We start from the raw sequence: 222,767 nt of genomic DNA, 5'->3' as shown, positions 1-222,767 counted from the left end.
GGCACTGTACAGGGTGCTGTAGGGGATAGCTCATAAGAAGGCCTTTTCTTACCTTAAATCTTAGCCAGATTATGTGTATTGCTAAAATTAAAAATGTTGCATTAAAAGTTTTAAGAAATAAATCAGGTTTGTTTTTGTTAATGATATAATGATAAGTTTACAGCTGTGATTAGCACATATTTATAAGAGGTAAATATTATGCACAATGAGTTAGTGTGCATATACAAATTATGTTCCTCCAAAGTGTTTTTAGCTCTATAAAGTGAAATGGTAAACATATAAACTTGAGGTTAATACATGGTTCTTCCTGGTCATAATTGTTAGTATGAATACTAGGTCTTTAGAGGGGAACTCTGAGCCCTAAGAGAGGAGTTTAGAGCTGTCAAAGTTGATTCTGATGTAGTATCACCCTGAAATATCAAGAGCAGAGGTGCCCCAGACTACTACCCAGTCATATCAGGAAACTTGAACTGCCCCAATGTTCCATCCAGCAAGACGATCTCAGGATTTGACCCAGAAAGAGAACATTTCCCTAAAAGCATATAATTGATGAAGTATAAGTAGCTTCAGTAAAAACTAAGTACAGAAATCCTATTACAGTGTTCTGCATTTTACCACTTTATTAAAGATAAGTTTGAAGCTCACATTCACTACTTAACTGTAAACTGAATGGAGGGGAAAAAAGCTCCCCACACAGTATGCGCCTCTCTTTTCCGAGAGAGAACGGGGCATAGGATTTTCAGCATAAACCCATGCCATGTAAGTCCAGCGTCAGTTCCAAAATTTCTATCACACTCTCTGTTTCTGGAAGTGATCTCTGCCAGACTGCCTTAGATACCAGTTTTATTTATTTTTAAGTTTGCAGGAATTCTTAACACCCATTTCCATTAAAGGTGGTTAGCTGGCAGAGTTTTCCCTTGACTTTTGAGACTGGTGCAGATTGACTCTTGATACCCAAGAAATGTTATTTAAACAAACTGAGTAGCTTTGGAAATAGCAGTTTATTCCACTTGGAGGGCTTGCAGATGAGGTCCTCTGGCTAACCTTGGTCTTAATAAGAACCTGCTGTGACCCCTCTGGACTTTCTAGTACCTCTGGTTCCACTTTGGTTGTATTCAGCATTTCAGGATGTGTCACTACAGAGCCATATTTACTCAGAAATTCAGGCCATGAGGCGTTAGCCTAGAGCAAAGTAATTTCAGGTGAGCTCACCAGAGCTTTCAACGTCAAGGTTTATAGGAAAACTGCAGTCTCCACTAAGGGTCTTCCAAGACCCTTATAAAAGTACTAGAGTAGGCATTTTGCAGTAGAAATAGCCCCTGGCAACATAGTTCCAAATGTTAGTTCCAACCAAGGACAAGTAGTTTTTTGTTTTTATGTATTTCTTGTCTTTGCACATTTTGCCATCAAAATATATTCATTTCATTAACTTATGCACACATGCATGCTAAGTCGCTTCACTCATGTCTGACTGTTTGTGACCCCATGGACTGTAGCCTGCCAGCCTCCTCTGTCCATGGAATTCTCCAGGCAAGAATACTGGAGTGAGTTGCCATTTCCTCTTCCAGGGGATCTTCCTGACCCAGGGATCGAACCTGAGTATCCTGTGTCTCCTGTATTGTCAGGCAGATTCTTCACCCCTACTGCCACCTGGGAAGCCCCAAGAGGAAGTTCATTTCAGTTCAGTTCAGTCGCTCAGTCATGTACGACTCTTTGCGACCCCATGAATCACAGCACACCAGGCCTCCCTGTCCAGTGTTCAGTAATTATGTTTCAAAATCTCATTTTATTTGGAAATGACCTAGCTATTCAATAAACTTTCATCACTTAGTTTAGTTATTCCAATCTGGAGAGACTATTTTAGATAGACATTCTTACTAAAGTATAATTATTCTTAATAGAGTTTGTCTGAAAGCTATTATCTCATTTATATTTTTCTTTTTTAAAGTTTCTTCACTCGAGTTACTTTCCTTGTTGACAAATTTAGCTTACATTAACTTAAGATCTGCAAAAAAAATACTCATGCTATATGAAACCACTAAACAGTTAATTTTTTTGGTAGTTTAAAAGTAAGAGAATTATAAACTAACATGTTCTGTCTGCTTCCTGGAGTCATAGAAATTCTGTGCTAGAATAGGCCATATATAATTAGGTGATCCTGTCATTTAACAGAGAAGGAAATAAGTCCCTAGGTTGAAGTGTCTTTTCTAACATGGCGCCCGTCAGTGATAATTCAGAGTAGAGTCAGTTCTTTTTTCTCTCAGTCCATTGTTATACTTCTTTTCCCTTTCCCTCCTAGTTGAGTTGTTGTTCCGTCGCTAAGTCGTGTCTGACTCTTTGTGACCCCTTGCAGCTTGCCAATTTTGGAAAAAATGTGTTCCTTATAGCAGTAGTTCCAAGGAATGTTGTTAGATATTCTAAGTGAATGAAAGTGTATATGGAGTTGGGAGAAGGGACTCTGTGGTAAGTTAAAACTGAGGAATGCTGAATTTGTTTCCTTTCTGAAGTAGGACTTCGAAGTGTTTTTAACATGCTATTATAGATTGTGAATTTATAAGAGGGGACAAAGACTCTGTTTACGAGACTTATTTGACCTTAAACTACACCTTCATCCTCTTTTTCTCAGAGCATCTCAAAGGACTTGGGGTCCTTCGGGAAACATGGCTCTCAAATAAAAGTTTACAGCTCTTTTGGAAGACATCCGTAATAGAATTCTGAATGGCAGGCACATCTGCCATGTAAACTGTAATACATCTCAAAGTTTAGTGAAATACCAGAAAAAAACCGTATTTGCCATTCAGAGCTATACATCAAGTATAGAGATTCTTTTCCACCTATGGTGTGTAAAGTCAGTATTTGTGTTTTACTTTTGAAAGTTTTTCAAAGATCAGTTAGAGTGCAGATGCAGTGGTGATATACTGATATGACATTTTAATAATGCTTTTGTATTGCACTTTATAGGTTTCAGACTGCTTTCGTAACAACCCTGTGAGATAGGCAGGCACCAAGTATTATCAGATCAAAGCTCAGAAAGGTTTTTTGTGATCTTTCCCTTAAATTTATACCACAAAATGATGGAGCCAGAGTTCAGTTGCAGAAATTCTGACTCCAAATCCAGAGTTCTGTACTCCACACCTGGTTTCTTACTTTTTATTTTAGCTTTATATATTACTCTGAAAGCTGTGGTAACAAATTTTAAAACATTGTTTTGGCTTATTATCAAATACTGTTTTTAATGGCAGTGACCCAGACAATGTAACTCCAATTGTAATTATTCCAAAGAAAACCCTTCTTTTGTGCTTTGCAGTGCCACTTGTCTAGGTGATTGGAGTGTATTTCAAATACCATTTGATTTTGAAGCCAAGATTCGCTATATAGTTGTTATTGCTCATGTAACTTGTGGCAAATGTATCATCTCTGCATTCTCAGGCAAAGTAGAGATGGTTTGAAAGTAAAAAAGATTATTCAGATATAACCATGTGTCTTTATCCTCACAAATGCTGTTTCTTAGCTTTAACTTGCTTTGACAACCTACTGATGTAACATCTTTGTAAATGTAAAAATATTTATATTTTGAAATAAAATTACTAGTGTTGAATGAATCAAGTGGTAAACTTAGTCTCTGTTGAGAAATTTGATCTTCAGTGAAGTCAAACTTTAATGAATACATCTGTCCATCTCTTATGTCTTGTATCTTGCCTTTCCTTTGGCACCAGTGCGTACAATGAATTTTTATGGAACATGGACAGTTTACACAAGGGGAGATGTGTTTGTGAAAGCTCCAGAAAGACTGTAACCTGTAGAAGGCCTATCTTAGGGTAGAAGCCCGTCCCTACAGGCTTGACTCCTGTCCTGGTCTACCCGTTATTAATGGTTTCAATCACAACGCAGTTTCCAGGAATCCTGGGGAATTCGGATTTAGGAAGAGTCACTTCTCCGGAGGAGGGCAGGTAGCTTCCCTGAGCATGGATGTCCTTGGTCTGGTAAGAGGCCACATGTTCATGGGAAGGCCCTTTTTGGCAGGAGCGAGACTTGTGCGAAAGCCACTGAAGAATGATAAAAGAAACAAGGTGGGTGGGAATAGGGGCAGAAGGGGCGGGGCCCGGGCTGGGGGGCGGGGCTGCAAGGCGGACCCCAGGCCGGAGCGCGTGGAGGCGGGGGGGCGGGGTCTTCCGGGGGCGGGGTCTCGGGCGGCGCGGGTGCCTTGCAGCTGCCGCGGGCGGGCGGGCAGGCTGGCTGGCGGGAGGCGGCGGGCCCGCAGCGGCGCGGCGTCCCGGCTGCGCGACGGGCTGAATAAAGGCCATGGCCGCCTCTCTGGGCCCCGCAGGCGCTGGCGGCGCCGGGGCAGCGCACTGCTCCGGCCCGTCGGGCTTCGCCTTCGACTCCGGACTCGAGATCAAAACTCGCTCGGTGGAGCAGACGCTGCTGCCGCTGGTTTCTCAGGTAAAGCGGCGCGCGCGGCCCCTGGTCTCATCCCCCTCGCCGCGGCCCGCGATGGCGGCGGTAGCTCCCGGCGGGGGCCGGGCCGGGCCGGGCCGGGCCGGGCGGGAGGCAGCCGCTGCCCCACATTCCGCGCCGGGACTGCGGCGTCGGCGTCTGGTCGCCTTTCTGGGGCTTGAGGACTGGCCTTCGTTGAGGCGGAGGGAGTCTGGACCATCCGAAATCCGGCTGCGGGGCAGGGAGACCTGTGCAGACCGGAGTCCGGCTGCAGGTGCGCCGCCAGGCTTCCGCACCCTAATCGCCCGGGACTGCGACTCCGGCGGCCCCCGGCCCTGCTCCCGGGGAGCGGAGGGGACCCCCGCGGGGGCTCCGCTGGCCCTCAGGGGCCCTCCTCGCTGCCGTCACACCTTTGCATCTCCAGTCCCAACCCGGACTGTAGCCAGTCTGGCTGGCGCGTGCCTCCGAGTCCAGCGTGCTCTCTCACCTAGGCCTTTGTCCCTTCCCCGGATCGTGTGTAAGTCTGCTCCCCAGTCGCCCATTTACCCCGGGCGACCCTTCCCCTTAACCTGCCTGCTCACTTTAATTGGCTTTTGCTCGGCCTCGAAATGGTGAAGTGGAGGACCGCCTGATAGTTAATCCGGGTACACATCTTTTTGCCAAATCCCATTTGGGATGTATGGTTTATTGAATTTACCGGTCACAACAGAAGTCTGGAATCAGCTAATTGACGCGCTTAGCTTTAGAGAAGTTTTTGTTACTGAGAGCCGACTTATACGAACCCTCGGGGCTAGAATTCCTCTAGGTCTGATATGTGCCAAGCACTGTGGGCAGTGAAGAATTCTGTGCCTTAAGGAGCTCGTTGGATGTGTGACTCAACTCCTTTGTAACGCCTTGATGATTCACATTCGTATTGCCAAGATTTTCAAGGTAGAAGGAATCTTAAATGTTATCTGACTCTGAATTTTAAAAAATTCTCTCTTACAGCTTCCTTGACATCTGGTCACCAGGGCCCTGCTTAAACATGCTCAGTGGTGTGGGCCTGTAGCTCGTCCATAGAATTTTCAATACTATTAATATCTCTAATCCATCCCAGCCTGCAAATATTTGATAACAGTAGCCACACATATCCCATATTTCTGTTATGCTGAGTAAATAGCCCATTTTCTTCACCTGTGCTTATTTTAGCCTGGCTAACAGAACAGTGAATAACCTTGATGCTCTGTATGGGCCTTCCCTTCCTTGTCGGAAAGAAGCACTGACAGGTGGGATGAGTTGAGGATCAGTTGGTGATGTCTGCATTGCCCTCTCCTACAAAAGAATACCATTACCACCACCAACACAACCACAACAGAAAAGGAGAAATACTGGAGTAGTTTTAAGAGAGAGTTAAGAGAGTGGTATTTTATCCATTTAAAAATATAGTAATACAGATAGAATGCTTACTATGGGTGAGACCATGTTCTATGCACTTTATACATATTAGCCCATTTAATTCTCATAAATCTTATAGGGGTAGAGATATGTTTATTTTCATTATATGAATGAGGAAACTGAGGATAAGGGACTTGTGAGACTTTCACCTGTAAATGTCCAACTAGGGTTTGCACCCTGACAGCCTGGTCCCAGAGTCTTAGCTACATTGCACTGTATTTGTCTCGAGATTAGAAGACGTGATGAGGTCAGCTAGTAGTAGGTCCAGATAAGAGAGTCACAATAGAAAAACAAGGTTGTTGTAATCTGCAGAAATGGTAACATTTCACAGTATCACTGCTAAAAATGTATCCTACAAGTTCTGCATTGTGTAATTCGGGGGTGAGAGAGGGTGGACAGAGTAGGAGAGTGGAGAAGGAAACGTGCATTGGCTGCTGAGAGTTAACTAGAGGTCAGTGCTAACGGGGGAAAATGTGGGCGTTTTTTTGTTTTTCCTTCCCTGTTAAAGGCTAATTCAGGGCCATAGCTGAGGTTCTGCATCCCACATATTATGTGTCCACAACTATATCTTTAGCATTATTATAACTGATGTTCCTAATGATTAACTGTGAAAGTGAAAGTCGCTCAGTCCTGTCCGACTCTTTGTGACCCCATGGACTATACAGTCCATGGAATTCTCCAGGCCATAATACTGGAGTGGGTTGCCTTTCCCTTCTCCAGGGGATCTTCTTGACCCAGGAATTGAACTGGGGTCTCCTGCATTGCAGGCAGTACTCAACAACAAAAAAAGTTAAATCATGCTTAAAATAGAGAAATATCTATAGCATGGGCAAAACACTCACAAAGCAGAAGTGGGGAATGTGATTTCGGGAGTTAACTAGAGGTCAATGCTAACTGGGGAAATGTGGGTATTTTTTTTGTTTTTCCTTCCCTGTTAAAGGCTAATTCAGGGCCATAGCTGAGGTTCTGCATCCCACATATTACGTGTCCACAGCTATATCTTTAGCATTATTATAACTGATATTCCTAATGATTAACTGGTTCCAAATAAGAAAAGGAGTACATCAAGGCTGTATATTGTCACCCTGCTTATTTAACTTATATGCAGAGTACATCATGAGAAATGCTGGGCTGGAAGAAGCACAAGCTGGAATCAAGATTGTCGGGAGAAATGTCAATAACCTCAGATATGCAGATGACACCACCCTTATGTCAGAAAGTAAAGAGGAACTAAAAAGCCTCTTGATGAAAGTAAAAGACGAGAGTGAAAAAGTTGGCTTAAAGCTCAACATTCAGAAAACTAAGATCATGGCATCTGGTCCCATCACTTCATGGCAAATAGATGGGGAAACAGTGGAAACAGTGTCAGACTTTTTGGGCTCCAAAATCACTGCAGATGGTGACTGCAGCCATGAAATTAAAAGACGCTTACTCCTTGGAAGAAAAGTTATGACCAACCTAGATAGCATAGCATATTGAAAAGCAGCGACATTACTTTGCCAACAAAGGTCCATCTAGTCAAGGCTATGGTTTTTCCAGTGGTCACGTATGGATGTGAGAGTTGGACTGTGAAGAAGGCTGAGCGCTGAAGAACTGATGCTTTTGAACTGTGGTGTTGGAGAAGCCTCTTGAGAGTCCCTTGGACTGCAAGGAGATCCAACCAGTCCATTCTGAAGGAGATCAGCCCTGGGATTTCTTTGGAAGAAATGAAGCTAAAGCTGAAACTCCAGTACTTAGGCCACCTCATGCAAAGAGTTGACTCATTGGAAAACACTCATGCTGGGAGGGATTGAGGTCAGAAGGAGAAGGGGACGACAGAGGATGAGATGGCTGGATGGCATCACTGACTCGATGGATGTGAGTCTGAGTGAACTCCTGGAGTTGGTGATGGACAGGGAGGCCTGGCGTGCTGCGATTCATGGGGTCGCAGAGTCAGACACGACTGAGTGACTGAACTGAACTGAACTAAGTGGATTCGAGTGAAGCTCTCTAGAAAACTCATGTCCAGGAGTCTCATCTTTCTAAAGATGCTGCATTATTATTCAACTCATGTTTTACCACTGTATCCATTAGACTAGTCTAAGCTTTTTAGGCAACCATTTGTTGTAGGCTTTCTAGTTGCTACTCTTCGAGGGACTTGTATTCTAGTTGGGAGATAGGACAGGTATAGAATAGCACGTGGCAAGTGTCAGATGAAGATCATCAATAGTAAATGCTCTAAGAGCTCAGAGCAGGTGTGGATGAGTCAGCAATGATACCCTAGAGGAGATAGGGTCTGAGGTGAGGAAGTATGGCTATTGAACAGTTCAGTCAGTTTTAAGCAGTTTCTACTCAGATCATTTAACCTCTTCTGACTCTAAGTAAAAAGTTCTGGACTACTGGCCTTTTTCTAGGAATGCAATGTTACATCAATATTGGACAAATGCACCTGTGTAATTTTCTGCATCACATATTAGAAAAGATACATGTTCTTTTCAGTGGATGCAGGAAAAAAAGTGAAGTCGCTCTGTCATGTCCAACTCTTTGGGACCCTGTGGACTGTAGCCCACCAGGCTCCTCTGTCCATGGAATTCTCCAGGCAAGAATACTGGAGTGGGTTGCCATTTTCTTCTCCAGAGGATCTTCCCCACCCAGGAATTGAACCTGGGTCTCCTGCATTGCAGGCAGACTCTTTACCCTTTGAGCCACCAGGGAAGTATTTGGTTAAATTCAACTCCTCATCGTGATAAAGAACACATAACAAACTAGTAATAGAAGTTGTTGTTCAGTCGCTCAGTCATGTCCAACTTGTGATCCCATGAACTGCAGCACGCCAGGCTTCCCTGTCCTTCACCATTTCCTGGAGCTTGCTCAAACTATGTCCATTGAGTCGGTGATGCCATCCAACCATCTCATCCTCTGTTGTCCCCTTCTCCTCCTGCCTTTAACCTTTCCCAGCATCAGGGTCTTGTCTAAGGAGTTGGCTCTTCACATCGGGTGCCAAAGTATTGTAGCTTCAGCATCAGTCCTTCCAGTGAATATTCAGGGTTGATTTCCTTGTAGTACAAGGGACTCTGTAGAGTTTTCTCCAACATCACAGCTCAAAGGCATCAATTCTTCGGCGCTCAGCCTTCCTTATGGTCCAACTCTCATGTCCATATATGACTACTGGAAAAACCATAGCTTTGACTAGATGGACCTTTGTTGGCAAAGTAATGTCTCTGCTTTTTAATATGCTGTCTAGGTTTGTCATAGCTTTTCTTCCAAGGAGCAAGCGTCTTTTAATTTCATGGCTGCAGTAACCATCTGTAGCAATTTTGGAGCCCAAGAATATAAAGTCTGTCAATATTTCCATTGTTTCCCCATCTATTTAATGTCATAGCAACAAGTCAAATTTAAAATAAACATTTCCTTTAAAACAAGAGGAGGGATACCTGTTAGCATAGCTTCTATTCAGTGGTACTCAAAATCATAACCAATGCAACAAGACGCGAAGTGAAAGGTGTAATGATAAGAAAGGAAAAATCAAAGTATAATTATCTACATAAGAAATGGAGTCTACAAATAAATTTTAAGAATTTAGAGGTTTAGTAGGTTCACTCAGTGTAAGAGTCTTCAGCTGCACTTTGCTCTGCATTAATAACAAAAGTAGTCCTAAAAAATGATACCAGTTATAAATCAACTTATACTCCATTAAAAATTTGTTTAAATTTTTAAATACCAGTTAGAATAAAAATGAAAGCAAAATATGTGTATATATGTGTCTAGTAAAAGAGTTGCTAAGCTTTGTGGGGAGTTTTATGAGAAGGCCAAAGTAAAGCTAAATAAATGGGAAGGAAGTACCATGTTCTTGGCTAGACTGACTTGATGTCATGGGCATATCAATTTTCCCTGTGCCAAGTCGCTTCAGTTATGTCCAACTCTTCGCAAACTCATGGACTGTAGCCCATCCAGCTTCTCTGTCCATAGGATTTCTCAGGTAAGAATATTGGAGTGGGTTGCCATTTCCTCCTCCAGGGAATCTTCCTGACCCAGGGATTGAACCTGAGTCTCCCACATTGCAGGCAGATTCTTTACTATCTGAACCACTAGGGAAGCTCCCAATTTTCCCTATTGATATGTAAATTTAATGCGATTCCAATGAAAATTTCAACAAGATTTTTTGAGTAGAATTTGATAAAAGTAATTCTAAAATTTATATGAAAGAGCAGAAACCCAAGAATATCAGAAGAGAAACAAGGTGGGTGGAGTTGCTCTACCAGATTTCAAGTCTTATTATAAAGCTAGAGAAGGCAAAGGCAACCCACTCTAGGACTCTTGCCTGGAAAATCCCATGGACTGAGAGGCCTGGTAGGCTGCAGTCCATGGGATCGCTAAGAGTCGGGCACGACTGAGCAACTTCCCTTTCACTTTTCACTTTCATGCATTGGAGAAGGAAATGGCAACCGACTCCAGTGTTCTTGCCTGGAGAATCCCAGGGACGGAGGAGCCTAATGGACTGCCGTCTATGGGGTCGCACAGAGTCGGACACGACTGAAGCAACTTAGCAGTAGCAGCAGCAGAGTGATTAAGACAATGTGGATTTAACAGAGATGGACAAAGAGACTAGTGAAACGGAATAGAGAACTTAGGAACAATCACACGCATATGGAAACTTGGTAATTCACAGAATGGGCACTTCTTGTCAGTAGGAAAAGGAAGAACTTCTTAAAAAATGAGGATAATTGGTTCTCTAAATAGAAACACATGATATTGCGTCTCTGTCTCACAGTATATACAGAAACAGTTCCAAATGGATTAAAAATATCAATATGGAAGTAAAAACTTACAGTACTTTTAGGCAAAAAAAAAATGGGCAATATTTTCCCCACCTCATGGTGGGAAAGGAATTCTTAATAGACCAAAAGCGAAGATTAATATATTTGCTCCATTAAAATGAATCTTTGTCAGAATTGAAAGGATAAGCCATAAAACAAGAGAATATGATTGCAACAGAAATAACCAACAAATGATTGTAGCTCCCAGAATAAATAAAGAACTCCAATGAATCAAAAATAAGATTACCCATTAAAAATTGGTAAAATAAGTAGTCATGTTGCAGAAGAGGAAACAGATGTCTAACACATATGTGAAAAGATGCTCAGCTTTATTAGAAATCAGTGAAGTACAAGTTAAAACCACAGCACAAGCGTTGGAATGTGGAGCTAATGGAAATGTCAGTAGTACAACCATTTTGGAAAACAATTTGATGTAATATATTAAAGTTGACAGTAGGTATTACCTACGCCCAGTACTTTCACTCTTAAATCCACACCCTAAGAGAAAGTCCTGCACGTGTGTTAGACACATAGTTTGGAATGTTGATAGTCAGTTTGCTTCTAACGGCTCCAAACTGAAAACTACCTAAACGTCTTTTAGCAGTAAAGATGTTTAAATAAAGAGTGCTAGGTTCATAAAATGAGATACTGCTGTAGCAGTGAAATGAATGAACCATGGCTATAATTATCAGTCTGGATGAATCTCAAATGTTAAGGAGAAAAAATTAAAAGGTTCAAAGCAGGCAAAACAAAACCATGTATCATTTAAGGATATAACAGAGGTGCAACAGTTATAATAAGGGGATGATGAGCACAAAATTAGGACAGTGGTTTCTTTTGGCTGATGAGGGGGTGATCTGGAAAGTGAGGGACCCATAGGGCACCTGAATTTTCAGAGGTGCTGGTATAGTGTTTTCTGAAGGTTGGTGGTAGGTGTGTTTTGCCTGCCTGTCATTTCTTTAAATGATACAAATATCTATTATTTACACTCATTTGTTGTATGTTTTGTAATTCAGACAGTTTTTTTACATGCTCTGGGCTAAGTCCCAAGCACAATTCCTGCAGAGCAGCACCCACCTTCTTTAATAATCACTTTATTCTTCCTGTCAAAACTCCCACTCCCAGTCTTACAATGCTTTTATCCAAGGAAGGGAAGAGGGCAATCTGCCACACAGCCCCACCCTAGCCTGGAATGTTATTCTACCACCCACCAGTCTTTTCCTGTCTGTGATAGATTTACTCCACTCGCCATTACACAGAGGCTTGAAATCTCTAGGGTAGCTCCCCTGTCTTCTCGATTCTCACTGCACTGTCCTGGAAGCTTTCAGGATCGATGGTCTCACCAAGTTGGAGATGCATTGAGTCCATATGGGGCGCTCTGCTGATCTCTGTATGTGAATATAGGTGTTTTTAATGCAAAGGTGAAACACAGAAATGGTGTAAAAAGTGAGTGAAAGAGCCCCTTTTCCTGCTTTTAAAGACCTCAGCATGATTCAGTGTGCTTTCTTCTATATTGGTCTCTATAGCAGATTAGTCAATTTTTATATGTTGTAATTTTGAGAGTTTACTAGTGAGTTAAGCCCAGAGATGGACTTCTCTGTCCTGGGCTGACTCCCTTGTTTTTCAGGTCTCAGGGAATTAAGACTTTGTTCTGTTTTCTGGCCTACTGCTAGGCTTGTTTATTTTTCCTTCCTGGATCTTCACCTCTTTTCTTATCGTCCCACAAAATAAACTAAGATAATCCATTACAATCAAGAGATTGCTGTCAGTTATTCTAGAAAATGAGATAGCATCACAAACATGAGGAAAGAACAGAGATTCTAGAAATGTCAATTGGATAACATCTAATCATTATGTGAAAGTGTTAGTGACTCAGTCATGTCTGACTCTGTGACCCCCATGGACTGTAGCCCACCAGGCTCCTCTGTCCATGGAATTCTCCAGGCAAGATGACTGGAGTGGGTAGCCATTCCCTTCTCCAGGAGATCTTTCTGACCCTGGGATCCAACCCAGGTGTCCTGCATTGTAGGCAGTTCCCTGGTGGCTCACATGGTAAAGAATCTGCCTGCAATGCAGGAGTCCCGGGTTGGATTCCTGAGTTGGGAAGCCCCTCTGGAGGAGGGCATGGCAGCCCACTCCAGCATTCTTGCCTGGAGTATCCCATGGACAGAGGAGCTTGATGGGCTATAGTCCATGGGGTCGAAAAGTGTCAGACAGGACTGAAGTGACTTAGCATGCAGTCATTATGTAATGTTTACTAAATACCACTCTTCTAAGCATTTATTTACCACGTGGGTCTCTCCATAGCATTGGTTGTCCTCCATGATTTGGTAGCTGGTTTTCTTCCACAGTGATTGATCCCAGAGAGAGAGAGAAATGTAAGTCACAGTGTGTTTTAATACCTACTCTCAGAGGTACATCCTTGCTTCTACTTTATTCTAATCGTTAGAAGTGGGTCACTAATTTCATCTCACTCAAGGGGAGAGAAGTGAAGCTTGAAAGGAGAAATATTGAAGAACTGGAGCACACATTTTAAAACCACTACTGAGATTATACCACTGTCCTCAAAAATTGTTGAGTGACTTGTCATACAGAGTCAAATACAAACTCTATTCCAATTCACAGCCTTAGATGGCTGGTCCCTGCCTACCTGTTGGATATTGGTTTTATACTTGTCCTCTTGCCCATTCTTCTTTATTCTGGCCTTACTTTATTCTTTGAAAAAAAAAAAAAAAAGAACAGTCTCATTCTGAAGGATGCCCCTCCTTTTTCTTTTCTTCCCTTATTTCTCTTAAACAGTTATTTCTTCTCCCTGCAATACTTTATCCTTTCATGTTTACCAGCCTCTCTACTTGGATTGCAAGGAGATCCAACCAGTCCATTCTGAAGGAGATCAGCCCTGGGATTTCTTTGGAAGGAATGATGCTGAAGCTGAAACTCCAGTACTTTGGCCACGTCATGCAAAGAGTTGACTCATTGGAAAAGACTCTGATGCTGGGAGGGATTGGGGGCAGGAGGAGAAGGGGACGAGAGGGGATGAGAGGCATCACTGACTCGATGGACGTGAGTCTGAGTGAACTCGGGGAGTTGGTGATGGACAGGGAGGCCTGGCGTGCTGCGATTCATGGGGTCGCAAAGAGTCGGACACGACTGAGCGACTGAACTGAACTGAACTACTTGATATCATTTAGTGAAAGTGAATGAGTGAAGTTGCTCAGTCGTATCCGACTCTTTGCGACCCCGTGGACCGGAGCCCACCAGGCTCCTCCGTCCATGGCATTCTCCAGGCAAGATTACTGGAGTGGGTTGCCATTTCCTTCTCCAGGGGATCTTCCCGACCCAGGGATCAAACCCGGGTCTCCCGCATTGCAGGCAGACACATTACCCTCTGAGCCACATGATATCATTTAGATCACTTCTTCGTAGAAGGAAGGTCACCTTATCTCTGGTAGCTTACACAGATACTTTGTCACATTGTCTTATTTTAACGTTTTGCATAGCATTTACATTAATTTCTTTAACCTATTTGTGTGATTATTGTGTCTCCCCTCACTCCACTAGAATGTAAGCTCCGTGAGATTGTGGGCCTTTTCTTTCTTGTTCATTGCTGTTTGTAGGCAATAAAATTGCCTAGAATTTTATTTGGCATATGATAGGTGTTCAACAAATATATTGTGTACAATTGAATTATTGTTATCTGGTTAGACTGTAAACAGAATGAGGGCAGGATTGTGTTCGTCCTGTTCAGTGATGTATCCTCAGGACCTAGACTCTGGAACATTTTCAAAATTTGAAAAACAGTATGAGAGATGAGGAAATTTAGAGAGATTTTTAAGTAAATTTCCCTAGATGATTTAGCTAGTAATGGCAGAGCCAAGAAACTAACAAAACTATGAATACCACAACACATAAAGTGCTTGCCACATAGTAGCTGATCAAAGGACAAGCCTCTTCCTCTTAATTCTCTATTCTGATCTTTGTTAATATATTATAGAAATCATTTCAAAGTTATATGCAGTTTACATGTACCATTTGGGATTTACATTTTTCATGTAACATTCTTTAAATATTTTTATATGTCACCATAGATTACATTGGTCCTTCTAAGTGTCTGGTTATTTCAGTAAGCATCTGTGGTTCACATAGCATTTTGTACAACCTACACACTGTGCTAGGCAGCAGAGTGACGTGCCCGGTGAACAAAATGTTGTCTCTACTCTCACAGCAGCCCAAGTCATGGTCGAAGGATCTAGACCTGAAGTGCTTTGGTTTCCTGTGGATTCTTTGGATGTAAGAATCCACCCTCTTCTACTTTTCTCCCGTCTTTATGATTTGTTGATCTGTCTGGAGGGTTTACAGAAATGTGTGCCCTTGATAACCCCCCTCAGGTACATTTGGAATTGTTATTAAAGGAAACACTGACCTCAGGAGAGATGCAAGGTGTTTGCTGGTTGTCCCTGGGTTGAAGCGTTAAACCTATCAATTAATTGAGTTTATTAGGCTAGTGTATGCTGGGTTGATTTTTCTTGGTCTTTGTGATATCGCTTTAAAAAAATACTGAGATAAACTTTAAGCAGTTTGCTTTTATCTTTTATTTTTAGATCACCACACTTATTAATCATAAAGATAATACCAAAAAGTCTGATAAAACTCTGCAAGCAATTCAGCGTGTCGGACAAGCCGTCAACTTGGCGGTTGGAAGATTTGTTAAGGTGGGGGAAGCTATAGCCGATGAAAACTGGGACTTGAAAGAGGAAATAAAGATTGCCTGCATTGAAGCTAAACAAGCAGGTACGTTGAAGCCTGTTTATACCAAGTTTATTGCTTTGGATATCATGACAAATGATGGTCTTGTGTCGAGTAAAAATGTATACAGCCTTTTAATCCTGTTAGTACAGATGCGTAGGTCATTAAAGCCCTGGATTAGCTTCCAGGAATATCAAATGTCTCTTGGATCAAGTCCTAAATCTGCATCATTGAATTTTTTCACTGGGCAGGGTAGAAGCCCACCACCCCTATGTATGTGTGCATTCAGTCACGTCCAGCTCTTTGCAAACCCATGGACTGTAGCCCACCAGGTTCCTCTGTCTGTGGAATTTTCCAGGCAAGAAATACTGGAGTGGGTTGCCATTTCCTACTCCAGGGGATCTTCCCGATCCAGGGATCAAACCCACATCCCTTGCGACTCCTGCACTGGCAAGCGGATTCTTTACCACCCTTGCCATCAGCCATTGAATGTGAGAGGTGTAGAGAATGTGAGGCATGGGCTCTGCCATCAAGGACCATAGGAGCCTATTTACCACTATATGGAAAATGGAAACAAAAGTAAGCACGTTCTTGTGTCTACCGGAGACAAATCTGACTTCAGATTTCCTGATGTCTCAGACGTCTCTATAACTGGTAGCATAGAAGCCTGAGAGAACTGGGGAGTTTTGCTGGATACAAATAGTTAGTTTTGTTGAGTATCATTTATCCACTTATTCTTTAAATAAAAATTTACTGAGTGCTGGCCATATGCCAGGCATTCTTCTAGACCAAAGGGATATAGCTACACAGAAGTCAAAAAAAAGTCTGTCCTTGTGGAGCTTGTATTCTAGAGAGGGAGACACAAATGAACAAACAGATAAGTGCCCAATGGCAGGTAGTGATAGTTATGGAAAAGATAATAAGGCAGCATAAGGGATCAAGATTGCCGGGAGAAATATCAGTAACCTCAGGTATGCAGACGACACCACCCTTATGGCAGAAAGTGAAGAGGAACTAAAAAGCCTCTTGATGAAAGTGAAAGAGGAGAGTGAAAAAGTTGGCTTAAAGCTCCACATTCAGAAAATGAAGATCATGGCATCTGGTCCCATCACTTCATGGGAAATAGATGGGGAAACAGTGTCAGACTTTATTTTTGGGGGCTCCAAAATCACTGCAGATGGTGATTGCAGCCATGAAATTAAAAGACGCTTACTCCTTGGAAGGCAAGTTGTGACCAACCTAGATAGCATATTGAAAAGCAGAGACATTACTTTGCCAGCAAAGGTTCGTCTAGTCAAGGCTGTGGTTTCTCCAGTGGTCATGTATGGATGTGAGAGTTGGACTGTGAAGAAGGCTGAGCACCGAAGAATTGATGCTTTTGAACTGTGGTGTTGGAGAAGACTCTTGAGGGTCCCTTGGACTGCAAGGAGATCCAACCAGGCCATCCTAAAGGAGATCAGTCCTGGGTGTTCATTGGAAGGACTGATGCTGAAGCTGAAACTCCAGTACTTTGGCCACCTCATGCCAAGAGTTGACTCATTGGAAAAGACCCTGATGCTGGGACGGATTGAGGGCAGGAGGAGAAGGGGACAACAGAGGATGAGATGGCTGGATGGCATCACCCACTCGATGGACGTGAGTCTGAGTAAACTCCGGGAGTTGGTGATGGACAGGGAGGCCTGGCGTGCTGCGATTCATGGGGTCGCAAAGAGTTGGACACGACTGAGCGACTGAACTGAACTGAAGGGTTAGGAGACCAAAGAAAGTCTCTTTTAGGGAGGCCAGCAGGGTTTCTCAGTTGGTGATGCTGTTGACGTTTTAGGCTGGATGATTATTGTTGGTAATTCTTTGTTGGGGTTGGAGGCTGCCCTGTGCATTGTAGAATCCCCAACTGCTACCTATTGGATGTCAGAAAATCCCTTCTTCAGCCATTGAGGCAACCAAAAATGTCTCAACATTCCCAAATGTCCTTTGAGGGATCAAAATGGCCCTGAGTTGAGAACTAGTGAAACAGGGGGAGAGGAAATCTCTCTAAGGGAGTAACACCGGAGCAGAGACAGCACTGAAATGAGGACCCCAGCTATGTTAGTATCTGGGGGAAGGACTTGCCTAACCAGGAGTAGAGTGAGAACAGGTATGGCTTTCTAGGCAAAGAGAGGTACTTTGGACTGTTTTCTCAGTGTCTTGGGGCTAGTGGAAGGTCTGGTGCAGGGTAGTGACACAAGTTCATTTATAGTTTGAAAGGATCCCTGGTGGCTTCTGTACAGAGAATAGATTTTAGGAGAGTGAAGCCAGAGAGCAGGTAGGAGGCTGTGATAGATGATGGTGACTTAGGCCCAGCGGTAGCATTTGAGGTGGTGCAAAGCAGTTGCATTTGGTTATATTGAAAAGGTGGAGCTGGTAGGTTTTGCTGATAGTTTGGATGTGGGATGTGATGGGAAGAGGGGTCATGGACAACTCCAAGGTTTGGTGGGTAGATGATGGCACTATTAATTGAGGTGGGCAACTCTGGGGGAGGAGCAGGTGTGTTTGGAGTGTCATTGTCGAGGGAAGGGAGTGGGTGAGATAAGGCCAAGTAATGTGAAGGGGCCAGCTAGACGATACATGCCCTAATGGTACCTGAATCGCTTCAGGCCCTGCTCTGCGCTTGATAGATTGAGGAATTTGGGGCCAGATGAAAGACAGTAGGTTTATGTTAGAAATCTTTCTGGTTCCATGGGGGAAATGAACAAATGAGGGATGATTGAGAGAGCATTGAGACTGAAGGCAGAGAGATTAATATGGAGTTGATAACACTTTTCTGTTGTACCAGGCTAAATCAAGACAGTGTTGTAGGGATATAAAAAGCAGAAAAAGTACACTAAATAGTCACTAGGTGATTAAATGATAGCATTTGGTTATTGATTAAAGCAAAGGGAGGATTCTGAGTTTGGGTTTCTAGTCACTCACTAGGATATGTCAATAGAATAGAAATGAGATGGCCTTAGTCTATTCATAATGTATGTTTTGCCTCATATTAAGAGAGATTTAAGGAAATTTCTTTGTGGTCCAGTGGGTAGGACTCATGCTTTCACTGCCAAGGCCCAGGATCAATCCCTGATTGGGGAACTAAGATCCTGAAAGCTGTGAGGTTTGGCCAAAAAAAAAAAAAAAGAGATGTAAAAGAGTTACAATTAAATATATGATTAATAAACCCATTAAAATAGGAGATGAATATAAGTATACTAGAAACGAATTGGCCAACATTGTTACTCCAATTAAACATGAAATTTATCTTTCTGCTTCCTGAAAAGCTAGACAAAAAATGTGGGAAAGAAATGGTTATTTAATTCTCATTGTTTGTTGGAAGGAAACGAACCAGCTCGTCAAGAGGAGAGAGGCTTTTTTCCAGGAACTAAATTGTGTGGGCACTTAAACAACAGACATTATTACATAATGCAATGGACAATTCCACAGAAAATGGAGAGATGTTCTGCACATTATTGTTTCTTAAGCGAATCCTTAATTAAAGCAAGAGTAAGGATTTTTAAATGAAAGGGCAGTCCGAGTCCTCACCTTATTGGCTTCCTAGCATGCTACTGTGCTCTCAGTGTTGGGGGAATGGGGCCATGTACAGCTGCCCCAGCTCCAGCAGGCTGTGCGGCCCTGAAAGGCCTGTAAGCCGAGGAGCTCCGTGCAGGCATATTTGGGAGGCTGTCTGGTGTCATGGTCTCCACGTGTTCTCTCTTACGTGCAACGTCCTTTTCCTTCTTGAGAACTGCCTCCTAAAGTCACTCAGATAAAAGGATGAGAACGGTCATTTGAGGAACACAGTCTCAGTTTTCTCGTCTATGAAATGGGGATATTGTTAGTGTTTATAGAAGTGTTTGATATAATGCATGTGTGCATTTGACACATAGAAAGTGCTCAGTAAATATTAGTTGTCATTACAATTATTAGTTTTAACTTTTCTTGTGTTGAGCTTTTGCATTATAGTTTTGCTTTTTTCTAATTTGAGGTATAATCGACATACAGCATTATACTTGTGTCAGGTATTCAATGGAATGATTTTTCTTCTTGTAGAGACCTTAAGATTTACTCTGTAACACCTTTCAAATATGCAATATATTATTATTAACTACAGGTGCTAGTCTGTACATTTATATCCCCATGACTTATTTATTTTATAGCTAGAATTTTATACCTTTTGACTCCACCCATTTCATCCACTGCCCCCCAACTGTTTTTACTTGGCTTCTAGTCAAGCTTTACATTTTCTATGGGTGCATAATAAATATTTGTATTTGACTGACTTCAGAGTTTTTGCTTTAAGACAAAACACTAATACATCTAACAAGTTAAAAAAATGACCACCATGAATCTATAAGGCAACTTTGTGACTTTTCCAGGGAACTAATTTCAGAGTAGTCTATACTTGGAACAACTCTGTAATGTTAAGGAAGCATTTAACTTTGTTGGTACAGCTATCCAAATGTTACCATCTCACAAACTTCAGGCTGAATGCCTGAGGTGTAGTCAGAAAAAGGAAAGGTTAAAAGATGCTATATGCGCAAGCTCATATTAATATATTTGAGGATTGAGAACCACTGGAAAAAGGAACATTTTCCAGGGGTGCAGAGGAAACATTTTTATACTACTTGCTATTGCAAAGTAATACTTTCCCTCCAACTCCTTTTTCTGTACATTCAAGTTTAATTCTAACCTCTCTTTTCTCGTTATATTTTGCTGTATAATCTTTGTATTGGTTACCTATTGCTGTGTAACATATTAACCCAAACTTAGCAACTTAAAACCACAAACATCTCTTCCCTCACGTAGTTTCTGAGGGTCAGAAATCAAGGAGCAGCTTAACCAGCTGGTTCTGGGTCCATGTCTCTCGTGAGATTGCACGCAGGGTGTTGGCTGGGCCTGCAGTTGTCTGAGCTTTTGGCTGGACTGCAGGATCTGCTTTCAAGCTCCGCCCCTTGATGATTGGCAGGCGTCACATTTCTGCCAGCTGTTGACCGGAGGGCCCGGTTTCTCCCCATATGTACCTGTGTGTGGTAGTGGCTACATACAGCATGGTAACGGCTTTCCTCAGAGGGGAAGAGAAACCAAGATATCAGCCTCATCGTCTTAAACAACATGACTTTGGTGGTAACATACTGTCACTTCTGCCAGGCCAACCCTGGTACGACGTAGGAGGAGGTAACACAAGGGTGAAAATATCAGGAGGTGGGGACCATTGGGAGCCACCTTGGAGACTGGCTACCGCAGGTTTCATCTGTTAGTGGAACTCCAGCTGTGGTCATGATATGTCACCATTCCATATGTAGTGGCTTATCTTTTGGGTTTTCCTGTGTCGTATCAGGTTCCTATTGTCTGAAACTAAATTTTTCATCTCCCTTCCCATGCCCTACTGACTTTTTTAAGTGACTTGGGTTTACAACCTTGAAGCCATTTTTTCCCCTTTTCCTTTCCTTCTTATCAGTGGTTAAGGTCCTGATTTTGTATTTTCTTAACTCAGTGTCTCTCAGATCATCTTTTTTTAATATTCCTATGGCTGTCATCCTGGTAAGATCCTTACCACTTCACATCCACAATTAAAATAGCTGCGTGATTAGTAGCCTGGCTCTGAATCTCTCCTTTCCAGTCCATTTTATGTGCTTCTATCAGACTAATCTTCCTGAATCTTGACTTCATTACATCATACCTTGTGATATATCCGTTAAAATTCAGGTAATTGTTCTCGGCTTCCTTAACCTCTTGGGAGTTTGTAATAGTATTGACAGGAGGGTTTATGTGAGGAAAATCAATACATTATGGATTCAGATTTATTTAGGACTTGAAAAATGATCTTGAACAAGATGATGAAAAGCTTATTTAAGAAAAAAATGTTCTTAATTAAAAAGTAGAAACTACAGTCCAGTTTCAGTTGGGGGGATAAGAAATATTTGAATTGTTTTATTGATGGATAATTGCTACTACAGAAATTGAAATACTTTCATAGCAACAGTGAAGAAGAGACTTTTTCTAGAGGGGGGGAGCTGGTTTGATAGAATGGCTTGTGCTGGGCGTCGTGAAAAGTGTGTATTCAGACAGCAAGCCTGAGGGCCAGCCTGGGACTTGAGTCCTTAGGAGTAGTTTTGTTTTGCCGCCAGAGCCCAAGCTGACCAGCAGATGAGCTTGCTTATTGTTCCCCTCTGCTACTGAGGGCTGATTTCGCCAGTTTCCCTTGTCACTGAGGATGCCTCCTGCTGATGCCCAAAACTTTGTCTTCTCTCCCTGATTGTCCGGAAAAACCCACGCCCCTTCAGATTGTGAAGACAGGCAGTGACGCCTTCTCCCGTGTAACCACCAAACCCCCACCCTGCCCCCCGAGTCTCTATCCCCTCAGTTCAGTTCAGTTCAGTCTCTCAGTCCTGTCCGACTCTTTGCGACCCCATGAACTGCAGCATGTCGGGGCTCCCTGTCCATCACCGACTCCTGGAGTTTACGCAGACTCATGTCCATTGAGTTGTTGATGCCATCCAACTGCCTCTATCCCCTCACCCCGGGCAAGCCCTGGGCAGCTGTTCACGGCTCTGCTTTTCGGTTCTTCTTTGGTTATTGGCTCTCGGGATCACTCTTACTTAGTCTTTTAGAACAGGCTTTGGGGATCATGTAGTTTGCATACCACTGGAAACAAAAGTGATAACATTTTTCAAACTCGCTGAAGGCAACCATTTTTCACAGTTCTTAGGAATGTGCTATTATTATGCCTTTAGGGATCCTTGTATGATAATCTTTGGGTTCATCAGGAGCTATTTCTTATTCCTGAAGTCGAGTTTCTACCCGCTGAGCACATGACCTTAAAATCTGGATTTTAATTTGTGTATATTATTCCCAGTTTAATTTTCCCCCCTCCCCCACCCCCACCTTTCTTCTTAGGAGAAACAATCGCAGCACTTACAGATGTGAGCAGCCTGAATCGTCCAGAATCAGATGGCCAGATCACAATTTTTACAGATAAAACAGGAGTCATAAAGGCTGCAAGATTACTTCTTTCTTCAGTGACGAGAGTGTTGCTACTGGCAGACCGAGTAGTCATTAAGCAGATAATAAGATCGAGAAATAAGGTACTTACCTTCCAGGATGCTTCTGCTTGTGTCTTTCAGGGGTGTTCAGAAAGTTGGTTTTTAAGTTAATTGCAAGTAATTTAGCAATGTTTGTCTATTTCAATTGGTTATTATTCTGATTGTCTATAGTTTAAAAGTGGTGTTTCATCTATACCTATAATTCCTAAATGTTGGTACACTGGACCTAAACTTTTGATTACAAATAACATTTCTTCTCAGAAAGACATTATCTACTTGTTGAGGTTTATTGGTGAAAACTTTTGATGTGTACAAATTTGGGATAAATAGTCAAGTACCATGACAATGTATGTAGTGGAAACCTACCCAATGAAAATACTGAATTCCTCAGTACCTCCCCCGACCAAGGCAGATATAATAGTATTTTATTTTAATTTATAATAGATTTTTATGCTTAAGAAAGTGCTTGGGTGGGAGGGAGGCTTAAGGGGGAGGGGTTATTTGTATACCTACAGCTGATTTATGTTGTTGTACAGCAGAAACTAACATAACATTGTAAAACAATTATCCTCCAATTAAAGAAAAAGCTCAGTCACCTGAAACCACAATTATGCACATTATAAAATTTCTGCATGCAGAGTTTCTAAATATTACTGAATAATGACAAAATTTAAGGAACAGATTTTAACTCTCCCAGTCTAGACCTCTTCTAGTCTCTCAGATAATAGCCATTATCTTCTCCATCAGCTGGGAGCCAGGGTGTGTATTGATACAATCACTTTTTTCCCTGGATAATCCCTGAGGCAGGGAGAGCAGTCAGCCAGAGAAGGGACCCACCCTCCCACTGGTTTGAAGACAAGACTACCTGGAAAAGTGTAAGATTAAAGAGAAAATTTAGAGAGGTGGACGGACAGTGCTAGAGGAATAAGAAAAACCTTCCTCTCTCTGGAAGACAGAAGTTTTGCTCGGTGGTGGGATCTGCCTTATCTGCCGTAGTCGCCTGGACTTCCTAAGCTGCCAGGGCACATTAACATGCCAAACATCTATCATAGCCTCATTAAAAATAAGTAAACACAGGATATCTGTGTTTTCTTTACCTGTCTTGGTCTGACTAAAACTAATCCAGTACTGTTATTTCAGAGAAAAGAATTTGAAAATATGTTTCACATCTATTTACTTTATTTCTGATATGAAAAAAATACATAACACTGTCTGTTGGCTGTGTTACAAACATGCCGTCTATCCACCCCTGGCTGCCCAAAACTTCTTGACGGTTATTCACCACAAGCAGTTTCTGACTGACTCAAACTTTTCCTGCTCCTGAAGTCCCCCATCTCCCTTCTTCTCCTCAGTCTTCCGTCCACCTTTCTGAGAAGGTGGGATTTCCCCAGCTCTGGTTCTCAGAACCTTAAAGCTTCTTGTGTCATCGCTCATCCTCATCCCTGTCCTTGTTCTCTGAAGATTCGATCACCTTAGCCCTGCCCAGTTGGCACCTTCTCCAGACTTTGTTACATAAATGGGAGCTCTTGCATATTTAGTCATTTCATTTACTTTTTCTTTTAATTTTCAAGGAAGCCCAAGTCTTCCTATCCTAAAAAGAAATCATTCCCTAGATGACTCTTAACTTTTGAATCTACTTCTCGGAGCCCCTCCTCCTTCTCTGTCTTCTGGGACTCTTTCCCAGCCTTCCTCTAGAATTTAGAATTTCTCTTTTGTTCCTCTGTTGCCTCAGGCTTGATGTCTTAGTCTCTTTCAAATCTTAACCTGAAATAAAATAATCTCTTTTGCAGGTTCTTGCAACTATGGAAAGGCTGGAGAAAGTGAATAGCTTTCAAGAGTTTGTCCAAATATTCAGTCAGTTTGGGAATGAAATGGTGGAGTTTGCACATCTAACTGGAGATAGACAAAATGTATGTATTTACCCTATTTACAAGTCTTGAGATACATGCGTATTTTTCAGTTTGGTTAGAGATGTGATCTTTGTGATCATTTGAATTGGTTGTCTTGCTTATTAAATCTCTAACCTTGCTCTTAAAAGCCTTTCCTAAAGAAGCCAGGATAAAGTAAATAGATCTGTGTGTTTTTTGTTGCTCACAGATAATAGTTAAATATTTTCCCACCTCTCACACTGGGAAAGGTCATACTTGCCTTCAAGGCCCAATTCAAGTACTTCCTCTTTTATAGAATTTTCCATTTGACTCTTCTACAAGGGCTCAGGCAAATAAATGAGTCATCATACGTATCCTGATAATATTTTATTACACATCTCTGTTACTGTTCTTTGTGTAACTTGTTATATATTATTCTATTGATACATCTTTCTATAATTGTTCTGCTGCTGCTAAGTCGCTTCAGTCGTGTCTGACTCTGTGCGACCCCATAGACGGCAGCCCACCAGGCTCCCCTGTCCCTGGGATTCTCCAGGCAAGAACACTGGAGTGGGTTGCCATTTCCTTCTCCAACACATGAAAGTAAAAAGTGAAAGTAAAGTCACTCAGTCGTGTCCGACTCTTAGCGTCCGCATGGACTGCAGCCTACCAGGCTCCTCTGTCCATGGATTTATCAGTTTAATAGTAATAACCCAAGCACTGGGTTACTGGATTGGCTATAAGTTAGCTGATCTTGTTTGACTCTCAAAAAACAGCTGTGTAAGTAGGTATTGTTATTACTGTTTCACACCTGAGGCTGAACTTGAGAGGATAATCAACTTTCCTAAGGTGACTCTTCTAGCAGATTGAACTCAGTTGTGTCTGATGCTAAAGCCTGTAGTTTTCAGCTGCACCATGATGTTGGTTCTTTGTAGTAGTGTAAGTTCCAGGGTTGCCTGTCCTTGCTGGGGGACTTGTGCGTGATTTTATCATGTCAAGTTAAATATATAATTGACCTCTTCTTGAGATGCTCTGGTAGAGTTCTGTAGACTGGTTTTGGGCGTGAACTTTCCTGGCTTGTAGCTGGAGTTGAAAGATGGTTATTGGCGTGAAAAGTGGCGGGCTGGATTGTATGCTTCACTTAGTTCTTCTTGGACATCCGGGGTTAATGAGACCTCGGTTTTGTCCTGTGGACCAGCCCTCTAACAGACTGAGATGCCATCTTTTTTGATCATTTGCTGTCACCTACAATATGTGGTGTAATATATGGTTTACAAGTGTAACGTATGTACATCTGATGCCTTGTCATCTAGACCCACGAGGTTTTTTTGCCAGAAGTCCCGTTCAGTATGTTAAAGACAAGGAATAGGTGGGAATTTTAGCAGTTACCTCAACTTTTATTTTTGATTGCTACTCCTGGTGGGTGATAGTCACATGCAGGACACAGACCTTTGGAATGTTACCTTGTGATCTGAATTAGCTTCGGGGTTTTGTGCAGTTTTTCATTTACTAGATATAACTTTGTTTCCTATTAAAGAAAGCTGTATTGAGATGCAGGTGAATGAGAGTTATATTATTGTAGAGATAACTTTACATCCACTCTAATTTATTAAAAGGCAAATCATTTTCAAACTTTAGGTCTTTCTTATTTATAAGAAAAGACTTTTCATCTAGTTCGCAAATGAGAAAAAAAAGACTGAAAATTTTATGTAATCCAAATTTCAGTGTCCATAAGTAAAGTTATTATAACACAGCTACATTTATTTGTTTATGTATTGTCTGAGCTAGCCTTTATACTACACTGGCAGAATTAAGTCATTGTTTCAGGGACCAAATGACCCAGAAAGTCTCAAAAACTTATTATCTGGCCTTTTATTGAAAATCTTTGACTGACTTCTGATTTAGATGGTTATATTCAAGCTCTTATGAGAGTATTTGATTGTAGATTTAATCAGCAAGATTTGAGGACCCTCTGTGATAGCACACCTTCATATTGAGGGATGTGTGAAGAGAAACCAAATGAAAAAAACCGAAATACAGTGTCTACGTCAGAGTTTATATTCTAGTTGGGGGAAATTATATACCCAAGAAACACCTTAAGAACATTTTAGAGCAGCATATAGGCTAAGTTTAGGATTAAAAAAATATTCACATAGAGATGAATAAGCACTTAGGTGATATTAATCAGACCTGGTTCCTGAAAGAGTTGACTTCTGGGTGTCTAATCTGAAGGAAATAATGGTCCACAAATGCTAAATAAATAAGTCACTTTTAATTAAGTAAAGCATGGAATGGTTGTTTCTGGTTGGGAGTGAGGTGTCCTCACCTGTGCACAAGAATGTCAGGTGTGCCGGCCAGCAGAGTGTGAGCCATATGACGGCTTATCCGTCTCACTTCCTGACTCTGCCGCCCTTTCTGAGGGCAGCTGTTTCTACACCATTGTGTTAATGTATTTACACTGAAATGGTGACATTTTATTAAACTTTATTCTGTTTTTGTTTTTCAAAAAGCAGTGTTAGTTAAATTGTTGAGTACTGTTTTTCTTGAATAAATGGTTTTTCAAGAAATTGAGTGTTTTACATGATCCTAGGCAGCTCAGTGGTTTTATTCCATTTTTAGGATTTGAAGGATGAAAAGAAAAAGGCAAAAATGGCAGCAGCTAGGTCAGTTCTTGAAAAGTGTACAATGATGCTGCTCACAGCTTCAAAGGTAAGAAAATTTTTGTTTTACTATGTTGTAAGTTAATTAGAAACCCTAAATGGACATAATTTATATATATTTCACTTTTTAAAAAGATGAAAGTGATAACTTGGAATATAGGCTATAGTAGTCAAATTTCAGTTATTCTTTAACAAGAAAGTTAACTTCCATCCCCAGTCCAAACATCAGGTAATCTGTGAGTCAGCTTTGATTGAGCATCTAAGCAGAAAATGGCTTATTAGGTGCTGCGAATGGAGGCCAGTCACACAGGGTCAGTGCCTACACGGCCTGCACTGTCTCACTGGGGAGCCTGCACACACGCTCTAGAAAAACTAGGCGACTTGGAATCGGTTAAGTAACAGTGGAGTATGAAGTCAGCCCTCAGTTTGTTTATTCTGTAATTTCATACCTCTCAGTCCTTATTCTGCTTTTTGCAAAATTGTCAATCAAGAGCTTGTAATTCCAAACAGCAATCAGCCAGCAAATTGATACAATTCAAGAGTGCGCTGCTGAACATCTCATTAGCACTTTGTGGGAATTGCCTTTTCTGCTCAGAGCATTGCTTCCGTGCTAGGCCCAGTGAGGGCACAGAAACAGGCTTCCCTGGAGCCTGTGTGGAAGGCTCTGTTCACAGCTGGGCCCTCAAATAGTTCCTCCTTCATATCGTTTTTTGAAAATCAAAGATGCCTCACAGTCATAAAACATCTGTCCATTTTTCCTCATTCTTTTTTTAGCTCTTGCACATATTAGGCAGTATTTTAAGTTTTAATCATGATGAAGATATAGGGTTTTTTTTTTCCCAAAAATTTCAAGTAAGCATGTTAAAGTCTAAAGATGCGGTTTTGTACCCTGCTTTTTTCACTTAAACTTGCTATTACTCTTTGCTCATCCTGTTTCCACCTTTAGTGAGGAGAAGCGGTGGGTGAGCCAGGGACACAGGAGATTTTGGTAAAGAACCATTTTTATTAGCATGGCATGTTCTCTGTAAGATTTGGTGTATTATGATATGGGTCAAAACTTAACATAAAATTTTTCCATTGTTTCAAAGACTTGTCTCAGGCATCCCAACTGTGAGTCAGCCCATAAAAACAAAGAAGGAGTATTTGACCGGATGAAAGTGGCATTAGATAAGGTCATTGAAATTGTGACTGAATGCAAACCAAATGGAGAGAATGACATTTCATCTATCAGTATTTTTACTGGGATTAAGGAATTCAAGGTAAGAATACAGAGAGTATATTTTGGGTTTTTTCTTACCATTTCAAAGAAACATTATAAATAATACTCATAGTTTCGTGTGGTATTTTAGAATATAGACACTTCACAAAGCGAGGTAATTGCCTTTAAAACAATGCTATAGTATATAAGGAAGTTCCCTGTTGGCCCAGATGGTAAAGAATCTGCCTGCAATACAAGAGACCCAGGTTTGATCCCTTGGTTGGGAAGATTACCTGGAGAAGGGAATGGCCACCCACTCCAGTATTCTTGCCTGGAAAATTCCATGGATAGAGGAGCCTGGCGATCAATAGTCCATGGGGTCACAAAGAGTCAGACACAACTGAGTTACGAACACACTTACAGGATATAAACTTAATATTCCGTAATATAAGGCTTAGTGCAGTTTGTACGGAGAATACCAGTGTAGGGTTATAGCATTTACCCTGGCCATGTTTAGCTGTAGCTTCCTGTCCTCTGTTCAGAACAGCTTTTCTTTCGCAGTCTGTAGAGCAGTACCGTACCATCCACATCTGATGACAGACAGTAAATCAGTTCTGCCGGAATTCCCGCTCTTCCCTGTGCTATAGAATTGATACTTTGAGACTGTAGTGATAGCAGTAGTGTTAATTATAATTAAAATTTTTAATGAACAATAATGCTTACTAACATTTATCAAGCACTTACTCTGTGCCCATCCTAAATGCTTTAAATATGTGTGTGTGTACATCACACAAGAATATTATTATTACGGCATTATATGTTGAGAAGACTGAACAACAGAAATTAAGTAACTTGCAAGCTACAAAGTGCCAGAGTTAGGATTTGAAAGTCGGCAGCCTGACCCCAGAATCCCTATCTACCCTAAATGAGTTTTAGGGCAGGACTCATTGCACATCAGAGAGGTGGTGACAAGCACTTTCTGGTAGGAGCAGTGCCTGGTTGGGAAAACCCTAGGAAGTCATCTAATAGGCCTGTGTTATTTAACGGATGGGAAAACTTAGACCCTGAGAAGCTCTCTAATATGCTAAGGGTTACCTACATCTCCAGCAGCCAGAACTGCAGCAGGAATGGTATTCTTTCCATCTTACTGGCACTTGGACATTTTTTTTTTTTTTTTTTTTTGGCTGAGCCACACAACACGTGGGATATTAGTTCCCTGACCAGGGATCAGAACTGTATCCCACTGGAAGCAGAGTCTTAACCGCTGGACCACCAGGGAAATCCTGCACTTTGACTTTTAATTGTTTAACGGTCTACGTAGGAACATGGGATGAAAGAGAAAAATGGAACACTTGTTCTCAATATTCTCTCATTTGTTCTCTAAACTTCCCTTTTAGGTGAATATTATTGTACCCATGTTTTTGAGGAGGAAAGCTAATATGTGATAGAACCCTTGTTTAGAACCAGGACTCTGATCCCAGAGTCCCTGACCTTTGGGTTTACACCTCTGGCTTTGTTTACGTGCTGTCCGTCTTACCCCGTATCTCTTCCTGAGAGGGAGGAAGCTACAGGGACCAGCCATTCTTTCAGAGTCTTTATTACTGAAAGGAATCTTAGGGCTTATTTTTCTAACCCCCTGTTTTTGTTAAGGCTGAAAGGAGAGAGGTCAAAGGGCCATTAGGGAAACCAGTCAATGTAAAGCCAGGTCTCTGGGCGCCTGGCACTGCATTTCCGGTTCCGGTTTAACTAGACCAGTGCGGTACCGGTGGCTGCTGTCGACCTTTCGCCAGCAGGCATTCTGCACAGAGAGCTGTTTTAAATACACTCAGTCTCACTGTTGGTGGTGATCTTCTTTGCATCTGTAGAGGGAAACTGGATGTATTCATTACTTTGAATATATGGACAGATCTTATGAAAACCTGCAAATGAATGGCTTTCATAAAAATGCTACTAAGTTGCTGTTTTAAAAGCCATATATGATTCTCTTTAAAGGGAAAATAAAAAACCTTAAATGGTTTGTGGGCTGATTTTTATGTTGCAGTTATCTTTAAATCCTCAAATTCTCAGGTTCTCCTTGTCAGTTTCATACTTCACTTTTATCTGTGTTCTTTACTGGCTTAAAAAGACCAATCCTGTCTCCATAGGACAGAGTGATTACCGGAGATAACTTTGGGCCAAGAGAAAGGGAAGCTATTACTTCCCTGTAGCCTCTCAACCTTCCCAAATCTTGGTATTTGTATGGGTTCTGTTAAAAATGGGTCTTAAAATAAGGATCAATTTGAAATAATTGTTGTGAAAAGACCTTGAAGTATGAAGCAATTGTAAGTTATCTTTATCTGCACAAGAAGTTTGTCCACAACCGTGATCCTCACCACTTAGTGCCTCTTAGCCCAGGTTTTTTCTATGGGATATTTCAAGGGCTAGAGGTTGAAGGGCTAAGGTTGAAGTGGCATGGCATATCTCAGACAGCTGAGAGAGAGATGGTTGCCCTAATGGGCACGTGTTCATCACACATTCAGGGAACTCTAAGCACAGGATGGCTAAAGTGAAAGGAGGTTTAGAAGCTCAGAAAGGTGAGAGGGACTGTTGGAAAGACATAAAGACAAGACCCTGGAAGGGTTTGTGCTAGGTGGTACAAGTCTGGGCTTGGTTTTATAGGGGGTGGGGAACCAATTAGAGGGAGGGGGCAATATCTGAAGGTATACATTTTAGGAAGATTATCCAGGCCCCCTGGTAGAGAATGTTTTGGTCAGGAAGGTCTGATGCGGACATGAAACAAAATGTAGGGAAACCAGTTTCGCTGAATTAATGAAGGAAAAACTGATGCCTTTCCCAGCCCTTGCTGTACCCCACACCCTCCACACCCTTCCTCCTGGGCTCAACACATACTCGTTTTTGGCTGTAACATCTTCCAGGACTTTGCCTTGGCATTTTCTCAGATAACAAATCCTTTATCTGGAGATTGGTTCATTTTCCCTACCGGTTGCGACATGATCATGCTCTTTCACTGATGGTATAGAAATGTTTTGTTGACAGCTGTCGGAATGAAGCTCTGCACAGCCACTGTTGGCTCTTGAGCAATGTGGGCCCCCTGGGTTTGTGGACAGTGAAGTCCTCGTTGGAGGCTGTACTTCTCCTGAGCTTTCAGACAGGGAAAGAAGTTGCTGGCTTCTTCTTGGGCCCTGGGAGAAGAGTACAGCACATCTGGTTAGGTGGGAGTGTTGTTGACTCCTGTGGATGTATATCCTTTTTGTTCTCAGATGAATATTGAAACTCTTCGGGAGAATCTTCATTTTCAGTCAAAAGAGACTCTCTCAGCGATGTTGGAAGCCCTCTTGGAGCGCACGGAGGACTTCACTGATTGTGCCTACACCAGCCATGAGCACAGGGAACGCATCTTGGAACTGTCAGCTCAGGCGAGGACCGAATTGCAGCAGTTAATTTCTGTGTGGATTCAAGCTGTAAGAACTTTATTTCATCAAAGTAAATCCTCTGTGATTGCTTTGCTCTAAAGTTCTGAGAGTTACGCAGGTACTGTAATCATCAGGAGTGTGAATGTGGTCCAGAATGGAACAAGGGTATCTCATCCCTTTTCTGCCTCCTGCTTGACCATCCAGCATTCACAGTACTTGACACATCTCGGCCTGTTGTTTTTCACCCTCACCAGTCTGGATTCTGAGTCACCCTCACTAGTTCACCCTGTTGTCCCAACTCGTCCACCAAAATCACCTCTGGAAAATCCCTCCCAAAGTGCTTCTTCAGAGTAAAGATCAGAGTAGTAGAACCCCTACCTAGAGGTTCTTGGGTCCTGAGTCTTAACTGCTGGAGCCTTTCAGATGTGCACAGTTCTTAATTCTGAGGACACCTGATTTACAGACACAAGGATTTGGAAAACTCATTGAGGTTCAGATGCAATGAAGACAAGGGTAGATCCAGCTGGCAGGTGAAAGATTTTTCACCCTTGCACAGATTTCTGGTCTCAGATTGGTGGACAGCCACTTAAAAAGCCTTGAATAGGCTGCTGATATGCTTCAAACATGGAAGTTATGTGGGCAACAATGGCAAAGCCTGCCAGCAGTGGTACAACACAAGGCAGTATGCATCCAGTCTCTGACAGGCGGATTACAGATTTGAAAGATAGAGCCCTGACACGTCTCTGACACCATTTATTTGTTGGTTAGACCTAGGCTATGTCAAGAATGCGTTTAACATGATTTACAGCATACAGATCTGGAAGTCATGGACATAAGTTTAGGCCGTAAAGATGAAGGGTGAAGGTGCCTGAGGCCCCAGCAGTCTGCTTCCTTGTGAACAGATGGATTTATGAATGAAGAGTAGGATAAATCAGTGATTTCCCTCAGAATTTCTTGGCATCACAACATTGCAGATGCTCATATTAACAAGGAAACTTTAACTCGGGTAAAATGATGTCAGGGATAAAAGCATTATTTTGTGTTCAGCTTGATTTGAGTTATCTATGTGGTATCTAATCTGAAGTGGAGATTGGTTCCGAGTTAAATTTTAAGCCCAACATGTAATATAAAGAGCTTCTGTGAGGAAACACTCTTTACGTTGGGAATCCAGGTCTATCAGTACTTAAATGTGCAGGTATCACCTTTCATATGTTTCACAGCACTCGGATCTCTGATTCTGCATATCAGATGTATTGTTCATTCATTTACCCTTTTTAGCAGTTATTGCTCAGTGCCTTTTATATGCCAGGCATCAGAAATCTAAAGATGAATTAAATAAAATTTTTGCAAGAATTTTGCAATGTAGGAAAATGTGAGATGGTATGAGACAAGTCCAAAAAACTTTGTAAGTATCCCAAGAGAAGCGACAGATCATACGTGGAGAGTGTCTGAAGGAGGGTGAGTTTATATTTAGCAAGAGGAATCTAGAAGCTTCATGAAGAGATTGACATTTAGCTGGGATGTATTTATTCAAAGAATTGAATACCTGCTACCTTGCATTTGCTGTGCCAGGTATAAAGCAGTCATTGGTGAACAAAATATGTGTGCTTCCAGCCTTCACAGAGCTTATCAAAGCCTAGTGAGCAAAATAAACTTTAAACAAAAAAATAAAAACTACAAATGTAATTGCAAATTAAGATGATTACTTTGAGAAAAGGATAGGGTAAGAAGAGAGTCTAGTCTAGATTTTGTGATCAAAGAAGGCCTTTCTGAGAAACAGAAATTTCTGTAAGGATTTGAAGATGGAATAGGGTTTTAATTTTTGATGAGGTTAAGAATGAAGAGATGAGCATTCCAGGCAGAAGATGAAACAGATTAGTTTTAGCTGTGATAAATTTATTAAAGAAAATTAGAATTTTAAAATTCCCCTATTTAAAAGAGTTGAAAAAAGTAATAAATGTTCTCTTTGCCACTTTAACATAAACAGGTGAATTTTTAAAATATACTTTTCATATAGTTCACAGAATGATATTAAAATTTTATTGTTATTTGTAGTTAGAGTACAATTGGGATTGCTAGATAAAAAGATAACTTCACGTGTACTTTTAAATTTTTTTAGCAAAGCAGGAAAACAAAAAGCATTGCTGAAGAACTGGAACTCACTATATTGAAAATCAGTCACAATCTCAATGAACTTAAGAAAGAGGTAAGTATAGTTGGAAATCTAGCCTCTTTTAATTCTTTGCAAGTTGTCATGTTGTACAGTATGTACAAAGTGCTTTAGAATTAGTATGTTCCTGTGCCCAGAGAATGTTATTTAAAAGTTTTCCTTTGCCCTAGTTATTTTGAAGCGATTGTTTTACTGGGGCCATCATCCTCAAAAATTGTACACAAATGTTTATAACAGCCCCAAACTGGAAACAATCTAAATTTCCATCAACAAGGAAATTTATAAATGAATTTTGGTGTAACTATGTAACTATGCCAAATACTATTCAGCAATGAAAAGGAACACTATTGATACAAGTAATAATATGGGTGAACTGTGTAAATGTAACACTGAGTGAAAGAAGTCAGACCCAAAGGTTATGTGTGTGTGAGATTCTATTTAGAAAAAAAATTTTTAAAGGCCAAATCCATGTACAGTGACAGAAACCAGATCAGTGACTGCCCGGGGTCATATGTAGGGGGAATATTTACGACAGACGGGCTTGGGAGAACTTTTGGGGGTAATGGAAATGTCAGAAATATTGATTATGGTGGTAGTTACTTGGGTGTAAATATCAAAATTCATCAAACTGTACCCTTGGTACATTTTGTTACATGTAAACTGTACCTTAATAAAGTTGATTTTTAAAAATATTAAGATTTCCCTGTTCCCTGAATGAAAACTTAATCGTTTAATGGCTACTTTTAGGTAACTGAAAATCACCTTAAGTCAGGGGTTTGTGAACTACAGCCAGGCTGTTTTTATAAATGAAGTCTGGGGGACATCAGTTCAGTTCAGTCGCTCAGTTATGTCCGATTCTTTGCGACCCCATGAATCGCAGCACTCCAGGCCTCCGTGTCCATCACCATCTCCCAGAGTTCACTCAAACTCACGTCCATCGAGTCCGTGATGCCATCCAGCCATCTCATCCTCGGTCGTCCCCTTCTCCTCCTGCCCCCAATACCTCCCAGCATCAGAGTCTTTTCCAATGAGTCAACTCTTCGCATGAGGTGGCCAAAGTATTGGAGTTTCAGCTTTAGCATCATTCCTTCCAAAGAACACCCAGGGCTTATCTTCAGAATGGACTGGTTGGATCTCCTTGCAGTCCAGGGGACTCTCAACATAGTTCTGCCCATTTGATTTGGGCAGTTGTGACTGGGTGGCCTGAAAAGTCTAATTATTTACTCTCTGGCCCTCTACAGAAAATGTTTACCAATGCCTGCTTTAGGTCATAGGACACAGTCTCAGTTAAAAATGAGTGTGCATTCCGATATACTCAGGAGTGTTTTGGTTCGTCCAGTTGTGTGACTTCCCCTCTGTCCCCCACTCCTCTGTCCCGCACCCCTAGGGCTTCTGGGGGGGTGTGGTCTCTTGCCTCTTTCAGGCCCTTCATCCCCTGTTATCTAGCTTCTGTTCCAGCTCTCTGCCAGGCTCTGGCACAGGGAGAGAAGAGAGGAAGTAGAGAGGTAGAAAGTTCTTAGTGACCAGTGCCCTTAGGAGATGCACTGGGCTCAGAAGGTGTTTACAGCTGGCCCTTAGGAGATGCACTGGGCTCAGAAGGTGTTTAAAGCTGGCTTTCTCTGTCATTAATCCCCGAGTGCTCTTCAGAGGCTCTGCTGGTGCCTCCCCCGACCACCCCTTTACTTTGTAACCCCCCTGCCCCCTTGTTCCTCTGCTATGTGTATGCCTGGAGGGGAACTCACAGGGAGTGAGCCAGTGCTCCAAACAGATCTTCCTTCCAAACTTGTTCCTTCTCACTTAGCTCTAATTTTATATTTTTTAAGAGAGTCAAGGGCTCAAAAGAAGGGAGCTGGTTTGGGGGAGTTTCATAGATAAACTATATGGTGATGTTTCATTGACCTCTGTTGAAACCTTCTTTTTAACATCCTATTAAACATTGAAGAATATGGTCTTCTATGGTTTAAAACAAGCCTACTCGTTTTTTTCCAGCCTATTCAACTAAACTATTGTTAAGACTGACTATCAGTAGAACATAAAATTTTTTGGTGATAGATAGAGTGGCGTTCTATAAAGTTCATTTTCCTTACCTCTGAAATGGGTACAAGGATTAGGGAGATAATGTCTATAAATGTGTACAATATCTGCTTTCAGTACCTTGCACAGAGCAGGAACTTCATGTTTATCCACCCTTCTTCCCTTGGGGTTTGTAAGTTGTCTCTAGAATCATTTATAAGATTTACGTGACCTTGAACAAGTCACTCAGTCTTTAGGGACCTGTTTCATAGTCTGTAAGATAAAGGGTTGGCATTAGCTATTTTCTAGGGGCCTGATGGTTAAACAAAATCTTTTGAATTCTTATGTTGTTTAATTTCCAAAGGAAAATGCATTTTAATGTCTTTGTTTCTGACAGTAATTATTCTCAGTTGAGTTCATGAGTACGGACTACCCTATTGTTAATTTTGTACAGAGTCCTGTAATCTGAATTGACGTTGGATTACTTCCAGGAAAAAAAGAATCACTTTGTACAAATAGACTTAATTAAAAATCAGATTAAAAATGATCTCTTTCTAGTGAGCCCAAAATAACCTGTCATGACTTTTTTTTTTTAAGACAAGATAAGGAGAAGAAAAGATTTTGGAGTTGATTGTATACAGAGATATTCAGTGAGAGTGAACCATGTTTAAAATCCATTCCACCTAATGTTAAATAAAGCCTTGAGGTTTTCTTTATTATTTTATCCCTCATTTCTCCTGTGACCTAAGAGTTAGAGCATAAAGTTCTGGATGGCAATATAGATAAACTGGGAGCTCCCTGAAGATGTTGTGTCTTACTTGCCATGTATGTCCAGCCTTTAAGCTAGTGCCTTTCCTGACATAGGTATTTAATAAAATGTGTTGAATACATATTTGACTGTATCTCACAATGATACTTTCCCAAATGTCTGTTTAAAAACACATTAATGATCATGAGCTGCCATTTGATTTTCCTCTTAGTATTCAGAATGCCATTCGCTTCCTAGTGTTCTGTTTTCACCACCTTTAAGAGCAGCAGAAGCTCAGCTGAGGTAAGAGAGAAGCCGTGTGGGAAAGAGCTGGTTGATAATAGGATGAAAAGAGGTCCAGGCTACACTGCCAGGGTGACCAGTTCATCTTCTGCAAACAGGATTACTGCCAACACCAGGGGACTCAAAGATGCCAGTCTCCTTCCTGCCCTTGGGAGAAGCTGCAAGCTCCCAGGGCTTTGCAGTTCTGTTACCACAGGAAACTTTAGGCTTTTCCTCTCAGGAGATCAGGTGGGCGTGATCTGAGGTTGCTGCTCTTGAGTTTTTAAAGGACTCGGGAGGTTTTTCATCACAAAACCTTGTCATTTGTTGTCTTTGTTTCACCCCCCACATCTGCAGCTTCATAGTACAGCAGCTCAGCTGGCAGCAGATCTGTTAAAATACCATGCTGATCATGTGGTTCTAAAAGCATTAAAACTTACTGGAGTAGAAGGAAATTTAGAAGGTTTGGCTGAATATGCCTGCAAACTCTCTGAACAGAAAGAGCGGCTTGTTGAGGTGAGTAATAGGTTGCTTGTTAAAGAAACGTTAGTTTAATGAAAGCTGTACTGTCATCAGGGAATGTTAACACAAATACAGTTTTTCGCTTACTCATAAGAGGGTTTTCTCTCTTGCCTTTGGAATTTTAAAACTATCATGTTTTTCTGTTCTGCTCTTACAAGTTTGGCCTCTAAAAACAATAAAAAGTGCTAGATCCCACAAGGGCACTTCTTTTTTAAAAAAATTTTATTGGAAGATAATTGCTTTGCAGTATTGCACAAATGCACTTCTTAATCTTCTTCCTTATTCCATCAGAGAGGTTAAATCTTGGAGTAGAGCAGTGGAGATACATCTTGTGACCTTGTTTGTATTTGACTCTTTTGAGTCTCAACAGGAAAAAGAGACAGCACATTCAAATTAGGTTAATTTTAAGAGGGTTTAATAAAGGAGCTGTTTACAGTTGCATGGATAGGGTGTGGGGAAACCATGAGAGTATAGCAATTGGGGTGAGTGATAGCAGAGCTGATTCTGCTCCTACGACCAAACTAACATGGGGGGGTGAATGGTTTTGGAAATTGGAAGGGCATGGAGTCCTTCAAGAACCTGGAGAAGTTGTGGTTTTAGGACTAAACAGAGACAGCTCCAGGCAGCCTCCAGGGAAAGAGCGTGAGAATAAAGACCCTTACCCTCCTCATTCCTGCTGCTCTAGTACTGGGGCTTCCACAGCCAAACACATCTGTGGACCACACAGGTCAGTCTCCCAAGGAGGAAGAAGAATGGACGTGGAAGGACAAAGAAAACATTCCATACACTATTTGTGCTCTGAATCTCTCCTGCCCAAATCTTTGTGATGTGTTATTGGTGCTTTGTTTGCCCTTTTTGTTATAATTCCAATTATTGATTGATATTGTAAGACTTCTACTACTGAGAGTGTCAGATATCTGCTAGTATAGAAATGTATATTAGCCCATGTACATATGACGAATATATACAAACACACACACACATACATATACGTATGAAGTATGTGTTAGCCAACGTGTACATTAATGCACAGATATGAACCACTTAGCTGTCTTCATGTTATCTGTTAATATTACCCTGCTCACTGAATGTCACATACTAATGGTTAAAAGGAACTTTCAGATGAATTAAACTAGCTTCTTCTCCTTTATTTGTTAATATCTGAAAACTACTAGGGAGCATTCTGTTTATTTATTTATTTTTGACTGAAGGATAATTGCTTTATTATAATGTGTTGGTCTCTGCCATACATCAACATGAATCAGCCATAGGTATTGCCCTTCCTTTTGAACCTCCGCCCCACTTCCCATCCCATCCTGCCCCTCTAGGTTGCCACAGAATACCAGTTTGAGTTACTAGACAGAATTCTTAAAATCACTGTAAATACATCTCCTTTAAAAAATAGATTTGATGCTATTTTGTTTATAAACCAAGAATTATGACCATAGGCAAACTTGCTAATTGTAGGACTCCTGCAGCAAGTCTTTTTTAAATGTGAAAAAAAATTTTTTTTCCTAATTTTCTGTTGTAAGCCTCAAGATTATTGTTTTCCAGAGTTCAAAATGGATGCATTTTGCTTTCTATGAATTATATCTCAAAAAAGTAGATTTTTAAATTTCTGGATACTGACACAAATATTCTAAGAACTAGAAACATAGGATAATACTATCAGTAAGGGGTTCAGTTAGAAAAAAAGTTCTAAATTGCTTTATTGCAAAGTCCTAGGTCTTCATATAGTAGCCAGAAACCCTGATGCATTCTCTCAATGTTGGTTATTACTACTAGTTGAACTTTTCATGCTTTTTCACTTAGGTTGAATGTTTTCCAAAGAGGCTCCTCAAACCTCACAAATAGGCTTTTATAGGGGAGCCCCATATTTCTTCTGGAAGAGCTTGAACATGCTGTAAACTTGCTAAGTTGTGTCCAACTCTTTGCGATCTCATGGACTGCAGCACACCAGGCTTTCCTGTCCTTCACTATCTCCTGGAGTTTGCTCAAACTCATGTCCATTGAGTTGGTGATGCCATCCAACCATCTCATTATCTGTTTTAGATAATGCTCCTAAATGGTAAATGCACTGGACTCGGGTGATTTTATGGGTGGAAATCATATTGTTTATTCCAAACAACCTGCCTTTATTTCCCCCAGTGCCATTCCTTTGTTTTTATTGTTCTCTTAAGTGTTGCCAGGAATTTTATGGCTCTAACTTTGAAGCAGTTTGTAGTGCTTGACCTCAGTAGTGGGTCAGGATATTATTATAGTCATGTTTCTCATCTTGTGTATAACCTTGTTATAGTCCTTCTGAATTCCAGTGTGGAATAAAATTGACTTTTTCCTTAGAGAAGGGAATTTACTTCTGTAGTGAACTTCAAGGATGGAATCATGCCCTTTTGTTAGAACTGGATTAACAACCACTGGGCACCATAGTTAGAAGACTGCTGTAACTAGCACATAAACATAATAAATCATAGAAAATAGACTGACATTGAGCAAAATGCCAAGTTGCTGGATCTGTACAAGGGATACAATTAGGTTTATTCCATTAGTGTTGCTCTGTCTCCAAGGTGAGAATGATACAGTGAGAATGAGAAAGAGTTTTAAAATGTGTTATATAACTCTAAACTGCTCATGTGTTGATGAGTGACTTATTCAGAACAGGTGAGCTGGGATAAATGATGGAAAAAGAAAAACAAATTCTTTGAAAGGAAAATCATCTATAGTATTGACTATACTCTTGAGAATCCCTTGGACAGCAAGGAGCTCAAACCAGTCAGTCCTAAAGGAAATCAACCCTGAATGTTCATTGGAAGGATTGAGCTGAACTGAAGCTCCAATACTTTGGCCACCTGATGCGAAGAGCCAACTTATTGGAAAAGACCCTGATGCTGGGTAAGGTTGAAGGCAGGAGGAGAAGGGGACGACAGAGGATGAGACGTGTTTTGGATAGCATCACTGACTCAAAGGACATGAGTTCGAGCAGACTCTGGGAGATGGTGAAGGACAGAGAAGCCTGGCATGCTGCAGTCCATGGGGCCACAAGGAGTCAGATATGACTGAGCAACTGAACAACCACAACAAATACATGATTTCTTGATTCCTTCTGCATATGGTTGTAATCAAATTCAACTTTTCCTATTTCACATACAAAATGATCCTGGGAATTGGACTGGGAAGAGAATTTCAATTGGCTTGACAGGTTGGAGTAATTTTCAACATGGTTTTGAGATAGTGGTTTTGCTTGGCTAATACATATTTTTCAATATTGTCAATTGGGACAGAAACCCCAAACATTAGAAAACTGCATACTGGCTGTTTTGTGCCAGGAAGGCACATTGACTTTAGTGTACAATGTTAAGATCATGGATTTTGCTAAGTACAATTGCAAACACATGTTCTATTGCAAGGCAGGCAATGAAGAGCAAATTGAAGAATAAACAATACAAATGGATTTCACTAAGAAAAACTGAATAACACCAAGGGTGTTTTAAAAAATTACAAAGCTGTGCAACTACTATAACTAGTTTTTGCATTACTAATATATTAGTGAGTCGTGTTGGTTGTGCTGTTTCTTTCTACTTTTTAAATAAGATTAAATCAAGGAAGCTTGTAATTTACAAATTCAATCTTCTTTTTATTAGTGAAGGCATTTTAAATGCATGAGGAACTAATTTGAGGATGGTTGAAAATTTAATTATTAACAGTGAACCGCGAACTTCCAGAAGTTCAAACTGGTTTTAGAAAAGGCAGAGGAACCAAAGATCAAATTGCCACCATCCACTGGATCATCAAAAAAGCAAGAGAGTTCCACAAAAATATCTATTTCTACCTTATTGACTATGCCAAAGCCTTTGACTGTGTGGATCACAATAAACTGTGGAAAATTCTGAAAGAGGTGGGAATACCAGACCACCTGACCTACCTCTCGAGAAACCTATATGCAGGTCAGGAAGCAACAGTTAGAACTGGACATGGAACAACAGACTGGTTCCGAATAGGAAGAGGAGTACGTCAAGGCTGTATATTGTCACCCTGCTTATTTAACTTATATGCAGAGTACATCATGAGAAACACTGGGCTGGAGGAAGCACAAGCTGGAATCAAGATTGCTGGGAGAAATATCAATCACCTCAGATATGCAGATGACACCACCCTTATGGCAGAAAGTGAAGAAGAACTAATGAGCCTCTTGATGAAAGTGAAAGAGGAGAGTGGAAAAGTTGGCTTAAAGCTCAACATTCAGAAAACTAAGATTATGGCATCTGGTCCCGTCACTTCATGGCAAATAGATGGGGAAACAGTGGCTGACTTTATTTTTCTGGACTCCAAAATCACTGCAGACGGTGATTGTAGCCATGAAATTAAAAGACACTTACTCCTTGGAAGGAAAGTTATGACCAACCTAGACAGCATATTGAAAAGCAGAGACATTACTTTGTCAGCAAAGGTCCGTCTGGTCAGTTCCGTTCAGTTCAGTTGCTCAGTCGTGTCCAACTCTTTGCAACCCCATGAACTGCAGCACGCCAGGCCTCCCTGTCCATCACCAACTCCCGGAGTTCACTCTAACTCACATCCATCGAGTCGGTGATGCCATCCAGCCATCTCATCCTCTGTCATCCCCTTCTCCTGCCCCCAATCCCTCCCAGCATCAGGGTCTTTTCCAATGAGTCAACTCTTCGCATGAGGTGGCCAAAGTATTGGAGTTTCAGCTTCAGCATCAGTCCTTCCAATGAACACCCAGGACTGATCTCCTTTAGGATGGATTGGTTGGATCTCCTTGCAGTCCAAGGGACTCTCAAGAGTCTTCTCCAACACCACAGTTCAAAAGCATCAGTTCTTCAGCACTCAGCTTTCTTTGTAGTCCAACTCTCACATCCATACATGACCACTGGAAAAACCATAGCCTTGACTAGACGGACCTTTGTTGGCAAAGTAATGTCTCTGCTTCTTAATATGCTATCTAGGTTGGCCATAACTTTCCTTCCAAGGAGTAATTTCATGGCTGCAATCACCATCTGCAGTGATTTTGGAGCCCCCCAAAATAAAGTCTGACACTGTTTGCACTATTTCCCCATCTGTTTGCCGTGAAGTGATGGGACCAGATGCCATGATCTTCGTTTTCTGAATGTTGAGCTTTAAGCCAACTTTTTCACTCTCCTCTGTCACTTTCATCAAGAGGCTTTTGAGTTCCTCTTCACTTTCCGCCGTAAGGGTGGTGTCATCTGCATATCTGTGGTTATTGATATTTCTTCCAGCAATCTTGATTCCAGCTTGTCTGGTCAAGGCTATGGTTTTTCCAGTGGTCATGTATGGATGTGAGAGTTAGGCTATAAAGAAAGCTGAGTGCCAAAGAATTGATGCTTTTGAACTGTGGTGTTGGAGAAGACTCTTGAGAGTCCCTTGGACTGCAAGGAGATCCAACCAGTCCATCCTAAAGGAAATTTGTCCTGAATATTCGTTGGAAGGACTGATGCTAAAGCTGAAACTCCAATACTTTGGCCACCTGATACTAAGAGCTGACTCATCTGAAAAGACCCTGATGCTGGGAAAGATTGAGGGCAGGAGGAGAAGGGGATGATAGAGGATGAGATGGTTGGATGGGTCACCGACTCAGTGGACATGGGTTTGGATGGATTCCTGGAGTTGGTGATGGACAGGGAGGCCTGGCGTGCCGCAGTTCATGCGGTTGCAAAGAGTTGGACACAACTGAGCAACTGAACTGAACTCTCTGAAGTTTTATTTTGGTCAGATCAGAATACTACAGATTTTAAATGAAGACTGGTGTAGACCAGTATAGACCAGTCCAGACTGGTTTAGGCCAGAATACACTGATTCAGACTGGATCAGATTGATCTAGACCAGAATAGACTGGTCTAAACTGGAATACACCAGTTCAAACAGAAATAGACTAAATCAGATCAGTTCAGACTGTTAAGCGTCAAGATTTTCAATAAGTTTTGCTGATACAGACTCTCTATTCATTATATCAGTCTGCCTAATCCAGGGTTCTTTGCAGTAAAAGGTGTGCTAATTGACAAAAGTGTTTTTTGTTATCAGAAAGAATGTATAGCTTGTGGCAACTGACAGTTTAGCTGAGAGATCTTGGGAAGTCCTTCCCTGAACCATGTTTCTTCATACATAAAATATGTGGGCACTACACAATCTTTCAGGGCTCCTCCTGGTTCTTTTCTTCTTGGCTGTGCCATGTGGCATGTGGTATCTTTGTGTCCTCACCGGAGATTGAACCTGTGCCCTCTGCATTGGTAGCATGGAGTGTTAACCACTGGACCACCAGGGAAGTCTCAGGATTTCTCCTGGCTCTTATCTTTTGTGACCACCTTACAGTGTTCAGATGGGAAGTAGAAACAGTAGTTTATATGCTCAACCCTTACTTATTCCAGTTTTGCTCCTAGAGAATCTGTTTGGAACCAGTATAGTATAATAATCTTCTCATTAATGTACACATTTATTTTTTAGGTTTTAATGTTTTATTTTCTTATAATTTTATCTGTATGTATTTAGTTTGGCTGTGCTGGGTTTTCACTGCTGCACGTGAGCTTTGCTCTAGTTGTGGTGTGCGAGCTTTTCATCTCCGTGGCTTCTCTTGTTGCAGCGCACAGGCTCTAGGGCGCACAGACTTAAGTAATCACAGCACGTGGGCTCGGTAGTCGTGGCTCCCGGGCTCTAGGGCACAGGCTCGATGTTTCCGGTGCACAGGCTTAGTTGCTCCGCAGCATGTAGTATATTCCCGGATCAGGGATCAAACCCGTGTCTCCTGCATTGGCAGATAGATTCTGAGCCACCAGGAAAGCCCTGTTTTATTTCCCTTATTAATTATAAAATGATGCTATGTATTGTGAAGAAGGAGAAAGCTGAACTATAAAAATGTTTTCTTGTAGACCTGTCGATTGTTGAGACATGTATCGGGGACAGAACCTCTTGAAATAACCTGTCTACATGCAGAGGAGACATTTCAGGTGACTGGCCAGCAGGTATGACGAACAGCAGATTGTTCATTCTATATTATGTTTTATCTGAGTGTCATAACAGGTTGTACACCGGAAGACACTAGTTCTGTACAGCTACAGGCCACATCTGCTGAGAGAAATGAAGGTAATGGAATTTGTGTTGATAGCGTGTCAGAACATTCCACTGGGTTATCTGGTCATCTGCCAAGCTAGAAATTGGCTCATTCAACTGATGCTGTAGTTTATACCTATTTAAATGAAAAGCTGTTTATAGAGTAGGTTGTTATGACATGTTTGCAGACTAAGTTACCATTATGTAACAAGCCATAAAAATACATTTTGACCCCCAAATTCCTAAAGACATAAGGAGATTAAAGAAAAGTAAAAGATTTTGTTACAACATTGCTTATAATAAGATTCAAATAACAATCTTTAATTAGGCAAATAGTATAGTATATTATGACATTTAGAATAGTAATTATGATAACTAGAATTTGCAGCATCAAAAGGTGTTTTATTAAAATGTTAGGTGACAAAAGCAGGATCCAGATTTATTTCTATGCTATAATTGCTACATATAAAATGCCTATATGTATGAAAATGACTGTAGGATTGTGCAGAAAGAAATGTTCTACTTGTTAGGGAGAATTGTGAGTAATTTTTTTTCTGAATTCTCTATAATGTTACTTTGTTGTTATAATTTTTAAAAGCATTTTTAAAATGGATATCCCATTTAAAAATGTCTCTGTCTAGTTAAGGGAAAACCTGAGGGACAGACCTTCTCCTTATTTAGGTCTAAGCTCTAACATACAATTTACCAAGTGTTCTTATTTATCATGGCAGTCAAAAGGAGTTACTCCTTTTTTTGCATTATCGGATGACAGATGTTGAGCCCCTGAATTTATAGTTGAGAACAGCAAAAGCATCTTAGTATGTGCAGGCTCTCAGAGCCATGCTGGATGGATGTTTATGCTCCCCTGTAGAGGATAGTGTCAAAGGCTTGGAAGCAGAAACTATATGAGTGACCATCCACAGTGACCATCTGCTGAGCATTTTGTTAAAACCAGAAGACCTCTGTTTATTGGGGGAAACCAAGGTTTCAAGATTTACCTGTCCATTTGGGAGTCACACTACTTGCTTTGGCTGTAAATGTATTTCATTAGAACTAAAGTTCAGATCTCCTGTGATACACAGTCAGCACTTGTAGCCCTCAATCTCTACCAGCTCCGTGGTTGTAATTCTCTGCTTACTGTTTTCGTGGCAGCAGGGATATTAGGAAAAGCTTATTTTCTTCCCCAGGATGGTGATAGAGGCTGTTGTCAATTTCTACAACTTCAAAGGCTTTTTCTATTCCTTTAGCCTCAGCTTTTATTCCTGGTCTTTTCTATCTCTCAAAGGGGTAATTTAAGAAAATAGAGCACACTTCTAGAATGATTTATAGGATTTCTGGACATCTCTGCTCTGGCAGTGTCGTTTTTATATTTCATCTACAGTGTCCCATCATACCCAAGGCACAGCTGAACAGTTGGCATCCTGTACAGTGGCCCCCAGTTGAGAAGCCCTCACTGCTGTGTCCAGCTTCCTGTCTGCTGGCGGGCCATGCACCCACCTTCCCTGAAGATGGGGAACCTTGTTCTCCTCATAAAGCTGCCATCTGCTTGTGAAGCCTGTGCCTGTGGGACTGTGCCCACCCAGGAGGAGCACCCAGGTCTAATTCTCTCGAAGGCAGCTCTGACCATATTGGTTTCCTTTCTTTAATTGAAGTATCGTTGATTGACAATGTTGTGTTAGTTATTAGTGTACAGCAAAGTGGTTCGGTTTTATGTCTTTTTCTTTCTTATATTCTTTTCCATTACATATCAGTTTCTAAAGCTCTTCAGTGACTCCCTGTCTCCCTCAGAGTAAAGCCTATCCTACTGTGTGCATTTCTGCATCACAAAATCATTGGTGACCTTCCTTTTCTCCATGTTAGTCCAGTCACACTGGCCTGCTTGGCTGCTGTTAGAATATATAGAAATGTCTCACCTCAGATGCCTTTGCCCAGGCTTCCTTGTGATTCCCTCACCTTTTTCATCTCTTCTTGTACACACCACCTTTGCCAGTGACCACCTAGCTTAAAATACTGGGACTACCTAATACCTTCCATCCTCCTTGCCCTTTGTTTTTATACTTATCATTTATCATCTTTGAAGATATTTCATGATTTGCTTACAAATTTTTAATCATCTCCCTCCCCATAGTATAATATGAGCCCCATGAGAGAGGAACATTGATGTTTCATTCACAGCTGTTTTTGCAACACCTGGAACATGGGTACAGTGCCCTGAAGAGCCATATATAAGTTACTTGATATCTTTGAGTCTCAGTTTTCTCCAGCTGTAAAATCGGAATCATACTTACTTGAAAAGGATAGTACTTTGTTTCTGTGTGGGAGGATTAATACTAATGTGTATCAAGCACAGTACCCCAAGGGTGTATCCACCATGTACTTGTAGATACATGCATCTATTGCTGCCACCACCGTTACCACCATCATTACTGCCAGTGCTGATACCACTGCTTGTGTACAATAATGCCTACTATTCATCTGTAGATAAGCGTGTAAGAGACAGTGAGTTTTATTCTACTGTGTACGTCTATATTGCCCGACATGGGACTTATGTGTAGAAATTGCTTTGTATTAATAGTTGAATCACTGAGCTGATTTTAAGTTTGGTTTCCAGTATGATTCTGAGGGGTAAGATTTTGAAGTTTAAACCTGTGTATTGTTTCTTTAGATAATTTCTGCTGCTGAAACTTTGACACTGCATCCATCTAGTAAAATTGCTAAAGAAAATCTAGATGTATTCTGTGAAGCCTGGGAATCCCAAATTAGTGACATGTCAATACTGCTGAGAGAAATCAATGATGTGTTTGAAGGAAGACGAGGTGAGAAACTGTCCATATGTTGAAATATATTCATATTTTAATGTAGCTGTTAATTTTTTAATGTCAAAAACGTCAGATGCCAAATGAATAACTTTTATAACCCAACTGGATTATTTTTATAATAAAGTATCTTACACAAAAAAATAGTAAAATTATTACTTGTCCTTCAATGTAGTATCAAAGCAGTAAAATTTGTTGTACAACAGTATAGGGGATTCTTTTTAATTAATATTAACATTCTAGCTTTCTTATTGAAATTAAGTCATTTTTATATTTCTTATAAATTGTTTTTTTTAGTTTTAGTACAAAAGTTCTTCTGTAGTACAGTAATTCTCTGATATAATTCTACTAACTTCATAATGAAATGAATGTAGTTATTTGATTTTCAAATTGCTTTCCTTCCACTTGGATGGAATCTCTTTCCTTGATGACTACATAATCTTGGAATATTTCATTTGATGGGTAAGTTCACTGGTATTTCTACAACGTGTAGAATAGCACCATACAATGTACAGAGGCATAATTTTTACTCTTTATTTTAATATCAACTTGGATTTTTATTTCCCATTGTACTGTGTGTCCAGTTGTTCATGTGTTTTTATGTTTTTTTTTTCCTTCTTAATGGCTTCTGTTAGTGTCAGCATGCTTGTTTAAAATGTCATTTAAAGTCAAAATAACATCAAATTACATATTTTACTGAATATGAGCATCTAAACGTATCATATTTTTTTAAGTACCCATCTAGGATAATTATTGATTTATTTAAAAGTCCGAGAATAGTAGACTTTGTAGATATAATTTGTAAAATGTAATAAATGCTTACCATGCTTCTGCATTTAAAAATTGATAGCTAGTCTGAATGGCACATTATTTTGATACTTTGATAAAGTATTGAATGGGTCTTTATGTGAGGTGAGTTTTGTATACTAAAAGGTAAATTGATTATAACTGATCCATATTTAAAGAAAATGGTCATTTAACCGTAAGACTTGTGTAGAAATGAAGAGAAGCTTCCCAGTCTTTCTTAAGGTTTGGGTAACCTGTCCCCCCAGATCAGGATTTTCTTAACTTCCGAAGTGCTGAACAGAAATTCCTCTTTAGGTAGGAAACTGCTGCCTTTGATTAATGGGAAACTCATTCTTTTAACTAGTAGTATCTTGCTGTTCAGAGGCATCCTTACTTATATAGGGTGAATGGAGTCAGAGTTGCTTAATTTCTTGCGTTGCCTTTTTTTCCCCCCTGACTGTTATCATGAAGCTCATAAATATAGCTCTTCCTCCAAAGAAGTCCAGCTCTGAGTTAGCTGTCATTGATGAGCTGAGCCAGTGTAACAGTGCTGCTCTTCCTGTTCTGTATGGTTATGTCAACAAACCTGCCTGTTACCTCACACCTGCCCCCTGCGAAGGACAGAGGGGTCCTTCAGATTCTCGTTTCTCTTTGCCACTGTTATAACTCATAACTATGATTGGAAAGCCTCTACTCGATTTTAGCCAGGTTAGTTCTGCTCTGCAAATTTTAACTCCCCTGACTGGGAAACTAATCAGATATATTTGCAAGTATCAGTTAGCCAACCAATTAAGTAGCAAACAACATGCTAAGCAGTGAAAAAGAGCCTTTAGTATTTGCATATCTGAAGTCAGTCTGAGAGCTAGGTGGTTGTCCCCTTACCAAGAGACCCTTAGATTTCATAATAGGACCTCCTGAGATTGTGTCAAGAATTCAAAAATCAATCTTTGTCTTCCTGCCTCTCTGCCTTCATCCAATTCTGCCTTTAGGGAGGCCATGATCCCCCTTTGTATTAGAAGGGACCAGATCAAAAAGACTCCACCTTTCTTTAGTGATGAGTGTGTATCAACATTTAGAATTTGAGAATTCTTGCTTTCTCTCGTAGCCTGCCGATTCTGACCTAATTGAGGTCCACTTTCAATATCCAGAGCTTTTCTGCATCTCCAAAACAAAGTGAATCACTCAAGGACAGGAAAGCCTTATTATTTCACTGAAGATATGCTCTAATATTCCATATTAGAAGTTCTTATAATTAGTTTTGATCCTGAAAGGGACTTTACATGGTATGATCAATCAGAAAAAGAAAAATTCATGTTCTCAGTGGTAGGACTGGGGCATTTACAGAATTTGGATTCGATCAAGCCCAGTTATCCTCAGACTGTCTCTTACCTCAGTACTCATCAAATCCTACCAATCTTACTTGTAAAATTCTTCTTAAATCAGTCCTCTTATCTTCATTTCTACTATTAACATCCTGGCCCCATTATCTTTTGTCAGGCTGGATCACTCCCTTATTCCCAACTCATATACCCCCCCCAGTAAGTTCATATTCATCCATAAGCATGCTCCTCTTCCTATTCACCCCACTTCAGTGAACAGCACCTCATACATCCAGTCTGCCAAGTGACAAAATAAGTGCAGAGCCATGGAACCTGGTACATCCCTATAAACTACAGGCTACTCAGATTAACTTCAAGATGGTTCAAATAGAACAAAGGAATATTAGAGCATATCTTCAGTGAAATAGTGAGGCTTTCCTGTCCTTGGGTGATTAACTTTGTTTTGGAGATGCAGAAAAGCTCTGGGTATTGAAAGAGGACCTCAGTTAGGTTGTTATGAAAAATCATTCTACATCCTCATAAGATGAGAGGGCCTTTGGAACTTAATTCTGGACTTAATTTATCTAGAGGTATAAACTCAGAATTAAGGATGGCACAAATGTCATCTTAATGTAGGGAGTATTAGACATAAATTGTGAAGACAGGACTTCAGAAACAATTTTATAAATCAAAATCTGTGCCAAATATATTTTTTTCATGTTCACAAACAAAATTAAAATCTTATTCCTCAGTCATATGTAATTACTAGACTAAATTATCAAAACTAATGTACTAACATTTTATTTAATAATATTTTAAAAATTAAATGTGAATAGTGGGAAATTTGTTTTAAGTTATATTATGTTATTTGCAGGAGAGAAGTATGGCTACCTTTCACTTCCAAAGCCAATGGTAAGTAGAAGACCTTTGTCCACTTGAGAATATTTTTGTTCAGAATTCAAAGTATGCTCTTGTTGTGGAGGTTGCTACTGTTCAGAATTGTTACTCTGAGTAGTAGTCTAGATGTAGCCCATAGTCCGGTTATTTGTGTTTGGTTTGGGGGTTGAGTGAATAGGTAATGGATTTTATGGTTAATAAGAAGCCATAATCTGAAGTCAGGGGGTTTCTTTGTTTGTTTTTCATAGCTTGGGTCTAATTCACAAGGTCATGTTGGAACCATTTTATGCAGACTAAGAACTTTCTGAATGCTTTCTGCCTTGATGAAAATAAGCCATTTTGTTTGTTTTTAGACACATGAATTGTGTGTGTGTGTGTGTGTGTGTGTTTTGCTTTATATGACTAAAACTGATGCATCTGACTGCATTATAAAATAATGCCCACTAGATGGCAAGCTTGGTTATATGATTAGGATGGTTTCTGTACCTTTTCAGGCAATTCCCTTTCAGTCTTCATATAAACACTTTAATAATAATAATTTGTAAAATTAAAAATAAAAACAATGAAAACACAACTAAATTGAATAAAGGTAGAGTGTAAAATTCCAAATAAAATAAAACCTAAAAACCTCTAGGGTATTCTTAACTTTCTTCAATACTTCTATCAATTGCTTTATAGTCTACTAGACTAAGGAAGAAAATCCAGATGATGTAATTGTACATGGAGCCAAAGAAATCACTGGTCTTCTCTGCTTATTTTCTAATGAACCCAGGAGGCTGTGTGTGTGTGTAACTTTATAGATTCCCTGTATTTGTTTTCTGTCCGTTACCTCCTCCCATTTCTGTTATGGTACTCAACAAATATAAACTGTGGGATAGAAAAAAAAGGGAAAAGTTGCCGTTGTTCTGTTCTGCAGTTAAAGTGGTTTCAGAATAGCTGGTCAGAAGTAGTAAGTCATGGTGATAATAAGGGAAACAAAAAACAGAGAAGTACGCATATACTTCAGAGTTACCGTCTTAACTAAGTAGACGCACGCGTGTTTTATCATAATTTGCATTTTGTGTCCATGTGTGTGAATATATACTCGGGGGGGGGGGTGTGATTTAAATAAATGTTTCCTTTAAAAAGTAAATGGCTCCCTGGTCTCCTGGCCTTTTTCTTTCTACTAGCCCAGCTGTTCTGGAACTGCTGCCCCAGCTAGGGGAGTTCCCACCAGATCTCAGAATGCAGGGAATACCCAAATTGGGCTGCCATCTCAAGAGAACTTCTGAATATATTTTTCAAAGAAACATTGCTATAGGTAGTGGTTTTTACAAGTAAACAATCATCTGTGGGCCAGCCTGGTAACCAAACTGGTGTACAATGTTTTCTCCTGCCCTAAAGGAAATACACTCTTGAGTTTTAAATAGCCTACATAGAAACTAACTTGCTGTTTCAAAGCTAGGGGCCATAAAAGCATGCTGGTTCAAATAGTAAATCCTAAATTCTAAGTATAATTACCTATATAACCTGGGATATAGGATTAGGAATCTGGATGTAAGTGAAACCAGGAGGCTGAAATTTATCCCTCAAAAGGGCAAACTGGTTAAAGGAAATGAATTCCAGAGTCTTAACATTTGGAAGATATTGAAAGCTGCCATGTAGCGGTTAATTTTATTACATCATTTCTTAAGAATAATTTAGTGGAGGGGCCAGGGAGGTTTGGGTGTGTAGTAATTGGTCTGTGGAAGGACTGCGGAAGTCTTTAGGAGTCTGAAACACAGATGCTTTCCATAGCCCCAGATTTCCAACTACCTACCTGTTCAAAGCTGAAGCCACATATTCGGGTATTTGCCATTACAGTGGACCCTTGAACAACATGGGTTTGAAGTTTGAGGTCCACTTATTAGTGAATTTTTTTCAATTGTTCATACTACAGTGCTACACCATCTGAGGTTGGTTGAATCCACAGACGCAAAACCATAGATATGGGGGAGCTGTGGATATGGAGAGTGGACTCTTTTTAAGTTATACGGAGGTTTTTGGCTAAGGTGAGGGTCAGCGCCCTTAACCCCCACATTGTTAAGGGCCAACCATAATTGTTTTTACTTAAACAGTTTAATATAGTTTTAAGTATGAACTGAAAAAATTTTAGTTAAAATTTTGTTAAGGTACTTTGTTATGCTTTCCGTTACTATTGCATGTCTTCACAATTAACTGTACCGATTTTTAAGATGCTCTAATCTTTTTATTGTCACAGAAGAATAGTGCAAACCTGAGATCATTAAAGGCAGATAAGCCTGACTCTGAGGTAAGATCTTCTCTTTTGTAATAGTCTTACTTCCAGTCTTACTTTTACATAGTTAATGGCTACATCATTTTGATTAAAATGTATGTTTTGTAGGAGCAAGCCAAGATAGCAAAGCTTGGACTCAAACTGGGTTTGCTCACTTCTGATGCCAACTGCGAGATTGAGAAGTGGGAGGATCAGGAGAATGAGATGGTTCTATCTGGACGGAACATGTCCAGTATGGCCTATTCTCTGTATTTATTTACTAGGTAAATGCAGTTACATTACCTTTTAAAATGAATTTAATGATATCTGGTATAAAGAAAAAGTGCCATGTTATGTCATTGATAGGTTGAAGTTGGTTTCAAATACATGTAAAAAGACTAAGTAGTAGTTCTTATGACAGTTCAGTGAATGCAGCAAGAAGACATTCATTTAATGAGGATTTAGACTTAGATGAGATCCTCTTCTAGGTTTGTGTGCCATTCCTTGCATAGTTCTGAAATAATTTTGCTTCCTGATTTTTCGTCATCCCACATATCAGTGTCTTCCCCCAGCCTGCATCAGTAAGTTTAAACGACATGCCTTTGAAACCTTTATGCAGGGACTGCTTATACACAGGTCAAGGAATAGAGCCATAGGTCTGCCTTGTGGGTAGGGTGCCACACCTCCACGGGTCAGCATTCATTATGTAGCAGAGTTTCCCTAACTTTACATTTATCTGAGCTACATTCTCTGTCTTTTCTTATAATAATGGAAGATTATACATATGGCATAGTATCTCAGTGTTGTTAAAACTTTAATCAGTTATGCACTCAATAACCTGTTCTAGAATTTTCTCAAGGAATGACCTCAGACTTTTCACTCATCCTTCTGATATGTATCTTTCTCATTTTTCAAAACTGGAGAATACTTGGTATCTTCAGTGTTGTGGCTTCTCTTCTACTCATTTTGACTTTGAAATTATAACCAGCAGTGGGCCGCACCTGCCAGTTGTTCCGTATTCTGGAATGTAATCTGTTTGGTCTGAAGCTCAGTTAAACTAATTGGGATCTCTACCACTGTGTGGGCTTTGGGGCTCAATAAAGAGCCCCTTTTTCTTCACCCAAATTCAGAATTAACTGAAAAATAAGCAAAAGAATAGGCAGATGGGGGCCAGTGGCATTTATAAAGCTGATACTGAATAATGTAGTTTATAGCCATAGGCAAATAGGTTTTTAAAAATAATACCTAGAATTAAGAAATCTTACCCCCTAGGGGCAGAATGTATCTCTTAAAACACTTGAAAGACCAGATATATTCCAAGGGTACCTTTACTACCAAGAGAAAAAGGAAAAATGAAAGGGCTACCGTGTCCAATTTATTTTCGCAAAGTCAGCAAAAAGACTGAACATAAAAATCAATAATCGTCCACCCTCTTCTGAGGAGTGAGATAAGTGAGAGCACAGAGAGAAGTCAGGGAGGCTGTGCTGGTGAAGATTTCTTTGTATAAAGGAAGATTAGGGGTGAGGAAGAAACATTCATTCTTGTCTTCATGATGTCTTCTACCTTTTCAAGAGAAATGATTCTTCCAGGGGGTAAAGGAGAAATGATAGGAGTTGAATAAGTTTGCCTCTGGTCAGCAGTCATTTGTTAATATCTTTCCATATTTTCCATCATTGGAGAGCTTTTTGTCCCCCACTTCGGTGGTTTCCTTCCTTTGTTCTTAATTCTTAAAAACCTTCTCCCAGAATTGAATTTTCTCAAACTAGTTTTGACCTCCTTTTTTAGTTTATATCACTTAAAAATCCGATGAGTCAAGTGTGCAAAAGAAAGTAAAATAGAGTTTCTTTGTTTACCTACATTCAACGTGTGGTTAACTGAAACGTGAAGATTAACTGAAGAAACAGATCTTTGCACTGGAATCATGCTAGTTATCTCATGGTGATAAAAATCAGATTAAAAAATTTTTGACTGCTAAAAACTGAAGAAATAAATTTTTACTTAGCAAATGTAGTTTGGTATTGTTTGTTTTGAAGTCACTCAGTCGTGTCTGACTCTTCGCGACCCCATGGACTGTAGCCTACCAGACTCCTCCCTCCATGGGATTCTCCAGGCAAGAGTACTGGAGTGGGTTGCCATTTCCTTCTCCAGGTTTGGTATATAAAGTGAAAATGTTAGCTGCTCAGTCATGTCTAACTTTTTGTGACCCTCCCTGGTCTGTAACCCACCAGGCTCCTCTGTCCATGGAATTCTCCAGGCAGTAATACTGGAGTGGGTTGCCATTCCCTTCTCCAGGAGATATTCCTGACCCAAGGATTGAACCCAGGTCTCCTGCTTTGCAGGCAGATTCTTTACCATCTGAGCCACCGGGGAAACCCTTGGTATATAAAATCTTCCCAAATAAAGGATTCATCAGTAGAAATTTTTTTTTTAAGTTTGTGACTGCCCCTTTTATTTCTTGTTTCTTATCTCAGGATGTTTCAGGATTGTATGGTAAGCAGTTTTTGTTTCTGAGTCAGAATAGTGGATCCTGGCAAGGGATGACATGCGGCCCACAGAGAGTAGGAAGCATGAAAGGCTCTATTGTGAAGAGAAGGGATAACTAAAGCTCCGTGGAGGCAGACTTGTTCCTGGGGTATGGTTATTGGACAGGAACCACTGACGTTCAGGAAAATAAAATGAATTTTCTGTGATGTATAGCACCTTGTGTCATTCTTGCAAGTCTCGGTAATATAATTGTCGTAGACTCTCAAGCTGGCTTTGTTTTCTACCCACCCTGTCAGTATACTTGTTTCTCCCCCAAACAGTTTTTCTGTTTTCCCTTAAGACAGTGGCTTACCAGCCTCATCTAATTGCTTTTTTCTGAGACTCATCTGTTAAGTCTTCACAGTACCAGTTTTGTAATGGTCCTGGGCGGTTTTATAGTTTTTCTTAAGGCTGTTATTTAAGGTTGTCATGACAATTTATATAGTTTCTTTGTCGTTTATTTACAGTTACTCATATTTCTTATAATTTACGCATTTTAGATTTTCTAATGAATTATACTTTTTAAAGATTTCACACATGCCAGTATCATATAGTTTTAAAGTGGTTTCTGCTTCATAATTTCATTTGTCCTTCCAACAGTTTATCAGAATAAAAGAATGTTGTGTTCATAACTAGTAGCTACTGAGGGCCACCGGTACCTGCTAGATTTCAGATCTTCTGATTGACGCCTAGGCTGTTGCTCTTCTTAATGTATTCTGTTGCCCTTTGTTGTAATTTACTTTTCACTTGTGAAGTTCTTAATTCTTCTTGGTAGTTTTCAATGTGATATTCCTTAATCTTCTTGATGAGAGTGGTAGTGCAAATATTGTTTTGCTGATTTTATAGACTCAGAATCGAAACTTAACTGACGTGCCTTGCCATAGTTGAAATTAGAATAAAAAATGAGAATTTCTTGATTTTCGATCTCATCTTTTATCTCGTATGGAACAAAGGCGTTTTATTTTCAGATCTCATATTTTGAGTTTATGAAGGAAAATGAAGAAAGTTCAAAAAGAAACATAAAACTTAAATATGTCAGTTTTAATTTTCTTTACATTATAAAATTAACATATATAATGTTGACCAGTTTTTAAACGTGCTTTAGGAGGTAAGAGTTAAAGCTGCTTTAAGAAGAGTGACAATATTACTCGTCTCCAATATTATTCTTCAAATTTTGGATCTGTAAATACACAGGATGCTCTGAAACTTTAAAATCAATTTCTAGGCAATAACTTTTTCTTACCTCCTTAATAATTATTTTATTTCAGGGGAGAGGGGCCATTAAAAACCTACCAGGATTTAATTCATCAACTAGAGGTATGTTTACTTTCTATTTTACGATAATACTTTTAATTCTGGACTAAAAGTTGGTAACAGATAGTTTTCTGAATGATTTACTTTATCACATTAGTGTGTTTACCTGTACATACCACACATGTGTACAGTAGAAGCGTGGTAGAAAAGTCAAGGGTTTGCACAGTGTATTTTACAGCTAAATCTAAAAAATGGTTATCCTTTTTGGAAAAAAAAAAAAAACATAGGGATAAAGTAGAATGGGCTTTGATAGTCACTAGATGGAATATTAAGGTTTAGGTTTTCCCAAGTAGGTAAAAATATCCTGTTAGCAGATGCTTGTCTCTTATATTGTCCTGAATACTAGGAAAGCTTTTTGACTTCATTATTGCACTGGATGAATGGTATTGACTAAATGAGGAAACACATAAGAAAGCTGCTGTCACAGGCTTGAGACCATTGCAGCTTCGCAGTACATGTTAGTTTCCTTCTTCCATAGTCCCAATGATTAGGGCGTTCAGGGAGAGACAGAGACACCGACACCTGCCCTTCTGCCCTGTGTGTCTTACGAAATTTCACACAGGCCTGACTCTAATCCTCCTCCCTTACTTAGAGGCGTAGATGGTGAGATTACAGGATGCCTTTCTCATTTCCCCTGACTCTCATGTCAGTCTGTTTGCCTCTAGAACCAAGGGCATTCTTGCATTTGAAATTTCTATCACTTTATAACCTTTATATAGTTTCCTTTGGCATTCCCCTGTGCTTTCACCTAAGTCTCTTCAGGAAAGGGACTTCAGCTTGAGAGGATGCCAGTCAACAGAGTCAGAAGAACTGCAGAAGATATTTCATTTGGTTTTTCTGTAAAATTGACTATAAGTGAGCTATTTCTGTTTAAAAAGTTGGAGTAAGTTCTGGATTCATTTTGTTCAGTTTGACCCGTGTCCACTCCAAGGCAGACCACATCGTAGAGAATATTTCACTGCAGAATTATCCACTCTTACCTTCTTTATGTGTTAGCTTATTTATTAAACCAACATCTGCTGAAGTGTCTACATAAAATGTTCATCAAATAGTCATTGAATTTGTACTGGTGTGTCAGATCCTGGGGTTAAGAGCTCTGTGGAGAAAAGTGAACAAAAGGAAGCCCCTTCCCCTCCCCATGGAGCTTACATTCTAGTGGGAGCAGATAGACAATATGCAATTAAGTATATAATGCCCATATATAAATACTTACAGATAAAAACATAAAAGTGATAGAGGGGTGGTCAGAAAAGACCTCTTTAAGGAGGTAATATTTGAGTAGAGTGTTGAGAGAGGGAGCTAGCTGGATATCTTGGGGGTAGAATATTTTAGGCAGACAGAACAAGTGCAGAGGCCCTGAAGTATAGGAAGTGCAGGTGTCTGAAGAACAAGGAGACAAGCGTGGGTGGAATGGAGTGAACAAGAAGGAAGGTGGTAATGTATGACATCTCTGAGCCTTGGGAAAAACCTTGATATCCGCCCCCCCGCCCCCAAGAATGATAGAAAACCCATTGAGGGTTTTGCAATGGCATGACCTGACTTCTGTTTTCAAAGGCTTTTGGTTTGACCAACAGGGTAAACAGTAGCGCCATTTACTGACATAAGGAACAGAGGGACAACACTGGATTTAGAGGCTGGAAATCAAGCATGTAGTCTTGCTCAAGTAAGATGTACAGTTCACGTCAGGATAGCTCAAGAATAGAGAGACTTAGGAGCCATCAGCTTTCAGGTGGTTTTGAGACCATGATATTCTGTGAGACAGGGATCTTGCTCCTAGGGGTTTGCAGGCTAGAAGGGAAGAGCTGATACGTACAAGAGAAAGTGGTAATGTGGAAAGATGAGGAGGAACATGTGGGTTAAGTGAATCATTCCATTAGGTTTGAAGGTTGGTGTGAAACACATTGGTTTCCCTTTTAAAGGCTAAGGAGGGATGTAAAGGGCTATTTGACCCTGAGATCAGTTTATCCCAGGATAGCAAGGCTGTTGGAAAGAGGGTTAAAGTTAACCCTAAAATGATTTTCTCCTTCTTCATATACTTTACCTAACTTATTACCAAGATCTATTCTTTTTCTTCAAAAATCATTCTCAAATTTACCCCGTCCTTTTTCCTCTTACTGCTGCCACCTAAAGCTACGTCTTCATTTCCCTGGTGTCTCTCACTCTAGAAGATTCTGTGTACCATTTAAAAATAATCATCCTGAATATTCTTAAGTTTTTCCAGCATTCTTTCCTGTCATCCTATTCTGCTTACTAGTAAATCATAGAATGTGTGGTAAGTAGTAAAAATCTAATCTGAATTGGTCCATTCAGATGGCTGAAGAACGTGTCTGGGTGACAGAGTCCCTCTTGCTAAGCCAGAAGCAAAAACCAATGTTCTAATGCTTTTGACCTCATGTTCCAAGATTCATCACCCTTTTATAATTGGGGCTATTACGGGATGAACTTCAGATCCATCCAGAAGCCCAGACATAATTTTTCTAAGTATCGCGTGATCCTCCACGGTAATTGGAGGTGGTCACACGTAGAGGAGCCTCTGCAGGGATGAGTTTGCATCAGGTCTGGGAAATCTGCTTGTGAATAGAGTTAAACTCTTATGTTTTCCTGGGCACAAGAAAAACCTTAGGAGTTCCATGACAGGTGTTTAATGTTTGGGTTTTAGTTTTAAATTCCATATGAAAATTATCTATGAGTGTACTTGTTACCAATAGAAGACATACACCTAAAGTAGTTTTTCCTTTCTACCAGGTTTTTGCTGAAGAGGGTTTGAAGCTTGCTTCAAGTGTACAGGCTTTCTCAAAACAGGTAATTCACATATCCCCCTGCCTGGTCCTGGTGGTGATGTCATAAATACTCATTTTGAGAGTGTATTATTAAGGTATATTTGATGTTTAAAAGGTGGCGTTTCATTGGAACTGTTATAACTGCCATATTTACATTTCAGCTGAAAGATGATGACAAACTTATGCTTCTCCTGGAAATAAACAAGTTTGTCCCTCTCTGCCACCAGCTCCAGACAATAATTAAGACACCTTTACAGAATCAAGTGTTTCTAAAGGTAAAAGGGACAGTGGGATGTGCAGGAAGGCACTTGAGAAACGTTCACACTCCTTTTTTATTTAGGTTAGCTTCCAGCCTCTTTGTTCAAATAAAGTGTTAATACCCAAAGTACAATTGATTTCCATTTTCCTGCCTCAACTACAAGAACTGTTTATCATCTGCAGCTGACCTCGGGGAGCAGTAGGTTCACCAGATAAGTTAGCTTTTTGGACATGATTAATGCCATAGCACTGAATTGCTGCTGCTGCTAAGTCGCTTCAGTCGTGTCCGACTCTGTGTGATCCCATAGACAGCAGCCCACCAGGCTCCCCCGTCCCTGGGATTCTCCAGGCAAGAGCACTGGAGTGGGTTGCCATTTCCTTCTCCAATGCAGGAAAGTGAAAAGTGAAAGTGACGTCGCTTATAGCACTGAGCAGCTGCCCCTAAATGTCACCATCATCACCTGTCTAGGGCACAGACCCTTCAGAGAGAAAGGCTCCTATTGTTTATCTTAGGAAGTTTGTGTGCAGCAGAGTGCGAGGGATTGCAGGTTAAGGGGCTCACTGCCACTGGTGCACACTGAGAAACCCATCAGTGGTCTGAAATAGAGCAGGTTGGTTTTGCATTCATTCTCCTGAGGCTCCATGAAGTTGGCACACACAAGACCTCAGCAGCAATCGTGGCTTCTGTGTTCTGGGGCCTCAGTCCATCAAGTCAGTTCAGAGACCTTAATCTGTATACCTGCAGAGATCCCTTAGATTTCTGTAATGATGAAGTTGTAGATACTAAAGTCTTTTGAAGGCCCCCTGGTAGGAATTTGATCTGCTTGCTTTCTGTCACTCTAGGTTGATAAGTGTATTACAAAGGCGAGATCCATGATGGCTGTTTTGGTTCAGCTTCTCTCACTTTGCTATAAACTGTTGAAGAAGGTGAGATGATTTCTCTGTCTTAAACTCAAATTTTAAAAATTATTGTAATTGAAAATGCAAAAGAAAATAGATACTGTTTAACTTTGCAATTTTTATTTTAAGAGTAAAGCAGAAACTAATTATATCAATTCTTTCCAGCTTTAGATGGAAAACAGCAGATGGGTCTCAGTTACAACTGTGGATGGTAAAACTTGAGAAACTTTTGAGGTCAGATCTTGGGAACGCCATGTGGCAACACTGACCGTTTTAAAAAGCAAATGATCCTTTATGTTTCAGAAACTCAACAATTTTGCAGAGAAAACAAACTGAAATCTTGCTTTATTTTCCGATCATGAAACTGATTGTGAAGCTTTCTGACAACTAATAAATGCCATGGTAGTTGCTGTATTTCTAATTGCAGGGTGATTTTAAAATGGGACATTGCTTTGAATAATGTTCTTTAAGTCAGACCAAATATCCCAACTGTCTTAACGACAGTTTAATCCAAAGAAGCTATTTTAAATATATGCTCACGGATGGCATATTTTACCATAAGTTTCTATTTTATAAAATTTAAGCTTCTCATCTAGGACACTAATTTGCAGCAGAAGATAGCCAGTAGTCTCGGTGATGCAGGGTTTCCCATAAGCCTGTGGACTCGTCTTCACTCCCTCCTGTCTACTGAGAATGACTGGGCCTCTGCCTTCCCCTCTGGGGCAGGTCATCCATCCTAAGAGCACACGTTTGTTCTCTGTATTTCAGAGCACAGGCAGTCTATTGTGATGCATGTCCCTCTCCTCTCCCTTCCCAAAAGCAGGATCATGGAGCTCACGCCACAAAAGCCTAGAGGGCAGCTCAACTAGGAAGTGGTTGTAGTTCTCATTCTAGCATAGCTGGCTTGTTTCTGCCCTGAATATTAGTTGGAACCCTAAGTCTCTGTTACTGGCTTCAGAAGTAGTTTTTGTACTTCTCAGTAGCGACTGATGGAATGTAAGATAGAAGACAGAATAACTGAACTAAGCTGTTTAAATTCTGAGTAAACATACATTTTATATACATGCCTTTGGAATGTTCCATTATAAAACAAATAAACATCTTTAGTCTTTTAAATTTTAGGGTTCAAAGCTTTTGTTTTTGTGGGGTGGGTTTGTAGGATCCGTTTATAAGTTCTGTCCTGATGCTGTATTGTTAACTTTGTTTTTCTGTTCTTTTATCACAGTGCTTTGAAATTCATTTTGAAATCTAACAGGACATGCCAGTTGCCAAAACGCAGCATTTCTATAGGCTTGTCTGATGATAATTATCTGGTTCAGCCCTCATAATGAATATGCACCCGATCATGAAGAACCACAGAACTACCACCTAGCTAGTCAGTATTTTATTGAAGGAAACCTGAATTTACTGTAGGCCTTCGGGAGAAAATGGGATGTAGTCAGCTTTGTTATGACCTTTATAAAATATTTCTTTATAGAAATCACCAAACATGATATTTATTCCCTGAAACCAAAATATTCTTTTAAATTACAGTGGAAATAATGGGAGAATGCTGTAACAGTATATGTAAAACATATATAATCCTTTTACTATCTTTAGTATCTTTGTTTTATGACATCTCTGGGAATCATTTGTGCTACATGAAATGGGGATTTGCTGGTTTACACTTACACTTTGAGCTCACAGTACTATCAGAGCAGAGGTTCAGAGTTACTACTTATATCATGTCTGGTGGATATACTTAGGGGACAGTCAGGCTGGCACTTAAAAGAATTTTCCTTATAAATCAAAAATAATTTAAAAGCTTTATTCACAAAAGAGCTTATATACTTGAAATGAGAATTGTTCATTTGCTAAGTCATGTCCAACTTTGTGACCCCATGGACCGCAGCATGCCAGGCTTCCCTGTCCTTCACTATCTCTCAGAGTTTGCTTAAACTCATGTCCATTGTTGACGAAGCCATTCAACCATCTTATCCTGTCAACCCCTTCTCCTGCTGCCCTCAATCTTTCCCAGCATCCAGATCTTTTCAAGTTGGCTCTTCCTATCAGGTAGCCAAAGTATTGGAGTTTCAGCATTAGTTCTTAAAATGAATATTCAGGGTTGATTTCCTTTAGGATTGACTGGTTTGATCTCCCTGCTGTCCAAGGGACTCTCAAGAGTCTTCTCCAGCACTACAGTTTGAAAGCATCAATTCTTTGGCACTCAGCCTTCTTTATGGTCCAACTCTCACATCCGTATGTGACTACTGGAAGAACCATAGCTTTGACTATGTGGGGACCTTGGACAGCAAAGTGATGTCTCAGCTTTTTAATATGCTGTCTAGATTTGTCATAGTTTTTCTTCCAAGGAGCAAGTGTCTTTTCATTTCATGGCTGGAGTCACTGTCCACAATGATTTTGGAGCCCAAGAAAAGAAAGACTTTGTCACTGTTCCATTTTTTCACCATCTTTCTGCCACGAAGTGATGGGACCAGATGCCATCTTCGTTTTCTGAATGCTAAGTTTTAAGCCAACTTTTTCACTCTCCTCTTTCACCTTCATCTAGAGGCTTTTTGGTTCCTCTTCACTTTCTGCCATAACGGTGGTGTCATCTGCATATCTGAGGTTATTGATATTTCTCCTGGCAATCTTGCTTCCAGCTTGTGTTTCATCCAGCCCAGCGTTTCTCATGATGTAGTCTGCATATAAGTTAGATAAGCAGAGTGACAATATACAGCCTTTTGAGGTACTCCTTTCCCAGTTTTGAACCAGTCCATTGTTTCAAGTCCAGTTCAGAGTGCAAGTAGGGGTGGGAAAGGGATAACTTACAACTTGAACAGCAAAAGATGAAGGAAGTCCAAAAGAATTTACACATCAATGATAACTTTTATTTAAAAAGAAATATTTGTATGTTTGTATCTGTTGCAGCCCTTAAGGAAAAATAAAAATTTAAAAAGCACTTTTATTTGAAATTCATTGTAAATATCTAATCTTAAACCATAAATTCATAGATTTTTGTTTCTTTAAATATGAAAGCTTTTTTTCTGTTCAAAGGCATCTGTGTCTTTGAATTATAATAACTTCTTCACTGGTTATCCTGTAACTGAAGTGTGAGATTGAGTGACCACAAATAAATGTTACGTAACACCACATGGTAATACTTCCATGTTAGCAAAGCCCCTTTCAGGCCTTTTCATGTGTCCCCCATTAAGAAGCCAGTGCTACATTGTTCAGAGCTGAAGGCCAACCTGTAGAAACAGAGAAGGCAAACTATACCCTTGCCTCTTCTTGGCAACGCGAGACCAGGCGTTTTGGTGGTGTCACAATGAAGCAGATTGGGGAAGAAAGGCCGGTTGTTTTTCAGCTTCAACATGATGGAAAACTGAGGCAAAAACAATTACCATCTGTAACATTCAAACAGAATTATGTCAAAACATAGTAGTTATTAATGGGCTACAGGATGATGAGTAAATTTTTCCTCAAAATGCTTTGTTGGTTTTTAACCAGGAAAACATCTCTTGCTTGCCAGTTGTTAGAGAAAAGCAAAGAGAAGAACAGAGTGAGTGAGTACATGGGTAGTCAGATCTGGGAGGCAGAAGACAGAATCGAGGCTTGTTATGCAAGATGAAGACGGGAAACTCGGTCAGGTTTTCAGATGGGGCCTCGCTGCGGGTGGCCGGGTGGGAAGGCGGCCTCACCCGCGGTTCTCCCTTGGCGCACGGACTGGTAGGCCAGGTAAGGACAAGGAGGCAGCGCTGCTTTCGCTCCGTCTCAGTCCTCGCCCCTCATGAGGCAGCTGCTGTGGCTTTGAGGCGTTTCACCACAACTTCTTCATACTCCTTTTGTGTCAATAACCCTTCTGTTATGCTTTTACTTTCTTCAAATTTGGGCAACACAACTGCAATGTAGCCTTCGGTAGATGGCTAGAAAGGAAACAATATTTAATGTTGTTGAATGATACAAAAATCAGATAAAAGGTACTGGATGGGCTCCTACTTCCCCAGCCCTTTTTACCTTCTCTTGAAGAATAGATGGTTTATGGAGAATGTTTTCATTCACTTCCATCAACCGTCCCCTAACACAGCTAGTTAAAAAAAAAAAAATTGTTTTGAAGCGAAGTATTAATCTCCTTTCTTTCTCCAAAGTTGTGGTTCAAAAGTAACTTACCTAGATATGGTATATTCTTCTCCATCTGAGCAGTAAATCTTACACAGAGGTGCAAGTTCTGTGAGAAACTGTGCCCCCTGATAATAAAAGGGAAGAAAAATTAATTGATGTACATTTTCATTTTTCTTTGAGAGGCAGCCCTCAGTGTTACAATAGCGTATATTCCTGGAATTTGTGTTTTAAGTAAAAATGAGTGAAGTACAGAAAAAAAACATTCATTTCTCCAAACATTTATATATTAAATGCCTGCTACGGGTCAGGTAACATCCTAAGCTCTAGGGGAAAAAGCAGTCAAAGACACATGTGATAATAGTTTAGTTACATATTAAGAATATATTTTATCTTATTATACATTATATTTAACTGTATATGAGAAAGCTCCATATATCCAAGTGTAAATATATCAAAAGGACAGGGAAATCTTATCAATAAACAATATAAAATCCAATATTATAGCAAACGACAGCAGTGTCATACAGTTAGTTTCATTAAGATTCCCACTTATTTTTGTATTAGAACTATAATAGATAAAGGGCTTCCCTTGTGGCTCAGCTGGTAAAGAATCCGCCTGCAATACGGGAGACCTGGGTTCGATCCCTGGGTTGGGAAGATCCCCCGGAGAAGGGACCAGCTACCCGCTCTAGTATTCTGGCCTGGAGAATGCCATGGATAATAGATAAAAGATAACAGATAAAAGGCCATGGATAATAGATAAAAGGACTTCTTTATTAGGGTCAATCACTAAGGCTTTTTGAAGAGGGATCTTTGTTCTAATTTTTTTTTAAATGCACTTTAAGGAAAATGTGGAAAACGGAAGCGTTTTAAATAGCAGTTAAGAGTAATTTACTCCTTACCCTGTCTCCCACTAGTGTATACTGAATTTTGACATTAATCTCTCTGAATGTCATGGCACAGTTTTAGTTTCAAGTTCTCCACTGTACGGATATATCTGGAGAGGTTCTGACAAATACCTACAAGAAGGCTCATAGGAAATGGATGCAAGCATGTCTCATGTGTTGCTCTTTTCTTCCAGGAATTTTTACTGCAGTGAACATTTGAGGTCTAGATACTGTTCTTTAGGGCCTCTTTACCACTCACAGTATCATTAGTATTCAGGTGTTGTTAGCACACGCTTCACTTCTCTGGCATGTGCTGACTCTGTTTCAAAATACTAGTCAGTGTGACTCCCCACTTTTGAGAGAAGCAGTTAGGGATTTATCCTAGATGGTTTCTCTACCACTGGGTCTGTGTCAAAAAGAAGTGTGTTTGTTGTCACCTCCCTTAGAATAAATGATGAGCAGTGCTGAGATCCAATCAGCGTTTCTCTACAGAGGGTCCGTATGCAGGTCCCTCTCTGTTCCTCAGTTGTAACAATGGTGTTACTGTTTTGGACAAAGATTCATCACAGGAACATCAGAAGCACTAACTGTTACTTGTAGTTTGTAGATTTCAAAGAATGGTCCCTGCTTTTTAAAGTCCATTTTCTTCTTGAATGGGGGAAAAAATCAATAATTATAAGGCAGGTTATTAGAGGCCTTTAGGCCTAGTATAAATGAGGGTCTTACAGAACAGTGAGGGTAATTAGCAGAAACTCTTTGTATGAACTCAGTAAATGAAAATCACTGCAGATGGTGACTGCAGCCATGAAATTTAAAGACATTCTTTGGAAGAAAATGACCAACCTAGACAGCATATTAAAAAGCAGAGACATTACTTTGCCAACAAAGGTCTGTTTAGGCAAGGCTATGGTTTTTCCAATAGTCATTTATGGGTGTGAGAGTTGGACTGTAAAGAAAGTTGAGCACTGAAGAATTGATGCTTTTGAACTGTGGTGTTGGAGAAGACTCTTGAGAGTCCCTTAGACTGCAAGGAGATCCATCCAGTCCATCCTAAATCAGTCCTGAATGTTCACTGGAAGGACTGATGTTGAAGCTGAAACTCCAATACTTTGGCCACCAGATGCGAAAAGCTGACTCATTTGAAAAGACCCTGATGCTGGGAAAGATTGAAGGCAGGAGGAGAAGGGGACGACAGAGGATGAGATGGTTGGAGGGCATCACCGACTCAATGGACCTGAGTTTGAGTGAACTCCGGGAGTTGGTGATGGACAGGGGGGCCTAGCGTGCCAGTCCATGGGGTCGCAAAGAGTTGGACACGACTAAGTGATTGAACTGAACTGAAGTCATCCACTCAAACTTCACCATCTGGGGTCTTTGTCAAGATATTTTAGTATGGTATTGAATTGTCCTTGGTGTGATACCCTCCTTTAATATTAATAATATTGGTCTTGCATAGAGTTGTAGAGGATAGAGGTAACATTTTTCTATAACTGAACCCTCTTTGGAGGAAGAAGGTATAGCTAGACGTGTACTAAACTGGCAATGATTTAGGAATGGGAAATGATATGAAGCAAATACTGTGTATTTTCTTAAGACTGATTTTTTTTTTTTACTACCCCAGAACTTTTTCTCTTTTAAATTCACATGTGAAAATATGTGACAAAAAAGCATTGATCTAGAGTTTATAAAATTTGACATACTGGTTTAATAAAATTAGAAGGGACAAAATATCTTCTTATATTGGTATTAGAGTTGTTCTTTCAAAGGCCCACTTTCTCCATCTTTTATCCCGGGGATGGTAGGGATGGTGGTACAGAACCTATATGACAGATAATATACCTTTTGAAATACCTTATCTTTTTGGTCTGAAAATTTAAAGTTCAAGATGATTCTTAAAATCATCTCTAACTGCCAGGGAAGTATGCTGAGTATATATTGCTGGTTTTAAGACTGACTGGCTGTATCATTATTCTGATAATAGAGGATCTAAGTAAAGAAATTCAGGTACATACCCGCTTAAATTTCCCAGAGACTTTGTTCTGAAGTCTGCTACAGTTGGTACTGATTTGATAAGAAATGCTTTTAATTGTTTTTCCACTTTGAAGAACTGGATGAGATCCTGCCAACGTGATGACACATATTCTACGAGGAGCAAAAATTGATCCTATATTATTGCATGGTATGATTCTTCCTCCTATAACATAGTATTCCTGCTGGCACAAGAAGAGCTGAGCTGACATTTGTTTAGTCAACCTATCATTCCCTCCCCACCAACCCCTCCCCCGCACTTTTTTCCCCAGCTACTATTGGAGCTTAACTGAAGAATACAATAATAAAAATGGAGAAAATGGGATTGAATTTCCTTCCCCTAAAAGGGTAGCGTACCAAGGTGTTTAGATAGCACTGAGACATGCCCATATGCACATCAGTGTTTCCACCCTGGCCTTCTCCATGGGCTCGGGCAATTCCATGGGTAGGCACAGGCTGGTTACTTGAAGTAGTAGCTGACTAAGGGTATGGTCCTCCATTTGGATGTCTGAGTAATCAAGTTTACTTGTTTAATGTAAGCATTGAAAAACTCATTCTTGTCAACCAAATGCCTATTATATATATATATAAAATACCATCTCAACACAGTGGAAGATAATAATTTAATGAATATTCAGTACAAGACCATACCAGGCTACAATACCAGAAGAACTTTTTTTTAATAATTTAAAATTTCCTATTTGCTTACCGGTTAGAGTGCTGTAGTATACAGTGGTCTTCACAGGGTTTTCCTTTGACATCTAGAAGAAATTAATGAGTCTATGGCTCTTGAGTCAGTATTTATTGCCACTGTGTGGTACTTTCTTTGGTTCATAAAGATAGTTAACTGTGAAGACTAGATACATATATCACTGGTATCCCCTCATTACTCAAAAAGATACACCTAAAGGCTTCCTATAAAGAAGTTAAAGAAATCTGGACCAGATGGAATCATTCATTCAGTGTCAAAGTGATGTTAATTCTTTGCTCCATCTTGTTTTATCCTCACTTTAAAATGATTATACTCTTTATTTCTATTAGGAAAAAAAGTGATGATTAGTGATGCACCTTTTTAATATAGTAGCACATGTTTTCCTGGTCAATTTTAGAGTGTGTAGCTCATCCTGGTTTGCCCAGGACTGTCGTGATGTTAGCACTGAAAGTCATGCATTCCAGGATAGAATAGATATAGATTCCTCAATCTAGGATAAACCTGATGGTTGGTTACACAAAGTTTGGCCAATAAGACATATGGTATTATAAAATATTTCAATATTGCAATAAACGATTATACCTATTATCCCTGAATGAATATAAGCAAGGATGTGGAGGAGGGTCCCCAGTGATGGTTCCATCACTCTTATTTGAAGGGACACAAAGCTCTCCAATAGGATACCTACTTGTAAGTGTATGTTAGTATCTCAGTCATGTTCGACTCTGCGACCCCATGGACTGTAGCCCACCAGGCTCTTCTGTCAATGGGATTTTTCAGGCAAGAATACTGGAGTGGGTTGCCATTCCCCTCTCCAGGGGATTTTCCCGACCCAGGGATCGAACCTGGGGTCGCCTGCATTGTAGGCAGATTCTTTACCACTGGGCCACCAGAGAGGCGAAGAGTAATAGATTCTGCTTTCTTGGTGTTCAGTAGCTCAGTTGTGTCTGACTCTTTGCCACTCCATGGACTGCAGCACACCAGGCTTCACTGTCCTTTACTATCTCTGGGTGTTTGTTCAAACTCATGTCCATTGAGTCGGTGATGCCATCCAATCACCTCATCCTGTCACCCACCCCCCCTTCTCCTGCCTTCAGTCTTTCCCAGCATCAGAGTCTTTTCCATTGAGTTGGCTCTTTGCATCACGTAGCCAAAGTATTGGCGCTTCAGCATCAGTCCTTCCAATGAACATTCGGAGCTGATTTCCTTTAGGATTGGCTGGTTTGATTTTGCTGTCCAAGGGACTCTCAAGAGTCTTCTCCAGCAACACAACTGGAAGCATCTGCTATCTAAACGCCTCTTTCTAACCCACCCTCTTTTCTCACTCCCTATGCCTCTAGCTTAGTTTCGACCTGATTGTTTAAATCATTTTATGGTGCACTGAGTCCCTTAAAACTCTTTAGGTACTCAAGGAGATTGCAAGCCAGTTCCTATCTCCCTCGGAGATCTCACCTTAGACTATCGTCTTCCCCCAAGTAACCCACCCTCCTGAACTCGCACTGCACTCGCCCTCTTGGCCTAGAGGGGAACAAAGATCCAGTTCCTTTTGCTGTGGGGAGAGTGCGCGTGGCTTATGATCTGTCATATTGCCAATGGGGCCCAGGAGAGACGAACATCATTCCCCACTTACCCGCTTTGTACCAGCGAGTAAAGTAACGATCCACAAGCGACGGCACCGCAGGCTCAGCAGCCAAGGCGGCCTCAGGGTCCTCGGGCTCGGTAGTCATGGCGACCTCCAAGGCTGCAAACCCCGCCCTCCGGGACCCGGACACTTCCTCCCGCGGGCCCAGGAGTAGGGCGTCTTTCCGGCGTGTGGCCCGAGACACGCGGTGTGCGCATGCGCACTGCTCCTCCGATCCCGCGGGCTCCGCCTACCAGCCATATTATGGAGTTTAGGCATCTGACGTCAAAGCAGAGGTCAAATACAATAGGCTGGGCAGGAAGACGTAGCGGTAGGGGGCGGTGGCCAGCGCAGCTCCTCACGGTACTTCGCTGGGCAACGGAGAAGGCTGGCCACGCCCCCTCCTCCTCGTGACCTCACTCAGCTCGGCTAGGGTAGTAGCTGGAGTCGCTCGCTCGTTAGGGTTCCGCGGCTAGCATCTCCGAGGCCCCGCGTCAGCCACTACCGGAAGGGGTCGAGCGGCACGGCGACAGAGTGCACGCCGCGCGAGCTCAAGAGCAGCGGACAGAGGCGAGTGCGCGACCCAAGGCGGACGCACAGCTCTTTGGGGGAGGTCCTCGGGGCCCTCGGAGTGCGGCGCAGGTGAGCGCTCGAGCGGCCTAGGTGGGGTGGGGAGGGTGGGAGGCACAGACACGGGCCCAGTCCTCCAGAGGGTGTCCCGATGAAGAGATTGCCCGAGCGCTCGGCCGCTGCCTGCTGCAGGCCCCAGAGTGAAGTCCGGCGTGACCACCTCTGCGCTCGAGCCTTGAGTTCTCTGCCCGACTTGCCACCTGCTGCACCCGCGGCCATCAGAGGGCTCCCCGCGGCCTGGCAGGCGGGGAATGACCTGCTGCTCCCCGAGCCGCGCACTTTACCCAAGCTCCGGATTCCTTGCAGGGGCGGACAATACAGCTGAGCCAGTTAATGCACCAATTAAAGTCTAACAATGCACTTGAGAGAGAACCGGTCGGAGAAGTTCAGATATGTGTTGCGAGCCCCTTCGGGCACCTGCGACTTTTTTCTTGGAAATGTCGTCCGTGTGCTTCTCCATGTTATATGGTATACTAGGTGGCCCTCTCCCCTGTGACCTCTGTGGAGGCAGTGACTGTAGTCATTTCTTGTCCAGAATTAACACTTAGAAAGTGCTCAATGTTGGATGTAGCCGATGGTAGGGTTACGTACTATGTAAAGGATTCAAACGGTACATTGACAGGCAGGGCAGTAAGTAGTGAATAGTTTACTATGAAAATGTGGGCAAAAGGAAAGCAAACACTGTTTCAACTTGAAGAACAGTCAAAGTAGAAATGCCATGTCCCCAGCGGGAAAACTAATTTGGTCGAGAATAGTAAGCCATTTAACAAGTTGCATTTGATGTGCATTTGAGAAATCCTTGTAATAACAGTAGAAGGTTGAAAATGTGAGTTTAATGTTCAGTTTGGGGAGGGTCCGGGCTAGACATTTAGATCTAATAAGCATATTAATGATCTGTTTGGTACTTAGTAGTCATGGACATGATAATTAGATAAGAAGTGGATGGATGAGGAGCAAGGGAAGAAAATAGAGGCATTGTCAGAATTTCAGAGAGGATCCAAGCTTGAGATCTTTAGCAGGTTAGCAGGCTGAGAAAGGATGAGTCATTGAGGGCAGGGGAGTTGGAGATTGCAGATGTAAAAAAAACGGACTGATAAGCCGAGGTCCTGGGGAGTTTGGAGGGTTCTCCTTTCCTGGTCTTGAAATGGAATAGGACACTTCTGAGAAGATAAAGGAATAAAGGTGATGGGTGTGAAAATTTAGAGAAGTTCATTTTAAGGTTGGGAGGGTTGGGGAGAAGGGGGATGAACGATGAGCTGCCCTTGGCTGGTGATATTGAAAGCTCAGTGATTTGAGAACTCAGGTTGTTTGCTATATCTGTCAGGGTCTAGGCAGGAAAGCAGAAAACACACTGTATTTCAACAGAATTTAATAGGAAGAAGTGGTTAAGTAGCTCCTGGAAGAACAAAAAGCAGAAAGGAACAGTGAAATAACTGAAAAGTAAACGAATGAAAGAAGTTACAACACTTAGCTAGATCTGAGGCTCCAAACAAGGGAAGCCATTGGGGTTGTCATGACTTAACCTTAGATGAGAGAGATTGTAAAGCTGGTATTGATAACTCCGGAACTCAGAGGAGGAGCTCCGTGTTAGTAGATGTCAAGCACCTGGAGGGGCACCTGTCTGGTTAAAAGTGCTGATACCTCTGGGGTGGTTGTTACCAGACTCGTCCTGGGAGTGCCAGAGACTGGGACCAAGGGCCCCTAGAAGGAGGAGGGTCCATTGCTGGGCATTGACTGGAACAGCAAGGTTACAGGAAAAAGGGAGTCCTCAGTTCCTTGTGCCTTTACCTTCCAAATTATTATGCTGGGTCCAGAGGTTATTGATGAATAGAATGCAGGTTTACAGAAAGACATTTTGATGATCTTATCAATGCAACAATAACAGCATAATTAGCTAAACCAGCATGAAGTACATCTCATCCCCTGTCGCCTGTTTTCATCTCTTGCTGTTCCTTGTTTACCCACCTCTAGCCCAGACATTCTTTCGTCTAATATCTTCCTATCCTTTCAGATCTATGTCAGTGGTCATCTTTGTGGTTTCTTTAGATGAAAGATAATGTAATTTTCATATTCTTTGAAAAAACACAAGCTTTCTGTACAGGATTAGATCTAAATTAAAAGTTTGCCTGATAGAATACAGGTTCAAATAATTCCCAGAAATTCTTAAATATATATGTCGTGAAACCTTACAAAACCATTGTCTGCCTTGATTCTCTTCCTCACTTCTACCATGTGTGGTCTTGCTTTCCTCTTTTTTTTTTTTTGCTTTCCTCTTAACTCACATTTTATGTTGCCTCATTCAAACTGCGCTTAATCTGCTATGTAGTATAAGAAGTGACTTGTGTTTATTCTTTCATTGTCATATGTACAAAATGCAAGACGAGAAAATTCACCTTGGATTAAGGTGACAATTAGGCCAATGTGGTCTATGTAATTGTCACTCCTAATATAAGTTAGGGAATTCTACTTATAAACCTTAAAGCGGTCTGGATATCAATATTAGCATATAAGCTTTGGCTCAGAGGATAAAGTGTCTGCCTGCAAAGCAGGAGACCTGGGTTTCATCCCTGGGTTGGGAAGATCCCCTGGAGAAGGAAATGGCAACCCACTCCAGTATTCTTGCCTGGAGAATCCCATGGACAGAGGAGCCTGGCGGGATATAGTGCACAGGGTCACAAAAAGTCGGACACGACTGAGTGACTTCACACATGCATTAAAGCACGTCTGATTTTGCCTAAACCAAAGTATGTTTCCTATTGATCATTCGTTTCTCAGCTTTTCTATTGCCCTGGTGAAAACCAGACCAGAAAAGTGGAGCTACATGAAGCAGTGATGTCAGGTTATCAAGCTTCTCTAATTGTTGCTCGTCGTTTTGAAGGATCCTATTGTAATTTCATAGTGTCTTTTCTTTCTCAGAGCAGTAAATGCTTTTCTTTATTTCTATGTTTGATTTCAATTTTAACTTTTTAATTAAGATAAAAAGCCAGTTTATAATAGGTGGTGATATTAAAGTAATTGTATTTTCTCCAACTGCCGAGTATGTACACATGTAGATTTTTATACAGTGTTGTAAATCTGTCAAGTTACAAAGATATCCTCATGTGCAAAAGTAACATGTTTTCTCATTCATTGTGTTCTTAGCTTCCTTGCAAAATAACTGATCTTAAATCTTTTTTGAAGAAAAGACTCTGAAGTTGAGAATCTTGCCTCTTCCAAAGAGTGAGAATGTAAAACAGATTTCACAGCCTCACTTTGTAGACTCTAGATTTAAACAGTTGGTTAGATTTCTACCACTTATCTCTCTGTGGGTTCAGATTACATCTTTTTTTTTTTTTTTTTTTTTCCTGGTTATTCTGACTTCTCTGCTCCCTGAATCATTTTGCTTGTACTGGAGTGTCATTTGTTGTTAGAAAGCTGTTTCTATTTCTCAGAGAAATTAAAGCTTCATTAAGGGTATTTGTACTTTTTTTTAGGCATTGCTTCATCATGAGGAATCTAAAGTTACTTCGGAGCCTGGAGTTCAGGGATATTCAGGCTCAAGGGAAACCACAGTGCCTCTCTCTCCGAGCCGAGCAGGCGACAGTGCTCATCGGCTCAGAACGTGGACTGGTAGAGGTAGACCCTGTCACGAGAGAGGTAAATTATTGATGGAGGTTATTTGGGTGAATTCTGATACCTCCCCTTAATTATATTTTGCTACTAATGTATTTTAGGTGATGACATTCTTAGTCCCCTTTCCCCAGACTGTAGATTTTAGAAAATCGTAGTTTTTAGCTTCATGTTTTATTGGATATCTCCAAAGAGACAAGGTATTTGTTTTATGTTTGCTTGGCAAAAGAAGCATATTAACTGTTTTCTTTGTTAAAGATGGTGGTGTTGTGATATTTCTCAAGTGAAAGTTTGGATTTTAATCTAGGAGAAAATTTTTTGAATTATAAAAGAAATATTTAAAAAAATGTTTTACTTCTAGAAATGTTATGAATTGTTCTTGAAAGTAGATTGACTTAAGTTGCTTGTTTGTCTTGGTGAAAGGTGAAAAATGAAATTCCTCTGGTGGCAGAAGGCTTTCTCCCAGAGGATGGAAGTGGCTGCATTGTTGGTATTCAGGACTTGCTGGATCAGGAGTCTGTGTGTGTGGCCACAGCCTCTGGAGATGTCCTGCTTTGTAATCTCAGCACACACCAGGTAAGCAAGAGACCAGGGAGGAGGAAATCTCAGGCATCCTCAAACGTCTTTTTTTTTTTATCATGTCACTAGTTTTTCATAGATGTTTAAAATATCGGGAGCCATGATATTTAGGCATTTTGCAAATTAGAGTCTTTGCATTTTACAGTTCTTTGCGGAAAATTGTTGGCATGGTTCTAGCCGTGTTTCAGGATTCTTCTTAAACTCAGTTTTGTCTGCTGCATCTATTAATTAGAACAATGACAGCATTCCAGATAAGAACAAAACCTCAAACCCATTCTTGTGTGGTATGGCTCACCTCTTGCTACACTCCGATCCTGAGGTGTAACCCTTATTCTCAGTTTAGGAAGTCTTTGGGATGTTTAGTGGGCTCATGTTTTCTGTTAAGAATGCTGAATAGGCCTCTCTTTGATGATTGACTGTAGAGTCCCTGAACTACAGGTACTAAGGTGATACATTTTCATTTTGTGCACATTTTATGACTGTCATCACAAGTGATAGATTTCAATGACTTCCCTTCTTCTCTACTCTAGCATAAGGCTGAATTTCTGAATTTCTTTACTCGCCTTGATAGCTTTTTAAACTTCGTTGATAACTCCCTTAGCTGTGATCTCTTTAACATTGATGTGTCACAAGAGATTACTAATCATAGGATAATAAGAACAGCTGGCATTTATTAAATGTTTACAGTGTGCCAGGCACTTTTTAAAGTATTTTTTCATGCCAAATTACATGAATTTTGTAATTTTTCTTTATAACCTTAAGAGGTAGATTGTTGTTTTCTCATTCTTCAGAAAAGGAAATTGAGGCTAGGCCAAGGTCAAACAGTTTTCAGGTGAGATTTGAACCCTGTCAGTCTAAATCTGGTACCTTTGCTTTTAACAGTTCCATTTAGTACAATAATAGATCTTCCTCTCAGTTCATGGTGAGAAACATCAAAGCCATCCAGTAGAAATATGCTTTTACTTGTAAAACATTTTGTAGAACTTTCCCCAATTACCGAGCTCCTGTAATCCGCTGGTCTCCATCAGATGGTGCCGATCTCCCTATTTATGGCATCAGAGTGTCTGTAAGACAGAATCCATGTTCCTTCTTGTCCTTATCAGATGGTTCACTGTTTGCCAAATTCCTTTTTAGCCTCACCTCCCACCCCCATCGTCCCTGTGTATGTGTATACCTTATGCTTTAGTGGCAGCTGATTAACTGCTCTTTTTTATAATTTTATGCCTTAACACCACATTTTTCCTCCCAGTCTCTTCTTCCTAGCCCTGTTTCTGCCCTTTAAAGCACCTCCTCAGAGAGGCTTTCCTGAACTCACCTGGGCCATTCGTGATTCTCTGCTCTGAGTCCCCACTTAATTCCTGGAGACCTCAGTTACAGCCCTCACCCTACTGTAGAGGCATCTTTTATCTCCTTAAGGGGAGGAGTGGAGTGGCCGTCATCACATCCAGTCCCCATGATCTGTATCACGCCTGGTCTTTTGATACCTGTTACTGAACAAATGTTTACTGCTTAATTTCACCTTGGTGTGTTGTGAATTATTTTGATTAAGGTCATAATAAATATTTATCGGGGTGCTTATATTTTCATATTTCTCTTAACATTTTAAAATGTCTCTCTCAGCTGGAATGTGTCGGGAGTGTAGCCAGTGGTATCTCTGTCATGAGTTGGAGTCCTGACCAAGAGCTGGTGCTGCTTGCGACAGGTAAGCATGTCACCAGTCCCTAACTCGTGACTTTATAAGACATGACTCCTGACAGCTCAAAGACTTTAAGTTTTAGAGTGCTTAGATTTCAAAAAAACGTTTCTTGAAACAATTGAGGTAAGTTTTACTTCTTAACACATTGTTTTAAAAAGTTGCTGCGAAGTCTGTAGTTATAGTTTAAAATGTCAGCAATATTTATTTTAATACACTCTTAAGAGGAAGAGTTGCTGTATAAAATAAACTGATTCTGAAAACTGCTTTTCCAGTCCTTTTTTTGTTTTCCTATAAGTCTTTTCATTCTGGCTGAGATTCTGTAAACTAGCACCCTGATGAGTTATACACTCACAGAGGTATCCTGGCGACTGAAGAGTTGCAGTTAGTGGAGGAGGAAGGGCTGTGTGCAGTTTTATGTTAGCTTGACATACAGAAACAGCTGAGAATAAGCACCAGCTGATTTACCCAGGCAGAACTTTGTTTTTTTTAATGAGAGTCAGAACATTTTGAATGAATTCTGTCTTCCCTATTTCAATTACAAATTCTTCCACTTCAGCTCTGTATCTTGCAGTGCTGTAGATACTTAACGGAACAGCAGATTTGTTAAATGAGAACAAAATCATTCTTGTTTGTGCTCCTTCAAGGTCAGCAGACCCTAATTATGATGACGAAAGACTTTGAACCAATCATGGAACAGCAAATTCACCAGGATGATTTTGGTAAAAGTAAGTATAACTTTGTCTGAAACATTTTGTGACTTTTCTTGCAGACTGATAGTCATAAGCCCAAACAGCTGTAAAGCTTAAACCCTGACTTAATTAAGTGTTTGATAGCCCAGTTCCTTTAGTTCATTCCGGCTCTTATAAGGCATACCTCTGGCGGCTCTTCAGGTCTGAGAGTTAGCTTTGTCAATAATCTGGGAAATAAAAATCTGTGCTTATAGATTGGGTTGTTATTGCCCAAACCCATGATGGGCTTAGTCATAGGGTTTGATGAAAAGAACTATGCTGGCTGGAATAAGGAGAGCATTTCTGATACACAGTTTGGGGGAAAATACAAGAGAGGTGGGATAGAGAGCTGACTTCTGTTCCTGTTGATTAGTCCTGAACCACCACATTGTTTTCTTGCACGGGTCTAGCTGAGGTGAAACGGGCACTAGGCTGTGGAAGTATTGAAGAGAGAAAGAGTAGAGATGCTTCTTGAGTCTAAGCAGCTCTGAACAACTTGAGGGTATCAGGTAGCTGGCTTCATTGAGGAGAGGAATAGGGGCGATGGTATTTTAACTTTTGCTGAGTTCTCACCTCCTGTCTTCTCGTTCAGCCAAATAAGAAATCATTTAGAAAATTGCTGCTCATTTTCCATTCAAAAATAATTTGTTTTTTTCAGAAATAATGTTTGAGTAGGTACTGTGACCCCAGCAGTGTGTTTGGTACTGTGGCTAAAACTGCTTTTCCCTTAAGGAGTCCCGTTAGTTCAATAATAACAGAATACTGCAAGTATTAGGGTAGCATAAGGAGAAGAAGGGAGTCATGGGGAGGGAAGACTTCCCAGAGGAGGCCAACTTGAGCTGAGCTCTGGCTTATCCGGTGTGGGGTAGATGAGGGTTGAGGGTGGGGGAGTGGTCCAAGTAACTGAATCAGTTCTTTCCAAGGCAGGGATGTTTCACAGAAGCCTTTAACACATCTTGGCTGATTCAGGCAACTGTGAGTACTTCAGCATTGCTTAGTGACTGGATATGGATGTGAAATGAAATAAAAGGGAGAGATTTTGATTAAGTTTGATAGAGAATTTAGACATTGAATTATAGGAGATCGGTCATTAAAGGTTTTGCTGATGCACGGTTGATTGGTGGAGAGGGAAGAGACTGGAGACAGGGTGACCTGGTAGGAGGCTGCTACAGGAACCCAGGTGAGAGATGAAGGTGGGTCTGGGACTAGAAAAGGGAAAAATGCAGGGAAGTTTTGATTCTCAGTGAAGATAGGAATGCATTTTTTGGAATTATGAGAAATAGTTTTGGAATATATGTGCCTGGTTCCTCTTTTGCCCTAGCTAGTTTGAGAAATAACCAGTTTAGAGAATGAAATAAATAGGCTTTGGGTATATAAGGTGAAGGAGAAAGTTTAGTTGGACTGCAGCCAGAAACTCAGGTTGTAAAAATAAAGATGCCAGTATCTGAGAGGAAAGGTGGGGAAGTGTGGTCTATAAGAGGTGGGTGGTGAGTTCTATTTTGAATTTGTTTAAGGGCCATATGGGGTCACCACATGAAGCATGTGAATTAGAAGGGGCTGATGCTCAGCAGAAGCCAGAGCTGTGGGCCGGGAGTCACTGACAGAAGCTACAGTTTTACTAGCCCAGGGAGCAGGTATGGTGCTGGTCTAGGGTCCAGGGTGGGACTCTGGGGCATCCAGCTTTGAGGATAGTTATAGAGGTTGTCGTAGAGGTAAGAAGGACACAGCTTTGCATGGGAAAGCGCACTCTCGTTCATCCTGCCAACTTCGTAAGTCTGATAGAGTATATCAAAGGAGGAGGAGTCCAAGTCAGGGTCTTGGGTCTTAGAAACGCATTTGTCAGTACAAAAAGTCACTGTGTGAAGTCGTGAATAGATATTTTTCTTTTAACTTGTTCTGTAAAGAGCTGGATAGTAATGTTTTTCATCTTTACAGGCCATGTGGTCTCTGTTGGAACTGTCCAACTATGCTGACGTAGTGGGAAAGCACTAAAAGATAATATGTAAAGAAATGGGTTTGGCTGTGTTCCAATACAAGTTTGTTTGTAATGATGCAGGCTGTAGTTTGCTGATTTCTGCGGTAGTCCCATCACTTATTATCTGAACTCCCACTGGGAAAGGTTTTTTGCTTTCCTCCAGACCCTTTACCTCTCTGTGGAAACTTTTGCATGGAAACCCAGGGGCATGCACCAGGCTAGGCACTACTATTTGAATACAGCAGCAGGGCATGCCCTGTGGTGTGACCATACAGTACTTGGATGTGCCCAAGCAGAGCAGACGAGAAACGGTCCTGCCAACCCGTAATTCACAGACATTGTAAGCAGCCCTGCTTTAGCGCTGTCAGCATCAGTTGCAGGGAGGAGGTATTTGGGTGCTGAATCTGATGGATGCTCTCAAGGACATCTCTGTCGCACCTCTACATCTGGAGGATGCCAGACCCTACTTCCAGGAACAGAAGAGCTGCATCATTTCAGCAACTCTGACTTTATGTTTTACGTAGTAAGCTCAGCATTATGATTTAAAAAGAAGCCCAACCTGAAAGGCAGAAGCCCTGTGATATAATTTTGGCCTCTGTCCCTGGGGGCTCTCGGTTTCTGTGAGGAGCTGAAGTCCGTAATCTATGATCTCCATCACTAGCAAGGAGGTTGGATACATTTAGCGAATCGAACATTTAAAATTGGAATTTTAGTACCAACATGTTTTTGTTATCCATGGCGGTATCACATAGATTTTTCGTGTTTCATTCTTCTTACTTGTAAAGTGCAATAGATGGCTGACTGTCATCAAGGGAATTTATATATGATGGCAGTAATGCTCCCCAATAAGGGTATTTCAGAGTCTTCAAAGTCACTGAGCATGTAATGTGGAACATAGGTTTTAACATCTTGACTGCTGGCCAGTTTATTAAGAGGTCTCAGAGGACCCAGCTTCATCAGTTAGCTTTTATTTTTAGCTTATTGATTGCCTTGCATGTTCTCACTCAATTGTTCTCTAGGCAAGTTCGTCACTGTTGGTTGGGGCAGGAAGGAGACGCAGTTCCATGGATCTGAAGGCAGGCAAGCAGCTTTTCAGATACAAATGGTAAGGTTGGTCTGATGGATAAAGAACTTTGTTTGGAACAAATAGAAGTTCTGCCACCCACCAGGAACTCTTGGGTGTCCAGTTGTTATAGAAAGGGATCCGACTGCTTGCTTCTCTAAAGTCAAGGAAGAGGCAGGGTTGGTGGAAAGGAAAGTTTGCTTTATTCCGGATGCTGACAACTGAGAGGGGGAGGGGGGCATGCTACTCTCCAAAGGCTGGCATTCCCTGCCCCCCAGCCCCACCTTTCTGAGTTAGCTTTCGCTGGAAGGTGATGAAGGCTGCCCGGGTGGTCACTGGTCCCCAGCCCCACAGAACTGGCTTCTGTCTTCAAGGCTTTCAGGACTGAGATGCAAGTGGCACTTGAAACCTTTCTTCCTTCTGTGCTGCGGAACGAGGCGCTTATCCATGTTTTCATCATGGCTGCTGGCTTATCGCCTCTGGCTGTTCCTTGCCCACCTTCCTCTCATCTTCTTCATTCTTCTGTGCACTGTTGCAAAGCTTACACAGTAAATAACATGCTACTCTCTCAAATTTAGACAAACATTTATTTCTGAATATAGTTACCGGATAGATTCCTTACTTTAATATTTTTAATATCTAGGTCTGCAGCTCTTTCTCTATTGCTGTGCTTAGAGGCCACTTTCTAATGCCCAGAAAAGGATTTTGTTTTGTTTTAGGTTGAGGATTTCTGGGTCTAAGGGCCCATTGAATAGGGTTCCTGAGGATTCTGTGAAGCTCATTTTCAAGTAGCTTAAACGTATATAAAAGATTTAATTTTAATAGCCTGAGGCTGGTTAGGTTCTAGATCATTTAAGGCCCCCAGTAACATCTGTGTTTTTCCCTCTCTTTAGCACGAATCTGCTTTGCCCTGGGATGACCATAGACCTCAAGTTACCTGGCGTGGTGATGGGCAGTTTTTTGCTGTGAGTGTTGTTTGTCCAGAGACAGGTATGGAAATAAATTGCTGCAGTTAAATAAAACTTTTAAAAAATCTTACTTAGCTCAGGGAGTTTTTCTGCCTTTTGCTCCGAGGGTTTACTTTCATTGCACATGACATAACAGTGTGCTGCTTTAGGTGCTAAATGCATAAAGAACTAAGCATTAGAAGAGTTCCTTGAGGCTGTTTGGTTCAGCCTCCTACATGTTAGATACAACTTTTTAGCAAGATTAATCTAGTTGGCTTTGTAAAACCCTGACAGTTTTTATTAAGAAGGAAGACGTTTGAAAGTTTTGACTTGATAGATTTATCACAGTGCTCCAAGTTTTGTTGTCATTTCTTCCCCCTCTTTCTACTGCACAGGGGCTCGAAAGGTCAGAGTGTGGAGCCGGGAGTTCGCTTTACAGTCAACCAGTGAGCCCGTGGCTGGACTGGGACCTGCTCTGGCTTGGAAGTGAGTGGGAGAAGGAGCCTTATAACTTCCTCCCCAGAGAGAACGAGGGTGGGGGGTGGTGGAACCTATTGAATGTAGGTATTTATAAATCACAAGAGGATAATTACATGTTCTCATTTGACTATAAGCCTGTAACTTTCTTAGTTTTCTGAAGTCTGACTGTGGTTTGAGTAGTAGATTCTGAGCTTCCCAGACCTCATCATTGCAAGGCCCACACGTTTTGTAGCTGTAGGCAGGGCCTACAGGAATCCACTGTGTAAAACAGAAAGTGGTACTTAGAAGGGAAGTCGCAGTCTGCGAAGTTCGGCAGGGCAGCAGAGCTTTGGTGAAGACTAGGAAAGGGACTTCCATTCTCTGCACAAGCTCCCACACTAAGGGGACCTGTTTGCTGAGAAACAGGCAGGCTGGATTTGGGCCCAATTCACTTGTTGGCCCAGTACCCTTTTGCAGGTCACACCTTCTTGTCATACTTGGCTGTCCTGATTATAGATAGAAGAAATAGCTTCTGTCTCAGAAGCATCTGTTATAGGCAAAATCTAGGTCTCTAGATTTTAAACATCTGTTTCCCACCAGTGTTTGAGTGGCAATTGGATGATAGTACAAAGAGAGAGATGTATTTAAATTAAAATTCTAGAGACAGATAAAAGCAAGATGCAGCGATCAAGCTATTTTCAGTAGATTGAGAAGCCTTTAAGACTGCTTACCTGAGCATTACTGTATGCATGGACTATTACTGAATACATGGAATATTACATGGAATATTACTGAAGACATGTAATTGAAGGAGAAGTAGGTTGTGGCTTTATTGGACATTATGCTGGGAATGGTTTAAATAGTTTATTGGTATTTTTCAAAAGTCAGCTAAGTGCAGTCTAAATCTGTGATGCTTTTGGGCAAATAGAATTTTTGGGTGGACAAATCAGGAGAAGGCACTGCCGCCTCTGGGCAGATTTAGTTCCACACAAGGGTGACTGCTTGCCAAGAAATACAGAATTTAAAACTTCTTGGATGGAGGCTTCTTGTTTTTGTAGAAAAAAATTGTTTATTTGAATTTCATCTTGTTCTTCGCCAGCGCGGTGAGCTTCTGGATGTTCTGACACTCTGGGTTTGCTTTTAGGCCCTCAGGCAGTTTGATTGCATCTACGCAAGATAAACCCAATCAACAGGATGTTGTGTTTTTTGAGAAAAATGGACTTCTCCATGGACAGTTTACACTTCCTTTCTTCAAAGATGAGGTTAAGGTAGGTGCCTTAGTTCTTGAGGACTGTCCACAGCTATAGAGAAAGTTTCTATCTGATATGGGTGTGTAGACAGAAGCCCCGGAATAGCAGTGGCTACCTATGACTGAATTTTTTTTTTTGCAAAACAGAAGTTGTTTTTCTTAAGGAGGTTTTGCAGAGGAAAAAATGGTATTCTTTCCTCACACTAGATAAAAACACAGAAAAGAAATAGAACTGCTAGTTTTTATTGTTTATTTTGACAAAAGCATAATTCTTCCAGTGATAAAGATACTTGTCATTTATAACATTTAATCCTTAAGAAGGTTGTGTACCATTTGGATCTTTGTGGGATCAGAAACAAATCATGATTATTTTTAATTATGTAAAAAAATTTTAAATATAATAAAGATTGAGAGAAGTGTTTAATGAACTCCCATGTACCTATTACTTACTTTCATCAGATATATACCAGCATTTTGCAAAATTATTGTCATCTATTCTTTACTCTCTGGCCTCCATACATAACATACACACACACAGACACACACTTTGTAAAAATTCCCTAGGATTTTAATTCTAGAAATCATATTGTCAATATTCATTTCTCTAACAGTTAAGAACATTTTTCATTATGTAACCATAATTCCGTTATCCCACCTTACAAAATTAGTAATAATTTCTTAATATTATCCAATACCTAGTTTGTAATCAAATTTCCCTGATTGTCTAAAAATATCACCTTGCATTTGGTTAAGTATTTAACTGCATTTTTTTAAATGTCCTTTACATGTGATGACAGATTTAATAACTCCATAGGTTAATAATTTACAGCTAGGGATCGACTCACGTGTGGAATTATTTGACTTGTGAGAGTAGGACATTTAGCTCTTACAACGATTTTGAGATAAATATTTAGTTAAAGGCCAGTGACAGGTCTTTTTTCCCTCCTAGGTTAATGGCCTTTTCTGGAATGCAGATTCCACTGTGCTAGCAGTTTGGCTGGAAGAACTTCAGAGGGAAGAAAATTCATCTCTAAAAACCTATGGTAAGACAGCACCGATATCTCAGCCTTCTGCCCCATAGAGTGTAGTTGAAAGTAGTAGGCTGTGGAGTTTCCTTTGTCCCTTCCACTTAGTCCTGTAATGGATCAGAGACAACTAAGCAGGGACGTGGAGATGAGGGAGTGGTTATGGAATTTTCATGGGATGATTTCATGAGATGAGCTTTTCATGGGATGATTTCAGTTATGTATCAGGCAGGGTTCCCTAGAGAAATAGAAGCAGGGTAGGCTGACTGTTTGGAAAATTAGTGAAGAGTTGATGTTGCAGTCTTGAGTCCAGAATCTGTGAGACAAGACAGGCCCACAATCTGGAAACTCGGACAGGATTCTGTATTACAGTCTTGGGGCAAAATTTCTTTTTCTCTGGGAAGCCTCAGGTTTTGCCCTTAAGGTCATAAACTCTTTGGATGAGATCTGTCCACATTATGGAGGCTAATCTGCTGTACTTAAAGTCAGCTGATTTGAAAGTATAATCGCATCTGCAGAATATCTTCCCAGCACCATCTTGACTAGTATTTGATCAAACAGCTAGACATCGTAGCCTAGCCAAGTTGATATATCGGATAACCAAGTCATTAGTGCTTTCTCTTCATGGATGATATTACTGTAGCAAATCAGAATGCTAGCCAAAGGAATACTGTGGAAGTGAAAGAGAAATGAGGTTAGATATAAGTAAGAATCTTCTATAGATTTTAAATTGTAAATCAAATTGTAAATATTGTTTTCAGTATATATATAATATGTGGAAACATTAGAAAATAAAGATGGGAAGAAAAAAGTTCTTCCATAATTCTGTCACTCAATAATAGTCATTATTAAAATTTTCTTGTCTTCGTAGGTTTTATGTATAGCTATAATCTCATTTTTGTTAAATATGTAGGTATGATACCTCCAGGTTTCTAGCTTGCTTTTACAATGTATCTCAAACTATTTCCATTTCAGATATGTGTATCATTTTAAATTGCTATATATTGCTTTATGCTACCGTTTATTAAATCCTATTTTGTTAGGCATTTAAAGTTTTGTAATTTTACACTATGATCAATAGCAGTATGCCGAACATTTTTTTCCATAAATCTTTTCATTTATTTTGTGAGTGGCTTTCACAGTTTTTAATCGATAGAACTTTAGCAGAAATGTTATTTGGAAGTTCATTGATTCATTCATTCACCACAATAGTTCTCAACCCTGGCTGCAACTTCAGGGAAAAAAATGCTATCCAGGCCTCATCTCAGAGTCGCTTTCAGTGTGTTATAGTGGAGAATATACATCGATATTTAATTTTATTAAAAAGAGCTTCCAGGTGATTTTTTTTTAAGGTGCAGCCAGAGTTGCGACCTACTGATTCACCAGGTGTTAATGGCTCGTCTCCTGTGATATGCTCACAGGGAAAGTGTTAGTGCAAGAAGAGCCACAGTACCTGTCCTTACAGAACATGAGTGTGTGATCTAACTTAACCCAAAGCTCGGTGGAAGTATTTATAATAACCTGAACTAGGTTGGATTTGCTGTGATTGCTGAGTTAAGAGTTAGTGATCAGGGAGATGCTTAAAGAAAAGAAATTCCTTAATACAATTAAAATATTCGTTTATGTATGGTGGTGGTGGTGGTTTAGTCACTAAGTCATGTCCAACTCTTTTGACCCCATGGACTGTAGTCTGCCAGGCTCCTCTGTTCATGGGATTCTCCAGGCCAGAATACTGGAGTGGGTTGCCATTTCTTTCCAGGGCATCTTCCCGACAGAGGAATTGAACCCAGGCCTCCTGCATTGCAGGCAGATTCTTTACCAACTGAACCATCATTTTTGTTAGCTGTCATCTGTTTAATAAAAGTTGGCTGTGATGTGATTAGGTGTTTGGCTTTTTTTCCCCCAACTTTATTGAGATCTAATTGACATGTAACTGGTACATTCAGGAGGTATAATGTGATGATTTGATACATGCATATACAGTGAAATGTTTACAACAATAGGTTGATTAACTCAATCTTCACTTAATAGAATTATCATTTTTTGTTGTTGTTATGGTGAGGCCATCTGAAATCTACTCTCATAGCAACTTTCAAGTATACAATACAGTATTATTAACTGTAGTCACCAGACTATACATTAGATCCCTGGGACTTATAACGGAAGGTTTATACTCTTTGACCAGCTTCTTCCTGCTTCCTGCACCCTGCAGGTTTAGGTCTTGTTCTTTTAAGAGATGTTGAAAGGGTAATTGCATATAATCTCCCATGGATTTAACTGCATGCAGAACAGCTAGAAGAAAATAATAAACATCTTAAGCATAATGCAACATAATGATGCTAGTCTAGTGCTCTTGGGCTGGGCATTTTAATCTAATGGCCAAATTTTCTTTCTAAGTCTTCATGAAAAAACAGCTCACTAAGGCCCTGTCCTATTTTGGTAGCTTTCCATCCTAATGATCATAAAGTGTGAAGGTAGAGGCAAAAATGAACATGTATGCTCCTGGCCTTACTGATGCTTAACATTTTATCCTCATGAAAAGCTATGCTTTTCACAGTTTTTTTTATGTTCACTTCGCTGGTCTGTTAATATTTATTTTTATCTGATTGACTCTGCCAAGTCTTGGTTGTGGCATGTGGACTCTAGTTCTCTGATCAGGCATCAAACTCAGGCTCCCTGCATTGGGAGCATAGAGTCTTAGCCACGGGGCCTTCAGGGAAGTCCTGCTTTAACAAGTATTGTTAATATTGTCATCTTAACGAAGAGGCTGCGCAGAAAGGGTCATTTGAAAAAGAAAAGTGCCTCCCCATCCCTGTCTAGCAAGTGGTGCGAAGTCTGGCCCCCTGCCCTCTGCCTCTGACGGCCTTCATTTCGTTTTCCCCTGCAGTTCAGCTCTGGACTGTTGGAAACTATCACTGGTATCTCAAGCAAAGTCTGCCCTTCGACACCTGTGGGAAGAGCAAGATCGTGTCTCTGCTGTGGGACCCGGTCAGCCCATACCGGCTGCACGTTCTCTGTCAAGGCTGGCATTACCTCTGCTATGACTGGCACTGGACGACCGACCGGAGTTCGGGAGATAATTTGAGTGACATGGCAAATGTGGCTGTTATCGATGGAAGTAAGGAGCTGAAGAGTGTCTGGGCCCGTCAGGGGCCTGAGCCGGGGGCTTGCAGATGTGGTAGTTTGACTGGAACTGGGGGATTTTTGTTCAGTTGATTATTCTGGTTGTTCGCTTTGTTTTCACTTGTGCTTTTGGTTTGGTTTGAATGGGAACACCCTTCGGTGAGGTGTGTACTCCCCTGAGAACCATAGTCTATCCTCCCACCCACTTCCCCCAACTCCCTGTTGTACTGCAGCCATGACCTCTACATATTTACTTGTCGGGACTTTGAAGACATTGACATTTCTGACCTCGGGTCAAGAGGAAGACTGCAGTAGGCTTGTGGCATTGCTGTGTCAGCCTTGTTTTCGTGCCCTGACATAGAGCTACCTTGACCCTCGCAGCACTGTTAGGTTGCTTTGTTTTTTGATAAATGCTCGTTAATTACATACCTTTCCAGGATGTTCAGTTCAAGTCATGGACATCTATGTAGTTCAAGGATGGGTTTGATGTTTTTTAATTAGGTTGAGGGTGTTTGTTTACTGAGGGGGAAGAAACAGGAAAGCCGTAATCCCCTGAATAGACAGTTCATTTATTGCTGATGACATAAAGGAAAGCTTGCGTCTAAGATTGTAATGTGAATTGGTGTGCCATTTATGTTCTATGTAGTAGTCACGATACTGGTTTTGCAGTCATACATTCTGTATAGAGGACTTAAGCAGATATGCCTTGTTACCAGATCCATGCACAGGGAAGTGCTTTAAGGATTTTGGTTTAGTCTGGCTTGGTTGCAGGCCCAGGGTTAAAGCTAGAACTCTGACCTTTTGGCCTGCTTGCCCTAGTCCCTGGCACCTGACTCTCCAGGCCCAGAGATGGGACTGCTCGAGGCCTGGAGGTAGCCAGGCCTATCGTCAAGGTCTGATAATAGCCAGATACAGACAGAGCCCAGATACTTGCTTTTCTCCCCTCCAGTGTATTTAAGCTGCTGCTGCTGCTGCTAAGTCGCTTCAGTCGTGTCCGACTCGTAGCGACCCCATGGACTGCAGCCCACCAGGCTCCCCCGTCCCTGGGGTTCTCCAGGCAAGAGCACTGGAGTGGGTTGCCATTTCCTTCTCCAATGCATGAAAATGAAAAGTGAAAATGAAGTCGCTTAGTCGTGTCCGACTCGTAGCGACCCCATGGACTGCAGCCTGCCAGGCTCCTCTGTCCATGGGATTTTCCAGGCAAGAGTACTGGAGTGGGGTGCCATCGCCTTCTCTGGTATTTAAGCTAATTCATTATAAAAACAGCAACTATTGCTTTTAAAAATGGCCTTGTTTTGCATTTTGAGCATGCATGCATCTAACCCTCTTCTCTCTTGCTCCCAGACCGGGTGCTGGTGACGGTCTTCCGGCAGAGTGTGGTTCCGCCTCCTATGTGCACCTACCGGCTGCAGCTCCCACACTTTGTAAATCAGGTCATGTTCTCCGCACGCCCTGAAAAGAGTAACGACCTCGCTGTCCTAGACGCCACGAACCAGATTTCTGTTTATAAATGTGGTATGTTCAGAAACTGTTATCAGGATGTTCTGAATCACATCCCTCCTACACAGAAGCAAATTATAGTTTGGTGTTGCCTTTGCTCTAGGGCTTCCAAAAATTTTGAAGTTTATAATTAATATCATATCGTGCTGTTTGATTGACCTGTAGGGTTTTGGGGGGCAGGGATTCAATCCTCCTCTGGCTGAGAAGAACAGTTCCTTTTGCTTTATTGAAGTTGAAGGGTTAGTTATTTAAGAATAGTACTCAGCTCTAGAAATAACGTCGTGTCTCATTACATCCTGAACATGTTTTACAGTTTTCGTTGCCATTGCACACATTTTCAGTTGCTCTCACAGCTTTCCTAGGAACTGTGTCAGGGTGGGGTTTTCCAGTTTTATAGACGAGGGAGCAGAATGCCGGAGGGTTTGAAGTTTGCTTCAGCAAAAAGGGGCGAGAACCTCAGCTTAGGTGTTTCAGTTTCTGCCGGGGTCCAGCCCCGGTGGATCCAGGGTGATTCGAAGGTGGGGGGACGGAGTCGGCGTCTTTGGAAAAATACATATTTAATCACAGATATAGAGAGATTAGAAATGGATAGTGTAGTAGGAAGATTAGTGGAGAAAAAGAGGCTGAATAACTTGGATTATGTGGAATAGCATCCATGCTCCAGATGGGAATTCAGCCAGAAAAACGGGAGCAAAAAAGAAGCGACATGGGGGAATCAGTCTTTCCGGAAACTGATCCGATTTCTTTATTTTTGGGTTTGCTTATATACCTTTTATTACACATAGGGATGAATACAGAGTCACGCAGGGGTCAGCAGTCCTGACCTTTATCAAGATCAGGTGCTTCACATAAATGTATAAAAAAAGGTCTTAGGAATATTACATCATCTTCTGGCCATGAATGAGACCTGCTGACATTTTATGATCCTTTCTTTCTGATAACCAAAAAACTTATTTCTTCCAAGGGTGTTTTTTCTTAAACCAGGCACTACCCTCCAAATAAAGTTACATTCCTATAGGGTGAGGGTGTAGTGAGTTACAATCAAGAAAGGAATTTATTTAACCCAAGGTTAACATGATTAGTCTTAAAGGTTAATACTTATTTCTTCCTATATGCTTAAAGGTTAATACTTATTTCTTCCTATATGCTAGTTATATTCATTATAAGGGTAGGGAACATGGAGATTTAGCAGCAAACATCAGCCTAACAAATGAAAATCCTTTCACCAATGCTCCTCTTAAGATCTGTTTAGTCTTAAGATACGATAAAGTTACATTCTTACATAGCAAGGACACAGTGATTTATAACAAAGCACAGTGATCTATTACAAAAGAGAAAATCCATTAACTCAAAAAGTCTAGTATTGCTAACATCAAAAACTACTATATTTCCTTTGCTATATTCCAAATACATTGATTAATATATTCCCAAGTGCCTAAGGATATGGAGGCCTGGCGGCAATCATTGACTCAACAAGAAGAAAAAGCCCTATGCTAATTAAGACTCTCCAAATACTCCAAAACTCTCTGTGCTGTTTATGGTTGAGAGGTAGTAAACAATCATGTGGCAGGAGTATGGATAATCCTGTCACACAAGCTAGTCTGTCAGCAGAGAGGTTTGACCTGAGACATCTTTGTCCCACCCAGAGCAGAGTATTAGCAGCAATTATTGACACAACAAATGAAGAAACCCTTCACCAATATAATTCCTAACCAACCCATTATACTAATAATTTCTAACTCCCCAAAATAATTTGCCTTTAATGAGTCTAAAACATCTCGTGCCTCTCAGATTGGGAGGCTGTAAACAATCACATGTGGCGGGACAAACCTATACAGGTGGGCTAGATAACCTTCAGAGGAGTCCGTAAGCTGAAACACTCTTGTCACACCCAGGAATTTTTACTGCCTTGGAGCTGCATCTCCGAGAGAAACGGTTATGGGGGAGAGCCCCCCGTAAAGTCAGAGGTGTAGGTGAGAGCATAAAACAGACTCTGGTTTTGGGGTTAGATGCTCGGGAACAGGGGGTTTCCTGAGGCTTGATCACGCCTTTGCGTATGCCAAGCCTCCTTCCTCATGACCTTTGCCATGGGCGGAGTTCCTCACGCTGGCCCCCGGCAAGTTTCTAATCTAATTGTCCTTCCACAGTCCACTGCTGTTTCTGGTTGCTTTCCTGATACGCTGGAAAAGCCTGGAATTTGTGAATTCTATGTTGTGTCATGAGTTATACTGGCGCATGGCTGTGGTAACCTTGTTTTCAAATAAGTTTTGAATTCTCAGCCTGAAAGGTGCAGAAATTTAAGAAAGAGCTTGAGATGTGGTTAATTTCTAGATTACTTTGTGAAGTGGATTACCTTGTAGAACCCCATTAACATGCAGGACCTCATGTGATTAATATCAGGAAAAATGTTTGTAGTTTACTATGACAATATTTGCTTTTTTTCCCCCTAGGTGATAGTCCAAGTGTAGACTCTACAGTGAAACTGGGAGCTGTGGGTGGAAATGGATTTAAAATTTCCCTTAGAACGCCTCATCTGGACAAAAGATACAAGTAGGTTGTTGTTAGTTTTCTTGGACCTCTGGAAACAGGAGCAGCCAGCCTCTGTCCTAAACTCAGCCAACTGTTACTATCTTATCCTGTGCTTGTTGCTCAGTGGAACAAGAAACAGATACAACACCTGGGCCCTGGTTTTTCATCTTGGTTGGGGAAGTCAGTTATCTGAACAACATGTATGCTGATAGGTGATGATGGAGTGTAAGTCTTAAGCTGACTTAGAAACCATTCCCCCAACATCGCTTGGGGAGCTTTCTCCGGGGAAAACCCCACGGGAAAGATGGAAATGAAGGTGATGGAGCAGAGTACCTTTGCTTTCACAGATGGGGAGTCATACACTGTTAGCCTGTGGCTGACTGCACGGTGTCTACTCTGCTCATCCTACAGTAGAACTTTCGGTTGCTGCGTTTTGAGGCTCTTGGGTTGGAAATCAGAAGGCATGTTTCCATTGAAACTATACTAGAAACAGTTGGATATAGGAATTATGAGTTCACGTCTGTGAAAATCCAGAATTTGATTCTATTCTATATAATACGTCCATGTTCTTAACTACTGTACGACTTTGTCTCCCTAGGGAGCATTTATTCCTAAACTAATGGGGAATAATGAACAAATAACTGAATTTAATACTTAATATTTAATTCTTAAATATATGCATTATATTTAATAAGTGAATGTGTTTCCAACCTCTGTATGATTGGGGAGCTGACTGTGTAATGCTTAGTAGTTTTCAAAGAACATGTACATGGATTTCATTTCACAGACTGGAAAGAGAGAGAGGACAGATTTAAGACAAACTCGAAAGTGTGAGGCAATTGAGAATATGGTTTCATTTTTTTTTTAATTGTGAGGAGGATAGCTCTAAGTCATTTAGAGAAGATTTCATGAAGGGCATGAATTACCTTTTTAAAATTTTTTTAATTACTTATTTTTTTAACTTTATTTTGTATTGGGCTACGCTTAACAATGTTGTGATAGTTTCAGGTGAACAGTGAAGGGACTCAGTCATACATACGCATGTATTCAACGAATACTTATCTTGAACCTTGAAAAAGATATAGGTTGCGGATTGCCAGAGAAGTATGGAGGCTGTCGGGTGTGGCGGGCAGAAGAGTGTCATGAGAACCAGAGGCGGGGATGCGCCTGCGTGGGGCTGAATTGCGGTGGAGTGACAGTCCAGGAAGAGCCGACCCAATAGGAAGATCAGGCTGGTAACCCAGCTTCTTCAGTGAGCACCCAGATCTGCTGCTAGAGCGGAATGGCAGGAAGTAGCCATCATGAGTTCCCTTGTGAAGTAGCAAAAACAAGGCCCTCCACCAGTGTTTAAATGCTACAGGAGGAAGGCATTAGTGGCAGAGGAATCATCTCTTAAGCTAATTAGTCATTTTGCTATGAGATGCTTAGGAAAGGAGGCATTCAACTGAGACCTAAATATCTACGGAGTATTTGAATGCTGGTGAGTGAGGACAGTGAAAACCTGCTGGAGTTCATTTGTGTAGGGCCTGGTACAGGCAGTTTTTCTTGTGTTATCAGTTTCTTAAAGTGGTTTCTTCAGATCTAAAAATCTCAGAGTGTAAGAAACTTAATTTTAAATAGCAGAAAAACATTCTTAAGCCAGGTAAGCATTATTATTTTTGGATTTTCTACTATTGGGCGTTACCTTAGGTTTTATCCCTCCAAATAATTAGGATTTGACTATATAGAAAGCAGTGCATTCTCCCCTCAGGAAAACTTCAGTGACGTTAAGATTTTATTCATGCTTTGAAATTTTTTCAATATTTAAAACAGAATTCCGATTGAGGACAGTGAAGCTGAAGAAGTAAACCCACTGAAGTTCAGCCTGCTCGCCTGGGTTCAGGAAGACATTTTCCTGGCCGTGAGCCACAGTCAGTCCGGCCCCCAGTCTGCCATTCACCATCTGACTGTGGCCCCTTCTGAGACGGACAACGAGCAGGGACAGCTCAACATCAGGTATTAAAATTCCCTGTATTCCACGTGGTAATAAGCACATAGATACAGGCTTTTTTCTTTTGTGAACATTGGAGTTTTTTGGGGTTTTTTGCATTCAGAAAGCAAGGTTGTGGGGTGATTGCTTCTTTTTGTACACACACTTATCAAGAGCATAAAGTCTGATTTTTAGCTCTGTCAAAATATAGACTAAAATGCTTCAGAAAATGGTAAAAAATAACACAAATGCCAGTAGATGAGGCAAAATGTTTTTAAGGTGTGTTAAAACTTTTAATTCAACTTATACTTACATTCTAGAAAGTCATTAGCAGCCTAGGAGAATTAGCAACTCATCAATTATAAGATCTCTACATTTGCACTTCATTTTGATGATGTTATTGTTCAGTGACTCAGTTATGTCTGACTCTTTGCAACCACATGGACTGCAGCATGCCCTTCCCTGTCCTTCACCATCTCCCGGAGCTTGCTCAGACTCACGTCCCATCGAGTTGGTGATGCGATCCAACCATCTCATCCTGTCGTCCCTTTCTCCTCCCACCTTCAATCTTTCCCAGGATTAGGGTCTTTCCCAGTGACTCGGCTCTTTGCATCAGGTGACCAAAGTATTGGAGCTTCAGCTTCAGCATGAGTCCTTCTAATGAATATTCAGGGTTAAAGTTATTTCGATGTAGTGACTTCAAAATACTTCTTCCAGCCTCCTGTTCTATAATTTTGTTTGGCACCTGATTGCGTGTACTACTAGAAAGTCTCCTCTATTTTTTTTTTTACTAAAATTCCACAGCTCCCTGACCCTGAGTTTCATTTTGATTCCTCGCTGCATCTTGGTCACCTAACAAGTCTCTAATGAATGCTGTCTTCTGTATTGCAAGCCCTATTGTGCAGCAGAATTGTCTGGGAAGCTCTGAGAAATCCTCAGGTTTCCAGTGTCAAAACTCAGCACCTTAGGCATACCCTGATAATAATCCCTAGATTCACATGTAATTAAAAGTTCACTGATTAGCTTTAAATCCTGAAAACCATTGTTGCAAAATTAGGAACCTTTCTTTATTGTACTCATGAAACATACTCCAGTGCTGTTATTACCTTCTAATCTTTGAATGATAATGCTTCATATTTTTAAAAAATTTTTGTGAATATGTCTAGATGCAGAATATGTTCTAGCTACGTGCAGACTTAACAAGGGCTCCCTTTAGAAAATGGAGCAATTGACATTAGAAATGCCTGAATTATGCATATATTTACTACACAAAATTTGAAATTTTTTATCATTATATTGTGAAAGGAAATGCTGTTATCTCATTTGCTGTAAAGGAAGTGAGAAGTCACTTGAAATATATTTCTGCTGCTTTGAGTTCTGTTTCTCAAAAAAGACTGTTTCATTCGTATAAAATATCAATGTGTTTGATAAATATAAAGTCCCACAATCAAGTTATAGCTCTTCATAGTTAACATTTACTATAACTTATGCTTTGTAAGAAGTACTCTTTTTAAGTGCTTTTCCCTGTGTTAACTCACTTATTTTTCACAGCATGTCTCTGACATGTACTGTTGATCATTTTACAGCTGAGGCACAGAGCAGTTTAAGTCACTTACTGAGACAGTGGAGGTGGAGCCAGGCTCCAGGCCCAGCAGTGCGCCTCCAGAGTCCATTCGCTTGACTTCTTCACAGATAATTTATCTTCTCCAAATTGGTGGCTTTTTTTTTTTTGTAGATTGGTTAAAAACTCTGAATATATATTAGCATTGGCACCACTTGCTTTTATCACTATTTCCACTTCCTTTCAGACATGTCTACTTTTGTTTCCTTGACTCAGAAAAAAATACAATAGCATTAACAGTCTCCCTTCTTGCCATTAATGAGGCCCACAGATTCTAGGGATAGGCACAGTAGCCATAGAGATACTGAGTAGGCTCACTTTCCTACAGATGGAGTGCTTTATTTAACGCAGTTTGTATTGGGTTGGCCAAAAAGCTCATTCAGGTTTTGGGCACAATGGTATAAAACAACCTGAATGAACTTTTTGGCCAACCCAATATTGGCAGATTATTGACACCATATTGTCTACTGAAGGCAGCAAATTGTGATTCACAATAAGCTGCGTAAGTTGCTGCCAGAATAGGACTGATGACCTCACAGTGCAGACACCTGGCTTCCTGACATTGTGGAAAATAGTCATGTTGACAGGTAATTGCATTACCTGGCCTTGTGCTTGCAGTAGTTTATCTGTTATATGTATATAAACATGTATGTGTTAGTGTGTATATAAACATTGTGTGTTGGTGTGTATATAAACATGCGTGTGTTAATGTGTGTACGAACATGTGTGTTTGTATGTATATAAACATGTTTATGATGTTTATGTTGTATTGAATGAGGCAGTGCAGCTCCAGAGGGAAATTGCTTCTTTTTGTTTTGCAAAATCAATGAATTGTCACTACTCTTGAGAAGAATGGTCTATTCATGTGTTTTTCATCTCTCTTTTTTTTTTTCACTCAGTTCATCTGTGACAGTGGACGGGGTCATAATCAGTCTGTGTTGCAACCCCAAGACCAAGTCAGTAGCCCTGCAGGTGGCTGGTGGCCAGATATTTAAGTACCTTTGGGGTGAGTATCAGGATTGGGAAAGCATGTTGATGACTTATATACATATGTAAATCTTGAGAAAGTGTACTTGTGAGTGTCTTACCAGTGCCACGTTGATTATTAGGTCTTTTAACTACCCTAGAAAACCTTAATCTATAGAGTGGAATCAGCAGATACGTTCTGCCTATATTTTCTCTTGCAACGAACCAGATTATTCTCATGAGTTTCCAAAACACATTTGGAAAATGATTTAAATTGCATGTTAAGTGTTTTGGCAAGCATTGATGTGAGAGTTTTTTTTTACAAAGAGCAGATCAGCTTTTGTTAAACCTCATCTGCCAAACCTGCAGAGTCACCCTCTCTGGCTGTTGAACCGTGGAAGAACCCTGGTGGGTTTCCTGTTCGGTTTCCTTATCTGTGCACGCAGACTGAATTGGCCATGATTGGAGGAGAGGTAAGTGAACACAAGGCAGAAGAATTTACATCATAGGGCAGTGACCCAGCATTAACTAGAAAGAGTGTGTGCTTTAAAAGTGGACCTGAGTGTCCACTAAATCTCAAGGCAACAATGGGAAGTTAACTCACTCTCCTGAACCTCAGCTTCTCAGTTTACAAAGTAGGTTGAAGAGGTTGCCTCACATGTGTTAATAGTAGTTAGTTGATTCCTTTCCTTGGAGGTAGAAATTCGAAAATAGAAAAAATGCAGTTGGCAGACTTATCCCCAGTTGTATAGAACATTCAAAACAGAACATGGACAGAACTAACAAAGTTAGTCTTACAAGTAACTTTTGGGGACAACAGAAATGTAATCTTGAAATGGGTCTTGAGTAAGTTACTGTTCATCACATATTAGAATTGCCTATACTTGTGCAGGAGGTAGGATGCAGTGGTTACAGAACAAAACTGCTGACCGGTTCCTGCCCTTCTGGAAGTTTTAATCTCTCAGTGTGGGTGTGGCCACCCCCTCTGATAGGAGAGTGAAGTCAGTGAGCAGGGTGTAGAGGCAGAGCCCGAGGATTGCTGGAGGCTAATTAGAGGACAGCCGCTGTGAGGGGGCGGAGGCCAGCGTCTGGTGCGAGGGGAAAGTCTCTAGGAGGTGGTGGGATATGTGCTGAGATGAGAAGAAAAAGAAAGCTCTGTCTCTGAGAAAGGGAGGGTGTTTCAGGGAGGAAGAACTGTGCATATTGTAAGTCAACTTAGAGCTCAGCTTCTTCAAGGAACCTAATGGAAGCAATGGCTAGACGCAGAGGAGTATGCATTTGCTCACTTAACAAAGACTGAGAAACTGATGATACTAATCGGGGAGTAATGTGATGTCCTGCACGGTTGGAAAGGTTATTCTGGCTGCCCAGTGGGAGTATGTTGAAAGGGATGAGAGTGAAGTGACTGTTGGAGTGGAGGCAGTGAGGGGTGAAAGGTGATATATTTGAGATGTGTAGGAGACAGAAATGTCAAGGCTTCTGATGGATTGGATGGCATCATAGACCACTTTGCCTTGGACCAACCACATCTTAGGCATCTTGAGTCCCGATGACAGGGACTTAAATGTGAAATCATAGGACAGTAGAACCATATAACAGGAAAAATTTGGTTTCACTAGTTTGGTTAGTTGTTTGGTTAGTTGCTAAGTTGAGTTTGGCTCTCTTGAGAACCAATAGACTGTGGCCCACCAGACTCCTCTGTCCATGGGGGTTCCCAGGCTAGAATATTGGAGTGGGTTGCCATTTCCTTCTCCAGGGGGATCTTCTCAACCCAGGGATCAAACCCACGTGTCCTATATTGCAGGAGGATTCTTGGCCACTGAGTTACCAGGGAAGCCCTACTTTGGTTAGAATTGTTGGTGATTTCATATTTTATTTTTTTGCAGGAATGTGTCCTTGGTCTGACTGACAGATGTCGCTTTTTCATCAATGACACTGAGGTAACATGGCTTGTTTTGATGCTGGATCTTTTTCCATCTTGATTCCAAGTAATATAACTAACTCTCCCCCTTGCCTCCCCGACCTATTGTAGGTTGCATCAAATATCACTTCATTTGCTGTATATGATGAGTTTTTATTGGTGACGACTCATTCTCATATCTGCCAGTGCTTTTGCCTGAGAGATGCTTCATTGAAGAGTAAGTTTTCAGTGTAGAAGATAGAAGATAGTCTCTCTTCTAGTATCATTTGTCCTCTGAAGTCTCCATGACTTTGACGTTTGTCACGTAGTTTTAGCTTTTTATCCTGGAGTCCTAGACTGGAGAAAACGTCAAGTTCATTTACTTAGCCTCTTATCTCAATATCTCAGTTAAATCACTCCACGCCAGTTATCAAAGAGTGGGAGGTCCTTCCTTAGAGCAGCATACCCTGAGATAAAATTTTCAGGAAATTTCTTAACATAACTCATATTTTACTTTGAATTACTGTGTAGATGGCAAACTGGTGATATCCTCAGCCTTCTTTGTGGCCGCCCTCCATTGTATGTCTGGAGGACTCTATCTTGTGGTTTGTAGGAAATTGGCTGCAGGTTTTCCTCGATTCCTTGTGCCCCTCTCCTGTGTGTATGTGTGTGTGTGCACACAGTTCTGATACTAAGAGAGAAGTAGCTCACTTGTTTCCTTTGCTTCTAACTTGGAAATGGACCCTTTCACTGATGTGATTGTAGTGTACTGATAAAGCTATGACATAGAGAAACTGCCCAGTCCTCCCACTGGTTTCCATGTCAGTTGAGAAGCTGTTCGTGCATCACGCATGAGGCCTCTGTAAGAGAGGGCGAGATCCTGGGATGAACTTGTTTATCCGAAAGGCTGATGGTCTTGAAGGCTGAGTGACAGAGCAGTCCAGCCTCATTATTAATGGCTTCCTTTTCCTTCGGGTAACGTGCTGTTTCAGCTGCAGTTAATGGAGAGTAGCTTGTGACAGTGATTCTCAAGGCTTGGTCTGTGGTGTCTTTAGCATTGCAGGCAGGTCTGAGCAGCAGCTACGTGCCTAATGGCGAGTCTCTACGGAAGGTGGAGAGGGGTTCACGCATCGTCACTATTGTGCCTCAAGACACAAAGCTTATATTACAGGTACATTGATTTTTCAGGCTGCGTTTCTGATTGTCATTTGGCAGTAAATAACACTTCTTGTGGATTATATTTTATCATTTGTATTAATTTATTATAAGCCTTTCCTTGCTAAGTTCTCTATTAGCATTATACAATTATACATTGTACAATTATACATTTATACAATTATATATACATATATACATATATACACATATATATACATATATACATATATATATATACACATATATATACATATATACATATATACAATTAACATTATACAATGTTAAAACAGGTTCTTCCCAGTAAGGCTAAGAGGGAAACCTCTTGAAAATCAAAGTAAATTTTGAGCACAACTAGATTTTGCCAAAAGTGTGCTCATTTTACAGTGCTGTGTTAATTCTCGGAGAAGGGTTAGGTAAAGTTGTATATCCTGGGTATTTAACTTTTTTTCTGTTTAATTAAACATGTTATTGATTTGATTTATTTATTTTAAGATGCCAAGGGGAAACTTAGAAGTTGTTCATCATCGAGCCCTGGTTTTAGCTCAGATTCGAAAGTGGTTGGACAAGTAAGTACCATATATATGATTAGTTAGCTTATTGTTATGACTTATGTGTGAAGGCAGCAAGTATTAAGATTTTTAAAACTTAAAAAGTATTTAAATATTTCATTACAGATATCTTCAGTCAGATTCTCAGAAGCTTTCTTATTTTGGCACTTAGATTCTTAAATTGTATGGTGTAGAAGACATTCCTAGGAGAAGGAATGATGAGGCTCATGGTATTAAACAGCTTCCTAGCCCAAGGGGATCCATATGGGCTTTAGATGGCCTGTGAACCCAGGGCAATTTTACGCTATCCTGTATCTGTGTATTTATCTGGGCAGAAGGTCCAAGGCTTTCAGCAAATTATTAAAAGACCTATGACCCCACAATACCTGAGCCACTGTTGTGAAGGAAATGATCCATTGTTTGCATCTTTGAATTTGGGAGAAAGTTTATATTGGAAAGGTAGATGTTTACTAACATTTTGTTAAACAAGAAGGTAGCCCTGAGTTCCATAAAGATTTTCTTGTGTGAGTGTGTGGGGATCAAGTCCTTGGATGGCCTTGATGACTAAGTCGTCACACCATTTAGGAAGGTAAATGAACCTGGTGCCTGATTTTTTTTCATTCTGTGATTTCAGAGCAGAAATCCAGTAGTAGTTGGGCTGTAGTCTTTATTTTAACTGGTTTATATCCTTACGAAAATGTGCTGAGTCCAAGGAGCTGAGTTTCTGTGAAATGTCCCCTCTCTCCATTTTCTGTCTCTCCCCAGACTTATGTTTAAAGAAGCATTTGAATGCATGAGAAAACTGAGAATTAATCTCAATCTGATTCATGATCACAACCCTAAGGTAACATTCTAAATCCGATATTTATCATAGTGTACTTTAGCTTGAATTAATATGATCTGAACTAAGATGTTTTGTTGTTTTTTTTATTCTTTTTTTGGATAGGTGTTTCTTGAAAATGTGGAAACCTTCATAAGACAGATAGACTCTGTAAATCATATTAATTTATTTTTCACAGAATTGAAGTAAGTATTTTGAATAATTCATGAGTATCATATCCATAATTTTCTCTTTTCTGGTTAAGGAAATCAAACCAATAAATAGAGGAGAAAATTTGCTTTCAATATAGTTTTTTAAATCTGTAACTCTTAGATGCCGCATGTACTGGAGTTTTGCTCTTTTCCCTTCTTTTTAAAACTGAGACTTTAAAACATGTCATGAAAATTATTCTTTGACTTTATTTTTAGGTATACATAGAAAAACTATTAATTGAAATAAATGGCTTCTTTTTCTGCAATGACTTTTATCTAAGGTTTTAAATGAAAAATTTTGAACATGTAAGAAAGCTGAGAGAGTTGTCTAGCGAGCATCCTGTTCCATCACCTAGATTCTGTAGTCCATATTTTCCTGTATTTGCTTTATCACTGTCTACCATCTGTCCATCCACCATTCATCTTTATTTTAAACAAATTTCAGGGCAATTGTAGACATAAATCCCCTTTGCCTGTCAGTACTTCCTCTTGTGTAACATTGACTAGAGTATATTCTTTGTGTACAGGGTCCCACCCCCTCCATGTCAGATTTATCTACAGCGAAATGCACAGATTATAAATGTACCATTCACTGAGTTTTGACAAATGTATGCTTCCATGCAGTCCTGGCCCCTGTCAAGATAGAGAACATTTCCTTCTCAGAAAGTTCCTCCAGATCCCTTCCCATTTATTCTTTCCCCACCCTTTTGGCAACTGCTCTTTTGAGTTCTTCACTGAAGATCAATTTTGCCTGTTCAGGAACTTCATAGAAATGAATTGTATACCGTAGTATTGACTTTTCTGTGTAAATAAAGCTGCTTTCATTCCGCATGTTATCTGGAGATTCATCCCATGTTTTTACATGTATCACTAGTTTATTCTTTTCTATTGCTCAGTAGTATGCCATGAAAAAGAAAGAAAGTGGAAGTGTTAGTCACTCAATCATGTCCAACTCTTTGTGACCCCATGGACTGTAGCCCACTGGGCTCCTCTCTCCATGGAATTCTCCAGGCAACAATACTAGAGTGGGTTGCCAGTTCCCTTCTCCAGGGATCTTTCCGACCCAGGGATTGAACCTGAGTCTTCTGCATTGCAGGCAGACTCTTTAGCATCTGAGCCAGCAGGGAAGCACAGTATGCTGTAGTATAAATATGCTGCAGCTCATTTCTTCATTCTTCTGTGAGTGGACACCTGTACTAGACCCAGTTTGGGGCTATATGAATGTAACATCTATAAGCATTACCATTTAAGTCTTCTGTGGATATGTTTCATTTCTCAGTTAGTGTCTCCATTTTTCACTAGATATGACTATTTTTAGAATTAACTGCCTTCCAAAAGCCATCTTTATTATTTTTTTATTTTATTTGTTATTTTTTATTTATTATCTCATCAACACTCCAGCATACGTGTTAGTAGTTTGGTCGCTGGGACATATGTTGGGTTTGTAACCTTTTAATACACACTTATTCTTAGGGAAGAAGATGTTACAAAGACCATGTATCCTCCACCAGTCCCGAGCACTGTTCCACGGTCCAGCGATCCTGATGAGAAGAAAGTAGACCTCATCTGCGATGCTATGAGAGCAGCCATGGAGAACATAAACCCTCGCAAGTACGTGTGCTGTCGTGAGCTGGCATCTTTTGAATATCAGAAGTGGGTAGTAGTTTTTCTTCAGCTTGTTCGTCGCTCTTACTGTGCTGTCCTTCATGTACCATTGCAGGTACTGCCTGTCAATACTCACCTCTCACGTGAAGAAAACTACCCCAGAGCTGGAGATGGCACTGCAGAAGGTACACGAACTCCAAGGTAGAGACATGTTGGCAGTCTGTGTGTATCGGGGCCCCGACTGACATCGGGGCTTCAGTCTTCGGGAGAGAGCCCTGGCCAGGACCAGCACCACATCACCAATTCAGACTGTGGCCTTTTGGTCTCCACTTTAAAACCTGGGTCTGTTTCTTTTGGTGCTGCCCTACAAAGCATGTACAAAATCGTCAAAGGACTGTCTTCCGTCTGGTGTCCACTTCTGTCAGGAAGATGTGTTGCTTTCTCTTTTTGGTTATGCTGCTAGGTGTGTGGGTTTTTTCCCCCAAATGATTTTGTTCTCTTGTTTCCTTACACACCGACAGGAAATGCTCCACCAGTCCCTGACGCTGTGAGTGCCGAGGAGGCCCTGAAGTATTTGCTGCTTCTGGTAGATGTCAATGAGCTATATGACCATTCTCTTGGGACCTATGACTTTGATTTGGTCCTCATGGTAGCTGAGAAGTCACAGAAGGTATGTGGAGTTACTCTTTCGGCGTAGTTAGCATGTTTGTTGATGCGGACATGAGAGTGTGAAGCAGGGCTCCTGACGTGCAGGGTTTGGGCTGAAATTAAAGCTGTGAGTACAGGCCTCCAAGCAGATCTGCCAGTCTCCAGGGTCATACTTAAAGTTCATTCTCTACCACTGTTCTGGGCTTATCAGAGTGTTTTGATTGCTAGATTGAACAATAGAAACAAAGCTATTTGATTGTTTTCAAGCTTACAAGCAAAAATGAGAATAAATTCTGCTCTTTTAAAGGAAATACAGCAGGTGATTGATTTATAGTCCAGCTTTATCATGCGGCATCTTTTTCCAGTGGAAACTGGGAACCTGGAGAATAGAAGGGTTCGAGGGCTCTTCGTCTCACCTTGCCATGCTGTGGTCCAAAAGTTTGAGCACCTCTGGTTTTGCCCAATTTTTGTTTCTTTTTTTTTTTTTGGCACCCTCAGTTTCAGCCCCTATCTTTCCTTTCTTTGCTCTTGCCAGAATGACCTTCCCAAAAAGGAAAATTTGATCCCCATTCCTCTGCTTACAATCCTTCATGGGCTCTGCCTTCCCCCTAGGAGGATGTTCAGAGGCTCTATGCTTAAAATCTCTTCCGTGTTCTGGTATTTGTGAATCTCTCAGTTCTCACCTCTTGATGTTATCCCCTTTTCTCTGCAGTGGATGCAAGGCAGTACTTTTGTCTCCCAACTGCCACATACCTTTGCAGGTAGCATTATTTCTGTTTCCCTTGGGCCCATGCGCTTCCAGCACTCTCATCCTCTCTGTTCACCTGGCTGATTCTCACTCATCTTGGTTGAAGGATGCCCAGCTGACATGTTTTCAGTAAACTCTTCCTGCTGCCTCCCTACCCAGCATCCAGGGATTGAAAGAGATGGCCTTCCTATGTGCTTTTATGACACCCAGTGCCTACCAGATGTACCAGTCTATCTCCTCTACTAGATTTTAAGTTTCCTGACGATGAAGGAATCTTGTTTTCCTTATTAACCTATGAAACAATTGGGATTATGAGATTTAGCTAAGAGTTAGTCGTTACTAATCTGAGTGAAAACTAAGAACACCCATATGTTAAGGCATTTTTTCCAAATGTGGTTCTGTGTAGTTTGATTTTTTATATAATTAATATATTAATATACTACATATTTTGAAGAGGGCTTCTGTGGTAGCTCAGATGGTAAACAGTCTGCCTGGAGTGCGGAAAACCTAGGTTCGATCCCTGGGTCAGGAAGATACCCTGGAGAAGGAAATAGCTACCCACTCCAGTATTCTTGCCTGGAGAATTTCTTAGAGAGGGAGCCTGGTGGGCTATAGTCCATGGGTTCGCATAGAGTTGGACGTGACAGAGCAATTAACGATCTCGCTTTCACATATTTTGAAAATGATGTAGCTTTGGATTTATTGCTATAATTACTATATATTTTTATTTTTAAAAGTAAATATAATCACAGTCACTTAAATTATCCTTAAAAAAATTTTTTTTTAGGATCCCAAAGAATATCTTCCATTTCTGAATACACTTAAGAAAATGGAAACGAATTATCAGCGGTTCACTATAGATAAATACTTGAAACGATATGAAAAGGCCATTGGCCACCTAAGCAAATGTGGTAAGTATGAGTTAGTATATTTATTTCTGTTCAAATATTCTGTGGTAGGGTATGAATTGAAGTCAAATGTTAGTTTAGACAGACTGATTTCAGTTTCCACACCTGAAAATGTTAACAGCTGTGGCCGCAGACCTTATTTTTGTCAGTTTTGATAAACTGAGGGTACAGTGATGTCTGCGTGAACTCGGGGAGCTGTCAGTTTTGAAAAGCTGAGGGTACAGCAGATGTCTCTGAGTGAACTCAGGGAGCCCCATAGTTCAGACCCTTTTGAGTCAAGTGATCACCTTTGAAACTCACTTCTGTGTCTCAAAATCGCAATTGGTTGATGGCTTCATTCTTCTCATGGTGTATGCAAACACCCTAAGGAGACTTAGCTTGTCTGAGTGGCCATACCTTCTGTGCCCCGAAAGACACAGTTCTGACTGGCAGTCGTATGAAGTAGAACCAGCACGATGCCAGGTGGTCGTTTCACCCATGCCTGACTGGTGCTGAACCTCGGCCTTCAGTATTCATGATTTTTTTCCTGATGGCTGAGAGGTGCTTCCATTCAGGTCTCTGTTCCTTGGAGAATCAGGTTCATCTGGGCTAGGCTGGGACTCAGGCGTGTGTATATGGTTAATAAGCTCCCTAGATGATTCTTATTAAGAAGTTTAAGAAAACACTGGGCTGGATGGTCATTTCTCGGGGGCCGTGTAAAATTCCTTTTGAGCAGAGCTCTGATCCCAATTAGTGCTTCTCAAATCTCAGAATCTGCAGCGGTGCTCATTAAAGTTCACATTCCTGCATTCCATTCCTCTGGATACTCTAATTATGCAGGTCTTAAAAAGCTCCCTTGTTGATTTTATGTAAGGACCAGTGGTAGAGATGCAATCCAATATGCTTCTCTAGTCTTAAGCTTGTGTGTGTATAAATCTTATTCCTGTAGGACCGGAGTACTTCCCAGAATGCTTAAACTTAATAAAAGATAAAAACTTGTATAACGAAGCTCTGAAGCTCTACCCACCGAACTCGCAGCAGTACCAGGTGGGTAACGTGTGAAATGAGTGCTCCTGATTTTGCTTCGTGCTGCCGTTGGAAAGGGATGAGGATCTGGTGTCCCTGACACTTTCCTTGGTTTCAGAGTTAATCTTCAAACTAATTACTCTTATCTTGAGCTTCTTATCTGAGAGAATGGCCCTCATCTGTTCCTCTTGGAAAGAAGTTGCCCAGGCCAGAAGCCTAGGCATTGTCGCTGGATCCTCATTGGAAATACCTTGGCGGCTTCCATCCTGCCCCCTCCAGCCCAGCCTCACCGAGCATCCTGAATAGTGCATCTTTCCCATATAATTCTGCATGAAGTTTGGTTTATTTGTTTAAACAAACATCTGTTTAGCTTTTCTCATATGCTAGATACTTCACTTATCAGATGTTACATGAAATCTCACAACAGCCTGATAGATGTGCACGATTTTAAATGAGGAAGCACTTTGCCCAAGAACCTGCGATGTGGAGCCCATGCCATCATCAGCACCATTTTCACTTTGTCCACAAATTGCACACATCTTGCTGTGATCTGGCCGCTGCCTCCTCTTGAGCATCGGCTTTCTGTGCCAGCCCTCTGCCTCCCTGTCCTTTAGCCCTCCTTGTCCTTCTAAACTTGGTTCTCCTCTGCCAGAAAACCATTCCTGGAGGAGGTGCCAGACACTGAGCTCCCAGCACACCTCCTTCTTGCCTTGGGGATGGCATTTATCAATCTGCCTTGTACTGATTTTTTCCCCACCAGGCTGTGGGTTCCCTTAAGGGCAGGGACCCCATGTTTTATCCCTCTGTTTCCCTGCCTAATGCTGAGCTTGGGGAACAGAGAATTTGGCCAGAGGCCGCCTCTTTGCTCTCATGTTCATGATCTGTTCCTCTCCTGTGCACTCTCCGCTTCAGTCGTACTGGCCTCCTTGTTATTCCGACCTGTGTGTTCCGTACTCATTCCTGCCTGATCGCCACGGTGCCTTCTGTGCTCTTGGTGCAGAACACTCTCCCTTAACTCTTCACATTGCTTCTCCTCACAGCCCTCTGAAATAGCATTCCCATCACCGTGTCCCTTTACCACGGTCTACCATTATATTGTTGACCATGTCGGGTTTATAAAGTATGTTCTCTTTCACCTCCATAACAGTAGCTTGATCATGGTTCTTGTTAGAGTTTTCTGTGTTTGGTTGGTTGGCTGTTTTTTTTTTTTTTTTACCCTTGTTATATTTTTTGCATTGCTGTCTTACTCCCACTGCGCTGAATAGTACTCAGTAATTATTTGTTGGATGAACAAACAGCATATCCTCAGTAAGGTTTTGAATGAAAAAAAGATTGAATTCATTAGTCATCCACAGAAAAATTACTTATTTTCTAAGTAATTCCAAGGAATTTCAAGTAATTTCAAGTATAATGATCAAGACAGCCTTCTCTAGAGATTTAAAGAACAAGTTGCCACCTCTCCTCACTGACCCTGTGTCTCCTCCTGTCCCAGGACATCAGCATTGCTTACGGGGAACACCTGCTGCGGGAGCACCTCCATGAGCCGGCCGGGCTCGTGTTCGCCCGCTGCGGTGCTCACGAGAAAGCTCTCAGCGCCTTTCTGGCCTGTGGCAGCTGGCAGCAAGCGCTCTGTGCAGCGGCCCAGCTTCACTTGCCCGCAGAGCAGCTGGCTGGCCTGGGCAGGACTCTGGCAGGTAAACACGGTCGTTAAGGTTCTCCCAAACGAGAACTTCCCCTAAGGGTTTGTGTTTCTTTGGTTTCTTTTGGAATTTTTGCAAATATCTGTAAGGCAGCCCACCTTGATGCCCTCTCACAGGCACTGATAAAAATTAATTTGGAATGGCTTACTAGGTAGAGTAAAAGTTGAACTGCTACAAGAGTCCCCAGATACGATGGCACGATAGGGAAAGCAGTTTACGTCTCTCTCGTAGTTCTGGCAGGTCTTCCCATGGTGCAGATCTGCTGTCTCTTCGGCAGTAGTTGAAGCTGGATTTTTTCCGTATCCGTGTTCCAGTCCTCGGGGAAGGGAAAAGCTGGAGTCATTAGAGAACACTTTAACCTTTTTTTTAATACTTATTTATTTATTAATATTCTTAGTTATTTGGATGCGGCAGGTCTTAGTCGTGACATATGGGATCTAGTTCCCAAACCTCGGCCCCCTGAATCGGGAGTGCAGAGTCTTAGCCACAAGAGCACCAGGGAAGTCCCAGGAACACTTAACTTTAAGTTGGCGATGACCTAGCTAACCCTCCTTCTCCACCTCATTCACTGAAACTCACACCTCATAGGTACACTTGGTACAGTGTAGCTGGGTAGCCAGGAGCCCTATAAGAATGTAAAGATGAATTTGGGGATGGAGCCATTCAAATACAGACAGTAGATTGTTGGGAAATGAAAACACAATGGCGGTTTTCAGAAATGAGGCCAAATGTATAAGCAGTCCGAAAGCAGAGCCAGTTCAGCCGTTTCCGGCTGTGAAACCAGAGGCGAGGCTGTTGCAGAGTCTGATTTCTTAGAGTGGAGCGGCGTTCCCAGGGTGCCCAGCAGAAGAGACAGGTGGGGCTCTGGCCCTCACAATCGTGCCTGAAGTGAGTGACTGGTATATTTTCCCCCTAATTTTCAAAAGAGTCTTGTAAATATTGTTACGATTTCCCCCAAAACAGTCCTGAAAAAAAATTTCAAATTACAGTGTGTTAAACGTATGAACATATTCTATTTAGTTATTTCACTTTGTTTTTTTTCCCCTGGGGATTAAAAAAATGTGTGAGATTATGACTTTTCTTTTTCTGGCATTTTCTGGTTATCAGATGGGCTTCCCTGGTAGCTCAGCATATTGGTTCTGTAGACTCTTGTGTAAGCCCTTTCGATTTCCAAGCTGAAGTCTTTTTACAAGTACTGAGAAGTCCTTATTTGAGTCCTGTTAAAACTGTTCATTCTGGCTCCATTGATACTTGTGCTCTAGAAACTTGTTATTTGTAGCTTATACTTTCCAGCTCTGTTCTTGGGGTCTGTTATCTTACATTTTTTGTGACTCTTAGCTTCCTGTTTTTCATGCCTTATAGTGCAATATACCTAGTTTTTCCAGATGTTTAGCAGAAAAAGGTGGAGAAGAGAGTGGCCAAAGATTTTTGGGAACTGTTATAAGGTGGAGTCACTTCATTCATACATTTAACTTAGGCAGTTCACACAAGTCACCAAAAGAGAGAAAAGATAGCTGTTTAGTAGAGGTGACTCTTCCTGGTTTTGTAAATGATACTATGCCCTGGAATTAGCATGAAATAGAAGACATGAATCTGCCAGCCCCTTAGTTAACTTTGGTTTCTATGTGTCTCTCATCGAGGCACACACCCTCTCAACTGGACCAAGAGTGATTCTCAAATCTAAAGATACTGCCACATTCCCGACAAATGCCAACCACCCCCATCTAGTGCTCAACCAAAGAAACAGCAGCATCTTCCTATTGGAGGAAGAAATGGATTCGTGAGAGTGCTAGGTCAGTTTCCATATGAATGCTTGTAAACATTTTTTCCTGAATGATTTTGACTATATGTGATTTTCACATCCCATGCTAAATTTAGATTTTAACTGCCACTTCAGGATAGGACTCTGGTATTCCTGCCTATATCTCTGTTAGAAATTCACAAAGTATTAATACTTTGCTTGATGGAAAAAAGACATAATGCCGTAGGTGGCTCAGTGGTATAGAATCTGCCTGCCAATGCAGGAGATGCAGGTTAGATCCCTGAGTCAGGAAGATCCCTGGAGGAGGAAATGGCAACCCACTCTGGTATTTTTGCCTGGAAAATCCCATGGATCGAGGAGCCTGGTGGTCTACAGTCCATGGAGTTGCAGAGTCGGACATGACTGAGCACACGCATCAAAGACATACTGATGAAGCATGTTAGCAAGAGAACGGTTAACTCTGTCTTACCCAGTGCTTCACAAACATGCTTGGCCTGAGAACGGTTTCTTGGTCCTGCCTTTCATTGTTCTTTGAACGATCCTGGGGAACACTTTTGAATAATGCTATTTTAAAGCAGCTCATTTTGCGTGTATACTCTGTAGAGCTCAATCTCCAATATGTCGGAGACCATTTTGACTTAAATAGTACCACTGAAAACCATTTCCCCTTGTGTTTTGGTTGATCTTTGCCAACTAGGAGAGTCAAATGCTTATTATTGTCTTTGCAGGAAAGCTAGTTGAGCAGAGCAAACACAGTGATGCGGCCACAGTTTTGGAACAGTACGCTCAGGTAAACTCAGTTCTTCCCTTCCACTCATACCCCCGCAACACACACGCACCAAGTAATTATTTCCCATTTGTACCTTAGCAATCATGAAAATGAAAGGAACTGTGGATATTTAGGAAATCCAGAGATAGTATTTCCCTTGAAGGTCTTCCATCTTGCCTACTTGACTTGGAAATCTAAATCCAGTATATCTCTAAATAATTGTAATTTCTGTGAGGTAGAATACCAAAGAACTCTAATATGCACTAGTGGCTTGACCTTGGTGGAAAGTAGAAATTAAATCATAAGGCAATTATATTTTTTATATTAACATACCAAAGTAGGAACAATGAGAAAAGACCATTCTAAACCAAAGTGATTGAACTTGAGACCTCCTTTTTTGGCTTTCACTCGCATTGTCTCTCTTGGAAATGTCTGTTTTACCTCAGGCAGCTTTTTGGGTTCCAGTTTTCCAGCAGATTATAAAGTATCCATACGAGCTTTTGATAGAATTGTAGATTTATTATGAAAACAGTAAATCCATGCATTGTCATGGGCCACAGACTCAAAGGACACAGGCATACGAATGTTAGCAGGGATTCCTTCCTTGTAGAGTTTTGGCTTTTGATCAGAAAGTGTTGTTACTGTTGTTACTAGCAGGCACACTTGCATAACTAGATTATGCTTTTATAATACTTCATTGTCTTTTGTGTAATAAGGATGAGTGAAAGAAGATAATTAAAATTTGATATCACTAGATCCTAAAAAGAGAAGATGGTGATTCAACTGAAAACATGAAGACATATCCCACTGAAGATGGTTAATTAAATGGATAGGATGCTCGCTTGTGATTTCTAACATTTCTGTTTGATTCTTAGGATTTTTCTGTCTCTGGTCTCATTACCCATCTGTCCTTGCATGTTGTCTCTTTTTTCCATTTGAGGTGTTATCATATTTATCATACTCATGTTTTAATTCCCAGCCTCATAATCTCAAGATACCTGCCATATCAGTGTCCGGTTCTGATGCTTGCTCTGACTCTTCAAACTGCATTTTTATCCCTTTTTAAAAATGCCTTGTAGTTTTTTGTCAAAAGCCTAATGTGATACCTGGGTAAAAGGAAATTTGATCAGAAGGCTTTTAGTGACATGATGAGGCTGGGGTTTGAGTAGCAGGAGGCGTGTTCTCTAGTCCTGTGATTAGGCCTCAGTCTGAGTATGTGCTTCAGCTGTGGACTTCACCAGGGCTTGTCAGTTTGTTTTTCACCCCTCAGTAGGACAGGAAAGTTAGAGTGGGCCAGAGTTGGGTATTTCCCTGCCCCCACATTGGAGGTCCTGGTGAAACCCTCTTTGATTAGGCTCTGGCAAAATATTTTCTCTTGAGAGCAGGTCTTATTAAAATCAGCATGCTTTGGGTATATTTTCACGTCTCCTTTTTCCTTCCCCCTGCTAGAAATATGCAGATATTTCCTCATGTTCACTATGAGAACTTCTCTTAAGGCTCCTGGAGGTAAAAACTCATAAAAATGTAGCATCTCCCTAAGTATGGACCCCTATAGAGTATTTAACTCTTGGTCTTGTCTACAGTGAGTGATACTAGCTAGAGAAGTTCAGTCTTTCACCCTGTGTGTGATATTTGCTAGTTTTTGGCAAAGGAGTTGTTTGTTCAGTAGATGCGAGAAACTGGTAAGGCTCTTATTGGATTTGGCAAACTACAACCTGGGGGCCAAAACTAGCCGACCACGCGTTTTGTTAATAAAGTTGTATTGGAACATAGCCCCACCAGTTGTTTACACATTGTGTGGCTGCTGTTGCACTTAAAACCAGGAGAGTTTGAGGACTTGTAACAGTCTGTCCCAGAAAGCCTAAAATATTAACTGTCTTGCTTTTTATGGAAAAAAAATTGCCAATCCTTGCCCTCTTGGGTTGAGAAAATTCTCCTCTGTTTCTGGTTCTGAGAGTTTTTATCATGAATGAGTATTAAATTTTGCCAAATGACTCAAGATATGTTTTTTGTTTAGACCAGTGATAGGGTGAATTGCATTGACTTTTTAAAAAATTCTTTTATATTGAAGTATAGTTGATTTATATGTTGTGGTAATATACAGGAAAGTGATTTGGTTTTATATATATACATTTATACATTTATATATATACATTTTTTATATTCTTTTCCATTATGGTTTATCATTGCATACTGAATATGTCAACAGTTCTCTGCGCTATATAGTAGGGCCTTGTTGTTTATCCACTCCATATGTAATAGCTTACCTCTGCTAACCCACCCTCCCACTCCATCCCTCGCCTAACCTCCCTTGGCAGCTGCGCACCTGTTCTATAAGTGTGAGTGTGTTTCTGCTTCATAGATAGGTTCGTTTGTGTCATATTTAGACTCCATATAAGCGATACCATGTGGGATTTGTCTTTCTCTTTCTGACTTTATGTAGTATGGTAATCTCTAGTTGCATGCATGCTGCTGCACACGGCACTGTTTCTTTCTTTTTCACGGCTGAGTAGTATTCCGTTGTACATATGGACCACATCTTCATCCATGCATCTGTTGATGGACATCTAGGTTGTTTCCGTATCTTGGCTATTGTGGATAGTGCTGCTGCGAACAATATGATAGATGTACACATACACAAGAGAGTTCCAGAAAAACATCTATTTCTGCTTTATTGACTATGCCAGAGCCTTTGACTGTGTAGATCACAAGAATCTGTGGAAAATTCTGAAAGAGATGGGAATACCAGACCACCTGACCTGCCTCTTGAGAAAACCATATGCAGGTCAGGAAGCAACAGTTAGAACTGGACATGGAACAACAGACTGGTTCCAAATAGGAAAAGGAGTACGTCAAGGCTGTATATTGCACCCTGCTTATTTAACTTATATGCAGAGTACATCATGAGAAATGCTGGGCTGGGAGAAGCACAAGCTGGAATCAAGATTGCTGGGAGAAATATCAGTCACCTCAGATATGCAGATGACACCACCCTTATGGCAGAAAGTGAAGAGGAACTAAAAAGCATCTTGATAAAAGTGAAAGAGGAGAGTGAGAAAGTTGGCTTAAAGCTCAACATTCAGAAAATGAAGATCATGGCATCTGGTCCCATCACTTCATGGGAAATAGATGGGGAAACTGGCTGACTATTTTTCTGTGCTCCAAAATCACTGCAGATGGTGATTGTAGCCATGAAATTAAAAGACGCTTACTCCTTGGAAGGAAAGTTATGACCAACCTAGATAGCATATTAAAAAATGGAGACATTACTTTGCCAACAAAGGTCCGTCTAGTCAAGGCTGTGGTTTTTCCAGTAGTCATGTATGGATGTGAGAGTTGGACTGAAGAAAGCTGAGCACCGAAGAATTGATGCTTTTGAACTGTGGTGTTGGAGAAGACTCTTGAGAGTCCCTTGGACTGCAAGGAGATACAACCAGTCCATCCTAAAGGAGATCAGTCCTGGATGTTCATTGGAAGGACTGATGTTGAAGCTGAAACTCCAATACTTTGGCCACCTGATGCGAAGAGCTGACTCACTGGAAAAGACCCTAATGCTGGGAAGAATTGAGGGCAGGAGGAGAAGGGGATGACAGAGTATGAGATGGTTAGATGGCATCAGCAACTCAGTGGACATGAGTTTGGGTGAACTCTGGGAGTTGGTGATGGACAGGGAGGCCTGGCGTGCTGCGGTTTATGGGGTTGCAGAGTTGGACATGACTGAGCGACTGAACTGAACACATATGCACATATGGAGGAATATTATTCAGTCAAAAAATAATGAAAAATTGGTGCATGCTACAGCTTAGATAAAACTTGAAAAGATTATGCTGAGTGAAATAAATTAGATATAAAAGGACAAATATTGTATAATTCTACTTATATGAGGTACCTAGAGTAGTCAGATTCATAGAGATACAGTAGAACGATGGTTGCTGAAGGTGGGCAGTGGGGAGAGAGGGGATTTATTGTTTCATGGATATAGAATTTCCTTTTTGCAAGATAAAAGTTTTGGAAATTGATAGTAGTGGTGGTTTCACAACAGTGTGAATTTGCTTGATGTGCCTGAGCTATACATTAAATGGCTAAAAGGGTGCATTTTATATTGAATTTTGCTATAGTCAAAAAAATAAGGGGAGAGAAAAGGAACAAAGAACTGATGAATCTTTAAAACATAAACTTATGAAGTCAGGCACAAAAAGTCACCTATTGTGTGGCTCCTTTTATATAATATATCCAGACTGTGCAAATCCAGAGAGACAGAAAGCAGATTAGAAGTTACCAGGGGGTGAGAGGAGTGGGAAGTATGGAGGGATTGGTTAATGGATATGAAGTGTATTTATGTGATGATAAAAAAATTTTGAAAGTAGGGAGAGCTTGTGATTACACAACATTGTGATATAGTAAACAGCATCAAATACTCTTTAAAATTATTCATTGTATGTTATTAATATATGAATTTTATGTCAATAACACACATTTCCAGTCAAGCAAAACACGTATACTGTGTTTCTTTGGGACATATGGTATAGGCCTGAAGTGATCCTTTGGGGTCTGGGAAGAAAATGTGTATTTAACCTTCTTAGTTAAAAGTAACTTATTTAAAGTAGTATATATGTATATAGATTGTTTAAAATACTAAAAGCAGATAGAAGAAAATAAAACACCTCATTCCTACCACTCATGCGTGCATGCATGCTAAGTCACTTCAGTCATGTCCGACTCTGTGCGACTATTTCTTTCCAGAGTTTCCTCTCTCCTCTCTACCTTCCCTACTCACCCCCCTACACACACACATGCACGCACACACACACACTCTACACACAGATGTACTTTTTAACCAAAATGAAATTATATTGTTTGTAAATTTGGTTTGTTTGGCTATAATCTTCCTCTCTCTGTGTTGACACATTTTAATTTATCCAATAATGAAAAGTTAAGTTGCCTCAATATTCCAAAGTTGTTTATAGTAGATTGATCCAAATTAGATTCCTTCCTAAGTCCATGTATTGTATTCATTATCTTATGTTCTTTAAGTCCCTTTTTATCTAGTTTATACACACCTTTTTTATGATAGAGATTACTTGAAGAAATCCAGCCAGTTGTCTCTTTTATTTCATCTTCTAAAAACGTGTTTTGTTTTATGTGCTTTTTAAGAACATAACATAATTGTATATTAGGGTACATAATCAAAAGTTTTTAGTGGTAAGGATGTAAGCATCACAGATGGCTTAAAGACTGTAGGCTATACAGATGTTTATTAAACTTATTTCAGTTTTTTATAGGTTTGAAGTTGTTTGAAATACAAAGAGAAAAAAATAAGCATTAAAAGAAAAAAAGGTTTGGAAGGTTACAGTTCGAGTCGACCCTTTTTTCACAGCGTGGTCTTGTTAATTCAGGAGCCCACCTGAATCTCCTGAGTCAGACTTGGAGGTGCAGCTGGGGAAATGGGCGTTTCTAACAGTCTCTCTCGTGGTTTCGGTGCTCAGGGATGTGGAGAGATGATGCTCCCTTGAGTTTCGTGGTCATTTCCAGAACTGACACGCCTTGTTTGTCTTTTGCATCAGCATCTATCAAGCATCTGCTCTAGGGCAGAGCCTAGGCTGAGAAGTGGGACTGTAGCAGCAGAGGCAGCTCTTTGGGCAGTTGTGCAGTTTGATGTGGTGCCATCTGGCGTGCTTGCCCCATTAGCCTGTTACCTTCCTTGATGTTCCCTTGTCAGGACCACGAAGAAGCTGTGCTCGTGCTGCTAGAAGGAGCTGCCTGGGAAGAAGCTCTGAGACTGGTAAGAGGACGCCAGAACTCCCCCCTGCCTGAAGTGCTCAGTAGAACGAGGGCCTGCACGGGCGAGACAGTCAGCCGGAGTCCCTGGTCTTCTGAGGCTTCCGAAGTTTGGCAGTAGTTCAGGTTCTGGTCTAAGGATAAGCAGTGCTTTTTAAATCATTTCGTCAATTTATTCTTGAGGTGTGGAATTAGTCCTCTAAATGAGAAACGTTACTGTTTCTTACTGAAACGGTTTGGGTTTTCTTTGGCCACCTTGTGGGCCTGTTCCTCCGGAAAATATCCTGGTCACCTCTGAAAGCGATTCACTCCCTCGTGTCTTAACTTTCCAGTGACTTGACGTTTTCCTGCCTAAAATCATCTTATTTTTCCTTTTAGGTACACAAATATAACAGACCAGATATTATAGAAACCAACATAAAGCCTTCCATTCTAGAAGGTGAGGGTTGTATTTTAGAAAGCATTCCTGATTTGGAAGTGTCAGGATCGGGGGAGAGGGAGACGGGAGAGTACTGTCTTTGCTGGCACGTCCTTTAATCACGTCAGTGATGAGAGAACGCACTTTATTGAGTCAACCAGAGTTCTCCACTGGGTGGGATCATTGAATTCTGACCATGGTTTTTAAATGTGCTATGTTAAATGGGCTTCCAGTGGTAAAGAATTTGCCTGCCATTACAGAAGACATGGGTTTGATCCCTGGGTCGGGAAGATCCCCCTAGAGAAGAAAACTGACAGCCTGTTCTAGTATTCTTGCCTGGGAAATCCCATGGATGGAGGAGCCTGGGAGGCTACAGTCCATGGAGTCATGAAGAGTTGGACAGACTTAGTGTCTAAACAGTAGCGACAATGATGTTAAATAAATAGTCACACATGAAATATTTGAATGTTAAAAACCTGTGGGGAAGATACCGTTAAAAATTTTTGCATTGAGGAATGGTTGGTAAACTTGCATATGAACTATTTGATAATATCATGTCAAGTGGTTAATTTTCTGTATTTAATAATTATGTTGTGATTATATATATAATATCCTGATTCTTAAGAGAGAGATGCTAAAGTATTTAGGAGGGAAGGATTGTATCTGTAACTTCCTCTCAGAGGGTTCCACAAAAATAACTATGTGTGTGGGAGAGAAAGTAGAGAGAGAAACAGAGGAAACCAAAAATACAGAATGATACTAATAATTGATCAATCTAAGTGAAGTGTGTGTGTGTGTGTGTGTGGTCATGGAATGTTGCAACTTTTATGTAGGTTTGAACTTTCAAAATAAAAAAAATTTTTACAATAAAAAGAAGGGCTTTTCCTGTGGCCTTGTGGTTAAGACAGCTTCCAATTCTGGGGGCACAGGTTCAATCCCTTGTCGGGGAACGAAGATCCTGTATGCTGCACGGCATGTCCAAAAAAATAATAAAAATAAAAAGGACCTTTGCAGAAGATTAATCAAAGATGAGTGTTAATCAGTTCTAGAATACTCTAGTGTACATTGTAATTCCTTAAATGCAAAATGTAAGAGTAGGATGTCAGTTTGACATATAGAAATCTTTGGGAGTAGAGGTTGATTTTAAGCCCTGCACAGTCTACCCTGTAAGTAATGTCTAGCGTTTCTGACATTGACATGCATTCATTCTTACCACGTCTGCTCTCTACTACCCTGTCCAACTTAAAACTGGGAGAGTTCTCTGTGTATCATTCTCTTTACGTACTCCTACCTGGGTCCTGGAAGCATCCTCCTGGGCCCTGTAACAATCCTTCTAGCTCACTCTTGCTTGAATTTTTCTCCACTAATGAGAACCTACAAAAATGCTGATGATTCATCAGCAAAGACCGAATACTTACAGGTTTAGGAAGCATTTCATGACTTTCTTCCTGTTTTTGTTAATAGCTTCCTGTACACTCCTTTTATTTGCCAGTCCTCTCTTAGGTTAGATATTAAAGACTCTTATTCAGGTGATTTTACAAGTTTAGTGGTAGAGTGTTTTCTAGGATGATGTTAATGAACTTAAAGATCTTGAATCTCAATCTCTAGTTCATTCTCCGAAAGCATTGTTGGTTAATTCTCCATTAAATTTAAAGAAAAAAATCTTACTTGAAAAACTTGATAACTTGTTTTCTTTTCATTGAGCTCCAACTCCCTTGCCAACCTCTCACTCCAGTTTTTTCTCTTTGCTTAAACATGTTTAAATTACTTTCCATCTGCACCCTCAGCCCAGAAAAATTATATGGCATTTCTGGACTCTCAGACAGCCACATTCAGTCGCCATAAAAAACGTCTGCTGGTGGTACGAGAGCTGAAGGAGCAGGCCCAGCAGGTGAACCTGGGTGAGTGCCTGCCTGGAGACAGTGGAGCTTGGGGGTGGTGTTGGGGGCAACGTCACACACTGTCTTCTTAGCCGCTTACTGTGCCTCCTGCAGTGTGGTTACTGTGCCAAGTGGAAGTCTGAGGCCTCTGTGAAGGGCATGTGTATGTCTTTGTCATGGGTACTGGGGAGAGTTTGAGGGCAGAATCAAGCACGAACGGGAAGAGGTCTGCCAAACGTTCCCCACTTGGGGAACACAGAGGAACTGACTGCAGTATTTACAGAATGAATCTCCTCATCTCCAAAAGTTCCTTTGCTTTAAGGAAAGAATAAAGACGTTTGGTAAAGTGCTAGCTTACAGTGGTAAAATTGTATTTAATATCTATTGGTGACTAGTAGTTATTGCTACATTGATTTTAGTCTGTTGAGCACAAGCAGAGCACCTCCTTTTTTATTGAAGAGTAGTTGGTGTACAGTGTTGTGCGAGTCCAGTGGCTCAGCTATACACATTTGTGCTGTATTTTAGATCAGCTTTGTACTAGTCTTCCTACCTCATTCGAGGTGACCTGGATAACTATGGTTCATTTACCCTGCTGAAGGTGAACCTTACCTGCAGGGAGTTTTCAACTCTGTGTCTGGTTCTTCTTTTCTAGATGATGAAGCACCCCACGGTCAAGAGTCAGATCTCTTCTCTGAAACCAGCAGTGTCATGAGTGGCAGATACTCTCATAGTAACTCTAGGATATCAGCGTATGTATCATGTTTATTCAGCACACTCGCCATTCCCTGGGTGTGTGGAGAAAGGAGAAGTGAAGAGGTCAGCTTTCCACCAGGACCATGCAGCAGGAGGCGGGGGACTGGGGAAGTTGGCGAAGGACCTTCCCAGCATGTCTAAGAGCTCAGACTTGACTGCAGATGTTTTCTGCTGCAGCTTCGTGGCCTATGTGTTTGCCCGTTGCTCATATGGCACTTAAACTGGGTACTCAATTTATATTTAACATCTGATTTCATTCATTTAACAAATATTAAGCAACTATGTGTAATGTGTAGGCACTGAAAAACTAGAAAGATTATAAAGAAAAGCGAGTTCACACTTCTTCAAAGTTCAGTTGGTCAAAAGTATTTACTGAACTAGCTGTAGTGGATACTACAGAAACCTTTTAAGGAGATGTGAATTAATAAGAACTTGTAAACTTACTTGGGAAACAGAAAACAGTGCATGATGGTATATTTAAACCAAATGGTGTTTTAGGAATTTAGAGTGGACATCTGTGAGATTGGGTGGGATAAACAGAAACTGCAGGAAAGCCACCCAGACTGGGCTTTTGGGAGTTGGGCTGAGGGTCCCAGATGAAACAAATGGCATAATTAAAGACCTCTAAGGCAGGAAAGAATGTGGGGTTCATTTATATATTTTATGATAATAAAATTCCAATCTGATATGTCTGTCTTCTTACTTAAATTTAATTTTGTTGCCTTTAAATTTATTTGCTTTTTACTACAAAATTGAAGCTGGTTGTTCTTCTCATTGTTCCAGCTCTGATTATCAGATGTAATCTCATTTTATTCTGTATCTTAATCAAAACTTCAAGGCCAGGCATCACTTTTTAGGGCCTTCCTTATTATTTCCTGCCTTTTTGCTACCAGTTGAATTTTATGTATCATTTTAACACCTTCACCATTTTCCCAAAAATACAAGCACCATCTGTATATACCCTGGTTTCCCAAAAAGTTGGTGACCACAGTTATTGCTACCTTCATTTTAATCTGCTGAGCACAAGGAGAGCTCTCCTCTTTTTCTTTATTGAAGCATAGTTGATTTACAATGTTGTGATAATCTCAGCTGTACAGCAAAGTGATTCAGTTATACACATATATACATTCTTTGTTTATAGTTTCTTCCATTGTGGTTTATCACAGGATACCGAATATAATTCCCTGTGCTATACAGTAGGATCTTGTTTATCCATTCCAGTGTAATACTTTACATCTACCAACCCCAAACTCACAGTCCATCCATCTCCCTCTCCCTCTCCTCAGCTATAAGTCTGTTCTGTGTCTGTGAGTCTGTTTCATAGACAGGTTCATCTGTGCTGTGTTTTAGATTCTGTGTATAAATGATACCGTGTTTCTTTCTCTTTCTGACTGACTTCACTTAATCTGGTCATCTTAGTTGCACCCATGATGCTGCACATGGCGTTGTTTGACGCCTTTTATGGCTGAGTAGTATTCTGTTGTGTATGTACACCGCATCTTCTTTATCAAGTCATCTGTCAGCGGATATTCAGGTTGTTCATGTCTTGGGGCTGTTGTGAATAATGCTGCTGTGGACATAGGGGTGCATATATCTTTTTGGATCAGAGTTTTCTCCAGGTATATGCCCAAGAGTGGGGTTGCTGGGTCATATTGTAATTCTGTTTTTAGTTTTCTGAGGAACCGCCACACTGTTTTCCATAGTGGCTGTACAAACTTGCATTCCCACCAACAGTATAGGAGGGTTCCCTTTTCTGCACACCCTCTTCGGCATTTATTTACAGACTTATTAATGGTGACCATTTTGACTGGTGTCTAGTGGTACCTCACTGTAGTTTTGATTTGCATTTCTGTAATAATTAGTGATGTTGACCATCTTTTTCACATGCCTGGTGGCCATCTATATGTTTTTTTTTTGCAGAAATGTGGGCTAAGATCTTTAGCCCGTTTTTTGACAGGGTTGTTTGTTTTGTGTTGTTGAGTTGTGTGAGTTGTTGGTGTATTTTGGAAATGAAGCCCTTGCCTACTGCATGGTCTGCAGATCTTTTTCTCCCATTCTGTAGATCGTTTTTACTTATTTTTTCGTGGCTTCCTTTGCTGTGCAAAAGCTTGTAAGTTTGTTTACTTTTGTTTTCATCTCTGTTGCCTTGGGAGACTGGCCTAAGAAAGCGCTGGTACAATTTTTGCCATAGAATGTTTTGCGTATGCTCTCTTCTGGGAGTTGCATGGTGTCATGTCTTAATTATGTTTAAGTCTTCAAGCCATTTTGAGGTTATTTCTGTGTACAGTGAGAGGGTATGTTTTAACTGCCTCTGTTTACATGTGGCTGTCCAGCTTTTCCAACACCAGTTGCTGAAGAGACTTCTTCCCGTCTGATATTCCTGACTCTCTTACAGAAGACTAACTCCTAGTAGGTGGGCAGGTTTATTTCTAGGCTCTCTCTTCTGCTCCATTGATCCACGTGTCTGTTTTTGTGCCAGTGCCGTGCTGTTTTGATTCCTGTAGCTCTGGAGTGTGTCTGAAGTCTGGGAAGGCTATGCCTCCTGCTTTGTTCTTTTTCTGCAGAATTGCTTCAGCAGTTCTGGGTCACCTATGGTTCCATAGAATTTAGGGATTATTTGTTCCAGTTCTGTGAAAACAGTCATGGGTCATTTGATAGGGATTATATTACATCAGTAGATTGCCATTTTAACAATGTTAATTCTTGTAGTCCAAGAACATGGGATTTCTTTCCATATCTTTGAATCATCTTCAGTTTCCTTTCTTAATGTTTTATAGTTCTCAGTGTATGAGTCTTTAATCTCCTTAATCAGGTTTATTCGTAAGTATTTTGTTTTGGGGACTGCAGTTTTGAAAAGTATTGTTTTTTTACATTCCCATTCCGATATTTCATTGCTGTTATAAAGAAATGCAACCAGTTTCTGATGTCATTCTTTTATCTTGCTACTTTGCTGAATTCATTTATCAGATCTAGAAGTTTTTATGTGGAGTCCTTAGGGTTTTCCAAATATAGTATCATGTCATCCCTCTCTAATGACAATTCCTAATGACCTTTTGTTTCTTTTTCTTTTCTGATTGCTGTGGCTAGGGCTTCCAGTACCTAGGGCTTCCAGTACCACGTTGAAGAGAAGTGCTGGGAATGGGCATCCTTGTCTTGTTTCAGGTTTTAGTGGGAAGGGCTTAAGGAGAGCCCCTTTTAAAACACCTCTAATATCTAACAGGCGATCATCTAAGAATCGGCGCAAAGCGGAGCGGAAGAAGCACAGCCTCAAGGAGGGGAGTCCACTGGAGGATGTGGCCCTTTTGGAGGCATTGAGTGAAGTGGTGCAGGGGACTGAGAAATTGAAAGGTATATTTTCAATACTGATGATTCTTGCCCACATAAAAACCATAGTAAATACATCACTTCAGGGCACTTTTGTAAAACAAAACTTCTCAGCCCAGAGGCCTTTCTCATTGGCATTCACCTACTCAGGATGTGAAGGATGATCATTGAAGTCAGAAAGTTTACCCAAGGCCACACAGGGCCTAAACTGTTAAGCAGGTTTGCTCTGGGATGAAAATAAAGGTTAAAATCCAGTCCATCCCCTTCACTTGCTACATCGTGGACTTGGGAATAAGTCTTATTGGTCTGGAGAAAGACATCTATCTTTCTATTTGGCCTTTTGGGAATTTCCCTGGGGGCTTCCCAGGGAAGTAATAATAAAGTAATAATAATGGTGCTAATAGTAAAGAACCTGGCTGTCAGTGCAGGAGACATAAGGGATGCAGGTTCGATCACTGAGTTGAGAGGATCCCCTGGAGGAGGGCATGGCAACCCACTCCGGTATTTTTGCCTGGAGGATCCCCATGGACAGAGGAGCCTGGTGGGCTACAGTCCATACAGTCACAAAGAGTCAGACACGACTGAAGTGACTTAGCACACATACATGCATCTCTGAAATCAGGAGAAGGATTGAGGAGACACTAATCCCCTGCTTGGGCTGCAGTGGATTTGTTTTCTTTTTGTAGTAGATATGTTAAATTATTCTAGCTTTGGAGAAGAAAGGAGAAAATATGGAAGATATTGTGTGATATTAGATATTTTTTGCTTGGGAAAGAGTCTCTGTTAGGATTCTAGCAATGGAGCTGGTAATACAACTTAACCACTCTCTCAAATTTCTTCTCTCTAGATGAAATAGGCCATATTTTAAAGATGCTCTTTCTCTTTGAGTTTGATGAGCAAGGAAGGGAGTTACAGAAGGCCTTTGAAGATACTCTGCTGTTAATGGAAAGGTCACTTCCAGAAATTTGGACTCTCACCCCCCAGCAGAGTTCAGCTACACCTGTAAGTTTTCCTCAGAAACACAATGTGTTTTTCATGTTAAAATCACTTTCACAGATTATTACTCTCATAGTGTCTTAACAGTCAAAGCAAAAGATTTTCCTTTTCTCAAAACATACCATACCACAGTTCAATTATCTTAGCAAGCTGCTGGTAAGAAGACTTTGTGATAGAACTTGTAGTACACCTCGGCCTAGGTTAAGTTCGCGTTTAGTTCTCTTTTCCACATGAAACCACTGTCACAGAGAAGATGGGAGTCAGATGGTTGCCCCTGGCCTGCAGTGAAGTTGTTAAGGTCGACCAGAACTGGCCCCTCACCTCTCTGTTCACACTTATGATGGGATCTGAATTCTTTAAAGGAAGCCCAGATAATTGCTGTAAATTTGACTTGTCACTTCTGTGTTGTTACGACATGATTACTAATTATGTTAAAGCTGTTTGTGTCCCATCAAGAATTCTGATGTTTTGTCATCTATTGTTTATATCTGCACAGTCTCTTACACCTCAGGTCTGTTGCTCAGCGTTTCGATTTTGATTCTGAAAGGCTGGTCTGTCCATCAGGGTCCATTAAGGACAACGGAAACCACAGCTAATATTTTATCAGAGAGGTTTTAATAAATGGAACTGGTTAACCAAGTACTAGAGGACCAAAAAGGCAGAAGGGGAACACAGAGAAGGATAGTAAGTGTGGGCAGCGGCTTATGCCCCTAGGACTGAAAGAACAGAAGGAAGAGTTTGAGATTCTTAGAATTTAGACGCTTGGAGATGGGCCTTGCAGAGCTGGTTCTGGAAGCTCCGTGAAGCAGGGGCAGCCATCTGGTGCTGGTATTTCTGAGGGGGCAGATGAGGCTGGTTCAGAGTACATAGAAATAAATGGAAACTGGAATGAACAGATGCTGTGGGGTAAAGAGCCACCGTTGAGTGGCAGCAAGCAAACAAAGGAACAGATCCTATCTCCTTCCTCCATCCAGCCTCGGCCTGTCCTTCTGTCGGCTGCTCTTGTTGGAGAATAACAGCCATCAGAGGAGGGGTGTTTTCTCAGGCCCACAGTCCCAGCATCACAAGCAGTGCATAGAAGGGTGGGTTTGGAGCTGAGACAGAGGCCGAAAGTCAACTCATAGGCTTATGAAATACATAAGCTTACTGGGTCTTGATTTCCTCAGTTATAAATGAGAATAATATTCTCTGTTATACTTCACTGAATGTTTTGAAGGTTACATGACAAGGTAGATATCAAAGCATTTAAAAGAAAAAAGTATAAAAGCAACTAAGAGTGAGCCTCCCATAAGCACTTGAATTTACTATAATAGGTATTTCCTAGAAGAAATCTGATCACCTTCAAAACTTGTGATTTTGAAGCTAACAATTTATAATGCCTCCCCAGGCCCTCCCTTATTCTCATCTATTCAGATCATATTAACGCCTAAGACACCAGTTTAGGAGTCTTAGGGGAAGTGACAGGAAAATTGTGTTTTTGCTCTGGCTGGTAAAGCACGGTAATGTCATATGTGTAGGATACCATGGGTCACGGGGCAGTGCTTTGAGCATGTGGCATCGCTGCTGGGCATGCGCCAGGAGGGGACGGGCACAGAGCTGAGTGAAGGCAGGGCGGAGGGCCTGGCGTGTGCCCGCTGAGGCTCCTGCAGGCGTGGGCTTCCTGTGAAGTCTCTTGTTCATCTTGAACACACTTGGAGTTTGCATTCTCCTCCATTTTGTGTACATATTATTTTAATGTAAAAATTCTCACAAGTCTTTGAGTACAGTCTGATGCTCTGTGTATTCTATAATCTATTATTGTTCCCCTCCCCAGGGTTTGGCTCACTCATTTGGAAAGGACCAGGCGTTTATCACTGAGCATTTCCTTTTCTGTTTTCCCCCCATCATTACCTTCTGGTAGACAGGAGATATCAAGGTCTGAATGGAGATGGGAGAAACTGTCAAATTAAAATCACATATATGTTTGATGCCATAATGAAAATGAAAGGCTGCCTATTGCTGCAAAGGTATTTGCAGCCATCAGAAGTATAAAATAATCTTTGCTGATTCAGTCTACTTTCTACTTAGGTTCTAGGTCCCAATTCTACTGCAAATAGTATCATGGCCTCTTACCAACAACAGAAGACTTCAGTTCCTGTTCTTGGTTAGTATTTTTCTAAACTATTATGTACTAAGCAGAAGAAATATATTTTTGTAAGTGTTTAGGTTAGTAGTATAAGGAGAGATTGGGGAGTCACTGCAGTTTTTCCTCTATTCTCAGAGTCTATCTGTAGTAAAATTAGTTTAATGCCTTTAGTGTTAGGAACCTGGGTTGGGGGATGAGGGATCCAGTGTGACATTAAATGTATGATTTTTTAAAAACTTGTTCTGACTTGGGCACTTGTCAAAGCAGTGGCATATATGCATCCATACAGGGCATCCCAGTTGAAGTTTGAGTCTGAACAGTCTAATTTGCATGTACATTTCAAGAATTCTTCTGAATCATCATTTTTGGCTCTTGACAGTTTTGCATTGTGTCTTGGGGACATTTTCACATTTATTGCTTAAGAGCCAGACCTTTTTAGTCATCCTTAGGATTGATAGTGTAATTTGAAAACAGATCCAAAGAAGGTTAACATTTCATCTGCATTTCCTATTGAATTATACGTATAATGTTTCTGTTTATTTTGGGGGGTGGGGGGAAATGATTCTCAGCAGTTAGGTTACATATTCCTCAAAGTTAAAAACCCTAAAGCCTTTCTTTTCAGAGTTGGTTAAAAAAAAACTTTGGACAGATCAGTTTGGTGCCAAAGTATTTGCCCTTCATGTGGATCATTCCAGCATAGTAACTTCTTTTCAGCTTTGAAAAGTTGGCAGTTACTGTAGATGCTGTTTGCATTTCTGGCATGTGACAGGCAGCATTCCGAAAGTTTTTCGTTTAAATGCTATATTGTGTTAGCATTTTGATGACATTTGAAGTACTGGCTTTGTGAGAGCCATGTCACGTTTAACTTTAATGGTATATTTTGCTACCAGGAATATACTTACCACCTTCCACCAGCTAAGCTCATATATCCAGACAGTTAACTGCTGTGTCCCTAGGTCCCCTTCTTCCTGGAGGCTGGCAGGCTGCTTCTGGTGTCAGTCCCAAAACACACACTTCTTTCTGAGATGCTCACAGTTCATCTCAGACTAGAGGCTGTTTGGTAATTGTGTAGCTTGTGGTGTCTAATCCAGTTGTGGTTTCTTTCCCCTGTTTTCCTCACTGCTGGCCTGATGCTGGCCTTCAGGTCAAGTCCAGTCACACATCTTTCCCCAGCGTGGTCTAGTTGGCTTTATCAAAGAGCACTTTCATTCCCCAGCTGAGCCTTGAAGACTTTTGAAATTTTTAGGCTGCTCATTATCAGCTGCCTCCATATTTGTATTATGTATCAGCAGCTCATTGTATTATCTGTGTCTCCGTGTAGGAACACTGGTGTAGACTCTAGGAAAGAAGTTCTCATAACCCAAAAGGGCAGATGAGCTAATCACAGAATCAGTGCCACTCAAATACTCCTCACCTGCCCCTGCGCAGCTAGCACTATAGGGGAGCAGTGACCTGAAGGGGCATTTTCTGTTTCATGTTTAACATACAGTATAGTACCACACAAGTTGATTCCAGGTCTTGCAAAAATGGAATCTATTTCATAAAATGGATTCATGTTTTACCAGAGTAGTGCTTAAATCATAGACCAGTTGGAATTGTTATGGTTGATAGCAAAATTGCTTTGACTATCAAAGGATAAAGAGAAGTCCTTGGAAAAATTGATAAAAGTCCTCCAAGTATTTTTATGAAATGGCTTTCTTTGTGCTATGAAATTCAAACATGGAAATATGAAAGATGTCATGTCTTGCTGTCATACAGTCTTTCAGAATAGCTTCTTTCCTGCCAATAAGTTAATACGTGGTATTTATACTAAGAAAGAACCTCTTTACATATTTTCTCATGTTTCTACTTATTATTTATTATTCCTACTTAAATAATTCCATAAATGTATCTGAAAGAGGGCCTGGAAATTTTATCTGACAAATTTTCTCCAACTATCACCTGCCTTTTCTAGTTTTTTTTTTTTTTTTTAAGTATTTTCTGTCCGTTAGCTTTGCTTACTGAAAACATGCCACCAATTTTTCCTTTTAGTCTTAAAAGTGAGGTAAATTTTACATACAGTGAAATGTACAGATCTTTTAAATGTATCAGTTCAGTTCAGTTCAGTCGCTCAGTCGTGTCCGACTCTTTGCAACCCCATGAATCATAGCACGCCAGGCTTCCCTGTCCATCACCATCTCCCGGAGTTCGCTCAGGCTCACATCCATCGAGTCCGTGATGCCATCCAGCCATCTCATCCTCGGTCGTCCCCTTTTCCTGAAATTTAATACATGTATACAGCCTTGTCATCACTACAACCACCACACTCTCCCAGTTTGAAATACAAAATATTCTTTCACTTTGAATCAGTTAGTGGGCATTTTTTTCTTCAACCCTCTCACCTGCCTGAAGTTCAAGTGGAATTCCTCTTTTTGGAGCAGGGCCTCTAGGCTGTGTTTGCTCTGACCAGGAAGTTGGTAGGGTAACATGAACATTAACTCCGCTTCTGAAGCACATTTTATCGTTGCAAAGCCCAGTCACCTCGTTTTAGCTTAGAGTGATTGCCTCAGCTCCCATCAATAGCAAAGAGTGTGTCTGTTACAGTTTCTCTTTCCTTTCCTTTAGATGCTGAGCTTTTTATGCCACCAAAGATCAACAGAAGAACCCAGTGGAAACTGAGCCTTCTAGACTGACTGTGACCTCAGCTAGAGGCTCTGGCAGAGAAAGCTGTCTTCCTTCTACTCCTCCCTCCTCGAGGCCTGGCTGTGGGAACTGGGAAGAGAAGACCATGTACCTTAGCATTGGGAAGATCTGCTCTGTACAGCGGACCTCGGCAGACACAAATTCTGTTTTATTTTGCATGTAATTGTAATCATTAGCAAGACTGTAAGCTTCAACCAATAGAGCATCATTTTGTAAAAGTTACTGTTGTTTTACTCAGTGCTGGTTGAGAGCGTATTTCTGGTATTTATGGTAATGAAGACATTGGGTTTGGTTCCCAGCCACGGATCTGAATCATATTGGGACCACAAACAAATCATAGAATTGATTTGTGCCTCAGTTAATTAAAAATTGGGAATAATTGGGAATAATATTTCGTGGCTTCTATCTCAAGTGTGAAGAAAAGTAAAATAATGTTTTAAAATTGTTTTATGTTCCTTGAGGAAAGTATTATGTATAAACAACATGGCTATCAGTGGTCTCAAGATTTGGTCAGATTCAATCATTTAAATGACTTCTTCACCTTGGATTAAGCAGAATGAAAATCGAAATCTATTCTTGAATGTTCTGAGCTTTCCTACGCTGACAGTGGTATCTTACCAGGTGATACGCTTCCAGTTACAACCAGTTTGAGCCTCCCGTCACTACACTGTCCACAGGGACTGATTTTACTGCCTGTGAATGTTCTGCTAGAATTAGCAGTGTCAGAACTGGAACAGTCTAGAATTTCTGAAACAGTATTGTGCACGTTTGGGATGGTGAGCAGCATGCATCAGATGGCATGCACAGTAGTGAGTTACTCCTTTTCCTCCAAATGTTGCTTCTTTTAACATAGTGTTTTTGTCAGTGTCTAGGCCATTTCATTTATTTTTCTTTATGGTGCTTAACTGACTTCTGTCTTTTAGTTATTTTCCTTGGAAGAAATGGAATTGTTTTCCCTTTTCAGTGAGTCTAGAAAAATCTTAATTCATTTTGACAACAACCGTTTTGTTGCTGAATTCTTGGGTAAGGCTAACAGTCTCTTCCATGCTTTTAATATCAGAACCAGACTTGTATTTCTCTGTGTAAGCTAACAGTAAGTGCTGCTTTTGATCCTCAGAGTGTGGACATACCCAGAACTGTGTAACCAAATAAATCTTTCCCTAATATAGCGAAATGTAAACTGCAGAATCTAGGTGCGTTCACTGTATAATTCAGTTTTTTGTTTGTCTGAAAATGTTCACAAAATAATAGAAAAAGATCTGTAATTAAGTGCACAACATCGAGAGGCTGCAAGTGCTTTGTGACTACCCACATGACATTTTAATATAGTGTTCTTGCTATAGATAATAGTAGAGGGATCCATGCTGATAGAAGTGATAGAAGTCTTGATAATGGCGTGACTTTGCATGGAAATTCACTTTCCTTAAAATAATGAGGCGGCAAAAAATAACTTGTGTGAATACAAATTATTGTCACTTACTCTCATCTGAGCAAGATGGGATTTTATTCATCTGGAGAAGCAGCAGGTGGGAGCAAACCTTCCAAATTGAAGGGCAACGTCAAGGGGGAAGTCATGGGGGGAAATGGCTGTGTATGGGTAAAGGAGAATCTCCTGGTAGAGATGAATGCTTAATTTTGGAGAAAGATTCTGTCAAGTTCTAGAGGAGAATATACGATTCTTCCCCCAAATTTGGGCTTTTCCCAAAGCAAATTCATGCTGCAGGCAGCTAAAAGCCTCCATTATTTTGTTGGTGCCACTGAATCAGCTTTGGTCAGATGCTCTGCACATCAAACGGAATTGTGCAGAGGATTGTCTCCTGTAATCAAAGCGCATTTTAATTTAGACTTTTAAAAAAAGCTGGGGCAGGAGCTTATTATGTTTTTATCAGTAGAGCTTGGTATAATTTCTTAGCAGTGCTGCATATTTTAAAATAAATTTATTTTCCATATATACCTACATATACACAAACATACATTTATGTGTGTATATACACACGTGCATACATCTGAGGGATTCTCTCTAATTGAAAAGGATGTTTTTAAAAGTAAATAAAACTGACAGTTCTTAGTAATTGCAGGTGACTATAAGTTTGGAAGGGCTTCCCTGATAGCTCAGTTGGTAAAGAATCCATCTGCAATGCAGGAGACTGGTGCGATTCCTGGGTCTGGAAGATCTGCTGGAGAAGGGATAGGCTACCCACTCCAGTATTCTTGGGCTTCCCTTGTGGCTCAGCTGGTAAAGAATCCGCCTGCAATGTGAGAGTCCTGGGTTTGATCCCTGGGTTGGGAAAATTCCCTGGAGAAGGGAAAGTCTGCCCAGTCCAGTGTTCTGGCCTGGGACTATATGTCCACGGGGGTCTCAGAGTTGGACACAACTGAGCGACTTTCATACACACAAGTTTGGAAAGCAAAATTAGCTTTCTTCCTCCTCCTGTGGCTGCCTGTGCTTCAATAGAAGCGCTACTTGGACAAGTCCTTGGGAGCCTTTGGTTGCCCTTCCTTGTCTGTCACATAGTAACTGGGGGAGGATGACCATTTTAGGAACTAGGTCACCATAAATATCTGAGATTTGTACACGAGCCACAGTTGAGGTGATGATGCTTGCAGCCCTGAAGGCCTGCTCTCAATTCCTGCGCTCTCTGTGCTCCCTCAGCCCTTACCTGTGCTTCATGCCTGCTGTTCCTCCAGTACTCTTACTGGCTTTGAAGTCCCAGGAACTTCAAGACCAACAGATGTCCTGGTATTTGGAAAGAACAAAGTCATGGTCACTCATCTTAGTGTCTTTGGACAAAGTCATTTAACTCACTGAGTCTTTTCTGCGGCCTGTGTGTCCACTGGGCTAACCAGGGTTTCTCAGCATTGTTGATGTGTTGTTCAGTCACCAAGTCATGTCCAACTCTTTGTGACCCCATGGACTGCGGCATGCCAGGTTTCCCTGTCCTTCACTATCCCCCAGAGTTTGCTCGAACTCATGTCCATTTAGTTGATGCCATCCAGCCCTCTTACCCTCTGTGGCCCCCTTCTCGTCCTGCCCTCAATCTTTCCCAGCATCAGGGTCTTTACCAGTGAGTCAGCTCTTTGGTCAGGTGGCCAAAGAATTGGAGCCTCAGCTCCAGCATCAGTCTTTCCAATGGGTATTCAGGGTTGATTTCCTTTAGGATTGACTGACTTGATTGTGCTGTCTGTCCAAGGGACTCTCAAGAGCACTGTTGATATTTTGGATTATATCATGCTTTGTTGTAGGGGGCTACCCTGTACATTACAGAATATTGAGCAATAGCCCTGGCCTCTAAGATCATGGCATCTGGTCCCATCCATTCATGGCAAAAAGATGGGGAAACAGTGGAAACAGTGGCTGACTTTATTTTTCTGGGTTCCAAAATCACTGCAGATGGTGATTGCAGCCATGAAATTACAAGACGCTTACTCCTTGGAAGGAAAGTTACGACCAACCTAGACAGCATATTAAAAAGCTGAGACATTACTTTGCCAACAAAGGTCTGTCTAGTCAAGGCTATAGTTTTGCCAGTGGTCATGTATGGATGTGAGAGTTGGGCTATAAAGAAAGCTGAACGCAGAAGAATCAATGCTTTTGAACTGTGGTGTTGGAGAAGACTCTTGAGAGTCCCATGGACTGCAAGGAGATCCAACCAGGCCATCCTAAAGGAAATCAGTCCTGGGTGTTCATTGGAAGGACTGATGCTGAAGCTAAAACTCCAATCCTTTGGCCACCTGATGCGAAGAGCTGACTCATTTGAAAGGACCCTGATTCTGGGAAAGATTGAGGGCAGGAGGAGAAGGGGACGACAGAGGATGAGATGGTTGGATGGCATCACCAACTCAATGGACATCGGTTTGGGTGAACTCCAGGAGTTGGTGATGGACAGGGAGGCCTGGTGTGATGCAGTTCATGGAGTGGCAAAGATTCAGACACAACTGAGCAACTGAACTGAACTACCCATCAGGTGTCAGTATGACATACCCCCTCCTCCTCTTATGATAACCGCAAATATCTCTCAGTTCAGTTCAGTCGCTCAGTCGTGTCCAACTCTTTGCGACCTCATGAATCACAGCACACCAGGCCTCCCTGTCCATCACCAACTCTCGGAGTTCACTCAAACTCATGTCCATTGAGTCAGTGATGCCATCCAGCCATCTCATCCTCTGTCATCCCCTTCTCCTGCCCCCAATCCCTCCCAGCATCAGGGTCTTTTCCAGTGAGTCAGCTCTTTGCATCAGGTGGCCAAAGTATTGGAGTTTCAGCTTCAGCATCAGTTCTTCCAATGAACACCCAGGATTGATCTTTAGGATGGCCTGGTTGGATCTCCTTGCAGTCCAAGGGACTCTCAAGAGTCTTCTCCAACACCACAGTTCAAAAGCATAGATTCTTCAGCGCTCAGCTTTCTTTATAGTCCAACTCTCACATCCATACATGACTACTGGAAAAACCATAGCTTTGACTAGACAGACCTTTGTTGGCAAAGTAATGTCTCTGCTTTTTAATATACTATCTAGGTTGGTCATAACTTTCCTTCCAAGGAGTAAGTGTCTTTTAATTTCATGGCTGCAATCACCATCTGCAGTGATTTTGGAGCCCCCCCAAAAATAAAGTCTGACACTGTTTCCACTATTTCCTCGTCTATTTCCCATGAAGTGATGGGACCGGATGCCATGATCTTCGTTTTCTGAATGTTGAGCTTTAAGCCAACTTTTTCACTCTCCTCTTTCACTCTCATCAAGAGGCTTTTGAGTTCCTCTTCACTTTCTGCCATAAGGGTGGTGTCATCTGCATATCTCAGGTGACTGATATTTCTCCCAGCAATCTTGATTCCAGCTTGTGCTTCTTCCAGCCCAGTGTTTCTCATGATGTACTCTGCATAGAAGTTAAATAAGCAGGGTGACAATATACAGCCTTGACGTACTCCTTTTCCTGTTTGGAACCAATCTTGTTCCATGTCCAGTTCTAACTGTTGCTTCCTGACCTGCATATAGGTTTCTTAAGAGGCAGGTCAGGTGGTCCGGTATTCCCATCTCTTTCAGAATTGTCCACAGTTTATTGTGATCCACACAGTCAAAGGCTTTGGCATAGTCAACAAAGCAGAAATAGATGTTTTTTCTGGAACTCTCTTGCTTTCTCGACATTACCAAATGTCTCTCGGTAGTCAAAACTGTTCCAGTTGGGAGCCAATGGGCTAAGATGGCTTCAAATACTAAAAACTTTTCATCTTTTTTTCTGTATGAGGAAGATGCTTTTTTTCTGCAAGGGCTACTAATATGGAACAGGTGAGAGAATTCATAAAAGTGCTTTGAAAAGAGATTATACAGTTGTTCAGCCTTATATTGGTATTTTTCATTTTAAAATGCAGTATGGCATTTATTCTTAGGATTGCCTAGGAATTCCCGTTCTCTAGAATCATCTCCCATTGCCTCCACTTCATCAAGACCCTCTTCACCTTTTGGGAGTTCTTGATTGGGGGGTTCATAGACCCTTAAGGAATCTGGAGATAGTGTATTTCTATAATCCTATGTATTTTATTTGATGTGTTTAAAGAATATTATTCTGAGGGGTCCATAGGCTTTAACCACTCTGTCAAAGAGGTCCAAAGGTTAAGAATTAACCAGACTTCGACCTTCCCATCAATGAATGTTCTTCGAGTGTTGACAGTAGTGGTTTGGGCAGAAACAGGTAAACAAGGCAGACCTCTCTCAAGTCAGTGTACCCACCTCCTATCTGATGCCCTGATCCTCCTCCAGGGTAAGGCTTATCCTTGCTGACTAAGCCGTTCTGTGGCTATTTTTGCTTCTTTCCTCTAGCTTGCCGGTGCCAGCCATCTGTGCTTACTCACCAGGCCTCCAGGGTGAGGCATTTGCGTCTTTCAAGGCTGTCTGTAAGGCAAAGCTGGAGGTTATAAGGATGGCTCTGTAGGGTTTCTCCCTGAGCCTGGTAGAGATGCCATAGCTCTCCTATGCGTGCTTGAATGTGTGCGCCTTTGGGTGTATGTGTGGCTCAGGATCCTAGTAAAGCATTTGGGCTTCTGTATTTAAGCGGAAGAAATCTACATATCTAACAACTCTTAGGATTACCTCGTGGAGGCCACACACTAGTTTTCAGATGTTTATCTCTGATAGTTTCTTCAAAGCTAAACTTTATTTTTGTTGTTTTATATCTCATATGTATAATCAGCTGTGTGAGGTAGGCGTTTGAATTCAATTTTATAGGTGGATAGACTCAGGTCACAGGCTTCCTGGTAGCTCAGTGGTAAAAAAATCTACCTGCCAGTGCAGGAGTCATGAGTTTGATCCCTGGGTCAGGAAGATCTGGAGAAGGACATAGCAACTCACTCCAGTATTCTTCCCTGGCAAATCCCATGGACAGAGGAGTCCGGTGAGCTACTTACAAACTGCCTGCAGGAATACCCCAGACCATGCTGGGCCCTGGAAGGGCTTCCAGGCCATGAGGGTCTTTATGTTCCTTCGGTTCTTCAGTTGGGTTAGAGTGACCAGAATGGAACAACCTCCCACAAACCCACAGCATCCACTGCAAAACCGGCAGCCTTTATCCTGAGCCCATTCCAAACTCTTTGTATACCCTGCAGGTTGATGGAGAATCCAGTCCTGTCGGAGATGAGCCGCTGCTGTTTGAAGTGTCTGGAGATTGGCTGTGGGTTGCATCCTCATGACCTTAGTGCTGATAAACCAAGATAAATCTTCCCCCAGTTTTTAAAGGGGGAAATCTATATAGCACCTATTCCCTGAAGAGTTTTTCCCTTAAGATAACACATACTTTGCTCATAACGCATGGGTTTCAGCAGCTAGTCACCGTGATGGCTTGGTAAGAACTGATATTGAGACATCATAAGTGACTACTGGGCCTAAAAGAAAGTACAATCACAGCAGGTTGTCAGACATCTTCATCAGCTCTTCCGAGCCTTCAGAGGTGCTGATCAAGTGTGAAAGGTGCCCTGCTCCTTTGTGGGAGATTGAACCGTTACCGTGTACTTCCTGTTGCTGTTTATTGAAAGGGATATTCTTACATGCCACGACAGCATTTACTCTTAAATCTATCACACTCCCAGAGTTTAACAATTCTACAGTACCTTATGTGGGGGATATACAAAATCAGGGACAGAGCAGTAATTGTAGAGAGAGTTTCTCCCCCAAATACTTCAGCAATCAACATAATGCATGTCTTTCTGGTCCATAATCATTCCCCCTTCCTTCCCTCCCCCCACCCCTAACCCCACTGGCCCTCTCCTTCGTCCAGCCCCCACCATTGTTTGGGCAAATGCATATTCTAAGGCAGATGCTTCATGCATGAAGTTCTCAGTGCATAAGGAAAGAGAAACACACTGTGGAAGGAAACATGAGGATTGTTTACTACTACAGAAGTGAACGGGCTGACTCTGTTCCCTGTGTGTGAGATGGGTGCTCACCCAGCAAAGCCGATGCATGTCACAGCGACCATACTGCCTTGGAGTTCAGAAGCACCTTCTGTAGAGGAAGAAAGGCCCATGTTCCTCGTACTCAGAGCGGTGGACCCACAGCGGTTGGAAGCCCTGAAGCGACGCCAGGATGGAGCCCCCAGTCCACACTGCCGTGTCTCTCTCGGGCAGCACGCTTACCTGGGGGGTATCATTGGGACACATGCTGCTCAGTTCCTTCTGCAGACGGTTAGGGAACCCTCTGAGCATAGTGCTCCCCCCGCAGAGCAGGATGTTCCCCATGAGGTCTCGTTTGAGGGCGATGTCACACTTGTTGAGGCAGGACACTGTCTGGGTGTGGAGGCCTAGCTGCATGGACTTGATCAGAGAAGGCTTGAAGAACATCTCCGAGCAGAGGAACCTTTCCTGGCACAGGCAGATTGCCTGCCCATCTGGCAGGGTGTACTGGATCATATGCTGAGTAGCTGGGACTTTCTTCTCTTCAATGGGGTCCAGGGCCACAAAGCAGCATTTCTTCTTGATGTCCTCCACGATGTCCAGCTGGCCCTCAGTGAAGTGTTTCCCTGCAGTGTTCATCAGGCCCATCAAGTAGGTTGTCAGGTCAGAGCCCGCGTAGTCCAGCCGTCCGGTGATGCTGGGCAGAGGGTAGCCCTCGTAGATGGGGACTACGTAGGACACGCCGTGGCCGACCTCCACCACCAAGCCGGAGGTCCTGCCATAGGAGTACATGGACAGGCGGGACTGGTAGGCGATGTGCATTGCAGGTGTTCTGAAGGTCTCAAACAGCATCTCGGCATACTTCTCCCTGTTGGTGTGTGGGCTCAGGGGTGGATCTGAAACCAAGACCGCGTGCTCCTCTGGGGCAATCTTCATTTCTTGATGGAAGAGATATTCCCAGATATCCTGCACTGTATCCCAGTCCACAATGATGCCGTGTCGCAGAGGGTTAACCAGCTTGAGACGAACCTCTGGGTTGATAAGCTCGTGCCCCACGAATGTCTCCTTGCGATTGTCGCCAGTTTTGGCAGTCTCCATGTAGGGTTTGCCCACTGTGGTTGAGATCCTGTGGGTGGGCTTTGGCAGCCCGGCAAAGCCACATTTACAGTAGCCTGTGCCAAGGTCCACGACCACGGCTTTGGTCAGCTCTAGCTTGGGCTTCTTGACCTCAGGTGATGTTGTAGTTTCTGGCTCTGAATGGTTCCGGCGCACCCACACTGCCCGCTTGGCTGGGCCATCCTTCAAGGAGGCAGTCTGGAGGACCTGTGTGTGTGGGGAGCCCTGCTCACCTACTCTCTCGGACGGCCCATCCCCTATGACTGCTGCCTGTGGTGCCCACACGCTCTCAAGAGCCATCTTGCTCTCAGAAAGTTCCTCAATCCCACCGGCCTCAAGGCCTGAAAGACTGAAATAAGAGGGCAACTTGAGAATTTCGCCTGTGGTGACATCACTGATTATGACACAATCGAGTGTCCCAGGGCTTTCTAGTTACTGGGAACCTTTGTCTTGTGTTAGGGTATATTTGAGATAGAGTTTTTGAAGTGATTTCCTTTTTTCTAAATTTTGTAATAAACCTGGCTTATCCAATCAGTATTTCTTGAGAGCTCGCTATGTGCAAGGCAGGCAGCAGTGAGGGGAACAAAAGGACAAAAATCTCTGCCCTCAGAGAACTTATATTCCAGTCAGTGGGGGCTGGGGGAGAGACAGACAATAACCAAAATAAATATATGGGGGTGGGGGTTAGTCACTCAGTCATGTCCGACTCTTTGGACCCTGTGGATTGTAGCCCTTCAGGCTCTGCCCATGGAATTCTCCAGGCAAGAATACTGGAGTTGGTTGCATTTCCTCCTCTAAAGATGTTCGGGGATTGAACCTGGATCTCTTGCATTGCAGGCAGATTCTCTCTTCACAGGCCATTGCTAGGACTTTGGCTCTAGCTCTGCATGAGGTCAGAAAGCACTAGAGAATTTTGAGCAAAGACGTGATACCATCTGACTTAGGACCAATTGCTGCTATGGCAACCCTGCCAAGCACTTACAAAAGGTAACATATTCACAGATTCCAGGGATTCAGATGAGGACATCTTGCGGGCGGGGCGGGGGGGGGGGTGTCATTATTCACCCTGTGCCACTTGACCTGTGCATCCCACTTCACTAAGACACTCAAAGCCTGGCATTCTTGGTTTTACAAGCTCCTCCCCCACTGCCCATGCTTGCCGTCCTTAGCCCTTTGTGTCATCAGTTAAATCCAAGCCCTTACCTCTAGCGTTTGATGGCTCAGCGGGTAAAGAAGCTACCTGTAATGCAGGAGCCTCCAGAGATGTGGGTTCGATCCCTGGACCAGGAAGATCCCCTGGAGTAGCAAACGGTGATTCACTCCAGTATTCTTGCCTGAAAAATCCCATGGACAGAGGAGCCTGGCGAGCTACAGTCCAGAGGGTTGCAGAGAGTTGAACATGACTGAGCACATGCACCTAGTTGCCTCCACGACCTTATCCTCATCTATTTTTCCAAACACTAACTATTGGAAACTGCACCATGCTTCCCTCAGAGCCCTTGCTCAGGCTACGCTCCCTGCCTGGGATGCCTGTCCCTCCTCTAAGCTACCTGACAGGCACCCACTTACCTTTCAGTACTCGATGTGGGCACCCCCTCTCTGCAGAACCTTCTGACTCCCTCCCTCTGTGCTCCTGTGTCCCCCTAACAGACGTCCACCTGCAAACTCCTCTGCATCCATTCATCTTCCCGACTAGATTGGACACTGCTTGTGGCCGGGTTGCTATCATTAGAGCTCTCAAATGCTTTAAGGAGACCTGGTACACTGAAGTTGGAGAAACTTGGGTTATAGCACGCTCCAAGAGCTGTTTGCTCTGGGGCAAGTCATTTGCATTCTGAACCTTGATTTCCTCAGCTCTGCCTATCTCCCAGGATTCTGTGAAGTGTCATGTGAGATGCCTGCTACAGTGCTTGGCTCACCGGGCTGTGTGTGTGCTGTGCTAAGTCGCTTCAGTCATGTTCAACTCTTGGCGACCCTGTGGACCGTAGCCTGCCAGGCTCCTCTGTCCATGGGATTCTCCAGGCAAGAATACCGGAGTGGGTTGCCATGCCCTCCTCCAGGGGATCTTCCTGACCCAGGGATTGAACCTGTGTCTCATACATCTGCATTGGCACTACATCCAGTAGTGGGTTCTTTACCACTAGCACCACCCGGGGGAGCCTTTGGCTCACTGCTGCTGCTAAGTCACTTCAGTCGTGTCCGACTCTGTGCAACCTCTCGGCAGCCCTCCAGGCTCCCCCATCCCTGGGATTCTCCAGGCAAGAACACTGGAGTGGGTTGCCATTTCCTTCTCCAATGCATGAAAGTGAAAAGTGAAAGTGAAGTCGTTCAGTCGTGTTCGACTCTTAGCGACCCCATGGACTGCAGCCTACCTTATCACCCTTTCATCAAGCTGAGAAGCAAGAGGTGATCAGCTAGTGGATGGGGGATTAAGAATAAGGATATAAGGCGAGAAAGAGCAGAAACCTCTGAGACGCAAGTGTGCTTGGATTTCTAAAACTGTGCTGGCCACCTGTTCTGTCCTGACGCAAAGTTGAGTTAGGCCAATGGGGTTGGGGGGGGCGGGGGGGATAGATCAAGGGCCTGCCCAGACCAAGCCCCCCCGCTACAACTGCCAGAATGGACTAGCCCATGTGATATCACAATTCCAAGGGGTTGCCAAGTCACTGCTAGAGACAGACCCTCATTTCTCCCCAGGGAGCTCTAGGATGTGGATGTGAGACAGGTGAGCAAGGAAGGCAGATGGCGACAAGGAACAGCCCTAGCCCCAAGCCGATGGGCACGGCTCAGGGGGACCCAGGAGAGGCAGGCACACTGCCAGGTCCTGATGCTGGCATCCGGGATACAAGTTCGGCCACTCCGCTGAAGATGAAGCCCAAGAAGGTGCGCAAGATCAAGGCGCTCATCATTGACCTGGGCTCCCAGTACTGTAAGTGTGGCTACGCGGGTGAGCCGAGGCCCACCTACTTCATCTCCTCCACGGTGGGCAAGCGCTACTCAGAGGCGGCCGACTCAGGGGACACCCGCAAGGATACCTACGTGGGCCACGAGCTGCTCAACATGGAGGCGCCTCTGAAGCTGATCAACCCGCTCAAATATGGCATCGTGGTGGACTGGGACTGCATCCAGAGCATCTGGGAGTACATCTTCCACACGGCCATGAAGATCCTCCCCGAGGAGCATGCTGTGCTGGTCTCTGACACCCCGCTCAGCCCCACGAGCAACCGGGAGAAGTATGCGGAGCTGCTGTTCGAGACCTTTGGCATCCCTGCCATGCACGTGACGTCCCAGTCGCTGCTGTCCATCTACTCCTATGGCAAGACCTCTGGGCTGGTGGTAGAGAGCGGGCATGGTGTCTCACATGTGGTGCCCATCTCTGAGGGCGACGTGCTGCCCGGCCTGAGCAGTCGAGCCGACTACGCGGGCAGCGACCTCACCAACTACCTGCTGCAGCTGCTCAACGAGGCCGGCCACAAGTTCACTGACGACCACCTGCACATCATCGAGCACATCAAGAAGAAGTGCTGCTACTCGGCCCTCAAGCCCGAGGAAGAGCTCAGCCTGTGCCTGGAGGATCTGCGCGTGGACTACGAGCTCCCAGATGGCAAGCTCATCACCATCGGCCAGGAGCGCTTCCAGTGCGCCGAGATGCTCTTCAAGCCCACCCTGGTAGGCAGCAACCAGCCTGGTCTCCCCGCACTCACCGCTGCCTGCCTGAACCGCTGCCAGGAGGCGGGCTTCAAGGAGGAGATGGCTGCCAACGTGCTGCTGTGCGGCGGCTGCACCATGCTGGACGGCTTCCCCGAGCGCTTCCAGAGGGAGCTGAGCCTCCTCTGCCCCGGGGACAGCCCTGCAGTGGCCGCGGCTCCCGAGAGGAAGACCTCTGTGTGGACCGGCGGCTCCATCCTGGCCTCCCTGCAGGCCTTCCAGCAGCTCTGGGTCAGCAAGGAAGAGTTTGAGGAGCGGGGCAGTGCGGCCATCTACAGCAAGTGCTGAGCAGCAGGGTCCCCACCGGCCAGGTCTGGGGGCAGGTAGCCACAGGCCACTCTAGACACATTTTCAGAATTTCACATAAAATTTTAAAGTGCAGTGGCTCCTGTCTGGTCTGGATTTCTTGCTCTAGGCTGATAGCAGAAGGTGGGGAGGGGGATTTGGGCTTTCAGTCTGTATCTGCTGGGTTGGGAGAAGCAGGCACGAGGGGAGGCTCACCGGCCCCTCCCCTTCTGCCCTGTTCCTGAGGATGACATCATCATAGAGCCCAGAATGTGGCTTCTTGTTCCATTAGCTGTTCAGGGTTCATAGCCCAATCCAACCAACACTCATATTGCTTGCTCACCCATAGACCAAGGGAGGAACAAAGGCTCAAATTAAGGAACTGGCTTGGGTTACAAAGTTATGTCGTGAGTGGGACACTCAAACTAGGTGTCTCCTGTCTTTGCCCCTGATGGTCGCCTGCCCACAGCTTTATCACTGCTTGACTGCCTCGCTAACCATCTGCCGCACCCCCTTCCCTACCCCGCAGAGGTACAGCCCATGGGTGTCTCCTGAGTGGGAAGGGCCATTTCTACCCATCAGTGGCCCTCTCCTTTTAGACGTCTGCCAAAACTGTGGCTATTTTTACAGCGTCACAAGGAGCCACTGAATCTGGAAGATGTTAAGAGAAACCACAAGGCCATTTGGAAATCATTTGGTTCTCTCCCTCATGTAGAGCTGGGGAAACTAAGGACCAAGATGGAGGGGGCCATGTCAGTGGTTGAGCCTGGGTTTCCTGACCCAGGTCATGATTATTTCCAGGAGGGCTTCCCAGATGGTGCCAGTGGTAAAGAACCTGCCTGCCAATGCAGGAGACGTAAGAGATGCGGGTTTGATCCCTGGGTTTAGGAAGATCTCCTGGAAGAGGGCATGGCAACCTATTCCAGTATTCTTGCCTGAAGAATTCCACAGACAGTGGTGTCCCATGGGGTCACACAGAGTCAGACACGACGGAAGCAACTTAGTACAAGCACACAAACATGGATGCTTTGGTTTGGGCTGCTATAGCAAAACACCACACCTGGGGTGGCTTGTAAACAACAGAAATCTATTTTCTTACAGTTCTGGAGGCTGGAAGTCCAAGAGCCGGGTGCCAGCATGGCAGGCTTCCGGTGAAAAGCTTCTTCCAGGTTGCAGACCGCTGACATCCAGCTACGTTCTCACTTGGTAGATGGGATGAGGGGTGTCTCTGGGATCTCTGCTGTTGAGGCACTAATCCCATCCATGAAGGCCTTACCCTCTCAAAGGTCTCCCTCCCCTAAAGCATGACTTTGGGGATTACGTTTTCAACATAGGAATGTGGAGCTGGGGGCTGGGGACTGGGAGAGTGGAAGCAAACATTTGAACTATAGCAATGATTCTTAATGGTTAGCAACCTTTAAGCACTTAACCAAGCATCTACTGTGGATGAGACCCAGACGGGAGACAGAAATGACCAGTGTGGCCCTTTCCTCGGGATCACACACAGCTCCTGGGGGCAGCCACATTGATAAGGAAACAAGGCCTGAGCTCAGTGTTCCTGGGGGTGGGAAGGTGGAGGTGTGCATATTGAAAAGCTGCAAATAGAGAAGGAAGTGCTGGGTGTGGTAACCACTTGGTAGCTTTGAGGCTGAAGGAGAAGACATCAAGACTTGTGAAGGACTTCAGCTGGTGAATGACTGTCTGCCTAGAAGAGGGTTGTTCCTGCCTCTTCTACCCTCACCTCCAGATGGGGGCCCATGACTGGGGGCCCATGAGCAGAGTCAGTGAAATCAGCCATTGGTGAGCTGTGTAATCTGATGGGCCATCAGGTATCCCTGAGCCACTTCTTACCTTAGACAAAGAGTCCTGATCTGGGGGCATTCTGTGAGGCTCCCTTTGTCCCTGGTCCTGTGCTAGGGACTGCAGGTTTGGGAAAGAACCAGACGTGGTTCTTTATCACCTAATGCCCTGGCATCTGGGCCTTCCCTGTTGCCTAGAATTGGGTTTGTAGCCTGGAGTTGGGGTTCCTCTGGGACTGACAGGGCTTTGGTGCTATGCAAGGCCCTTGCCTGTGGAGAGAGCTTCAGACTGGAGGCTGATGGTGCCAGTCAACACAGTTTATTTGGCCAAGCGGTGAAAATTTCTGGAATGTGAATTCTTTCAGTAGGACCTATATTCTTATGTTGCCAAAGTCTCCACCTCTCTGATGTCTTCATACATACCTGCTGCTTCAACATAACTTTTGCCTTATTAGCCAGCATTCATTTCTGTGGCTTACAATCCAAGAACCTTGGCTTGATAGTTCTCCCAAAAGCCTGATGAGATACAGAGAGGAAAGTGGAAGCTTACAGAGGGGAATGTAGTATACCCCAAATCACACAGGCAGTAAGTTAGTGCTGCATGTAAATGTTCTTCCACATGCTGGTCTTGACAATCACTGAAAGCGATGTCTGTGTCTACCGCCCCACCTCCACAATCTGTTCTCCTCACGCCCTCCATTCTCAACTTCTCCACAGTCACAGCTTCAGTGCTCTCACCTCCTGTTCATCTCCTCCAAAAACATCGCTGTGGCAGGTGCTATAAAAACATGAATCAGGAGACTCTGATATGAACTTATTTAAGCCAACCACAGGCACGGCAGATTTAATTTTTATAGAAAAATATGGGTCAACACATTTCAGCTTAGGTGACTGACCATGTGTGCTTATCTCCTCTTCTGCCTAAGCTTCACTGAAGTGATAACAGAGAAATATAAATGCATAACCCACTACAAATGAGGATGGTGGGGGGACTGCAGGAAGCCAGGGATCTGCACTTGATTCTGGAGGAGAATGGATGCAGGGCAGAAAGGCTGCAGTCTGAAATGTGCAGGTGCTCCCCACAGGGGAGGGCAACTTCCTGTCCTGAAGGATGAGAAGAGGTTTGTGGCTTGGAAAATGCCAAGTAGAGGAAGAGAAGTGTGCGTGACAGTCAGGTTAGGGGCGGAGATGGCAACTAGTGGTCTCTATCTGAGAGCATAGCTTCCCTCTCTGCCTCTGCATAGGTAGAGGGGTGAGCCTGTAAGCGATGTTTTGCAGACAAAAAAACTGAAGAGCTCTCTCTGTGATAGCAGTGCTAGTACACGGAAGAGGGGGAGAGGACTGTATGTTGAGCAGGTCGTGAACCTCACCTGTAGCCTGTTGTGGCTCCCCTAAAGCACGAGTCACACTCAGGTCTCGCTAACACCCCCCAGGTGGAACCAATAGTTGATGCCCTCCATTTCCCCCCTCATCTCTTACCTACAACGCCCTATTTCTATATGGGCATCAGATGTGACCCGGGGCTGACTCCCGACTCCAGCACCCAAAGCAGAGCATATGACCTAGGTTAAGCCAATCAGACCAGTCCATCTACCTGGCCACAGTGGTTGGCTGGGTGTGAGCATGTGACCTCAGCTGTCCACCTGTCTGTGTCCCCACCCCGCAGGGTGAGACACAGAACTTTCGCTTCGAAGGTTGACTTGAAATTGAAGTATATGTGGTACTGTGGCAAAATGTGTTACCTTCCAGAAGAAGCCAGCTTGAAGCTGACCCACCAAGGAGTGTGGAACTCAGAGAATCTCAGAGAAAGGGCTGGCTGTCCTGAAGCAAAGTGACCTCCTAGTGAAACCATGCCCAGAGCACCCTCTGCCATCAGGCCAACAGGCTTTGTTTCCACCAGCATTCATCCTCATCCCTCAGGTAAGAGTTTGTGTGTACCTTCCACTCTGACTGAGAACATTCTAACTGCTTCTGTTTCCTTCTCAACAATGGCATTCCTCCTGAGCAGTCTACATGGAGGAGGAGCCAGGGCTGGAGACAATTCTTATAGTTGAAATGTGAAGACCAACACTTCATTTATTTCCCAACACAAAAGCTATCACATGTAAAGAATTTTGTCATGGTTTTAGAGAATGTCAGATAACACATTCACACTTTAGAGTAGAAACCTAAGCGTGTCTGTTGGCCGTTGGCCTACATTCCCTTGTTTAGATGTTTGTCCGTCTGTGAGGTTAAACTGGAGCTTCTTAAGGGCAGGCACTTGGACTGCCTCATTAGTGCAGAGCATAGCATGGTGTCGGTGTTCAGTATGTGCCAATGGAAATAACGTCCTCCCAGACTGTGAAGCACAAGTTACAAGGATCTTTCTGCATTTCACAGGTGAGGACCCTGAAGCTTGGAGAGGTTAAGAATTTTGCCCAACTTTACTCACCTGGTAAATCAAAGTCTTGTGTTAAACCAAAGGTTGGTGATTCCAAAATGCTTCTCTGCCCTTGTCTCCTTTCTGTAAAATTTCCATCTCTTTTACAAGAACAGCTTCCCAGGTGGTAAAGAATCTGCCTGCCAATGCAGCAGTCACAGGAAACTTGGGTTTGATTCCTGGGTCAGGAAGACCCTCTGGAGTAGGAAATGACAACCCATTCCATGGATAGAGGAGTCGGGTGGGCTGCAGACCCAGGGAATGCAAAGAGTGGAACACAACTGACGACTGAGCACGCACACATAAGAAAAAAAAAAAATGTATAAATGATTCCTTTCAATTCAATTCAGTTCAGTTCAGTCACTCAGTCAAGTCCGACTCTTTATGACCCCACGGGCCACAGCACGCCGGGCTTCCCTTGCCATCACCAATTCCTGGAGCTTGTTCAAAGTCATGTCCATCGAGTCGGTGATGTCATCCAACCATCTCATCCTCTGTTGTCCCCTTCTCCTGCCTTTAGTCTTTTCTAAGAGTCAATTGTTCGCATCAGTTCAGTTCAGCTCAGTTGCTCAGTCGTGTCTGATTCTTTGCGACCCCACGAATTGCAGGATGCCAGGCCTCCCTGTCCAGCACCAATGACCGGAGTTCACTCAAACTCAAGTCCTTCAAGTTGGTGATGCCATCCAGCCATCTCATCCTCTGTCGTTCCCTTCTCCTCCTGCCCCCAATCCCTCCCAGCATCAGAGTCTTTTCCAATGAGTCAACTCTTTGCATGAGGTGGCCAAAGTACTGGAGCTTCAGCATCAGTCTTTCCAATGAATATTTAGGACTGATCTCCTTTAGGATTGACTGGTTTGATCTCTTTGCTATCCAAGGGACTCTCAAGAGTCTTCTCTGGCACCGCAGTTTGAAAGCATCAGTTCTTCAGTGCTCAACCTTCTTTATGGTCCAACTCTCACATCTGTACATGTCCACTGGAAAAATCATAGCTTTGACTAGATGGACCTTTGTTGGCAAATCAATGTCTCTGCTTTTGAATTCGCTGTCTAGGTTTGTCATAGCTTTTCTTCCAAAGAGTAAGCATCTTTTAATTTCATGACTACAGTCACCGTCTGCAGTGATTTTAGAGCCCAGGAAAATAAAGTCTGTCACTGTTTCCATTTTTTCCCCATCTATTTGCCATGAGGTGATGGGACTGGATGCCATGATCTTCATTTTTTGAAAGTTTAGTTTTAAGTCAGCTTTTTCACTCTCTTCTTTCACCTTCATCAAGAGGCTTTTTAGTTCCTCTTCACTTTCTGCCATAAGGGTGGTGTCATCCGCATATCTGAGGTTATTGATATTTCTCCTGGCAATCTTATTCCAGCTTGTGCTTCTTCCAGCCCAGCGTTTCTCATGATGTTCTCTGCATATAAGTTAAATAGGCAGGGTGACATATACAGCCTTGATATATTCCTTTCCCAATTTGGAACCAATTTGTTGTTCCATGTCTTGTTTTAACTGTTGCTTCTTGACCTGCATACAGATTTCTCAGGAGGCAGGTCAAATGGTCTGGTATACCCACCTCTTAAAGAATTTTCCACAGTTTGTTGTGATCCACACAGTCAAAGGCTTTGGCATAGTCAGTAAAGCAGAAGTAGATGTTTTTCTGGAACTCTCTTGCTTTTTCAATGATCCAACAGATGTTGGCAATTTGATCTTTGGTTTCTCTTCCTTTTCTAAATCCAGTTTGAACATCTGGAAGTTCATGGTTCACGTACTGTTGAAGCCTAGCTTGGAGAATTTTGAGCATTACTTTGCTAGTGTGTGAGATGAGTGCAATTGTGCAGTAGTTTGAACATTCTTTAGCATTGCCTTTCTTTGGGATTAGAATGAAAACTGACCTTTTCCAGTCCTGTGGCCACTGCTGAGTTTTCCAAATTTGCTGGCATATTGCGTGCAGCACTTTCACAGCATCATCTTTTAAGATTTGAAACAGCTCAACTGGAATTCCAGTCCCTCCACTAGCTTTGTTTGTAGTGAGGTTTCCTAAGGTCTGCTTGACTTCACATTCCAGGATGTCTGGCTCTAGGTTAGTGATCACACCATCGTGATTATCCGAGTCGTGAAGATCTTTTTTGTACAGTTCTTCTGTGTATTCTTGCCACCTCTTGTTAATATCTTCTGCTTCTGTTAGGTCCATACCATTTCTGTCCTTTATTGTGCCCATCTTTGCATGAAATGTTCCCTTGGTATCTCTAATTTTCTTGAAGAGATCTCTAGTCTTTCCCATTCTATTGTTTTCCTCTATTTCTTTGCACTGATCACTGAGGAAGGCTTTCTTATCTCTCCTTGCTATTCTTTGGAACTCTGCATTCAGAAGGGTATATCTTTCCTTTTCTCCTTTGCCTTTAGTGTCTTTTCTTTTCTCAGCTATTTGTAAGGCCTCTTCAGACAACCATTTTGCCTTTCTTTTTCTTGGGGATGGTCTTGATCCTGCCTCTTGTACAATGTCACGAACCTCCATCCATAGTTCTCCAGGCACTCTATCAGATCTAATCCCTTGAATCTATTTCTCCCTTCCACTGTATAATCATAAGGGATTTGATTTAGGTCATACCTGACTATGCCAAAGCCTTTGACTGTGTGGATCACAATAAACTGTGGAAAATTCTGAGAGACATGGGAATACCAGACCACCTGACCTGCCTCTTGAGAAATCTGTATGCAGGTCAGGAAGCAACAGTTAGAACTGGACATGGAACAACAGACTGTTTCCAAATAGGAAAAGGAGTCCGTCAAGGCTGTATATTGTCACCCTGCTTATTTAACTTCTATGCAGAATACATCATGAGAAATGCTGGACTGGAAGAAGCACAAGCTAGAATAAGATTGCCGGGAGAAATATCAATCACCTCAGATATGCAGATGACACCACCCTTAGGGCAGAATGTGAAGAGGAACTAAAAAGCCTCTTGATGAAAGTGGAAGAGGAGAGTGAAAAAGTTGGCTTAAAGCTCAACATTCAGAAAACGAAGAAAAAAAAAAAAAAGAAAACGAAGATCATGGCATCTGGTCCCATCACTTCATGGGAAATAGATGGGGAAACAGTGGAAACAGTGGCTGACTTTGTTTTTGGGGGGCTCCAAAATCACTGCAGAGGGTGACTGCAGCCATGAAATTAAAAGATGCTTACTCCTTGGAAGAAAAGTTATGACCAACCTAGAGAGCATATTCAAAAGCAGAGACATTACTTTGCCGACTAAGGTCCGTCTAGTCAAGGCTATGGTTTTTCCAGTGGTCATGTATGGATATGAGAGTTGGACTGTGAAGAAGGCTGAGCGCCAAAGAATTGATGCTTTTGAACTGTGGTGTGGGAAGAGAATCTTGAGAGTCCCTTGGACTGCAAGGAGATCCAACCAGTCCATTCTGAAGGAGATCAGCCCTGGGATTTCTTTGGAAGGAATGATGCTAAAGCTGAAACTCCAGCACTTTGGCCACCTCATGCAAAGAGTTGACTCATTGGAAAAGACTCTGATGCTGGGAGGGATTGGGGGCAGGAGGAGAAGGGGACGACAGAGGATGAGATGGCTGCATGGCATCACTGACTCGATGGACGTGAGTCTGAGTGAACTCCGGGAGTTGGTGATGGACAGGGAGGCCTGGTGTGCTGTGATTCATGGGGTCGCAAAAAGTCGGACACGACTGGGTGACTGGACTGAACTGAACTGAATGGTCTAGTGGCTTTCCCTACTTTCTTCAGTTTAAGTCTGAATTTTGCAATAAGGAGTTCATGATCTGAGCCACAGTCAGCTCCCGGTCTTGTTTTTGACGACTGTATAGAGCTTATCCATGAACAACAAATGTGATGTAATTTCATGATCATCCCAAGGTGTAAAAGGTAAGAATGCCAATCCTTTAGCAAACAAGAGACAACTTGCCTCAGATTTCCAGAGACATAAGTTAGCAAGTATTAGGGTGACATCCTGTGGCGAAATCCTATGCCAAGAGGCCTTTTACCCTCACTGCCTTATCTGGGGAGACTGATCTCTCTCCCTCATGTGTATTACTAAGTTTTCCCCAAGAGTTATCTGTGTGAGGTGGGTTTAAGCAATTAACTATTACAGTACAGACCATTAACGATGTTCTATTCGATAAGCGGATTTTTTTGTTTTTGTTTTTAATTAAATCCACGTTGTCTTGTAATGCAGTGGTTCTTAATCAGTTGGGAGGGGGAGTATAGGGATTTGGTGATGCAGCCGGAGCTAGGTCTTAATGGCTTGTGAAAGCCCATTGCTGATTATTCAGAAATTTTGTAAGCCAGTTCAACTGTGTTGGTAGCTTGAAACTGACCAAGTAAAAAGTATTGCTTTTTTTTTTTTTCTCTGCAAGTAGGCCTTCTTCTTTTCAGGGCATCTAAGGCAACCCACTCCAGTACTCTTGCCTGGCAAATCCCATGGACAGAGGAGCCTCGTAGGCTGCAGTCCATGGGGTCGCTAGAAGTCGGACAAGACTGAGTGACTTCTCTTTCACTTTTCACTTTCATGCATTGGAGAAGGAAATGGCAACCCAGTCCTGTGTTCTTGCCTGGAGAGTTCCAGGGACGGGGGAGCCTGATGGGCTGCCATCTCTGGGGCCGCACAGAGTTGGACACAACTGAAGTGACTTAGCAGCAGCAGCAGCAGCTAATATGTAATGCCAGGCTCCTCTGTCCATGGTATTCTCCAGTCAAGAACACTGGAGTGGGTTGCCATCCCTTTTCCAGGGGGTCTTCCCAACCCAGGGATTGAACTTGGATTTCCTGCATTGCAGGCGGATTCTTTACCATATGAGCCACCAGGGAAGCCCCAATATATAATAGAGATACAATTACAAACTAAAGGGGAGAGGGTCATGGCTCAAACAGCAGGGAAATTTTTTATGTCAAATTTTTCATGTCTTAAAAATAATTTTGCTTCACCATGAAGTTCTGCTCTATAAGGTCAGAATGTCTTTTACCACCTGTCCAAGTTCCACTCTTCTTCAAGACACAATCTGAATGTCTGTTCCCCTGGAAGGCACTCTTCCCCACTTGCCCCTTCCCACCACTGTGACCTTGCATTACCAGCCTTGGCTTTTATCATCTGCCCAATTTGGTGGAAAGAACAGACTATGTCTCCCCCATCTCTGTCTTGGCTCATTGTAGGTGCTCTGGGGGAAATAAGTGGTATGCATTGCTGAGAGGCTTCTTAATTGTATTTACCAGGCCTGAACATTTTGCTGTGTTGCCCCAGAATTCTGCAGAATCTCTAGGGTTCTCAGCCTTTTAACCCTGGCTTCTTGTCAGAATCACCTGGGGAGCTTTTAAAAAAACACCAGTGCCTGACTTTAGTCCCAGTTAAATCAGAATGTGGAAGTACCAGTGTAAGTACCAGTGTGATCTCCCAGGCCCCCAGGGATTCTGATGTGGGAACCTCTGCTCCAGGGCAGCCTCAGGGCCCACCTCCTCTTTCATTTTCACGGCCAGAAATGCCAAAGCTTTCAGGCAGCACTTGGTCTAGAAAAATGTCCTTTTCCTGAGATGGAGCCCTTCAATGTGCCAATTTTCTGAGCCTTTAACATTTCAGAGACCACAGCATGGCTTCCAAAAGGAGTTGCACCCCTCCTGGCTTCTGTATTTGCATAAACACATGAATAATAATTATAATTCAAATGAAGCAATAAAACTATACTCAGTGAGTTATGGGAAAGTTAGGCTGAAATACAGCGCTTTAAGGATGACCCTTGAGCAATTGCAGAGAGAGAGAGCCACTTCCTTGGTTTTAGGCTGTAATTGTCTAGCAGAGAAAAATAGAGGATAGAAACTGGATCACTTCAGTTCAGTCAATTAGTCATGTCCAACTCTTTGCGACCCCATGGACTGTAGCATGCCAGGCTTCCCTGTCCATCACCAACTCCTGAAGCTTGCTCAGACTCATGTCCATCGAGTCAGTGATGCCATCCAACCACCTCATCCTCTGTCATCCCCTTCTCCTCCTGCCTTCACTCTTTCCCAACATCAGGGTCTTTTCTGGTGAGTCAGTTCTTTGCATCAGGTGACCAAACTATTGGAGCTTCAGCTTCAGCATCAGTCCTTCCAATGAATATTCAGAACTAATTTCCTTTAGGATTGACTGGTTTGACCTTGCAGTCCTTTGTCAGCAAAGTAATGTCTTTGCTTTTTAATATGCTGTCTAGTTTTGTCATAGCTTTTCTTCTAAGGAGTAAGCATCTTTTAATTTCATGGCTCCAGTCACCATCTGCAGTGATTTTGGAGCTCAGGAAAATAAAGTCTGTCACTGTTTCCATTGATTATATTCTTATCTGGTTGTAAATCAGGTTGGCTATATTCTTTGTAGCTGAAGATGGAGAAACTCTATACAGTCAGCAAAAACAAGACCAGGAGCTGACTGTGGCTCAGATCATGAACTCCTTTTGGCAAAATTCAGGCTTAAATCAAAGAAAGTAGGGAAAACCACTAGACCATTCAAATGTGACCTAAATCAAATCCCTTATAACTATACAGAGGAAGTGACAAATAGATTCAGGGGACTAGATCTGATAGGGTGTCTGAAGAAACTGGATCAATAAGACTGTGAATGTGAGCTCTCAACCACAACCTTGAGAAGCACCCCTTCTCATTTTTATGGCCAAATAAATGGATATATGGTTGAATTCTGCCAGGACCCCCATTTTTTCCAGCAATCCCAAAGAAAGGCAATGTCAAAGAATGTTCAAACTACCACCAATTGCACTCATCTCACACGCTAGCAAAGTAATGCTCAAAATTCTCCAAGCTAGGCTTCAACACTATGTGAACCAAGAAAACTCCCAGATATTCAAACTGGATTTAGAAAAAGCAGAGGAACCAGAGATCAAATTGCCAACATCTGTTGGATCATCAAAAAAGAAAGAGAGTTCCAGAAATACATCTACCTCTGCTTTATTGACTATGCCAAAGCCTTTGACTGTGTGAATCACAACAAACTGTGGAAAATTCTTCAAGAGATGGGAATACCAGACCACCTTACCTGCCTCCTGAGAAATCTGTATGCAGGTCAGGACGCAACAGTTAGAACCAGACATGGGTACAACAAACTGGTTCCAAATTGGGAAAGGAGCATATCAAGGCTGTATATGTCACTCTGGTTATTTAACTTATATGCAGAGTACATCATGCGAAATGCCAGGCTGGATGAAGCACAAGCTGGAATCAAGATTGCCGGGAGAAATATCAATCACCTCAGATATGCAGATGACACCACCCTTATGGCAGACAGTGAAGAGGAACTGAAGAGCCTCTTGATGACAGTGAAAGAGGAGAGTGAAAAAGCTGGATTAAAACTCAGTATTGAAAAAACTAAGATCATGGCATCTGATCCCATCACTTCATGGCAAATAGATGGGGAAACAATGGAAACAGTGACAGGCTTTATTTCTGGGGGCTCCAAAATCAGTGCAGATGGTGATCGCAGCCATGAAATTAAACGACTATTGCTCCTTGGAAGAAAAGCTATGACCAACCTAGACAGCATGTTGAAAAGCAAGGACATTACTTTGCTGACAAAGATCCATCTAGTCAAAGCTGTAATTTTTCTAGTAGCCATGTATGGATGTGAGAGTTGGACCATAAAGAAAGTTGAATGCCGAAGAATTGATGCTTTTGAACTGTGGTGTTGGAGAAGACTCTTGAGAGTCTTGGACTGCAAGGAGATCTAGCCAGTCAATGCTAAAGGAAATCAGTTCTGAGAATATTCATAGGAAGGACTGATGCTGAAGCTGAAGCTCCAGTACTTCGGCCACCTGATGCGAAGAGCCAACCCATTGGATAACACCCTAATGTGGGGAAAGATAGAAGGCAGGAGGGGAAGGGGATGACAGAGGATAAGATGATTGGATGGCATCACCAACTCGATGGACATGAGTTTGAGCAAGCTCCAGGAATTGCTGATGGAGAGGGAAGCCTGGGGGGCTGCAGTCTATGGGGTCACAAAGTATTGGACATGACTGAGCGACTGAACTAAACTAAACAAAGGCAGCTTGGTACATTTCCATAGTTCTCAGCACTTTCTTCATCTTCTCGTTGCCTGAGAGAGCCAGGCCTCTTATCTGCCTCTCAGCCTGGTGTGTGACTGCATTCATGCATACACCTGTACAGATGTACCTGCTTGCACACACGTGTACACAAAACATGCAGTCTCCATGAAATAATTTGTCTTTGTGATGGGGAGCATTAAAACAGAGGGCAAAGCTCTTGTCTTGGCCTTGTGGTTCTCAGACTTTGTTGTTTATTAGAATCACACAAGGAGCTTTCAAAATTCCTCATGTCAAGGACTTCTGGCACCAAGATGGGGTCACCTTGTTCTCTCAGGTCCTCCCTCTTACAACGAAAACCCCCTGCACACTGACAGAGACTCTGCTTGACCAAACTCTAGCCAGGGTCCCCTGAGCCCTCTCTTAACTAAGCCTCAGCTTTGGCCTATAAAGACTGGTTGTCATTGTTTAGCTGCTCAGTCATGTCTGACTCTTTTGTGACCCCATAGACTATAGTCTGCCAGGGTCCTCTGTCCGTGGGATTTCCCAGGCAATAATACTGGAGTAGGTTGCCATTTCCTTCTCCAGGGGATCTTCCTGACTCAGGGATCAAACCCGCACCTCCTGCATTGCAGGTGGATTCTTTACCACTGAGCCACCTGGGAAGCCGAGAAAGGTGGGAAAAACATTAAAATAACTTGACCTGCATCCCTAGGATGACCCCCATTACCCTGAGTGTCTGCCTGAGAAAACTCAGGCTACCCAAAGAATTTACTGTTTGTTTCAGCCAATACCTGAAGGAAGATAGACTCCTTATCTCCCAGGCTCTGTGGGAGGGAAGGAGTCTAACTTCAATAAATGCCAATTGCCAGGCCCAGGTGGATTTCCCAGGGACTGACCTCTGCTTCCTACTTTTGTTATTTTTCAGTTCTTTGACTCTCCTCAAGCCCATGCTTGACTTCCTCTCTATGCATTCATTTTCCCTTTAAAATTCACCGTCACCTCTGTATAAATCAAGAAGGAACTCCTTTCTCTCTTATAGTAGCATTTAGTGATTAAAATCTATTCTTATCACTTAAATTAGTGTCCAGCTTTGTTTAACTTTGACCATAAAACCCACCAAACAAAACTAAGTGTGTTAGTCACTCAGTCGTGTCTGACTCTTTGCAACCCTATGGACTGTAACCCACCAGGCTCCTCTGTCCAAAGAATTCCCCAGGCAAGAATAGTGGAGTGGGTTGCCATTTCCTTCTCCAACACAGGAAGACTCCAAAAAGTGAAAGAAGATGTGCTTGTAGGCAACTTGTTATTATCTTTAGGAATTACTTATATTAACTGTATATTCTTATTTTTTGTAAGGCCTCCAAATGCTAGAGCATCACAAATAAAAAAGAAAATATAGTTAATATAAGTGGCCCAGTGATAAATACATGTCAAATAGACAAACAGAAAAATCTAAAAAAAGCACAGTTGGAATGGGTTTCAATGGGGCTGAGTAAGGACTTGATTTCCTGCTTCATCCTCCCCCACCACGGCGGTGGGTGCACGCTCTGATCTCCCCAGTAGGGCAGTGTCACTGGGTCTAGTGCTCCTGTACCTCTGGCCTTACGCAGCAGCACTGAGGCAGAGCAAGGTGATGGGAAGTGGGGCTAGTTGGCACTTACCTTTCTCCTCTTTATCCTGCTGTGATGAGGGCCCAGCGGAGAAATGATCTTACACCCCCCACTTGGAGGCAAGTAATTTGTGGATATTGATAAACTGATTATAAATTTTTATGGAAAGGAAAAAGACCCAAGATAGCAAGTACCAAACTTAGGAAGAAGAAAAAATTTGAAGACTGACATTATTTGACTTAAAGACTTACTATAAAGCTACAATAATCAACACGGTGTGGGACTGGTGAAAAAATAGATCAGTGAACACTGCAGAGAGTTCCCAAATAGATACACAGATATAATCAACTGAGTGCTGACAATGGAGTAAAAGCAATTCAGTAGAGAAAATATTAATAAAAGGAGCTAGAACCATTAGAAATCCTTCTGCAAAAATATAAGAAAAGAAACTAGACACAGACTCTATACCTTTCACAAAAATTGACTCAGAATGGAATCATAGACCTAAATGTAGAACACAAACCTATAAATCTTCCAGAAAATCTAGATCACCTTGGGTTTGGTGATGACACCTCAGATGCAACACCAAAAGCAGAGTCCATGAATGAAAAAATTGAACTAAGTTGGACTCTATTAACAGGAAAAGCTTGTGCTCTGTGAAAGACACAGTTAAGAAAATGAAAAAAAAGTCACAGAATGGGAGAAAATATTTGCAAAACAAATAATCTGATAAAGGATTTGTATCCAAAAAACTCTTTAAAACTCAACAATAAGACAATAAACAATCCAATTAAAAAATGGGCAAAAGATCTAAACAGACATGGGAGAGGGTGGGATGATTTGGGAGAATGGCATTCTATCATGTATACTATCATGTAAGAATTGAATCGCCAGTCTATGTCTGACGCAGGATACAGCATGCTTGGGGCTGGTGCATGGGGATGACCCACAGAGATGTTATGGGGAGGGAGGTGGGAGGGGGGTTCATGTTTGGGAACACATGTAAGAATTAAAGATTTTAAAATTAAAAAAATAAAAAACTATTAAAAAAAAAAAGAAGCTATACAGATGGCAAATATACATATGAAAAGATATTTATCCCATATAAAATATGCAAAATGGTACATCCACTTTAAATGACAATTTGTTTTTTTGTTTGATATTTTTAGTGAGCTAAATGTATTCTAGCTTCCCTAGTGGTTCAGATACCATATAATCTAATAATAACACTCCTAGGTATTTACTCAAGTGAATTGAAAACATATGTTCCCATAAAACCTACACATGAATGTTTATAGAGTCTCTACTCTTATTGCCCCAAACTGGAAGCAACTGAGATGTCCTTAAACAGATTAAATGGTGGTACATCTGTACAATGAAACATTATTCAGCAATAAAAACTATGGACTTCAGTTAATAATAATATATCAATATTGGTTTATTAATTATTGCAAATGTGCTACATGACTACAAGATGTCAATAACAGGGAAAATGCGCACAGATTGGGGGGCTGGTACGTGGAAACTTCCTATACTATCTGTTCAATTTTTCTCTAAATCTAAATCTATTTTAAAAAAATCTATTAAGCAAAAAAATAGGCAATCGATAGCCTGGGAGAAAACATCTACAATATCCACATATATATCTACAAAACCATATATCCAACAAAGGAGTAGTGTCTAGAATTTGTGAAGAATTCTCAAAACTAGATAGTTAAAAATAATCCAATTAAAAAATGAACATAAGACGTGAATGGCATTTCCTAAAATGGATATATAGTTGGCAAATGTGCCTGTATTCAGTCACTCAGTCATGTCCAACTCTGTGACCCGATGGACTGCAGCCTGCTAGGCTCCTCTGTCCATGGGATTTTTCAGGCAAGAATACTGGAGTGGGTTGCATTTCCTACTCGAGGGGATCTTCCCGATCCAGGAATTGAACCATGTCCCCTGCATTGCAGGCAATTCTTTACCATTGAACCACCGGTGAAGCCCCAGTTGGCAGATGGGCACATGAAAAAAAAAAAACTCAACATCACTAAGCATCAGTTCAGTTCAGTTCAGTCGCTCAGTCGTGTCAGACTCTTTGCGACCCCATGAATTGCAGCACGCCAGGCCTCCCTGTCCATCACCAACTCCCGGAGTTCACTCAGATTCACGTCCATCTAGTCAGTGATGCCATCCAGCCATCTCATCCTCGGTCGTCCCCTTCTCCTCCTGCCCCCAACCCCTCCCAGCATCAGAGTCTTTTCCAATGAGTCAACTCTTTGCATGAGGTGGCCAAAGTACTGGAGTTTCAGCTTTAGCATCATTCCTTCCAAAGAAATCCCAGGGCTGATCTCCTTCAGAATGGACTGGTTGGATCTCCTTGCAGTCCAAGGGACTCTCAAGAGTCTTCTCCAACACCACAGTTCAAAAGCATCAGTTCTTTGGTGCTCAGCCTTCTTCACAGTCCAACTCTCACATCCATACATGACTACTGGAAAAACCATAGCCTTGACTAGACGGAACTTAGTCGGCAAAGTAATGTCTCTGCTTTTGAATATGCTGTCGAGGTTGGTCATAACTTTTCTTCCAAGGAGTAAGCGTCTTTTAATTTCATGGCTGCAGTCACCATCTGCAGTGATTTTGGAGCCCAAAAAATAAAGTCTGCCACTGTTTCCACTGTTTCCCCATCTATTTCCCATGAAGTGATGGGACCAGATGCCATGATCTTCGTTTTCTGAATGTTGAGCTTTAAGCCAACTTTTTCACTCTCTCACTTTAGTCCCTCTTCACTTTCTGCCATAAGGGTGGTGTCATCTGCATATCTGAGGTGATTGATATTTCTCCCGGCAATCTTGATGCATTTTGGATTAAGACAATTATGTTATTGACCAACTGTATGTGTATAAATGGAGACCAAGTAATTCAAGGTCTTCTACCTTCCAGATGGAGTTGGAACAAGGGATCAGCCTCAATGTTGGCCACCTAGCAACGTTTTTCTAATGATCTTCTGAGAATTTGGATCTTTGCATGAACTGACCACCATCCTTTCTCCTCTGAATGATGTTTTTCCATCCATTGTAATCTCTGGTTGTGTGTTCAGATTCCCAAGTAAATCAGATCCCTAAAGTTTTAGCTCAGTGAATTGGCAGCAACTCACAGGATGAATTTTAAGTAATTGGGGAAGAGGAAGGTAAAGACATTAGGATATTTTTGCAGCTTGTTCCTTTTCCTTCTGAAACCAAGAAGCAACTTTCTACTCACTCAGGTCTTGGAAGAAGTGGCCAGATTCAGTCCTAACATGTGGATGTCTAAGACTTGAAGAAGTTGGATGTGGAATTTTACCATTTGGGGCTTTATTTTCTTAAATTGGTGAAATAATAATAAGAAACATGATATGGAAAACAATTCTTGGGGCAGTTTCAGGGGATCTTGGCTTGGCCCAGATCACTGGGCATTGGGGCTTCTGGAGGGGCACCTACCAGAACAGTGCCTGCTCCTGTCTCCGATGGGTCTTTTCCCTCTGTTCTTTTTTCTACCCTCTTTTAGCTATCAAGGATTTTCTCACTGTCTCAGTTCCTTTGCCATGCTGTTTCTTAGCAATCAGTTAGTAGCTTTCAATATTTAAAACTACTGAAAAATCAGATTAAATATAGGCCAGGTATTTCCCTATTATTAAGTTAGATATGCTAATGTTGGTAATTATTTTCATCTTTCACAACAGTGCAGCTTTTCTCAGTTTCAAAGCACCTTTGCACCTCAGCTGTGGCATTTGATCCTTGTCAGCAGCCTAGAAAACAGTATGGGGGAGTGGGTGTTGAACAGTATTCTCATTTTATTGATGAGAAAAGTGAGACTCCAAGAGACATTGGATTTAACTATGATGCACAAAGCACTATCTGGTGCATTGGCGGGGGGACATAGCTTTCCAAATGCAAAGCATAGTAAAAGCTAACATGGCAGGCGCTCACCGCTCACTGAGCACCTGACTTTAATACAGTCAAGTGAGTGAGCGCCCACCTGGCCCAGGCTCTGTTCTAGCCCCTGAGGGTGGGTGGCTGGGACACAGAGATGAATTAGTCTTGCTGCCAAGATGTTTGTGGTTTTGTGGGAGTAGGGTTGTCAGAATTAGCAAATAATGATCAGGATGCTCAGTTAAGTTGAAATTTCAATAAACAAGAAGTAAGTTTCCAGGATGAACATGCCCCGTGCAATTTTATCTGGCAGTATTTTACATGGAGGGAGAAGACTAAAAGTTGGAAACTATTGTGACGATAGTGGGGACTCAGGAAGATTTCCAGGAATAAGAAGAGGCCATAGAAAATGTAGTCAAAAGGGGCACAATAGAGCTTAGGGAATGGAGTTATTTATTATTTTGGGCTCAGTTTCCTCATCTGTAAAATGAGGATGATAATAGCATATCTGTTATGGGGTTATTGTGAGGATAAGATGTGTTGATATTTGTGAGGCACTTAGGATAGTGCTTGGCACAGAATAAGCATTATGTACGCATCTGCTCCAGTGAGAGGTGACAATGAAATTAAATTTGGCAAGGAAAAGGTGAGGAAGAGGAAGGGGCTTTCCAGAGGAGGGAGGCAGAAGGTAGAGGGAAAGAGAAGTGATATACATTCCTAACAGTTGAGTGGGGAAACCTGGAGCCTGGGAAGAGATGAGAAGGAGCTGGTCTGGGGGAAAGGGACCAATTCCATTGGCACCTGAGTTTGGGGTACCCACTCCAGGTGGAGAGATGTGGCTGGAATCCAAGTATAGGCTCAGGAAAGAAAGCAGGGCCTGGAGTAGAGGCCTGGGAGGTTTCAGATAGGAGGAAAGCTAAAGGCATGAATGGGTTTCCCTCATAGCTTGATCGGTAAAGAATTTGCCTGCAATGCAGGAGTTCCAGGTTCGATTCCTGGGTTAGAAAGATTCCCTGGAGAAGGAAATGGCAACCCACTCCAGTATTCTTGCCTGAGAATTCCATGCATCTTGGCAGGCTACAGTCCATGGGGTCGCAAGAGTCAGACATGACTTAGCTACCAAACCACCACCAACAAGGGCATGAATGAAATCCCTCAAGGACTGAGTGAAAGTGAAGAACACTAAAATCATTGCCAATGTTCTACTTGCAACTCTAGCTATTCTTAGCACTAAATGTAGTTTACACTCAAAGCAGTTTTATGAAAACCAAGGCAACCATAGAGGTCCCCCAATGTTATAGACCTGCATTTATGCAAGTGTGGCCATCGGCTATCTCTGAAATACAAGCTCTGTGAGAACTTAGAGAACTGGAAATGGTGAGAGGAAAATTTACTTTTTAATTTGTATCCTTTAATGCCTTTCAATTTTTCCTCCAAGTAAATGTGCTATGCAGATGAAATTTATTTTTAAGAAAAGGAGAAACTTTGGCAACATAGTTGCCTGAAAGAGGTGCTCTCATTGACATTTCATTCTTTATTTACTTATTCTGTAGTGGGTTTTATGGAGATCAGTGTTTTTGGTCACTTTCACCCTTAAAAACCAAAGACTTAGCTTCAGAATGTGTCATGCCCTGGGTGTGTCCAGAGAGTCTTAAAGAGAAAATACTGCTGTAACCATTACACACATTTTTCATTCCTCTCAGTGTTTGCTGCTTACCCCAGTCTCTCAGAGGTTAAAGCATCTGCCTCCAAAGCAGGAGACCCAGATTCAATCCCTGGGTCGGGAAGATCCCCTGGAGAAGGAAATGGTAACCTACTCCAGTATTCTTGCCTGGAGAATCCCATGGATGGAGAAGCCTGGTAGGCTACAGTCCACAGGGTCACAAAGAGTCAGACACGACTGAGCGACTTCACTTTCATTTTCACTTTCTTTCCAGTCTCCCTGTAGACTTGATTGTGGGAACCAATAGTGAACACCATGTTAAAATCCATTTGACACCTGTTTGAGACCGACCCAATGCATCAGCCCAGGTTCCTGGTCTCCAGGAGGTGCACAGGGGTGAGTCATTTTGAAGACCTTGGATTCTTCCATGTCTGGTAATGGACACGTGAGAAACAGATGAGAAGGAAAGAGTTGTCTTTTCCCTAAGGTTACTGCTGAAGTGTTCCCAACAAGAAATAGACCCCAACAAGAAATAGATAGGAAAAGGTCATGGACAGCTGGGGAAATGAAACAGAAATGATCTGCTCCAACTTCTTTTTAGATGAGGAAACAGGCTCTGGGTAGGGAAGCAGCTTGCCAAGGATACATTGCTGGTGAACAGAGGAGCTGGGACCATTGTGAGATTCCCCAGGGTCTTGTCCTATACTCTCTCCACAGCATTGGAGCTTCTGGTGCAGCTGCTTGCAGTTCGGCCTATCCAAAGTCTTTGCACTGCTTTTTAATCCTTAAAGAGGCACTTAAAGAGGAATAGACTTGTCTGCAGGTGCAAGTGGCCTGGCAGGAGTGCACTCTTTGCACTAACAATGTGGTTGTGCTCCCTCTATGGAGAGCAAGAATGAATTACCTCCAGTAACGGCCAAGCCAGTTTCTTTCACAGTACTGGGGGGAAGGACTCCACACATCAAAACCATATCTTCAGAACACAATGGGTTGGTGCTCTAGCCTGAGTTCCCAGACACTCTCTTCAGGCCCCAGCTTTTCCATCACTGTTGGGGAGCTCACATGGCCAACTATATGTCACCAGGAGATGTGATGCCATTAAGGAGACTTCCCCCAACCAAGGCCAAATTTAGCAAATGGCAAAGGTTCACAGCCAGATCAAGAAAAAGCCAAGCCTTCCTGTTGAAGATGGGTAAAGCAGGATGAAGGCCATGGCAGAAAATAATAGGTTGTTTTAGCAAAACACTCTTCGATAGGATTTTTAGGTGGCTGTTCAGTTGCAGACTGCATTTACCAGCCTCCTTTGCCGCTAAGTGTGGTGTGGCTGTGGGACTAAATGCAGGCAGTGAGATGTGCCTTTCCATACACATCAAATTGTTAACTGTGCTTACCTCACCATTTTAGGCAGTGGGAGTAGAGACGGATAGAAAGAGTGTTTACATTTTGTGGTTTATACATTATGTGCTGTTTGAATTATTAAAAGCATGCTCCACTATTATACATTGAAAATAGCTTTAAAATATGCTTTTCCTACTCCAAGATGATAATCTTCTAGAGCTTTTAATGGTGTTTTTAAAAAGATCTTATATATAGGATTATATCCAGTTTTCTTCCCATGTTAGACAATTGCCCCAACTGTTAAGCTGCAATGATTTATCGATTCAGGGAAAACATACCTTTTATTAAAACGTTTCAGTCCTAAAAAACAGTACCTTACTCTCCTACCACGAATTCCCTCTCCAATCTTAAGTCCCTAGGTAGAATGTTAGAAACTTGATTTTTGTGTACGTGCTTTTTTACTTAGCTACTTTATTAGCTATCTTTATCAGTTAATTCTCTCGGCCTTTCTAATTCGCTTAAGTCTCTGTTTTAGGCATGTTTTATAGATAATATAGTATGTAGTTCCATTTTTGAACTCAGTTTGAGTTTGCTAAGTCAGGCTTCCCAGGTGGCTCAGTGGCAAAAGAATCTGCCTGGCAAAAAGGAGAGGACTGCCAAACAGGAGATTCAAGTTCAATCCATGGGTTGGGAGGATCCCTTGGAGAAAGAAATGGAAACCCACTCCAGTATTCTTGCCTGGAGAATCCCATGGACAGATGAGCCTGGTGGGCTACAGCCCGTGAGATTGCAAAGAGTTGGACATGATTTAGTGATGAAACAGCAACAAGGACTTTACCCACTTTCATTTAGTTCTGTAACAGATGTTTGTTAGTCTGTTGGGGCTGCTATAACAAAAATACCATAGACTGGGTGGCTTAAACAACAAACTTTATTTCTCACAGTTCTAGAGGCTGTGAAGTCCAAGATCAAGGAGCCGGCAAATTTGGTGTCTGTTGAGAGTCTGTTTCCTGGATATCCATCTTCTCGCTGTCTTCACATGGCAGAAGAGAGACAGGAAGCAAGCTTTCTAGTGACCCTTATGAAGGCTCTAATGCCATTCACAAAGGCTCCATGCTCATGACCTCATCGAATCCTAATCCCCTCCTAAAGGCTCCATCGCCTAACATGTTCACACTGTGGGACAGTTTCAATGCAGGAATTGTGAGGGGACACAAACATTCAGTCCATAACATATCTCTTTTGAGTATCCTTCCTTTTTAGCTCTTTCTTGGTAGTCTACCTTACTACTGCCATCCAAAGAATCTAGTATTTTGGGTTCTACTAGATAAAAGTTACTTTTATATCTCTTTAGATATAGGCTATAGAAGATCTTCTGAATTCTGTCTCAAGTATTATCATGCAACATTATTTCTACACTATGGAAGAGTATTTTTAAAAGGACACCAAAATTGGGTGACAAGCTGGTCTAACATTTCTAAGCTTTTCAGATACAATATACCGCATATCTGTCATGTTTTGAGTACTTAATACGGACTGGGCAATTCACAGATATTATCTAATTTAATTTGCAGGATATTTCTAGGAGATGGTTATTTTGTTCTCATTTTCATATGAAAAAATCAAGTCTTAAAAAGTAGAAAATGCCCAACTCCCAACCTCAAAGAGCAAGTGGATTTAGACCACAGTTTCTTTCTACAAAGTTCCTATCCTTTCCTGCTTCTCACATTCCTCTACATCTTGAGAGAAGAAATAAAATCTAGTTTTGAATCAAATGAAAGGGCTGGGAGTGAGACGTCTCTGAGAATAATTTATTTATTTTTGTCTTAGACCTATGTAAATGTTTTAGTTTTAATACAGGGAAAGTAAAGCTAATCCTAAAATTGAGAATGAATTGAAACCAATAACCTCAACTCTTTATCAAATTGGTTATATACCCACATAGAGATTAAGAATTATTTCAAGTGACTTTGGAACATGCTCTTCTGGTTTATCTTCTTGGTGGGGGTATATTCTCAGGAAAAAAAATTGCAAATAACTTGAAACTTCACTCAATTTTATTATTAGGTGGAATGCTTGTACAAGTTTAAAATTACATTTATATATATATAAGGATATATATATATTAGGATAGAACAAATAACATTAATGTTACTAAGATCCAAAGTTTTCATTGTGGGAGAAATGAGATACAAAGTAAAAACCTGGTGTTACATTTGAATTGGACATATTAATATGAACTCATGGTTAATTTTTTTTTTTCTTTTTCTGTTCATTGAAAGGACCTAAAAACAATGCTATCTCAGAAGCAATGTTAACTGAGAATCTATCCCTCATTCTTGAGAGATAGTTTTGCTGCCAGTTCAGCAAAACCTCATAATCTGGATGGGAAAGGACTGAGTGCTCTGGGCTAGGACTGTCTCAGGGAAGGAAATAATTCAGTGCTTAATTTAGCAGTCAGATATCTTACAGCTGTTTGCCAGGAGGTCAGTCTCCCCACACATAGCCTTACTCATCACTCTTACAATGTCTTTTGTAAAGACTGCATTGCTCACTAACGCTTTTATGTGAAAGTGGACTCTCATGAGTGACTGTGGAGTTGTGTCTTATGTCTGGCCTGGGAGGTAGGAAGCTGAACCTGAGAACAGAGGAAATCCTGAGAATGCAGAACTCTGGGAATTAGCAAAAATTCCTGGAAGAACTTCAGGTTTTCAAAGTCTATATAATCAGTAAGATTAAAGCTCAGGTGACCAAGGAGGTAATGGACAACGCAGTTAGTGCTGGAGGAGGAATAAACAGAAAATAATGCTACAGTGTATCTATGACATAGAAAGATGGAAGGATCTGGAAGACCCAGGGAAGGCTGGAGGGAGCTATTAGGCTGGCTGCTGTAAAGAGGAACTGTGAGTTCACCTTCCTCGTTAAGGGCCTTCTCCCACCCTCAAGAACACTCACTATCCCATGGCTCCTCAGCTGTCTGAGGTTGAGGTGCACTTCAGATAAACTCTGCTTTCAAATGCATCTCAGTGAGTCTTGGGGTTCTAGTTCCGTTTCATACTTTCTGTACAGCATGGGATCCATTTTTCCATTCCTCTACCATTTAGAGAAATAAAGTTTACTAACATATAGGAAAACAGACACATTAATTTGACAAAGGACTCCTAGGGCCAGCCACCAGCAGAGATTAACCTTTTCCTCCTTTTCGAAATCAATTATGTTGGGACAGAGAGACACCTAAGATGGAGACTCTTAGGGAAGATTAGAATATGGGGAACAGGGGAGGGCTTGAAGCTCACAGACCTTCTTGGGGGTGGTAGAGGGATCCACGGTAGAATCCTGATCACAGTGAGTCACTGGCCATGGATTGGACTATTGAGTTCAGGATTCCCGTAGGAGGACAGGGTCCTTCAACTTTTGTTCACTTGTTCCATCTGAGGTGTCTCTGGGCAGAGACTTCCCTTTCTGTTCTATTTGCCATGGAGAGCAATCCTCTGAGGCTTTGAAAGCCTTGAATCAGATGCTGAGCCTCTGTGAGCAGGGGCAAGTCCCATGTGAAGGAATATACATGCACCTGCAGTTCTGGAAATTAGTGCCCTTCATCTGCAAAGGACAAGGACTGAAAAAAATCAATTGAACATGACATACAGAAAACCCTTCATGAAATTTTCAAAGGAAAACTAGAAAATATTTTTATCCACTTTAAAGTGACTAACAGAGATGGATCACAGAGCTTTAGTAACTTAATATGGAAAATCAGATTATCCATGAATAAATGAATGTTTATGGCTTGCATAGGGAGAAGAAAGTGAAAATTCAGTCCTAGTCACTCACTCTAGTCTCTCAACTTTAGTGCAGAGTCAAAAAGAGGAACAAAGGTATAGCTTTAAAAGATAAGGTTTTGTCTAGTCAACTCTGGGCTACCTAGAGGTGTTAATCTCACCTTCCTATGAAGGCCCAGATCCACAATCTCTGAGCATGCCAGTTCCTTAGAGCAAGTCTTTATTAGGAAGCAGAGTGAAAGAATGATGGAGCTGGACCATGAGTCTTGCCCACTGGTGGTGGTGTGAGATACACTGGGACCACTATTGGTTTAGGAGGCAGAGCTCCTTGATCCTGATTTTTGGACAAGCTATTTAACTTCCCCCAAATTCAGGTTCCTCCTCAGAGGTAATTCCTGGCCTCCATACCTCACAGGGTTGTTGTGAGGATCACATGAGATAATGTCTGTGAAAGCCCTTACTATTACTGTCATGGACAATTTTATATACTAAATTTGGTGTTTTCAAAGTCTTAGTCTCTGAAACGTCTCTGCCACAAAGGATCATTCCACTCCGCCTCCTAAAATAACACTTAGTTCTTCTCTTCACCACAAGTAACCCAGGCTTTTGGATTCTCAGACTAGAGAGGCTGACTGAAAGGAATCTACTGGAGCACAGGATAAGGTTTCCTGGTGAACAGATTAGTCTCCCCGTTTTCCTTTATCCCTCTTCCTAGGATGACTCCTGCAGTCTGGAGCTCAGTGCAGCCTGGGGTTGATATTGGAGGGGAAACCTACAGAGAAGGGAATGTGTAAGAAAGCCTTGGTGTGAGGAATGAGACAAGCAGTGTCAAGTCTGGGATGTGGGGGAATGGAGTGTGTTTCTGGCTCGGTGAGGCCCCCATCCCGGTTTTCTAGATTTTAGCTTGTCGTCTGCAGCCACTTGGACAAGCTCTCTGCTAGAGGCAGTTTGTGACAACCATTTTTATCAAGATCCCCACTGTGAGCAGAGAGGCGAGGCCACAGAAGCTGACATTCTACTGTTTTGGGAGCCTATGGGAGATGATGTGGCCTCAGAGTCCTGGGCCTCCCGCCATTCCTCTGAGCAAGGTCAGCTCAGTCTCTACCTTCAGCCTCTCAGTGAGCCTCAGAAAACCTGCAACCAGGCCCTCCCTCAGCCTGTGTACCTCTGGTTTCTACCTTCTCACTGGATTCCAGAAAGGCCCAAGTTCCAGACCATTTACAGACTCCACGGCTCCTACCTTCTTTGGGGCCTCACCAGAGGCATAGTTACCTCTCTTTTTCTTTTTTGACTGAGTACCCTATGGGGCCCCCATTTTCCCTCGTGGAACTCTTAACTGTCTCATTTCCTCTCATTGTCTTCTGTTTTCTTTTTTTTCCTCTTTTGCTGCACTGTGTGGTTTGTGTCTCTTAGTTCCCGAGCCACAGATTGAATCCCAGCCCTTAGCAGTGAAAGTGTGGCATCCTAACCACTCAACCTGCAGGGAATTCCCTGTTTTCTCAAAGTACCCCCTTATCACGCCTTTCACCCTCCATCACTGACTTTTGTGAAAATTTGCTTGGAATAGCTGAATTTTCACAAAAGTTTTTGGGAGCATTGTTTTATTTAGGGCTGAAACCTTCCTTTTTATGTATGACGTAACAGGGGGTTTTAAAATTCTGGTTGTTCGGCCTCTTACTCTTCATCCCCTGCCCACCTCCTGGTTGAGCCTTACCCACCAAGGAAGGAAATGAGTGGATTAATTCCAAGAAATTGATAGTAAAGGAAGCTGGGTGGCACCCAAAGCAAAGTGAGTACAAACCCAGCAGACAGGGTAATTGCGTACTGTTGCCAAACCATGAGCAAACTGTAGCCTGGCATTGGACTCACACCAAGGAATGAGCAATTGGGGGGAAAAAAAAAAAGAAAACAGTATTAAGGATAAAGACCTTCAAAGTATCATAGTTCATAGATAAGAAGTGTCAACAATTTAAACCTTAACTTGGCAGAGAGGAAAGCTCAAAGAAAAAGAGCAAAAGGCAATTTGCGGCTCTGGTGATCTTGTCTGGTGGGTCTCTGGGAGGCGACACTTCCTGCAGTTATATGGTTTGGGATGATTCCTCCGATTCCTCTGAGGTTTTAGGACAGACTTTCAAGTACTTTGTGTCTGTTGACTTGGAATTACTTTTGTGTTAGTTGTTAACAGTACCTGGTAAAGTCCTCACTGAAGTTCAACCACAGTCTTCCTCTGATATCTGATCTAGTAACTTAAAAAAAAAATAAAGAAATTTGTGTTATTATTCAAGAGAATGACAGGAGGACAGAGTTTTTCAAAAGAAAACTCTTATATAGGCACAAAATAACTTGCTCATTTTATGGAAAGAAAACCCTACTATTACTCTTTTTGTGTATATTACAATTTGCAATAAAAGATTTATAAGCCTTTTTCTGTGAATAAATCTATTAACATGGAATATAACCTTGAATTTTCCTTTTTGTCATTTATAGAATCAAAGCATATTAAATGCTTTGTATGTATATGTAGACATAAATATATAATAAATATATAAATCTATATAATATATATATAATACACATACAATTTCAGTTTTTAAGATATACTTTATCTCAGCAAATTAAAACAAGTGTATATATTACACTGAATTATCATTTAATAAATAATTCCTTAATAAACCATTGTCTTATAAACATTCTCACTTTCCATAATTATTATACTAAATATAGTTTTTATAATTTTATTGATTACCACATTTAGCCAAAGTAACCAATTTTTGTTTTGTTCAGACACAGGGAAAACTTAACTGCTGAACTAAATTTTTATGGGTATACATTTTAGATTACCTTTTACATTTTCAGAAGACAGAATGAACACATCAACCAAACACACTTACACACTCTATTAATCTACAGCCCTTATATAACACATATTAATATGGATAAATTAAGACCATATGTATATGGGGTTTTTTTAGCTTTGAAACTGTTCAGCTACTCAAATATTATATATAAAGTAACTCAACATTTTCCAAAGTCTTAACTTTTTAATTATTTGGAAGTTACAATTTTAGCTAAAAAATTAAGTCCTCATGATTTGTAGTATTTTAAGAATTTTATAAAATCGAAACCATTTATAAGACATCTATGATTTCACTTAAAAACAATTTTATATTTTATAATCTTAAAACGTTTCAACAGTGATTCTTTGCTTGCCCCATAAAACCAATACACAAAATTTAGAAAGTTTAAGTCTTAAAGTTTTAATACTAGTTATATATACTATAATATTGTCTTAGCATTAATTTTATATGAAAAAACCCAGAGCAATATAGATATAGGATTCTCTTTAATCAATATGATTGAAAGTGAAAGTGAAGGTTGCTCAGTCGTGTCTGGCTCTTTGTGACCCCATGGACTAAAATAGTCCACGGAATTCTCCAGGCTAGAATACTGGAGTGGGTTCAGTTCAGTTCAGTTCAGTTCAGTCGCTCAGTCGTGTCAGACTCTTCACGACCACATGAATCACAGCACGCCAGGCCTCCCTGTCCATCACCAACTCCCGGAGTTCACTTAGACTCACGTCCATCGAGTCAGTGATGCCATCCAGCCATCTCATCCTCTGTCATCGCCTTCTCCTCCTGCCCCCAAACCCTCTCAGCATCAGAGTCTTTTCCAATGAGTCAACTCTTTGCATGAGGTGGCCAAAGTACTGGAGTTTCAGCTTTAGCATCATTCCTTCCAAAGAAATCCCAGGGCTGATCTCCTTTAGAATGGACTGGCTGGATCTCCTTGCAGTCCAAGGGACCCTCAAGAGTCTTCTCCAACACCACAGTTCAAAAGCATCAATTCTTCGGTGCTCAGCTTTCTTCACAGTCCGACTCTCATACCACCCTTATGGCAGAAAGTAAAGAGGGACTAAAAAGCCTCTTGATGAAAGTGAAAGAGGAGAGTGAAAAAGTTGGCTTAAAGCTCAACATTCAGAAAACGAAGATCATGGCATCTGGTCCCATCACTACATAGATGGGCAAATAGATGGGGAAACAGTGGAAACAGTGTCAGACTTTATTTTTGGGGGCTCCCAAATCACTGCAGATGGTGATTGCAGCCATGAAATTAAAACACGCTTACTCTTTGGAAGGAGTGTTATGACCAACCTAGATAGCATATTGAAAAGCAGAGACATTACTTTGCCAACAAAGGTCCATCTAGTCAAGGCTACGGTTTTTCCAGTAGTCATGTATGGATGTAGTCTTTCCCTTCTCCAGGGGATCTTCCCAACCAAGGGATTGAACCCAAGTCTCCCACATTGCAGGTAGATTCCTTATCAGCTGAGCCACAAGGGAAGCCCAAGAATACTTGAGTGGGTAACCTATCTCTTCTCCAGTGGATCTTCCTGACCCAGGAATTGAATCAGGGTCTCCTGCATTGCAGGCAGATTCTTTACCAACTGAGCTATCAGAGAAGCACAATCAATATGATTAACTCATTTCAATTTGTCCCAATTGATTTATCAGAAATATTACAGGATATTTTAAAAATGTACTTTATAAACTTTGTATTCATGAGACAAAATTTAAATAGCCTTAAAATCTAAAAATAAGCTCTTATATTGAAGGTAAGATCATCCCTCATAACTATAGGAATGAAGTCCATTCTTTAAATACATTTGTCTATATTATATAATGCAAGACAATTTACTGACATTTTTCTTCTTAGATAATTATTATTATTTAGTATGCAAAATAGTGACAATGTTTCTTTTTTTTCTGAGCAATTACTCTTTCAAATTGTCCCCAGTGAGGTGTAAAGAGGAGGATAGAACAATAACAACAACAAAAAGTGAGAGAGAGGGTAGTTTTAGACAAATGTGAAATTATCACTAACAGGTTATCTTTCTGTAAGGAGGAGGAGAAAGTTTAGATGCAGGAAAACCTTTTTCATATATATAGAGACACAAAAAAGAAAGTCATTATAGCTGCTTTAAACAGTTACTCAAGTCCTTGACAGTATTATCAAGCCATACAATCGAAAACTAGTGCTTATTAATCCCTAAGGAATGGGAATAGAGAGGAAATCTCTACATTAATCACAGTGATCTCTCTTAGACCAGTTATACAATCTCATGAGAGTTTCTTTTCCCTTTATGCCTCAAGCATTTCTCAAATGAACATTCTTGCTCATGTCAAAGATCCCCAAGTGGTCACATAATTTTAATTTATTCTCAGTGAATTATGCCAGGAAGTAGCACAAGCTTGTTAGCAGACAAGCCCATGAGAGATTGCTTGACTGTGGATCAAAGGTAAAACATCACTTGTGCTGAGTCCTCAGCCCTAAGGTTAAGCAGCCTCTCCTTGCTGACTTGAATAATCAGCAGTCGCCTGGCTCTCAGGAAGTATGGACAGCTCTTTCCTAAAACCAAGTTCTCATACCCAGAAAAATCGGGAAATTTCTCATAGACAAATAGAAGAGAGTAGATAAACTTCCAGACGTCCTGGAATGCGAAGTCAAGTGAACCTTAGGGAAGCATCACTATGAACAAAGCTAGTGGAGGCGCTGAAATTCCAGTTGAGCTCTTTCAAATCCTTAAAGATGATGCTGTGGAAGTGCTGCACTCAATATGCCAGCAAACTTGGAAAACTCAGCAGTGGCCACAGGACTGGAAAAGGTCAGTTTCCATCCCAATCCCAAAGAAAGGCAAGGCCAAAGAATGTTCAAACTACAGCACAATTGCACTCATCTCACACGCTAGCAAAGTAATGCTCAAAATTCTCCAAGCTAGGCTTCAACAGTATGTGAACCATGAACTTCCAGATGTTCAAGCTGGATTTGAATATCCAGCTCAGAGGAACCAGAGTTCAATTTGCTAACATCCGTTGGATCATCGAAAAAGCAATAGAGTTCCAGGAAAACATCTGCTTCTGCTTTATTGACTATGCCAAAGCCTTTGACTGTGTGGATCACAACAAATTGTGGAAAATACTTAAAGAGATGGGAATACCAGACCATCTGATCTGCCTCCTGAGAAATCTGTATGCAGGTCAAGAACCAATAGTTAGAACCAGACATGGGAACAACAGACTGGTTCCAAATTGGGAAAGGAGTATGTCAAGGCTGCATATTGTCACTCTGCTTATTTAACTTACATGCAGAGTGCATCATGCGAAATACTGGGTTGGATGAAGCATAAGCTGGAATCAAGATTGCTGGGAGAAATATCAATAACCTCAGATATGCAGATGACACCACTCTTACGGTAGAAAGCGAAGAGGAACTGAAGAACCTCTTGATGAAAGTGAGAGAGAGAGGAGAGTGAAAAAGTTGACTTAAAACTCCACATTCAAAAAACTAAGATTATGGCATCTGGTCCCAACACTTCATGGTAAATAGATGAGGAAGCAATGGAGACAGTTGGAGACTATTTTCATTGGCTCCAAAATCACTGCAGATGGTGACTGCAGCCATGAAATTAAAAGACGCTTGCCCCCTTGGAAGAAAAGCTATGACCAACTCAGACAGCATATTAGAAAGCAGAGACATTACTTTGCCAACAAAGGTCAAAGCTATGGTTTTTCCAGTAGTCATGTACGGATGTGAGAGTTGGCCTATAAAGAAAGCTGAGAGCCAAGGAATTGATGCTTTTGAACTGTGGTGTTCGAGAAGACTCTTGAGAGTCTCTTGGACTGCAAGAAGATCCAACCAGTCAATTCTAAAAGAAATCAGTCTGAAATATTCATTGGAAGGACTGATGCTAAAGCTGAAACTCCAGTAGTTTGGTCACCTGATGCAAAGAGCTGACTCATTGGAAAAGACCCTAATGCTGGGAAAGATTGAAGGTGGGAGGGGAAGGGGACGACAGAGGATGAGATGGTTGGATGGCATCACTGACTCCATGGACAGGAGTTTCAGCAAACTCCGGGAGTTGGTGATGGACAGGGAAACCTGATGTGTTGCAGTCCATGGGGTCACAAAGAGTGGGACATGACTGCGTTACTGAATTGAGATAAACACTAGGCAGGACAGTGTTAAAAACCCAATTTCACCAGGAGACACTAGTTTGATGGGAAACCAAAAAATTCCAGGGGACATATAAACTGATATTGAAGGATCAAAGAGACAACCAGAATCTAAATTCAGTGTAAAGCCACACAAAGACAGACAAACCTTGAATGTCTTAAAACTCAAGAAGTCTCAGATGTGCACATTATTACTGTCATGAAGGCCAATCCTTTGTAGGGAGGGATCTGAGCAAATATTCAGAGACCCCCAAATTTCCTAATCAGGACACCTGGAGCAACGTGGTAGTGTGACAAAATCAGAGTTATTGGCTCATTGCAACGGAGGTCACACATTGGAGGAACCGTGGGGTATGTCACCAAGAATGGGAAAAAGTTATATGATTTGGGGAAGGGTGGCATAAAGCAAAATTTATATGAAATAGTATTTTGATATGCTAAAGCAAAGCAGGGCTTTGTGTAAAGTGGCAACATCATGTCTGAATGGCAAAGTGGACAGTAGGTCTCCTTTCCTTAGACACTGCAAATTAAGATAGATATATAATGTTATATCCCAAACACCCTTATCTGAATCTGGGTTGAAAATCAAGATGTGCTCTGTGTCAGTGTGAATTAGATCCTTCAGGAAAGGATACTTTGTTCTTACTGAAATGATTTCAGAAGCAAAGTTTCCAATGAACTATGATTTTAGAAAACAAGGTTTCTCACAAAGTAATAGTTCTGCTACTGTCATTTGGACACTTTATAGGTGGTGTGTTTCCTTGGGAGAAATAGAATTTTTTGCTAATTTTATAGCTGGCTTTGTCTGCAATCTATGTCTGTTTTCCCAGCTTGATGACTGGCATGGCAGATTTTCATTTTTTTCAGGTCGAACTAATTTTCACTTTTTCAGCATGTAACCCAGTCTCTTGTTATACTGGCTTGTGGAACTTGCCAGAAAGAAGCTGTGGTGGCATGAGACCTTTTCTGGAAGTGATTAATCTCTTTCCTTCTTTCCTGTTTCTCACTTCCTAGCATGCACCACATAATTGTAGGGCCCCAGTGCAGCCTGGGATTGGTCCTGAAGGAGGAACCAATAGAGAATGGAATGAGAAAGCAAGTCTTGGGGTGAGGTACAAAGGAGTATAATGAAGTCTCAGATGTGAGGGAATGGGAAGGGTATGGGTAGCCTGCTTCAGGTACCCTTATTCTTGCCAGACCCTCTTGTTCTGACTCTGCTCCTGGATGCAGCTCATAGTCTTTTGCAGTTTTGGTAACTTCTGGGTCAAGTTGTGTGCAGGGAGGGTTGGGAAAACATCACTGTGGTGTCTGACCTGCTTAGGGGAATCCTGTCAAAAGATGCTGCTCCCTGTGTGTCCCCTGCTGTTCCAATAGATCCTCTACCTGAGCTTTCTTAAACTCTGGCCTCCACCCTTTCACCAGTATTTTCAGATCAATTACCACCCACCCTATGTCATTTCCCTTCTGCATAGTTATCAGCCTTTCTTCCCAGGATCCTGCAGAGTCTCATCTTCCCGTTACTCCCAGTCTTGTATGTGACTCTGCTCCTGCACAATCTGTTTTCTCCTCATTGTGCCCTGCTCTTCACAATTGGTCCCATTCCTTCATCATTCTTTTCACTGGCCCACTGGCCTCCTCTCTGCCACCAGAGGCTCTGTCATCAGCTCCCACTCCCTTTTTCCCACTCCCATTATAGCCTTCTCCCCACTGTCCGGTAGTCCTCCTTGCCTTGATCTCTCCTAGTATTTCATTTATCCTTATTTTGCCCCCTTACCAGCTTGATCATCTTTTCCACCAAGGTCCTCTCTGCCTCCACTCTGCCCTCCCAGATCCCAGTATTAAATCTCAACCCTGCAGATAGATCCCTTTCTGCCTCCAGAGCTACAATCTTAAGGGACCATCTTTCACCCCCATCATTTTTCTTCTTTCCCTCAGACACTAGACCTTCTTCTCTAACCAGATTCCTCCTCTTGCAAGAGATCCTATCCTTTTTTCAGAATCTCAGTCTCCCATCTTTCACAACATCCCATGAACTCCACGAATCCCACTGATTCACTTGCCTTGTCACCCCACCATCATGTACAGTCTCTACCCATCATGGCCAGATTTTAATACTGACTCACTTTGGCTTGACTTAAATCCTACTGAAAACTGTCCCAGAGAGCTCATCTGAAAATCTCCTTTGTCTGACTTCTATTGCAAATCACTTATGCACTGACTGCTCAAAACTGTGTCCATTTCAACCGTCTCCCGGGGGCAGCTGTTAAGGGCTTGCTTTTCCCTACCTTCTCACACTGATTTCCAGCAGGAGGAGCTTTTTCCTTTCAGCCATGGGGTCCTGTCTCTGAAGAGAGCCTGTGACCAGACATGTGGAAGCAAGCAGCCACTCTTTCCTTAGCTATGCTGTCCAGAAGCTCCTGGGGATATATCACAAAGAGTGTAGATTTCCAGATTTGTGGGGACAAAGAAGGGATCATTCTAAAACAATTGAGGGCATACTACCAACTCAATTCTTCTGCAGTTTTTTTAGTATCACTTGCTGTTGAGCACTACTCCACAGCCCTCCAACCCTTCTAGAGATGTGAAGGCCCACTAGAGTAACTGTATAGTCCATAGGAGTCTCCAAATTCCAAAATCTTGGGAATTTCTGCAGCACAAATGTAGCTAGCTCTTCAGAGGTCTCCTTCTCTGCACAGCGAGTCCCTGCTGGCGACCCTTCTATTCTTTGATAGCAGTCCCTCACCAGCCTCTTTCTCTGCTTATTCAATTGCTAATGCCCTCCTCCCCCAGTCAAGTGCAGTTAACTGATCTCTTACTCTTCTCAGCCCCAAACCTTGCCCTCACATTAAATCCTAGCCCCAGTCCTTGGGGGAAAGTTCTAGAGGGAAGGAGCTCACCAAAGAAGGATGGTATCTTCTCTAAGTTGAGTTTCCACTTTAGGAATATGACAACTGAGATGAATTTAGGTAGCTTTTCAAAGATTACAGTACAGAGAGATAGTCAAAGCCAAGGAATTCCCAAGCTTTCGGGCAGCCTAGGTCTCAGTAGAAGCCCTGTGTTCCTAAGTTTCAGGCCCCAAGGAAAAGCAAAAAAAAAAAAAAAAAGAATTTAGCTCCAAAGGGTGAGAGGAACTTAAGGAGAACCAAAGATTAAATGCATCAAGGAGAGGAGGCAGGAACAGGGATCTTCCAAGCCAGGCACCCTCCCAGATTTAGCTGACACCCTAGTGAACAAAACCCCTGATTTTTGCCCCAGATGTAATAGACTTCAACAAAAAGTCACTTGGAAAAAATGGATGAGTTTTTTCGGTGGCTTTGTCCCAGGACACGAGGCTAAGGGCAAGAAGGTCACGTGGGAAAAACTACAACCGTGCACTGTCCAAATCCAGTTAAAACCAGAGGGGTTTTTGGGTAAAAGTATTCTAGTCATTGTTCCAAACATTGCAGACACACGAATAAGAAAAACAAAGCTCGCTCCCTGTGTGGGGCTTACAGTGTTGGTCCTTGAGTCAGCTTCTTTTCAATCTACTCAAAAAACAGTATCAAACCTCCTTTATTTTTCTCAAGCTCCTGCCCTTCCCACACCCTCAACAGATTGGCTGTTTGGCTCACTTCTGAAAGGAACCATAAAGCCTCCAGATGGGAACTTTTCATTCCCAAATCTTCAAAAACGGTTGCATCCCACCCGCCCTTCCTTTTTCCTTACTGCTCTGTAAAGCCGGGTCTTTCTGGGAGGCCTTCCTTGACCCTCCCAAAACGGGATTAGTAACCTCACGTTCTCCATCACAACTCTCTTTGTAATCTTGGACTACTATCTAGGTCCCCTAAGTACCAGGACCTTCTCTATCTTCCTCACTACTGGCCTGGAGAACAGCAGGTAGCTAACGGTCAGTCAATAACCGTTTAGAAGAATTAACCGGCAAGCGTTGGGCGGAACCTCCGGGGTAAAGGCTCTTCCCAGGATGCTTTGCGCCCGCCCCCACATCCAGCTGGGCCTGACCCTTGGGGGCGGGGCCACATCCAGGGCAGAGGTCAAGGCCTGGGGGCGGGGCCTGCATTGCAGCAGATCCAGCTTTTGTAGGCAGCGACTGCCTCTCAGGATCCTAGGTCTCAAAGCCAGAGCTCGGTATTCTGCTCACAAAAGAGATTGTGACAGGGCTTTCTGGCAGTCTGAGAGACTTTCTCACCTCCCCTCCTGTGGCGCTTCACCAAGTATCGCTCCACCTCAGTCTGTTGGGGCCTTGGTTCAGGCTGCGGCCTACCAAGGGTTTGAAGGGCCCCAGAGGCCCTGAGCACGGGACCCGCGCTCTCTGCCTGAACTTCAACATCTTCCTCGCCATCACTGTAAATGCTGACTGCAGTCTAGTGAGCGCTAGGTGAGTCCTTGGGTTCCTGGCCCAGATGTCAACCTGCCCACAGGCCTGGCACAGGACGCTACACTGACTTCGTGAGGTGGCAAGGGGAGTGGAAGGAACTGCGAGCCTTTGTTGAGCGCCAGGGCCCAAGGCTGGTGTAAAAGCTCTGCTGTGGTTGCCACCTGTCCCAGCAGGACCAGTATCCACACCGTGTGGGGTGTCGGCAGCCCTCTGGGACTTGTTTTATGAGGAGCTGCCGGCAAGGTCCTGGTGCCCCCAGCCAGGCCAGGAGGAAGGGCTGGTGAGGCCCCGAGGGGAAAGGCTTGTGACGGAAAGGGGCAGCTTGACTGTGGAGAGGAGACGACACCTGAGGACCCTCTGCAGAGGGAGGTGGGCTTCATCCCTGAGGCCTCCAGCCGACGCTGTGGGCCGAGGGCACAGTTCCACGGGAACTCTGGCATGATGGTGGTTGACACTAGAGATGTAAGGAAATACCATGGTTCATCTTTTTGGGGACAGGTTGTCTTCCTCTTGGCATAAATATTATATAGCAAATTTGCAAGATACAGAATAGTATTGGTGGATGGCAGGACCCCGCGGGCTCCTAAACTCAAAACACCTGATACTAACATTTTGATGTATTTTTTCCTAGTTTTGCTGTGCCTGTTTTCAGTGTTTAAATTATATATATATACACACATAAATATTTTTAAGAGCTAGGAAGACATTTAACGTTTTATCATAACCAATATCTATGTTATTGTACACCTTCCTAAAGATTATTTTTAAGGTTTTCTGTATGAACTATTCTATTTTTCTCTGATAGGTTTGTTCTAAGTTTTTGACATTATAAGACGTCACTTAACAGGTTTGTGTATGGTTGCACTTGCTTAGAACTGCCTTATTCCAAAATCATAAAGCTTTTCTTGAACTTCAGATTATTTTCTCATCCAGGGTTCTGCCCTTGAGCCACTTCTCATCCTATAGTCTCTTTTAGGCAAGGTATCTACCTATGCAATAAGTTGTTTCACTGCTGACTTCTCCCATTTGCTTCACATTTATGTATCCAAATACTTGCTAAACATTACCAACTTTGACCTCCCATAGGCATCCAATACCTAAAATCTGTAAATGTAGACCATGGTCTTCCTCTGCCACCTGCTGCCCTTGCACAAGTAATCCCAGTATCAACTAGCACCTGGTTCCCAAGCTTCTCCTCCTTCATCCTTCCTGTAATTCCTCAAATACCAAGTTCTGCTGAGTCTGCTGGTTACCTATTTCTCAAATTTTAATCTCCTCTTCATGCTTACTACTATCTTGGTAGTTCAGACTCTCATGGTCTCTCACCAAACTATGCAGTGGCTTCTTAACTTATCTGTGATTTTAATCCAGTACTGGCTGATTTCTACTTCTTTAGCTTCTGCTACTCTCAAGTCTGTTTTTCTTTTTTTTTTATTATAGTTTTTAATTTTTTTAATTTAAAAATCTTTAATTCTTACATGTGTTCCCAAACATGAACCCCCCTCCCACCTCCCTCCCCATAACATCTCTGTGGGTCATCCCCATGCACCAGCCCCAAGCATGCTGTATCCTGCGTCAGACATAGACTGGCGATTCAATTCTTACATGATAGTATACATGATAGAATGCCATTCTCCCAAATCATCCCACCCTCTCCCTCTCCCTCTGAGTCCCAAAGTCCGTTATACACAGCTGTGTCTTTTTTCCTGTCTTGCATACAGGGTCGTCATTGCCATCTTTCTAAATTCCATATATATGTGTTAGTATACTGTATTGGTGTTTTTCTTTCTGGCTTACTTCACTCTGTATAATCGGCTCCAGTTTCATCCATCTCATCAGAACTGATTCAAATGAATTCTTTTTAACGGCTGAGTAATACTCCATTGTGTATATGTACCACAGCTTTCTTATCCATTCATCTGCTGATGGACATCTAGGTTGTTTCCATGTCCTGGCTATTATAAACAGTGCTGCGATGAACATTGGGGTACATGTGTCTCTTTCAATTCTGGTTTCCTTGGTGTGTATGCCCAGCAGTGGGATTGCTGGGTCATAAGGGAGTTCTATTTGCAATTTTTTAAGGAATCTCCACACTGTTCTCCATAGTGGCTGTACTAGTTTGCATTCCCACCAACAGTGTAGGAGGGTTCCCTTTTCTCCACACCCTCTCCAGCATTTATTGCTTGCAGATTTTTGGATCGCAGCCATTCTGACTGGTGTGAAGTGGTACCTCATTGTGGTTTTGATTTGCATTTCTCTAATAATGAGTGATGTTGAGCATCTTTTCATGTGTTTGTTAGCCATCCGTATGTCTTCTTTGGAGAAATGTCTATTTAGTTCTTTGGCCCATTTTTTGATTGGGTCGTTTATTTTTCTGGAATTGAGCTGCATAAGTTGCTTGTATATTTTTGAGATTAGTTGTTTGTCAGTTGCTTCATTTGCTATTATTTTCTCCCATTCAGAAGGCTGTCTTTTCACCTTGCTTATATTTTCCTTTGTTGTGCAGAAGCTTTTAATTTTAATTAGATCCCATTTGTTTATTTTTGCTTTTATTTCCAGAATTCTGGGAGGTGGATCATAGAGGATCCTGCTGTGATTTATGTCTGAGAGTGTTTTGCCTATGTTCTCCTCTAGGAGTTTTATAGTTTCTGGTCTTACATTTAGATCTTTAGTCCATTTTGAGTTTATTTTTGTGTGCGGTGTTAGAAAGTGATCTAGTTTCATTCTTTTATAAGTGGTTGACCAGTTTTCCCAGCACCACTTGTTAAAGAGATTGTCTTTACTCCATTGTATATTCTTGCCTCCTTTGTCAAAGATAAGGTGTCCATATGTGTGTGGATTTATCTCTGGGCTTTCTATTTTGTTCCATTGATCTATATGTCTGTCTTTGTGCCAGTACCATACTGTTTTGATGACTGTGGCTTTGTATTAGAGCCTGAAGTCAGGCAAGTTGATTCCTCCAGTTCCATTCTTCTTTCTCAAGATTGCTTTGGCAATTCGAGGTTTTTTGTATTTCCATACAAATCTTGAAATTATTTGTTCTAGTTCTGTGAAAAATATGGCTGGTAGCTTGATAGGGATTGCATTGAATTTGTAAATTGCTTTGGGTAGTATACTCATTTTCACTATATTGATTCTTCCGATCCATGAACATGGTATATTTCTCCGTCTATTAGTGTCCTCTTTGATTTCTTTCATCAGTGTTTTATAGTTTTCTATATATAGGTCTTTAGTTTCTTTGGGTAGATATATTCCTAAGTATTTTATTCTTTTCGTTGCAATGGTGAATGGAATTGTTTCCTTAATTTCTTTTTCTACTTTCTCATTATTGGTGTATAGGAATGCAAGGGATTTCTGCGTGTTGATTTTATATCCTGCAACTTTACTATATTCATTGATGAGCTCTAGTAATTTTCTGGTGGAGTCTTTAGGGTTTTCCATGTAGAGGATCATGTCATCTGCAAACAGTGAGAGTTTTACTTCTTCTTTTCCAATTTGGATTCCTTTTATTTCTTTTTCTGCTCTGATTGCTGTGGCCAAAACTTCCAGAGCTATGTTGAATAGTAGCGGTGAAAGTGGACACCCTTGTCTTGTTCCTGACTTTAGGGGAAATGCTTTCAATTTTTCACCATTGAGGATAATGTTTGCTGTGGGTTTGTCATATATAGCTTTTATTATGTTGAGGTATGTTCCTTCTATTCCTGCTTTCTGGAGAGTTTTTATCATAAATGGATGTTGAATTTTGTCAAAGGCCTTCTCTGCATCTATTGAGATAATCATATGGTTTTTATTTTTCAATTTGTTAATGTGGTGAATTACATTGATTGATTTGTGGATATTGAAGAATCCTTGCATCCCTGGGATAAAGCCCACTTGGTCATGGTGTATGATCTTTTTAATGTGTTGTTGGATTCTGATTGCTAGAATTTTGTTGAGGATTTTTGCATCTATGTTCATCAGTGATATTGGCCTGTAGTTTTCTTTTTTTGTGACATCTTTGTCAGGTTTTGGTATTAGGGTGATGGTGGCCTCACAGAATGAGTTTGGAAGTTTACCTTCCTTTGCAATTTTCTGGAAGAGTTTGAGTAGGATAGGTGTTAGCTCTTCTCGAAATTTTTGGTAGAATTCAGCTGTGAAGCCGTCTGGACCTGGGCTTTTGTTTCCTGGAAGATTTCTGATTACAGTTTCAATTTCCATGCTTGTGATGGGTCTGTTAAGATTTTCTATTTCTTCCTGGTTCAGTTTTGGAAAATTGTACTTTTCTAAGAATTTGTCCATTTCTTCCACGTTGTCCATTTTATTGGCATACAACTGCTGATAGTAGTCTCTTATGATCCTTTGTATTTCTGTGTTGGCTGTTGTGATCTCTCCATTTTCATTCCTAATTTTATTGATTTGATTTTTCTCTCTTTGCTTCTTGATGAGTCTGGCTAGTGGTTTGTCAATTTTATTTATCCTTTCAAAGAACCAGCTTTTGGCTTTGTTGATTTTTGCTATGGTCTCTTTTGTTTCTTTTGCATTTATTTCTGCCCTAATTTTTAAGATTTCTTTCCTTCTACTAACTCTGGGGTTCTCCAATTCTTCCTTTTCTAGTTGCTTTAGTTGTAGAGTTAGGTTATTTATTTGACTTTTTTCTTGTTTCTTGAGGTATGCCTGTATTGCTATGAACTTTCCTCTTAGCACTGCTTTTATAGTGTCCCACAGGTTTTGGGTTGTTGTGTTTTCATTTTCATTAGTTTCTATGCATATTTTGATTTCTTTTTTGATTTCTTCTGTGATTTGTTGGTTATTCAGAAGTGTGTTGTTCAACCTCCATATGTTGGAAGACCCCTCTATATGCTGCTTACAAGAGACCCACCTCAAAACAAGGGACACATACAGACTGAAAGTGAAGGGCTGGAAAAAGATATACCACGCAAATAGAGACCAAAAGAAAGCAGGAGTGGCAGTACTCATATCCGATAAAATAGACTTTAAAACAAAGGCTGTGAAAAGAGACAAAGAAGGCCACTACATAATGATCAAAGGATCAATCCAAGAAGAAGATATAACAATTATAAATATATATGCACCCAACATAGGAGCACCGCAATATGTAAGACAAATGCTAACAAGTATGAAAGGGGAAATCAACAATAACACAATAATAGTGGGAGACTTTAATACCCCACTCACACCTATGGACAGATCAACTAAACAGAAAATTAACAAAGAAATGCAAACTTTAAATGATACATTAGATCAATTAGACCTAATTGATATCTATAGGACATTTCACCCCAAAACAATGAATTTCACCTTTTTTTCAAGTGCTCATGGAACCTTCTCCAGGATAGATCACATCCTGGGCCATAAATCTAAACTTGATAAATTCAAAAAAATCGAAATCATTCCAAGCATCTTTTCTGACCATAATGCATTAAGATTAGATCTCAATTACAGGAGAAAAACTACTAAAAATTCCAGCATATGGAGGTTGAACAACACACTTCTGTTTTTCTACTCCAGTAAAAATGCCTGTTTTGTTCAGTGCTTCCATGTCCTTACTCATTTTTAATTGAAGAATAGTTGATTTATGCTATAAACCTCAGATTAGCAGATGACACCACCCTTATGGCAGAAAGTGAAGAGGCACTAAAAAGCCTCTTGATGAAAGTGAAAGAGGAGAGTGAAAGTTGGCTTAAAGCTCAACATTCAGAAAACGAAGATCATGGCATCTGGTCCCATCACTTCATGGGAAATAGATGGGGAAACAGTGGAAACAGTGTCAGACTTTAATTTTTTGGGCTCCAAAATCACTGCAGATGGTGACTGCAGCCATGAAATTAAAAGACGCTTACTCCTTGGAAGAAAAGTTATGACCAACCTAGGTAGCATATTCAAAAGCAGAGACATTATTTTGCCAACAAAGATCCGTCTAGTCAAGGCTATGGTTTTTCCAGTGGTCATGTATGGAAGTAAAAGTTGGACTGTGAAGAAAGCTGAGTGCCGAAGAATTGATGCTTTTGAAGTGTGGTGTTGGAGAAGACTCCTAAGAGTCCCTTGGACTGCAAGGAGATCCAACCAGTCCATTCTAAAGGAGATCGGCCCTGGGTGTTCTTTGGAAGGAATGATGCTAAAGCTGAAACTCTAGTACTTTGGCCACCTCATGTGAAGAGTTGACTCATTGGAAAAGACTCTGATGCTGGGAGGGATTGGGGGCAGGAGGAGAAGGGGATGACAGAGGATGAGATGGCTGGATGGCATCACTGACTCGATGGACGTGAGTCTAAGTGAACTCTGGGAGTTGGTGATGGACAGGGAGGACTGGTGTGCTGCCATTCGGGGTTGCAAAGAGTCGGACATGAGCAACTGAGCTGAACTGAACCTGGTGGCTCAGCTGGTAAAGAATCTGCCTGCAAAACCTGGGTTCAATCTCTGTGTTGGGAGGATCCCCTGGAGAAGGGAACTGACTCCAGTATTTTGGCCTGAAGAACTCCGTGGACAATTCCATGGGGTCACAAAGAGTCAGACATGACTGAGCAATTTTCACTTCACTATGTATTTAGGGGCAGTATTATTTCAAAGTAATTAAAAAATTTTAAAGTAATTAATGATTATATCCTCTGAGTAAAACTATTAAAACATTTCACATAAAGTCCCCTTGACCCTCCCTTCCTTGGACATAAACAATGTTACCAAGTTTGTTACACATCCTTCCAAACCTCTGATATATATTCACATATTTGCGTGTGTGCGCTTGTGTATGGGTGTATATATGTATGTGTGTGTGTATATATATACACATATATATATATATACTTAGACTATGTACATTTAATTTTTTAGGTATACTATGCATTCCATTCTATAGCATTCTTCTTTTATTCAACAATATGTCTTGTCAGTCTACTCATTAGGACCTATCGATCTGCCTTATTCTTTTGAACTGCTGCAGAATATTCTATCAAATGGATTTCTCAGAGTTTTATTCTTATTATTTTTTTTACCTGATGGACAATTTTTCCTATTATTATGGTAAACAAGGCCCCAGTAAATACCCTTTTGTGTACCTTACTGTGATATTTTAAAATGCTTTTCTAGACTACATCCTTAGAAGTGGAATTAGGTTTCTCGTAGAACCCTCAAGCAAGAAATAAAGGGGAGAGGGAAGGCAGAAATTAACCTTAGAAGCTTTTAAGGTTGTACTGGGGCTAGAGGGTGTGGCAGTGGTTGTGGTGGGTGTGTCAGGGATGTGATAGAGGATTTGAAGCCCTGGAAAGTTTTTGAAGAATTTCATGCGGTAATGGTATCATCTTTGGAACTCAGGGACTTCTGAGGGAATATGGATTGGTTTCTATTTTTGTGTCTTGGGAATAAGAAGCAACTTTTTTTCTTCATCAGAGATAGAAAAGGAAGGTTGTGACTGACCTTGATGGTCTATCACAGGAGTTAAAGAAGTTGCCCCGAGTCATATGTCTGTCTCAGAGGAATGAGTGCCAGTCCAGTGGACTTATGGAAGTTACTAAACTGAGAGATTGTCTCCTTGTATACCTTCACTCTTCACGTGGGAAGCAAGGCCTGGAGAGAGAAAGAGACCTACTGAAGGTCTTCTAGTAAGTCAGTGATAATGTTGACATATTTCAGGCCAGCTGTAAGAGGCAGAAAAGCAGAAATAAGGAGATAGCTTAGTCGAGGTAGGAAAAGTGGTGGTAGGGGGTTTAGGAGACAGAGAAGCCAACAGCTCTTCCACTTACTCCTTCTGCTTGCAGCCCACTCTTTTCCTTTCTCCAGATTCTTGTGGACTTCTTTCTTCAGCAGCATCAAAGAAGTCCAAAAAGGAAAAGTAAACAATACAAATTATAGGATAGAGGAAAAACCCATTTCCATGTAAATATTACCATTCTGCAGCAAAACAAACAGTAGAAATAATGAGGCTTTGGTTTGGGTTTGCATTGTGGAAGATGGACATAGTCTCTGGACTAACTGGTGGAGCTGTAGTAATTCTCTCCTGGAGGGTAGAGTGATGGGCACATTTCCCAAATGCAGCTTTTCAAAAAGTGGTCCAGATTGCCTTGCAATAATTATTAATTTTTGGCAACAAAACAAAATTAAAAAACAACAGAAGGAGGGGTGGGTCATTAAAACAAAAAAGCTGGGCACTCAGAAGACTTCTGGAAAGAAGACAGGTCGAAAGTTGTGGAGGTTGGATTTGAAATTGTCACCAGGTCTTGCCTACTTTTATAGCAGAGGCCCTCAAACTGAACTTCCCTGTCTTCTCTGGTGGCTCAGAAGGTAAAGAATCCGCTTGCAATGCAGAAGACCTGGGTTCGATCCCTGGGTTAGGAAAGTTCTCTGGAGAAGGGAATGGCTACCCACTTCAGTATACTTGCCTGGAGAATTCCATGGACAGGGGAGCGTGGTGGGGCTACAGTCTGTGGGGTTGCAGAGTCAGGTATGACTGAGTGACCAACACTTAAGTAGACTAAGGGTGCCCTTTGAGAAGTGCAGCATCTTGAGATGCTGTCCTTCAGAGTTACTGGGGACAGAATAGACTTCCAGTTTCGAAATGCTCAAGAGGAAGTCTCCTAATGTAGTCCCTCTTCTGTCTTGGAATGCCTTTTAGAAGGCTGAATTCCTGAACTACCCCACCCCAACTCCAGTGCTGAATCTATGGGTGGGCCCAAATCTTCATGTTAAACAGTCTTGCAGATGATTCGTATGCCTGCCTGCTGACATCTGACCCAGGATGGGCTTGCCCAATCATTTTGCAGTGATAAAGGTACTGTCTTTTTGAAGACCTGCATTCATTGTGTTGAACCCCTTTAGTAATTTCACATAGTTCAACTTAGTATCTTTGTTTCCTTTAAATTTCAACTGAACTGTAGAAAATGAGCTTTCTAGACCTTTGTTTGGATGCGCAGGGAGAAGAGAATTTTTCAGGATGTGAACATTAACTGACAAGTGACCTGGGCCTGTGGTTTCTTATGTTGATAAGTTTGGAAACATTTCCAGGGCCACCTCAGGATTCTGTTTTCTCTTTGGAGCCATGAAGTTCAAAGATACCTATTTTATGAGGTAGCAGTTCTTCATGGTTTCAGTTCAGTTCAGTTGCTCAGTCATGTCTGACTCTTTGTGACCCCATGAACTGCAGCACGCCAGGCCTTCCTGTCCATCACCAACTCCTGGAGTTCACTCAAACCCATGTCCATTGAGTCGGTGATGCCATCCAATCATCTCATCCTCTGTTGTCCCCTTCTCCTCCTGCCCTCAATCTTTCCCAGCATCAGAGTCTTTTCAAATGAGTCAGCTCTTTGCATCAGGTGGCCAAAGGATTGGAGTTTCAGCTTCAGCATCAATCCTTCCAGTGAACACCCAGAACTGATTTCCTTTAGGATGGCCTGGTTGGATCTTGCAGTCCAAGGGACTCTCAAGAGTCTTCTCCAACACCACAGTTGAAAAGCATCAATTCTTCGGCACTCAGCTTTCTTTATAGTCCAACTCTCACATCCATACATGACTACTGGAAAAACCATAGCCTTGACTAGATGGACCTTTGTTGACAAAGTAATGTTTCTTCTTTTTAATATACTGTCTAGGTTGGTCATAACTTTCCTTCCAAGGAGTAAGCATCTTTTAATTTCATGGCTGCAGTCACCATCTGCAGTGATTTTGGAGCCCCCCAGAATAAAGTCAGCCACTGTTTCCAGTGTTTCCCCATCTATTTGCCATGAAGTGATAGGACCAGATGCCATGATCTTAGTTTTCTGAATGTTGATCTTTAAGCCTTTTTTTTTTTTCCACTTTCCTCTTTCACTTTCATCAAGAGGCTCTTTAGTTCTTCTTCATTTCATGGTTTAAAGGTAGTTATATTGTTTTTTATATACCAGACCTAATCCCTTTTTCAGAGTCTCTACAAACACACTGGGAGGGGTTTCTCCTCATATTGCAGGTGAGGATTGAAGATGTAAACCTCTTCTGGAATGAGGCAGGAGCATCAACTCATTAATCAATCAAAACAAAACTCCCAGTGGTGAGTTGACAGGGCCAGGATCACAGGCATAATAATAAGCTTTGAGTGTAAGTCTATTGAAAGCATCCTGGTGCTGTAAGAAAGAGTATGAATTAAATTCAGCTTTGATCCTAAATTGGGTTTGTCAGTTACTAGTTAGTTATGTGGTTACCTGGTCCAGTCAGGTAACCTCTGGGAGCTATCTGCATCTCCAAAACAAAGAGAATGACATTTTGTTGAGCTGGTGGGCTTGAGGTATTGCTATTTTGGGGGAAGGTGTGTGAGACACTCAGTGCAGTTCATGCCCACAGGCAGTGCTTAGTAATGGTTATTGTTAGTGAATTCCCAGCTGAAAGCTTTCTTCCCCCACAGATGTACAGGAGCCTCTCAGGTAAGAAAAGTCTCCCAGCCTTTTAGATCAGCTGCAACTCTGCCCCTCTTCTCCCCACCATCCCCTTGACAGGTATAACTGCCCTGGGAGGATCTGTCCTCCAGGGCATAATTCCCCATGAAGCTGGCATATCTACCATGGGCACCAGTAGGTGCCAGCACAGGCTAAGCTTTCTGAAGGGCTGCTTCATTTGATTTTATCCTTTTTCCATCCCCCCAGTGTGAATCATGAAAGCCCAGACTTCCTTTCCTTTCTTCCACAGTGATCTCTCTTCCCCAACCTTTCTTGCTTGCTATTCTGAGCCTCACGGTTGCACTGTCAAATATCAGTGAAGAAAGACCTGTTTGGGGATCCTTGTAACAAGACTAATAAACACTAGTGCTACATTTGGGTGGCACTTTACCCTTTGCAATGTGCTTTCATAATTGTTAGCTCATTTAATAGTTGCAAACTTCTGGCAAGGTAGTGTGATTGTTAAGGGTCTGCAGATTGCCTTTACATTCCTATCTTCACCTCTTCTCAGCTGCATCTTGGGCAAGCAACTTAGCATCTCGGAACACTGTAGATTTAAGTGGAAAGTACTCAGAATTGGTAATAAGTGCCCAATAATTGTTAGCTATTACTTTTCTCATGCCCATTTTACCACATGACTTCAAGTTTTTCTGTAACCGCAGTCCATAGGGTTGCAAAGAGTTGGACATGACTGAGCAACTGAACTGATCTGAACTGAATCATTGGTTAAATGGGTCAAGCCTTACTTTCTTCATGTTTCCTCTGATCCTCCTGCTTCCACACCGTCCTCAGCCTTACTTCACACTCTCCCATAGCCTACCCTGAATTTTCCTTTTTCTCTTCAGCACTGGGTATCTCAGGCCTTTGTATGGGCTATCCTGTCTGTCCTGAGCCCACATCATGAACCCTGGTAAATAGCTACTCATCTTTCAATAGACTGACTCCTTTTTATCCCCATGCTCCCAGAGTGCTTTCTGCACATCTTGATTACAAGACTGATATGACTGTCTTGCTATTTATCTTTTCATTAGACCAAGAGCTCCCTGGAAAAACGGATCATGTCTTCTCATGTGTGGAACTTCTCTCCCTGATATTTATGATGTGCCAAATAAATGTTGGTTTGAATGAACAAATATTAAAGAATTTGTCAATCCACCTGAAACTGTCTTAGATAAGCGTTCAGTTATCAAGACCAGCAGCTGTGGAGCCAGTCCTAAAACCCAGGTCCAGCTGCTAGTCCCCAGGCTCCCTGGGCACCCCCAGCCTGTCTCTCACTGTGGTCTCCTGTCATTGCTGTGTAATTTTTCCAACCAAACTGGACGCAGAAAGAAAAAAAAACTAATGATACGAAAGCACCAGACTTCATATTTACAGGCTCAGTAGAGGTTTTCAAATGACAGCAAGCAGCCAGTGTGCCGAGGCCTGCTTTCAATGCATCAGAAAAGACAAAATTACAGTGTGCCGGCCTTTCATGTGCTGTCTGTTTCGTCTTTCTGAATAAAAGGGAAACTCTGGCTCCAGGCTGATTTTCAATTACCAAAATAGACTGAATTCCTACCCTGAAATTATCAAAAGTGCCATATACTTGACAAGCAGCTAAGCAGAGAGCAGAAACTACCAAGTTAGTAATTAAACAGAGCTTCAGTCAAATTAACAGAGACAGACATTCTGGTCTGGCGGTCAGAACAGAGACCTAGAGGGCCCCGGATTCGGCCTTGGTACTTCTTGTGTCAGAGTGAAGTCTTGATGTGCAACCACGGTTGCCAGGGAAAGACTCCATGGGCTCCCTCCACCCCTGTCTGGCTTCTGGAAGGCCTTTAGTATGAGAACGGGGGATGCGTTCCTGTTGAGATATGGGATCAGGGAAACAGAGTAGGCCTGAAAAGAGTCAGGAGGAGGCCGAGGGGATCCAACTCTTCCCTACTTAAGAATTTGTTTCCAGACATTATAAGGGACCCTGGGAGAGCTTTTTAAATAGAAAATTATTGTAGCTTAGGATCTCTTATAAGTGCTTTAATTATTCATTTACTCAAAAAATATTGAGTGCTCACAACCACAGACAAAGCTAAATCCTAGCTTTGGGTTGTGACATGCTGGTAGAGGAAGGCAGACAATAAACAAGCAAATGAATGCATAGTATTTGAGGTGGGTCTGAGTGACATGGGTATAACTTTAGTAAAGGAGGAGGGTAGGGAGTTCAGGAGTAGGAGAGAAGGGAAAGATGCAGTTGCTATTTATATTAGGCAACCAGGAGAGACTTTTCTGATAAGGTGACATTTGAGCAGAAACCTGCAGTGGGGAGAGGATTTCAGGCAGAAGGAACAGAGTAGAAAAGTCTTGAGTTGGAAGAGCACTTAGCAAGTTTGAGGAAAAGCAAGGATCCCATTGTGGCCAGATTGTGACAAGCAAGAAGAGGGTGGTGGGAGATGAGGTTTGAAAAAGACCAGGGTCTCTATCATGTAGGCATTCGAGAACACTGGCTTTCATTCTAAGTTAAAAATGAAGGTATTGAAGTTTTTCTAAATGTCCCATGGAAGTAATAGCAAGGTGTGAGATACAAAATTTTAAATGTACTTGTGTATGCTATAAGAGTAATATAAATAATATAAATATAAATTATATTTAAATTATTAATAACATCATTCAAGATGCTCCTATTCTTATTTTTTCTGGACTTGATAAAATATTCTCAGAGAAATGGTAATATGTCTATGATTATTTTTTCTTTTCCCTTATATTTCTTCTGATTTTTGCTCTGTGTATCTTTTTCATTGTTGTTATTAGATGACTAATGGTTTATAGTGTCTATCTTTGTGAATTGTACCTTTTATCATTAGAAATAAGCATCTTTGTTTCATTTAAAAATTAATTAATTAAAAAATTAAGGCCTTGAAGGCTTTAGAGCAGATCTTACATGTTTTACAAGGGTCACTTTGGGTTGCTGTGTTTAGAGTAGAATGTAGGGAGAGGAGAGTAAATAGCAAAGGTGAGATACAATTGTGGTTTAGATCAGGTGGAGGGAAAAAGTGGTTGGATGCACAACGACTTTTGAAAATAGAACTTGTAGAGTTTGCTGATAGTTTGGATCTAGCATGTTAAAGGAAGAAAGGATTCAAGGATGACTTTAAGGATTTTGACCTGATCAAGAGGAATGATAGAGTTCTTTTTTAATGAGATGGAAAGACTTCAGGAAGGGTAGGAAATCTGGGAGATGGAAATTAAGAATTTGGTTTTGGATATGATAATTCTGAGATGCCTGTTATACCACTAGAACAATTTTTGGGAAGAAGCACAGCTCTGGAAATCAATCGGAATGCAATTTCAGTTTTGTTTCCTAATGTCCGTTTAACATTTATTCAGTAGAGGAAGAGTTTTTCCTGCCATTGGGTGAAAATTCTGGTAGGCACCATGATTTTTCTGGCCACTCTTAGGTGTAAGAAAGTCCCATGGTTTTGTTTAAGCAGGAAACCAGACACTTCATTCAGAAACAAGAATGTCCAGTTCAGTTTGTTATTTAATACTTGTGTGTTTAGTTGCAAATTCACGTCCAACTCTTTGCAGCCCCATGGACTGTAGCCCACCAGGCTCCTCTGTCTATGGGATTTCTCAGGCAAGAATGCTGGAGTGGGTTGCCATTTCCTCCTCTAGGGGATCTTCCCAACCCAAGGATCAAACCCAGGTCTCCCTCATTGCAGGCAGATTCTTTACCATCTGAGCCACCAAGGAAACCCTACTTAATACTTAAATCTTCATTAAAAGGTCATGTTTCTTCTGCTTCTAACTTATCTACCATAGCAGGTCAGCCACCCACACTGGGAAGAAATTATGGTTGGCTTTCCCTGCCCCCTTTTCTTGCTCATCATCTCGTTAGCTATGGTTTCAGCACTCCACTAGGAGGGTAGAGGGGAAAGAGATCAGAAAGTTCTTTGGCTGGGGCTCTGCTAACATGATTTCAGTTTCTCGGAGGCTGGTAACAGTTAATGCTGTGTCTTCCTTGGTTCTTTTGTGGATTCTGTGCCGCTCCACTGCTGTGGTCAGCTCCTCTGGGGTGGGTGATGCACCCTATTCCTCCAGCTGCTTTTTTCCCATAGCTGGCTCCACACAGACTTTCTCAGTTACAGTCCCAGCACCTCACCGAACAGAACACTTGAGCTACGATGATGAGGCTCTTATTGACTCCAGTGTGGCTCACCTCCTACCCTTTGAAAATATACACCCTGTGCCTTGGCTATCCCCAAGGGAATCTATTCTCAGCTGCCACCCCTTGCTTTAGCTACCTCTTACTTTTAGATTCACCAGTGGCAGGGTGGGGTCCAACCCCAGTTAATTCAGCAACTCTCCCAACCCCTTTTCTTTAAATGGCAGGGAACACATATTAGCTCTGAGTCCTGAACTATCATTCGGTCTGAGCTGAGGGGATTTCCTGTCATTCTCCAGGGAGAGGAACTATTCACAGCATAGCTTTCTTAAAAGAAAACCTTTTGCAGGGGTGAGATGGGGTGGAAGGTGGAAGGGAGTTTCAAGAGGGAGATATATCTATGGCTGATTTATGATAGAAACCAACACAATATTGTAAAGCACTTTATTTTCCAATTAAAAATTTAAAAGAAAATAAATCAATCAATAAAAAAATAAAAAGAAAACCTGTTACAAATTATCTTCAGTCTTTGGTAACTGGACCATTTATGACAGTGGCTACAGTGAGGGCCCCAAGTTAAACTGTTCTTAGAAACCCACCTTGAAAATACTGATTTGTGTCTGCCCCTTACTTTAGTATTTGATATCTATTGTGCCTTGGTCTAAATTCCCTTTTTAACATCTTGTTACGCTTTTAAAATTTGAGAGTCAACAGCATGTGAATTGCTTTAAAAGCCATGAGATTAGAAAAAGTCACAGGAGAACAGGAGAAAGATCTGAGTACTGAGCCCTTTCATAAGCTAGAAATGAAGAATCCACAAAGAATTCAGAATTTACCCTGTTTCTGAATTGGCTTAAAAAAAAAAAACAGTTTAGGCTCTTAGAACTCATCCTCTATTCAGAGTTATAATCAACACTCTAGCAGTGACTTTTCCAATAGTGAATTTTCCATTTTCATAATGCCACTCTTTATATGTAAAATGTCTGGCATTTACAAAGTGTCCATGATTTCATTTCAACTATCTGCCCCTGTGAGGAAGTAAGAGGCAGAGGTCTTGGCTCCACATTTTGAACTCTTTTTTCCATAGCCTCAGAGACACTCATGATGTTACTGAGTCCAATCTTGCCCTGCTCGTCACAAGAAAAGTTGATGAATCTGAGGTGTTGGGGCTGGTAAGGGACTTTATTCGGGAGCCCGTTGACTGAGAAGATGGCAGCCTAGCACCTTAAAACAACCATCTTGTCAGGGCCTGGTTGCCAAGTTCTTTTATGGATCAGAGATGAGGGGGGAGGCGAGGAAACAAAGTAAAAAGACCATGTAATTCCTGCAAATATCTCCTAGAATGGCAAGCCTGACATAGGGGGATGTGTTAGTTTCACCTCCTTACAGTCATTTCACGGGTGGTGGGAAATGGAATATCTCCTGTCATATCAACAAATAAAGATGTCAGATCTATCTGTGATTCCGGCCTCTCCAAATGTGAATTTCTGGGCTGGTAAGCAGCAGACAAGGTGCTGTGCCATTTGCCACACGAATAATTCAAGAATGGCACAGTCCTCCACGGCTGCACCGGGTCAGGTTGTCTTCCTGAGGCGAGCCATTGTAGCAGTAGCGTAGTGATAGTCGCTCAGTCGTGTCCGACTTTTTGCGACCCCACGGACTGTAGCCTGATGGTCTTCTCTGTCCATGGGATACTCCAGACAAGAATACCGGAGTGAATTGCCTTTCCCTTCTCCAGAAGATCTTCCCAACCCAGGGATGGAACCCAGGCAAGCCATTATGTATGCTTATAATAACAAAAAGGGTTAAAGTCACAAAACAGATCCAGTGTAAATTCAAAATTAACCCTACCTGGTTATAATTTTTTAAGGTTTAAAAAATTTTTAAATTTATTTTTAATTGAAGGATAATCACTTTACAGTATTGTGTTGGTTTCTACCAAACATAAACATGAATCAGCCATGGGTTTACCCATGCCCCCTAACCACCCCCCGCATCTTGAACTTCCCTCCCACCTCCCTTCCCTTCCTACACCTCTAGGTTGTTAACGAGCCCCGGTTTGTGGTCCCTGAGTCATACAGCAAATTCCCATTGGCTGTCTGTTTTACATATGGTAATGTATGTTTTCATATTACTCTCTTGATTCATCCCACCATTTCCTCCCCCCTCCGCCCAGTGTTTTAAGGTTTTGCTAAAGTAATCTATTGAATAGATACATGGTAAAAGTTTAATCTCACAGTGCCAGCTGCCATGCATTAATCAAAGTTACCTGGAGAGTGGTGTTTAGCAGGATTCGGAGAGATAATGAGGTTTGGTAGGAAAGTGTACCTAAATCAATTAGTGATGACTGCTTTGGTTGGTAGGGGTTCTGGTGGCTTATGTGCCATACATTTGACATCACTGATTCAACAGTTTTGTGTGTGGGGTGGTGGTGGGGGGCAGTGAGAGAACAGGGCAGAGAGAGAGGAAAGGAGAAAGACAGATGTTCTCTGAAACAGTTATAGTTTCTCAAAACACATTAGAAGAATGAGAAAAGAAAGCAGCCTAAAGCCACATTGGGTTATGGAGATGACAGCATTGTATACATGCATTCTGAGAGCATGCATTTTTAAAGATGTTCTGTTAGCAAAGGAAACAGCCTGAACTCAGCGCAGTCTTGCAAATAAATAAAACTAGCACGGTTCCCCAGCATTTTTCTCCCCAGATTTTAATTTTGACAAATTTTGAACAGAAAAGTTAAAAGAGTAGTACAGTGAATGCCTGTGTATCATTTTCCTAGATTTTCATCGTTGACGATTTCCTAGTTAATAATCTGTCTGCTTTTATTCTGGATTATTTGAAAGTAAAAATTTCATGACACTAAATCATTAATCTCTTAAGAACAAAGACATTGTCTGACATAATCATGATACTATTATTGTACCTGCAAAATAATACATAGGCCACATTTAAAATTCACTTGTTGTCCCTTAAAGTGGGATCAAATTGAATTCACTGCTTTTTGTTCACTTTATTTTGGGAATTGACATATTGTAAGATTTTTCATGTCATCGATAAAATGTCCTTCAAAAATGACTGTGTTATTTTATTACCTGAATAGAGTACACTTTATTTTACCAGCCCTTTACTTTTGTTCATTTATTCTATTTTCTATTTATTGATTGATGTTGTAAATGTTGTTGCAGTGAATGTCATGGGGACATGGTGGATTGGCCTCAATATATATTCCAATTTCTTTTTATGATCTTTTCTAGACTCAGACGACTAAAATTTCCCCAGCTTGTCTTGCAGTTCAAGTTCTAGCTGTAATTTAGATTCCATCAATCGCTTGGCACTTGCCTAAAGTTGAGAAGGCAAAAGCATGAGATAGAAGTCATGCCTTTGTTGCCCCTCTGTTTTTCCTGGAAAGTAGGCCTTTTATTATTTTTCCTTGCAGCATTAAGAGAGACTATGGAAAGCCATTGGAGAGTTGAGGGCAAAGGTATGACATGATCTGATTTAGTCTTTAAAATCATGCTGGCTGCTATGTGGAGAATAGACTGTAAAGGAGTGTAATGGGAATCAGGAGCCAGTTAGGAGACCCTTGCTGTCTGGGTAGAGATGATGGTGGTTTGGACTAGGATGATATCTGTTAGTAGAGGAAGTGAGAGACAATTGAGTTCAGAGTATAGTTTGAAGGGTGGGATCATCAAAATTTGCTGCTGGGTTATATATGGAATGGGAGAAAAATGATCCCTGTCTCCCTTGTAGCTATAGTTCTGGATGTAATTCAGCTTTCACCTATCAGAGCCACTCTTGTGAGATCTGGAAGGTGAGATTGAGGTAGAGATCTTGCCTTGGCTGTTTCTGGTTTCATCACGGCCACTGGAGTATATGGGTCCATCTGTTGTAAAGATGATAGATTTGGTGGTGGGAATACTGGAGATTGTCTCTTGGGGTTTCATTTTTCTCATGAACTAAGAAGCAAGGATAATCAACTGAGATTGGCAGGGTGTGGGAGGAGGGATTGGGATTTATTATTTTATCCTGTGTTTCTTCCTTCTCTGCCAGGATGCTGCACAGTGTCTGGCCCCTAGAAGATAGGCAGTTTGTTGTTAACTGAACAATTTTCTACTTTCACGGAAGGATTTACTCATAAAGCATCACCTTCGGCTTCAAGATAAATCAGTGCGGTTAAAACTAAAGCAAGGAGATTCTCATGTTCTTTAAAGAAGCAATTCATTTTATATTTAAATGTCAGATTTCAAATAATAAATGTCTTTGAAAGTGTTGCTACATTTAGAAGTTTTAAAAAATCAAAGTATAGTTGATTTGCATATTATAGTAGTTTCAGGTATATAGCATGGTAATTCAATATTTTTATAGAATACACTCCATTACAAATTATTACAAGATAATTGCTTAATCCCCTATGCTGTACAATATATTCTTGTTGATACCTATCTATTTTATATACAATAGTATGCATCTCTTAGTCCCATACCCCTATCGTGCCCCTTCCTCTTTCCCTCTCACCCCTGGTAACCAACAGTTTGTTTTCTGTATCTCTGAGTCTGTTTCTCTTGTGCTCCATGCTCTCTCATTTGTTTTATATTTTAGATTCCACATAAAAGTGACGTCATATAGTATGTGTCTTTTTTTGTCTGACTTATCTCATTAAGCATAATATTCTCTAGATCTGTCTATTTTGCTTCAGATTCAGAATTCCATTCTTTTTATGGCTGAGTAATATTATTGTGTGTGTTTGTAATATATACATGCCACATTTTCTTTATCCATTTGTCTGTTGATGGACACTTGGATTGTTTCCATGTCTTGGCTATTGTAAATAGTGCTGCTATGAATATTGGGGTGCATGCATCTTTTTGAATTAGAGTTTTCCTCTTTTCTGGTTGTATACCCAGGAGTGGAATAGCTGGATGGTATAGTAGTTCTATTTTCAGTTTTTTGAGGAACCACCATAATGTTTTCCATAGTGGCTGCAGCAATTTGCATTCCTACCAAGAGAGTACAAGGGCTCCTTTTTTTCCATATCCTTGCCAACATTTTTTTGTAGCCTTTTTGATGATGTATATCTGTTAATCCCAAACTCCTTGTTTATCATTCCTCTCCCCTGTTTGGGCTTCCCAGGTGGCACTAGTGGTAAAGAATCCACCTGGCAATGCAGGAGATGCAAGAGACACAGATTCGATCCTTGGGTTGAGAAGATCCCCTGGAGTAGGAAATGGCAACCCACTCTAGTATTCTTGCCTGGACAGAGGAGCCTGGTGGGCTACAATCCGTGGGGCTGCAGGGAGTCAGACATGACTGAGCAAATGAGCACGTACACAGCACACTCCCCTGTTAATTCTCCTTCCCTTCACCTCCTGTTTATTCGTAATCACTCTTTGCCAGACACTGTTATAGCCACTAGGGATATGGCATGAAACAAGATGGATATTGTCCTTGTTCTCTCATGGTCTTATTTTCAAGAAAATGAGACAGAAAATAAGTGAGTGCAAGCATAAACAAGTTAATTTGAGACACTTATAGTGCCATGAAGATGATAAATAAGGCTAATGTGAGAGCGAGAGGGTAGGGAGCATGGTTTTATCAGGTAAGACTACCTTGAGGAGGTGACTTATTTTGCAATGTAAATTTTTTTGTCGATGTATAACATATGTACAAAAAATTAAGCACAAGTCATAAGTGCATAGCTTAATGAATTTCTGCAATGTGAACACAGTCCTCTAACTACCACCCAGGCCAAGAAGTAGAACTTTGCTAACTGCAATAAGGAGGTGACATTTGAGTTGAGACCTGCATGCTATGTAGGCAGCTATGCAAAGATCTGGGTTTAGAGTATTCCAGTAAAAGAAAGTTGAGGAGAAAACCTTGGCATATTTGGGGAGCAGAAAGAAGGCCAATGTGTACCAGTCTGTTGAATTAGTACTGCAATATTTGGTTTATGTGTTTATGGCATGATTCTTAGTTTAAGACTGGAAGGGAAACAACACTTTGATTATAATTGCTCTTGAAGCTCCATCCATCAGTAAATTGGGCTCTTAGGATCTCAGAGTAATTTGGAGCAGAGAGTCTTAGCAGGAAAGTCTTTGGAGATTTTATTTATTGCACACTGTCCGCCTTGTACAAGGAGAGCAATATCCGAACTCAGCTATAGAGATAGTTGTTATAACATGAGATTACAGTAATTGGTATGACTTATAGTCTCTCACATTACAGTAATTCTACTAGGTTTCTTTTAATTCCGTCCACCTTCCCTCACCAAAGAGTTCCTCCTGCTGTCTTGTTCAGGGCCCTGGTCTTGACATTTGATATTCCAGGATTTCATTATGACCATGCACTTAAAAATCCCTTGTTACCTAAATATTTGCATACAGGTCGGGTTGGTTCTTAAGAAGAGATATAGGGAAATAACAGAGGTTTTGAGGGATGCTTACATAACTGGGGACAGTAGAAACACTGGTTAAGTCATTACACAAATATCTGTCATTCACATGATTAAGTTTAGAGGAGATAATGTCAAATTGTGGCAGAGTAGGCAGTCTTAAAAGTTTTCTGCCTGACCTAGTTAAAGTTGAATTTTTCTTTAACATTAGACTGTTCCACAGTTATTCCTATTTCCTTGTGTGAACAACAGTCATCCAGAATTTGACAAGTGAGAACTTCCAGTGAGGCCATCCTACCTTCACACCACTACACAAATTAGCCTCCTTTGACCCCCCAACTGCTTTTGCTGAGGCTCTACCGGGCCCCTAGCAACTCTTTAGGGTGTGCTTCCTGTGAGCTCACAGTATGTCTACTGTTACCATGTCCCTGCCATGTCACCTGGAGGACTCTGCAGGCGTGCCCATTCCTGTGGCGGGCGCAGCTGCTGTAGGTAGGCATGGCTGGGACACTGTTCTGTGTCGGTCTGTAAAGGACAGTGACTTCTTCTATAGTTCTTCACTGGTTGCCATCCCGAGCCCTCGGGTGCCAGAGGCGTATAGAGGAGGCCTGTCACCTCTACCTGTGCTACACCCCAGTAGAAGGGCCCCAGAGCAGGAATGCCTGAGTTCCAAGGTGTTTCCATCTTTGTTTATAGTCTTGCTCAACAGAAGACTTTGAGATGAAACCAGTAGGACTGGGTCAAGAGACAATTTGGAGGGGTAGATACCTGGCTGAACTCAGAATTTTCCCATTCTTAGGACTTTCTTACAGCCAAACCAGACCTTTCTTCCCTTAGTACATCTTCTGTCCTAGGAGACTCCTGAGCTCCCCACCATACAGACATCTGTCAGGCCACTTCCCATGTGCCAGGTGCACCCAGACATTCCTGACTCGCCTTAGCTCTTTCTTAAGGCTGCTCTGCATGGTCCCTGATGGGCTATCATACAAGGTCAGAAAGGCCTGTCTCTTGCAGCTTGGAACTGGGAGCCCCCACCCCTTTGGAAGCAGTGCTCAAGGCCTTTTTTCTTTTTTTGATTATCCAAAGCCTGATCCTTGTTTTGACAAGTCTGCCCCCAAAAGAGAAGACAACACGTGTAGTGAAACCACCTTAATATGTAAATCTCCAGGGAAGTAGAATCATTTCTTTAGCTCATTCGTAGTGAAGAGCATCAGAGCGGCAGGCTCCAAACAGTGTCTCTGACTGGAGTCTCACGCCTGGTAATTTATCTCATGTGCATGGTGCCACTTGAGTAGTCTTTCTAAAATAACTGAGTCTCACCCCTGCTTTCAAAACTGTTCATGCTTGCCTGTTGCTTAAAGCCCCAAGTTCTTTATCATGAACAATGAGGCTCTTCTTGATGTATTGGCCCTCTTACTTCTCCTGCCTCATTTCCCCCTATTTCCCTCTGCACATCACCTTCTCCAGTCACACCAGTCAACTCCAGGCCTGTGCGTTCCTCATACTGCCCCTTTCATCTGGGATGCTGCTTTCCGCTCTCCTTTACTACCTGGGGAACTACTCATTCTTTAGGCCAGCTCACATGTCACCTCCAAGAAGCCCTTCCATCCTGATTCACAGGAGTCTTACTGTGGAGACAGTGTCCCCAGCAGGACGCACAGTGCCTGACTTGCAACGTCAGAGCAGAGTCAAAGGCTGAGTTAGAGTGGCTGTTCCTAAAGGCCTGATGCGCCTCTCCGTAAGGCCTGCACTTTCTCCCTTTGTGTTGGTGAAATAAACTTTCTCTCCTTATTTGGCTCCTGGGGCCTAGTCTGCCATCCATTAGTATATCAGGGAGTTGCCTGTTCGTGCGAGATCATCAGCCCCCTTAATCCTCCTTTGTAACTGGATTATGTCAGACTTCACTGTGTGCCTGGAGGCTTCCTATGGGTCTAATTTCAAAATAACTGAGAAATGTCATACTAACCACCAACTCCCCACTCCCCCTGTAAAAACAGATTTGTTTTTGAAACAGTTTAATAGAATAACATCCAGAGAAGAAACAAGAGCAAGAAGGGGAAAAAAACCCTCCCAAACCCATAAAACAGGTAATGCACTGAATATGTCAAAGGGCTCTCAGCATCTGTAGGAGGTCTGCAGGAGAACAAAAAGGATTCTCAGGGCAGAGTGGGAGTACCTTTCCCCTCTGGACAGATGATACTATGTCGGGTTGCCAGTGGAGAGAACCCATTATCAACAGGATCTTTTAATCAAAGCCCAAGTCACTGCTAATTCACTCGGTATTAAAATAACAAGAGGCAGCTGCTGAGGGTGGCGGTGGCATGCTGGTAGGGATGGTATAGAGGAGGGGTGGGAGAATTAAAGTCTTGGAAAGTCAGAGCTGAGGCACTTAGAGTGAGCCAGATTCGTTGGGTGGTGCTGTTAATGTCCTTTCTCTGCTTAAATGCCTTTATTGTTACCCTTTCAGAGCTACTTACCCCTTTTCCCCTTTCTCTAACCCATGACAACCACTAATCTGGTTTTCATTTCTATAGTTTTGTCATTTTGAGAATGTCACATAAATGGAACTATACAGTGCTAACCTTTTTAGATAGGCTTTTTAAAAACGAGGCATAGTTCCCTGTGTGTGTGTGCTAAGTAGTATTACAGATGTACCACCATTTGTTTAACTGTTCCACAGAAGGGTGTTGTGTGTCTTGACTGTGATGGTAGTCACGTGTGTTGAAAGTGCATGGAACTAAGCACATGCGCGGGGCTTCCCTGGTGGCTCAGATGGTAAAGAATACACCTGCAATGCAGGAGACCTGGGTTCGACCCCTGAGTGGGGAAGACCCCCTGGAGAAGGGAATGGGTGCCCACTCCAGTATTCTTGCCTGGGATGGTGGAGGAGCCTGGTGGGCTACAGTTTGTAGGGTCCCAAAGAGTTGGAGGTGACTGAGTGACTAAGCACACACACAAACACATGTACACACACAAATGAGCACCTGTGGAATTGGTGAAATTTGAATAAGGGGGGTAGATTGTATCAGTGTCAGTTTCTTAGTTGTGAGACTGCACTCTTGGTCTGGAGAATGTCGACAGTGGAGGAAACTGGATGGAGGATATGTATAATTTCTTACAATTGCATATGAACCTACAGTTATCTTGAAAAAAGTGCCTTTAGTGGCACTCTTATGCCATGGAACAAGGGCTAAGTCCCTTGGTCTGGAACTCAAGGCTCTTCTATGTTCTGGCTCGACTTTCATCTGCCTTTTGTCTGTCTTCTCTCTTGTGGGAGATGTATTTTCACAGTGTGGACCCACTTGTGTGACGAGAACCAGATCAAGAAGTAGGACTTTGCCAGGAGCCTGGAAGCCCCCACCTCCTCCCATCTGTTTACTACTCTTCGAAGGGTGATTGCTATCTGATTTCCATTCCATATATTAGTTTTGCCCTTTTTTGAACTTCATATAAATGAATTCATGGATTTTTCTTTTAAACTGGCTTCTTTTGCCCAACATGATGATTAAATTATTCATGTAGCAGCAGTTTGTTCATTATCACTTCTATATAGTATTCAGCCCACTGTGTGAAGAAACTATAGTTATACAATTTATATGTAGTAGTATTGGTGATTACTTGGTTGCTTAATTTTGGACTATTTTAAATAACTGCCACAAACCTTCAGACACTGGAATGATCTTGTCAGGCATCAGAGAACCTTTAGGGATATCTTCAGTGTCAGAAGCTTTCTGTATGGGCTCAAATCTCATTAAACATCAGCAGATTCATTTTGGACAGGAGCCTTATTTATGTCATGAGTGTCGCAAAGCCTTTAAGTTCTGTGATAACCTTGCTGAACATCAGAGACTCCACACTGAAGAGAAAACTCATTGGTGTAAAGAGTGTAACACAGGATTCATTGCATTTCAAGTCTGGTCACCCACCAAAGAGCCCACAGCGGAGAACACCATTATGAATGCAGTGAGTTGGGGGATGCCTTCATTTGGAAGCCAGTATTTATTGCCAGAAAACCCATAAATATTCAAATGTGAGAAGACCTTCACTTAAAAGCTCAATCTTATACATTGGAAAATCCACATTGGCCCAAAACCTTGTGGCTGTGTATATAACCAAATCGCTGTGCTGTACACCTGAAACTAAACATGACGTTGTAAATCAGCTGTAATAAAATAGGTTAAAAAGAGAGCTGGAAAAAACCAAATAACTCTGCCACGATTGCTCTTTTATATACCTTTGTCTCACGTATATACTCATTTCACTTGGACAAATACCTAGAGGTGGGATTGTTGGGTCATAGGATATACACAAGGTTGATTTTTAGGAGGTACTGTCCAGTGGTTTTCCAAAGTGGTACCATCAGTTTTTACTCTTACCAGGAGAATTCTTACTCTGCATCCTTGCCAACATGAGTCTTATACATCTTAGTTTCTCTGGTGGGGTGTATAGAGGTAACTGTTCTGGAGGCCTAGTTTGCAGGTGGGCTTTCTTCTCCTGCCCCAGCAGGAGAGCTGTTGCCTGTTCCTCAGTGCAGAGGTTCTCATGAGGTGAGAGAGGTTTTCTGCTTCTCCTGCAGAGGCAAGTGCCTGTGTTTCTACCCTTTCTGCAGACAGTGGATATATGCCTGGGCCTTTTCCCTGCCCTTCCATTAGTGATTAAGGCCTTGGTTTCTCATAAGAGAAAGTACTGGAAAATGTGTGCAGGCCAGTGAGGGCTCTCTAAGCTCTCTTGCCTGCCTCCGTCTGTCTTCTGAGTACCAGATAGAGGTTGTGGAGAAGAGTTTGGGAGTATAAACTCCTCTTTTGTCTGGGGCTCCCAGGGATTCTCAACTTCATTCTAATCCATACTGGCTTTTAAGAATTTGTTATAATATAAACTTTTTTCTTACCCTCTTCCTCCAAAGAAGTCTGACGAAGGTGGAATAGCTCTTACGGCCTGCCTCTCCCTGGTGCGGTTGTCAAGTCTTTGGAATTCAGTTCTTCTGGTTGCCTTGTAACCTCAACTCTCTGACGGGCTCCAGGGAAGTTCTGATTTTACAGACTGTCTGGCTTCTTCCTCATTGTTGGGGTGGGAGTTAATGTTCTCTTTGTGGCTTTCTACCTCTCACTGTGATTTTAACCTGAATTTCTCCTGTGACTAATAAGTTTGAGCCCCTTTAAAGGTAACAACCATATCTTGCATTTGCATGCTCCACTGCCGTTGTCTGAAATGGCCTTTGCTTTTACTCTCTGTCTGTTCCTTCAAGGGTCAATTTAAGGGTCCTTCGCAGCTGTCTCTAACCACCTCTGTCTTCTGCCACCCCTGTCAAACCTTGCTTTCTCCTCCCTTTCACATCCCTGGCACTTTTTATAATTTGGATTAGGAAACTGGGAGTTGGAGGAAGACTCCTGTTTTCTGGTTTTCATCCGTTTTCCTTATGATCAGCTGGGAGAAGCAGAGCGGCAGGGTGAGAGGTGATATAAATGCCCAGGGTCTTGGAGAGAGGACTAGGGTACAGAAACAGTTTCTTCCAAAACTGTGGAGGCTGCATGTCATTTGCCCAAAGGCAGTGTTTACAGTCTGGGAGTTTGTAGGAGGGTCACCTCACAGATGCCCAGAAAGCCTACTGCTGGTTTTGGTTGTATCTTTGTTCTTTGCCAGGCACCCTTCCTGCCTAATTGAGCCCAAATTGCTGAAACCAAACTTTCCCTGGGTTATCCTCATCCTGCTGGGTATCCGCTTTCCCTAAAACCAAAATTACTGCTCAGTCTAGACCTGCACACTTCCTGTTCTATTTGAAGAGAAGCCCCCAGTCCATATCAGAACAGCAGAGGTGTCTGCTCCACATGAAAGTCGCTTTCCCTTCAGCATCTTCTTGGCTCCCTGACAGTTGTGAAACCTTTTTTGTACAGTGTCTGTCCCTGGTGGCTCCTGGGCGGTCCTCAGATGCCCTGTTACTGCCCAGGGCAGCAGCAAGGATAGAAGTAGCATTTTCAAAGGAAGAGAAGAGAAAAATAGGGTAAATCACAGGTACAGAAAAGCAAGCCTGCATGCTGAAGGCTGTCATAAAGAACCACCTGTTGACTAAGCCATGTCCAGGGAGGCAGGGCTGGGTGTCCTTCACTTTTCCTTTTCCTCTGACTCCGTGGACTGCATTTCCCCTTTTCACTCTGCTTCTCTGTCTGGATTTTCTGAGTGAGTTGGTAAAGCACTTTATTTGTTTATTTATTTTTTGACCATGCAGCATGCAGAATCTTAGTTTCTGGATCAGGGATCAAACCTGGTCTTAACCACTGGACCACTAGGGAAGTCCCTGGGAGAGCACTGTAGTTCCCTATAATTCTGTCTCACTGAGGCCTCAGGACAGTGGTGTGCTGATAGATGTTTACAGACTCTCCAGGAGAAGCAGCCCTGGTTTGCAATGTTTGCCCATTTCCATAGTGTAAATACTCCTGTCATAACCAATTTTAAGCTGCCAATGTGATATAACTGAATATGGAGTTGGGAAGAGATTCTCAGTAGCACACGATTATATAGTATTTCTACCATGTAAGTGAAATAGATGCTAGATAACCTCAAGAGCATAGATCAGTGGTTGACAAATTATGGCTTGTAGGCCAAGTCTGACACATGGCCTGTTTTTGTGCAGCCCATGAGCTAAGATTGGTTTTTACGCTTTTAAAGTTGTTTTTTTTTTTTTTTTTTTAATAATGATACATGACAGAGACTGATTGTGGTCCCCAAAACCTAAAATATTTCGCATCTGTCCCATTATAGGAAAAGTTATCTGACCCTTGGCATGAAAGTGAAAGTGAAGTCGCTTAGTCATGTCCGACTCTTTGCGACCCCATGGACTGTAGCCTACCAGGCTCCTCGGTCCATGGGATTTTCCAGGCAAGAGTACTGGAGTGGGTTGCCGTTTCCTTCTCCAGGGGATCTTTCCCACCCAGAGATCAAACCCGGGTCTCCCACATTGTAGGCAGATGCTTTACCATCTGAGCTACCAGGATCCTTGGCATAGGTAATAGTGAAATGTAGTAAAATAATTAGGACGTGATAAATTTTAAGTATTTTTCACTCTTAGATTTTAATATGATTTGATTTTTAATAATTTGATTGTAAATATATGTAACTAATTTTTTTTAATGACAGCTATTTAATAACAAACTCACAAAATTCTCCCAAATTTAACAGTCAGTTTTCATGATCTAGTAAGGGCTGACTTCAGCATACCACTGCCTCACACAGGTTATTGCTGGAGGAGCCTCAAGTGTTCTTTAGTTCAGTCCCTTCACATTATAGGTGGGGAAGCTGAGGCCCAAAGAAGAAAATGACTTACACAAGTTTACTTAGAAAGCTAGTGGCAGAGTCAAGTTTCCTAATTCCAGTCTTGTCATCTTTGTTCATTGATGCTGTCTTATATATACCCATGGTTCCCTTTTTGTTGCTTTTACCTGTTTACAAAGTTTGAGCCAGCAAAGTTAGCACCGTATGTTTTCCTAGCACTGTGCAGCCTCAGGCCAGCACACCCTAAGAACTCTTGTCACCAACTTCACCATGACGCTGTTCAGTTTACTGACTTATTTTTCTGTTTACTTTGAGGGTAAGTGTTATTTTTCTTTCCCCAAAATTGTTGCCCTAGGTATTTTATGAGCTTCCGACTTTTTGCCCAATCTTGTTTTTTTTCTGATAGGATGAGTGTCTTGTACTAACCTCTTCGACCACCTACCTCCCCTCTGGGGTTTGCACTGAATACTCTTCTTGCTAAATCTTTGTACTTGTCAGGCTGGGATCCTGTTTATTGTGAGGGAACCGGATGTTTTCAGGGGGGATGAGGCAGAAGGAGGGAAGGGAGCAGAGGAAGCTGGATCTGAGGAAGTGAGGAAAATGCTAGTATCAGAATCTTACAAAAGGGTAGCTGACTGGGGCTGCATCTTCCGTGAATTGTTGAGTGAGGAGCAGTATCCAGGCTGGAGAGAAAGAGAAGCGAGGAGGGAGAGAAAGATTGAAAAGAGAGAAGGGAGAAAGAAGCAGAGGCCAAGTCTTGGGTTCTATGGCTTCTCAAGTCCCATGAGGCTAGGCTAACTTCTTGTGCTTTGGGGGTGTCTCGGGTATCTTCAGTAATCTTATAATTAACTTCCACATAATTTGAGAGAGTCTAAATGGATTCCTGCTCCTTGTGATTAAAGTTTCTGAAAACACTGGAAATCTCAAAATCTTTAGAGACTGAGAGGAGCCAAAGCATCGAGAGAAACTGACCCTGTGACTGAGCAGGCACCTTTCTTTCCAGGTCTCCTGGCTGCTGTGAAGCTATGGTAAGGTCCCCATTACTTTCTGCTGTTGTCTCTTCCTCTTTTCTCAGCGTGGCTGAAGGCCAAACAGTTGTTATAGCATAATTAGTGCAGTCAAAGCCAGGGGCAGTTACAGATATTGGCTTGATTTTGATGTTTTCTAAGATCACCACAGAGAAAGTTGTAAATTATAAAAGAATTCATATAAAAAAATAGAACAAAAAAATCTTAGTTTGAAGAAAAATTTTATTTCTGTAAAGCAAAATTAAATGTATTTGAATCAGCAGATAAAAGAGAAAATTTGGAAAAGCACATGTATCTGGCATTAAAAACTTAGCAAAGATATTATATGTTGATTTATTATAGAGATGTCATCGGTTCAGTTCACTTGCTTAGTCGCGTCTGGCTCTTTGAGACCTCATGGACTGCAGCACGCCAGGCTTCCCTGTCCATCACCAACTCCTGGAGCCTACTCAAAATCATGTCCATTGAGTTGATGATACCACCCAACCATCTCATCCTCTGTCATCCCCTTCTCCTCCCACCTTCAATCTTTCCCAGCATCAGAGTCTTTTCTAATGAGTCAGCTCTTCGCATCAGATGGCCAAAGTACTGGAGTTTCAGCTTCAGCATCAGTCTTTCCAACGAATACTCAAGATTAATTTCCTTGAGGATGGACTGGTTGGATCTCCTTGCAGTCCAGGGGACTTGCAAGAGTCTTTTCCAACATCACAGTTCAAAAGCATCAATTCTTCAGTGCTCAGCTTTCTTCACAGTCCAACTCTCACATCCATACACGACCACTGGAAAAACCATAGCCTTGACTAGACAGACCTTTGTTGGCAAAGTAATGTCTCTGCTTTTCAATATGCTTTCTAGGTTGGTCATAACTTTCCTTCCAAGGAGTAAGCGTCTTTTAATTTCATGGCTGCAGTCACCATCTGCAGTGATTTTGGAGCCCCCCAAAATAAAATCAGACACTGTTTCCACTGTTTCCCCATCTATTTCCCATGAAGTGATGGGACCAGATGCCATGATCTTCGTTTTCTGAATGTTGAGCTTTAAGCCAACTTTTTCACTCTCCTCTTTCACTTTCATCAAGAGACTCTTTAGTTCTTTTTCCCTTTCTGCCATAAGGGTGGTGTCATCTGCATATCTGAGGTTATTGATATTTCTCCCGGCAATCTTGATTCCATCTTGTGTTTCATCCAGCCCAGCATTTCTCATGATGTACTGTGCATAGCAGTTAAATAATCAGGGTGACAATATACAGCCTTGGTGTACTCCTTTCCTGATTTGGAACCAGTCTGTTATTCATTAAGATGTCATAATGGCACTGAAAAATAAAAATTGAAAATGAAAATTGAAAGGAAAAATTTACCCAGAATTCTACTGCCTTGGAAATACTGCTTTCATTTCATCTGATGCTGTGCTTGTTCTTATTTACGCAGGTACACTTACACACAGCTGCAATCACAGTGTATCAGTACATACATATTTTTCAGTTATGAAAAGTTTCTATGTTGCAATAATCTATAAAATTTTAATTTCTAATGGTTGAGCAATATTCTAGTGAATTTGTCACAATTTGCATAACTGTTCTACTATAGTTAGATATTTAGATTGCTTCCAGTTACCATCTTCAACAGTGTAGTGGACATTTTTTTAACCTTTGATTTTAAAATTACAAAGTAAAATTCATCAGCATGAATCTCAAAGAGTGAGATTACTGGGTGACCTGGGAAGATGGAGTGGGATTACTGGATGACCTGGCACCATGGAAAGAGCACTGGAGTTAGAGTCAGAAGACCTGGGATTGATCTTTATCTGCTACCTGTGTGATCTTGGTCAAATTACGTAGTATTATTGACCTATAGTTTTCTCACTTGTAAGCTTTATTTATACTCTTTTATACCTGGTAGGATTTTAGTGAGGATTCATGAGAAATCTGCTGCTGTTTAGCTGCTAAGTCCTGTCCCTTTTGCAACTCCATGGACTGTGGCATACCAGGCTCCTTTGTCCATAGGATTTCTCAGGTAGATCTTCCCAGATGGCACAATGGTAAAGAATCTGCCTGCCAATGCAGGAGATGTAGGAGACTTGGGTTTTATCCCTGGGTCAGGAAGATCCCTTGGAGTAGGAATGGCAACCCGCTCTAGTATTCTTGCCTGGAGAATCCATGGGCAGAGGAGCCTTGTGGACTACAGTCCATGGGGTTGCAAAGAATGGGACACAACAGAGTGACTTTCACTCATCACTCATTAGTGTTCTTGCCTGGAAAATCCATGGACAGAGGAGCCTGATGGGCTGTATGTAGTCTGCTGCTACTGCTAAGTCGCTTCAGTCGTGTCCAACTCTGTGCGACCCTGTGGACTGCAGCCTACCAGGCTCCTCCGTCCATGGGATTTTCCAGGCAAGAGTACTGGAGTGGTTTGCCATTGCCTTCTCCTGTAAGTAGTCTGTGGGGTTGCAAATAATTGGCATGACAGATAGCAACTGAGCACGCATGCATGCAATGAGAAATCGTGTGAATATTAGCACATAGTGTACTAAAACATATTAGTTTTAGCCAAAAGGGGATAGACATTTTTATTTACTTACTCTTCTTGATCCAGATCACATTTCTTTTCAAAATATAAAATCGTCAGTGATATAATGAGTATATACAGGTTTGAGAGCACCATGTTGAATTTTATGATTTTAAAAGTCAACATAATGGGCATAATATGTTAATAGAAAGGTGCTTAGGGAAATTTTGAAGTGTACAAAAGAAATGCTTAGATAGCGAGAAGTAAAAAAAAAAAAAACAGTAACAGGCAAAGCACAGCATGATATGAAATGACTGAAATAAGAGAAAGAATCAAAGGGACTAGGGTGGGGAGAGGGCTGTGGCAGAGGGAGTTGGCATTGGTATTTTTCTGCGGCGTCTCTAACCTTTGTCAGGTTGGCTTGTGGGTGGGCCGCCACATGAGCATTTAGTATTTCCCTTTCACCTAGCCGGGTAACACACAAGCTTTCTCCCAGGGCCCTGGCAGATGCTCCCAACTCTGTTCTTCTCTGTCCACCACCCTTAGGGGAGCAGATGCAACTCTGAGAGGGAACAATGGCCACATTGTGAGCCCAGCTGTCACACAGAACTCCCTGCTCCCCTCCCCACAGGCTGCACCGCCCCCCTCCCCCCCAATGTTGCTAGAGCCTCCAGGCCGCTCTTCTGCCCACTCAGGCTCAGCCCTGCCAGACCCTGGGTGGGGGTGGTGGTGGGTGGAGAGGACAAACAATGCCTGGTTGTTCTCAGACACCACTTTCCTTCTCCTTGCGGGGCAGCTCACCACCCTTTGTAGAACTGCCCTTGGCCCATCTCTGTCTCAGGAAGGTAGGGTTTTACAAAACTGGGTCCTTGAAACTGGAAAAAGGGATAGCTACTAGGTTCCAGAGGACCTGGATGAAGTGACCTGGTCTGTCCGTTCTTGTCATCAGGCTTAAAATGGTCTTCATGAACTGAAAGGGAGGTGTTAGAACAACCCTGGTGAGCCACATGTTTCAGAACTGCTCTTCTGGAAACTTGCTGTGGTTTCTAGAGCAATGGTCCTGACTGAACACCCGCACTCTGGGCTGAAGGAAACAACCATCTCTATATCAGACAGTTAAAGTCTAGCACAACAATGTTCTGAGGTGGGAGAAAGATTTCTTCTACTATAATGGTGTTTGTCATTCTACAGAACCTATTTTTATCCTTTGAGAGAGAGAGAGAGAGGACTGTAAAGGGGGAAACTGAGGCCCAGGAGTGGAGAGTAGTTGATAAGAACTGGGACTTTGGAATCCAATCATTGAGCTCCTGGGCAAAATTGTGTTTTTTCCCACCATAGCACACTGAGCTTAGAAAAGAGCAGAAAGATAAGGAAACGAGCTATCCCAGAGACCTCAGTGGGATGAACCTTGGAGGTGCTCTGCAGACAGTAAAGTGCCCTTGTGCGTGTGCATGCTCAGTCGTGTCCAATTCATTGTGAACCTCTGAACCCACCAGGCTCCTCTCTCCCTGTGATTTCCCAGGCAACAATATAGGAGTGAGTTGCCATTTCCTTCTCCAGGGGATCTTCCCAAATCAGGGATTGAACTCACATCTCCTGCATTGGCAGGCAGATTCTTTATCACTGAGCCACCTGGCAGGCCTTAGGAAGGGTTTATGCAGTGGAAGTGAGTAGGACACAGGTTTCTTCTGAGTTAGGTTTGTACTGGAGCTCCTTTGTGGTTTCCTGGGATACTCTCTCTACCTGGGTTTCTCCAGCTTCTAGTAGGACTGAGAAGGTTGCCCTGAGCTGAGCATGCCCAGTGGCCTCTGGTGTGTGAGAAGCCACAGATGGAGAGCAGCTGCTCCAGACTGGTTTGTAATGGCTGGTGGGTCGCAGGTCACCTTGATTAGAGACTGATGGTTTATGCTTCTCCCTTCGAATGGACCCTCAGTGTTTCTCCCTTCTAGGGTATCTCTTGCAAGGAAAATCTCCTTTCTCAGTACTTTTCCATGACTCCTCTGGCAAACCCAGGTTCTGCTGAGTGAACTCTTTGAGCCATGTGATTGCTTTATTGCTAATACTTACACCTGTGTGCCCATGACCTGAATTGGTTATCACCTTATAAAGAATGAAGAAAGGAGAAACAGAGTTCTGGGTCTCTGACAAGAAGTAGCAGAGGAAAGAACAAAGGAAAAAGAGGAAAGGAGAGAATCAGACTCTTACTAGATCTGACTTCAGATTCTGGCCCCACACTTACTAGTTTTGGAATTTTGGGCAAGTTACTTAATCTCTCTAACCTTAGTTTCCTCATCAGTAAAATGGGGTTAGTAATGGTTCTCGTCTCATGGTGTTACGAGGTTTGCGTTAATGTGTGTAATGGTGTTTAGCAAGTGCTTCTGCTTATTAAGTCCTCAGCTTTGTTTATAATTAATTTCTTATAAAACACAGTATATGTACATGTGTAAATAAGAATTTATTCAAATCATTTCAGAGTATTTCCCCCCTCTTCCTTTCTTTCCCTTCTCTCCTTTCCCCTCTCTCTCTTTCTCTTATCTCTCTTTACTTTCTTTCTTTGCCTTCCTTCCTTCCCTCCCTCCCTCTCTCCTCTTCCGCCTCCTCCCTTTCTCTCTCTCTGTGTCTTTCTCTTCAGTAAACTTTATTGGGTGCCTACTGTGTGCCAAGGAATATCCCCAAGTCTGGGAAAAGATCTTGATGAGAAGAATGAACGTTTTGTTGTCTTTTCTTGCCCGTGTCCCTGAGTGAACTTTGAATTTGTCTATATGACTTAGTCTCAAATGACAGGCCAAGCCAATCCGGGGAGGTAGCGGGTGGATAAAAAGGCAGTGGGGATGAAAAAGGCTTCAGCAGGGTCTGCCCCCTTAGTTCTCTCCCTCTGCCCACAGCCCAGCAGGAAGTCTGCCTTTGTGATAGGAAAATGCCCTTTCAACAGCACCAGTGTGGAAGCTCAGATGTTTGTAACAGTTGCTTAATTTTAGGAACATGGATATATTTTGCCAAGTTGTGATCCCACTGGGCCTCTGAGCAGTCTGAACTTGGAATGAAATCTAAACCATGAAGTCTTAAACTTTTGAAACTAGAAAAAAAAAGTAATTTCCAGGTTCAAAGAAAAAACAGGTTTTATCAGGCTTCTGGATGAAAGAGTTGATCCAAAATATAATCATCCAAAAATAATATTCTGAAGGTTTACTTTAGAAAAGTTGGAGACCAATGGGTGAAACTTTCTTTGTAACAGATGCAAAAAGGTGAAATGTGGGGGAATATGTCTTCTTCCTGGAACATATTTTTTTTGTGTGATGTCAAATACTCTTATTTCTTGACTAGGAAAGATCTATGGCTAATAGATTTAGAAGTTTGAATCCTCAGCTATATGGCTTACTTTTGAAAGGCACAGTTCACAATTACACTCTCCTGAGATGAAGAGGTTTTAAAATGAGTTAGACCAAAGACAAACAGCATAGTTCAAAGCAGATTTGGCATATCATAAACAAACTGTGAAGATAATGGAGGATGGTGATGCTCATGTGATATTTCCTATTCTTCCTTCAGGATGCACCTCAGATTTTAGCTTCTTCTGTAAACTTCCTATAAACTTTCTGTTCATCTTTCCCTCAGCCTGTGTCTCCCCACTTCCTCGGGCCCATTTCCTTCCACCAGCTGCCTCCTGCCCCTGGTCTGTGGCTTCTCCCTCAGACCTGTTCACCACACCCCTGATCTAGTCTGCTACCTGAGGACCTATCTCTAAGGACCCTCACAAAGCCTGAAATCTTTGGGAGAAGGGTGCAGGTGAGGAGTTCAGCTTGTCTGAGGTGATGGGCATTTCCCCTTTGGACACCGCTCTGAGTCAGAGGGTTTCTTAGTCCTCCTGCCTGCTTTCAGGGAGGAACCTTGCACAAGTCGCTGGGAGGGATTGTCCGTTTTAAATATAGAGTGTTGCCTTCTGTCCCCCTAGCAGGAGAATGGCTTAGTAAGTGATGACACGTTCAAAACACAGAACATCATGCAGCCATTAAACATGCTGTTTTTTCCAAGACTTTGTAATGACTTGAGAAAATACTCTTTTTATAATATTTAATTAAAATATAAGCTAGTACTGTGTATATGATAGAACTCTGCTGCTGCTGCTAAGTTGCTTCAGTCGTGTCCGACTCTGTGCGACCCTATAGACAGCAGCCCACCAGGCTCCCCCATCCCTGGGATTCTCCAGGCTAGAACACTGGAGTGGGTTGCCATTTCCTTCTCCAATGCATGAAAGTGAAAAGTGAAAGTGAAGTCGCTCAGTCATGTCCGACTCTTAGCGACCCCATGGACTGCAGCCTACCAGGCTCCTCCATCCATGGGATTTTCCAGGCAAGAGTAAAACTCTAGTTTTGTTTTAAAAACACACGCATGGCAAAAAGGACTAAAAGGAAGCACACCTCTATAATGAGGTGATGAAATTATTAGAGATTTTATAAATAGTTTCTGTTTCCAGTTTTCTAAAATGTGTATATATCATTTTAGTGAGAAAAACTGTTACATTAAAAGAGATTATCTATGCCTTTCCTTTTTCTCACACTAAACATGGTATCATTTTCTCATCCTTAATTTCCAGTTTCCAGTTATGCATAAAGGGAGATTTCATATTTACTCAAGGAAGTAGTTCCAAATAGGTAATACTAATTGAAAAACTGCTTTATCAAAACAAATTTGGATTAAATGAGTTTAAATTTTTTAAAAAAATCTTTTTTAATTGAAGGATAATTGCTTTACATAATTTTGTTGTTTTCTGTCAAGCCTCAATATGAATCAGCCATAGGTAGACATATATCCCATCCCTCCTGAACCTCCCTCCCTAGGTGGGATGTGGAGGGAGACGGCAGGGAGGATTAAATGAGTTTTAATCAGGCTTTCAGAAAGTTAGTCCTTTCAGTTCTCCCTTCTCTCTCTCACAGTCTCTTCTTGTACAAGCTTGACTTTGAAACGTATTTCATCCCATTGAGTTTCAATGTTTCTTGAAATTTCACACTTTCTGGAACAGTCTCCTGAAGATGCCCCCTTGTCCTGCTCCTATTCCCATCCTCAAACTTATGATTTCTTATTTCCTTAGGAGCAAGAAATATATCTTTCTGGAACTGTGTCTCTAAAAGACACATTGGCTATGCTAAGTTAACCTTCAGAAAGCTTTCTTTCTCTCTGTTCAGCACGAATTCAACTTTGTAATCTAGGAGATAGTAAATGGAATCCAAAAATGTTAGATTTGGAAGAAACCCCGTAGATTATTTGATTCTACCTCTTTCTTCTAAAGGAAAGGAAATCTAGGTCCAAAATATTTTAAATCGCATTCCTCAGATCACACAACATGAATGATGACAAACCATTATCAGTGCCAAGTTTTTCTCACTGTTTGGAGGTTGTAGAGCCTGGTGGAAAGAGTAAGGGTGTTTGTATCAGACATCCTTGAGTTCAAGTCACTGCTCTGTTGATTACTGACTGTGAAACTGAACAAACTTCATTGCTCCAAACATCATTTTCCCAGCTGTAAAATGAGGATATAGTCTGTTCTTGAAGTTCTTGAAGAACTGCTGTGATGTTAGAAATATTATATTTCATCTTCCTTTTGGATGATCAAAGAAAAACATGCTTTTGTTGGGTTTTCTTTGAGCAGATAATTTCTTCAGAGGAATCAATTCTTGAATCATTGATATAGGCAGCTATACACCCAAGAAACAAATATAGGTGTTTTCAAGGTCTGTAGTTTTAAACACCTTAGTTAACAGATGTCTTGCATAGGTCAACACCACCTTTATCCCAGTCTATTCGTTTCACCTTTTACCATTCACACCTCTAGCTGCACATCCCATTCTTCTCTCACTGACATGGTTTACTTATGTACTCATCTTTTAAAAATAATTTTTTTCCTTCATCTGTATCTTCCAGCACATGTAAATCACTAAGAAAAATATCTCTTCTTTTTTTGTATCCATAAATTTAAAAACTCCCCAGTCCTGGAAGTCATGTATATTGATACTTATGGTAATGATTCACTTGTGAGCAGGAAAATGAAATTAACATTCTTTTTTAGGTTTATTAGATTGTAATAAAATACTAAAAGTGAAATACCTTTATTCATCAGATTGGCAAGAAAAACATACACATAATATTCATTATTAGTAAAGGTGAGTTGAAATTTATATTATAAACTATTATATTAATAATTATTAATGTGTTAATATATAATACTGTATGTGAAAGTGAAAGTGTTAGTTGCGCAGTTGTGTCTGACTTTTTGCAACCCTATGGACTGTAGCCCACCAGGCTTCTCTGTCTATGGGATTCTCCAGGCAAGAACACTGAAAGGGTAGCCATTCCTTTCTCCAGGGGATCTTCCCGACTCAGGGAACAGACCCAGGTCGCCTTCACTGCAGGTGGATTCTTTACCATCTGAGCCACCAGGGAGGGCCTAATAGATTCTATTTTGCATCAATAGCTGATTATTAGTGCAGCCTTTTGGGGAGAACATTTTGACCGTATCTGTTTGAATTTAAAAAATGCACTTATCCTTTGTATTCATGCATGTCCAAGAATATTTACTAAAGTATTATTTATAATATAAAAAATTAGAAGCAACTTAAATGTGTCTTGGTAGGGAAGTGATTAAATGAATTATGGTTCTTTCATTTTATGGATACTCTGATGCAGTTAGAATAATGTTATAGATATGCATTCATTGACATGGAAAGGTCTCTAAGACAGTGTTATGTGAAAACAGCAAGGTGATGAATAGTATGTATGGTATGATATCATTATATAATTTGTAGTATATAAAAAAAATGTGGAAGGATATGCTCCAAGTAGAGTGGTTATTTTTGGAGAGGAAAGTGGTTTTCTTTCTTTTTTTTTTTTGAAAAATATTAGGATACATATTTTTACTTATAATATTAAACAAAAACTTGTAACAATTAAATTTTAACATAACAAAAAATAGAAACTCCTCATGTGATTTTTGATGCCCATACAGGTTTAAAGACCAAATAACCTTGAAGTTTAGCAGCTTGAAACAACACACATTTGAAAGTATGTCGTACTTTCTGAAAGTTAGAGATCCAGGAATAGCCTATGTACATCCTTTGCTTTAGGATCTCTCAGAAGGCTGCAGTCAGGGTGCTCACTGAACTGTCTGGTAAGTATAGCAGGTAAGTCAGAACCTCCCAGTCAAGCTGTCACAGTTTTTGCTTGGTCATCAAAGAAATGTGATCTTGCATTATCCTACTGGAAGATTATGCATTCTGGATGCTTTTGTTGTGTGCGGCTTCCAGTTGGTCTACTTGGGAGTAGTACTTGTTGGAATTAATCATTTGGATCAGTCACAGCACCTTTTCCATATACTGCATAAATCTTTTTTTGTGTTTCAGTTGCATTTTTTTAAAGAAATAAGTTTATTTAAATTGTTTATTCTCCTGCAAGGCTGTTGCTTCACTGTATAAAAATAGCACCAGCAAACAGTATATTGCAAAATTAAGACAGTAATATTCTTCATCAGACACTACACAAATAACAAACTTTTCTCCACTGGCAGTTATTTCTAGTGAGAAGATCATTTTGACCCAAATCCAAGGATAGCTGTAAGCAAGTGACAATGTCATATGAGGTTTAAGATAACCATGTTATCCTTGAATTATATAATTTTGGTAACTAGTTTTACCAGAGATAATTTCAGGAATTCTAAATATTATAACTGCTAGCCTAAAAATCACAGGATGCTGTGGAAAAGATGCACGGTGTTTATCTGAAGTCATTAGAAAGTTAAGGGGTATTTTCTTCAGGAAACATTGTTACAAGTAGTTTCTTTTGCTAAAAGTTGCTCTTTAAATATCCACTACTAATTTAAGACAACTATGCCAGATTAAATTGTTTCAAAGTAGTTTATTTAGGGGTTCTATTTTCACTCCTCAATAGGTTTTATGTATTTCTCATTTGCTTCTTCACTCACTAGTGTTCATCTAGTTCTGAAGGGTTACTGAATGTCATCTTGATCAGCCAACTGTCTTCATAACAAGATTTGTTGACAAAGTCCAGGATTTTCTGCTAGAGCTTTATTAATTTCAGTTACTTCTCCTGATAGAGGAGAATAGAGTTCACTAGCAGCCTTCACACTTTCCAAAACACCAAACTCCTCTTGTTTGTTCAACTTTGTCCCAACTTCAGGCAGACTACAGTCAACAACATCTCCCTGAGCTTCCTGTGTAAAATTGCTGATTCCCACTGTTCCAACACTGTTTTCTGTTGTTACCCATTCTGTTTTTCTGTGAATTTCCACACCAACAGCAGAGCGGGGCTGGTGCACAGCAGGGCATGCTGGGTGCCAACCGTGGCCCGCATGGCTTGCGGCGCCATGTTTGCACGGGTGCAGAGGGTCTCTGCCCCACATTTTTACCTTTCTTGAAATAATAAAGCATAGTATAACGAAAATGTTACTCCCCCCCATCTTCAATATTCAAATGGCTACACAAAAGGTTACCAATTTTGATAATTGTTTGGAAATGCAACACTGATGTGCCAGCTGTCATAATACAGTCATCAGTTCAGTTGCTCAGTCGTGTCTGACTCTTTGCAACCCCATGAATTGCAGCAGGCCTCCTTGTCCATCACCAACTCCCGGAGTTCACCCAAATTCATGTCCATTGAGTCGGTGATGCCATCCAGCTGTCTCATCCTTTGTTGTCCCCTTCTCCTCTTGCGCCCAATCCCTCCCAGCATCAGGGTCTTTTCCAATGAGTCAGCTCTTCACATGAGGACGCCAAAGTATTGGAGTTTCAGGTTTAGCATCAGTCCTTCCAATGAACACCCAGGACTGATCTCCTTTAGAATGGACTGGTTGACTCTCCTTGCTGTCCAAGGCACTCTCAAGAGTCTTCTCCAACACCACAGTTCAAAAGCATCAATTCTTCGGTGCTCAGCTTTCTTCACAGTCCAACTCTCACATCCCTACATGACCACTGGGAAAAACAATAGCCTTGACTAGACGGACGTTTGTTGGCAAAGTAATGTCTCTGCTTTTCAATATGCTATCTAGGTTGGTCATAACTTTCCTTCCAAGGAGTAAGCATCTTTTAATTTCATGGCTGCAATCACCATCTGCAGTGATTTTGGAGCCTAAAAAAATAAAGTCTGACAGTGTTTACCCATCCATTTGCCATGAAGTGATGGGACCAGATGCCATGATCTTCATTTTCTGAATGTTGAGCTTTAAGCCAACTTTTTCACTCTCCTCTTTCACTTTCATCAAGAGGCTTTTTAGTTCTTCTTCCCTTTCTGCCATAAGGGTGGTGTCCTCTGCATATCTGAGGTTATTGATATTTCTCCCGGCAGTCTTGATTCCAGCTTGTGCTTCTTCCAACCCAGCATTTCTCATGATGTACCCTGCATAGAAGTTAGACAAGCAGGGTGACAATATACAGCCTTGACGGACTCCTTTTCCTATTTGGAACCAGTCTGTTGTTCCATGTCCAGTTCTAACTGTTGCTTCCTGACCTTCATATAGGTTTCTCAACAGGCAGGTCAGGTGGTCTGGTATTCCCATCTCATGAAGGATTTTCCACAGTTTATTGTGGAAAAGGCTTTGGCATAGTCAGTAAAGCAGAAATAGATGTTTTTCTGGAACTCTCTTGCTTTTTCCATGATCCAGCATATGTTGGCAATTTGATCTCTGGTTCCTCTGCCTTTTCTAAAACCAGCTTGAACATCTGGAAGTGCATGGTTCATGTACTGCTGAAGCCTGGCTTGGAGAATTTTGAGCATTACTTTACTAGCGTGTGAGATGAGTGCAATTGTGCGGTAGTTTGAGCATTCTTTGGCATTGCCTTTCTTTGGGATGGGAATGAAAACTGACCTTTTCCAGTCCTGTGGTCACTGCTGAGTTTCCCAAATTTGCTTGCATATTGAGTGCAGCACTTTCACAGCATCATCTTTCAGCATTTGAAATAGCTCAGCTGGAATCCATCACCTCCACTAGCTTTGTTCATAGTGATGCTTTCTAAGGCCCACTTGACTTCACATTCCAGGATGTCTGGCTCTACGTGAGTGATCACACTATCGTGATTATTTTGGTCATGAAGATCTTTTTTGTACAGTTCTTCTGTGTATTCTTGCCACCTCTTCTTAATATCTTCTGCTTCTGTTAGGTCCATGCCATTTCTGTCCTTTATCGAGCCCATCTTTGCATGAAATGTTCCCTTGGTATCTCTAATTTTCTCGAAGAGATCTCTAGTCTTTCCCATTCTATTGCTTTCCTCTATTTCTTTGCATTGATTGCTGAGGAAGGCTTTCTTATCTCTCCTTGCTATTCTTTGGAACTCTGCATTCAGATGCTTATATCTTTCCTTTTCTCCTTTGCTTTTCACTTCTCTTTTTTTCACAGCTATTTGTGAGGCCTCCCCAGACAGCCATTTTGCTTTTTTGCATTTCTTTCCCATGGGGATGGTCTTGATCCCTGTCTCCTGTACAGTGTCACGAACCTGCGTCCATAGTTCATCAGGCACTCTATCAGATCTAGGCCCTTAAATCTATTTCTCACTTCCACTGTATAATCATAAGGAATTTGATTTATGTCATACCTGAATGGTCTAGTGGTTTTCCCTGCTTTCTTTAATTTAAGTCTGAATTTGGCAATAAGGAGTTCATGATCTGAGCCACAGTCAGCTCCCAGTCTTGTTTTTGCTGACTGTATAGAGCTTCTCCGTCTTTGGCTGCAAAGAATTTAATCAGTCTGATTTCGGTGTTGACCATCTGCTGATGTCCATGTGTAGAGAGTGCAGCCACCCGGCTTGGCCGCTGCTCACAGGGCCGGGGGCCAGGCGTGGCCTCGGCTTCGGCCTTGGGCTCCGCGCTAAAGCAGAAGCTGAAGCAGCATATCTCGCGGGCTGCGTCCTCCTTGCCCAGAACACAGGCATAATACATAACAAATATATAATCATAATACATAAACAAAATTGTTTCCAATGAGATTAAAGACAATTAAATGCTGCTCCCGGGTGGCACTAGTGGTAAAGCTTCCTGCCGATACAGGTAGATGGAAGAGATATTGGTTTGATCCCTGGGTTGGGAGGATCCCCTGGAGGAGGGCATGGCAACCCACTCCAGTATTCTTGCTTGGAGAATCCCATAGACAGAGGAGCTTGGTGGGCTATGAACTAAAGTCCATAGGGTTGCAGAGTTGGACAAGACTGAGTGACTTAGCATGCATGCAAGAGCCGTTTTATGGAAAAAACTGAATGAACCTTTTGACCAGCCAATATATGAAAGAAGGCCAGCTCCAAAATAAATCTGACTGGTTTTCTCTCTTGTGGGATGGTTTGCTATCGATGCCAGACAGAAAATGGCATTCTGGTATCTTGCAAAAATAGATACCCAGGTTTCGTTTGGCCACAGTTGTTGCTTAACCTGCCACTGCAATCAATAGACCAAACTAATGGCCTGACTTTCTCTGTGTGGAGATCCCACAGGTTTCCTATCTTCTTGATTGGACATATCAAATGCTGTAAAAGACAAATGGAAAGACTTATTAACTCTTATTTGGACTCTGCCTTGACTTGGACCATTTGAAGTTTTGGCTTGGTTACTGTTGTCTGTTTTTACAGTTATTCAACCCAGGGCTTCATTTCTTACCCAGGAGTTCATAGGCATGCCTACGAACTAGCTCAGGTTCACTCAACAGTCCCCTGCTCCAGGGATTCTGGTCAGGGATACCCTGAGATTGGGGCAGTGAGTGCCAAGGCCCCAGGCACATTGATTGCACTCAGTTCCTACCTCTGTGCAAACAGCGCTGAGGGTTTTGCATTCTAATCATTTAATATGAGTCAGTATGTTCAGTTAAAATATGTGAGCATGGCAGGATTGAAATATCCCAACAGGGGCTAGATCTTGTTCATCTCTGTGTCCTCAACACTGTACTCAATGTGATACTGAGAAAGGAGACCTGGGCTGGAACTTTCCCAGATCTAGGTTTGTAATTTTGGACAAGCGATTTAAGGTTTTAAAGGTTCTCCTTCATTGTCTATAGAGTGGGCCTAATTATATTCACATAATGTGAACTTTGGTGAGATTAGATATGTGAAGGCACATAGCCCGGAGTCTGGTATATGTAAGGCTCTCAGTTGATTACAATATAGTGAATAGGGCTCCAAGTGGGTGAAGGCGAATTGTCCCTGACAGTAATCCAGCTCTACCACAAGGAGGCGTCCGAGCTCCATGATTGATTTTTTGACCAGTTCAAAAAATCAAATCTTCAAAGCCAGCTATGCAGTTCAACCTCTGCAAGTTTACACTTAATTTATTACTGAAGGGTCAGTGAGTGACCTACTGCTTCATTCCTTTTCTATTCAAACTGCTGTGCTTAAAATTAAGAGAGTCCTTTTTTGTTTATTTGTTTTTGCTTATCTCCATGGGGGTTACACATAACACAGTTGGCTCACACCTCGTTTCTTGTTCCAAAGATTTGGACTCTTTGTGGGATGGTAAGTGGAACTAGTCTCCATTATCTTTTATACAACCAAGGAGGGCCACCTGTGGCCGCAAATGTGCTGTGGCTCCTTCTCTTTCCTGTCTTCGAAGCAGTTCCTTGCCGTGTTCCCTGAGCTCTGGCAGTGCACTGTTAGTCTGAAGAGCCGGTTTGAGCCTTTATGGTGCCACTTTGCCTCACAGAAGTAAGATTAGGAAGTTCCTTTAAGGAGGAATAAGCTGCCATCAGATGGGGAGACTGAGGGTCAGAGTAGGGCCAGAACCTTGGGCCTCAGTTTCTTTGTGGGTAAAACAAGAGAATTGGGCTGAATATTCTCTAAGATCCGTCCAGTGTGGACATTTTTTCATGTTCAGATCCAGAGGCTGTGCTCACAAGCCCGTCTGTCCGACTCCCCTGAGGTGTGTGCTGCTGCTACTGCTGCTAAGTCACCTCAGTCGTGTCCGACTCTGTGCAACCCCATGGACGGCAGCCCACCAGGCTCCCTCGTCCCTGGGATTCTCCAGGCAAGAACACTAGTGGGTTGCCATTTCCTTCTTCAATGCATGAAAGTGAAAAGTGAAAGTGAAGTCACTTAGTCGTGTCCGACCCTCAGCGACCCCATGGACTATAGCCTACCAGATTCCTCTGTCCATGGGATTTGCCAGGCAAGAGTACTGGAGTGGGGTGCCATTGCCTTCTCCGCCTGAGGTGTGTGAGTTGGGCTGTAAAGAGCAGAGTGGGATGCTGTGAACTCGAGTGTCACTGTGATTTCTGGGTGTTGGAACCTGGCGCTCAGAGCCATGCTGAGGCTTTCTCAAAGCAGACTTTGTGCCTTGGAACACGCTGTTCTGATGAGCAACACAAAGACACATCACAGACTCCAGCTTTCCTGCTTGGCTTTCGGGCCCATGACTCTCTTTTTTATAGTCCTGTGACGTCGGGACAACATTAGCACTTACTCCATTTGCTAGGCACAACATGGTACAAGAAGGCAGTGGTCATGAATATTCTCATGGAAGTAAGTGGCCAGCCTAGGAGGAGAACTCAGCTTTCTGACATTTGTTGGGCATTTGGTATTGACAGCCGCAAGAGTACAAAGGGAAGAGCCCACAACTCAGAACAGAGCCTTGTTGTTGTCCAGTTGCTCAGTTGTGTCCGACTCTGAACAGAACCTGCCTGGGTTTCAATTCTGCCTCTTGTTTCTTGGCAGTGAGTTTCAGGCAGGTAGCTTAACCTCAATGAGGTTTCATTCCCTACCTGTGAAATGGGATGACAATACACCCCCTGTTCAGAGTGGTTTTTAAGGAGTGAAGAAAAGGTATTACTATAAGGTGTTCATGAAATATGAGATTAAAATTTTTTTCTTTTCATTTTGACACAGGAGCAATATGATATGCTTTTTCTGTCCTGAAATGGAAGTTGAGGTAGGGTTAAAAGATGGAACAAAATAACCTGAGGACTTAAAGAACTTTAATGAGCAACAGGGCCTGAATTAGGGATAACTGAAAATAAAAAGAAGAGAGTGATTAGGATTATGTGGGAAAAATACACAAGACTCACAAATGTCCCTGAGCTTCTGCAGGAAGAAAAGCGAGGAATCTTGAATTCATCAGGGATTCCTGAAGTGCCAGATTGCCGAGGATCACATCAAGCTGGTGACCATGGCTTCTAATCTGTTATCAGTCTGCTAGTGTGTTTATCCTCTTTCTGACTCTTCTGTCTTACTGGACCATGCAGCTATCTGCTGAGCATCTATCATGACCCAGCCACATGTCACTGCCGGGGACAATAGGAAGCAAGGGCTGGTCCTGGCCTCCACGATGTGATAGGAAAGGTCCAGGTGAACAGGCAAGTGCACTACTCCTAGAGCAAAGGGCCTTAGTGGAGGCCTGTCCCAGCAAGGAGGGAGGTGTGGGAAGCTGTTTCAGGCAGGAGTCAGGGAAGACCTGGCTAAGGAGGAAGTGTCTGGACCGGAAGTGGGGGCTACTCGAGGCATGGTTTTGGAGGGACCAGTGATGGGAGAGGAAAGAGCCAGCTCCTGAGGAGTTGTGTGCCACCTCTCAGAGTTAGGGATGAGGAGATGTAAGGATTGTTGGAATAGGCTGTTTACCCCTTCTTCCTTCTCATAGAGCATGAGAGTCTATGACATAGGCTATAAACATATCAGTGTACAATTTTAACTCTTGGCTTCAGGATCTGATCTGATAGCATCATCTTAGATACTAAAGGAAGTAACTGAAGGAAGAATAAGATCCCCAGTGAACGTATATATTTAAATCCATAGCTTCTCTAAGGCACTATTGTGAGCTAACTCAATTGGCATTTGTTTTTTAAAAATGTTAGCACTCAGTATTGATGAATTTCTGTTAAAAATGAGACACCGTCTGTAGCAGCAATGAGGATTGGTTTAATGCCTTAGAAGAGTTTGGTGATCTGTAGTGACAGCCACGAATGTAGCATGTCTCAGTCAAGCTACTGTAGGCTGAAAACATTGTTAAGTTGAAAGTGAATGTATATACCTAACTTACTGAACATCATAGTTTAGCTTATCCTAACTTAATATGTCGGAGAAGGCAATGGCACCCCACTCCAGTACTCTTGCCTGGAAAATCCCATGGATGGAGGAGCCTGGTAGGCTGCAGTCCATGGGGTCGCTAAGAGTCAGACACGACTGAGCCACTTCACCTTCACTTTTCACTTTCATGCATTGGAGAAGGAAATGGCAACCCACTCCAGTATTCTTGCCTGGAGAATCCCAGGGTCGGGGGAGCCTGGCAGGCTGCCATCTATGGGGTTGCACAGAATCGGACATGACTGAAGCGACTTAGCAGCAGCAGCAACTTAATATGTTCAAAACAGTTGCTGTAGCCTACAGATGGGTAAAATCTTCTAACACAAAGCCAATTTTTGTTGTTTAGTCACTAAGTCGTGTCCAACTCTTTTGTGACCCCATGGACCATAGCCTACCAGGCTTCTCTGCCATGGGATTTCTCAGGCAAGAATGCTGGAGTGGGTTGCCATTTCCTTCCCCAAACACAAAGCCTATTTTATAATAAAGTGTTGAATATCTGACACGTTTTATTGAATACTGTACTGACAGAAACAGAATGCTTGTATGAGTAGAGTGTTTAA

General features: G+C 41.8%; 5 protein-coding genes across 6 annotated transcripts; 3 read left to right on the top strand and 2 right to left on the bottom strand.

Moving 5' to 3' along the window:
* Positions 1-4,302: 4,302 nt before the first annotated feature.
* CTNNAL1 (catenin alpha like 1) lies at positions 4,303-61,326 on the top strand. 2 transcript variants are annotated; one of them, XM_052644885.1, is made up of 19 exons: positions 4,303-4,443; positions 15,269-15,458; positions 22,323-22,510; positions 24,259-24,378; positions 26,956-27,045; positions 28,085-28,255; positions 31,455-31,655; positions 33,727-33,813; positions 37,178-37,336; positions 44,239-44,331; positions 47,085-47,235; positions 50,215-50,252; positions 52,477-52,527; positions 52,621-52,775; positions 56,283-56,331; positions 59,074-59,130; positions 59,270-59,383; positions 60,210-60,293; positions 60,438-61,326. In XM_052644885.1, the coding sequence occupies exons 1-19, from the start codon at positions 4,303-4,305 to the stop codon at positions 60,486-60,488; spliced, it is 2,190 nt and encodes a 729-aa protein (XP_052500845.1). In that variant the 3' UTR covers positions 60,489-61,326. The 2 variants fall into 2 exon arrangements, with proteins under 2 accessions (XP_052500845.1, XP_052500846.1); XM_052644886.1 differs by having other exon boundaries at positions 60,432-61,326.
* Positions 61,327-62,844: 1,518 nt separating this feature from the next.
* On the bottom strand, positions 62,845-69,741 carry ABITRAM (actin binding transcription modulator). Its single transcript, XM_052645123.1, has 6 exons — positions 69,625-69,741; positions 67,992-68,043; positions 67,267-67,396; positions 64,416-64,492; positions 64,263-64,332; positions 62,845-64,171 (listed from the first exon to the last, which is right to left on the bottom strand). The coding sequence occupies exons 1-6, from the start codon at positions 69,719-69,721 to the stop codon at positions 64,034-64,036; spliced, it is 564 nt and encodes a 187-aa protein (XP_052501083.1). The 5' UTR covers positions 69,722-69,741; the 3' UTR covers positions 62,845-64,033.
* Positions 69,742-70,071: 330 nt separating this feature from the next.
* On the top strand, positions 70,072-128,438 carry ELP1 (elongator acetyltransferase complex subunit 1). Its single transcript, XM_052644460.1, has 37 exons — positions 70,072-70,257; positions 73,719-73,881; positions 74,278-74,430; positions 76,054-76,135; positions 76,774-76,854; positions 79,852-79,937; positions 80,789-80,885; positions 81,238-81,328; positions 82,446-82,569; positions 83,500-83,593; positions 86,463-86,693; positions 88,043-88,213; positions 90,649-90,748; positions 92,540-92,722; positions 95,217-95,323; positions 95,653-95,756; positions 97,170-97,223; positions 97,316-97,421; positions 98,239-98,354; positions 98,837-98,910; positions 99,658-99,736; positions 99,839-99,918; positions 101,398-101,535; positions 101,645-101,730; positions 102,051-102,199; positions 103,713-103,836; positions 104,762-104,859; positions 106,331-106,532; positions 109,029-109,090; positions 114,789-114,851; positions 115,226-115,286; positions 117,053-117,166; positions 117,798-117,894; positions 121,119-121,246; positions 122,070-122,224; positions 124,286-124,361; positions 126,948-128,438. The coding sequence occupies exons 2-37, from the start codon at positions 73,732-73,734 to the stop codon at positions 127,013-127,015; spliced, it is 3,984 nt and encodes a 1,327-aa protein (XP_052500420.1). The 5' UTR covers positions 70,072-70,257; positions 73,719-73,731; the 3' UTR covers positions 127,016-128,438.
* A 6,065-nt stretch (positions 128,439-134,503) lies between these two features.
* Positions 134,504-135,820, bottom strand: ACTL7A (actin like 7A). Its single transcript, XM_052645358.1, has one exon. It carries the CDS (start codon positions 135,818-135,820, stop codon positions 134,504-134,506), a length of 1,317 nt encoding a protein of 438 aa, XP_052501318.1.
* A 2,442-nt stretch (positions 135,821-138,262) lies between these two features.
* Positions 138,263-139,516, top strand: ACTL7B (actin like 7B). The gene has a single exon (XM_052645359.1). The coding sequence runs from the start codon at positions 138,263-138,265 to the stop codon at positions 139,514-139,516; it is 1,254 nt and encodes a 417-aa protein (XP_052501319.1).
* Positions 139,517-222,767: the final 83,251 nt, after the last annotated feature.

Source organism: Budorcas taxicolor, chromosome 8 (genome assembly GCF_023091745.1).
Source record: "Budorcas taxicolor isolate Tak-1 chromosome 8, Takin1.1, whole genome shotgun sequence".
NCBI lineage: Eukaryota > Metazoa > Chordata > Mammalia > Artiodactyla > Bovidae > Budorcas > Budorcas taxicolor.
The sequence above is the reverse complement of the archived record's forward strand: the minus strand, read 5'-3'. Positions and strand labels throughout refer to the sequence as shown.

Excerpts from the sequence above, each read along its gene's own strand:
- ABITRAM (XM_052645123.1), bottom strand. The coding sequence starts at position 69,721 with ATGACTACCGAGCCCGAGGACCCTGAGGCCGCCTTGGCTGCTGAGCCT. Across the intron at positions 68,044-69,624 it reads TACTCGCTGGTACAAAGCGG|ATGTCAAAGGAAAACCCTGT; the intron begins GTAAGTGGGGAA and ends AATTTCTTCTAG. Across the intron at positions 67,397-67,991 it reads ATACTACAGCACTCTAACCG|AATATGTGTCATCACGTTGG; the intron begins GTAAGCAAATAG and ends TGCTCCTCGTAG.
- ACTL7B (XM_052645359.1), top strand. The coding sequence starts at position 138,263 with ATGGCGACAAGGAACAGCCCTAGCCCCAAGCCGATGGGCACGGCTCAG.
- CTNNAL1 (XM_052644885.1), top strand. The coding sequence starts at position 4,303 with ATGGCCGCCTCTCTGGGCCCCGCAGGCGCTGGCGGCGCCGGGGCAGCG. Across the intron at positions 33,814-37,177 it reads TCAATGAACTTAAGAAAGAG|CTTCATAGTACAGCAGCTCA; the intron begins GTAAGTATAGTT and ends CCACATCTGCAG. Across the intron at positions 37,337-44,238 it reads AGAAAGAGCGGCTTGTTGAG|ACCTGTCGATTGTTGAGACA; the intron begins GTGAGTAATAGG and ends GTTTTCTTGTAG.
- ACTL7A (XM_052645358.1), bottom strand. The coding sequence starts at position 135,820 with ATGGCTCTTGAGAGCGTGTGGGCACCACAGGCAGCAGTCATAGGGGAT.
- ELP1 (XM_052644460.1), top strand. The coding sequence starts at position 73,732 with ATGAGGAATCTAAAGTTACTTCGGAGCCTGGAGTTCAGGGATATTCAG. Across the intron at positions 74,431-76,053 it reads GTAATCTCAGCACACACCAG|CTGGAATGTGTCGGGAGTGT; the intron begins GTAAGCAAGAGA and ends TGTCTCTCTCAG. Across the intron at positions 98,911-99,657 it reads ATTCGAAAGTGGTTGGACAA|ACTTATGTTTAAAGAAGCAT; the intron begins GTAAGTACCATA and ends GTCTCTCCCCAG.